Source organism: Eleginops maclovinus, chromosome 10, assembly GCF_036324505.1.
Source record: "Eleginops maclovinus isolate JMC-PN-2008 ecotype Puerto Natales chromosome 10, JC_Emac_rtc_rv5, whole genome shotgun sequence".
Classification (NCBI taxonomy): Eukaryota; Metazoa; Chordata; class Actinopteri; order Perciformes; family Eleginopidae; genus Eleginops; species Eleginops maclovinus.
Genome location: NC_086358.1, coordinates 7,511,153 through 7,799,510, shown reverse-complemented (window position 1 = coordinate 7,799,510; position 288,358 = coordinate 7,511,153). Strand labels below are relative to the sequence as shown.

The following is a 288,358-nucleotide window of genomic DNA, read 5'->3' as shown; positions in this document are numbered from 1 at the left end:
CTTGCTCTTCACCCCACTTTTGAAAATCTTTTCAAGCTGTGCACTCAGGGAAGATGGCATTGAAATCACCAGCATCCACCCACACTCAAAGCTGACCCCAGGTCTGAGTGCATCCATATCTCCAACGCTGGCAGCATACAGATGGAAGTGGAATTCTGGATTCTCTCTCTCTCTCCCTCTCTCCCTCTCTCCCTCTCTCCAACAGCATCTCATTAGAATGTGTGAAATAAGCTTGAACGTTGAAACAGTTTGTCATGTCTCTCCGAATGGATTATTGGCGACACCAGACATTTTAATGTTCCTCTTTTCATGTTGGTAGTACAGTGTAGTGATCATCACTAGGTTCAGGCAAGAAGGGTAAATATACTTTATGTTAAAGGAACAGTAAAACATTTTATTTTGCCAACAATTAGAGGCTAAGACCATATTTGTAAGGATAAAATAAATCTAGTGGTAAAGGTTAGCACAAAGACTAGAAAATGTTCGTTTGGCACTGTAAAAAAAAAAGAGAAAAAAACATTCCAAGGAAAAGTCGAGGTTTCTAACGTGGACACATTTCCAAAAATGTTGTAGCACTGCTTTCAGGCCCTACAATTCAACCATCACTAGTGAGGACACATCATAGGTACAGTTACGTGTCCAGTGTGTGTGTATTCAGTATCTATGTAGTGTCTACACTTAAGTCAATTAAAATCATTAAGCCTCCTTCTAGTACCAAAGTGCACCAGATTGATGCGTTTGATTCTTGTTTCTTCTTAAAGCCTGGAGAGCATGGTCTGTAATTCCTTTAAGCTGATGCACAGCTCTTTCTGCTCTGTGGAGCGTAGCATACAATAATTCCCCTTCAAAGTGTTCATTGAAGAAGACTAAGAGTCTACAGCCATGCCAGCACCTCTGTTCAGCTGTACTTCAGCGCCGCAGAGCTTTGGCAGAAATACTAATGTCAGCATGACGAGGCTGGTGGCTCATGGTGATGGGAAAGCAGGGAGAAAGCAAATAAGAAAGTTGGTAGCGCCGATGCTACAAGTGGGGACGTTAGTCTTCAGCCCTGCAGAGTTTTGGTCCAATTAAACATTTTGGCTTGGATGGAATATTAAAGTGATCACTGTAGGTATCACAATTCCTCCTGAGGACGGTATTAATGGTATTAACGCCTGTCTCTTTGTATTTCTTCCAACATCGGTTTAGATATTTCACTCTAAAACCAAAAATGTCAATCTGCTGCTGGCATTAGAGGAGTGTCAGGTGATCTTCAAAGTAATTAAAAATCATCCTTTGGGCACCAAGAGGGGTTCAATCCAGAACATTAAGACATTAAGTATCTTTCACAGGTACGACGTGACGCGTGGTTTGAGCCCTGACTACACTGTAAAAAAAAAAACGGTTGACAGAACACAGATTTTCTAGGCAACGTGATGCATTTGGTTTTTTGAGTTTTCTTAACTTAAATTCACTGTGGTTGAGTGTACAAACATTTTTAAGTTCTGCCAACTCAAGTTTTTGGAGTGTTGCATAGAAATTTTGAGTTCTACAAACAAAGGCTTTTGAGTTTCACATGTTAATATTGAGTTCTACCAACACAGTTTTTTGAGTTTCACCTTTATGCTCTGAGTTCTACCAACACAGTTTTTTGAGTTTCACCTTTAAGCTCTGAGTTCTACCAACACAGTTTTTTGAGTTTCACCTTTAAGCTCTGAGTTCTACCAACTCAGTTTTTTGAGTTTCACCTTTAAGCTCCGAGTTCTACCAACTCAGTTTTTTGAGTTTCACCTTTAAGCTCTGAGTTCTACCAACACAGTTTTATGAGTTTTACATATAGATTCCAGGAGTTCTACCAACTCAGTTTTTTTAGTTCTAGCAATCCCCCTCACCACTCCCCATCACTCAACACACAACAAATTAATTGAATACAATTTGTTTTTATTTTTCCAACATCAATGGGCTACTGGTGTGTGTGTGTGTGTGTGTGTGTGTGTGTGTGTGTGTGTGTGTGTGTGTGTGTGTGTGTGTGTGTGTGTGAAAGAGCTGGTGTAGGCTTGTTCATGGAGGAGTGATGACAGAGCTGGGCGTGCGTGCGTTCGTGTGTATGTGTGTGTGAGTGTAAATCATACACAGGCTTCACAGCAAAAGCTTCTCTTTCAAGGATCGCGTGCGCTGCGAGCATCTTGAACCAAGCTCGGAAAAGATAGTCTGGATGGCCTCAAAGGTGTACCTCATCTTCTCTGGATAGCTTATGTCCATTGCATACATTAGGCCAAACAGGTAGGCGAAGGCAGCAGCGAGGTCAGGTAGGTCGTGTTTTATAACTGCCCCTTCCAAGATGACATTGATTTCAGTCACTGGTGGGGATTCGGTGCCATCATCATCGTCATAGACAGTCAGTATGGCAACTGCCACTCCTCCAACCACCTCTTCCTCAGGGTCTGTGTTCTGTGGGAAAAAACAGACACAGCAAATGTTTTAGTGATACCAACACCCCATTACAATTGCGGTCAACACATAAGCTAATTTAGTTGTTTACAGTCACATTTAGGACAAGACTACCAGTCAATATGTATCCAGCTTCTGGGGAGATATGAAAGAGGCACTGCAAATCTATTAATCACACCGAAATGCTCTGGACTGACTTACCATGCACTTCAGAAAGAACTCTGATGCATCCTCTCTAACAAAAATGGGAAGGCCTCTCAATGCTGTCGTCCTTCTATGGCGCGCAATGTCTGCCGTCTGTGAACACGTGCATACAACCATGGACAGACACACACACAGACAGACACACACTGTAATGCAGCAAGATAACTCTCAAATTAAGAATCTCTGTTTATAAACATCGAATGTCATGTGATTTTGATTATTTAAGGTTATTTTTCTTTTTTACATACAGTTTAGTTTGAGGAACATTACCCACCTCTTCATCAAGTGAATTCAGTAACTTTTCCAAATCTTGACCAAAAGCTGTCTTCCTGGCTTGGTAAAGTTTTATCAGGCGGGACGTATACTTGTCAAGAGATGCATTCCAAGTTTCATGGAGGTTTTTGCTGGTGACTCTATAAAATTCTTTAGATATCTGGACACAAAAAAAAAAACAGTTTATAATTATAATATCCATACCAGGACTTAATGTGGTATAGTCATGCCAGTCTAAAGCTGCCAATGCATTACAAGACTTTCATCTCATCATTTGAATGAAAAGACTACATTTTCAAATGATAGTGTATCAGAAGATTAACCATATAGCCTAGTACACAGGAATGAGTGTTTCAGTACACAAATACACATGGGAAAACCATACACACAAAACATAAAGGAAAACATTACCTCCTCAGGAAAAAACAGTGCAGGCCATCTTTCTTGCACTGTTGACACCATAAATTATTCAAGTGCAGATTATGTTTAGATATTCATTTTCCATAAATGACTGAACAGTCCAATTAAAAGTAAACCAGTAAATTCAAAACCACAGCAGAGAAAAAATATATCAGTCAATATATAAGTCTATATATTAGTACTGAATGCCCTGTATGTAGGTTACCCCACAACCTAGCCCTTGCCTATCCTCGTGCTACTGCTCCCTCCACAACCAATGTTAGCGCTACTGTCGCTATCACTAGCTACTACTGCTTGATTGTTAAGCAGACATCACATGGTTCTTTCTGCAACACACGCGGTCCTTATGCAACATGTGTATGGAGTACATTCAATTAAGTTAAATATTTTAGCAATTTTAAGTTTAGATATTTATTTTCCATGAATTACTGAACAGTCAAATTAAAAGTAAACCAGTAAATTCAAAACCACAGCAGCATTCATTAATGCGAGAGAAAAAATATATCAGTCAATATATAAGTCTATGGGTGCGTTCGTAAATTGCCACTCCGAGCACACTCTGAAACGTTTTAACCGATATATACAGTCTATGGATTTGACAGTATCATGAGACTGGTGAAATACTGTCTTTCTGGGAAGTGTTTCGAACGGTTAAAAAGTTTCAGAATGTGCTCGGAGTGACAATTTACGAATGCCCTGTATGTAGGTTACCCCACAAACTAGCCTCGCGCTACTTCTCCCTCTACTTCAGTTAAGACACAAGGGCACAAACTCTAACTCTCCCTCTACAACCAATGTTAGCGCTACTGTCGCTATCGCTAGCTACTACTGCTTGATTGTTAAGCAGACAGTTCTTTCTGCAACACACGCGGTCCTTATACAACATGTGTATAGAGTACATACAATTAAGTTGAATATTTTAGCAATTTGCTGCTACTGACTGTGCATAGAACATCACGTTCAAAAATTAGCATTAAGTTAGCAAACTAAAATCAGCTAATAACTTTGCTAATTTGGTTGAAATACATTAAATATACGACGCTGGTTAGTTCAGCGACCAAATCTATCTTCAATTATTTGCCTTACGCATTCTATTAAGTCATATTTTAGAGAAATAACAATAATTACCTGATATGAATCTCACGTCTGGCAATCCTCTCAACTTCGAGGGAAAATGGTAGAACGGTCGACTCGTGGAGACCTGTGTATGTCCATGGAGACAGGAAGGAAACCCCGTAGTAGGCGTGTCCATGAACATACAGTTGAGGAAACTTAATTTTTTGTGTTAGAATCTTTCTAATCTTGTTAGAAAGTTGAGGGAAACAAAAAATCTTGTTTTGGTGAATCAAATTTCCTTGTTGACCAAATTCTGAGAATATTGAGTTGGGCAAACATTAATTTATTTGTTAGATGACAAAATTGTATTTCTGAATTAGCTTACAATAAAATTGTGTGTAAGTACAACAACTGTAATTTCCTTTTTTTACAGTGTAGGAACTACAAAGTACTAACACTTTTTCAGAATTTTGGCATCGACTTGGTATCAAAGTACCGGGTCTTCTGACGACGCTTAAAGCATAGCTTAAAATGTATATAGCTGAACTAGGGAACCTATGAAATTATGTGCAATACCCCCTACACTATTGAGGCCCACATTTCAATCCGACCACATGCCAGGCCAGATGTACACACAGTCGAGGGACCTGTGACGTTGAGTTCATGCTTCATTAGGAAAGCTGGGAGACCCTAGGCCTCTGTAGCATCCATCACCGTCCCTCCAGCAGATTTCCACTGCTCCGTTTGCTGCCTGAAGCTGGAGAGCCGCCATCTGATTTTCCAAGTCAAATCGAGCTGTGACCACCCTGTGGGCCAGGACAGCAGCTCTCAGCCAAAGACCAGGAGACGTCCACCACCATCTTCTGAGTCCCTGCCAGTACAGCTGCAAGGGGCATTAGGCATGATGTCACAAGCAGACAGCTGCCAGGCTGTTTATTATCAGCAGCCTGGTCCTGTTTAAGAGAGGTGAGAGCAGCTGCTTACATTTCCAACAGCCTCGTTTCAATTCCTCGAGACACACTGTACTTGTACTTGTATGAGGTCCATTACTCAAAAAGCATCTTCTGTCAGTCTCCCCTGAGGGATGCTGGGAGGTGGGAAGAATAAACCACGCCCACGACACAGATTCTCACTGCAGTTAAACCTGGGCCAAAACAAAGTCTCCCTTAAATATAGACGCTATCCTGCTCTAAAAAGCACGCCTGCATGGAAAGCTTGTAAACTATTGTCATCACAGAAGTCTAAATTAATCCTGCAAGATTCATTTTCACCAGATGTTTGTCTGCAAATATGTCAGTGAAAACCAGAGTCCAGCAGCTGGAGATTCAGTTCACTTTGGGAAGAAATGTAGATGATGAGCCAGTATTTTGATCCATTAGACCATTTTTATTTAGTGTTTATGACTGAATGGGGAAGAAAATCGTATTACAAGCTTTATGTTCTCTTTGTTTTCGACCGTATGCCTGAACATAATATTGTAGCCTTCTCACCAATGGCATTGCAGAGACGGCGGGCATTGAAATACAAGTCACAGATGGATTTTAAACTGCAGTCTTAACCTGGCCATTAAAATCAGAGGTCTAAACAAAGGTGAACGTTAACGGTTATTGCCTCAGTAACACATTACGACTGTCGTTTGGAGAGCAAATTAACTCTGCGGCATTAAAGAAACTCACAATAGAGTTACTTCTGGGTTCAGACGGCTGAACTCTAGAAAGTGACTCATCGGTGCAAGAAATGTCAGTCAGGACGTCCTACACTGAGCTCTGTACACACGCTGTAAGAAGGGTCCTGGCAGCAGACGAACTGTGCAGAGGGGGAGCATGGAAGAGAATAGGGAAGATGTGAGGAGACAGAATTCATAGGAAGAACAAAGAAGATCAGAAAAAGATGTGGTAGACAGAGAAATACAGGGAAAGCACTAAGAACATCAGGGAGAGAAGTTATGAGCTAAACGAAGGAAAAAGTGAAGAGGCTATGTTGTGCCCCCTACTCTACTTAGTGTTAGCTCAAAGTAACTGGAACCGAATGGCCGTTATAAAGCCGTTTTAAACAACTTTAGCTATAACGTGAACTGCACTGCAGGAGTATCCACCGAGCAGGCCAGCAAAGAGCAAAGGAATCCAAGTGAACATTAAACATCTTTATTTCTTCTTGTTCCAGAGACCTGAAAGATTAAAAAAAATCTAATAAATATCTGCAACACTCCACATAGGGGAAATAACAAACAAAAAAACTAAGAGTGAAATAAAAAATGTGTGAGCATATTTTTGGAAGTGCCTGTTTGAGTTTAGAGTGTGTGTCCTGAGTGTAAATGTGGACAAACCAACCATTACAAGAACACAGTAGGTTTTGGTGTGTGTGTGTGTGTGTGTGTGTGTGTGTGTGTGTGTGTGTGTGTGTGTGTGTGTGTGTGTGTGTGTGTGTGTGTGTGTGTGTGTGTGTGTGTGTGTGTGGCTACTAAATATATTCCCTCCTCACTTTTCATTTAGATTTAAGTCACTGCTGGACACCACAGAACTTTGGAGCTTGAATAATTCATCGTACTTTATCTTAAGCAAGCCCGTACTGTCCATAAAGAATATTTATGAGGAGTCTAATTTGCAATATGGTGCGTGTGATGGAAGAGCAGACCGAATATGTAGAAGAAGCAGCTCAGCTCTACTAACTAAAGGCCTGTATGTGGGTGTTCTCCATTACAAAGCAGCATGGACGTGTGCACATACACACAGAATCAATATGTATTTCAACACTGATTCTCATGCGAGTGCATTTCCGTTCATATTTCTCACAGCCAATTAGACACACTCACGACGGTCCTACTGTACACCCTTAAAATCAAAGGGGAAACTTTAAAGGCAGAATCTGTCTGTAGCTTATTATTACCGAGCTCACATTGTTGCAGAGACATCAAAAGAAATCCCTTTGGCTAGGATAACCACAGAGCATCTCTTATGGCCAATAACACCGAGTGGAACATGGGAAAGGGTTAGTGAAGTGGCTGAAGGAGCAGGTCAGCGCTGGCAGGAAGTGAAAGGTAAATATGAAACGTCTGAAGTATAAAAAAAAGGCTTTTTGCTGAGAAGTGGCAATTCAAAAAGAAAAAACACGGCTTTATATGACTGGATCTACAGAATCATTTATACGCATAGCACTATCTATCAAGTATAATCACAGCCTTACTTTAAAGGCAGTTTAAATAGTGTACGATCACAGTGGATTTAAGAGCAGAAAGACTCCGTGGAACCTGGGGACGTCCCCCTCACATGAACCGTATTCACCATAGCAGAAGAGAACAACAGGAGATCGGTGCTTGTTGGTTAAAACTCCCGCTGTTTACAGAAGTGTTGATGCTGGCTGGGAGTCTCAAGGCCAAACTGTTTCCTTTCTGTCCCACATGCAGTGTTAGCTTTAAAGATCACAAGTCAAAGACGCTTGTTTTACCTCACAGAGCAACAATGGGAGATTTGAAGTGTTGGGCCAAAGAAGAAAGAAAGACGAGAAAGAAAAAAGTGATGAAACAACAACAACAACAACAACAACAGAAGAAAAACGATGTAGGGGAAAATTGAAGATACTTGCTGAGGCGCCTCTTTTCCTGTTGAACAGATAAAGCATTTTATTAACTAACTTGACTTTATTTTTACTGATGATGCCAAGGTGTCAGTACAGTTCCGAAATAATGCCAGATTTCAATGAAGGTTTTGAGGAAACTCCATTGGAAAAAATGCTTTGATTTTCAATATTGTTATACTTTTATGTGAAATTAGTGACTTTTTACTGACAAAAAGGCAACGTTTTTTGTTTTTGTTTTGTGTTGTGCTATTCCTTAGGGTCCTTTTCAGCAGTGTGTTGTTGTCTGCAACAAGCACACTTTTCCAAAAGCTTGAATACCTTAAAAGTTAGCAACGGAAACATTTTTTGTTATAGAATGATCCTTAAAGTGACAGATAAGGATGCTGAAACCTTGATCAGTGGTTTGATCCAGCTCCTGCATTTTGAACGAGCTTAAAGAACCTTGAACAAGTAGAATAACACTTTTTAAAGTCATACACTTTCCCAAAAATCCACATGGCACGAGGAAGACCTCGGTGAGACAGCATGACCTCTAGAAATGTAAATGGCTTCAAAAGTGTTTCTTACAGTAGAGAGAAAAACCTGTCAGAGGGTAAGATCTGCAGTCAAAGGGTTTGGTTGTTAAGAATACTAAATAATCCACACACTTCTCGATAGACGCCAAAACTATGATTAGAAGTCGAACGAATAAGTTGTTTTCTAAAGACAGTTATTACAGCTTGTGTAAGCTTCTGGATATTAAAAAGGCTCTCATTCCTAAGTTTTCACAACAAACCTAGGGTTTCATTCTGGCGCTGAAGCTGGTTTGTAAACATTTATTCATTTTAATGAGGATTAAGAATGAAGTTTAAGATGCCAGATTAACAGTTGAAGTGTTGTTGAAATGCTCCGTACAGCAGGTGTCTAAAGTTGACAACAAGGCCTCTGATAATCTCCTAACTTTTGAGGGTGCTCCGCAGACAAGTGCACAGACTGACATTGGTTCGATAATTCAGGATTAGAAAGAAAATAATAGAAGAAAGACTCGGTGGAAGTCCGTAAAGTCAGACAGAAGGAGATGGTACTGTATCTGTTTTACTGGTGTGCAATCCATGTTTCTTTTCTATTTGATTCTGTTTCTACTTTTTTTCCTTGCTTATTCCAACTTTCCGTCTGACATTTTATGGGGGAGTTATTCCCCTACCTCTCACATCTCGCTGCCCGACCCTGTGACAGATGAGAAATTGAACAATTGATATTTCTGACAGGAACTCAATTAAATCCCGTGGCCACTGTCAGAAAAGCTGAACCAGAGGAACGAGAGAGTGTGTGTTTGTGAGTCGATGAGATATGATCGTAAATACTCACAGTGTATTGCATTTGTTGAATTGTTTGTGTGAGACGAAGAACATTGTACATGCAAAATAAATAAATCTTTCTATTTAGAATATTAAAACAGAACATGTAAGCATTAGACACAGACAGTATGGGGTGGGGGGGTAGTGTCTGGTCATATCATATCTTTATAATGATGTTCTTATCTATCTGACCAGGCACTAATTCTCTATCTGCTGATGAGGACTTTTATGACAATAATTCTAATAAAACGAAATGTTCCTACGAGCTGTTGGTCACATCCATATTTCATTATGGCAGAGAGAGGGACAGAAAAAAGGGAAAGCGAGAGAGACAGTAAAAGAAAGGAAACACGGACTGTGCAAAATGCAAAGAGGCAGCAGCACGGAGACGAGAGTAAACGGAATAAAGAGCGACAGAGACAGCCGGCCCTGTGGCGCTCTGTGATAAGGATTTCGTGTAGATCGAGAAGCTTCATGCTGGTTGAGCATAAAAGGGTGCAGCAATTTGCCGTTTTTAAACTCACGTCATGACTTAACTGTCAAATTAAACACAGACTCCAGTGTGATCTGAATGTGAATCGTGGTTCTAATCTGAACTTGTGTGGGACATTTAAACAAAGGGCCAAAAGTGTCGTTCCGAAAGTGTGGCGACTATTTTTAATTCTTACGCAAATGGAAATGTTTGTTTCATGGTTCGTTCTACAAAAAAGGAAACAAATACTACTGAAAGTGTCTGGTAAAACACCAAACTGATGAAAAGAGTAGCACTAAACAAGACTACAGTTAATGCTAACATGCTAATGCTAGGAGGGAATAATGTTTACAAAGTAACCTGCATTTATCTAATACAAATGTGGCCTGATGATGGCTCCAATTCACCACAGGTATTACATCTGTGCCAATATGTCCGGCAATTCGTCCAATAGTTGTTGAGATTTGTGTTGCAAACCGGTGATATGTTTATTTTTTTCTCACTTAACTTTTATTCTACAGTTAATACAAGCGGTTCCCAAATTGGGGTCCTAGAGGAGCTTTGAGAAGCCCCCCAGCAGAATGATACATTATTCATTTCCATCATTCTTTTCATATACTGCTCGTAGAGATTTGCCCCTTGACAGAATAACTGCAATTATTTTAGTCCTACTGTTTCGCCCCCAATCATTTTCCATTTGTGCCCCAGTGATTGCTTGTTTGCAACAGTGAAATGTAATTCTTAGTTTTGAACTTTTAAGGGCTTGTTTAATGTTCCAAAACAAAAAATCAATAGTAATTCCCATCAAATGCGCTAAGGGAAAAGTTTTGATTCGTTGTAATTAATATCAGATGTAATCCTCTTCTATGTTCTGTCTTACTCTGATTCTTCCTTTCAGTTGTCACTTCTTCCCCTACAGTTTTTTTAACCTTCCATAAAATAGAAAAATGATAGCCTTTAATTCGAAAAGTGTGAATGCCTAATTTAAAAAGAATGGCACAAAATAGTCCCTAAAGATTTGCAGTTTTCTAAGCCAACATGAAATATTGAGAACGCAGTCGATACTAGATATTAATACTTGACAGATGGTAGAGTGAAGAATAGACACAGTATAGAGGGGGGGGGGGGGAGAGAGAAAGGATAGACTTCTTTGAGTGGAAACAGGAAAAGAACAATGATAAGCGAGGAAACATGCAAAGGCTGGCATTAAAAGAGAGACCACATAGGAAACAGGAGAGATTGAGTAATTACTAAATTCGAGGGCCCGCTGTGCAGATACACTCTTTCTGGGACCCCACTCTCATAATCCCTTGGTTGCCAACAAAGCATTTTCAAACTCATTTCCTGAGAGCATCACAGAAGCAATAAGAGCACAAATGGAGCAGTGAATCACTTAATAACACCCAACCGCTTCTCTTTAGCGCTGCCTCGGTCTCTTTAGCGGTGACCAGCTTGACTCCTTCTGGCACAGCCAATTAAATCAAAGGTAAATGAGCAGGTTACACGGTTGGTTGGTTGGTTTGTGTGAGAGGAGGAGGGCGTAGCCATTCGAGAGTCAGATAAACCACAGGATTGTTTTGGTGTAGGATGATCTGTTGGCTGATGAAGTTAGCTGGATGATCAAATGTAAAGTGACAGCTCATGGTGGTGTTTACGCTGTTTGAGTGAGAGGTGTTAAGGTAAACTGTATCCTCCAGTGGAACAGCCATTAGGCACAAACTGCTACTGCTGTGATGGGACTATTTAACACCTGGACGAGCTGGCAGTCATCTTCTTTATGTTAAAATATTCTTTTATTCAAGCACTTAGATGTCTCAGCACTTACAGAGCCAAATCCATGTTGAGCTTGTGACATTCATTTGCATGCTTTTAAATGCTTATGAGTCAGTGTTTCATTGTTGTCGCACTCTCCAGTAATTCCCACCTGCATCAAACTCATCCTATGTAGAAGCAGCATTATTCACGTATTGCTGCTCTGCATAGCGGATGGTTAATGTCCCTATTGATTGTGACGATAAAGATGTTTGAAAGCGCTGACTGCACTGACGTTGGACTATAATGGGCAGTTAAACACTCACATGCATGCGCACACTCCCATGGACACACACTTATAATAATCACATATGCTTACACATCACTGAGCCACAAACACACTCATTACAGTATTACCTTTTATTCTGCTGTATTACTATGTTAATGAGGCTCTTCAGGTAGGTTTAATATCCAGTACTTTGAGTGTTTATTTATTATATATGCAGATTAATTACATTTAATTACAGAACAACATGGTAGATTCATTTTAAATTAATAGTTATTATGATTGTGTCATCGTACCCTAAGGGATCATTTGCAGCTCTTTGTATTTACTTCCCGTTCCCCTTATAGCCTGATATCTTTCAGCCTGGTTTCATCCTAAGGGTGTTTCGTTGGGTTTCTCATTCAAACAATTACTACTTTTAGTAAAAACCGTAATTAAAGAGATTATTATTTTAACGAGGACTACTTCATTTAAAGATGGATAGCTCTAGTCAACATGGATGTTCAATGATGTATTCATTTGTATTCCTTTTATCTCCATTGCAAACATTCGAAATATATATTTGTATTCAACCATGTCCTGGGAAGCACTTGCAATGGTAACAAACCACTGTGGGTCAGCTTAACGACAAATAATGTAATGTAGAAAGAAGAAGAATATTGCATTAAAGTGTCGTGAATAATGAATCCTGGATGTCAAAAAACACAGATTTTGTTACTTTTCACACAAGTTTTCTCATGAATTCTTAATGCCAGTTCGGCTATGAGTCAGTTAATTGCTCTGCCTCCAACCCGCACAGCCCGTCTGACTTTAAAAACTTTCCAAATATCAAAGACCATAACTACAAAGCCTCGCACCTGAACAACTTACTTTTCACACTTTAGAGCTTAATTTCTCAGAGACCGTAGGCATGGAGCGACAAGGTTCACATCATTTCAAAGGCTAAAAAAAAATCAAAAACAAAACACCCTCGCATACCACTGCAATTAAGTCACACACTTTGTCATTGCAGATTTATACCCATACAGACACATTGTACACACACACACATTACACAACCCAAACCTGCACACATGCTCAAACATGTGAATGTCAACAACACACGCTAAGAGGGAGCAGCAAGGAGCACGGAGGATGATTTACTACAGAATTTATGCAGTCAAGACCAATTACCTCAACACCCTGTCTCTTGTCACACACTAAGCCAGGTGTAAAGCGGGATTGGAGAGATTAAACCCCCACACATTTGAGAGAAACTCTCCTTAAGGGTTTTTAATATATCTGTGATGTTCGACAAAACTTTACTTTATAAGTAAGGGCAAATGAGTGTTTATCTGTGGTATGTTTTCATCTTTTTTTTAATCAATACGAGCTTCGCAATGCATTTGTAAAGGCCTCTAAATGACTTGCATCACTGCTGGATGCAAATTAAACATGACTTATTGAAGAGTTCATTGATCCACCCCAAAGGCAGCAAACTCTGGAAAAGCTGCATCAAGACATCAATTCTATCTGCTGCTTTCGTATGTTTCGCACAATTTTTAACAGAATTTAATTTCCTCTTTTTCTGACTTTGTATAGACCCGAAGAGTAAAATATGAATTAAGTCAGATGAAAAGTGACAGTAAATTAACAGCCACTAAGCTCACACTGAAGAAACGGTATCTTCAAATGCGGGGGATCTGAAAGAAGGACCTTGAGTTGAGTTGAGTTTCCTTGTGAAGGAGTTTGGGACACAGCGTTCTGCACAGCTCGTCCTGGTGAGACTTAGATTTTGAAGAAGCACGGGTGGAACTACAGGGTTGACTCACTCCTCGTCCTTATAAAATCATCTTTCTGCACATTTCTAATGCAGTGATAGATTTTACCATCAATCGGCTTTCAATTACTTTTTACAGCAGTCCTTCGTGCCAAGTCAAAAGCTTACTGTAAGTCAACAAAGCAGTATATTTCTTTATATTGCAGTCTCCCTCGCCCTGTCTTTCAGACACACACACCGACACACACACAACGCCGGGTCAGACTGAATATGTTTAATCATTTATGAGTCTTCGGCGCGGCTAATGCAAACTGCACACCAATAGCCACTTAATAATTAAAGGCTCTTATTGATTGTGGAATTACAATGCTTGTGTTGAGGGACATTAGTCAGTGCTGCTGATGATAATAACACTGCTGATTTCCTCCTTTAAAAACTAGATTTAATTCAGTGGGCGAATGAAGACTGAGTGGAGGAAATGAAAGGATGCAGGGAGGGGATTTGAAAGACAGACTGAAAGTCAGAGGGATTGACGAGAAGTCAGTAAGTAAAATAGACAAAAGAGAGGGAGGGAGAGAGCAAAAAGAACAGCAGAGGGTATGAACACAACAAGGTGGCAGCCCATGGGGCTCAGATCCTGCTTAACCTCACGATATTATGCGATGAATTGTTTTCGTGACACTCTAACTCATATCCACTGGCAATTATTGTTTTATTAAATTCCTCAAGAAATGTTCTGCTAATGCAAGAAACGTTATAGACATAACCAAAAAAGCACTATTAATCCAAAAACTATATATTTTCATAACACTTTAGAGAAAAATGCAGCAAGCCATGGATTGAAAAAGCTTAGATTAGCATATAAGGGTGCTTTAAAGTATGCTTAACTTGGTTTATGTCCTTTCCCAGGCCTAGGACACTGTTGGTTCACATTAAAGTGTCAGGTTCTAAAGATGGACCCTGTAACCATGTTTGATTTGTGTTTGTGGAAAAATGTAAATAACTTAATGAATGATTAATGAAGATAGAGGAATGTGCAATGTGAAAAGATATGTGACCCTATACTGAGGTTTTAATACGGGTAAAGACTAATGTGTGTTGTTCAATGAACACAAAAGTCAAAAGGAAAGACAGAAATAGAGCTTGCCCACTGAATGTATTTTATGCACTTAATCACATATTTGTGTGTGTGTGTGTGTGTGTGTGTGTGTGTGTGTGTGTGTGTGTGTGTGTGTGTGTGTGTGTGTGTGTGTGTGTGTGTGTGTGTGTGTGTGTGTGTGTGTGTGTGTGTGTGTGTGTGTGTGTGTGTGTGTTTCCTCATGAAAACATGGCATCACCCCAAAGATGGAGTTTCTCTGAAGTTGACAGCCGGCTCTAACACTGACGTTGATCCTCTAGAAAGGCTAAATGAAAAATATTCCCTGAGTAACTGCACACCATTCATCATCATCCCCTCTGTTTACCTCCGGTAGTTCCACTGAGAGTGTGTTGTTGGCTTAGAGCCAGAAGTGAGAAGAATTTCAGTAAGGCAAAAAGTGTATAATTGTAAATATGTTAGACGATGATATTGTTGTCACTTTAACACATTATGAGGTGCTATAGCCCTAATAAGTATTTTCAATAATGGTATTCTGTTTGATTTATACTGTAGACATAGGCCTGGCTCCGATGTCTTTACTAAACGTTTTTTCTAAGCTTGGCAAGTATTGACTCTGGACCATATTTATAAAGTAAAAGTGAGAAATAGCTCAATTTGTTACAAAACTACAAGCTGAAACTTAACCTTGTTGTACTGCACTTTAGCAGTAATTGCCTTAAATAACCTGAAGTAAACCAATTTATACAGAAATTCGGTCTGAATGTGAATGAATAAGGACCTTATATGTAGCATTTGTAATCATGCAGATGCAGCAGCCAATGGCTCCCATGAACTTCACTTTATTTGTTTTTTTAATTGTTGTCCTTTACTCTGTTTTTGTATTTTATCTTTACACATATACAGTTAACGTGTTTTTCTAATTCTAAAGTCAGCCAACATCAGCTGAAAGTGTAAAGATAGGAAACAAAGATTGGTATATCAAATGAATAATATGCCATGGATGTTTAAGACCTAATTGTGCTGCCTTCAAGTGGACAGAAAACCATGGTGCTGTTTTCATCAGAGTTATAGGTCAGGCTATTAATTGATCATTAAAACAAACAAAATTAATTACTTGTTCTAAAGGTATTCTTAAGCTATGACTGCTCCTACACATAGTAGGGAATTGAGAGAAATAAAGAGCCACAAAAAAACATTTCTCATCTTCTATCATTCTCATCCACCCACACGAAATCATACAATCCGTACTTTCACACTCCATTTACACTTTTAAGTGCACACAATGTAGAGTACACTCACAAGGCTGCACCTTTGAGCCCTCGTAGTTTAACAAATGTTATCCTTAGCACTGAGAACGACAAACATTCAACCCAATTTCCATTCACACATACAATGCTTAGACCCATCGCCACTCGATTATAAGAAGCAGTGAGTACCACTCAGAAGACAGGAACAAGTGAAATAAAGAAGAGACACTAATCAGATGGTCATGTGGGTAGACAGACCAAAAATACAGACAGACGTGTGTGTGTGCGTGCATGCATGTAGGCATTTGTCTAGTCTAGTCGCAACAAGTCAAACAGAACACATGAAACCTGCCTGTTTGCCTTGAAGTCAAAAGAAGAAGAATTTATAGATTGTCTTCGAATGTGCCACCTGTCCCCAAAATATAAAGGAGTACACGCGCAAGCATGCATGCCCACAAACACACACACACACACTTGAAGCTTGAAAGTACTTTGTTTGTCCTGGGGTTCTAGAGAAAAGTCTTAAATCCATGAGAACCATATGGTGCTAATTTCCTTCTTCTGAGTAATTACTCAACCCCTAAAGTGAACTGTTGAGAGTCACCGACATCTGCTTCATTGCACCAGTTTGGCCAATAAAAAACAGCTTGTTACTTGATCAACATCATAAAAAATGCAATATAGTTTGTTGAAGTGTGGCCAAACGATTGGCAATGTTGGATTAGCTATTCGATCAATCCACCATTCTGATCAAGACTGAAATATCTGGACAAACGTTCGAAGCAATGACATTTTAATCAGACATTTACCTTTCTCAGAGGATGCATTTTAATGAATCGCTGTTCCTTTGATTTGTCCTCCAAGCTATTGTGTTTTCAGTGAAATATCTGGACTACCGTGGCGCAGCACTCCAGGATGTGTCAATTATAGAACATTATTAACGTTTAATTAAATATACTACGTTTCAAATTCTAAAGAAAGCGTTAGCTGGTTTGATGAGGCTTTCATTGACATATATTTGGGATCACATTAGCTACAGCACAAATCATTTAAACCCATACAGAGTCAGCACAGTCCGAGTTAAGATTCAGAGATTTATTGGACTGAAGAAATGTTTGACTCTGTCATCTATCCTCTGAGCTTGAGATCTAGATACGTTCTGTATCTTGAAGAAAAGAATGGAGCCAGCTGCAGTCTGAAGAGCGCTGTATCACTGTCACTGCTCCGGCTGCTTAGACAGCAGATTGTAGTCTGTATCGGGGCTCTCGTAAGACCTCTCTCTGAGGTATTTCAGACGTTCTGACCTTTTGATGGCCACTTAAAACTTTTAGACAAGGAGCTTATTGACTGTCAGCAATGATTTATGTTAGTAAAGGGAGGGAGGGATGGAGGGACTGAGAAAAGAGGATTGAGAGGAATTAACATACACTGTCGACACCCTGTATCTTGACAAACAAAAAAAGTGTTTAAACTAGTGGTATTGAGTTTACACAAGTTGCCATCAACCATGATGCAATAACACAGAGGAATCTTGACTGAACAAACAAAGAACAGCTAATTAAATATGTACGATAAGTTCATTTGATTTTTCTTCCTCTCAGACTATTCCTCATTGCTTTCCGTCCCTGACTTTCTTACCCCCTGTCAAAGTTTCTTTGTGATTCAGAAGGAATTTCACCAAATTACACTTTATTTTCTGCCTCAGATGTTCCTGTTGCAACATACTGTGAGTTAGGGCTTTTCTCCGACACCTTTTCGTAACTTTAGAATGTAAAATACTTTGTTTGCAACATCATGTAGCAGTGACTATTTTTGTTGCATTATAAATGATGTTGTAATAACTAAACTTGATATATTGCCTTTGCTAATCTCCTTTTCTTTCTCCTTTTTCACGGCTGTCATGGACTCTGATCTCTCTGAGATCCAAATGCTGCCGATAATAAGGATCAGTATCAAGGCCGATCTGGGCTTAATGGACCAGTATAAAATAAATCAGAGCAAAATCAAATCCTTATTTTACTGTATTTTGTGTTTAGTCAACCCGAGATTGCTAATGTTGCAGCATGGCTGTCCTTAAACAGACTACTTTACACTGTATATTTGGGTACAAATTAGTTGATTAAATGTGCATAAGTTGTGTAACTTTGAAAGGCAAAGGAAATAAGCAGGAGATTCAGACAGATGTACATCATTGTTGTGCCCTACACAGTCCTGAGAGGAGGGAGGAGGGCTAATTAGCAACATAAGTGGAAACACCTGTGGAGGTGTGCAGGGCCATAACGACATGACCATATATGGTAATGTTTTCCGTAGTATAAAGGCTTACAATGTCAACAAATCAACATTCAGCAAAGAACTGCAACAATTCACATTCACTCCTACTGCACCACACAACGATAGTATGTTTGAAAAGAAGGTCAAATGATTACATAAAAAATGTATTATGTGATACAGTACGTAAGATATGAGAAGGTCATGTTTAGAATTATTGCTTTACACAAAAATGTAGGCACAGGCACTGATGCTCCCACACACTTTTGAGGAAGCAGCAAGTATGCGCTTACAGACAAACACACATATCCAGGAGTTGTCGTGACATTTGTAATAAAGGGCTTAATGGAATTTCCTCTGCTGGTTAAAAAGGTTGGAAATGCCACTGCAGCCATGATCACAAATCAATAAAACCTTCTCATAGCTGCCATTTTAGTTTGGGTACTTTTATATCTGGCCACAACTGGCGAAATGTTATACTGCCTCTGCAGTTCCACTTAGTGTTTTCATTCCTTTCATTTTGTTCCCATGAAATGTCCCTTAACCGTCTAGATAAGACAAGATGAACTTTATTGATCTTCAGAAATAATACCAGCAGTAATATCTAATTATCTGATCACTGATTTAAAGTGAACTGAAGGGTTTCTTTGTTGTGTCCTTTTGCAAATAGATTTGCAAGTACATTGTAAGGCTTTCCGTTGGTATTGGTATTTAGTTCAAGCTCAAATTTAAATTAAGATATAATTTGGCTTTTAAAAACCCCTGAAACATTTGAAAAACACCTGAATGAGCTAACCTTTATTCCACCCGAGTGTTAGCTTGCTTACTTTAATTCCTCTTTTATCTTAGCTGTGTGCCAAGGTGTTATCGCTACCCAGAGAAAAGATGAAATAAGTGTGGAAATGGGGATTTTAGAAAGAAATCCGTAATGATATGGTGGAAATTTGCAGAGGGACATGGATTAAGGTGTAAATCTGATTCATTTAAGATAAATCCACGCTGCCTTATTGCCTTTGCAATGGCTTTGTGGCTTAAATATTTTATCCTCTTAGTTTCTACATGCAAAAGAACATTCTGGACATAGTATTTAATTTTGGACTCTCCTCTGATCATTGCTAAACTGTGGTATTCTTCTCAATTCCTGGCTTAGTTCAGTGTGTTACTGAACTGCAACATGGCAATGAACACCCTCATTTCCGCAGAGAGAGCTTTGTGTGCCCCAATAATTGCACTTTTTCTTTTCTGAGGCTTAAGTGAAAGCATGAATTATTCTGGCAGTGAATCACATTTGATCTCCATGTTCGAAAAGGCATGGCAGGTGTTACGTGCAATGCAAGACCATGCCAAATGTATTAGTTACACCATGACCGCAGGAATATCCTGCTGCTGCTTTTGAAATAGACGGTTCTTTTTGTACTTGGTCGACTGTTCTAAAACTTGAGGGCAGCCATGGTCGGCGGATCCCAGGGCTGCCAGCTTATTTATTAACTTCACAGCACAGATAGTTTTGGCCGGATGTCACAAACTGTGCCTGCTACTTTTCCAGCAGCAAGTCATAAGGATTGACAGCTCCCATCTCTTCTGAGCTTAAGCTATTCTGAACAATGCAAGCCACTACTCTGTTCTTGCAGTTAAATTACAGTGTAATTTAGCTACCAGGCCACTGCAATAGAGCTGAAATGATTACCTGAATAATAAAAAAAAAAAGAATTACGACTACTTTCATACTCATTTATAGTCATGACCTTTTCAGGGAACAATGCCAATATTTTCCTAATCCATCTCTTCTGACTGAATACCAGGAAATCAAGGTGCTTCAGTTCTATTATTGTTAAGGAAATGATAGCTCCACTTTTCAATCATGTGATATTACAGGCAACAACACACAACACACACACACACACACACACACACACACACACACACACACACACACACACACACACACACACACACACACACAAAACAGGATAAATATGCTTACACCAGATACAGCAGGTCACTGTATCATCTGGCCCTTCCTGATAACCGCACACACTCATACGGTACACAGCTGGCAGACACCACAACAGCAGTAAACAATACACAGGCAGGATCCACTTCAAACTACAGTGTGGCACAGCTGCAAAAAAAAAAAAAACGAAAGCAGAAGCAGACATCCATTGATGCTTCTGTAGGATTATCCAACAAACAACAGACCCAACACACTTTAACCATAGCTTCATCCAAGCAAAAGCCGACCAATAAAATAGCTTAAATTGCCGCTTACCTTTGATGTCTTCAAGATAGCCAATTTATTCGGCCAGCTCTCTCTCAGGTGAATATTGATATTGTGCAATCCATTGTTGCCAGTCCGGACGTCCGATACTTCAACAAGTGATCTCGTTTCTTTAACCACTGTACGTCCTCTACAGTCGGCTAAATTAGTGAGGGCTAAATTTGTCCACTTAACTGACGTTGAGAATGGCGACTTATCTTAGCCTCTTTTTCTTCTTCTCTTGGAGTAATTGTTTGGAAACTTTTAACCAATGTTTTGACTTTTTTCTGCTAAACATGTCCACCATATGCAGCTAGCTTGTCTTAGCTGTCCCATCATCCGGGTTCCATGGCTGATTGACAGGAAACGGTACACCTGCTGAGAGGTTTGACTTAATGTAACTATGGCAACGCAACGTAACTAGGGGCTACCGTCAACTGACAAAAAAGACGCAAATAATCCCCGACAAACTATAGGCCTTTTTTTATTTAGTTGTCACATAACTGTCGAATAATGATACATTGATAGCATATTCAATTAATCTATTAACATTATCATTTGATTATTTCCATCAAATTGTATGACAGTCAATTGTTTTGTATTTTCTCCATTATACTTTCCCCTTTTTCCGTCTCATTTGATTATTTCCATCAATTGTATGACATATTTCATTGAGCTGACACTTATGTGTTTCAATAATACAATAAGTGTTATAAAATACTGACCACTTGAAAGCCTTTGAAGTATATCTTGTAGCGATGTTTGTGAAGATGATGAAGAAGTCTCCGGAGACACCAGCTTGTATATAATAAGGTTTATTACAACAGCATAGTATCAGACACCAACACGGGCGATGCGGGGTTCCCAGAGCCAATTGTGGAAGTCCCCCGAACAGTCTTTGTGCATACAATTTATAGGAGAAATGTGGGTGTGTGTCAAAATGCGATGTTCTATGAGGATGTGGACCCAAATAAGGTGAGATATACGTTAGTCTTTGTCTTACTCATCCCTGGAGGTCTTCTGACGTAGTCCAGAGGTTTGTTCTACAACCTCCTGTCGTACCACATCACTCTCTGCACTCTCTATGACCTCAGGGTGTAAACAACTGCATATGAACTGATTTACTATACCACCTAGGCCCTAACTTTGTATGCCCCACTCGGTGACCTATGGCATCTTTAACGTATTCCAGAGGTGGTTTTGCACTCTTCTTCCACCCAAACTTCCTCTGACCTCAGGGAGTATCTGCCCTGATATATCTCCAGATTTAATACACCACACCTTCACAATTTTTTAAAGCCCAAGTGATGTATCAAATCGCTTCTTTTATGCCAATAAATATTCAGACACTTAAGTGAAAGTATCAATATCATTCAAAACCTTACTAAAGTGGCATAATGTATCAACAGTAATAGCAGGCTATTCTGCAGGGAAACGACGTGTCTTCTGATATCCATTTAGGTGTATCTTTCTCAAGGATCCATGGATCATGTATTGTTATTATGCAACACAAGGATTAGTTCTGAAAATAAGAAAAAGCCCTGTTTTCAAATTTGCATTTTGCAGCTGATTTATTATATCAATATTTTTTAGTAGAATTTTCTCAACCCTAACCAAATGGAACACCTTATCCTTGAGTTTATCAAAACAACTAAAATTTAGACAAATGCAGTGGAGCAAAAAGGATTATGTTTTGAGACTGTATATAAAATGCAAGTACCTGGAGTACAAGTCATTTTTTTTCAATGACACTAATTCTTTCAGCTTTAATATCAGTGTTTGTTCAAATTATTGATCATGTGTAGTGATTTAGGATAATATATTTCTTGTGCTAATTGGTGCAAAATGGGTAAACTATTATATACCAAACCACTCTTGTGGTATCTCAAAAATGTGTCTTTTCTTAATGTGTTTTGCAAGAATATTTTTTCACTGAGCCAGACCCAGAGACAACTACTCTTCTTCCCTCATGTTTTGCTAAGAGCCCTTGCAATTCCTCTTAGCTCAGTTTATAATTATTTTCTTGGGCCTATTTTTTCGAAATTTAATTAGACCTTTCACATTCAGCATCCCCGCACTACATGTAAATCTGTCATATGGTTCTTTATGGAGCTAAAATCTGCAGAACTGCAATTGCATCATTATCCTCCAACTAGTTTTCTTCCCACTAAAGTGTCTGAATGTTGGTTCAGTGTCAAAACTGCCAGATCCGTGCAAAATGGCTGGGGTGACAGGTGGTGCAACAGTAATGGGTTTTGGATCCTCCGCCAGCAAAGTATATCAGAAATTAGGTCGTGGTACCCTTTGGGTGACTTCAGAGGGATGTAATGTGTGAGTCCCGTGTAAAAAATTCAACAATAATATGGTCAAATATATACTTTTTTCTGTGTATGTATATGTGTGTAAGTGGCACTAGCAATATCTCAGGAGGAGGAGGAGGACAGAGCAGAGGAAAGAGAACCTAAGGAAAAAGTGTCTGCCTGACCACCTTTTCTGAATCATCACTGCACAAATACATTGATCGTGCAACACATTTGGAATTCATGACCAAAAGTTTGGCCATAGTGGGCCACATATTCTACTTAAACTCTCCTGCAAACGCTTTAACAGACGACAAATTAAACATATTTTACCCTGTGGTGGGGAAACCAATCATGTCCAACAACAATTCAAACTCACCCTTTGCCAGTACCACAAACTTCGCCCTGCTCGTCTCTTCTGCTTAGCCATCTGTTGGAGGTCCCAGAATCCTCTCACCACACCATCATCCTACTGTCCTCCGGGGGGGGGGGGGTTTAGCAGCAACGTCGTCTTTATCATTCTGCTACATTGAAGCCAAACATATTTTTCCATTCTCTTTAAGGTATCTAATTCACGTTTGTTCAAACATGCAACAAAACAATTACATAGAAATTCTCCCGCCTGATGTTGAGTAATGTCTTCTCTGGCACAATACTTGAAAAATATAACTAGCCTGAATGTAAAGTAACATGAACGCTCATTTTTATGACTGCTACAATTGCTTTTGAACACAATACAAGTATAGTATGCAGAGTAACCTGAATAATGATACCCATCGGACAAGAGTCATAACTAATGCACCGAATAGAGGGCTTTGCTACTTGAATCTAACCATCATATTGTTTTGCCACACTTGCAGAAATTATTGATTTGCTCTTGGGATGATATCCTTCTCAGATAATTGTTTTTAGGGGGAACCAAATGTGTTACATCCACAGACCAGTTAAGAATTATTTTTCCAAAATCATAGTCACAGCTCATGGTTGTAAGGCTATTTCTAGAAGTGGTTACAGTCAATTGTTTTGTATTTTTTTCCATTATACTTTCCCCTTTGTCCGTCTCATAGCTGCATTGAAAGGCTTCTGTGAATCCATTACAAACAAACATAGACAAATTGCATTTTCAACCATTCCCCCTCTGTGGCTATGCACGTGTGAATGAGCCTGTTAAGTTTTTTACTTTTGTGTCTGCCTAGATATTTTTTCTTTTCTGAATGTTCCTGTGGGAGTTTCAGCATGAGTGTATAGCTTGACCAATTGCATCCCTCTTTCCATCTCTTCCTTATGATCAATGTGCGGAATGATTAAGGTGGGAGTTGGAGATGGAGAAACTTTATAAAAGAAAAAGCCTCAAGGACTCCTTCTCTTTTTTCTCCCAACATAAGTGACTCACCACCAACTAATTGTAGAACTAGTGGTAGTCTCGAGGATACTACACTAATCACTGAAAGTAAAGGAAAGTTTAGGGGTTAGCTTTGACACCGTTTGATACAACCCCTACTTGCTCCATGATGGTTGTCCTTAAAAAAGCTTTCCTGCGGACCAGAAAAGAAACTAAATTAATTGAAGTCACAAACTTTGCTCAGTGTCTTGCATTGTAATTTATTGTTTAAACATAACAGGGATCATGACATTTGATAATTATTTCTGCATATCAAAGTTTTACTTTAGGGAAATGAGAAATACTGGCTGCCTGGCAGTGATGTCAGGTATATATTTCGTAGATAATTGCTCACAACAGGAGTTCAAAGTGATTCACAGCATGATGTAATTTTCCTTTCCCCTTATAAATAAATAATGCCTGAACATTACCACATTGTAATTGTTACACCAACGGATTCATTCAGTCATCTTGCGACAATCCCACTGTCTCTGCCAGCCAATCATCCAAGTTTTTTCAGTCCCTCTGTTGGCTCAGTATTCAATATCTCTCTATGTACAGGCTGTGTGTGTGTGTGTGTGTGTGTGTGTGTGTGTGTGTGTGTGTGTGTGTCCTGTACCTGCATACACATGCATGTCTTTGTATTTTTGCAGGAAGGACTGCATGCCTTCTTCAGATCCAGTTATCATGTTATCCCGAGATTTCCCATCCTTGTGAAAGTGTGCGTGTGTATGATTGTGTTAAATATACGCACATTTTGGTGTATGACACTATACATGCTTTTCCTCCGTCTCTTAAGGGGATCGCAAGGCCGCATGGTCAGTCAGCCAGTCTGTCACTCCATCAGTCACTTTTTTCCAGGGGGAAAATTCCAGCAATTGGGTTGTCATAAAATGTAGCACAGAAATTCATAACCTGAAAGTTTACATCCTAATGACCTTGACATATCATGTTTTGCTGCCAGTAAATGTCCAATTGATCTTACAATTCAGTTTATAACATCATCACCCAAAAACTAATTACCAAAGGCAAATTCATGCCACCAACAGAATGACACGTAATGTCAAACCTCAACTCACTCACAGACTCGCCTTATCTTCGGTCAAGCCGTGACTTTATAGACAATTAAGAGTAGAAATTTGTATTTTAAATAAACTGTGTCAACTAACCGTCATTTCAACCAGTAGCTAACACGCTAGCTAATAATGGTAGCCTGCTAATTCAAAGTTAGCAATTTGCGACAGTTAGCAAGCTCAATTCGCTTTACTAAAAGGTAATATTTTGAGTTCAACAGTGTGTTGACACTAAGAAGAACATTTGACAAAAGCCAGTGCACAATGTGTTTGGAGTTTGGAATGCTGGACACTTCTCAGCCTCATTAGTCGCCATTTTGGCTACAAAGCAAAAAGGGAGGGAGCAGCAATGTTTTTTTTGTTGTTTATGAAGAGTGTATCAACCATGTGGGCTACACCTGTTGAAACACACTAGGCAAGTGATTAATAGTGCAGATAGTGTACTTCATGGAAGTCTAATTCAATGTGTAGACTCACCAAGTAGATCTGAAAGTAATTCCCACATCACCTTGCCTCCTAATGAATTGTGGAGATGGGCTTTCACTTGATTTGACTTGACAACACCTGTGTCAAGGCAATGTTGACACTAACAGCTATCTATGAAAAAGTTACAATAACTATAGCCATAGTGTAGTTTTGTGTACAAGAGTAGTACAGCACAACAAACTCAAACATTGTTTTCTGTTTTCTGTTATCTTTCAGTCTCTACACTGACCCTTCTGTCTCGTCTTCTGTTTTTTTCTTTGTCACTAAGGATCACAGCTTGAAAAAGCCTCTCCATTGCCTTTGTACGTGTCAAAAACTGCTCCACTCGATGTATATGTGGTTTTTTTTTCGGCCTCTTTATCCATTCCTTCCACCCTCATCCCTGTCTCTCTCCCTCTCTCTCGGTCTCTATGAGGGAAAAGGAGCCAATGTCTCCTGCTCCATCACTCTCCGTCCGCATGTCTTTCTTTGTGTGCTGCTCCACATCTTTTACCAATGTCAAAAATAGACCTGTTCCCTTCTACTCTTTTTTTTCATTTGCCCCCTCTCGCCTCTCTCTGTCTTCATAGATGTCAGGGAGACATTTGTGTGCTCTGAATGAGGAGTAGAGGTGATGTTTGGATGTTTTGAAGCAGAACTGTCTGTCTAACCGTCTGAATGCAGACTGAGACCTATTGATTTCTGGTTTACGGAGGGATCAGAAGCTAATCTGTATGGTGTGCACACAAACAGCGTGACTCATACACACACGTATGTGAAAAAAAATAATGCTCACACTCACTAACAAATGGTTTCCCTCCATTACAGTAAGTAGAAGTTCATGCAAAAATGCACAAATAAACAAAAACTTTCCTGGAGAATCAAGAATGTTTCATTGTAATTAAAGTATTTGAGCATGTACACACACACACACACACACACACACACACACACACACACACACACACACACACACACACACACAGTAGACTTTAGGTCATAAAAGGGGTGGTCTAAATGCATGTCTTGATACTTCAAGGTACCATCCATCGGTTAGAAACATTATACTCTATTGCACAAAGTCAATGAATACATTTACATTTAGACATTCACACTCAAACACAATAAACACACAATCATTCATGCATTACAAACAAATGAAACCAAGGCAATCATTTTAATTGTCTTATTATTTTCCAGGCAAAGGGATTTAGGAGGCTCAAAGGCTGAATCACTCTGAGTATGACACTCCCCATATCATCAGCTTCTCTTTTATTGTTTCCTCTCTTCTACCAACTCCTTATATTTATTAAGTTCATCCGTCATTTCTGCCTTCTGTCATGTTGATTGCGGTGAAATTCAGATGGAAAAACAGAGTTATAAAAACTAGATCTGAGTCTGATCTTCATCCTAAACTAACTTCGTCTGACCCCAAGGTTTTCCCCCAAAAAAAGACGATCCTTCTCAGTGTTTGAGCTCAAATTGAACGTTGATGTAATAACAGATTCTGACAAGTAGATTGATAGGATTACGGTAACGTTTTGAAAGAGCAGGATTGATTGTAGTGATAAGTGTGAAATTAATAGCGCGGTAAAAATAGGGTATAAGAGGTGTGTCTAAGTGTTGCATCTTCTGTCATGATGATTTGTGATGAAATTTGGATGAAATATTGTCCTGGATTGAGACAAACTGCTTCCTGAATTGACGCAGAGTTATCTGTCTGACCCTAAGGCTGCAGCTGTCAGAGAGAAAATAGTTTCCTTTAGGCTTTAACTTTCCTGCTTTGACACTTCTCATAAACTGGCACAGCATCCTAAGTGAGGTCACCGGCTGAGTTAAATGGGTAACTAAATTATTCTAGAGATATTGGTGTCAGACAAAGGTATTTATAAGTCCTTTTCATAAACAGCCTTGTCAAAAATTCTTAGCAGAGAACAAAGGATTATAAATGTAGATAGGTGGAGGAGACAAAATAGAAAAGAGACAAATGGAACAAAACATTAAAAAGTAAGGATATGGTTGGCAGGTTTTATTTGCATAGTGATGTTGTATGAAGTAAGCGTCTGTTTTCGAATTCTTTCCAATTCTATCCCACATAAAGTGCATTGCACACACGTAATATGAGCCAACAGCAAAACAAATGCAAGTAAATTTCTACTGCAAAAGCTTCATCTACTTCTACTGGCGACATTGGCAGGTAACCAAACCCAGCATATGGAAGTTCACTTAAAGCACAAAATGAGTTTGGCTTCGAGAATAATGGAAATGAGTGATACATTTTGGTATGCACAAACCAAGATGGAAAGAAACCAAAAGAGGATTTGTTTTCTGCCGGGAATATTATCAAATGAGGGGGTTTATATAGTTGCATAAATAGAGGCAACATATATGCTGGTAAATGAGTCTGCAAAGTCACAGACAGTGGTGGGGAAAACAAAAACTGTAGTCAAGAGTAAAAATGTATAACTTTTAAGCGTAAAAAAGTATTAGTAAAAACTATAATATGTTTAATGAAGTCGTAAAAACGAATGTGAAATACAGAGCACTTTGTTTTCTGCCGTGCAATATTCCGTACGCTGTGAACCATGTGCAATAGAACTATTTATATATTATTAAAATATCTTTTAAACTGCTGCTACTCAGGTGCCTTTTTATGCTGCTGTTGCCATGGGCCGAATTTATTTGTTTTTTTCTACGTATTTATTTATTTGTATATTCCTGTACTTTACTTATCACAAATACTTTGATAGTTTAGTTTCTAATTGTATCTTTTGGCTGTTTATATTTGAGTTTTTATGTATATTTTATGCGTAGGGTGGACTAGCAAAGTAAGATTTCCATTGTACGGTGTAACTGTCTGTTTTACTATGCATATGACAATAAATATCCTGAATCTTGAACCTTGAATCTTGAATCTTGAATCTTGAACCTTGAATCCTGAATCCTGAATCCTGAACCTTGAATCTTGAATCCTGAATCCTGAATCTTGAATCTTGAATCCTGAATCTTGAATCTTGAAGTGCACAATAATTGTAATCTAAGTACCACACCCCAAATCGGACAAATGGCAAAATAGTTGTTTAAGTACTACGGTATGAAATAGGAGAAAACGTTTTCATTGTGTGTGTGGGTTTATCTTATCCTAAAAGTCGTTTTGGATTTTTTAAATGGCTGCCTTCTTGACACATCTTGACCTCATGAGACATCCTGGTTAAGGTGAAATGAATAAATAAGCTGTTCAGTATCATTGAATTTCATTCTTGTCAAGAGTTAAATGAGGAAATGTGTACAGCTCTCATGTCGGTATCACAGTGGTATCAGTGTTCTCATCCAGATCTCTGTTAGGAAGTAACTAAGCGTATTTGCTCTCTCCCATTTATGTCCTTCATGTTAGAAAGAAAGCTGTCTTCGTTTCCACTGCTCATATGCTTTAAATGGGTCTTATTCTATTAAGAACATTTGTGTCTTGTCATGTCTTGTGTTGCCAGTTTTCTGATCTTGCTGTATTTTGTGAATTGGCCTTTTAAAGCAGACCAGTCACATTTTCTTTCAGAGAAGCTGTCGTCTTTGATTTCAGTCATTTGATCATTCTATATGTTAAACATCACTTACATTAAATGCTGTAGGCATTTAAGCTCTGCCATGTTTCCAATTATAGCCAATCTTAATCGGCTTATTTTTATGAATCTCATCATTGCATGGTTTGTTCATTTGGCTGCTAACTGGATAATCTTTATTTTCATTTCATTTTATTTCATGTCAAATGCTATAATGTGGGATTTACTTGATGCACAACGGATGCCTATGTTGAATACCATGTCAGGCTAAATATAACTAAATGCTGTGTTGAATGCAAGTCACTCATACTGACGGAGGCTTTGCATTGACTAAGAACTAAAAATGTATCATTACCAACATTTTTCTGAAAACCAACCCAGTCTTAAACCTAAACTTTTTCACCTGTTCCTAACATTTGGCTGTATAAAATATATAAAGTTGTTCAAATCCAAGATATTGGGTATCAAAAATTGTAATTAAATCCACATGCAAACAAGTTGTTGGTGCTGGTTGTGGTTCCCATACAAGATTGAAGTTCGAAAAACAACTTTACAGACAAAATCTAGATGTTTATACCATCCTGTAAGTACGTTTCCAAAGTGCTTACAACATTTCTACGAGCAAGTAAGTAAATAACGTTTTAATTTGATTTTTAAATCTTGATTGTCCTTGAGAGTTGTCTGGATTTTTCCCTTTTCAATGCAGCCAAATTAAATTTTAGAAAGGTACAGAGCAGGCACGTGGAATGTGTCTCTGTCCACTCTTTCCTTTTCATTCCTTTGCAAGAAAAATGCAAGAGAATAAGAAACACAGAGAGAGGTAGAAAGAGAGGGTAGTGAGCTGAAGGTCAGCCATGGTTGTAGATGTAATGTTCATTGTTGTAAAGTCAATGTTTCGATCTCCTACAACAGCCATTTGCTTCAAAAGTCGTCCCGTGACATTGGATAAGACGTTGAATCTTGCTCGTTCGCTGTCACTGTCACCATAATGTCAGCTACATGCCTCAAATGTAAGATGGACAAAGGTGGATAGAAATGACAAGTTGCCCATAACACTGTCGGCCAGCTTCAATATTGAATGCTGGACCTTTTCTGCAAGAGAATTTGGCACAGAGAGAAAGTATTTAGCTTGGCGCTCAAGGGGAATGCAAATACGGTTGTCCAGTCCACTCAACATGGCCAAATAATTATAGACAAACAAGGTTGCATGATTTAAGAGGGAGGATCTTCCAATCAAAACAAAACCAAGCTTTGTTTTGCAGGGTTGTTGCCAACATCAAAGTATTGTCTTGGAGTCTTTGATGAAAAGATGTTGATTACGACGCATAAGGACACAGAAAGCCTGGCCTCCACTGATTCAACATGCAGAAAAAACACTGGTGCTGCCTTCTTTAATTTGATCAGACAGTTTGACTCAGACTTTATGTTTCATGGCTAATTTTGAAAAAGTTTAAACTTTCCAGGAGTTGGTCCCAAAGGTTTGCTTTCTTGTAGCTTACAACATGAAATATTTTGATATCAAGACAAATAAAATTAACAAGGGATGTATTATTTATCAATTTAAGCCTGCGTGTTTATGTGAAAATCCCCCGTCTGTTTGTTTTATCCTCACCCTTGGGGGGAGGCAGTTAGCTCAGCCTCAGGCCAGACACCGTTTTTAAGGTAGACAGCCCATCAACTTGAGTGACAAGTGTGTGGGATAGAAAGTGTACTTCCTGCCCTGCGAATAGACAATTTACTACTACTTTTTACCACAACCTATTTGTTAAAATAGAATCCTGAAAATGGAAGATGCCATTTAGTGATGACACTAACACATTTTTAAATTTATGGACGAAAATACAGCCAGGGACACTGAGATCTATCATTCACCAAACCAAATACCATTTGACCATGATTTGAAAGATGTCAAGATCATTTTGGTCTAAAAAACAGTCTCATACAGAACAAAATAGAGGTAAATTCATGAAAAATTGGTTTACATGAATACATTTTATTAATTGGCTTAAAACCCCATGTTTCATTCGACACACTCAGCCTCACTTTATTCTGTATGGCCTTAAGCTTTTAGTCGCTAATGTTAGCAAACTTTTGTGAGTCATGCACCGATATAAAACGTGCATCACTGAATCACTTTGGTAGCTAAATGCATCTTCTCTACTTTTAATACTATTCTTCAGGTTTATCCATTCATATTCATCCTGTGAGAATTAGTACAAAACAAAGACAAGGAAAGAGAGAAACACACATAAAATAGCATTAGCGCTAATGTTAGCAAATGTTTGCTAGTCTTTGATGTATTACAGGTATTACTGAAACAGTTTGGTGGCTTTGTGAATCTTCTCTACTTTCGCTACTTTTATTCATGTTTATCCATTCTTCATCTCTTGACAATGAAAGTAAAACAAAGAAGAGTTAAGAGACAAACACAACATAACAAAACGTTCACTGCTTGCCAGTTATTGATTACTAAGACGGAATGCGAAAAAGATAAACACATATTGAAAAGCCTAATCATTCCTATCCACTGATTAAAAGTATTCACTACAGATTTGGAGATCGTGACTTTTTTGATAGTCACGACTGACAAGAAGAACTGAGTTGAATGAAATACATAGGTAAGAGAGAAAAGACAAAGAGGAAACAAGAAGCTGAAAGAGAAATCTGAGAGACTAGAGACAGCGGGGAGAGAGACAGATGCAGAGATCATTGTTCATTCATCCAATATCTCAAACACCGGAGTTACAGACAAAGAGGTAGACGAGAGAGACGGGGAAGAAGAAAAGCAAGGAGGATCTTGTTCGGCAGAGAGATCACAGCAATACAGATCTATTTACAGATTAGTAATGGTTCTGACTGTGTGTCTGTGTGTGTGTCTGTGTCGTCTGATTGTTCTTGCAGTATGTAAACACACACACACACACACACACACACACACACACACACACACACACACACACACACACACACACACACACACACACACACACACACACACACACACAGCCCTTAAGGGGTCAGTTTTATATAGGTGACACTCTCAAGTCCTCAGGGTCTATCCCAAACATCCAAGCTGTGTTAATGTCCCCCGTCTCTCCAGCCGTCTTTTTTTCATTCGTTCATTCAGCTTAAACTAACTCAGATTAGAGAAAAATCCCTTTGCCTTAACAAATTCACTGCTACATCTATGACACATTCCACAAACCATGTGGGGACAACAGGAGTTTGAACAATAATGAATGGTTAATGACTTGGAAGCAAACAGCAGCTAATCGCACACAGAGACAAAAAAAAACTAACAAAAGAAAAACAAATGCTTTCATTAAACTTTCATCCTGTCCCTCAAACCAGGGTGTGAGTCGTATGTATCATGTCCTTCCTGGTGGTCAAGAATCGGAGCTTCTTCCCTGGAAAGAGAAGTGCACTGACCACGAATAATCAATAAGACTTGCAGTATGTTGCCTCATGTTGCAACACCCCAAGAGAAGCATGCTCTTCTGCCCTGTCATGAACCTCTTTGTTTCGAATCAAAACTTGTTAATGAGCTTTCCTAGACTGCGCACGGTCCACTCCTTCACTCTGAGTGGTGACAGGTGTTAGTAAGATCGTGAAGTAGAGACAAGTATCTGAAAAATCTATTTCCTTTGTATACTGTATTTCGGTTAAAAACACTCAGCCACTTTATAGCACAAGTGGTTATACAGATGTGTTGCAAAGGGCTCAGTACTCATGAGGATGCTATAGAGATTATAAAGACCTTTGAGACAGATTTGGATTGGTTTGAAAAATTGACATGCTCCTAAGATAAACATAAGCAGCATGCAAATGACTCTACAGGGATAGCAGTAGACACATCTTGGGACATACAGAGTATAAAGTAAACCATGCACAAAAAGATGCAAACGCTTAATGCACTTTTTAAGTATTGAATAAATATGTAAATCCAAAATCCAGAAAATAAGAAGTTAGTAGACCATGAAATGCTTTGCAGGGTTTGAAATTCTTTTTTTTGTCTTCCTGCCATTTTGAAGGTGGAATCCAAATCTACCAGACACCGCCATTGTTTATTTTGGCTGGTGAGTGAAGCAACTCTAACAGCAACTTCAATATTTTACCAGCATTTGGCTGCTGGCTTGTTTTAATTTTCAACCTTCTGCTGCCGCTTAATTATTTAGCATATCCTTAACTTTAAGACGAAAAAAGCCCATGGTATAAAAACACTTTTTAGAACATTTTTGGCAACTTTGAGTACAGCAAATTATTTAATTCCTATAAAGAAACAGTCTCTCTTAATTTAGATTGCTTCACTGGTAAAACTAAGTTAATATGTGTCCTTGATTTCAGACAAATCTTTGTATAAATCCTTAGTAGTAGTAGCCATGAGTTGTTGTTTTTTTAATATAACCTCATAATGTTGACTAAGATTGTTGTTTATTAAAAGGTGGTTTGTCTTTATTGTTGTAGTTAGAATCTGTTTCAGAGAAATGTTTAATCATCTAGCTATATATCATCAAAAGTTAGAGGATGAAAAATATATGTTTAGCCACATTGCAGCTAAAAATAAACCACCAAACACATTTATTTTGACCAGTAATAATTCAAAACAGTTTGAACCCATGTAGCTCTAATGTATTTCAGACTCTAACATGTACCCTTCTGTAAAATTCAATAACTGTAACCATTTGTGTGTATATAAAACAACAGCCTGACATTGAGTCAATGGACAGATTGCTGAGTCATTGTTAAAATGTTGTACATCACAATGAACACAGGCAATGATTATCATGGGCACAAGTGATACAAGGTGCTGGAAAAAGTGCTGACCTTATAATAAGACAATATGGGAACTGTGCAATTAGACAACTTCAACCAATTAAATCTGCTGCCTGGATCAAGCTGCTATGAGCTTTAATCTGCCCCATAGCTTTATCCAGCAGCTGTCTGACATGTGAAGGCCGTGAGAATTTGTATTTAATTAAATTGCAAGTATTGTGCTCAGCTATCTATGCACTGGGTGGGAGTTGGGTTGGGTGGCTGAGGCGGCCACCCTCCTCCCCTCACTGCTCGCCAAGATAAGAGCTGAAAAACCACAAATGTGTCAGAGAACACCCCGATTCACCCTGAGCTTCGAGGACTTGTTCACAACACCAACTTTTTGTACGGACGACAGTATTTTCCGTTCTCTGTGTGTTCAGTTGGTTAAATTACATTCAATATTCAAGAACGTCTGCATGACAATGTCTTCCAGTGATAAGAAACCATCAGAGGGTGAGAGTTTAAAGCGGAGCAAAAAGAAGCAAATGAAGGAAGATGCCTGGAGACCAGAGGGACCCAGGGACCCTTTTGCTATGGTTTGTTTCTTTGTGTGTGTGAGTGCATTTGTCTATTGTGTATTGTAGGCGTGCTAGTTTGTGTTTGTGACAATGTGAGCACTCACAAAGCGTGGGTTATGAAACAAGTAAATGTGTCTAAAAAACAACCCATTTTGGCTGCAGAAATAAAGATGACATCTGCTGCTGTGTGCCGGTCAAACATCAGTTTTCTTGGAAAGATTATAATGTAACTTGTCCTTGCTTGTCTTGTTCTGCCCTAAAGCTGGACTCTCTTCCTGAGTCAAAGCAGCAGGAGATCCAGAAAGCCCTCCACCTCTTCTCCTTGGGCCCAACGCTGCCCAAGACCCTGCAGCAGGCCAAAAAACACACTTATCGCTTCTGGGAAACACAGCCTGTCCCCAGCCTGGGTGAGAAGAGATAACTGTTCCGGCTATTATTTGCTGGGGTACTCGAAAACAAATGCATTGGCTCAAATGTATAACCAAAGCAAAAGTAAAGCTTTCTGTTACGGAATAGGAAGAGAAAATTGATACCAGTTAAACATGTGTTAGCTAAATACAAGGCAATAGGCTGTTAGCTAGCTTAGCTTAAAGATTAGCCGCATGGGGAATCAGCTAGCCAAGCCAATGGTTACAAAATCCACCTAGCATCTCAGTGATAAGTCATAAAACACATGTTTCTTTATCAAAACTGCAGTGCGCTAATTCCAATTTTAGGTTTTTTTTGTGGGTTATGTGTCGAACTATTGGCCAGGCAAACTTCAAAAGTTACTGCTCCGAGCCAAGAAACAGTTTTATTATATAACCCACCTTAAAATGTTATATTGACTTTTACTTACTAAAAATTACAATGTACGTGGATTTTGTCACCAGGCTGTCTGTTTCTCTAGATTTCCATTGTTACGCTAGCCTACAGTAAACTTACCAGCTGCTGACAGAAGCTTTATAAGACAGATTTAAAGGGGGCACCTTCTGCTTGTCTAACTGTCCTGCAATAATCATAATCGTAAAAATGCTGAAACGGTCCTTTCAATATACCAACATTTACCATTCACTTAGAGACAAGACTATTGCGAACCCTTTCAAGCTACTTCTATCATTTTAATGGCCCAGTCTTACTTTTTTACAATCACATTAGCATCAACATCTGTGAGCAGACATGGTATCATATTCTTCCCTATCATGCATGTGTATATTAAGGAACATTAGACAAAAAAATACAAGAGACACTCATCAAACGTTGCTCTGAATGCCCTTCACTGTTCTTCTGATTACAGCCGTTGCATACTAATTGTATTAATGTTCAATTCCCTTTTATGCAAAATGGTAAGAAGAAGCTCTCTAATCCTATTTAAACATTATTAAAGAGCATCCATTTTAAAAAGTCCATTACCAAAACTTCATAAATCATTCACTGTAATTACAACATTGAGAATTAAGTTATGTATAACCTCATTTGTTTTTCTTCATACTTGTGTCCTCAGGTGACTGTGTTGAGACTCATGGTCCAATAATAGAGGGTGAAGCCAGTGTGCGCAAGGAGCCCTACTCTCTGCCTCGAGGTTTCTCCTGGGATACTCTGGACCTGAGCAGCCCCTCTGTGGTAAGTTCTATAACAACATTAGAGTCTGCATCACACTAGTCTGTCTAATTTGGGTCTTTTAGATGTAAGGAGCTGTACTTTTTCGTGTGAGGTTGTGAAAACAAATTCCTATCACTGCAGTTGGAAGAGCTATGCACTCTGCTCAATGAGAACTACATGGAGGAGGATGACAACACTATGAGATTTGAGTTCTCTTTGGATTACCTACGATGGTAAGCTTCAATGTATATCAGCAAAAATGTATCTTTCCACGTGTCTGTGTCTGTAACAGTGTGTGTGAGACTTTATGTGCATGTGTGTTTGTCTAAACTGTGTCTCTCTGTATGCCGTTACTCTCACACATTACAGAACATTTGTGCTCATTTATAACTAATATAACTTCTGTGGTTGTGGTGATTCACATTTTTTGAGAAACATATTTTATTGACTGTTTTATCTTATCTAAAACAAGTATGTTGTCAGGGCTCAAAAACTGACATTGAAAAGTTTGGTCTTATTTTCTACTAAAGTTAGGCACGATAGAAGATTTTGAAATCCTTGTTTTGGTTATCTTTGCCACCATCTTAAATTAAAGGTTGCCGTGATTGACAATTGAGGTCATCTAGTGTATATTACCATACTCTGTTTGAGTCAGGTCTTGCATTAAAACACCCAAAACCTCTCATTACAGCTGCGACACGACTTTGTGAATTGCACTAAAGTATTTAAAGTGTTTTGAGTCGAACAACATCATTTTTCCCACTCCACTTTCCAGTCTGACCCCCTGACATGCCGTTATCAGTTACCGGCTACTCTTATCTCACTGCTGGCTTTTGCTTCTGTGATCTGCATAAACGGTATCTCTGCCTTCAGGAAACACTTATTTCAAAACATAATTTACTTTGATACGAATAATTAACATTAGAATTCCAGGAACTGGCACAGGTATTTGGCCCTGAGGTTAAAGAAAGCTGCTGTGTTTATTCAGCTGAGTCATCTCAAGCTCAATTATTTTATTGAAAAATTGTCTATAATCAGAGTTTGTTGAACTACCCCTGCATGTTTTCACAGATTCACGTTGCAGACAATGTCATTCTCTTTCTCTTAAGGGCTCTACAACCTCCTAACTGGCTGGCTCTGTGGCACTGTGGTGTACGAGTAGACGCCAATAAAAAGTTAGTCGGCTTCATTGCTGCTCTTCCCGCAGATGTCCGCATTTATGAGACGTGAGTAGCTCATAAATATATGCAACGATATGTGAAATATGAGCAGTATTAACATTCAGAGCACTTGCTGACAAAAATTGAAGCAATTTTACCTGCAAGTGTCTACAACCAAATGCTTATAATTTGGTCTCCTGCAGGGAGAAGCGGATGGTACAGGTCAAATTTCTGTGTGTTCATAAGAAGCTGCGCCTGAAGCGGATGACTCCTGTTCTGATCCGAGAGCTCACCAGACGAGTCAACCAGCAGGGTGTCTACCAGGCTGTCTACACAGCTGCCTTAGTGCTGCCCACGCCCCTGAGCTCTTGCAGGTAGTAGCTGCTGCACAGGGTGGATTCACATTGATTTTAATGCAAAGTGAAGCCACAATTAGCACTTTTAAAGCCTGCAGAAAAAAACGTTTTAATATGGGGGGTATATTCCCTGCCAAAGGTCACAAGAAGATTGGCTATTTCAAAGGGCAGACTTTTGTTTTTGTATTTGTTTTGTTTACTTGTTTAAAGCAGTAGCAGAGTGCATTTGGAGAAAGGTGATGTAACTTTTTTGAGATGCCAGGTAACTGTCAATCAACGCTGACCTAACAATACCAAGAAGCAGATATGCTAGAGTTAGAGAGCTATACATTTTTTGTTTGAAACCCAACATTTTTCTTTGGTAATTGTACGGTTTAATGTAACTATGCACATTTACAAGTACTTTATTATGATAGATAATAATAGTTTATGATGCTGAGCAGTATATCAAGTATTAAAATTGGTTCGTTCTTTAGCAGCTGCAGCATTGAAGCGATGAACACATTAACGCAAGAACAATTTAAACACAATAATTTACTTTTGGTACATTTTGTACTAGCATATTTTGTTGCTAATACTTTGATACCTTTACTTGAGTTTTTTTACTCATAAGTATGTTGTTAGTGAGTGTTTTGGGATGTTTGATCTTCTCATTTGAAGCAATGTCCTAACTTTACTGTTCTAACAAAATAACCAACGTAATGTTGTAGGTACTGGCATCGCCCTCTGAATCTCCGAAAGCTGATGGAGCTGAGCTACCCAGGTCTGAAGCAGAACATGAACCTGCAGAGGGCTGTGAAGTTCAACCGTCTGCCTGAGGTGAGTGTGTGCTGCCACCTACAGACAAAACACATCAGTGCCATTATAGTCTGTCATTGGCCTGATATGACTCTAAACCAGAATTTGCCACTACAGTGACATATAAGAAACTTTCCATTTTGATTCCTATCTATATAATAAGGGTTTGTACAGAGAGGGTTTAATCATATATCATTCATGGCCAGATGTACATACATGTTTATTCCTAAAAAAGTGTGATTTGGTTTGATTTGGGTTTTATGACTGTTCCAGAATTCCCACTCCTAAAACCTTTGACCTTAATACGTCAACAAAATGAAACTCCTAATGTAAATATACTCAACTAATGGAGGTTTCATAATGATATACATTAGTTAAAATGTTACGCTTTTCTCCTGCAGTTTCTCCAATTTAAGAAATTGTTTTAAATCATCAGGAATTTGTGCTTTGTTTTTCTTGCTTTTCTATTCCTCTTCTCTTCCAGGTGACAAAGACCCCAGGTCTTCGCCGTATGTCTGAGGAAGATGCTGCAGGGATTCACTCACTGCTGCAGGCTAACCTCGGCAAGTTCCACCTCAGCCCCATGTTGTCCTTGCAGGAAGTAGAGCACTGGCTGTTGCCAAGGGAGAACGTGATCGAGACCTATGTCGTGCAGGTCTGACCTTACAATTTGTCGATTTAAATGTTTAATTTCTTTGGAGGGGGTAGAGCTTTCTTCACCCTTTCAAGAATAAAAAAAAGCCTATGCTGCATTATTTATAATTCCCCTCCCTCCTCACACACAGGGTGGCGATGGCACACTGACAGACGTGGTGAGCTTCTACAGTGTCTCCTGCAGGGTGCTGAATCATCCTGTGCACACTGACATGAGAGCTGCTCATCTCCTTTGCATTGCCTCGACCACCACAGACCCGGTAGACCTCATGGAGGATACTCTGGTCCTGGCTCAAACTGTGAGTGTCAGAACAATAACCCCTCGTTTAAAAAGACCTCAAGGTGTTTGACTTTTAACATAACCAGGAAACCTGCAAGTAGCTTAGCTTATCTTCCCTACTTAGCTAATCCTCCCTTCAATCTACATATTAGCATTAGTATTTCTGTTTTATATGCACATATTTGGTTGACCGTGGTTCTTAACAAATTAAATGATGTTTTTCCTCACTGACAGAAAGGTTTTGACATCTGCTTTGCTCTCAATGTGATGGATAACGAGAGTTTCCTGGAGAAGCTCAAGTTCAGCATCAGTGACAAGAGCCTTCATTACTACTTGTACAACTGGATGTGTCCTACTATGAGTCCAGACAAGGTACTGAATAATGTATTATCTCCATCTGCCAAGAAACTTTACTGTAAGTAACTGTCATAGTGAATTATTGGTCATTGAAACATTTAATTTGAGTGCAACAATTCCTTGAAGAGCTAAATGACAGGTCTATAAAACCTTAGTCTAACATCAAATAAGTGTTGGATCCATGTTACGCCTTTTTTAAGACAGAATAGGGTTTGATCTACTGTCTAATCTTGATTTGTGATATTGTACACTTTATTTTAATGACATGAAGAAGGGCTATTATAAATTATCTATTATGGATTCAAACTGAGCTACCTATATTGACTTTTGCTGAAATTACAAACACAGACACTCCAGGTTAAATTCAGAAATGCAAAGTGTAGCTGTGCTTTATTCAATTATGTGTGATACGAGATCTTAAATAAATGTCACAGAGTAGCACACACTTTAGGTTTAGTGTTGTGTTGTGTTTAATAGTTGCCAGTCATCAGTGACTCATAATGCTGAAACTTATTCCTGTATGTTTTTCAGGTGGGCTTGGTGTTTCCCAACTAACCTGACAGAGTGATGAAGATGAAGGACCACAGTGATTTGCAGGACAGTGGGAATCAAACTTCATCCCTAGCATTGTTGAAGTTTGAAATGTTAACAGAGAAACTGTAAAACTGAAACACACTCAAAGAAGTCAATAAAAGAAAAGAATTCCATTTGTTTTTACATCCATCATCCGAATGTCAGTAATTTACTGGGTTCAGTGTTTATGTGACAGGACCTTCTGGTGCATGACACCTAATACGAAAGCCCCCAATACACTGATTTTGTTAGGTGACAAGGTCATTAATCTTTCTCAGTTAATGCACGTGTAAGATCACAAATTGCCAGACGTAAACTCAATCATCTTTTGCCACATCATGTGAAATAGGAAGCAATATACATGCTTGTGAAAAATCTATAAGCACATTTTTACAAAGTTAACCCCCTTGATTACATTCCAAAAAAGCTACCAAGACAGGATGCTACACAATATCGTATGCTTTCTTTAACATAAAATATGTATCTTCCAGTTCAAGAAAGCATTTCACTCTGTCTTTATATAACCTTAAGTGAAGAAGAAAATGACTGATAATATTTACATCATTTCAGAGTGGTTTCAGACTATTCATCAGGAACTGATTACTAGTCATAAATCCTCGCGGTACAAACGTTGTCTAAAATCAAACAGCAGGGGGCATTGCAGACTTAACATTATTGTGATCCTTTTTAATGATGTACATTAAACAACAACAGATGGAGTGTAAAGGCAGGCATCACCTGCTTTGCATTTTATTGATGCGTATGATAATCACAAACAAAAACCTCAACATAATTCCAGTGTGTGTTAGACAGTGAGATAAATAAAGCCATAGAAAGACAGAAGGATATACTGTATAACAGTCTACAAAATCTACCTTTATGATGCCTTCAGGTACTGTCGAAAGAAAATCCTACTACGGATAGCCTGCAAATCCAGCTAACACACCTTGAACAACTAGCAGTCGTGCCAGATGTTGCAAAACTAAATATGTTAAAACTTATTTTTGATAAGTTATGCCCAACCGGGTGGTGCTGCCTCCAATCTGATACAAAGATACATGTAAGGATGTCTTGTGTGTGAAATATTGGATAATTCTTCACAACTAATAAAATAAAGGTGACCTGATGAATCTACATTAGCATCACTTCCAAATCACTCTGCAAGATAATCAGGAAGCAAAAGGGTCTTTTATGTGTATAGCAGAATTATTATATTAAAAAGCTGAAGTAAGAAGTAAGTAAGTACGTTATAAAAAGCATCTGGAGTTTAGAATGCCCAACAAACAAACAAAAAACCTGGAATTAATTGAATGTGTCACTTTCAGCTTCTTTTAGGCTGCGTATAGAGAAGTCCACTTTTGAATAACACATTAACCGGAGGCTCATGAATGCACCACCGCCCTGAGTTTGGACCAATCAGAAGCGAGTAGGCATTTTAAGTTTGAAGTTACCGGACCTGTCTGTTGCTGCTCTCACTGTCTGCACCCTGCCCGGGCAGGACAGCGCCGTATCTCTTCGGTGAAGGATGGATCGAGAAAGCTGAGCTATTTTCTAAAAACAAAAAAGAAGAAAAGTGTCGGTATATATTTCTGGTTTCTTTCCTTCTCGTCGAGGACTCGCTCGGGCTGAACGTCAGTGACGTACTGCGGTTAGCATTGTCAGGAACTTTACAGAACATACGCGCTGTTAAAAACCTCAGTGTGCTATTTTGTTTGAACAGCTGCCTAACACGAGTCCAACTGTCTTTTGGATGTTGCGTATGCTGATCTCCATGAAGAATTGCAGGTATGTTATGCACGACATTAAGCAGCGGTTTATGTTGCAACATTGTTATGATTGCATTGTTGCAGTGCGTGTTACTACGAGGCACTAAATGCAAGCTCCTCTGAAGATATTTCACAGGTGTATGATGAAATGCTTATCAGTGCGAGAAGTCAAATGTTTCCCTAGAAATTGTTACATTCAAGGTCGAGGATATGCGTAGTTTTGTGTGGAAACGCTGTCACGACCTCTCCAGGCTGTCATTGCGTGTGTCCGGGTAGTTTCCCGCATTATTCATCATCCTAACTCCTAAGAAAACGATGGACACTGAAAGAAATGCTTGCTTTTTGTCAGGCTTTTGCCTTTTCCAAGCTGCAGCCTATGACGAGTCTTAATACTCAATTGAATGCAAGTGTTTCTGTCCCTGTTTGGGGCATATGAAGTGACAGAAAGTCCACTCCAGCTGGTTTTATCCTTTCACCCACTGTCTTCCTTTGGAAAATTGGTCAACAGAGACTCTTTTTTTTTTTAAAGAGCCAGTCCCTTTGCAAACAGTGACCGAGAGAGTTGAGCTGTTGTGTTCTGCAAAACCACCTGTGAAAACAAAGTGATAAGAATGTCTGTGAGAGCAGAAATGGCTGTCACTCAATACCTTATTTTTCAACTCTGCTGAGGGGGGAAATTCTACAGTACTCACTAGTTGGCACAACATAGTTTGGAATCAGAGTCATGTTTATCTGTGTCGAACTGCCCGAGCTATGCAAATACTTGCAAACAGCTTGGGTAATGTCTGTGTACATGGATGAGGCGTGTTTGATTTTCTTGAGATGTGCGTATGTGAGGTGTAGCCTTTGTTTATTCAGTGTGCATTTCTTTCAGCAGTCATTTAAACTCTGCCTGGCTCTTATCACTTGTTAACAAGCTGCAAATTAAAAGGCTTATGTTCAAAACAGTGACTTTTTAGGGAGAAAAATTGTCACATCTGATCTTCAGTACATTGTATCTTTAAACTTCACTGTGTTGAAGGGCAATCATTCATTCGAAGAGCACATGTTACTTTTTAAAGCTTTATATCTGAGGGCTATGGTATTTGGGACTTGTCAGGCTGTATTTTTCCTCAATGTACAGCATCTCAATGGCGTCTGTCACAACAGGTTAACCTGCCTCAGCGAGCTGGCGTTGAGCAAGAAGAAACTGATGCATGCCTTGATAAGACAACTATATTTGTCAGACACTGAGCAAGACGGCACATGTTACCCTTTAACTCATTAATAACACCCAGCTGCCTGGTGTTACTTTTGTTGTTGAGAAATGCATTGGTCATAACTGAGTGCTATCTTGAGCAGAAGAAGCAGGGAGTGGCTCCTGTCATGCTAACATTAATTCTGCTGCTCTTTACCTTCCTCTTCTTTGGACCGTGTAAAGACCCCAAACAACAGACTTCTTTAAGAATGAAACTGTGGATCAGGTTTCAATTCATGAATCATCATGAAAAAGTGCTAGCAAGCAATGCAGAGGTTTTAATGACAATGGTGTTTTTTTGGCTTCTTTCAGGACTTTTCCTCACCCTAAATCTTCAGTTGAGTGGTTCCCAAACCTATTCTCCAAATAGCAAACCCTCCAACTATTAAATGCACACCTGCACACCTAAACACAATTCATTGCTATCAACAGATTAACTCAAAATGTGCCAAGATGGCTACATCCCTGGGAATAAACATGTACATTTTTCCTGCAAGATTTCACATCTTGCCTCCCCCCCAAGTTTGAAAACCACTCCATTATCGTTCTCTCGTTTGGCTTTTTTTTTCTGTGGTTCTGCTGCAGTTCTGCCAACGTTCTGTCATGAAGGTGTGTGTCGGAGATTTTATTTGGTACGCCGAGTGAATGCACCCCAAAACAGTGTGTTGCTTAGCTGAAAAGTAAGGGATATAAAAAAAGAGTGTTAGATTCAAATGGGTAATTACGGTTTTTAACAAGGCTCTAAGAGAGAGAGAGGTCCGAAATATGTACACTTGTGCCCAGTTTGTCTCAGTTTATTATTAGATGAGCAAAGATCAGCTATGTTATACATTGCAGAACAATTTCCCCCAATCAGACGGTCTGCACATTCTGTTGTTATATAGATATTAGTATGTTGAGCGTTCTTCCGCACGTGTTACTTAACAGTTAAATTACAAGCTACAGCTGAGCTGCAAAACTCCGCTCTACAAAGTCAAACACGAGATCCATAACCCAACCCCATCCATCCCTTCCGACCTATCCTCTCTCCGCAGCTCTCAGAATGGTTTGATGTCAGCTGCACTTCCAAAAAGTTCCTGCCGTACAAATATTTATACAAAGCCGAAGGGAAGTGACAATGTGAGCAATAGGAACTCCAACAGGAAAAGTGCAAGGGGGTTACCCTCAGGCTAATCTCCACTAAGACATATTTATAAACCTAGCTAGCAGTTAGAGTGGACCGTTTCCAGCTTCGTCACCAAGACGCTAACTGTATTTGGTCAGCCACCGCACAGCCTAGGCCCACTTCAATGACGTCTTTAACCAGTGTAATATTTGCATGGCACATAAACATATGGTTGTACTTCAGACTTTCATTTGATTTGCACACACATAACAGTTTCCATGTGTCGGGGCAGCACAGGGCTTCTCTCCATGCTTTGTTTTAGCTCAGTGCCAGAGCAGAATTTCCTCTGACACCATCATCAACTAAAAAACAAAAAAGCCTCAGTTAAAAAAACACCAGAATGTTTTCAATCTCAGTCAAAACAAGTGAGTTTATGAGCAACTTTTTCTGTACATGTCAACCAGGGTTTAAAGCGTTCATGCTCATGTGAGTGACAGATGTTGCCATGAAACCATCCATTAGTAAAACATGCACTTAAGAAATGCACATTTGTGAACCGTATGTAGGGATATAGTTAAAGGAGTGTGGTTAAACACGGCAACATTTTAATGCGATCTAAAACAGGATGTAAAGGTTGCCTTAAATCGATCCTTATGGACTGGTTTACAGAAGGTATTTCAATAATATTGCACTTTTTATGCCTATTCTTAGTTGGTTTTTTTTTGCCCACAAGTGTGTTTTGTTCTCTGGTTTCACGATGAATATGAAGCTGGTTAGCGTAACATAAAGACAAGTCAAGGAGATAGCTATCCTGGATTTGTCCCAATGCTCTAAAATGTTCCTACCATGCATCCAAAGCAAGCTTTTTTTTAATTCTGAAATAGTCAAGTGGAAAAAAGTTGTGGTTTTAATGTGGATAAGATAAGATTAAAGGTACGATATTGATCTCAAATAGTGACATTTTTTTGGATTATGTTCTGGGAAACTTTTCAGCTGGGAACAGTGACTCACCGGTTGCTATTCAATGAGCGGCGCATTCAGGCTTAATACTCCGCCACATAATCCCCCCCACAAACCAAACTTTGGCTTTGGTATGGATTTAACAAAGGCGATATAAAGGGTCAATAAGTCTGCTTAAGAGGTATTTCACCTTCAGGGTTCCGGACTTATGTGCTAAGCTAAAACTAAGCTAACTTGCTGCTGGCTGTACTCGTATAGCTCCTTAAACAAATACATACCGTCATGGGAGTGATATCGAGTGAATCACCCAATTCTTCTAAAACAAAGAGCAAATATGCATTTTTCCCAAATGTATTCCTTACAAACTGACATGCAGATGCATATTTCCTTTTCTGTTACGGTCATATTATATAGAAAAGTCATAATAAATGATATCACCTATTTATCTTTCAACGTTTATGTCTATGTTCGCCATTTCCTATTACAATACAGTACCATAGTGTTCCTCCTTGTCTGTTCTTTCCACTTAAAAGAGTTTAGGTGGCGTTACATGCTTAATACCCTCACTGTTAATGCTCCATCTCCCAGCGATGACCCATCCCCCTGCTAGTAGGAGACCCCCTTCCCTCACCCCCTGCCCTGTGGCATTCCAGCTGGCCAGATGGTGTCTGCTCTGCACAGTGGACACCAGAGAGCAGAGAGAGAGAGAAACCCCACTGGCAGGATTCGCAGGATGAGAGCCCCCCCCCCTCCAACCCCTCTCTCTTTATGTCGCACCCCCTCTCTGCTCACTCTGTATCTTACATGAGGCCATTCTGGGGATAAAGTCCATGTTGATAAGTTGTTGACAGGCGAGAAAATCTCATTAGTTTCTTAGGCGAGACAGCTCAGTGTTTACTCTGTAGTGAACTGAAAGAGGGAATCACTCATTTCAAGTGTTTATAGAAGGAGGTGCATGCTTTTTACGCATACAAGTCATACCACAGTCCAGACATGTGTGAAAAATAAGGATTCATGCATGTTATCATTAGTAGAGTAATTGTTGTCATGCGGAGTACATGGAAGAGGAATACATTGAACGAAACATCAGTTCTACTCAGAGTAACACGCCTAGGTCAACATTTAAAAATAGTTGAAACAGCTAGCTTCCAGTGTTCGGGTGAATGCCTCGATCAATTTGCACATTTTTCACTCTTTCCATCAGAAGTTGGCAAATTGTGTGCACCTGAAGTGTTGCCGGAGTGACGCAATGCTTTCCGTGTGTTGGAGTGAATCAAAGGGTAGCAATGGGTGTGAGGGTAGGTGCTTTAGCTGTAGCTACTACAGTACATCTGTCCCATTAAAAGCACTGCGTGGGTGTTTGTTTCTGGCCCTCTAAAAGGAATCCGACGCAGCACATTGTGTGTTGTGTTTGTGTGTGAGCATGCATGTGTATGATCACCCAGCTAGATAAAGCCCCATAAACCCCACCCTTCCTACTCCACACTCCAGCCTCCATGATTGCAGCCTTGTTGGACAGCCAGTGTGTATTTCTGCCTGTTGTTGTCATTCTTCAGTGTGTGTGTGTGTGTGTGTGTGTGTGTCTGTGTGAGTTTGCTTGTTTGCCTTCCCATACGTCACATTTAATGACTCCTTTTGAGTACTGCAAAGAGAACGCCGGAAGGCATGGACAAAGAACAAGCCTGTAAAAAAAAAAGAAGAGGAAAACACAGATGCTTCTCTGTGTTAAACTTCATAGCTTTATTGAGTTTGAATGTGTGCTGTTGTCCCTCTCTACAAGGATTTCAAGGAGGGAAAGCAGCACACTCTCTCCGCCTGGTGACAATGGTAGCTCCCCCTCTAGCAGGTCAGTACAGTTTTTACAGTGTCAGTTACTTAGGCAAAGCAGAGTGCAGGCATGAGTACCCGGGGGGTTGTTATGTCAACTGGCTCTCGGGTGACTGGCTGCAGTCAGCAGGACTTCTGGTAAAAAGGATTTCAGGGAGTTTGTGTCTGTGTGAGTAAGAGAGGGGAGTGAGGGGAGGGAGTGATGGATTAGTCTCAGGCCCTGTTTTTGCCCCATCCTCCCCCTCCCTCTCTCTGCAGAGGCAGCAGATCTTGCCCTCCCTCCACCCCCTTACCACCAGACTGGGGCCCCTTGGCACCCTGGAGACACTTGCCCCACAAAGCCATCACATCCACCCCCACAAAAGCCCATTCTCTCCTCAATCCTTTCCATCTTCTTTCCTCGTTCGCCCTCTGATCTCTGCAGTTCCCTCGTTGTCTCCACCCTTTCCTCTTCTGTGTCCTCAACCAAACTCTTCTTTCAGATTTTCCCTCTCCTATTGCCTCATCCTATTCTTCCACTTCTCCTTTTGTATGTAGCTCAAATCCAGGGAGTTGAGTCATGTGAGTGATGGGCTTGAGCCATGATAGACAAACACACCCCCACTGTCATCCTTTGAAGCTCTCTATTAGCGAATGCCCGTTTCAGCAGGATGATGTGAGCTTCCACAATTGCAATAGAGACGTCACTCTTCCAGAGTTTTCCAGGCAGGGTAATTAAACCGCTTTAAGTGCTCAATGATTGCTTTTTAAATGAGGAACACATTGGCCACTCAGCATGTGATTGATTGTTGTGTGAGGGTGGTTTAAGATAGTGAGACACATCCCTGGACCCGCCCGCCCTCCTTGGCTGGCTTCTGGTGCGTTTGTTTACCCGTATAGTTCCGTTTGAAGCCGATGCTTAATTTAAAAGATGGAGTTATTGGATTAGCGACGGGTGACCCGTACTCAGGCCTACAGTATATGCTTTCCATCATTGGTCACATGACCTGGTTGTAGTCATGCACAGAAAAATGCAATATACTGGACACCTCACAAACCAGAGGACACTTCCTATGGATGCAAATTCAGCATATTTGAGGGTTTGATATTCCTTTAACACAAAAAATTAAAAGATTTGTATTGCAGCTTTCTTAATATTCCAACATTGCAATTATGATTATGGGATAGCTAGGGATACACATTATCTCACCAAACCATATGCTGTATAGAATATGGACAACGTCCCTGTGATTTCACCAGAGAAATTGAGGCGGCCCTGGGTCATGTAGCAGAGCAGACAAGCTAGCAGCTATTGACCTTGTACAGGTTAAATGTTTGACTGGGAGCGAAACTATCTCTGGAGGGGATTCCCACTTTCCTCTAAAGCTCCACTGATCTGCCTGGAGGTTGCAGCTTGGACCAAACCTCAAAGCAAGGAAACAATCATTTTAACATTCACCCCGATTTCCTCTGCTTTAAAGATACTACCAGCTTTTGTATTGCTTTATTGTCCCCGAGCTTAGCGGAAAATTCCCCGAAGCTGCGCCATCGAAAGAAACATTACTTAAAAATGGACTGGCAGTCCTTTTTTCCCCATGCACTGGCACCTGGTTTGGTCTGTGGAGTGAAGTTTCCACTCTCCACCCGCCTCTCTCAGGAAGAATGTCAGGATCTTGCTGTGGCTTTAACTGCCTGCTCTCTTTTTGTACAGCCAAGTAAAGTGTCTCTGGTGTTTTCAGTGACCTCATGTGGATTCCTGAACGTTTACGGTGGCAACAAGTTGTCCTAACACAAAGCGCTGGTGCTGAACAAATACCTTGGGTAATGCCTCACAACTGTTGCAGTTTCAGGTAGAAATCTCTGTGTGGATAACTAAGAGTTCCAAGAAAGATAGGAGAAGATAAACAACTCTAGTAGTAGTTCCAAAAAAGCTGTTCAAACAGTGTTCCTAAATGTTTGCCATTGCTCAGGTCAAAAAGGTGACCTCAGTTTTAAGTAACAGGTAAAATCCCCATAAGTTTTCCATGCAAATCCACTGTTTATGAGCAGGGTGTGTGCTGCATTCCTGCCCTGTCCTCCTGTGTGGACACGGGAACTCTGAAAAGATTCACAATCTGGTGAACTACAGGTCAGCTTGTGCCTCTGGGGCAGATCTCTGTCTGGTCTCTTGTCTTGGAATCAGTGAGGTATTGTATTTGTGCCAATCTGTCTGACATTTATTCTTTTCCCATAACAAGCCTGCCCCCCTTAGATAATGACACGAGTGGGTTGTGAGTAACAGTGACATACTAGTGACATTTCAGATGCTTCAGTTCAATCAGAAGTCAAACTACGACATCCTTAAAATAATTAGTACATGCACATTAGACCAAACCAACATAAGCATTGACAGTTCAAGTTTATGTCTATACAATTAAGTTCAAACATCTATTCATTTAAACACATTTGGAATAGGGTTGCACCATATCTGATGTTGAATATTGCAATAAGGATGTTGCAACAAATACACTGATATTAAAGGTGCTATAGAATGGAAAACTGTATTTCCCTTGGCATAGTTGAATAAGGAGAGTTCGGTACATTGAACTGAAATACCGTGAACCTCAAACACCATTGTTTCCTCCTTCACGTGCAAATCATGAATATGCATATCACAGCGGTAAAACGGGTGAATTACAACAATCCCTGTGTGTTACGTCAGACACAGTAGTCCAGCCCCAACATCTGCATACACCAGCTCCTGGAAACACTAACGCTAACACTTACCACTCCGTAACGTTGCTCTCCAATCCACGACCAACTGGCTGTTCTTCAAATCCATCGGTTTCCTCCTGCGATAAAGGCTCAAACATGTAAGGTTGGATGCCAATAGCCTCCATGGTTCATCTCTCAGAGTTTTGAGAACTTCACTTACTTCTGTGGGCTCTGAGGCAGCCATGGATAGCTCCTTGTAAACCAGCCAATCAGAGCAGAGCTCATCATAATTATTTAAATGAGCGCCCATATAAGGCAATTCAGCTTGTTTCATTTTCGAACCAAATCATAGGGTTGTAAATGGGCCTGTAAAACCGCATCTGGACATTTTTTGGATCAACCACAGTTATATGCCTTCTTTGTAGACACCAGAGAACAAACGATATCTCATTCTGAACATTAAGTGCTGTCAATGTACATTACTCAACTGACTGACCGTTGGGAATGTGAGAAAATAACTACTGGGTTCATTGACTAAGACAAAAAGGAGCAAATATTCTCACACGTATGTAATTGCCTTTGAAATGTCTTGGCTTTTGCAACTTCTGCAATTGTGGTATGCTGCATTTGTCAGTAGGCCTAGCACTGCTATTATGCAATCCAAAGTAACTGCTTATAATTGCCGAAGGGTTTCGCAGAGAAGTAAATATTTACAAAGCGGGCCATCATGGAGTACTTAGGCTTTGGAAAGGAAATGATGACATTAAATCCGATACTGTTTTGAGTGCAGAGGGGATATCTGGCTGTTGAACCCACTCAAAGTGCCCTTACCCTTCCCGGCTTTCAAGAGTTTTGAAGAGTTGGCAGCACTATGAGTAACATTTCCTGATTTGAATTGAGCATTTATGAAGAAGGATACGGGGCACGTCCAGGAAGTGACATACCTTTGTTGAGACAGATCTTCCTCTTGTCGTAAGTAAAAACTCCCAAAGGACCACAAGAGGTCAGAGAACGCTCCGGCCATTGGAAACGGAGGACTGCGTTTGTTTACATGCCCTAGAGGAGCAGAAATAATGCCCGCATAAATTAGCAGGTAGTACCGGTATAACTACATACTGAGCAGGAAATATGTACCGTTGTTAGAGAAACAAAAGAAATGCATTTGCTTTGTTGTTTTTCTTGCCCTCCTGTGATATGTGTAACTCCCTCACTACTTTAATTCTGAGCCCCCTATCAGGTTTAAGCGTGTCTCTCCACTTGTTTGTATTTCTAAAGTAATAATCATAAATACGTAAAGACACCTAGGGGTGTTTTTTCCACTTTAAAACGCCTTCCAGACCAAATATTCCCCGGACGAGTTCACATTAGCTAATAATGTTGATGATTTGTCATGTATGACTTCAGCCCCCCTTGTTGCTTAAAATAACACCAGCAGCTTCCAAACAAAGCAGCCTCGATGTTCTGGGTCTCCACGGACAAGCTTTAGCGTACTGTAACCACTCCTTTTATAGGTAGTGACCTAGGTGAATTATGTAAGCGTGTGCACAGTCCTGAAATCAACATCCAAACTCTTTGCCTACATAAGGCAATTTAGACTTTGGAGTGACATTCAGTTTTAACCCAAAAAGAAGTCAAGTAAGGTAGTATCTGCTTTAAGTCCTGATGAGGAACGTGGATTTGCAGGAAGATTCATATTTAACTGCTAACTCAATTTTAGATATGTTTTTGCATTATATTTTATGGAGTTCACAACAAACACAAACTGCATTTTGAATTGTTTTGCTCGATAACCCAAACTGGTAGATTTGTTGGAAAGGATAAAGCGCTTCCAATGGATTAGTTTGCATGTATGATAGTCTTTTGGTTCACATTATGCAGTAAATTCCATTTAAATGCTTTAGAACCACTGCTGGTTCATTCCTCATATGTTTCTTTCCGGCTCAGTTTAATTGGCTACGGTTACTTGTTGCTGGACTAGCTGCAATGGAAGTGCTGATTTGTTAATTTAACAAACAGATGTTGAATTTATTTCTCCACAGTGTTGGAAATCTCCGGGCTTATAACAGGGAGCAGACGGCATGTAATGGTCCAGCAGAGTTACACTTTATGGTTAGACTAAATTTAAACCTACACAAGGGAGGCCCTGTTTAGCTCACCACTGTTATGTTAGGCGGAGGAGGGACAGCAGAGGTCAAGGTGGGGAAAGACACACAGAAACACATATTCCCCGACATATACACTTCTTTCCTGTGTAATCTTTCAAAGACATATTTTCTCAAGGGGACCAGGTTCTGGTTGGGCTTTATAACCCAGCAGGTGGTCGGGGGGTCAGGAGGGTGCACTTGAGATTGGTTCAAGCTTGTCCTCATTACAGGAAAGGCTCTTGGAGTCGGCTCATTTATTTCACCTTATGACCAGACTCACCTTTTTCTATTCCCTCTTGCCCTGACCCATCCTTCACTTTCCCTCTTTCTTGCTAAGATTGTCCAGACATCACAGTCATTTATATATTCCCCCCTTGTTCCTGCTCATAAATGTGAGAACCCATACAATAAATGCTTAAAGGATACCAAGGGGCTACTTGAACCCCCTGCCCATCTTTAGTATCAATGTCTTTATTCACTTTTTAACAGTTTTGCTCTCCTTGGACAGAAACTCAGAGGCATTGTAAGCGCACTTGTGAAAAATGTCTGTGGAAAAGCCCCTGTGCTCGGTGGTGTAGAGTATCTAATACTATACACACATACATTTTATTACTCTTGTCAGCTGGCAATGAATTTATGAACATGCAGTTTTTAAACCTCAGCGTAACCATGTGTGGTTTTCTGCTGTGTGAATAAATCCTGCAGAAAAAATGACCTCAACCTCCTAAATTCGTCCAAAGTTGTTAAATAGTTCACGTTGTTATTGGGCTGGATGTGGAGAAGGGGTAGATGTTAAAGGGATTATCTTATTTAGGGAAGCTGAAGCCTGTCCCAGCATGCATTGGTTCAGAGGCCGTGTGGATAGGTTTCAAGACTATCACAGGGCTAACACATGTAGATATACAAACACATTCACACTTAGGGTTGAATTAAGCTCTTCCCCTGCTCTGTGTTTGTAGTAAATACAGAATCATTACGAGGTGGGATACTGTTCAAGAGGTGATTGGTCATGGCACAAAGCTTCTACTTAGTAAGGAATAAAACGGGATGAAGATATTCTTTGATGTGTGAGTTTTACTTGCACTCCTCCCTCTTCCAAATAGCTCACAGTGAGTCGCTGTAATAGAGGTTATATGAGAGTCTCGCTGCGGTGGTCCGCTGTGTTTGAGGCGAGCGGGCTGACATCATACCCACAGTGGGGGTGGGATAGGGGGGTGACAGACGGGGCAGGGCTTTACAGCTGAGCCAGTTTTCTCCGAAAGCTTGAGAAGTAAATGCCTTGCCACATCCAGTTTAACACAGGTTTGGAGTGCCTGTCGTGTGAAATTGTACTCCATAATCATGACGCACTAACAATGTTTTCCTTTCTTGTTTGCAGCACTGAGATGATGGTAATGGAGTGAGACACCGCTGTCAGAGGGGATCCACAAGAAAGCTGGTCTACTAATCTGGGGGAGGACAATTGAGGAAGCAACTTGGAGTCTTCTCACCTGCATTCGACCCCTTAAACTGCATTGAACTTCGAAAATGGATGGAGTAGACACCATGCAGAGCTCGGCCCTGGAGACTAAGGCTGAGCGCATCGCCCGGTACAAGGCAGAGAGGAAGAGGGAGCTCGCTGAGCGCTATGGCAACGCAGACGAATTCACCTCCAAATACGTCCGTCGGGACAGGAAAATCGGAGGTGCATCCGAAACAGTGTCATCAGAAAACAAGGAGAAGGAAAAGTGTGAGGATAACGGATCAGAGCAAACGTACACCCGCAGAGGTCTCAGGAACAAAGCAGCAGAGCCGGAGCACACTGAGGATGAGCCTGCTGGGGAAAAAGAGAGAACCACTCACCTCAAAACAGACACGATTTCATCCTCTAAAGCAGAAGAGGTCTCCTCCGTGAAGACGTCCTCTCATCTGAGGTGAGTTCATTCACATTGTCACAAGTCAAAAAACACTTCCATTGTTGTCCAGCCACAGTGTTGTTCCTACTGTGACATAAACTTGGCCAGGAAACACAAAGCTGTTGAGTGCCAAGGCTCACATCACAGGAGCTTAAATTAAAAATGATGATATGACACAAGATGTGATTACATGTAATTACCATGTCCCTTTCTTTATCCAGAATCTAGGAATGTATAATTTCTGTTTTGACTTCACCAACTATTTCCCCCTTTTAGCAGCTACTCATAATTTGTGATGTAATGAGGCTATATTAGTCTTTAATAAGCTATAGTATTCTTGGTTTTTATATACAGAGGTTTTTTTCTTCTAGGTGAAGTATTTTTTAAATAAGCCTTTAGTTGTTTTTTACTCGCTTCCACATTATTACAAATTATTATTATAATTTTTTCTGACTTTTCCTTTAAAAAAATTGCAAATTAAACATAACAGATGAACCTAAAAAAAAATACAATAAAATGATCACTTATTTCTTTAGATATGCCTGTATGTATCGCAAGGAAACTGGTCTTTTCTATACTCCTTTATAGGAGCATGATGTTCAGGTCCCTAGTAGCAGTTTAATTAAGTACATTACTCTACGGCATCCCTTGCTTGAGAGAACATTTGCGGTATTCCTAGGAAAGTGACCATTAGATTACTGTCTGAGTGCTTGCTGGCTCCTAATGAGTTAAGAGGAGGCAACAAGTCAGCACATTAGGAGAACACTTAGCTCTGTCTTGTGTTTGAGCTAAACACGGCCGCTAACATTTCCAAAATTGGCCATGGGTGCAAAGCCGTGGACTGCCTCATTTATAGTGCCCTTGTTTTGGTGTGACCACATGCAAGCTGCTTCTTTCGGTTCACTTAACAGTCAGGATCTCACATGTTTAACGTGTCTGTGTGTAACAAACCGGCGCTGTCTGTCAGGGTGACCTCAAAAAGAATTCTCATTGAGTGCCAAGAATGTTCTTCTTCTAAATGTTGCTCGTAGATGGAGTAAAACGTGTTCAGTCGTGGGGATTTTGGGATGTTTGAACTCTAATGCGTGAAAACAGCCGGACTTGTCTGTTCTTGAAAAACAGTCTGAGAGAAAGCGCTGAGATAATGTCAGAGAGTGGGGCTTAAAGGGGGAGGGGGTTATTAGGATCTGCCAAATTGTCATGCCCCGCGCCTAATGAAGCAAGATGTCTGGATAGCTGTAATTAAAGATTTGATTCATATCTTTGGCCAATCATACCAAAGGATATGGAGAGGTTTGTCTTGTGTTGTAATAGATTTCTAAAGAAAGTATGTGCAGCACAACATGTTGCAGCAAATCTTCCCTTATCAGGAGTTCTTCTTCATCATTGTTGTTATGTTTTTTATCTCCCAAAATCTGATTTCAAATAGTTTTTTAACAAAACATTTTGTTTGTATACTTTTTATTTTATAAAGGGCTTTCAAATGTTCTCAGAGACACTCGTATACAGGTGGAAATGCATAGAAAATAATCAAAGCTGCTGTGGAAAAGTTAGTTTTGATTTGTGATTTCAATGCAAACTTAAGTTTTGAACTTGATTTCATTTTAATATCTTTCAAAACATCATTTTTATGCCTCACTGTGGAGAATTTGTTTTGGTTTGTGCCCTAAATGCAATGGGGAAAGAACTGTTTTAAGCCACACCACTGAGAATATTTGGTTCACACACAAAGTTACGGACAACATGTTTTAATTACAGAGAACGGGACAGTGGGGTTGACATGTTGACAGCGTCGGTCTGTCACGTTAGCTTCTAATCTTGTCAGTTTTGTTATGACGTGCGCTGCGTGCCTCAGTCCAGCTGCGCAGTCTTGTGTTTGAAACCTTCGTGCAACACGGAGTTAAACAATGAGGCCGTGTAGAAGCTATTGGGCCATCACCAAATATCAACGGCTTATTTGCACATCATGTTTCACCTTCAATAAGGAGGGGAAGTGGAGTTGTCTGGTTGTGTTTGTATACATCTGAAGAGTAAATAATATTTCACATTTCTGGTCGTCTTGCATGTGGTTTATGATTAGAGGCTCTCGTGTGTGTGTGTGTGTGTGTGTGTGTCAGGAATAGCATGAAGGAAACTGGATCTCAGCTGCTCTAGCGATGATGAAAGCTGTCAACAAGTTTATCAGCTGTAGACAGGAATCCTTCCCGTACAGTTGAAGGGCGACATACCAACACACTGTTTCTTCATATTGCAATTAACTGTTGCTTGAAATTCACCCTTTGTTCCTTAATATTTAATTCAAGAAAATACAGAATGTCACTACAAAATGTATTCCCTAAATGTAAAAACAAGAGGCAGTTTTCTGGTTGTAATCGCTTACTTTTCTCAGCTATAATCTAATTTTAAAGACAACACAGTGACATCAGATGCCTCGGTTTGGCTGGTAATGTTAGCACCAAAGCCCTGTTTGTACAGAAGTTACTCCTTATCTAAAGTCTACAGATTTTCATGAAAACTCATCACTAAAGAACCCCTGATCAGGTAACATTATCTTAACCAACAGTATGATATTCAAAAGTAAGATGCTGTGAATCAATGCATGTTAGATCAAAAATGAAGCTGATTCTTAGAATGAATATCCATCTGTAGTGTGAAGGATTTGTTTTTCTATTTCTGAATTCAAAGCTCTGCGTGTCATTCTGCATGTGTGCTTAACACCAGTCATTTTGCTGCTGGCACGTTGAGGTTAGCCAAACACCAAACAGGACTAAATGGGATTTGGATCATTATTGTTTACATCAGTGATTCTTAAACTAGGGGTCGCGACCCCAAACGGGGTCGGCAAAAACTTCCGTGGGGTCGCAAAATTATTTGTTACTTCAGTCGGAAATTAGCTGTTATAACACCTGGTGAAACAACGAAAAATAAAATGTCAATACAATGAAAATCTGCCTTTTTCTCATTCCTACACGCTGTTAAGAGGGAGAGAGAGAGAGAAAAAAAAAAGTTGCCCAGCTTTAAATGGCGTTTCGAATCGTTTATTGGTCCTATGATAGAAACAATGTAACAATCTGCGCCCACTGTTCAAACTCAATTTCTTCCCGGTTTTTTTACAATACGTCATAGTTAACTCGCCACGTTACTAGCCACGTTTGTGATACTAGCCACTTTTTTAGCCACTAGCCTAGTTATAACTTTCATCAAAAATGGACAGGTGGCTGCTAAAAAACAATGATTTGAGCTCAGAAGTGCCATCTACCTCCAGTTGTGCACCTACTCCTCCGCGATCCTCAGATGGGACAAGTTTGGCCGGTGGTGAGAATAAAAAAGACCCACCAACGAGGCGTCGCCGATACCTGAAAGAATTTCTTAAATATGGATTCACGTGCCAGGTAAAACATGAGCTCGACCACCCACAGTGTGTTATTTGCGGCGATGTTCTGGCACATGAAAGTTTAAAGCCCACAAAAATGAGACGACATCTCGAAAGCCGACATCCAGATGATGCTCAGAAACCCATGACATTTTTTTTACGAAAAGAAGCTGCGCTGCATGGGCAAAAGACCGTTGTGCATAGCCAAGCTACTGTGCCCACCAAAGCCTTGGCAGCGTCATACAAAGTGGCCCACCTTGTAGCCAAAGCACAAAAGCCACACACAATTGCTGAAAGCCTCATCCTTCCTGCAGCAATTGCGATGACCACAGCAATGCATGGTGAAAAGATCGCAAGTGTGCTTAAACAGATTCCCCTCTCCAATGATACCATGTCCAAACGCATTAACGACATCGCTAATGATATGAAATGCCAGCTCATCGAGAGAGTGAAAAACAGCCGGTTTTCTTTGCAGTTAGACGAGTCTACTGACTTGACTAATGTAGCCCATTTAATGGTTTTCATTCGCTACAGTCATGACGGGAAACTGCATGAGGACATGCTGTGCTGCTCTCCGATGGAAGGAAGATGTACTGGTGGAGACATTTTTAACTGTCTTAATGGTTGGATGGAGGAGACAGGCCTGGATTGGGATAAATGCATAAGCATATGCACTGACGGTGCCGGGGCTATGATGGGAAAACACAAAGGGCTGAAAGCCAAGGTCCTTAGCGTTGCACCACATGTCAAGTTCACACACTGCATTATCCATAGGGAGGCCCTGGCATCCAAGACACTTGAACCCGAGCTTAACAATGTTCTTCAAACAGCAATCCAAATAGTGAATTCGATCAAATCGCGCCCTTTAAATTCACGACTCTTCGCCCTTCTCTGCCAGGAAATGGGGTCTGCACATGAATCCCTTCTTTTTCATTCAGAGGTAAGGTGGCTTTCACGGGGCAAAGTTCTTACACGCCTGTTCGAGTTGCGAAGCGAGGTGCGCACCTTCCTCTCAGACGTGCATTCCCCTCTTGCAGACCATCTCACTGACTCGAGATGGTTATCACGTCTTGCATACCTGGCGTGCATATTTGACAAATTAAATAGTCTCAACCTGTCACTACAAGGCCCCAGCACAAACATCCTGACCCTCTCAGACAAAGTGAATGCTTTCACAAAAAAATTGCAGCGTTGGGCAGCCCGTGCAGAGAGTGGGGACTTTGAAATGTTCTCGGAGCTGCACGACTTTTTGGAGAGTGACATGAATGCCAATTCATTGAAAGAGTCAATAACCTGTCATCTTCGTAGTCTCCTCGACAAATTCAATAAGTATTTCCTCACGGAGAATGTAGAGCCTTTTGACTGGGTACGACAACCATTCACCAACTGCTCCTCAAACAACCTGCCATCTGAGCTCGAGGATGCGCTGATTGAGCTGTCCAGCGACCGCACATTGCAGGCGTCGTTTGCCTCAAAAACTCTAGATGAATTCTGGCTGTCAGTTGTGCAGGAATACCCCGGGTTGTCCAAGGCTGCCATGGACATCCTCACGCCGTTTGGATCAACCTATCTGTGCGAAAAGACATTTTCGTCCCTGGCCTACATAAAGAACAAATACAGATGTCGTCTCAACAGCATGGAGGAGAATCTTCGTGTTGCTGTGAGCAGCATCGATCCCCGAATTGACCTGCTATGCTCGCGGAAGCAGGCCCATCCTTCTCATTGACATGGCGTCCGTATAAGAGGAAGTGAGATCGTTCCAATCATACACACTCTCTGTTGACTCTTGACTCCCGTTTGATTTGGACATTTGTTTCATTGCTTTGTTTGTTCCAGTTCTTGTTTGCGTTAATAAATTGTTGCCGCCCAGGCCTTTTCTTACACATTGCCTATTTGTTTTTGCTTGATTGACAGTCGTTACCATGGGTTTGCAATGCATAACGTTGTCCTGGCAACGCGATTTACAGCCCGCCCCCAAACAACCAAACTGCAGATGGCATTGCTGTTTCTTTCAAAATGTATGACTATCACTCAAATCATTGGAGACGCAAACTCGTAAATTAATTCACACAAAATCGTTCCTTTTCCATAAAATAATCGTCATACATTGTTAATTTGTTTGGATTGGAACAAAAAATCGGTTGCTACGGAAACGTGACGTCACACTTACACACTTTTGGGAAAGTGGGGTCACCAAACCTCTCCAGTTTTTTTTGTGGGGTCGTCAGACAAAAAGTTTAAGAACCACTGGTTTACATGGCTGAAGCATGACACCGCTGTACTACCTGCCACAACAAGAGCTGAGCTTCCTTTCAGTTAAGCACACAAATTAGACACATTTAAAATGAAATCTTCTAACTGTCCCTTCTCTGCTCACTGTGTGTGTACTGGAACATAAGGAAGACATTTACTCTGTTTAATTAATGACTCACCTGCATTGATTTGACTGTATGTTTACCTTTCCCTCTACAACCCACCCCCCCCTATTCTGTCTGTATAAGTGTTAGCCCTCTCTTCTTCTTTGGTTAGTTTTTATGGCAGCATAGGGGCCGACGAGTGCAGCCCAACCCCTTCAGCCGGCGCTCATAGTGTGGGTGGGTTTGATGAAGTGTCTCTGAGCTCTGTAGTTAAAGAGGAGGGTGTTAAAGCTGGATTTTTAAAACTATATGGCACCGGTCAGCCTGAGACTCGCCACGGTCAACACACAGACTTTGTTTAGAAGCCTCAAACGGGGAAAGTTGTGTAAACATTTGAATCTTGGTGTGTATTTTGGACAGCCACAGATTGCTGAATATTTCACGACTTTTATTATTGCCGTTCAATCTGTAAGCTACCATCGCAAATTCAAACTCCAACCATTTTCACACGCCACAAATACCTATATCCCACTGTATATCATAAAGCTGCACTGAGGCGTGCCAGCCCCAAAAACTGACTGCATTTTCCGTGGTAGCCAAACCTAAGCCGAAAATGACTCCTAATAATAGGCTGCTCTAAAAATGACTTTTCAACACAGTTTTGGGACTCGAATATGACCCCAGTCCAGGAAAAGTCAGACGATACTGTCAGATGCAGTATTTCGTTATATTTATTTCCTATCATTACAATTTGGCCACTATATTCTATCTGCACAAATCTGACTTCTTATATCTATAGCTGGGCCAACACAGAGTACCGATCTGCTAATGGTGTTTATAAATCGGCTTCGTTGAATACTTGATTGGGATTGGTCAATTTGGACATTTAAAAGAGACAGATCATTGGATGTCCGAGAAATCGACAGAACACAGACAGGCTGGAAGTTAACACTAACGGGAACACGGTACGGACTCTGGTAGTGTTTAAAGACTGGTTAATGGAAAGGAAAATGTGAACAGACTTGGACAGTGACAGAAAACGTCGTTAAGTGCTGCCTTCATTTTATTAAGTGACGTTGCTGTCGCGTCAGGGTTCCGGATCACCATCTTTTTCATTATTGACCGCTTCTCTGCAATTATCCCTTACTTAATTTATAAGCAGCATCTGTGCTAACCCGTTTTGGTACAAACTGTCGCCTCCCCGTTTCTGAATCAATACCACACCCATGGATGTCAGTAGTTCCTCATTGGATGCTGACTGGTACAGACACAAATGCCTTCTTTGAACCCTGAGAAGTAATGGTGATTACAGGATTTTGCCAGAACCCAAATGCAACCCAAGGTACATTCATCCCCGTCTCACACAGTGATTGGTTAGGTTTGCATAGGAGTGAAAGCATGGTTTGAACTTCTCGATCTAGCTCCTTATTTAAACATTCTGTACACATAGATATGTCTGTATTCTAGCTAATACTGACCCTTTTAAAAATGACCGCATTTGTCCCGATCCTCAACCTACAAAACTGGCGTGGGGCCAGCTCCCCTTTCCTCAGTAGCCTCTGACCCCTCCCAGATGTCCACTACGACTCTCCATTGTGTTGAAAGCGGTCCTCTCCCCTCCTCCTGTTACATCATCGCTGCTGTCCCACAGGCAGCTGCTGTCCCCATCCATATTTAAAAGCCATTACTTGGAGATGAATGGCCATCTTCAGAGGCTGCACGGGCACCGCTGTTATATCATTTGCAAACATGGGACTGTAATAGCAGCATGAGTGAACGTACGATCTGTGGCTAGCTGCAGCTCTGTTGACAGTTTGGTTTATAACCCACCTTTTTCATGTGGCTCGAGTGTACATTTTCGGATTAAAGTTGCGTAAGTAAGACTTAATATTCTCATCCTTCTGTCTAGTTTGCGAACCTCAATGGCAACAGACGCATCATTTCTGTCATCACTTCAGTGACCTCATTTGTCTCCCTCTCTCTCTCTCTCCGCTAGGCTGCTGGAAACCGATGACACAGAGGAGCCAAAGGGTAAGTCGAACTCTCCACTTTCACTGCTCTCAGATCCTCTTTCCTTCCACGCACCCCTTTTCCCTAAGCTTTCAAGTCCTCTCTAGTAATAAGCTAATTGCTAATGTCAGATCACTTCCCTTATTGATGTTGGCTTCTAGTACTGTGAAAGAAATCCGATCCATTGATGTCTCTGCATTGTTCACTTAACTGTAATTTAAAGTGAATGCTCTGCCTCAAGCAATGGTTTTCTCTTTAAAAAAAACAAGGGACATAATGTTTGGCACGTGTCTTTAGAGCTTTGTGACCGTGACTCAGTAGGAGCGCTCATTCATCCGTGCAAATGTGGATCATATACACTTTTTCTTTGAAGCCAAATAACATTACGGACCATTTTTGGAGCCTGCTGCTACAGAAAGGAGAAAATGGCTATGTTTACACACGGGCCACTGGCTGCTTTTTCCAACTCAGTCAGCCACCTGAGCCCACAGCCTGAGTCTGTCTGTCGCCTGTCTGTCTGCATCAGTGGCCTGTCTGTCTGCGTCAGTGGCCTGCCTGACTCTATGCGTTCCTCTGCTCATGTATTTGATGTGGCTGTCGGGCTTTGTGTGTGTGTGAAGAGATAGAGAGAAAGTGATAGTAATATCCCTGCTTATTTCAGGACATGTAAAGCAGCGTTGTGTAAACATACCTTTGTTTACCTTAATTTGGAAGTAATATTCAACGATACAAATAGAAAAAAAGTACTTTATGTCTTTCGATATCATGGTAAAAAGTTTAAATGATTCCCAAAACCAAGTTGAAACTGATCTGCTGTCCTCTCTGTTGTGTTTTCTGAAATAATACATTCACTTCAGTTATAAAGCACCATTCATGCAGAGAATGCATTAAGAAAAGGAAGAAAAACTACAAAAAAACACACGTTTAAAAAGCGCAAAGATGGAAGAGAATGAATTCAATTAAAATCATTCTTAATCTGATAGTTTTTCAATCCAATCATAGATCAAAATATGTATTCACAGTGACTGTCATCATCTACTACATGAGCACAGTGAGCATAAATAGGAGATGGCAGAGCTTAGTCATGATAAATGGATTTCACTGAAGTGCTTACTCGCCGCCGTATGTAGAGCTTTTTTAATCCAGCATTAGTTTCTACCCTATTTTCAAAAAAACTGATACTGAGTATGTGATCTACGAGGAGAGGTTGTGAAATCTAAACAAAAACAAGAAGTGAGAAACAAACAGACAGTTGCTTCTAATTATTTGCTTCCTGCAGTATGTTGCCATGAAGACGAGCACATTAAATGACTGTTTGTGTCCTAACTGAATATTTCTCAGAGTATTTGATAAGTCTATTCAGGATTACGTCCTCAAATAATTAGAATCCGATCCCATTCATAATATTTTAATCACTGTTCTAATTTGGCAAAAAATATTACAGACTTCTGAGGATTTCCTGTGCTTTGATAATCCATCAACATACCCAGTGCGTTTCCCTGGTTGGACGATAAGAGTTATCATTGTACAAGAAAGACTCAAAGAGACAGAGAGAGGAACAAAAAGAGCAATCCGTGTTCTGTAATTGAGACGTGCTGTGTGGTGTGTGAAAAGCGCGAGTGTGTGTGAGCATTATCGGTGCACTCACAGGCTGATGAGCTTCCTGACCGAGCTGGCAGAGGAGTTGGTGCCCGGAGCCTGAACGCCTCTGGTGGACACTTGAGGAAATACAAGCATAAATACATCAAACTGGTTCATAGTGAACATATTGTTGGAACCGTAAGGTGTGTGTTCAAACTGCACACATGCTTTAAGTCATGTCCGGAGTGTAGATTATATTCAGAATAGTCTCAGCTCACTATGACACAAAGGTTAATGCTATAAATTAGATTTCTGCAGATTTGATGAACTCCACACTGCTCCATTTGGCTTCTATTCACTTATGGGGAGAGTCTATAGGTCTAAGGGGGTGATATTTTTTACTACGCAGAAGAAGAAAAGGCACCAGTGTAAATAAATAAAAATATTGATTGCCTCAAACAACTTAGCTGCATACATCTCAGTTTCTTGGTATTGTGGCTAACAAAACCACTGGAATGCAACAGTTATTAGTTATAGAGCAAAACATTTCTCAAAATGATTTTAACCAAAGAACTCAATATTGATTTTGCATTCATATCGAGCATTTTTACCCAATGTTATAGACTTTCTATGGATTACTATAGTTTAGAGCATAAGATAACTGAATGGATCAAATGAAATTATACAACAGCAAGAACAGTCTGGTACATCCAGAATATAATATCCCTTTACTGTAATGAAGTTAGGAAAAGAGAACCCTTTCCATTATATTGCAAAATCCAAAATAGATATAGACGTCTCATCTCACAATACCAATGTCATTCCGATACAATCCCCAGCCCTGATTATTAACACATGTGCTTTTCCTACTGTGACAATCCCATACGTCTTTGGCTGTGAGAAACGTCCTTTGGCCATGGCAAGGTCAAAAGGCCTTTACAATAAACTCTCAGCAGCTATGAGCGAGCAGTTCTGATGGATGAAAACACTTATGGAGCAGTCCGTAAACTGAAGTGGAGGGTTTTTTTTCCATCCCTGGAGTTTTTCTTTTCTACTCTTTCTCTGTCTCTGGGTTGACCGTTTGATGGATGATGATGTGGAAAAGATTGGACTGCATTCAAAAAAGTACGAAAGTGCTTGGTGGGGAATCACCAGTCTGCAATGTGTACTGCGTGATGTCATCTGAAGTAAATCATGCCAGGTTCCCCACAGCAGGGGATCCTGGAAACATAAATCTAAAATATTAGAAAAGAAAAGGAAAACGCCGCGAAATAATACCTTTTTTTTTTCTTTTGGGAACAACTGGGAGTGTGTCGGAGAGATTTGGGATTTGTTTGTTCATTTGTTTTCTTTGGAGCGGGAACAATTTCAGCACGTCTCATTGTCAAGGCAATAATAACAGATTGAAAGTAGATGAGATGATTTGAGTGTGTTGACTCAAGAAATGTGTGTTTGTTAAGAGTACCATTAAATGTAATGGTTTCCTTGCGTGCAGATTAGAAGGTTATATTCCCAGGGCTGTTTTTGATTAGACTACCCGCGTGAGAATAGAAGATAAGAACACGCACAACAATGAAATTCTAAAAAACTAAATAATATCTCATAATTAACACCTGGCGTCTGATAGATTTCAGGATGGTTCCTTGCGTGTATGTGAAGACACTCATCCTTGGCCGAGGATACATCACCTACAATAATGTCCTATTTCTGATCCAAAGACACTTTAGTAGCAATGACGCCAATAAGATTTATCCTGTAAATTTTCCCATTTGCATTTTTCAAACTGTTATCCCGAGCAAGGAAAACGTTAACTGGACTGACTGAAATTCTGGTCTGTGTCTATGTGTGGGAGTTGGAGTACAGGCAACAAATCTGGCTTTGTGATTGGGTCTTTATGTGCAATTTTATTCTGTATTTACACAAAAATGTTGTTTGATTTAGCATGTCTCTATTAGCACCATCTCCCAGAACATCAACAGTGTATTTTTGGATACCAAACACACTCTGTCCTCCCTCAAACCCCTAATGTGACACACTGACTGATCATATGATATGTTACTGGCAGGAAGCATTTGCACATTTCTTCTTATAGTTGTATTCATGTTTTGTGTGTTCTTTTTAGTTGACGAGAAACCTGTGGATGCCAAGAGGACTTCCAAGACGTCTATTTTTAAGGTACTATACTTTAAATTTGTCTTCTTACTCCCTTCGTCCAAAAGTCTCATAACATCGGCTGGATTCTGTGCAATTGTCTTGACAGCACAGCAAATCCGAGCTTCAAAACTATTTAGAAACGTTTGAGGGATGTCACAGATGCTATATCCATATTATTTTTTTTTCTGTCTAAGGTTACAATTTCTCATTCCCCTCGCTGATTTACTCCTAGCCCTTTCCAACGCAGCTGGTGAACGATTCAACCTCCGGGATCTTTTGCTCCATTAACATCAAATTGAGCTGTTCCATACAGACTGAGCTGTCCTGCACCTGCACACACACCTCGCCAAAGTTATGACTTCACACACACAGTCAGAGGGCGTCTTAAAGCAATGGTGGGAAGAAGACGTCTAGAAATCCACTCTGGAACAAAAGCTTTATGATGCCTCCTTTACTATAGGACACACACACACACGTTCGCTTAAAAATGAAGACACTGTCCGTCTTTCCCAGGCTGCTTAGGTTTCATCATATTGGATGTAAATAGCCGTTGTAACTTGGCATTTACAGACCCGGAGCAGTGCCAAGTTCAGCCAAGTGAACCCAGATGGCATCAAAAACCTACTGGGAAAACAAATCTCCCACAAAGAGGCCATTTCACAATCACACCGCTTTTTGTTTCTGCTCTCCCAGTCCTTTGTCCCGACCTAGATCTCTTGTTATTCCCAAGTGTCATCAGCAAGATTTTTTTCTTCGCTGTCTTTACTTTTACGCCTTATCACTCATCGCTCCTCCAGATCCCCTCGTTGAGAGCGACTGAGTCAGTGTGTCCAGCAAGGAGTGGAGTTAAAGTGCGGATTGAGGCAATAAATGTGTACACGGAGCCTTCTGGAGAAAGATACAGCTCATTTACATTTGCTTCCTGATTCAATTTCCTGAGCATATTAAAGTGTGTTATTAAGAAGGCGATGCTTTCACGCTGGGTGAAAAACAAGTTCCCTGGATTGTTATTTTGTGAGAAAGCAGCATTTGACTTCCGTTGTTTTGGCTCACAGCTGGAGACCCACTTATCTGCAGGTCAGCCTAGGGCCTCAGTAAAGCGTTAACTGATGCAGGGCTCACACACAGCTGTACAGTTCAACTTCACACATGTTTTTAAAAGTCTGATATTAATCCAAAGCATGGATCTAGCCCTGTTTTTCCTTATTTTGTAATTCACTTTGCTGAAATACGTATATATCTGTAAAGTGTGACTGATTTCCTGTTCATCTTCGTCAGGGGGAAAGTCTCTCTTAGCTCTTCTCAAGGTCTGAGTTGTACGAAGAGTATCATTTAGGTAGTATTTTGGAGCCAATTAGAGTCTGATATGTAAATGACACAGTTGTGAGAACATGCTCATGGACTTTTCAGTGTATTTTGAAAGTATATGCATTTGTATTCATAAATTCTGGATATTTCAAAGAATTCCTAACATTTCATTCATTTTCATTCTAATGGAAAAACAATATTACACATAAATTAATTATGATGTCACATGACACTTCTGGAGGAGCTATTTAACCTTTAATGTTGCTATAAAAACAAACCCTAATTTCTCCCTTGAGGCCACTTTACTTTAATGTGGAAAATACCGTACAGGCTGCGCTCATCCCTCTGTTTTTTCTGTAAGTACCCGTGGTGGTACTACTGCACCAGCCTGACTAACTCCAATGGAGCTTTTAAAGAGTTAACTGCTCCACTCAAGTGTATGGGTGGAGCTTTATTCATTCATTCACTCCCATTATAAAGATTGTTTTTTACAGCTAGTGTAGGAAGTAAGCAAAGCATTACCTAACCTTTTAGGCTTTTGGCCGCCCTTCTCTCTGCCTGTAGGACCAGGAGGACATGGAGGATGGAAGCAGCCCCCAACAGACCTACAACAGGAGTCCGATAATGAGCAGCGACGAAGAAGAGTCCTCCGCCAGGTAGGCAGGGTCAAAGTTGATTTTTCATCACAGCAGAGGGAACTCCTGGATCAATCTGTAACTGGAAATTAAAGCTGTATATCTTCTGCTGGGATGGTGTAATTTGTGTTGGAGGCATTTAGACTTTGAATAGAGTCTATGTTTTCATAATCAGAGTAATAGATGTTGTGGTCTGCGGTTCATTACATACGCCACAACACGAGCAGAGAGAACAAACAGATTTACCGTGACACAAACGCATTCAGTCCGGGCAGGCAGAGAGCAGAGGTAATTACAGAGCAATTGAAAGGATTTCTTATGATGTGAACAGCTGCACCGATAAACCAGATAAACCTGCAGAGCTTGCCACCCTCTTTGAACATGCATTAATACACAGGCCTCAGTGCTGTGCGGTCGCCATGGTGGAGCAAAACAGGCTGAAGTAAAAGGGAAACTGTACGCAGAACTTTGACCACTGGAGTCTGGACTGAGCCGGAGGGAGTGTGTTTGTTTTATCTATCTATAACATTCACCACCTGCTTGTTGTTTGTAGATACTTTAAAGACACACTCCTGTTTGTTTTTGTTCACACAAAGTTTGAACTGACCCACTAAACTGCTTTCAGTTCCTACCAAAGTCAGAAGTGATATCAGGACATTTGATGCTTTGCAACTGAATGTTTTCAGCCAAACCAAACATTTTTGTAAACATAAATCAAGCTGACGACAAAAACAAAACTAATGTAGCAAAAAAGAATATATTGCAGAGAAGCGGGTCAAAAGCAAAAGTGAATGTGTCCGAGCCTCACTGCCTTCCAAAGGTCAAAAACACACATCAGATGAGATCATTTATAACCTGAGTTCAGTTTCTTTATCATTACGCTGCCCCACAGCCTACGTTAATTACAAAGTGCCATATCAGTGACTGGTTATTGATTTTTGGAGCGGCCTACGGGTTAGTGAAAATAAGAACGTCTGCAGAAAAAACTCCAACACGAGCTTCAGACATCGATTTAGTAACACTCAGTTGAGTGTGACTATTAACTACTGTGTTCTGTGTACATTTACAGAATACATATCTTAATTTATTTGATCCGAGTTATGAATTAATAGCATTAGGAAGATGTTATTGTGGCAGAACTGATTAATGACATTTCTTAGTTTGTGGTTGGATTTCACCTTGCAGCCAGCTCTTTCCACTTTGTAATGTCTGTCATTTTTACCTCAGATGTATGAAATATGTTTTTTTCTGTCTGTTTCCACCATCTTCGTCTGTTTTCCGCTCATATTTCAGCTTTTCAAAAACTGATAGGAGCAAGTTAATGGATGAAAAAGAGGCCCCAGATGACCCGTCAAGCAACGAGCAGCATGGAAACGCTTCCACTGAGGAAGAAAAGGTCAGTATTTTTTCAGTTTATGCATTACAACATTGTTTCCATAACTCAATACTCTGAAATATAAGAGCCACCTCTCTGGATTGTAATGTGAGGAGAAAAAAAAACAGATTTTTTCATCACTGCTGTGGCTCTGCATGGGAGCCAATTCCAAAATGCTTACTCACCTTTACTTGGCTCTCTTTTCCTCTGGGTCTGCTTTAGTTGAGCTTTAGAAGTTGACATGCAGACTGTAATTCATGTCACCAATGTACTGATGCAATACAAACAATCTCACACACACACACACACACACACACACACACACACACACACACACACACACACACACACACACTCAAACTCAAACTTGTTATACGCTCTGGTGTTTTTCATTTAAGAGGACCACCTGGTTAGCGTTGCACTTTCACAACCAGCTGGCTGCACGATTCGCCCGTCCTTCTCCTTCTCCTCCTGAATCAGCGTTCCCTCGTAAACTTTGACCTGTCAGTAGGACGTATGCTGTTGCTCCAGATGCTGTTTTATCGCCTCAGCAAAAGCATATTACAGTCAAGAGGGTGTGTTTACATGTGCCATTTCATGCTCCTCTGGCCTATCCAGTCAAAGTGTATTTAAAAAGGTATAATTAAAACAGTTGACCAGTGCTGTTCAATGATACTATAGCAAATGCAGTAAAAACAAAACAGCAATTTGCATTTAAAGATTACTCCTTTAAATTCTCTTCATGAGGACATCCTTAAAACTATGCATATTTAATGTATTTAGTCACACAATACAACTTACTGGACACAGCCTGTGTTTTCTGTTAGTCTTTCTTTAACAAACAAACATGAGTGACATCCCAAACAAGTCTTGCAGATTTATTGACCACAGCACAGCCTTCACAATCCTTCTTGACACATTGTTTATTTCTTTTGGTTTCACCCATTAATTCATGGATTTTCCCTTAATCCCATTTTATAATCACCATTGTTTCAGCTTTCTTTAGCGTTTACATTTTTTTATATAGTTCAATGAAAGCTGAAAAATACAGTTAATGTGTTAGAAAACAGAGAAAGAAAAGGGGTTTTCCAATGTGGAAACTGCAAATGAGCACTATTGGAAAATGTTCGTTCAGAGAGCTTCACACGCCACAATCCCAGACCACAGACTTTAATGGTTATTTCCAGTTTTTATTAATGTTATTGCTGGTAGTAAATAAAAGCTTTCTCCCTCTCTTCATCAGCCTTCCAGTCTCCTCTCCGACCAATCTCTCCCTCTCAGTAAGAACCGAGACGCCTCCCCCCCTCCCTCTCCTCCCTGCCAGCCATCCTCTCTGCAGCGCCAGGACTCCGGACCTCGGGGCATCAAGGGAATCCTGAAGAAAAGCCGCTCCACCAGCGTGGAATCGGACCACAGCGAGGGATCGGCGGCGGATAGCGCACCAGCCCGACAAAGCAGTGTCACCCTCACCCACCCCGAGAGCGAGGAGGAGGAGGAAGAGGAGGTGGAGGAGGAGGAAGAGGAGGTGGAGGAAGAAGAAGAAGAAGAAGAAGAAGAGGAAGAGGAGATAGAGGAGGAGATAGAGGAAGAGGTCAACGGGGAAAATGACAGAGAAGATGAGTCATTTACAGATGACATCACAGACGGAGGGTGCTTCAGCAGCGACAGACAGCAGGCGGAGGGGAGCAGTGGCAGTGGGGGGAGCTTTGAGGAGATGCAGAGCTTTGAGGAGATGCGGAGTCCGTCGCCCATCGAGAGCCTGGAGGCGTCCACAGTGTCGGAGGATGCTGAGGAGCTGGAGAGCAGTCTGGACGGAAGCCATAGCGGTTCACTCAAACAGAGGTCAATGGATGCACACAACCACAGCATGCATTAATCCGATCAAGGATGAGGCCTAGATGGGCACATGTGTGTCCATGCAAAGAAAAATTAATATAAAAATAAATAAAATATAATTAAAGCACGCAAAAAATAACTATGAACCCGTGACTAAGTTATATACAAAAATAAAAGTCAGGGAGTAAAAGTCTAAAAAAAACATATCACCTTCAACATTAGTAACAAATAAATATATACAATGAAGTTTATGCAAATAAATGAGAGTCAAAGTAACAACTTTTTAATTGAACACTAGGAAAGAGTGACTTAATTCTCTGCTCAGAAAGCCATTACTCCACTATATTTTTGAAAAGCAAATTGTTGTTTACTGACATATTAATGCTCCAAATGCACTACATAGAAACCTTCATGGCTCTTCAAAATGCATAGTGGATGTATGTTCGACTATGTTTTTTAATGGGGGAAAACAAATGTGTCTTTTTCAGACTGGCGGAGTTCACCGGCGAAGGAGAGAAGAGGGATAGAGTGAAGAAGCCCAAGGCATCCGACCGGATCCAAACAAAACTGTCTGATCGCTTCGGCCAGCTCCAAGATGCTGAAAACGCCTGGAAGAAAAAGGTAGGTTTTTAATCGAGCAAGCCTTGTTGTTTTGTGTGTGTCATTGGGTTTAGTATTTGGTCAGTGAGCAGGTTTGGGGAGGGTAAATGGGCAGGAACTAGTAACTACTGCCACATGTCGAGGCTTCCTCTCAGCTTTGTGTGCAGGGAAAGAAGGATTTGGCTGCGGACACAATTCTTCCTCTGCTGAATCAGCTTATTTCCCCTGAATTGCTGCCAAAAGGGTGTGAGGTTAAGAGGGCTTGGGGTTGCAGCAGATTTGGGAGTGGTGACGCCAAAGCCCAGAGATCCAGGGCTTAACTGGCCTCGGAAAGAGAAAGAGAGACAAGCCCCTTGCCCTTGTGAAAATAAAATCCAACACCATGACCAAACACCTGAAACCTTACGAGCTAAAGTCCGCTTCCCTTTGTTGGTTTTTGTACGCTCCTCTCTTCTCCTGCTCTCAAGAGTTCAAAAATAATTCCCTCCATAAGCGAGCTGTTATGTTCTTTATAGACTTTCCTGTCTCCGAAAATATAAACATCCAGGTTACACAGGCCAGCGTGGAGGGTTTAATGTTTAACACATGCTAAGATAACTGATGTGTTTTGGAAGTGGTGATACAAGTGCACGCTGTTTACCTATGCAAACAAAACCACGTTTTTAAAGAGGAAAAACAACCCTGCTCTCTGTGATAATAACCATTTCACAGACCGAGAAAGAATTCAACGACAGCAGTGGAAAAAAACTCTACGAGGACACATGGAAATCCTTAAATTGGACACTGAAATTAAAGTGATGTCATGTTAACTCAAATGGACCATCTCCTGGCAGGCTGTCTGTCCAAATCAAGGATCCTCCAGGGGGATTTCTGGTGTTTGGCTCATCCTTCATCCGTAGGAGAACAAAAAAAAAGAGAAGTAAATCCACTCTCCAGTCTGGAAAAGCTACTTAATAAGTATGTACAGCCAGCCAAAAACTTGAGCTAATCCCCCAATCAATTAAACACTAACAACTGATGTCATTTTGTATTTGTGTGGTCTGTCTTCATTATGATAAGTCCTAACAAAGTCCCTGAGAATGAATGGCACTAAAATGGCATCATCAACACGAGAGGGAGTCCAAAACGTCTGCGGGTTTCTTCCTTTAAGTCTGTCTGAGGTTACTGCCTGTGAATGTCTCTAAGACCTGCTGTGGGGACTGACATCAGATGTAGATAATACATGGTTTGGCTAAATAATTGGCTTTGACGCCGTGTCGGCATTAGCTATAGGGCATTGCTAGCATGTGACCGTTCTTGTTACATTTCTGCGTCTCTCTTGAGGAAAGGCCATTGGGTTTTTTTTAATGTTTCGGCATGTGATTTTTATCGTATACACTGCCAATCCGGAGCAGATGTTGTTGCTCTTTGGTTGATATGTGGGGGACCAGGGAACGCAACATGCATGGTACACAGCATGGTCATCTTCAACCAGCTCCAGATGTTTCCTGTTAAGCCTGCTGAGCTGTTCTCTGTGCCGCAGCTGTGTTGTAAAGTGAGGCCTTGTTGTAAATTAAATTTAAAGGGGGGCATGTCTTCTCCTGAATAATGACTGTTATGATAAGCTACATTGACTGTTTGCAGCAAGTCAGTATTAATTGCAAACTGAATCAAGATTTTAAAAGAGAAAATTGCAGCTTTGTTATTCTAAATTCAGTTTTGCCAGTAAAGCAAACTAAGTGAACTTTCCACACGGACGTTAAATTAATATTTTGATATCTACAATTTACTTTGAGGTCCCACAGGATTTTGTAAATATCTTGGTGTGTTCCAGTGATGATTTAATAAAGGCTAGTCTGATTTGATACATTAAGACTATTGATTGTTTGGAAATTGTCCCTAGTGTGTTGATTCCCAGAAATGTTTTAGAGATAATCCACTAAGGAGTGAGTGGGTTGATAAAAGGCTCTTTGTGTAAGAGATGTACAAACTCAAGCTAATATCTTCAAGAAATCAACCATTTCTGGGTTAAATCCACTGACAGTTTTACCAATGAGGTTTGTTTCTTACCCTGCTTTGCTTTTCATATATTCCCCTCTGCATGCACTGTTATGAACAGTCTATTCCCCTTTTCCTTTCTCTTCCATCCTCCCAAACTGGCCAGGCTTTTAATGCTCTTAAAAAGTCTTCCATGCCTAAACCCACTCTCTCCAGCTGTAGCAGTTTAATGTTGCCCTGCTTTGCTTTTTCGCCTCCAAGCCCCTGTGATAATTTCCCTTTCTTCTCCTGCTATTTCTCCTCCCTTCTTTCCAGTTTTCCTTTGTTCTCACCTGCGGACTCTACCCCTTTCTTTGTCTTTGCCACCCGCCTGTCAACCTTTCCTCTTCAGGTGAGTGTGTGTGAATACACATGTGCTATATTCGCCTCTTTGCACGAACATGTTTTGCTCGTATTGCTCTACCTGTGCTCTGGACAACCTCTCACACACTGAGAAACACCAGCGAGAAATCTGAGTTGTCAACACACTTGCTTTTTCGGTACTTGAATGTGGTCTGCTGGCCCTCAGTTGGTCCATATCTGTGTCAGTGGTTTATGCGAGATGCTGGCTGCACTGTACAGTAAGGCAAGGCTGAGAAAAATGGTTTCCTGTGGGGGCTTTGAGGCCCTGGCCCTTTCCTCGCCTCCCATTCTCTCTAGGGTCCTGTCAGGCCAAGGTATTTCCCCTCTCTGATCCACTCCAGAGACCGACTGCTGGCTGCACTGAGAACGCTTTAGGACTGCGTGAGATAATGGGTATTGTCGTTCATGTGCCCCAGCGTTGCACTGACAGACTGCAAGTGATGTAGTGCACACTAAATTAGGAGTGGCATTTCTGAGCAATAATAGTTTAAAGGTACAAGAGACAGGATTTTCCCATAAAGGCGTGCAGAAACCACTCAATATGTCATATTGTTTCATTTTAAGAAGTCAGCGTGAGTTCACTTTGATGTTCAGCCCTAATGTGTCGTCTGTGTGTGCATGCCAGTGTGATTAAATGCATCTCTTTGAACCTTTGTCTCGTGTCACGCTAATATTTGACCACGCCATGCAACATGTTTGACATTAAAGTACAAAGTGTGTGTGCACTGCTGAGTGAGAGCGACAGAAAAAAAAGAAAGGGGGATGGGCGGGGTGGGTGTTATGTGTTTTGATTGTGGGGAAGATGTGTGAGGGGAACATTGTTTTGTGACCACATGTCTGCTTGGATATTGTGGCATGTGTAACATTAAGTCAGGACAAATGGCTCATAGAATTACTCAGACTTGTTATTTGATATTTACTAGATGTTTGATGAATGGCGGTTTAATTTCCTCTTCCTTCTTTGCCAGGATGTCAAAAATGATTGGTGAAACGGGGATGCAAATTCTTGCTGAGGGACATTTCAACAGATAACATATATTTTGTCTGACACAGGAGGACTGTGTGAGGATTACACTTTTGACCCCTCCTGTCACAGAGTCGTTTTATGGGAAACAGTCTGTATATGAATTTTAAAGAGCATGCAGGAGTGGCTATTTTTTGTGTCGTTTTGCAACCTTTTTTCTAATTATTATATATTTTATTTAAACATAATGGATGGTGGAAGTCTACATTGAATAAATCCTTAACTCAAATTAGCCTTTGGAAATAATAAACTGTAATGTGTTTATAATTTAGGCAATCAATCATTAGTAAGATTTATTTTTGCGCTATGGAGATCTGTCTTTGGGTGAGAGACAGAGTAAACCCAGGAGGAAATCTTGAATAAAATCAGCGGGAAATTGAACTTTCTGTTGTTAGCAAGGGACAATTACTTTTAGCTGTTAATACAACTAGAAATTCTTGTTAGTTGGAGCTAAAAATCATGAAATGCGTAAGCTAACCTAATAAGTAGGCTGTTCCTTTTCTTATAAGTTATTATGATAATGATTGGTACACATTTATCTTGCAGAAAACGAATGCATTTCCGGAGGTTAATTTAAAGAAACAGCGTTTAAAATTGGTCAGACTTCTGATCACCATGAGACATTTTTCGTGCCGCCTATGTTTTAATTTCAACAACAGTTTGATGACATCAGTGTGGCTGCAGTTCACCACTTAACGTCTTTTTGAACTCTGAATCTGCTGACATCTGTGACTGTTTAGAGTTGACGCTTCAGAGCTTACCGTGCAGATGATGGTGTGAAATACAAAATGACAGTCAGCAGTTCACACAGATCATCTTTCATCCTCAAAAGAAATTCCTCTATGACCGTAACAAGATGTTGAGTTTTGGTAATCCTGATCATTTGTTTGTCATTTACTTTCTTCTCCTGCAGAAAACACGGCCCTGCTGTGAAGCCGAACAGGCAAAAGTACTTCAAAGACTATTGAATATTATCAAAAATACATGCGGACACTGACCATGTTGCATAATAACTTTGATGATCTGCTTGGACTTAATTATCTGTGGGTTTCTCCTGTCTTTTGTCTGTTTGTAACTACCTGCAGAAGGGACTCATTTTACATTACATTTAGTGGATTGCTCATTATTTGAGAAGGAGTATGGGTTGGCAGCCAGTTTAAAAAAAAAAACTGAAGCAGGGCCATAAAACGCTTGAAATATTCCAGAGTGGAATATCATTAATTACTATAAAACAGCTCAGGGGTGCAGTGGGAGCCGAGGTGCAGTAAAAACGCTGCTAATTCAGTTTTAATGGTGGAGTTCAGGTGCAAAAATGGCAGCAGGAGTAAATCACATAAGGAAAGCTCTAATGAACAGCAGCAATTTGAAGGTCCTGGTACACTGTTGGTGTTTTATTGTCAGGGCTCTACATTCTTCATGTTTTCTTTGGGAAAATCAAGTATGAAATAACACAGTAAGTCGTTTGGGGGTAGTTGATTTTGGCAATAGCCACACTTCCCCAAGAAATCAATCAGAATCAGGCTGGGATCTGTCATAATTCCCCCTTAAATTAATTTCTGGTGGCTTCTCTGTCTTACTCCGCCTCATGATGACTCCATTGTGTCTTCATAACTGTCTGAAATAAATTAACAGTAAAGTGCGTGACCTCAAATCTTCATCCTGAATCTAAAATTGTGTTTGAATAAATGTTCCCACAGAAGTCCAGTGTAGATCTGGGGCCCAAGGTGTCACTGGCAGACAGGATGAAGGTCCTGAAAGACAAAGAGGAGCAGTGGAAGAGCAGAGGCAAAGGAGCAGCCAACGACTCCGTCCAGTTCACTGTGGCCGGACGCATGGCCAAGAGAGGTAACTGCAGCGAGCTTATTGTTCTACTGTAGGAGGCCGAGCCAATCGTGCAAACTCTCTGTGACCTCTGCATTCTTTCAGGTGTTTTTCAGGTCATACAGTTGGCTCAACAATGCAATATGTTTGTTTTATATTACACACATACAAAAAGATAATGGAAAGTTGACATAACCATATCCTCCTCAAAAAACAACCGCTAATTAAACAATGTGATTTTTGTAAAAATGCCAAACAGCCCCCTAAAAAATGGCATATAAACTGAATAACAATTTTGCAGTGTCTAATGTATTCCCTCAGCCCACAGTGATTTACACAAAGAACATTAGGCAGAGTATAAAAGGATATATTGCTAATTAGATCATTTATGTTTTACCAATTTAGATGAAAATGTAAATTTTCTACGGCAAAATGTCTTTAAATAAAAATAGATCTTAGTTTGTCCTTCTCATACTTTGAAGAAAATGTAATATTCAGTTTAATGTTGTATAAAACTTGGAATATATATCCGTGTATTTTTCCTATTATTTTCTGGCTATTTTAGACAGAACAATAAATCAAGAAATACTTTACAATTGTATTAATAATGTCAATATTTTGTAATTGCAGCCCTAATTTCCCCTTTTGTCTTCCTCCAGGACTTGTGACAGACACCGGAAAGGATGAGTCGCCTCTTATTGCCCTCAAGAAATCTAACGCCACGCCTGTCAAGCCGCTTGAAGGTCAGTCAGCCAGCGTGTGAATCATTTAGTTAATCAGTAAAGGAATTAACCCGGTGCGTCTATTAATGCAGCAGATGTTCTGAATATTTAAAGCATATTTATAGTCGTGGCCATGTGTATCATAAGGTGCAGATGACACAGAATGAATTTAAATGTCGGTAGTAGTTTTAAAAGCATTTAATGCCTTTTATATAAAACAGTCTTAATGCCAGATATTGATATTTTATTGAAAGACGGAGTGTATTCAGCCTTTGGTTCTCTTTTTGTCTCACAGAAATCTCCAGTCGAACAGATGTCAAGGTGGAAGGAGACAAAAGGCTCGACAAGCTTGAGTCTTTCCTCGATAAGCTCCACAATAAAGGTACCCTCTTTCTTTCACATGAGAAAATGGTTTATCACACATGGTATTTGTAGGTAAACACAAATCTAAACTCTCCTTAACTGCCACATATCTATAGTGTATATTGAACATTACAGATCCGACACATGTTTTGTATGTCAATTCACAAAAATCCTCATTAGCGAATAGCAAGAGAACAGTTCTGTATAACAGTTTCTTTTCCTTGTGTCCTGTCATGGTGGGGGGGTCAGGCGTGAGCAAAAACAAGACATCCACCGTGGAGGTGACGGCAGAGACGGAGAAAGAAGTGATGACTCTGGACGATGACGAGACATTCGGCAACTTTTACAAAACTGTCTCACCGTCGTCCCGCCATGATTCCAGTATGGTTTTAACAGAGGAGGACTTAAAAGAGATCCAGCCCAATACCCCAAAGTTAGTATTTATATAATATTATTTCTGACCGTTTAAGTGACTTATGAGGTCCTATTTTTCCTCTAACGTAAATGGCCTACATTAAAACGGACCACTGTTTTGTGTTTTGTGTTGTATGTTCTCAGGCTCACTTCAGCCGTTGCAGAACACAAGCGAGCGGTTCGCCCCGCCAGGAGGAACCAGGGCTCCAGGAACCCTCTGCGGGCCCTGGCTGCTCGCAACGACATCCGGCAGGTGTACACCGAGCAGAGGCTCAACGTCGCCTCCCTGGAGACCAAAAGGATCCAAGTGGAGAGGAGTAAGACTGCTCAAAGTTACCAAAGTGATACTGAGATTCTCCCCATAGCTAGGATAAAGTTTCCGATTTGGCAACAACAAATGTTTAATCTACAACAAAACTGCGTGGTATTATGCCGCTACAAAGATATGTTGTGTTAATAATAAACTGACACGGTCACGGTGACCTTTAGGGGTTTCTGTGGGTCGCAGTGTGCTCTACTGGTGTCTGAAACTTAATTAATAATAAGAGATAAGAGATTACCATTTTAATACTGGTATAGAATCTCATAAAAGCCAACAAATAGAAAACAACTTCAATTTCCCAGAAAAAAAAATGACTTTCCTTCTTTTTAATAATAGTTTTGTTTTTTTTACTTATTATGTCACATACGAATCGCAATATTCGCTTTTGAGACACCAAAAGTAACGTTGCAGTGGCTACACATTTAATAAAGACACATTTATAAACAAAACATGAATGAATAACTTCATCTCCTGTCCAACTCCTTACAAATAAAATGTGCACTTCCCTAAACACAGCTGTTTAATTTGTTTATTATCTGTAAACACACTGCATGAAAGCTAAAGTTGAAATTAGAGGTCAATAAGTTGTACTTCATGACTAAAGCTGTTCTGAAACTGGATGCAGCTGTTCTTAATTATCTAATGCATATATTCCTCTTTATGAATCCTGTTAACGGACTAATCTAACCTCAGTGACCTTTTCAAAATATAGAAAAGGAAGTAGGATCTGCAGCCGTGTGTAGGCCGCTAAGTATAGCTCGCATGAAACAGAAATGTGAAAATATCTCTCATGATCTATGATATAAACCTGATCCTGGTCTTTATTTGTTATAATTAGAGAGTAGATCAGGGAATACCTACTGTATGGTCAGTGTGTCAACTCAACTGTGTTCATGTCTAATATCACTGGTCCTCTCCTTCTCTCTTAAAGTGGCAAAGCACTCCAAAACTAATCTCGCTGATGTGGCCTTGGCGGGTCTCGCCAGTAAGGAGAACTTCCGCAAGATTAACCTGCGCAGCGTGAAGTCCACCGATGTTGTGACCAACAACAGCACGCTGCCTTTCAACAAGCTCATGCTCATTCGCATCAAAGGTCAGAAACTCAAGAACGTGAACTGTGTTTTCTGTAAACACGTGTATGTATGGGTATCTATAGTCGGTAGCAATTTATAAAAGCAACGAGTGCTTCCTCAAGGATGTACAGTTAATGAACCACAAAAAAAGGATGTTCAATACCAGATCTTTATCAGTGATGTATGTTTCAGATTAAGACTGCTGAAGTGAAAGTATAAACTGCTCTGTTCCGCTCATTGTCTGCAGGCCGGAGGCACATCCAGGTGCGCCTGGTGGAGCCCACAGCCCACTCTCTGAACAGCGGCGACTGCTTCCTCCTCATCACGCCAAAACACTGCTACATGTGGAGTGGAGAGTTTGCCAACGTCATTGAGAAAGCTAAGGTAGAGAGAAATGAAGAACCAGCTTTGGATTTGAATGTTTTGATAATTGTTGACAATACCAAAGAGATTTGAAGCTTCGTTCTAACGTTGACCTTCAAATTACTAATCAACATGCACTGTACCATATGTATTCTGTGACCAGGCGTCGGAGATGGCAGCGTTTGTTCAGGCGAAGAGGGACCTCGGGTGTAAGGCCTCCCAGGTGACGGTGCTGGAGGAGGGCATCAACACGGACAGCAGATGGGCCAAAGAGTTCTGGACCCTGCTGGGAGGACAGACCTCGTACAGAGGTTCATAAAAACACATCATCTAACACAAGCTTTTAAACTACTGGGTATATTTCACATCTTCATTTCCTTTCCAAAACTTTCCACAGATAAACAAATCAGACATCTTTGTTTTGCATTTTAGGTAAACACACATTACCTCTTGGTTCATACTCTTCCCAGTTGTAATATCTTTTGGAAACAGTAAAAATAAAAGTGCAGTTTTCATGACTTCATGACAGCCTTTGTTTTCATGTCACATTTCTATAAGATAAAATAAACCTTTTTTGAGATTTGTTGTTTTCCTCAAAAACACCTGGTGCCCTACACACCTGCTAACCCTGCTTTTTGTGCTGTGTGTGTTTTATAGGCGCAGGGGAGCCAGAGGAGGACGAGCTGTATGAGACCGGAGTGTTGGACTCTAATGGGGTGTACAGACTCCTGGGAGACAAACTGGTTCCTCATGAAGAAGCCTGGGCCTCCATCCCGAGTGTCTCCTTGTTGGACTCTAAAGAGGTAACGCAGCTACTATATAGAATAATAATGACCTTATATATGTTACAATGGAACAATTTTGATCCATTTTAAACCTTTTAAAAACCGGGACTGGCATATAAAGTATGAAAAGTGATGCTATTCAAACTTTGAAAAGAATCCATAATACTCCAGACAGACATTTCAGTCCACACTGTTTTGTTATTTAGCATGCTGTAATTAACTGCAATCCATCTTCCCCCTCCTCCAACTGCTGCCAACATCCTACCACAGGTCTTGGTGTTTGATTTTGGCAGTGAAGTGTATGTGTGGCACGGGAAAGACGTGCCTTGGGTGACAGAAAAGTCGCTGTGAAACTGGGCAAACAGCTTTACGGCGGCAGCTACGACTACAGCAGCTGCAGAGTTAACCCTTTGGACGCCTCCTGCTTGAATACAGATGTGCCTGAGTGAGTATCACGTGCTAATACTACCACCGTTTATTGCTGTTAACACATGTGTAAAAATATCAGTGTTGCACTTTCTGCATGCACAAGGCGAGTTAAACTACTGGTTGTGTTATTGTAGCCCCTAGTGGTTTCATTTTGCCAGTACAACTGTGCACAGGATTTATTTATTCTTCTTGTATATTTGATTTCCAGACAGGGGGAGGGTCGCCCGAGCTGGGCTCTGTTTGGCCGGCTGTCAGAGCACAATGAGACGTCGCTGTTCAGAGAGAAGTTCCTGGACTGGGCCGAGAGGAAGAAGGAGGAAGCTGCTCAAGCAGAGGAAATCAAGGTAGATGAGATAAGACTCAGGAAGTGTTCATTTATTTATTTAGCAATGACTCAATGTTTGTGTTTTACATCATTCAGTAAATAAATCGAATGTGCTTGTTTGCCTGTTGACTGTCTTTATTAAAGGAAGTAAGAAGAAACGCTGCTTCTATTGCCCTTTCATTCTTGAATATCCTGACCAAAGTAAGCACATTTAAAACTTGCAATGTTCCTTCTCTTGTCAGAGCCCAGTCCACGCCATTGATCGCCCCACACTCGACCTGGAGCTGCAGCCATGTGACGCCAAGGCCCTGCTGGACAACGAGCCGGCCTCTGTGAAGACCGTTCTGGAGGGGGTGAACGTGCAGCGGGGCCACGGCCTGGTCAGAGCGGATGACGGGAGGCAGGCGGAGCTGGCTACAATAGCTGTAGATTCCTGGCACATCAAAGAGCACGGCGAGGAGGAACTGCCTGAAGAGAGCCTGGGCCAACTGCACGAAGGCGACACCTACATCATCCGCTGGAAATACTCCATCACCACTCTGGGTGAGTCATGTCTTTGGCACAGAGGTAGCCTGAAGAATAAACAGTGGAGTAGGGAAAGAGGAGGTTTAAATATCATGACAAAGTGGTAAGACCTGGGAGAAGATTAATGGCATTAGTATCTGCCCGACTTCACTCGTTAGTTTTAATGGATTGCAACTGAAAAGAAAAAACGTGTGAGGCAAAAGTAGTGTGTTAACAATGTTTGACAGGAGAAGAGGCTATAGTGTTACATTTCAGGGTTACAGCTGTCCAGAAGTGAAAGAAGAAGTCCTTAATTTATCCACTTTGGTTTTGTTTTGTCCGTTATTTTCTCAGTGGGAAAGCGGCAGAAGCCCGGGGAGCTTAGTGCCGGCGCTCCTGGGAGAGAGAGGACTGCTTGTTTTTTCTGGCAAGGCAGTAAGTCCAGCGTCAGTGAGAAGGGAACCTCGGCTCTAATGACGGTGGAGCTGGGCAGCCACAGAGGATCACAAGTGGGTATCAGTTCATCACACCCACACACATCCAATGAAATCTATTCTCTTCTTCATGATAAGTATCCAAATAGAACTATGAATTAGCCAGTTTTTCGAGGACTCTTATGATAACAACTTCTACTGGAGGATATATTGCTTCTGAAATAATTGCGATAAACAACATTTATTGCAATTTAAGATTTTAATGGCCCCTTTTTAAATGATAATTAAGTACAATACAATTGAAAGTACACATTTACAAAGAGCAATAAACTTCTAATTCTTAATAATTAGAAATACAAATATAGAAAATATCTAAATAAATAGAACATAATTAAATAACGCCCAATAATCAAAACGATAAGTAGATTATTTGGCCCTCTTAACAAAAATGTCAGTCCCAATGTCTTCCTAAACACACAACAACAACAACTCGTAAATACATTTAAACAGAATAAACAATATTGAAGTCAGCAAATATCGTCAATAAGGTTATTATCAGGCCTTTTATAAACAGAATATGAACACAGGAACGTTGTAAATAGGGAAAGTGTGTTGTTCTTCATCTGTTTTTTGGCTGATTTGTTCTCCAGGTGTTGGTGAGTGCAGGAAAAGAGCCTCCGTGCTTCCTCCAGCTCTTCCAGGGCGGTTTGATCATCCACAAGGGCAGTAGAGATAACAGTGCCAACAACACAGGTAGATGCACTATATTACTGCTGGTTTTTTGTATAGGCTTTGGATCCTTGTCTATAAATACTGTTGGATATACTTTAATTTGAAATAAACACAGTGAATTATTTTGGCATTAATGCTTCTACAAATGTGGTTCATCTCTCCAGGCGCATGGAGGTTGTTCTGTGTCCGTGGTGAGGCGGAGGTGGAGGCGTCGCTGGTGGAGGTGGATTGCCAGCGTGCCAGTCTGCGCTCTCGTGCTAGCCTGGTGCTTCTTAACGCCCAGAAAGCCGTTCTCTTCTTGTGGCACGGCTGCAAAGCACATGCTGGTGCCAGGCAGGTGGCCAAAAGAGCTGCAGACAAACTCACGCAGAGGTAAGGGAACGAGCAGATGGACATTAATGTGTTGAGTAGATGGACATGTGTGGGCTGACAATGTTTCGGTGTTCGTGTCTTCTAGGTGTCCCTCAGAGTTAGGTCTGAGCAGCACCAGCAGTGTAAAGGTGGAGGAGGTGGAGGAAGGGTCTGAGCCTGCTGAGTTTGTGAAGGCTCTGGGCCCGCTGGACAAGAAGGCCTACGACTGTATGCTGCAAGGTAAATCCTCACATCTCTATACTATGCCTTGTGACTTACATTTCTCAGTCTGGTATATGTCAAAGATTAGCAACAACATTGATTTTGATGCATGTCCTCTCACACATAATACAGCAGCAATCCCCCCTAGTGGAAATGTTAAGAATTGCATTTATTTTACACTTAAAACAATGGCTCAATCTGGTAGAAGATTGAATTGAAGAGCCTGGGGGGCGCTAGATCAAATATCTGATATCCTTTTTATATATTTTTGTATTTTTTTAATAAATAATGCAGTTATTGTCATGGGATCGAAAACAGAGTTCTTAATGGATTTTAATGGGGACATTCTTGTCCTTAAGGCCCTGAGTATCTGTATTTCTCTTACATTATTTCATTTGGACTTATTTTGAGGCTGGCCCAAATGATTGAACATGGGCAAAAAGGCAGAGGCAAAAACCATGATGTTACTTAGTAGCGGAAATAAATTGAGAGAAAGAGCACAGCTTGTGTTCAGCGTGTGAGCTGATGTGATGAGATCTGTGTGTGTGTGTGTTGTCATCAGATCCAGGGAAATACAACTACACACCGCGTCTGTTCCGTCTCAGCGCCAGCTCCGGGGTGTTCGAAGGGGAGGAGCGTCTGTACCCAGCCAGGGTGTCAGAGGGAGTTATGGCGATGCCCTTCCTGCAGGAGAACCTCTACTCTGCACAACAGCCAGGTACCACACATCTGGAACAATGTTATTTTCCAGTGAATTATGTGTTGATCATTTGTTGTATTTGGTGTGAAAAAAAAGGTCAAATAGCCAGCTGCAGTCTATTAAGTCGAAAGGAAATGTATCTGTAAAATGTGTTCTGTCCTTGCCTGAAAAAGAGGACCACTTAAATAAATGTATCAACGAGCAACTGTATTAATTTACTCAAATAAAAGTGTCTTAGCTTAGTTATCAGTGGCTTGATTGTGAGTCATTGATCACGAAAAATACAGTGTTAATTCGGTTCTTGTTAAAGTGTCCCTTAATATGAATCAGATATTCTTTTCAAAGAATGTCTTTGTAGCACAAAAGTAAAACCACAAAAGCATTCAGTTACACACCCATCCCTGTGTGCACCTTGAAAACTAAACAATAAGGTGCTGGTTTTTGAAAGAGCCTTTCACCGGCGGCGCTGTTGATGGATGTGTTTCATTGTCAGCCTAACAATACCTGGTCTATAATACCTCTGAGTGTTGCTGGATGTTCATGTCAGTGCTCTGCCTCCCTTCTCCAGCCCTGTTTCTGCTGGATAACCGTATGGAGGTTTACCTGTGGCAGGGCTGGCAGCCTGATGACACCCAGTGTACCGGCTCTGCGAAAATGCGCTGGAACAGTGAGAGGAAGTGTGCCATGGAGACTGTGCTGCAGTACTGCAAAGGTCAGAGGTCACAGACACACACTGTAGCTTAAATGTCTGGGGTCTGTTTCGAAGCCACATACTATACACAAGTAGATTAGCAAGAACTTCTAAGTAAGTAGTTTTTAATATACAAGCATTACATACAGATTGAGTTTGTATGCATTATGTTAACAGGAGTTTCCAAACATAGCCTGGATCTACAATAATTGATCAGGACATTTTTAGCAGCCAAACACTTCCCTGAGAAGTCTAAAAAAACAAAAAAAAAACCAATCGCTTTTGTTGTCCCCACTTGTGTCCCCCCCCACAGTTTATGAATTATGAAATGCAAAGCATGTTTTACTCATCTCCTACACTGTGTTATGATTTACAGAGAAGAACCCTCGGCGCCCCCCTCAGGCATATCTGGTCCTAGCAGGCAGTGAACCTCTCACCTTCAGCAACATCTTCCCATACTGGGAGAAGGACACCAGTATCACTTCAAAGGTGGGTTGCTTGAGCTTCATGTAGTTGACGCAAGAATCCAAATAATCTCACTCAACCAGATCTGTTTTGTTCAAAAGCCAGCCCCCAGCTATTTCTATTTATAGCTGGCAGTAAAGATGCCTTATGGATTTTTTATCTGCTAAATTATATTTATCAGTTCTTTAAACCTGAATTATGACTTGCCTGCTCTGTTTTGCTGCCTTTTGTTAAACCCTTTTAGACATGGGTTTTAAAAAGTGCTTTATACATAACAAGTATTATTATAACATCACATAGTTTTAAATAAAAGGTTAAAGAGTGTAGTGTTACATTATCTTTCTTGCAGTAATTATCAGTTTGGACACATGTTTATATTTTTGAAAGCTATTATTTAGGATGTATAACCATAGCTTTAAAAAAAAAATGGAGAATGACTCCATTTTGCAGTTATTTACCTGTTTTTAATTATCTGCGTTTGCAGACTGAGGGCTCCAAGAACAAGGTTATGTTGGTAAAGGAGGCGCTGTCTCGGCTCAGTAAGCTGCAGTACTCCATCGAGGAGCTGACCGGGAAGCAGTTACCAGAGGGAGTGGACCCTCTGCGCCTGGAGGACTACCTCTCCGACCAGGACTTCAAGGTAAGGCACTTAGCTGCTCTCAAAAAGGATTGTAAAAAGCTTCAAGTTTATATATTTTAAGGTCAGATTCTTTTATGAGCAGGTAAATATCCCTTGTATGGGAGTTTGGTTTTGCTACAGGAAAAAAAAGTAGCTTAAATGTTGAAATTAATGATCAGTCAGTCATGTGTGTCCTATTTGCATCTTACAGCAAATATACAGATTTAAAAGTGCGAAATATTTTAAAGATACTGTAAGATGCATATACAGTAAATAGCACTTAGACAAACATAGTATGTATTATTGTATTAGGCCTTAATGTCGCCTTTTTGTCCTCTCACTCTGATGTCTTGCAGACCCTTCTTGAGATGAGTCGAGTTGAGTTCAACGCTCTGCCAAACTGGAAGCAAAAGAACCTGAAGAAAAGCAAGGGCCTGTTTTAAAACAAATGTTTTTGTACACTCGCTGCCTGTTTCTTCATTTTCTCAGAAGCTTTTTCTATCTTTTTTTATTCCAAGAAGAAAAATGATGTCCTCATTTTGTAAAGGATAAAGAAAAAGCAAATGTACAATTTTGTTCAAATGTTGATCTATTTTTAATACCAATGCCATTTTTTCTTGTTTTGTCACTAAAATATTTTAGCCGATCATTATGTGCAATTGTTAATCTTTTTGATGGCAAGATGTTTTTCCTTGTATGGTAAAAATAGTTACCCTTGCATTATAAATATGTAATATACTATAAAGCAATGTGTTTTATGTGACACTAGGAGGTGTCGATTTTCATGTGAGAATGTGTTTGCCTGTTGTTATAAAACTGAGGGAGTTATTCATTGATTTTCATATTTCACAGAGAAAGGCAGCTCTGTAATAGTATCAAATTGTTCGGCAAAAATGTCCTCACTTAGAGGATGACAAACAAAACAAATCAAAGCTCAGAGAACAATCCCTATGATTTGGGAATATTTGAAAGAAACTTGCTGATTGAAAACCAAGATTGTATTCAATTGACTTGTATAATTGAAATTGAAAATATTTTCTGTTGTCGTACATGTGTAAGGAGGAGTAACATCCAAAATCCCAGAGAAAATCTTAACAAAATGAACTGAAATTGTTTTTTATTGATGCTACAGACCATAAGCATCTCTAAACTCAACCATAAACATTTTTCAAGTTTGATACTGAATACTTCCTGGATCTCATGAATGACTGTGTTCCAGTGATGGCAGCCCTTTGAACTACTTGTTGGGGACCAAATTGAATCCGTTTGTCTCGTTATACATGTTTCTGTTTTTCTATGTGTGTCTGAATGTGTACATGTGCAACTTTAAAAGTATTAAGTGTCGGGTATGTAAGAGAGAGTATCATGCAGTATAAACTGCCATTATAGCTGTAGCTGACACCACAAATGAATACTGCAAATGTGATGTCACGGTATGTTGTGTAAACCATACTGTCAATATGATTGCCTGTAATGTCTGAATTAGAACATTTTCTGCATGACGTTCACAAAAAAAGATTTATCTCAGAATATGTGTTATTTTTTCGTGACGTGTAAGATCTGCATTACATGTGGAGAAAGCTTCCAGGCCACTTTTTATTTCATGGCACATAACAATAAACATTGGTGGTAGGAAAAGAGATATTAATGCTCAAGACTCCCTTTTAAATAAAGTATTTTTAAAATGGGTTTGTTATGATTGTATTTTAAAAAGCACGAACAAACACAATCTTTTGGTCTTTTCACTGAAGACATGTGGTAGTGGGAGTTGCACAGGTGTAAATAAATGTAATGATAGCTTGGAGGGCAGAGTCCTCGCTAACTGTTATTAGTAACACCTGTGTTGTTCCTATACTGTGACAAGTCAAAAATGCTTGTTGTGAAAATATTTATTGGAAACATTATAATAGACACCTGGTTTTAATAGTTGTTACATTATAATTACAGCATGGTCCTTTTTTTAGATGACTTAAAACTTTTTTAAATGTGTGTGTATTTTTGTGGGCAGTTTTTAAACAGGCTTTTGCCTGTGTTTCAATGGAACAGTGAAACATAATAGAGTCACTTTTTTTCTAAACATCTCCATGGGGCTTGTCAGGTAAAGCAAAATTGGAACTAATAACATGAATGATGGCTGACGGTTTTATTTAAGGTGTCTCAAAAAACTCTGCCAGTGAGCCACAGGTACAATTCCCATCTGAACTGAACACATCCTGTATTTTCTTTTGTAGAATACTAACACAAAAATAAGTCAGAGTATTCAAAATGAGAAAAATGGCTGCTGTATTAGGTCCTGCTTCATGAGCTTGAAGAGCGAAGTTAAAGCAGATGTTAAAACTAAAAGTACAGTAAGATGTTAGAATCATTAAAGCCTTGGTAAACTAATACACTGGAAACTTTCAAACTGCAACAAATATGATAAATACAACTAAATAATATCAGGTCGCACTGGTTAAAGAAAAAAATACATTATTGTTATTTTGGTAATCTGCTGAGAAATAAATTATGCAATCTTCAAAAACAATTATTAAAGAGCAGCAGCACAAATATGATAATTGATCATTTAGGTTTTTGCTATTCTGCTGCCCAACCCTCCAGTAATTGGCAGTAATGCACCTAAAGCTGCACTCCAGTCTGCCAATTTACGCTGCAAAAGTAGGCACCTTTAACCTGCCATACATTTGGGGAACTAGGGGCCAGCTGAAACGAAGCTAAAACACACCGACATGATAACATTTGTTTTGGTCAATTAAGTGGAAAAAGGGTGGGAAAATAAATGTTTATACACCCAGCAGATGTGGAGCCACAATAGCATTAATTTGGAGTCGTGTTTGCGTCCGCTTCACTAAATGTAAGTAAACATCTAACTGTTTTTGTTGTGCTCTGTTTTTAGTTTCCACCAACTACTGGCGGAAAAGGGCAAACTTTAGCAGCTAGCAGTTAGCTAGCTAGTCGTTAACGGTTAGCCGCTAATGTTAGCATATAGGTATGTAGCATAGCATACAACCGCGTACGTACAACTTAATAAAAACGGTATAAATCAGTAATGCTGTGGGCAGGAAAAACAAAGCTAAAAATGAAAGATTCTGAAACATTTCATAGAGGTGATGGAAATTAAAGATGGTGTGATATACATTTTTTATTTTTTACAAATAGTGACCATTTTAGCAACAAATATCCGCTTTAAAAGTGAATGTGTTCAGTTATGTGACAATAAGTGAATGCTTATTCGAAGACACCAGAGTGCTATGAATAACAACTAGGAAATGATTATTATTCATGTCTTGCCTTAAAATATTCACTCAGTGTTGTTACTTTTAATTAAACTTCCCCTTCTAGGTTTCTAAAACCCTGAACAAATTACCCCCCAAAAGTTAGATTTAAAAGACATGACCTTGGTGTTCCTCAATATCTAACAATTAATTGTGCTGCAGTCTAGAGAGGAAGGAAACGGGTTGTATTAATTAAATGTTCCTGATTAACCTCATGAAGCCCACAAATTGTAATGCTGCTCTGTAAACATTAAGTTAATATATTGACAGTCGTGTTTTTATTTAACCACAAGAGGGCGCTGTCTGTCCAGACTTTACGCTCTAAAGCTCCCACTTTAAATCTGTGCAGTCTGTAGGCCCTCCATAAACTATAATTGATAAGTGGTAAATCAACATCAGAAGCTAAAAGAAAAAACAATCTTCTTGAAATGATCATTGTTTGTTGCTGGAGGTCTTTGAAAATCTCTCCAGCACTGTGTCAAAGGCACGATGATCATCTGTTGTGTTCTGCCTGACTCATAGCTTTTTTTTCAAGCACATCTGTGAATCACTCACCCAGTGCCACAGGCTTACTGTAAACACACAGAGAGCATCACATAAAGACATTTGAAACAAACTAGCTCTACGTCAATCCCTTATGGATCCTACTTCTGTCAACATGTATGCAGCAGCAGAGTTAATTCCACAACAGATGGCAGGAAGCAGTCTCAGGTTTGTTTATTTATTATCTACTCAGTCCAGCGAGCATTAACCACATGCGTCGCTCTGCCTTCTGGCTCAGGTGCCACAGCAGCCCACAATGTGGCTGACATGCTCGCAAACAATGAAGCTGCTAATACAGGGCAGCTTAGTTTGAGCACGCTGGATATGAGATGATGGAGCTGAAAGGGCAGCTCCGTATGGGAAAACAGTCAAGCAATTTGATCAGGATGCAGGTTTTGACTGAGTGAGAGCCTGAAGAAGAGATAAACTCAGCCTGAACTCATGCTTCAACAATATTTTATAAATAATCTCAAAGTTTTTCTCATTCCCCTTTCTACAAAACTGTACAGCTTTCATACTGTTTTGTGTTTCCGACGGCTTTCAGTGTTGATAAATGCAATTCAACAGAATAAGTGGGAAGGCTGCATATTCCAAATAAAAAGCTCATGTGTTGTCAGGTTCACTATAACAGTTTTCGGTGTTGTTTTCTTTGAATTATTTTTTCAAAGCTATACCTAGAGTATACAAAACCTTGAAAAGATGAAACCAAAAAGTTTGTTCACCACATTTGTCTGTAGGCAGCTCTAGTCTGAGCTTTTTTGTGCATATTACATCAGCTATTTGTGTAACTTCGACAAAACTTTCATTGCCGACATGTTCCCTAGTGAATAGCAGCTGTGTTTTGTGCCGACTTCCAATCTTGAAAAGAAAAGAAGGCAGCTTGATTGGATTTTTTTGAGTGAGTTCTTACTTTTCATGCTGAAAGACGTGAAACAGCAGGATAGGAAAAGAAAACGATTTTAATAAACAACACATCCAAATAACATGTTTTGAGAAAATGAATTACCTCGGTGAGAGAGAGAAACAATCAATTCCCCTTTGTTTCAGGAGCCTTCTTTCACTGTGATTCATTAGCTGCAGCACCAGAGACCAACATGGCTGTGTGGAGGATAAGCAAGCCCTTCAGATTCTCATAACCCACAAAGCAATAGTACCTGGCCCGCTTAGAAAGAGGAAAAAAAACACTGGTTTTTATGTGGGAAATCAAAAGCCTTGACAATTTCATTGAAGAGCGGCAGACAATATTGAACCGAAATAAACCCGAAATAACCTTGGATCTTTCTGTGCAGTGAATCAGAAGGAATAAAGGCGATAATGTTACTAATCAATGGTGCTCTCTGGCTGTCCTCCCAGCAGCGATCTGGCGGCCGATTCCTGCTGCTGAGATGAGCTCGCCAACTTCTCCCAGAATGCTTACGAGCCACAGCGGGATTACCTCTCCAAGCTGTGCAATATGTGCACTTCAGAATATAGGCTGATCCATAAGGTAGGATTTCACATCTTAGATACCTGGGTCTACCTTCTCAAAAGCATACTACTGTTTTTATATCTCTGTATTTTATAGCTTTTGCTTTTAAAGGGACACAACACTTAAGTTGGCAATTTTTTTACCATAAATTAAGGGCCATTTTTGCTTTATATTTCATCCTATATCAGCTGCAGTCTTAAAAAGCACTAATATATCCTATACAACTTATATGGTTTTCTGAGCTCACAACTGTGCCAAATGTGCAAACATAATTCTATACAGGTTGTAATTCATACACTACAAATAGGCCGCAGGTTTAAAAAGGCCACAGTGCAGTGCCATGATAACAAATGAGGAGTGGGTGTGAGCCGTGTCAAAGCCAGTCAGTGGACCTGTGAGTTGAGATTATTTTTCATTCACGCTGTTTTCCATTCAACAGCATATCAGTGACAGGGAGGCAGGACCTGCAACTAATCCCCAAATGACATGAAGGATTTCCCAAAACTAATGGCGCGTCAAGGCTGTCCTCATCAACTTGGAAATGTGAGGTGGGTGCAGATGAGTTCTTCAGCAGCAACAAATCCTTAAGGCACATGGAGCTCCCGCTGTACCAGGTGAGCCACCGGGACGTCCCAACATAGAAAACATACACAAAGACCTTCAAAATGTTCTGATTCTGACTAATAGAGCAGGATTTCTTCTTAGTTTGCTCTTAAATGTGGTCTTTACATCAGGACTAACACTGACGTTAATGGGTAAATATGCATGTAAAGATTGTACAACAAGGCAGCACCAATAACGCTGGCTCTTTTCCATTTAAGTGTCTCAGTAAATCGTGGCATTACTATACCAGGACACTGATGCTAAAGGAGTGTAATCCTTATATTATGTACACCTGTGTGTCGGACTGTGAAATATCCAAATATCTTATGCTGAAAGGCCTGTTACATGTTGTTTACTCGTCTCCCTTTAATAAAGTCTTCTGGGACGGGATGTTGTTGGGATCAAAGTCAAATAACTGAATAAAAAGGAGATCAAACAAGCAAACACTTGCATAGCCCAAATGCTGATGATTAGCCGAGCTGCTCCCGCTGAGCAAGATGCTGAAGTGAGCATTTGCATTGTCGGATGTGTAATGTCAGCGGGTATTTCCAGGCAGCACATGGTGACAATGTGCCCACCCGCCTTCTGCACAATACATTCAAACACACAAACAAACACATACTCACACACCTCAACAACAAACAAATTAATTCCGAAACCTGCACCACCCGCTGACCAGAAGCAGATACTATTCTCTACATGCATGCATAAACACACACACACACACACACACACACACACACACACACACACACACACACACACACACACACATCTGCCAGTGACAAAAGCCTGCCCGTATCGACCATGACATCAGTCCCGTTTCCTGCGGATGAGGGGCAAACTGCGGATGACAGATTGATTGAAAGATCTTCCCGCCTCTCGCATCCATCATCTCAGCCTGTTTATAATCCTCTAGCTGATCAATCCATCTGCTGGAAGTAGAGAAAACCATTAAGGCCAGCCTTGGCCTGACCATCGGGTCACCCAGAGGGGTTTTAGACAACATACAGCTGGGGCTCTGGGACAACTGCCCTCACAGAGGACAGGAGCACCACTATTACTTTTGGCTAAGATTAATAGAATATGACATTTACTTGAGTTTATTCTTCTCAGTGTCCAGGTAGCAGGCTTTCTTCCATTGTTGCAGAGCTTCTTCATAATCTAATTCCAAAAGTTCTGCACCTAAGTACATTTGGGAGAAGCCCAAAATGTAATCCCAAAACATGAAGGGATTTGTCTAAGCTCCGCTAAGTTACGTCTGAGCTGACGGTGGGGGAAATTTGGATTTTATATCCACTCATCTTGCCAATATTATTTTCAATCACAAGGGGTGAATGATAGGTGAGGATAATGTAGAGGATGGACCATAAGCTGTTTGCGTGTGGTGCTCCTGCTGTCTGTTTACTCCCCTATTTGGGCTGACTGGTTTCTGCCATTGTGTCTGCTCTGTTGTTGAGCCAAACACAACAATTAACAACCGAACAGATCTACACACAGATGGACTTTGTCAAGTTGATGGGAATGAAACACCTACACAGTTGTCTTGTGGGCAAACAAACACAAACTGATTCATCACACAAAAGTAAACTAAATTCATAAATGCAGTGTTTTGCATCGACAACAGTGCACTCAAAAGAGGAGTGACTCACAGACAGGGTTACTGCTGAAGTGGCTATGGGTTACAGAGATAGATTGTGGAGGCGCTCAAGTTATTACATTTTTGTAGTTGTGTTTAGGAGAGAAAGTAAACACCCAGGAAGGGTTACAAATATGTGGGATGCTGATCTTTTGTAAATGAACCATCGCAATAACTAGTAAGCAACCATCTAACCACGGAGTACACCCACCTGAGTCAGCAGAGCCACATGTTTTGGAGCCAATGTAAGTTATTCAATTCATTGAAATGTTTTTTATGAACAAGCAACTGACGTTTTTTGTCAGTTGTAATTCTTAGAAATATTCATTTGTGTATAAAGTGCCCAGTATCTGATTCTGATCGATTGGAAAACCCTGTTGACAGTCAAACTGCCCTGGATGTCTAAACAGTGAACTTTCTGTTGATGTAAACAGCACTTAAATGAATCTTAAATTAAGCACAAGAGCAAAATAAATGCCAGAACTGATACAGACTGTCTTTAGAAAGCAATGTCGGGGTCATATCTGTTGAACGCCTTGAGGACATTTTCCTTGACACATGTAAAATATAAGAAAATACTGCAGAAAGGTGCTGGGAAATTGATGTCAATTTGGAATCCTTAAGAGAAATGTTGCCGATTGACTATGGGGCTGAAATAAAGTATTTTATATCTTTGAAAAAATAAAGTAAAGAATGAGATATGAGAGGGAAAACGGGTAGGACAGGACAGTGGTGCACACATAAGGAATAGAAAGAAAGAAAGTCAAGGTTGTAACTTTTCAGAGGTGAGGGATTCTCTATCGTCTGGTGTTCTTTCATATTCTGTTATAATAACCATCATGACTTTTTGGAGGTCAGTTTATCCACTTTATTTTCTGGGTCCAGCATGTTTGTCCAGACTCAAATATATTAATAACAATTAGAGGGATTGCTATGACAGTTGACATTTCTTGTTCAGACTAAAATATTTGGACAATTATTGGATAGATTGTCCTGAAATCTGTAATAAAGATCCATTGGACATAAATCCTAGTGTCTTACATAATATACATTCTGATCCTTTAGCGCTAGCAGCAAATCTATGAAATATCTCAACATAGGAGCAGTGAGTTGACACAATGTTTTTTATACATTTATTTACCATTCCCAGGTCCTATTTTCTAATGCCTTTACCCCTGCATTTCCCTCTAGTGTCTCTTGACGGGTTTTTACCATTTAAATATCTCAGTAAACATCGGACACTAATTTAATTTGATGCCGTTTTTGATGTTTGTATTAAACTTTGATGGACTTATAGTCTAATGCTTTTTTTAACCAAATGCCAGCAATGCCTGCCACTGTGTAAATCTCTACGGTCAGCATCAAGTGCCTCAGCTACAGTATGAAAGGTCCGCCTTTCTGAAAACATGTTAGGAAATTGCTTTCATGTGTCTTGTGTGACGTTAACGGGAAGAGACGTCTTTGTAATTGAACTATAATTTCAATGTGTTGATGGGAGTCGGCTTACCCTGTTCTGTCGGTACTTATTACAGCCACTGAGCTTTTTGTGTTAGCCGTCTAATCCTTGCTAAGCCCATCAGGTTTTTATGGCTCCCGCTAAATGGGGTTGGCCACTGTTTGATATGGAGTGACCTTCTCTGTTGCAGAAGAGACTGAGTTAAATGTGTGAGGCCTGGTGTGTGTCGCCCTATTGTTTTCCACTCATTTCTATCTCACCTCCAGTGTCCTTATGATACCTCCTCTACTTTTTTTATATAAATTGATTTACTGTAAAACGGCACTTCCACCATTTTCTCTGCAAGTGCTAAATATGTCAAGATAACAAAATTGTTGCAATTTTATATATTTTTTTCATTCTGTTTAGAGCCACCTCATCCCTCCTCCTTTTTCTTTATTTTTTAGGTTTTAATGTCAATTTCATCCTGCAGTTTTTCATCCTTAAATGGATCCTTTTTTGCTGTTGTAGTAGTCAATTATATATTGATTTATTATTTGATTTAGCAGTTTCTTATATAACTGTTTCCTATACAATCATCTTATTTTATTTTCCTTTTTTTAACCTTTAAATCATTTTTCCTCCATTTGTTCCTTGCCTGAATACACAAGAGGTATCGTTTTGCATCTAGTAACGCAGCAGCATTAAAGTTGGAAGCCATTTCCAAAACATTCCCTAACCTTTATTCCACCCCTTTTCCTCGGAAAACCACTAACCCCATCTGAATCGAAACCCTTCAAATTCAATTCCTCCCAACCTCTCGAAAAAACAAATCTGCAGCTGAGAGCTTTTATGAAGGACTCGTACTGTACCTGGATTTCACCAAGGTCAGTTCGCACATAGTGCACAGGAACATGTGAGTGGAGAGAGGATACTGAGTGGTGTGTGTAATAAAGCTTTCGCAGTGTGTGTTTGAAAGAGTGAGGCGGGGCTCTGTTCTCTTCCACAAAGCTTTGATATATTTCCCCAGATCGGATATTTACCACCTAGTGTCTGCTGAGGTTTGATTCTGTATCACTACAGCAGCAGTCTTCAAAATCATTTATTTCTACAGTATGTTTGACTCCTGGGGTTATATACAAACTCATTCTCGTACGCAGATGCTGTGAAATTGCTTTCATAGGTGTGTTTACCTTTTCTGCTTACTGCACACACACATACATACATTTATCAATTGATATATGTGCATTAGAGAAGAAGAAGGCTTTAGTGTCACTGCAGGTTTCCCCATTTTCCCTCCATCTCCTTTTCCCACATTTTATTCCCTCCATGTCGACTTTTTACTTTCATTCATTCTCTCTCTCTCTCTCTCTCTCTCTCTCTCTCTCTCTCTCTCTCTCTCGTAATGTGCAAGCCTCCATTCTTCTGCTTCCCTCCCCTCCACCCTGCTCTTCTTCACCGTCTCTTTTTAAATCTCCAACAATCAGCCGCCGTGGAAAAGCTATTTCCCAGATATATGCAGGCGGCGGTATTTGCAATTTTGGGTCAGAGGAGCTGTTGTGTACATCTCAAAGCACCGATGTGACAAAACAAATGTGGGTGCTGTGACGTTAATTGGTGTTCTGACTGACCTGAATATTTATCAGAAGATTTTGGGTTTATTCTTTTGGAACGGGGATCTGTGATGTCTTCCACACTCTTCTTGATCCCTTGAGAATTTGGACCTTTTGTCGACTAACCTGAGTCCAACCTGCTCTCTAATTGTCCCAAATGGTTTCCCTTAACCGGCTACTCCCATTGGTGAAATGAGTGTTTCAGGCCATAAATGTGAAAAAATATCACAGTTTAATTGCAGGCTTCTTTCGTAGTCTGGAAAAAAGTGCTATTAAAAATAATGGTGGAAGTGTAGTTATGATGAATGTTCTGGGTCGGATAAAAAACGCTAGTCTCTGAGCAAACTGACCGGCTGACCCTCCTCCCTGGCCCCCCGAGGAGCTAATGAACTCAAGCTGCTGACTCAATTCCGAGCATGTGTCAGTGCACACACGTAGCGTGCACTGTCAAAAAGCATTTATATATTACATACATTATGATCACTGTGCAGCCCCACAAAGTGCAGGCACTCCTGCAGTTTCCCGCTGACATGCACATGATTTAGAAAAAAAAATGAAAGCCCTTCATCTTCCCATATCCGCAGCACAGAGAGACACAAGTGTTTTCTTGGCCAGGGTAACACAAGGTTTAGTTTCACAACATCAAAGAGCTGTCTCTCCCTCTCAGTCCCAAACCACCTGTTTATTTCCTCCACTGAACTTCAATTTCTCCTCGCGAGTGCAATTTTCTGTGAGCAGCACAACGTCTCGCCCTTTCATGTCATTGCTAATGGTGTTTGTGAAGCCAATGTGTGTGTTTAAGAAAAATGTGACATTGAAATGTCCAGAAGATGAGTTAGATTTTTCATTATCTGCTTTCTGCTTGATATCTGCAAATGTTCAGGGATATAAGTGTTAGCTGGATCCTCTGTGGTATATATATTGTAGTGATGTAATAAATGTGAAACAACATCAGCAATTGTCCCTGAAAACTCAATTTCAGCAGCAGCCGAAGAGTTTCTCTGGTCTCCTCGCTATTGCTGCAATTTTTCTTCCCCCTCCCCCTCACTGCAGTCCATTACAAGCATTTGCATTCAATTGAGTTTATTACAGGCAAAAAAAAATCACTCTGATCCCTCCATTTCCACCTGAAAGTACATGTTACCAATAATGGCCTCTCTACACGTTGACATGTTTGTAAAATAATCAGCACTCTGACCCCTCCTGATGAGGGGTTGTGAGCAAACCATTCCCCTGCTGCTTTACAGCCCCCCTGATGTTCTGTGCTCCTGCTGGCTCTGTGCATTTGTTGTGTGCCCCTATCCATCTCAACGTGACCTCGAAGTCATCCTGAAATGCCACCGCAGCGTTTCCATGCACAGAAAACAAGTCCAATGTGTGTCTTTGCTCGGATCAGGTTACTTTGATGGATGGCATACACTGCTTAAAAGAAGCCCTCTAAAGTGGTAGAAGCACATGTTGCACAACCTGCAAATAAAATGCCAGATTGATGAAGTGAAATGATTTTCTATTGTTTCCGTGGTATTGTTAAGCCAAGTTTTTGATACTCTGCATTAATGTTTGATCTACAACTAGCAAAGGTCTACCTTATTACAAAGCTGAACCTTCAAATGTTTGAACTCAAAATTAAATTGACTTTTTCTAGTTAAAAAGAAGTGCATGCCATCCATTCATAGAGCTATAAAGAACTTCAACATTAAAGTAGGAGCAAGCCCCTGAACAAAAGCCCTCTATCTAGTACACAAATGATCAGACTGGGGATATTTGAATTTGAATTACTTGGAAAATGTAATTTACAGCCCTCTATTCCCCTGTTATCATGTTGCGTTGGCAACCTCAAAGGAACAAATAGGCAGACATTTACCCTTGAGAAATAGCCAAATGGTTATATTTTGCATTTTGGCTTTTGTACAAAATGAAGGAACTCAATTTAACATGTTAATTATTATGCTTTATAGGTAGATCTTTCTATTTTACATACTGATGCGGCTGATATTCCGTAATGCCTTTCAATTCTACTGATAGTTAACTTATATCGGCTGAATCTTTATTTCACTAGTTAGCTGTTTGGCTTTCTTTACCTTACCGTCGTCATGTCTTTTTTTAAAACCTAGTTGTAGTCCAGGGTTTTTGCGATAAATACTGTCTTGAAAATCTGGTTGTGAAATGTCCTTAGCAGCATATCAAATGTGCCTTAAAAGGAAATAATATTAATTTCCACACCATATTTTCCTTCTGTGTTAACGGAGACGATCCATTTAATGTCACCTTCTCATGTGTAAAATGTGGTCATGCTGGATTTCACTGACAGCTCTCAAAGACACCACATCCCCTGTGGTTAGCCACTGATCCATCCATGGGGGGGTTCACTCTTCCCACAGTACACGTCACACACTCACACACACACTCTCTCACACACACACACCTACACACACACAAAACACACTTTGCTGAACACTTCACCTCCTGTGTGGTTCTCCGCTGAGACTTCTGCTATCCTCTCCATGCTGGGATGCACACAAACACACACACACACACACACCACACACACACACACACACACACACACACACACACACACACGCAGGGAGATGTACTCTACACTCACACAACTTGACACGTACTGTACCTACAATACACAGCACATATTGTACTCGCACGCACAAAACACACATATACTGCACTTGAATGGACTCCAGTATATCACACCACACACACATACACATATACTGGTTAAAAAAAAATGAGTACACGTTCCCCCTTCACTTCTGGGGCTCTGGATCCACACTTCAGTAGCCTCGCAGACTCTTGGGGGGGGGGGGGAGCGATGGTTGAAGTTTTAAAGAAATACACCACCTTTTCTTAAAGGATTGGCCTGTTTCTTCAGCTTACTGTGAGAGGACAGAGGCACGCAGTCATGCATGTGTTCCCTGGTAGCTTATGTTAGCCATACTTGCAGCTCTCTGGATTTCGATGTTGGACGGTTCATTGGACAGCCGTTCAATCACTTTGGTCCAGATGGAATTTTCTCAACAACTGATGACTGGACTGCCATGAAATTATACATTCATCGACTCCATAGGGAGGGAACCTACTTTGTGCTAAACACGATGTACCGTGTAACTTCTAAACATGCTTGCCTTGTTATTGTTGGCATGTTTAGCATGCTGCGTTAGCGTTTAGCTCAATATAGATTCAAGATCACTACAAGAAGCTACCATCTGCACAAATTGACTCATTCAGTTTGGATGTAAAAGACAGTGTCACATGTAGTTTATATTGTCATGTTATTATTGAATTGTGGATCACAGTTGCTGCTCTTTATCCAACACAGAACTCCGAATGGTGCACAAAGGCTAGTTACAGTTTCTGTAACAAATAACATGTTAGTCAGAATGTTTAGTAGATTGAGTTGTGGATAAAGCGAAAACCCTCTTCTGTTGACAAGAAGATGAACTATTCTGATCACAAAGCTTTTTTTGGAGCTAAGTGTATGTATCCAGAAGCTACTGGAGAAAAAGACATGTCTTAAAAAGTTAAGCAAGAAGACGTCTAAAAAATAAAAGCGCTATATAAGTTAAAGGGATTATTATTATTATTATTATTGATTAAACACAAGCCGTATAAGGTATTTGTACCTGTTACGTTAGAAATCCTGATGAAGCCTTCCGTATTGTGTAAAAAGACTCTTAAGAAAAGGGAAATATAGCATCAAAAAAACGTGGTTTTACTCCACTGAATGTATCCACACAGTCAGGCTCTTCACATGGTACACTATCTGATATGTGTGTGTGGGATGTGTGACAGGGCTGGCTTGATGGACCTCTGCACGAACAGTAACATGGGCAGAATGTCAGAGCCATATGGTGGCAATGAAGGAGCTGATTAATGTTCGGATGTGTGAAACGGAGAAGCTTCTTTTTTTGTTTGGAACTACTGACTCAGTGAGAGAGCAGGCAGCGTACGTGTTGTGTCCATGCGGATACTGAATAGCTGTGTGTGTGTGTGTGTGTGTGTCATGTGTCTACCAGATGGAGCTCTTGACAGGGAAATGTATCGGGGCGGGGGGGTTGTAAGAGGCGACATTGAAATGATGTCACTCAGTCCTCTTCCTGTCTCCCCCTAATTAAATAAACTCGCCCTCTCTCTCCCTGTATCCCTCTACCTCACTCTCTCCCTCTAATTCCATCAGATCCAGATCCCCTTGCGTACATTGCAGAGGCAGGTGGTGTGTGTGTGTGTGTGTGTGTGTGTGTGTGTGTGTGTGTGTGTGTGTGTGTGTGTGTGTGTGTGTGTGTGTGTGTGTGTGTGTGTGTGTGTGTGTGTGTGTGTGTGTGTGTGTGTGTGTGTGTGTGTGTGTGTGTGTGTGTGTGTGTTAGGAGAGCAGGGGGTTAAACATGCGGATAAGACAGCGGGTGCAGTAAATTCATGGCCTTTTCCTTTTGACAAATGACTCTGTCAGCCTCTCGAAGGGCAGCGGCCCTCCATCGACCCTCAAGGTGCCCTTCTGTGTACTCAACTGCTACTGAGAGGATCAAAATCACAAGTGCAATGAACTTAATGAACAAATATGCAGCTGATGCCTCCAGAGAGCACACTTAACACATTTTATTGTGTCCTGCAGTGCAGTGCGTGCACCTTTTGTTGGCAGAATCAAACCTCTAAAAGGGTTGTTTTTATGCTGACTTACCCAAATAGAGAGCACTGAGTAGGCAGAAGCCGATGTCGCAGGGTTTAAACTTGTTACCAACCTCAATTAATAACAACCGTTTATTGTGAACACTAATGTGTAACTTGTTACAATGACCATTTTAAATTTAAACTATTTGAATCAGTCTGAAGCTGGGATTTTGATAATAACAGACATAATACAGTGTCTGTGAAAATGATACAAAGGAGGGTGTTTTATATGGAGGAGCTATGGAGGGTTAACCCTCTTCACCTGCCAATACGGCAGCAAGGCGCTGTGCAGACCTACGTGTCGAGAAAGCTGTTGGATGATTAAATTCCTGTCTGGAGGCAAGTTTTAGGTGGAAGGAGAAAGAAAATACAAGTTGTAGTGCAAGTCTAAAACAGTTAGGGCAACGCTCTCAATTACGCCCTTGCACATTCGCTAACAGCAGCCCAGAAAAGCTTTAACCTTAAGATATAGAATTATTTTCTTAACCTATGAAGGAGCAAATAAACACTTCAGTTTATTTAACTTTAATCTAAATTTAAAGCCAAATTTGCATTATTTTACATTTTCTTTTGCTGATCTGCCTAAAATGTGGATGATATTCACAATCATTTCGCTTATCAAATAAACTTTAGAGAAAGACGAGTCCAAGATGAGAAATTACAATTACTTTTTTTTATGTAAAAGTTTGTCACACCCGAACAAAGCCCCCACAATTCTGATGCCGGAAAGGTACTTTGTTTGAGGCCTTTAATGTTTAAATAACGGTAAGTATGGCAGAAAACTATAACAGGCAAATCAAATTAAAACTAGTCGTTAAATGTTGGAGTATGTACTGAATACACTGACGTCAGCCTTTTCTAGTTTTCCTTACACGGCTACTGACAGAGAGACGAGTACTCACATTTTGAATAATTACTGAATGATTAGTTCTCTCTTCTCCTGGGCTGCTGTTCGAAATGAATCGCTTTCATTTTTCCGAAACATTATTAAAGAATGTGTTTCCACTGATGACATTTGGGAATGAGAATCTAATCAATTTGATCAAACTTCTCATCTCTCTCATACTGACTTTTCAAAACTGTTACAGAAAAAGAGTGGATTGAACCTTCAAAGCAATGTTCAGCTGCTCCACAACAACACATGGTTGAGCTGGGCCTACAGTAAGTGTGAGCGAAACTAAATTCCATTAGACGCCGTGTGACAGCGGGGGGAATGAGAGCTGATTGTGAGTGGGCAGGCGGGATGTGACTCCCTGTGTTGGAGAGGAATAAGGGGCTTCGTTTGATAGAGTTTGGTCAAAGTGAGCCGGTGGAGTTGAGCTTTATGGTTATGAAAGCCGCTGTGAAATGGAAGCGTGTGGGTGCCAAGTGCCTTGTCGAACACTCTCTTATCTAATTGCATGTCGACAAGTAGGGAGGGGGATAAGAGCAAATGAGCTCAGTGCATATGTGTGAGTCCCATGCCTATTGTAATCTCATCATATGAAATCCATATTATTGCCTGTGTTTTTTGCGCTTCACAGTGCCAGCTCGTGGATTTGTTGTCACTCGCTTTGAGGATGTAATTAGGCAACATATACATGTAGTTGCAGTATGTTTGCTCTGTGTGTGTGTTTGTGTGTTTGCTTCAGCTCGTACTGCACTTTCATGAGGATGAGCTCCCGCTCCCTCCACTCATAAATGTAACTGACTCGGTTGAAGTCCCGGATAATTGCTGAGGGGATTCATCAAAACAGCTCCCCTGATGGAGGGTCCCAGGTCAGCATCACACAAGTGCTGACTCATGTTTCACACAGCGATGAAAAGCTCTCCTCTTATTGCCAAACAGGAACACACTCACACCCTGATGTTTAATGCATTTAATGGATGGTCCAACAATGTGCCTCAAATGAAATGTAACCCACAAATATTTTTAGACATTTCTTTCCATTTTCCTTCTGAAGATAGCTTTACATCACTTTTACAAAATTATTCATGTGATTTTGTTCTGATATTCTTGGGCTGTCACAAGGACAGACACAGGAAAACATTACTGCCTACTGCAATAACCCTGTACAAGAAATCACCAGAGAACTCTCTGCTGCATAGCTTCTCTTTTGTTAAGTGACTTAAACTTCACACTGTACATTTATAGTTGATATAACATTCCATTCCTTACACACTTAATGTAAATTATGTAAATCCTGTTTTATTCTGTGTATACTATAAAGTCCCTTCAATAGTGTTTTATTTTATGGCTCAGATAGTTTATAGATTTTTGTTGTATATTTCCTACTCTAATGCTGTTTATTTCTGTTTTGAGATGTTAGAATTGTTTATTTCTACTCTTTTATTTCCACTTATGTGCAGTGCATTATGTTTTAGTGGTGCTGCAACAACAACAAATCCCAAATGGGGATCAATAAAGTACATCTTATCTTATCTTATCTATTATAATGATTTAATTCAAACTAAAGCAGCAAAACTACCACATACTGTAAAATGAATTAATAAAATGAATGCAGCATTTGGGTTCGTTCATGCAGCTTCACGCTACATAATTGCTGATCCATAAGATAAACAAAGCTAGAGATTAATACGTAGGTGTTATTTGTTGAATCTGAGTTACTCACGCTACAGTATCCCATGGTTTCAGTGAAAATACACTGCCAGTCGAAATTCTGCGATAATTACATTTCCAGTTTTGAAACGTTGTGTTTTTTTTGTAAGTCTAGAAGAAGCATACAGCGGATCTGTAAATGGAGGAACAGGAAATGTAAATACCAAGCCAACAACAACAGCTGATTTATTTATAGAGTCATCGACTGTGTAGATAAATACTGAACTGTTATGACAGGCATGTGTAGCGAAGATGTAGGACCCAGTGGGTAACAGGTCAAAGTATTTACATCTTGGTGTGTGTCAGTGTTTGTGGTACTCTCGCACTTCTATCATTGATGTCTTTAATTGTTCAGAGGCTGTTTAAGGGTTAAAACTTGGCTCTAGACTAATGTGTTTTTTCTAGCTAATGCATTATATCATTGACAAGTCCAAAATTGGAACGTCTGTGAATGAGGTTCATGTGTATATATCTAAGGTCCTCTGCTGTGATCAGTATGTATGGCACACTGTGCACCTGCTGCATTATTAACCAGCAGTGTGCTTATGTGTGTACACATGAAACAGGATTTCAGACACACGTCTCCTTCCAGTTTTTTCTTTCTGTCTCCCTTTCACAACCCCAGCAATAACACATTGACGATCACAGGTCAGCTGGAGTCCTACTTTGGACTTAGTCTTGACCTGCTGTTTACTTCTCAGACCTGGAATCGCTGTCAGTGATGTAGGATCAAATAGAACGTGGGATGTGTGTGTGCGGAAAGAGGGGTTGTTTCCGTCAAAGCAATAAACGATGTGCTGGAATACTGGGGCGTTCATGTTTCATTCATTACTGTAACCAGGGGTGAACAGGAAGAGCATGAGATCAGGTGTGCATCTCTGTGCGTGTTTGGAGTTGAAGTTGATGTATGTGCGCTGTGCCTCGGAGAAAACGGTGTGCTATGTATGCGCATGAATGAGCAGTGGTCGACAGGAGCTAAACCCCTGAGAGGAACGCATGTATATGTGTTTGCATGAGTGCATGTCAGTGTGTGTGTGTGTGTGTGTGTAGATTCTGTGTGTTTGCTTGTTGTCTTAAGGCTTGTGATGTGTGAGTCGTACTGCTGAGCGCTTGGATCATTCATCATATGGAAGCCTTGATTCCTTTGTTTGATAACCACTGAAGGAGTCTTCTCGGACAAATCCCGAACTGCTAGTGCTTCATAAAACCCTCAGAATAAAACTACAGCGTTACATTTAAAGTCCTACCCATAATCTGTCTTTTTAAAGGCTAAAACTCTGCTTAGTTTTCCTGAAGAGTCTTTAGAGGCCTGGCGGTGTCAAATAAAATCCCCATCAGTTCAGAACATTTAACTGCACTCTTTTATATTTTACCTCCTTAGTGTTCACTCTTAGTTCATATCAAATGAGGAAGTGAATATCTGCATGACTGAAGACCTCTCAAGCACATTTTCATTTGTGTTGCATGAGTAAGTGCAGGGCATTATGTTGTGGGGTCATCTCCTTTATTCGACTACCAAACTAATGGAGCCTCTAAATGTGAGTAAACTGCTTGAAATCCGCATGATGAGCATTCCTCAGGCTATTAGCTTTATTTGAAGCTGACTGTGGGACATCCTTAACTAAGATAGCATCTAATACCGCAATTTAGTCTTTATGTGTGTGTTCAAATAGGTTTTATGCTCTCTCTTTGAAAGATTCATTACGTCCAATAAAACAAGTAATTGAGCTTAAAGTATCAGTTGATCCAAATTGCCAACTCACCAGAACATATGAGAGTGAAAGGTGTCCCATTTGTGGTGCAGTAATCGAACATGTTTATTTTTTAAAGAATGTTTTGAGGCTATTTTGTTATTTAATTTGTTTGTTGACTTGGAGACAGCCAGGCAGAAGAGATTGAATGCTCATTCCCGCGTTGCTTTGATTACAATCTCAGTATTCGAAGAAATTTCCCCAAACGATACTTGAGAAAGTTGCCTCATGGAATTTGGAATTACCTCAGGTTTTAGCAGCCGAAACCAATAACTATGTTGCAGTAAGATGGTGTAAGCCTTCCAACACTATTCCACAGGAGCCCTCTGAAAAAACGAACTCTTAAACAACTACGCCTCGTTATATAAGTGTCCCAGTTCATTTGGATAATCCGCAGAACTCAGTTTCTACTGAAAAAGATGATGCTGTTGAATTTAAGGCCAGTACACTTTCACACAAATCCATTTAGTTGTGGTGGAGACAGGAGTCACAGGATCTTAAAACCTGAGCAAATTAAACCAAAATGATCAGCAAAGCTACAAACCACAAGAGGTAGGAGAGAAGCAAAGTGAGGTTTATTGGTGTTCTGGTTTAACCGTCTATTCAATATGTCTCTACTACGTAATGTGTCTCAGCCTGAAGGCGACATAACACACAGGGACGTTGTTGTGTAACACTCCTGTTGTGAGTCGTCACCTTCACCTAAGGAAGACATTCAGTAAATGTGTCTATCTTTTTAGTCCAACTGATCCTCTTTAATCGAGTTAGATCTTTTAGAAATTACCTCAAATTTGACTTGTTTCCGGCTTGTGTAAAACGGTCATTAAGATCACAAGACAGTTCGACCTGTTTGTGTTCCAGATGGCTTACATTATCAGTCAGAAGCTTTGTCCCCTCTGATTAGCCCTGACTACTCTGTTATATCCGCCCTGTGTTTTACTTTACCATCGTTCAGAAACCCAACAGGCAGCTTACAAATAGATTTTCTCGGTAGAATGGGAGAAAACCAGTGTCAGCTGAAATTCTGCTGTATTTCTTGCTTGGGCAATCATCTGTTATCTCCTACAGGACCTGGGCAGCGCTGCGGTGTGTAACCTCGAAGCAAGACACATCTCTTTCTCAAGGCTGGATAAAGAACACGTTTTACTGTAATGGCTTATGCATTTTTAAACAACATCTCTTGTGCTGAGTGCAAGAGTCTCTGCATGTATTTGTTTTGTTTCGTATCTCGAGTCTCATCTGTGTCCTGCAGTCCAGTCCAGCGATTTCAAAATGTGGAATACATAAACCATGCTCTGAGCTTTGTGTAAGGAGTGTGTGCTTTATATATTTACAAGCTAAATGTCGAACTGCTCTGCTTGTGCTCTCTGGTTTTATCGTATCACTCATATCTTTCTTCTTCTTCTTCTCAGTGTTTTTTTTTATTCAGGTGCATCTGGAAATCACCTTTTGAATTCAATCCTACTGTCTTGCTTGTTTTGCCTGAATTTTCCAAATGCACCACCAAGAAGATGACATGTTTTGTTTTGATTGAAATACTGGGATTTATGACCAAATACCTGCAAACATTCATTATGACTTTCCTATTGACCATGAACTGTACTACATGGAAAGTGCTAATTAGCACGTGTTAGCATTCAAACACTCGAACCAGTGCTGAACATGGTTCAATTATACCTGCGGAACTGTTAGTGTATGTATGTTAGCATGCTGCCTGTAGCATTCATCTCAAATTTGCTTGTTAAAGCCTCATAGAGCTGCTATGGCTTTACACTCTTAATCTTGTTTACTTTTGATCTCCATGTGAAATGCATTTTTCAAAATCACTACACTTTTCTAATCTTCCGCCTCCATGATGTGTGAATGGGAGCAAACCTATTCTAAAATCAATTTCAATATATTCAATTAGCAACGTCTCCTCCTGAAATATAGTCATTTGTTTATCTAGCCTCTGTCTTATCTTGCCCCGTTCTCACTGTCTTTCCAGCTGCTTTTCTCAAGGATGTCACAAGGTCTCAGTCCTCTGTAGCGATTAAAATATTAGCACACTGCAGCATATTTGGATTAGACAGGGGAAATGAACAGTTGACAGAAATCACAAACTGTCTTCAGGCCCTCGGGGAAGAATCATGACCTTTCACTCTTTTAGCTGAACCAGGGGATTCTTACCTTGAAACAATAACAGAGATCTGCTATGTGAGCAGCTCTCGAAGGTCAGCTGAGGCACAGATATGCTGCAGGCAAATTCTGAAATGTCCTCAAACGATGTGAACTGTGGTTTTAGTCAGAAACGTCTCTGTTACGAAATGAGACGGCAAGGACACCTGGGGATACACAAAATGAAAATACTGACGCAGTGAGTCAGGCTGTCTCTGTACTTGATAGAAATTCAAAAGGACATTACTCCTAGGTTAATGATGTTACTAAATACAGTATGTAACTGCAGGCCTAAAAGGCATGAAAGAAAAAGGACAGAGCTCATGATGCACAGCCAGGATCATTTCTGAATTTCCCAGAAGTGGCGACATGATTAAAGACGTTTGTGTGATTGTATGACCCTGTTTGACCTTGAAGATAAGAACTTAAATGAAGCAATATAAAACAGTGTGGCTTGGGTTTTGGACGGAATTCATTTTCTTTCTTGTTTTAAGTTGTTTGACCTCATATCTGACCTCATCGTACTTCAGTAGGTCGGCTCCGGTGGTTCAACTCGCATTTCTTTTTTCTCGTTTATGTGGAGGTCAGACCCATTCTTCTTCATGCCGTTGTGTGGTACCAATGTGTTGGTGAAAGAAAGCGTGTATTTAAGAGATGATGATCTCTAAATAAGGGTTAAAATCACAAATGTGCTTATTCTTCTATTCCGTTGACATCGAAGTTGTGGTTGTTCCGATTCATCACACTTATCAAAACAGCTGTTGAATCACTTAGCAACGCACATCAAATCATTTCTGAAAGTACATGAATGCTTTTCCATGCAATCATTTACATATCAAGCCACGTCTTTATATCTTATGATGAAATTGGTAAAAGTGTTTATATATTTTATTCTGTCCGAAAATAAATGAATTATTAATAAACTTAAACTCAGATGTGGTTAAACAGACACTGGCCTCATAATGAATTATGGTGTGTTTGCATATGTACAGAAAGAGTATAAGTTACATTGTTGTTTGATTCTTTACATAAAGCATTTATTTTAGACACATGATTTGTTAGGGAATGTGAAATCTTCAATGTGTTTAAAAAGCGGCATCATATTACAGGAAATAATAATAATTTGTATTTATTTATTAATAGTTTAGATAAAGGAAATCATTTTCACCCTGCAATACAACTACTTACCAGTACACATCACCTCATAATTTAAATGTATTACAAAGGACTTTAGGGCTCATACAGCTCATCCCATTGGTGGATTTCCAAATGTAATTTACTTTTGGAAAGATTTGGAGGGATATTTGTGATTTGTTATCGCTGCTGTTTTTGTTTCCTGTCAAACTGGTACTGAATATCCTGCACTGTGTTTACTCCGTGTGAATGTTTCCCCTGCTGTACTCGGGTATCTTTCAAAGGAGATCTTAATCTTAATAAAACTAACTGATTAAATAAAGGCTACACTTTGTTATCTGTCTTCCGGAAGAAGAAAAAAACACAGTGTGCTCAAGCCATTCTATAGGGGTTATGATACCAACCATACGACTACACTAACCATACAACTACACTAAGCTCACACTTTGCCTCCAGGGATAGATTTGTGTCTGTGATATGTTTTGTATCTGCCACATGGTGGAATCGAATGCAAAAGGAGGCTGTGACGCTAACTCTTGCAGGTAAGTTAATCCCCCACTCTCTTCCGATTAAAGCAGGAATACACAAACTGTACACCAACAATGTTTATGTTATAATTGAAAATGTAGTTTTAGATTTGGCAGATTAAAAAAAAGAGTTGACGTTCCTTGCAAGAAAGGATCAGAAGAAGTAAGAGTTCTCCACACTTAAAGGAGACTTAAGCTCCTAAGGACAGAAAATCAATACAATTATCTTGCTGATAAAAAACATCCTCAAGGTTTCTACAGCTTTTAATTGTTCAATGGCATTTTCTGCTTTTCATTTCAGTTCCTCTCGTATACATTTAATGAATATTTCTCATTCAATCAATTATTCAACTTTAGTTCACGGCTTGCCGATGTACATTTGAGAATAAATATGAATTATCCAATGGGTAATAAATATGATTGGATCTAAACATGTATGCAGTTTTTTTACAATGTGATCCACATACATTTTTATTGATTTGAAATCAAATAGAGTCTTGACAAGATGATCGATCGTGGTAGTTTCTTTGGTTGGTACCCTGTTTATTAAATCATCGAGTAATCAAATCAATCAAGTAATCAAATCTAGAAATTCTCCCAATTGATGGAGCACAAGGTTACATAAGAGACCACAGACCTCCACAGAACACGCAATCAGATTAAGCCCCTTCCAAACACAATTTGTCCGCCGTTAATGAAAATGAATGTAACCTGCCTCCACACACTGTTTGGACAGCATGATGGTGACGATGCAGAGAAGCATAGTTTGTCCAATCACGTTAATCTCACTGTAAACACGTATCCTTGCTGTCAGCGCAACGTCTTAAGTGTCAATAAATTGTTTTTCTTTGACATTTCAAATTAAAGCTCTCTAGAGCAGCTTACACAGACCGACACAAGGAAAATCCTAATAAAATGGCAAGTAGGATCTTGTGTGGATATATGTTAGATTTGAGTTGTAAGTTTATATTTTTAGCCGTCAAGTAACCTCTAAAAAAGATTGTTATGGCTATGATAGCTGAGAGCAACACGTCTGTCAGGAAAGGGCAACAGCTGTACTGAGAATCATCCTGAAAGGTGACATTTTTTGCTGGATTCAGACAAGGTGTGTGTGTGTGTGTGTGTGTGTGTGTGTGTGTGTGTGTGTGTGTGTGTGTGTGTGTGTGTGTGTGTGTGTGTGTGTGTGTGTGTGTGTGTGTGTGTGTGTGTGTGTGTGTGTGTGTGTGTGTGTGTGTGAGAGAGAGAGAGAGTCACTCACTTGTATCTGACATACTTGTTGATGACACACTTGCCAATCACAAGTTCTGAAACCACAGGAAGAAGTCAGTCAGCGATCATCCGGGGACTCGACTCACAGATTTTTCCAACGCTCTGCTGAGTTTTGAGGAACACCTTACCTCTCTGGGTTGGGAATCATAAAGTGAAAGCACAGGCCCAATAATACCCACTTTATATTCACAGTATAAAGACAACAACATCTGTTTTTCCCCCTTGCTCTCATTGTAAAGCTCTTTATTCAACTCACTGTGAAACAACATATACATTTACTCATCACCGGAGTGCAAAAAGGTGCTGAGCTGCAGGCTTATTTTATGCATTTGTGTATACTCCGCTCTGAGGTTGGTTGTGCCACAGATACGAATGCAAAGGATTGTCATAAAAAGTACAGTGAGCCCAGTATTCATTTTTTATTAGAGCTAGTACTCGTGTGGCTGTCAAGCTTTTGATTCCTGCACGGTATGCAATTAAAACAGCAGTGGCAAATTTACCACTTGAAATGTGTGTGTGTGTGTGTGTGTGTCTGTGTGTGTGTGTGTGTGTGTGTGTGTGTGTGTGTGTGTGTGTGTGTGTGTGTCTGTGTGTGTGTGTGTGTGTGTGTGTGTGTATTTAAACTTTTAATTGTTAGCTTCAGACAGAAATAGGCAAAAGCAGCAAACTGTCTCTGGCAGATACAGTATTATCAGCTGGAGTCAGCTAGCTTTTGAAGCTACCTTTACATTCCTGAGGTTGCTTTCAATCACAGTCTAGGGTTGACTTTTCAAAGTCTCCCTTATAATAGGTAGACTTAAATATGTACTTATGCTAAGTACATTATCCATGCTAAGTGACGGATTGCTACATGCCCTGAACGGCACCTTCACCAGTCCATGGTCTTTGTAGAAGACAGGGAAATTGAAGTAGTTCTTATACTGCATGTATTCTTCTCTCTACACTATAACAGTGTTTGACTTTTAAATTGTAATTTTCTTCTTGTGAAGTTTAGCTGGGGTTTTAACTGTCATCAAATCAACTGAGGAGCGCTGCTAACGTTAGCCTTAATGTTCTGAAAGCTTCCAGGACACGTTTCCACCCGGTTAGAAAACATTATATGTGCTAGTCTTTACCGTGTTATGATAAGGTCCTCTTGAGTCTTTAGTCGGTAGAGAAGGCCCCTTCTTACCCACATCTATAACCACTGATACTGTCCATCCAATGGGCTGATAAAATTCAAAGCAGGTACACTTCACCTCTTCAGTATAATGAGAAAGTTGACGGCCTGCCTTCCCCTGTTATGGCTGCTAAGCTATGATTGGATAACTCTGTGTTCAGGGAAAACAGTAAATAACAACTCTTCAACTTAAATGATGTTCATGTTTCAAACTTCACATAAAGTCAGAAGCTGCAATTATTGAGTGAAATAATAACTCTAACTCCGAATTGTGCTACTGCAGCATTTCCTGATTTCAGCACTTAAAGACCATTTTAACTGAACAAATGCCCTCTGTGACCAAAGTAATTGTTTGCTCAATTCTTCTGATGCCGTCTGAACCCACCTCTCCCTTTAGAGCTGTGCAAGGGCTCTGTGCAAATAGGCTTTTGAATCAGAGCCTTTTGTTAACAGTAGTTCAAAAGGTCAGCCTTGACAAAGAAAAAAAATCAAACAACCAACTTTTTCAGCAGAATATTGATTTGTCATGGGAATGATATTCTGAGGAGCAATTTCATATGCCTGTTTCTCCTCCGTGGTAAATTAGAGCTTAGCGAGGGCATTTCAGGGCACGGGACTCATTGTGAATACAGATGAGTGAGAGAGGTGCAGTGTCTCCTCCCCAAAACTGGAGCCAAGTCAGTTAAAGGGTAAATCCACTTCATGTAGGAAATCATTCCCAACCAAATACACAGTACTAGCTCGGCGTTTGTGTTAATACCCACGATATAGCTGTGTGTATTAAAGTTACCAGTAAGTCATTTTAATCTTGCTGGATCTTTTATCTGTGCTTTGGTTGCTCCCACCAAATGTGATTATATAATCAGAAAATTATGCATTTTTTAATTTCTGCTTATCAAATCTTTAGATGTGGTCATTAAAAATAGCAAGAAATGCATATATGCAGAACATGCATATATGCACTTGGCTGTGTGTGCAAATCTATGAGCTGCAAGCATCTGCAAATCAGTCTGCAGGCAATCAGCTCAAGCTCATTGAAGCATGTTAGCAGCCAATCTATGTGAAACACCAAAACGTGTAACTGGAAAAGAAAAAGTTCACTCCTAGCTAAATCAGTCCTGTAACTTCTCCTGTAAGGTAAACTCTTTTTTAAATAAGTAGCACAACAATAACCTCAAGTGTTCACTCCTAAGTCGTCATAAAACACATCTGGTTCCCTAGATTCAAACAGACCTTGGATTTGTGCTGGAGGTCATGATTGCACAATTTACATCCTGCTAACCGTTTTCTGCTTGTCCTTATTGCGGGAATTACTGAACGGTTCAACACAGCCAGATGGCAAAGAACTCTCTGGAAAAGCATTTAGCATGAAAAAGATATTTTTTACCCTAACAACGACTCCGCTGCCATATTGTCTTGTTATAAACTCACATGAGCATACGGTGCATGCAGCTTTTTTTTCTCAAGGGCATCTGAACATGTAAGCCGCTCTCCTCTCCCGCTGATAATGACCACGATGTACTGCAGTAACGTTGACACAACATTCAGAAACGGAAACAGTTTTCCTCAAATCCTGATGTGAGTAGATCACTCGACCCACTTTACTGCCACTAGATTTCAGTCTTTGTTACCAAAAGTCTTTGAAGCTCCCTGAGGACATCATTTTAATGCTCTTTAAAGTTTTATTAAGGCCCCTATAAAAATAGGTTTGACCTCAACAGCAGATATGGGTTGAACACAAGGACACACGTTATAGCTAACCCACCCACAGCCCTTTTATAGCTTGTGTTTACTGTGGGGCTTTGTGGTTAATTAGTGTGGTACATTTTAAGATGTCACTCTGCTAAGCTTTGGTAATCACAACAAAATGAAATATGATCAAAATGATCAGTGTAATGGCAACACTCTTAAGCGTCAGAGGACAGGAAAGATTAAGACTTGCTTTTTAACCACAGATGGCCATCTACCTCACCAACTGGGGACTAATGGTATTCCCTCAAGTACAAGTGTTTTGACTGCATTAGCTGCTTTAGCATGTTCCCCCTCTCGCTAATCACAGATGGTCAGAGCAAGTGTATAGGAGGATTATGTGAACATCAAAAAGCAGAGACCAGCCCAAGAATTAATAGCTCCATTTTATTCCAAACTCAAAAGGAGTCACAGTAGCTGTTACAAAATGTGGATAAATGTCACATTGGATTGAAATGTCCTCTGTGTGCCTGACATTTTGTATTAATTAAAGCTTATTCTTTAATGAAAAGAAGATATTCACAACATTTTCAGGATGAAACTCCTCAACCAGGCAGAGTAATTGACAAATAATAAATTGTTGGTGCCATGCGGGAATCCTGTCATAGTCTTAGCAATCAGCTTTCCTGCCAGAGCGCCAGGGAGAAAAAAAACTAAGATACAATGATTTCTGCTGTCTGAGGAAATCCCATGGGGACATGCGTGGTAAATAATGCAGAGCTAATTGATTGGAGTTACTTCCAATTGATTGGGATACTGGAGCCGGTGTAATAAAGTAGAGAAGTCCCTGCTGTAGGAGCGAGAGACATTGCGGGAAAGGCTCAAAAGGAGGGAACATGTTCTTGTGTGATGTCCTTTTATTTTATAATCCTATTTTACACCTGCATGAGGTCATATGACTTTATACTCGGAGCATTTTTTTCGATTGCGTGAAGTAGCTAGCTTTGCAATGTCACGGCTGTTCCACCAGCTATTACCCTGATAAGCGAATAATCTGCTTTGCCAAGTTCGACTAGGATGGAAAGGTCAGTAGCCACGGTACAGATGACTCACTTTCCTGCCTTACCAATTTGTCCCCGAACCATGCAGTGATTAACCTCACCCAGAGGCAGTAAATCTGCCTGGCAGGAGTCGGATAAGTAGGAAGGTTCAGGGCACAGATGCAGCTTCTCCACAACTTATGTCCTGGCTAGCACTGCATCATTTTCCCAGAAGACAGCCTGGCATTGTGGCCAGTCTGGGACATGTGCACTCAACATTTGTGTTTGCCAGATTGAAGAGATTGTTAGCTCAGCTGCTGTTGTTTCTTGAAATTGGCAAATGTGCTAGACAGCATTTTATTGGTCATTATTCTGATGCAGAAAGAGCAAATCTGTTTCTGAGTTTGGCAGGCTAACTCTTTTAGTCGTGACTAATATTGTTTTGAAAGATACTCAGACTGAACTGTTTCTGCTAAACACCACTTTGTCTGGAGTTTTCTTTGCTGTCATGTTCCTTCAGATACAAACTACCTATTTCAGTGATTCTCAAGCATTGGGTTCTTGTATTGCAGGGGGAACTTAGAAACGTACAAATGCAAGTACCCAAATTAATAGTATTAAAGGACGTTACAATTTGATTTGAAAGTATATCTAAAATCTTGCGAGAGCCATGGCACCTGGAATATGTTGCATTCACTGAAAGAGTAAGAAAACTTGTCTACTCAAGGAGAAAAGTAAGGTAATGGCTAAATGTTTGAAATAGTTAAAAAAGTAAATGACGAAGCTAAAAGTATTAACATGACTGAAATAGTTTGCTTAAATGAATGAATGGTTGAAGTGGTTGCTAAAAGTAACATGGTTGGAACTAGCACCTCCTGCTACTCGAACCAAAGTAGGCAGTAAAAATGACCCCCAACAAATAATTTAGCCACTATTATATTATGTTTTATCATTAACAGTTTCAATACGCCCAGTTTACCTTTCATTCACTTAACAGGTTGTGACAAGGGGTTCCTCTGACTGGGCTGTGGGAAACCTCTGACAAGGAGAGTTGGGAACCACTGGCCCTGTATCATTTTTTGTTTTTGTACACCTAGTGCCTCAGATCAACCCTAGCAGCTTCCATCTCCTCTCAGTTCTTCTGGGAATTACCTACAAACATCTGCAAATATAAAAAGTTTGAATTATTGATCAAGTTGAGCGTGCAGGAAACATTCACCTCTCAATCAGCTGTCACAACACTACTACTTCGATTTATTTGTGTTGGAAGCAAATTAAATTGATAGGATACACCTGAACAAAGCTTGGAAATGCTGATCGGAGAATAATAAAATCCAATTGAATCGTGATAAACAATTTAATAAACATCCAGCCGTGTTTGTTGTACGGTTTTCAGAACTTGCAGATTTGTAGTATGTGCATGTTTTATAGCCTTTCAACTAAAACAATGAAAAGCTGACATCTCATGTGTCAAAAACAGCTGTTCCAAAGTTGTCAGAATGATGGAATTTAAGTTGAGGAACCGAGACATCTTCCTGTCCCAGAAAATATGTAAATTCTCTGAAAATATGTAAATTTTCCGGGACAAGGAGAAGCCTTCCTTTTGGAGCTTCTCTTTGAAGATTACTAAATTATCCGTCATGCTATTGACTGAATGTGTTACTGAGGTAATCCAGAGAGGGAAGATGCATTAATTTGATGAAGAGTGAAAAGTGTTTGAGCAATGCAAGGCCTTTAAGGAGATCAAAGGTGTTATTTGGCCATTGTTGTCAAGGACTGAAGCTGCATTTCCATTTGAACTTTCAAAGACAGTACACTAATGGCTTTGTCACTCACTGAAGGTTTCACCTGAATCAGAGTGGAAGCAGAGCTTGTGCGAGATTAGAGGGGACAGAAAAGAGTGCGTTTTATTTGAATGAACGGTGAATAGAATGAATTTGCAACTTTACAAAGACACCTCCGCCTGAAAATTCTTAGGTTTGTCAAAGAAAAAGCTATAAAAGATGATCACTCATATAATCTTTGCACCACAATCCACATTATAATATGGCTCTCAGGCATTGCACTTAACCTTATAATATTCAGGTCATCTTTTCTTTCTAGTGGAAGACGGATGAAGTCACACATTTAAGCAGGAATGTCTTCCCCAAGCAGTGCTTTTCACTTATTAAAACATCAATCAAATATTTATTTGACAAGCACGCTTTTCACAAGAGACATGAACATGCACAATCATTTTCAATCATGTAGTAGTTTGAGCATAAATGATTCTGTTGGCTTCACTAACTCCTCACTAAAATCACTAAAGGATGGATTCCTTACATTTAAATCAAATAAAAGCCCAATGAAGACAATTACTCTTTTCAAGCAGCAGCCACCGCTCCTGAGGTGCATTTCTGCTAATGTGCACTGAGGGATTTTGTATTCACCATAGTGGGAAAGTAATTCAGACGTTTGAAAAAATCTTGGTGGGAAAACCCAATTAGGATGCCAAGTAGGGGCATGTAATAAGATTCTGTCGCTCTGTAATGGAGTGACAGGGCTGGTAATAAGGCAGCCACATGTTGAGCTAAGCAGATTTCAATCAGAGTCACCCTAGGAAGCATGACCTGCTTCGAAAAGAGGATACAACACCCTCCCCTGCTGGCTAGATCATTGTGTAAGAATACCATATGGTTTTTTTAAGACATAATTCATTGTAAAGTGCATGCAGTTCACAATAAATGTACAATAATAAGCTTAGATGACATTCATAAAATATCCGTGATGGACTTATAATCTTATCTAATGGTGCCATGATTTGTTTTTCAGTTGCCCAAAATCAATAAAAAATTCAAAATAAACAAAAAAAGTCAGTAGGTTTTTTTTTCACCCAAAACTATAAATGTGTTTGTTTCCTTTTAATACGTCAATACTCAAACCTGCTTTAACACATTTTTTGGCCACCTAGGGTCAGAGCAAACAAACAAACAAAATATCCCCGTATACCGTATTTCCCCGCCCCCTTTTCACATCCAACTTGACATAAGCATTCATGTGGCGTTGCATTTAATGCGACCTGAAGTTTGGTCTATTTCTTTCTGTCTATCTCCCTCTTTAGCTGCTCAGTTCCCGATTATTTTCACAAGCTAGTTGTCTGCCATTTGGTGCTGAGCAGGTTGTCTTCAGAGATTTCTCTCAGAAAACAGCTGCAAGCTGTTCCCAATACAATCCTACTGAAGTGGTGGAAGTGAACCAAAGCATTAAAGTTCAAATGAGAGATGTTAAAATGAGAGATGTTGAAATGCTCCGTAGAGTTGAGGAGAACTGCAGAGTCAGGAGATTAATGTTTGTGGGTTTGGTACTTTAAGTGTCACCTCTCACAATGTGATGTGTGTCTTTGTTTTGTTTTTTATATATAAATATATAGCCACAGTGTTATTGTAAAATTGGTACGATCCTGAACAAGATTTAGGTGTAAGGTGAGACTGCTGCTGAAATTACTTCCTTATTCCCTCTGGGAAACTTAACTGTATTCTTTTTATTGTTCAAGTTTATCATAAGATCATTGTTTTGAAAATAATTTATTTTGTAAATAACTTTAGGTAGTATTACTGGGCTGGAGAAGACATCTGAGATTGCTTATTGTTTAGTGTTTGCACTAAAAATGAAGAAATGGATCTTGAAAGAACAATTGCTATTGCTAAATGCTTTATTTTTCATAAATACTTAAACTTGCGACCTTCAGTCGTAAAGAACATCAACCAGATAAACAGCACTTGAATCGACGTACAGTGACTCAGGTAGAAAGCAAAGAAAGAGAAGTGATTGGTATGCTGCAGAGGGAGCCGAGCACTATTTACCCAGGCTGCCCAGAGCGAGCCTGTGGGCACATCACAACTGAAACCACAAATAAATTATGCCCTCTCCAATCTGTCATGGTAATCAAATAGAAACTTTATACATCTTGTAGATTCTTATGACCAACTGGGCAAAGTTTGATGATTGCTTCATCAGTGAATTTCAAATTGATGTTAGCTCATAGATACAGATTTGTTCACAGCTTCTGTTACCTGTGAATGACTCCATCAATGTCTAAGCGGTACAGGGCTGAAACCTCACAGTCTCAATTCACATGGTAGCCTCCGCTGACAAAGCTAATGGCGCCGTGCTTAAGAGAAGCAACAGTTTCTGTGCTCATTGACTATGGATGAGCATCTGGTCAATGTGGATGTGTGATCTGATCTCTGCGCCTCACTCTGTATCCCTCTGCTCACAGGTAAACATGCAGATGTACAGCTCCCAGTCACGCTCTGCTGCCACATCTGCATCGATATTGGCGTACAAATACATCCTCACGCTCTACGTGACTGACTCGCACCCTTGTACACATGAAGGAGAATAACAATCATGTAAATCACACTGTTTAATTGTTTTGGACTGGTAAATATTACAATTGTAAATAAGTCTTTTTAAGGGTATAAAAGAACAACCAATATTTGAACCGCTTTTGCTGCTCTATGTGATGGACTGCATACAGAAAAGCTAATGCTAATAGTTTAAGAAAAAGAAACAATACCACACAAAAAAGAAAAGATGAATTTGTGGCATAGTGTTGTGTGAGCTTTTGCAAGTTCTCTCACCATATGGTTATTGTTGTGTGATAATGAACTATCCGCTACCTTCTGTTGTAAAAGTCTGTTCTCTCAGCCCAGGCTTTGAACGCACAGGATTTCCTTATGGTGCCCAAGAAATAAATGTACTTTTTAGCTCTTGACTGTTTGGTTGGATCTCATCCAATTCTGCATAATATATGGTCTGACTTTAAATCAGTCCAGGCTCATTTGCATGTTTACCCTATAGACGTAATAACCATTATTTTACCAAGGAATTGTATCCAAAGGGAAAATTAGACCAATCCATTCCCCAAACACAATTTAATGACAGAAGAATGAGCAAAACAGATTTTCCTTTACAGTTGAATCCATCATTATACTGTATTATGTCTGTTTGAAGAATGGCCTGTGATTTATTCTTGCCCCTTACATTCATCTGAGCTAATTTTATCTTTAGCTGGAAAGAGGTCATTTTGCATTGTCAATGAGTCACATAATCACATTTTAGTTTTTAGCTATTGTTTGCAATATGACTAATTAGCTCTGGACATCCTCTGATGTGCAGTGCTTGGAAAATTGCCCTCCTCTGGAGCACTTCTATCTTGATAGCCACAATTAAGGGAAAACTAATTCCTCATTTCCCCTGGATGGTTGAGCTCACTTTTGATACTTTAGGGTTTAATACTATTTCGTTGTCATGTAGGCAGCATCCTTAGTTAAAAGGCATAACGATGTTGTACGAGTGTCTAGCATCTTCTTCAGCATGGGACTCGTTGAATCATGGGAAACTAAAGAGAGAAAATGATGCTCTTCCTTAATTGTACAGTGCAGAGTATGGATTTGTTTTATAGGCTAAATATGTTAGTTATTGAAGACAGTAGCTTTGCTATGTTTGCTATTTTGGTGCAAGATGATACACACGCACTAGTGTAGATTGTGTCTGAACTATCAGGGGTCTGCAGTGTTTTACCTTGGGATGTGTTTTAACTCCACATCGAATATTGACTTGCTTGCAACCTCGAGGGTGGAACGGAAAAGCAGTACGTGGTTCCATCCAAAACTGTTGCGAATGGAAAATCTAGTAAGTAGAGCCATGGTGAACCATGCAATTGACATACGGTACGGTGCCACTGACCAGGCTGGTGAACAACATTACATCTCTTAAAATACTGGACATTTAAATGATTAGCTGAGCTTGCACCCAGATTAAGGATAATGGCTTTGATTTTAAGTCAGCAGCATAAAGCACATTAACCCACCAGCGATAGTTTGAATGCTACCACAGTTTTTTTGTCTGGAGCTTCATTTACTCTGTACTCTTTCCCTGATAGAACTCAAATTCATATTTGAGGCTTTAATATTTAATGGATGTTGGTTTAATCATCGCAGCAGGTGAGCTGCTGGTGCATTCTGCAGACTGAAATACTGCAGGGTTTTGAAAGCTGGATTTTGTCCAACAGACAAAATGAGCATTTCAATTTGGTCAAGAAAATAATGTACTCAGAACTTGTATTTTCAAATAATTTATTAATTAGCATTTGCAATATGAAGTTTTAACTTACCTTTATATGGCAATAATAAGTATCCCCTGATGTCAGCAACCCTGGATTCCCAAATATTTGTTTTACATTTTAATAAATCAGTTCATGATCAAAGAGTTGTAAATTAATCTAGGATTACATTTTGTCAACCATTTTTATAACGAGCCAATGCAAACGCACACACTGCACCCAGGGGTAAAAATAGTTAAAATTGTACAGTAGTAAAGATACAAATCAAATAGGCATTCAAACAAACAAATATTCAGCACGAGTGATAAATAAATATAATGTATCAACCTATAGTGTATCAACTTGTTTTAGGGTTTTCATTTCAGTTGGATTGACCGCTAGCTAAACCCTGCTTTGTCTGTCAAACTTTTAATCTCATTATTTACAATGATGGCAGATTGAAATTCCTATTTGTATTTAAACAATGGTCCTTAATTTTACACTCCAGAGGTAGACAAATGCAGAAGTCTCATTTGTAGCTGGCAACCATGTATTTTTTCCAGCTTTACGTTAGTTAGCGAATTGAGCTAACATTAGCTCCGTTAGCTGAATATTCTGTCTTCTGCTGATTTTTCAAACCGCTTCTTATTAAAATCATTTAAAGAGTTCGTAAATATGCGCCTGGTTTCAACATACATGATATTGTGCTAAAACAGTGAGGGTAAAGCTTATACGTCCCTGTAAAAAGTCAGCAACGACACTAGTTAAGCAGAATGGGGTGGTACATGTTAGCATACACTCCGGGTTTCCAGTGCCTTCACACAGTGTGGAATGTGCTAGTTGTGAAGGTTTTTTGGTGACCTGTTAACCCCATAAACTACTATTAGGCATTCAGATATAATCGTGCTCCTTAACCTTGGAAGTAATTTAGTGATGCAGGTATGCTATGGTACATGCTAACATTTGCACCTGTGCATTTGAGACTAGAGCACATGTATACACAGTTTCTCAGACGTCCAAACTCTTAAAATTCAGAGGTATTACTCTTATATAGAAACTTAAGTGGACTCACTAAATTTGGCCCTTGTTTGAACAAAGTTAGAAAGGTTTGTCTCCTGACCACACCCCTTTTCACATCCCTGGTATGTCCTGCATCGCCTGAAAGTTCACAACATCCTGCAAATCTTCCCTTATGTCCCATTAAAAATGAAAAGGGGCACAAAAAGCCCAATGTAAAACGCTTGAGAAATAGAAATCCCAAACTTGACAGACTTGCAGTGCCTGGTTACTGATTGGACAATCGCTGTTTGGAGGAGGGGTTTAGCGAATGGTCAATAAGCCTTATTTATTACTGCCACTTTGGTAATAAACGGGTACTGTCTTTTAAGAAAAGAAAGTCTTTAATGCAACTCTAAGAACCGAAGTGAACGAAACAAGCACAAGGGAGGTGTTTAAAGTCAGTGGGGGGCACAGATGGTGATCTATCAAAAATGACTCACAGTATGAGCGGATGGATGGCTTATTGGCGTTGTCCTTCTATTTGTGGCAATGGACAACTAAGAAGAGACCCCCTAAGTAAATGTAAAATACTGGCCAAAATCTGCTGAAAAAAATAAAACTTGTATCACAGTAGTCTTTGTTTATATGCAATGCCCATCGAGCCTGATTTAATTTCAAAACGTCTTAAAAGTAGTCTGCAGAAGTCAGCGGTCAGCGTTCATTCTGCGCAGTTTGGCGGGCAGGTTGTCCTCTGGCCGACCCCCTTTTGAGGGAATCTGAACTGGGGCCGGGGTTGGAGCAAAAATGGTGCTTATGGCTGTTGGCAGTCTTTGTTTATCCATCTCACACTCCCCAACATCTCCATCCATCGAAAGCAGCTGGACCTGCTCATCCAGCTGTTCTTTCCTCACAACGGGGATGGAGCTAGACCTCAGCCTCTGAATACTAAGTGGAAGGTCTCCTGTGCTGGAGGCCTTGCCCCCAGGCAAGACTGACCCTGTCTTCAGTCCCCGCCAGTGGTACTCATCTTTAGTGGAGCTCATGCGCTGGAGTTTGCTCGGTAGCCTGGATGCTTTGTCATCTACGTGGTCTGCATAGTCAGCTGAAAGGAGCCTTTCTCTGCGACCTCCACGGCCACTGTTTCCCAGCTGAGGAGAGGAGCTGGTAGGCGCGGCAGGGAGCGAGTTTGGCGTTGTCAGAGAGGACTTCTCCTCCTGCTCTTTGACACTGTAGGGAGGCGTATTGACCTCAAAGTGGTTGTGGAATTGGGAGTAGTCCACTCTGAAGAAGCCCTCCTCCAGTGACATGACGGGGAGGAAACGATGGCCCCACAAGACTTCATCTTCGGTGTAAGATGTCCTCGCCTGGCATGTCATCCCTAAGATGGAGTAATGAGACATAAGTGTAGAGAAATCATTTAACTACAGACACGAAAAGGAAAAGACTGAGAAATGTGTAGAAAGTGGGCTATTAAATAAGAATGGACAGACAGCCAGACAGGGAACAGAAATGAAAAGTGCAGAATTGCTTTAGGGAAAAGACGGACAGAGATGTGAGAAAAATGAAATATGACGAAGATGTCAAGTGCTATTAAATAATTTAAAAGACCATGAAATTAAACATTCCCTTAAATATTCTATTTTATATTCTGAGAAATGCTCTATGCCATAGCCTAAATGATGAAAGGGGGAATATAAGGCAATGGGAAGTTAAGTCAAAGTTATAAGGGAAAATTGATATTTACACATTTAAAAATAAAGATTTGCTCTAACCAGTGGTTTCCACGATGCCCTCGAGGATCACAACAATCTCAAACTCCTCATTCATGAGTGAGCGCTGCGACAGATCAAAGAACGGGCTCTTGGTGTTGATCTCATGGCAGATGGTAAGAGGCGACACCAGAAAGAGTTGGTCCGCCCCCGTCCCAAAACCCACATCCAGCTCGCACTGGTCCAGGGGCAGGAACTCGCCCTCTGGGGTTTGCCGAGACTGGAAAAATAAATAATGATGACATTTAACATTTACATTTTTTATTAAAAGAGATAATTCAGAATAATGATTCAACCTTTTCTTGAAATTCGGGTTGGAACAGAGTGTTAGCAATAATTAACACTAATCATTTTGTTAGCAAATTAGTACCTAATTGTGGAATTTAATCACTGCTTAATACTTAGTGTTGAATTTCAAAATCACTAGGTTTATACCCTAAATGTTTAACTTAAAGAAAATAATTTTCATTGTATATAGTTTGATGTCTTGGATAAGCGGATACATCTTCTTCAATATCACTCAGAGTAGTAGCAATTTTCTCATCAAACACTTGATAGGAAAGGGAAAAAGGGTATATCCCAAATGTCTGTTTTCTTTGAAAGTCATTATTGTACTTTTACTGAAACCGTCTGTTTGACAAAGCAGGTGGTATAGCTTACAAGATGGCATTTAGAATACCTCCAAAATTCAAGTCACGTCTTTGTTGTAATGAAATAACAATAACTGAAGGCTTCATCCATTTTGCGTCAGGATGACTGGTGTGCATCTACAGACTGTTTTGTTGAATAATATTTGCCACTTAAGAGGACATTTTCCGGCCACAAGCCCTTAGAACTACTGTATGCATGTATTTTTTGCAGGTGTATAGCCCTGATGGGAATGTAACTGAAGCTGTGTTAAAGGTCCCATGAAATAGCTTTGAGAAGCAATTTTCCTCTCTGATTGGACGTAGTTCCACATGAAATAGTACGTTTGAGGTGCCAGTTAAAGTAAGGAGGGAGTTAAAAGCACAAAAGCAGGCAGGACAAAGCCTGCAAACTAAAATTGATCATAGTGGTTCAGGATCGCTTCCATCATCCAAGCCTCAGGATTTATTTTGATGTTCCTGCAAATTGATGGCACTTAAATGCAACCCTCTGACCTTCTGTTTTAGTGCTGGATTGACTCACCAGACCTGGATGTTTTGTAAAACGGGACATTTTATTGGATATATTTTGTATTTTCCTCTTAGAGTTAAATGAGTCAACAAAACTTGACTCTTTTTGCCGACACAAGGATGGCTTTTAATGTACAAATAGAAATACACCGAGAGGCAACAAACCTTCAAGGTGTTCTCAGGACCTTGATGTTTTTTGCTATGCACTTACTCTTGAGAATAAGGGTGTAAAAAAAGCTATTTTGTTAGACAACAGGAGCGTTGGTAACACTTGTAGTTTAAGTACGGTAGTCTTTTACACTCAGTAGAGTACCTAGAAACACTCTGGTATCCTCAACCCTAAGTATCAATGGATAAAGGAGACGACACTAGTGCGGGCTCTGGAAAAACTAAGCTCAATCAATTAAAGTACTTTTTTAAGTGTTAAATTATGAAATGAGGGAGAAGGCTCAAACTTCTCTATGAGCGTATATATAAAATGTTCCTGTATTGCAAGCCTGTTACTGCAGTTTATACAAAGAAAACGGTTTCACCGAAAAGGACAAAGATAAAACCCTGCTCCAACCCATTTCAAATCAATCATCAACACTTATAAAACAAAGTAAAAAAACGGCAAATGTCTAATCTAAACTTGGTAACATTCTGCTGTGGCTCAATTTGATTATTTCTCCCTGCTGCCTCATGCTAACTTGTATGCAGAATAGCCTCCCTGGTCCTTTGAGTGAGGAGCCACTTGGTCCGCAGATGGCAAACAAATTGTCATTTGTATTCACAGTGATGTTGAGGAGAGAAGGGTGTGACATTTCACAGGAAGACGTCTGTGCCCACAGATCCCTGGCGTGGTGAGGGAAAGTGTCACCCATCATGCTGTATCAGTGATGGCCGCTCACTAAATCTGCAGACAGGACGCCTATGTTCCATGTCTACTGAAGTTAAATCAGAATGAAACCCTGACGTCTAGAAGTGTGGGTGTTTTGCAAAACAAATGTTGTTAAGTGTGGATGCCTGAGGGGGGGGGGGGGGATAGAATGGAAAAGCTGTACCAAAAAAAACACACCACTTCCTTTAAATGCACATAAAAATTGATTTAATTTCCAGCACCGTATGGTTTATTGCAATGAATTGTCAATGTGTGAAATATCTGTTTAATTAATGGATGTACTAATTATTGCTGCTTCCCTTTGATATTTTCATATAATTGCACTTTAAGTAGTTAATTAACCCACTCTCTGCAACATCATCCTGCATCTATTAGAGATAAGGTGAAAGAAACAGCATAACATTTAAATACAAGTGAAATGGTTTGTTTCCATATTGCTTTTGATCACCGTTTCTTGAAATCTTCCTCCCACACCTTTAAGCTCATGACATCATTTTTAAAAGCCTGCTCGGATTATATATTAATATATTTCTTTCACCAAATCAGTACAAAAATGTAAATTTTCGATGATATATTGCAGCCAGGTGTCCCATTTCTCAGCAATGCTCTTTCAAGGCTATGAGTTTGGAAACCGATTTCCGGGGAAGTCCTATTTAAGCTAATTCTAGTCGTGAGAGTGAAGCTGCTATTTTTCAGACACTGTTCATAGCTCCATCGCAACAAAATTATACCCCCACCAAGGAAGGCGGCTTGACACTAAATGGTTTTAACAAGGTGAAAGCTTTGTGTTCGCTTACCGTCGCTAAACAGTCAGTGTCACAGGGGGGGAAATTAATGGCCTTTAGAAGTGGACCTGATAGAGAGGGAGTGCTTAATTTACCAAGCCACCTGAGATTCAGGTTGAGTGAAAGCAGGGCCCTCTCCTTGGTGACTCACTTCTTCCTCAGTTACCCTGTGTGTGTGTGTGTGTGTGTGTGTGTGTGTGTGTGTGTGTGTGTGTGTGTGTGTGTGTGTGTGTGTGTGTGTGTGTGTGTGTGTGTGTGTGTGTGTGTGTGTGTGTGTGTGTGAGTGTGAGTGTGAGTGTGTGTGTGTGTGAGAGCGATGCGAAGACACACTGACACTGAAAGTTAGAAACAAGTGTGTGTGTGTGTGTGTGTGTGTGTGTGTGTGTGTGTGTGTGTGTGTGTGTGTGTGTGTGTGTGTGTGTGTGTGCACCACATTTGTCTTTAATGCATCTGTGTACGTGCGTATGTGCAGCTGGAACCTTTGAGCCGGACATCAAACGTAATGCTCACACAGGCGTCACTTTTGAGCTGCCATTCCCAATCTCTCGACAGCGCTGTTAAAGACAATTCTACTGTCTTTGTGACTTCTACTCTCTTTCTTCACCACTATCCGCTTGTCCTTCAGAGAACGACAGTGGCAGATGTGGCGAGTCACGCTCATGTGTCAGCCTGCCTAGCTAAACGCATGCCTGTCTATCTGCTACTGTCTGTCTGAACTAGCCCTCATCACTTATCTCATGCTGTGGACCGACCCACTGAGACGAGTGTCTGTTGACATTGATGAGCACCGCCCAGCTGTCGCTCTCTTGCTCAGTCTCTTTTTTTTAATTGCACTCTTTTTACATGCACTGCAAACTGGCGTAACGCGTGCAAACTATATAGAAATCCTATTATTTCAGTGCACCACTGCATTGTATTGATTTATTAATGAAAGCTGCATTAATATTAATGTCAATTCAAGGACATTTATCTTTTAAAGTTAATATGCATTATGGATGTAGAGAAAAGCACAGTGCTGCTGAGGAATAATGTTTGCATGAATAATTAAATTACTTGTCTAAGTCACAAATGAAGTGTAGAATCAGTGACAGTGAAAAAGTGAGGTCTAATAAAATAAATGTATCACTGAAAAGGTGGAGTCTTCACTGTTATTTTGACAATTAGTTTTTCTTTTCTATGAAATATTTTAAAGCAGGGCTCAATAACGTTCTTGCATACCAAAAAGTCACAAATATTAACACATGTATGACTTTATAGACTCCCACACACATCCTCTCATTATATACATTTTCCTAAAACCTGTACGATATCAGGCTGACATGTTGAAAACATAGTCTTAGTCTTAGGCTAGGCATTCAATCAAATGTTAATTAATAATTACGACTTGGGCTTCCAAAGATTATGAAAACAAGATAATCGTTTTTATTTTTCAGTTAAATTATGTTAGAATTTCAGTATTTCTACTGTTAATAACATTGTTTTTTTACGTCCACAATTTTCATCCCTTTATTGACCAAATTGTTTTTTTTGGACATATTATAGCTGCCCTGCTTCTGCTAAAGTGAGTATTAAGACAATACTCCTACATCACCTCCCGAATCAATAGGAAAATGGGAGAAAAAAAATGCACTTAAAAAGAATTAAATCACTGCTTCAAAATATGCTTCACCACAATGTGCTTATGTGATTTGCTCATTACACGCATGCGTCTGTTTAAAGATGCTTTCCCCGACAACTTTCCTTGTTGGTTTTCTTCAGGGTTGAAAAGTTAAGTGCAGTCCTGGATAATAGTGACATTACATTGCACTGTAAATAATGTGCCTGCTAATCAGGAATGTGACCAACTTTAACTAAGTATCCAGGTCCCATAAGAATTTACAGCCCATGCCATTCCCTGAAAATGGATTGCAGTTGCCATGTCACAGTGCGTTTACACAGCTCCATCACTTGGATTTACTGCGGCATGTCTTGTTTCTCCAGTCAGCTTTGTTAGGATTCCATCTTACAGTGACCTTGAGCCGTGCATTGCTAGAACACAAGCCTCTGCATTGTTTCCACAGGGCAGGTAAAGCACAATGAGGTGATGTAGATTCAATTTATTGTAGCCCACTGTGCGGTCCGACGCCACAATGCTTTATGGGCTCTTAAACATCACTGAGACAGTTAACACACACTTTGAAAGACACATTATAACACCATTTATCCAGCACAATGTAACCCTCTTAGCAACGCATTTAATCTAAAAGCCATCGAAAGTAGAGGTTTGACCTTAAAATAGGGTATTATATAATTGTAGAAGCAGGCCAATGGAGGAAAAATGAAACTGCACTGTGTAAAAGTTAGTTTCCCGTTGGTCCAAGCTGCATGATTGATTGCACACAGACGTGATGCTTTTTAGCGGATAATTAGCAAAGTCCTGAATGCCTGACCTTCCTCAAACACATTTAATGAAAGCTCATCATTTACTGGCAGGAATCCCAACATAATATCATCCCATAAATCTGATCAACCACTGTCTGTTGGACTAAAACATCACAGAGACAGATGGTGAGAACACTTTAATCAACAAACTTTCCCTATTGCCCTAATTATATTACACTCAGGCAGGTTCATTTACTTAAAAAAAGACCTAAGCAGTAAAGGCAAGATTAAGTACGGTGCAGTGTGGCTTAAGTACTTGTAATGTATGTACTCTGCAACATACTGCAGCACTTTGTTCTGCTTTAAACATTGTGACCTGTGTGCAAGTTTCAGACTTATCCACTAGGCCTTAAGATAAAAAAAATGTAAAAACTCAATTCCCAAATGTGTGGAAGATCCCTGTGCCCAGTAATTCTACTAAGGAGATATCTTTATTATTGGCACAGATTATTCCGAGCAAGGTCACACATGAAAGCTTGGTCCTTGGGAGAATATCCTACTGCCAATATTCTGTTTGAAGTAACTGATTGAATGTTTCATGGACGACCGTTACAGAATATTAAAAAATGTGACTCCTAGTATTGGTAGAAGGAGAAAAAAATGATGATTAAGCATGTGTGACTTGACGATTCTCTGTTGAATAATTGCAATTAACACACCACTTTTTTCTATGCCTTTTGTCAGCTGTTAATGTAATAGTTAATGATAGCAGAAGGGAAAAAACTAATTGAAGGGAAAGCTGGAACATTAGCCTTGTTGAGGCATGGCTTTTGATGGGTGACTTTTATTGCCCTACTGGATACTTTTACTCTGATCAAATGTAAAACGACGGAACAGAAAACCTTATTTCAAATGATATCATAGGCCTGGATAAAATCACAGTGCATCACAGAAGATTAACCATAACCACATTAATACCAACATACTGGGAGCTTTCTGGAGTCTTTCCTTCGAGTTTCAGAAAGTAAACTGTCACTTGAGATCATCACGCTACGCTGCAGAGGAGACAAAACCATGACTAACTCTCCCTGTCACAACAAAGTACCACTCTCCTTTAGATAGGGGCTAGTGTTTGGACAGGAGAAAAGTAGAATACATTTAAAAGACATTCCTGCTACTGTGAGAAAATGCAGGGCTTGCACATAAAACATACAACTGCCAAGAAAAAAAAAATGCATGTCGACAGGGGTGTAGAAAATCAGTGTATTATTGGTACTTCAGAAACCTAATATAACGGTATCTGAAAATGCAGTTTCTTCTAGTTGTGAAGTTGATAAAATGTTTTCCTCTTCTCTTTTATCACAGTTACTTCAATCCTCAGGATACCTTAACCACTGAAAGCAGCACAACTCTATGCAAAGGTAAATCGCTTTCCGCTATCAGTGCTTCTTATTATGTGGCATTTGTCTTTAGGCAAGACTGACCTGAAGAAAAAGTCTTTACTACATTGCAGCCCACTCAGTAACAGAATTGCTCTGATTGATCTTTTAGTCAATAACCATGTAGTTGTCCCCCCAGGGCCCATTCATCTCATTTTAGCACAGTTGAAGGCTAAGGCAGGCTGAGGGTGGGGGGGGGGGGGTAAATGCTACACCCTGTGCAGAAACACAACGCTGTGTCCAGGACAAACCCAGTTACTGAAGTAGTTGCTGCAGGGGGTAAATACATGAACCCATAGCTCTCTACAAATCATAAAGGCCCTCAGGGATCCATTCTGGAGATGACTGGGAATTCAACGCATGACTTGGAAAGTGCTAATAAAACACAATGAGCAATTTCAAAACAAATTAAGTGACTGCCAATTACCCTCGATAATGGCTTTCCAAGAGGCAAATGCCCACTGCGCCAAAGTGTGCAGCCTACTTTTTGAGTGATTTGGGATAAACTAGTTGTTTAACGTATAGCTTACCTTGATGAGTTTGCACCTGATTTGCGCGGACACCATATGGCTGTTACGCAGGTTCCCCACTCGGAACATGAGGCACAACTTCCCGTCCCGCTGCGAAATGACCGCTTCCTGGCTGAACATCAGCGTCTCTGCGCGCTTCTTCGGCTGCGACATCTTGATGAACATGCATCCGATAAGGAAGGCATCCACGATGGACCCCAGCAGCGACTGGAAGAGGAAAAGGATGATACCCTCCGGGCACTTTTCAGTGATGTAGCGGTAGCCGTAGCCGATTGTCGCTTCCGTCTCGATGAAAAACAGGAACGCGGAGGGAAAGTTGTACACATTGGCGACGCACGGGGTGTAGGAGTCTTCGTGGCCGCCGTTGCTCAAGTCGCCGCGGATGAAGGCGATAACCCACCACATTGAAGCCATGACCAACCACGCTACTGTGTAAGTGAGGATGAAGATAAGAAGGTTCCAGCGCCACTTCAGATCCACCAGAGTGGTGAAGAGATCGGAGATGTATCGGCTGGTCTCCCCGCCAAGGTTACCGTGCTGGACATTGCAACGGCCGTTCTTCTCCACGAACCGCTGCCTCTTCCTCTTCACCTGTGCGGAAAAAGTCATGGCCTCGTTAGTGTTAACCACCTGGTAGTCCTCACCAAATTTCTTCCGTAAGGCTGCCATTGTGTCAATCCACTACTTGTGACAAGTGATCGATACTTGTGCAGAATCAAGCTCTTTGCGCAAGTTTGTTCCCCCCCTGCCCAAAAACCCTCAGCGCGCGTCTCGCATCCTGTGAGGTGGAGATGCGCCTCTCTCCTGTGAATTAATCCTAAATGAGCCGAGATTCTGTGCAATACATGATTCAGATTCGATCCTTTACGCAAAGGAGTCTGCCGCAAGTGCCAACTTTTTCTTCAGCTTTCATCCGTGAAGGAAATAAAACCACCTTCAACGTTACATTTAATACTAAAGCTGCATCCAAACAGCTCGATTCTGATGCTTTGTCCTCGCTGGATCCAGGTGCTGATTCAATAGACCTGTGCATGTGAATAGCAGGCTACAGTGCGCACTTCTGCCTCAGGGAACACGCTCTTGTAGGAGTGACTTCTAATTAACGATTGAAGGCGAATTGCAGCACGGGTGGTTTATTCCTCTTCCACTGGGGGTGGGGCAGTTGATGTGAGGGTACTGAGAGAGATCTTTTTTTTGGTCTGTGCACAACCAGGTAGCTGGAAAACAATGCAGCTTTGAAAGCAACCATGAGCAGCCTTTTAGTCTTTCATTTAATTTGTTTCCACATTACTTTTAAATGCATTTCCTGTTGTCTGATAAGATGGATCTTATGGGAAACACTGTACTATTAAATTGGTTATTATAAGCACTTGGGTTCATTGGTGGCTATTTAGTTCCCCCTAGTGTTACTGTAGTGGAAGTAAACCTGAGTCAGTTACTGTAAATATGAACCGCATTATTCTTTAAAGAATACTCCATTTAATGTCAGTGCGTCTGAGAGAAATGTATACACACATACACACACAATTGTATTGGTTTATTATAGGGCTTGTGCCAGCAAATACAATGGGTTATAAACACCAAGTCCCTATGAGAATAACATCAACTTTGATATGATTTGTCGTTAAAGCTATTTACAGAATATAAAAATTGAATTTCTGCTCTTTTCTTTCTAATGAGGGCATTAATGTGATCACGATTGTGTCTCATCTGTATATTTTTTAGTAGTAGGATCTTTTCATGCCCTTGTTAAGGCAGATGCTGTGATTGCACTAGCCCTACGAGAAATATCAAGTTTGAATGCATGGAAAATGTTGCAGCATTGTAATTACCTCTGTCACCATTGTCAGTACAATAAGCTTACAAGGACCGTGCTGTATTAATTAACTGGAAATAAAGGAGTATAGGGCTGGTAGGGAGAACAGACAGAGCGAGGCACTAAGTTGGACTAACTCCAAGGGCAGCAGGAAATTAGTTGTTCAGTATTAGAAGTGTATACAATATAAGTGGCAATGAAAACTAATTGGAAAAACACTTTTCACTTGATGTTTTTGGATTTGGACATAATAATTATGAATGATGTTTTATCAGCAAGAGGATATGACACATGCAAATTGAACTGTGCACAATAAAACTGAATGTCAGCTCTTTTAAACCTTCCTACAATAATAGGTGTTTCTAATCGTGTGTTGAGTACAGTATGCTATGATTCCAATAACACTACATGGCATGCCTGTATACTCGATACCTACAGTATTTCATAAAGGGTCGCATGATGAGTCAATAAAGTTAACCAGCCACAGTCATTTTTAACTGATATTTTATTCTTTTATTGTATTGCTTAAAGCTACCCCGAAGCACATACCATGGTCTCTTGACTGTAAGGCATTAATCTGATATCTGGCCATAATGAGTTGATAATGAAAACTCTTTATTTTGTTAATGAGTAAAGAACATGGAAAGTGGTAAACAATGCATACACTGCAGGAGAAACACACACAATGTCCTCATTTTCCTAATTCTATCTGATATAAAATGTCAAATAAAAATGCATCAGTGGAGAAACGAAACCTCCCAAGGATTATTATATAAGCAATTGAAAGAGCCAATTCTATGAAGCCACAAATGAAGTGCCTGAACAATAAAGAGGGAAAGGACACACTCATCATAGTGAATGCATCGTACAAAAACAGAACATGTTCTATTCCATCTAAGGAAGAGAAGAGTACAAGGTCAAAATACGAGCCGTTCACCCCCACCATCCACAGTAATTTATCAATATGCACTTTGTGGAAACAACACTAACAAAAAAAAAAGATTTTATAATTACATTTTGAAACTGGAATTTCCTACAATGTAGAGCCACAACACAAGTTCATAGTGCAGATTCCCCTGATATGTCCTACTGTGGAGCAAAGTCCCGAATGAAATAAGTCATCAATCAACATTGCTTTGCTAAATTGGTAATCAACAGTGTATTGCGGTGCACCAATCTGAGAAACCGTATATGTATGGGCAGTGAGGCCGACATAATTAGGTCTCTGCTGACCTTTAGACAGAAAGCTATTGGAAAGAACATGGAGAATAGCAAATTGTTATTGTTGTATTATTAAAATGTAAAGGTATTAAGAAATATTCAATTTATAAGGGGCTGGGTATAAACAGGCAGGAATAAATCCCTTTACTTAATTAATCAATTTACTTAGGCCCCGTGTTTGTAATTTATTTGTTCAAGTACCTAAATTACATGTTTATTATATACATCTGACAATTATTGCAAAAAGTAATTTCTTCTCTTTGTATGGACAACAAAGGATCCATTATAAAAGCGATTTGAATCATTTATTCGCCTCTTTGATATTTAGCCAAAATCATTTTAGTACAGCACATTCCCAAAATACATCAAACCGTTCATTTCATTCAACATTAAACTGATATTGAACCTTTATCAAACATTGAATCTTTCAAAACGAACCCCTGAACAAATGATTGTTTTATCTTCTAATTAAATGATTTCCATAAATTAATGTGTGTGTCTTATCATATACTCCAGAGTCTTTTTCTGTATAATTGCATTACGTTTTATTTCTGGTACTTTCTGTCGGGTCAGCTGTTAACAATCTGTATGTCTAGGAGGTATGTGTTTTACTTGGCACGTTTTCTGTATCCTGAATTGAACACAAAGACAAAAACACGACGCAATGTCTCTCAGCATTACATGATGTCTCAATGTGTCCACGTTGTTTACATTACTATAGCGCTCACACGGTGTTATCCAGTCTCCCTCTTCCCTCAGCAGACTTCGCCAGCCTGTCTCCTCTCACGACCCGTCCCCTACTACACCCATAATTCCCCGCGCCAGGACAAGATGGACGAAAGCAGCGACCGCCGGAGAACAATGTTTTGGCAATAAACCCCCGAAGCGGCGAATACGGAGAGAATACAGCACGTTTGAAGCCAACTGCGGTCATGTGTAGGTGAGTGGGAAACGAAATTGTATTTTATTGGTGGCGAATGCTTAAGCTTTGTCGAGATTTTACGCGACGGAATTGTGAGACGGTGAGATGCACCGAGAGCCAGCATCATTGTTTCTGTTGCATGGGCCGTAATGCGGGTTTTCAGTCGGGACAAGCTAGCAGCTAACTAGCTAGCTCATGGCAGCTTGATTGTTATAAACACAGCTGTTTTAAAGCGTACAGTTTTATTTAGCCCTGGATCTCAAGTCCACATGTACAGCAGTCGCCGAGGAATGTTTTGGTAGCTAAATGTACTCTATAGGCTTATCCGGGAGCAATTACAGCTAAAGTTAGCTAACAATAAATAGAGCGCCAGCGTTGGTCGAAGCCAGACAGATTTGATTTCACGAGCGTCATCAAAGCTTGGGAATCGGAGAATGAGTAATTTATACCGCTGAGCTTATTCGTCTAAAACTTGCTGTGAAAATGTACATTTTCCACTGATTTGTAGTTGCTTCTATGTAATTGATTCTTGCTTTTGTTTGCGTGACGCTTCCCCTCATAGATGCACCTCTTTAAATAGCCAATATGCGTTAATGGCATCAGATCATGGATCCTGTTTTAGCATTAGCTAGCTTGATAGCAACACTAGGTAACATGCTAAACGTTGCGTTTCATCGATAATTAAGGATACAAATACACATTTATCAAAGACAAACATGGCTGATGGAGACAACAAAACTTATATCGTTGGTTTGACTTTATGTGAATGACTGATCGTTGCTTTTAGTTTGTCTTAGCCTATTGTTTTGATTGCGGACGTAAAGGTGCGTTGATTGTGTCTCATTGTGGTGAACCGGCTAGCTTGCTATGCTAACTAGCTCACTATTATGCATCACAAAAGCTCATCCGCTTTCTGCTGAATTCAGTGTCGAGGAGCCAAATGTTCGGCTTGTGTAGCCTAAACAAAACATTCTCACTCCAGTGTTCTGCTCTCTTTTCGAGACACGTAGTATCAAATCGAGCCTGCCTATTTTGACTGTTACGTCTTGCTGCATTTGACCTAAATAGCGTTTGTTTTACACAAGTGTAGTGGACCGATTAATGTGCCTGTATTGCAATCAATGCCCCCCAGCTTTTTTATTCGTGTTGGTTTATTAGCCAAATATGGCCAGCAGTGTGCTCCAATATGCATCAAAGTGTAAAAACAAAAGGGGTGTCTGGCTGAAAGCGTTCAAGCGTTTGCACAGATTTTGTTTTGGCTACATTCCAAGACACATGTGGTGCTAAATGCTGCAAGCAGAACAATACAGGGTTCGGATGCAGGTTTTTGCTTTATGTCCATTTGTCTATATTTAACTTATTCAATAGAACCGATTTCGTTAGTACAGAGCATCACAGTATTTTTTACCCTCACACACTTACAACATATATCATTAATATAATTCACTATCTTAGTGTCTCTGTTCCCCCCCGCCCAGATATCTGTACTTCAATAATACACAGGCACATGAATATATCTTTCATTAGAATGTGTATTAATAATTCTTTTATTTTTTTTAGAAAATACTAGTTTCTTTCATGATGGTTGACCTATTTATTTTTTCATTTGGGGATTGATGTGGAATCTGTGCCATTGCGATGGTTAGGTGTCTTTGAAGTATTTTACATACTATGTGTGAAAGAATATACACGTTGAAGCTGTGCCAAAAGTCGATTGTTGAGATTTAAAAAAAGTCCACCAACTGCTTTCATATTTTCATTCATGTGCATCATATTGTATTAACAGTATTTACTATTTATTGTTAACTGTTGCATTGACAGTTTCTCAAAGTGAGCTGTTTATTTTTATCCAGAGGTGTCTCACAGCTATTTACATAAAGCCTAATAAATCCAATTAAGTAATTAATAGGCCACAGAGGAAATTGAGAGAACATTGTCATGCACACCCTGAAGGCTGTGGACTAGTGAGAAGTACTTTATTTAGGTTGAGGTGTTTTTATATAAAGTAATAACAAAACCTGACAAATGTGTTTGATTGTATTATACTTATTGAGGTCTAAAATCACCAAGACATGATTCTTCTCTCTTTTTCAGGAAACCCTTCTCCTGCATTCCTCTTTAGATCTATTGCCCTTCTTCTTCCCTGCACAAAGCAACACCACCACCATGAGTATTATCCAAGACAAATTAGGCAATGAGTTTTTGCGCAATGGTGGCATGGATCCCAATTTTGCACCAGGTATGCTTATGTTCAGTCACCTGCCGCCTGTCACCAGCTTCACGCGGCTCGCCTCCCAGTCAGTTATGGGCGAGCTTCCTCAGGAGATGATCCTGAAGAAAGAACGCGACTCGCCCCCAGACCACCAGGGCAATCTGAACACAGGGGGCTTCCTCCACAGCATGGGCATTAAGCAGGAGCGGCTAAGCGAGCTGGATTACCGCATGCCCCTCTACAGTGGGGGTGGAGGAGTTGGGGTGAACTGTGCTGGAGGGGGCGCGGGGAAGAGTGGTAATGACATGCCGGACATGTCTTTCGGCAACCATCATCACCAAAATCACCAGAACATGCTTCTTCATGACCTCAGCCTCAGCAACGTCCGTTCCCTTGGAGAACAGGTTAGAAGGGGTTGGGGTTCTTAATATTGGTTAGTGATATATAGTTGAATTTGAATTTGTAGACCCCTTTTACTTGCAATTTTATGGAAGCTACCCTGTTGTTTTCCTTCAGATGCCTGTAAGACCGGGTAAAGAGCCAAAAGAGTCCTCGGGTAGAAGAGGGCGGAGGAACAACGGGGACGGTCAGGGAGGCAAAGCCAGAAGGAAACGGAACGATGCTGCGAAGGTTAATCACTTATTTGTTGTCTTTGTCACTACACCAGAGAAATGTGCTCTTTGCCTGAAGAATGTCTCAGTATCTAACATGTGCTCCTGTGTTTCCTCTTTGTAGGCCATGATGTTGGATGGAGATGGAACCTGCATGTCCCCCAACTCAAAACCACATATCTGTGAGCACTGTAACGCGGCCTTTCGCAGCTCCTACCACTTGCGCAGACACGTGCTCATACACACAGGTGAGAGGCTTTCGCTGCTTGCCACTGCCCTTACTTCCTATCCTATAGATCTATATAAAATGACGTTTTGATAAGTTAAATTCAACCAGCTACATCCACTCCTCCTTTCACTATCCGCCATTGCTGTTTAGATGTCCCAATAAGACAAGCTCGGTTCAGTTAACAACATTGTAATGAAACTATACTTGTGTTGAAGACCTCAGTGTGGTTTTCGTTAGATCAATTTGCGTGTAATCTGCTTTATGATGTGTTAGCAGGATGGCACCAAAACACAACTAAGAATAAATTAAACGACACCCTTCACTACCCTCCACTCTAACTAATTTCCCCTTCCGCACGAGTGCCTGGGGCCATAGTTAAAACCAGGAAATGACAAAAGCCACGGATGACTCAATGATTACTCATGTGTTTCTGGACGTCTTAGTCATCGTCCTTGCTGGGAAAACCTCGCTTTGCTCTTTCAACCTAAACGCATAAATGATTCAAAGGAACCAATTTGTCTTTTTACAATCTGGGTTTGTTTTAAATAATTTGCCTCGTTTCCTTCTCACTTCTTCCAAATGTATTGGCGTATCACAATTTAAACATGGGAAATACGTTGTTTTTGTATAGTGTTTTTGTGTTATCTGTCACTAAATACACAATTTAACACAACTTCTTTAGGAAATAGTTTGTATAAAGTGTTAGACTGTTAAGCACGTGAGTGTCATACATCTTATAGTGGTGTTTGACGCCACAGCTTCAAGTGTCGTCGGGGCCATATGTCGGGTAACGGGCAAGGAGTTAATTAATGTGGTGAGCGGATTGTTGTACTCTTGATCGCACAGGTGAGAGGCCTTTCCGATGCAGTCAGTGTAACATGAGCTTCATCCAGAAATATCTTCTCCAGCGGCACGAGAAGATCCACAGTGGTGAGTTTCTGCACTCAACGTCTCGTTTTTTGGAACAGATCCCTTCGCTTATCCACATCATCAGATTATGTAAGCGATGTTGTAGTCACACAGTCTGACACCGTCACCTGTCTTTTTCAGGAGAGAAGCCTTTTAGCTGTGACCAGTGTAACATGCGTTTTATCCAGAAGTACCATATGGAGCGACACAAAAGGACACACAGTGGCGAGAAGCCATACCGCTGCGATACATGCCAACAAGTAGGTTATCTGTGGAGTGTTGGATAAGGAGCTTACCGCTGCTTTCTCTTTAACCTTTTGTCTTCTGCAATTGGCTTTGTATATGTTTTTGATGTCGTTTTATTGAATTGTGTGTATGAGTAACATGCATTTTTATTATTCTATATGGTGTTATATGTCATTTAACACTTAGTGTCCCTGTTAAGCCCCGCCTCAAAGGGATTAGTTAAGGTAAAAGATGTTGTGAAGTGTTTATGCTTAAGAACTGTTTCTCTTTTTTCTCCCTTTGTCCAATTTTAGTTTTTCTCAAGAACAGACCGGTTACTGAAGCACAAACGGACTTGTGGAGAAGCCATAAAGAAGGGCCTGGACCCGAGCATGCTGGACCTCAGCGATGCGGAGCTAGGCCAGGGCAGCTATTCACTCACTCAGGGAAACTCGACCACCTCGGGACGCAAGAGGGCCAAGTCCAAAAACGGGGAGGGCGGCGAGCGCAAGAGGAAGAAGAACGCCTCGGCATCAGCAGCTTCTTCCTCGGGGGGGATGAGCATGCAGGACTATGGCATGGAGCACCCCTCGGGCTCCAGCCCTAACATGCAGGGACGCTCTCCTAAATTGGTCTTTAAAAAAGCCGGCCGCAAAGGCCTGGATAAAGGCCTCCTCTCGCTGGAAGACTCCGCTGACGGACAGAAACGGTTGGGGCAGAAGCACGACTCCATGGATCACGTGGAGGTTTCTGGCCTTGATAACATGGGTCTGCTTCAGGGACCCGGGCTCAACAAGCAGGGGCCAACCACCAGCAGCAACTACGATGATGCAATGCAGTTTGTGAAAAAGCGGCGCTACCTCCATGCTGTAAACAATGACTATGGAGCCGGCCCACTGCACATGGCATCCCAGGGCAACAGCGTCATCCAGGGTTCCCTGGGGCCCGAGCCGACGCTGGCCATGCTGGACACCTCGCCTCTGGATCTCAAGCACGACAAGTCAGGCATTCCAGATGAGGTTCTGCAGAGCCTGCTCGAGCATTATAGCCATAAGCCTGAGGGGCCACACCACCACGATGTGACTTTCGACCTGTCAGACCACCCACACCACGTCGACCTCCAGCCGGCGGCCCCCGTCACCCCTGAGCTGGATGACGACTCCCCCAACGGTGGTGACAAGCAAGCGGTGATGAGCGAGTACTCGAAGTTCCTCCTGCAGGCCCTGGAGCGCACCAGTCATAGCGGGCCCTTCCCCAGCCTTGGCCAAACGGGGCCCTTCCCACTCCTGTCCAGCAGCTCCAGCCCCACAGGGCCCCTTTTCTCAGACAAACATGTATACGCCACATCTCCTCTGGATTGTGGCTACCCGCCTTCCGTCTCCTCCCCGCTGCCCATCGTCGCCCCTTCGTCAAACTCCTCCTCGTCTTCCTCCAAGTCCCACTACGGCATGCTGGTCGGCTCCCCCTCCCAGGCGGGCTACCACCTCAGCTTGGAGCCCTCCAGCCACCAGCAGCTGACCCCCTCTCAGGAGCTGACCGAGCAGCTGGAGAAGCAGCACTCCCCGGGCACCTTCAACCTACCTCCCCAGGACCTGACTGCCTCTGCAGACGGCTCCAAGGGGCCGCAGCCCAAGTCCGGAGTGGGCGTTGCACCCACCAACGGCTCCAGTTACCCCGACCTGTCCCCACTGAACACCCCAAAAGAAACCATGTACCAGATCGAGAACTTCGCCCAGGCCTTTGGCTCCCAGTTCAAGACAGGGCGGCGGACCCCCCTGGGCTACGGCAGCGATCCTGGGGTGGAGGTGGACCACCGAATACGGACTCCAGTGTCAGAATTCTCAGGGTATACCAGTTTGTTAGCTGATGTCGGTGAGCCAGTGAGTACAGGATCAAAAACCCAGACAAGCCAAAGTTTCAGATAAGGGTCAAACGAGGTGAATCCAGCAGGGGAGGGGGCTCCTGTTACTGTCCACGCAGCCCCCACACCCATCGTAATTTTGTTCTTGTAGCAAAGTTTAGTTTTTTTAAACACTGCCATTAATTGTTAATACAAAATGACCAGGGAGGGTCTTTCATGGCCTCAAATGCAATTTTTTAAAATATTCTCATTTTTATTATGTATTTTAGTCGCTTCATTTTTGTTTAAGAGTAGTGATTTTGATATGAACGTACCGTAGATTAAATGTAATTTAAAACATTTAGAGGGTAGCTATAAACATGCTTTTTTCTTTTGTTTTTTTCGCGGAAACCCTTGTGTTTTACCAATCATCATACCATTGTAAAGTAATAATGAATAATGTTGATAATTTCAATAATAACATGTGTGGCAGGGAAAAGGCCCAGAATTCAAATTGCAAAAAAAGTATATATTGTCTGTTACAAGAAACATATTAACTCAGGAAAAATAGTCAAATTTGTGTAATAAGACTTTGTATTATGAGATGCAATTAGCACAGTTTTTACAGGTGTACTTTGAGACTACAAAGCTTTGATTTTTTTTGTTTTTACTCGTCGGAACAACAAATTACAACACATGATCATGTTTGGTTTCTACTGCGTGTAGCTTTGTTGAGATTATGGTACTGTTGTGTCAATGTGAAGACATCCACATTTCTTTTGAGAGCCACATGTGAACGCGAGGTAGTATGAATTGTAGTGGAGTTCAGCACCCAGCGTCGTCTGAAGGCAAGAGGATCTTGACACATGACTTGGCTTGTCTGTTAATGAATCTCGTCTAACCGCATGCTTCTCTATCTTCTCGAGGAGACGAAGCTTAGACAAAGTTCAACCCTTTGCTGTTACAGACGTCTCAGAAACATCAATCCGAGATCTTCTCCTCATGCTGAAGTGATTTCAAGTCGCCACTTTTCTGCTCCGATGTGTCAATGGAATCAAACAAGCACTTTTTTAAAAAAAACACAAAATCATCATTGGAAGCAACAACAACCCATTCAATTTGCATATGTGATACGTGATTATTATGCTAATGATTATTAATATTATTTTAAGAGGAGAAAACTGTGAATGGGATTTGGGGGGTGGGAGGGCGGGAGTATTGTCTAACGGGTTTTAATAGGGGTTGACTAGGCATGACCATGGGCATCTAAATGTATTCTGTTGCGTTTTTTTCTTCTCGAGGGTAGAAGAGAAGGGGGGGGGGGATTTTTTTTCTTACGGTCTGTCGGGTGATGTTGTAAAAAGATTTGCCATAACTTTGTTATACAATATTTTGAGAGTACCTCTTTGTATTTAAGTGTTTTGAGAGACGGGCTGACATGCTGGAATCCTTTGGGTGTGTGGGATGTATACCCAAACCCCTTTTTTATTTATTCTCCACTAGCCACAACAGAACTCGGTAGCAGATATTTTTGGCAAGTAATCCCCGGACCTGCATCCCCCCCCCCCCCCCCCCCCCCCCCGGACTTTATTAATGATATTTTTAACCCCACTGTTGTAGTCATTGCAAGAAACTGCTTCAATGATACAGTTAAGAAACGGAAACGGTAACTTATTCCCACCTCCCCTTCACCCAAAATGCAGCCCTGCACTCGCAAGAATAAACAATGGCCTTCTTTGTCTTCCGTGGCTAAAGCCATCCTATCCCGGCAGCCAGGGTTGATATTTAATTTAGTTGATTTCCTGTGAGCCGAACCCCCTCCCCTTCCCCTTTTCCTTTTCCTATGTCTGTGAGCTCCACAGCCAAGAGACTTTGAAGCTGCTCAGATCACAGGGAACAAAGACTGACTGACCAGCCACCTCACTCCAAACACACACTATGCTTTTTAACGGAGAAAAAAAAAAGAGTGGGTGAGAGACGGAGAAAAAAAAAAGACAATACGATTGACCTAAATATACCTCATATCACTAAAGCGTAAGAAAGCAGGGACACGCGTTTCATGTATGTAGTGGAAATATTTGTAGTATAGGTTCGACATATTGTATAATCATTTTAACACTGCCTGTGTTTACAATTATAGAGCGAATGACTCGTCGAAATGCAAATGTATTTTTCTTTTTCTGTAAAAACATCCACGCCAAGCAGTGTTGTATTCTAGATGCCTCATAGAACATTCATTTTTCTCATGTTATATCCCTTATTTTTGTTACTTGCCATCATGTGTTTTGATATGATCTCTAGAAGGATATTGTTTACAAAAATGTACAAAAACACTAAAAATGTGTGTTCTCAATTCTCTTTGAGTTATTCTCCAGTATGCATGATAAAGACATTTTTGTATGGCTTTTTTTCTGACTGTCACCTCAATACCAAATTTTGTAGCAGAGGCCTCCCCGTCCCCTTTGTCTTATTTGTTCTAGACCCCATGTGATATGATTTCCCAGGCTGTACCTGTTATTGAGATGATGAACGGATTAGTGAAGCCAATAAAACTTTTTGTTACAAAAAAGAAAACGGTGTGTGTTTTTTTCTCCTCATAAAAGCACTGATTCCCAATAACTAAAATATGATTCCTGATTCATTTTTTTATTATCTGTATTATTTTGATGTGCTGTGTTGGCAAAATGTCTTTCCTGGCGATGGAAGTAGCTCGTAAAAAAGACTACCTATGATGAAAATCTGAATAGTATGAGGAGTTACGAAACAAATACTCAGGACAATGTGATTAAGTATACCTTACAGATATTTAAAAATATGCTGTAAACATTCTAATCCAAACAAAGTGGTTCCTGAAACTTCCTGTTTTCTCTGCAGAAATGATCGCTTTTACCACTGTTTCTCAGTTGCAGGTTGTATTTCAACACAGAAGCCACCAGAAAACAATGACTTGCATTCTTACTTTGGATGCACCTTGCACCGGCTGTGAGTGACCGTCATGTGATCCTTCCACTGACGATATGTTCTAATGTGAATCATCCTATCGTTTAGAAACAACGACCAGCTGCCAGAGGATGGAGCTGTTTTCCACGAGTAACACTGCACCACAGATATAAACGCAGGTAAAACACTGAATCATTTATAGTATGGAGGTTGAAATGGTTCGCCTGTTGTACATGTAGCTTCCTGATAGGTGCTGAGTTGTTACCACATTCTGTAGTTTTCACTCTGCTGACCCTCACAGCTGTGAAACCTGTTTCCCAGACACTGAAGAGAGTCTCTTATTATGGCCTTTTGTCTTTTGTGTGGAATAGATCAGCAGTTTCAACCTCCTGTACAGTTTCAAGACAATTCAGTAGCATATAATTAGAAGTAGTAAGCTCTCCTCTACATTTGCTGACCCTGTTTGTGTCTTCCAAACATCAATATCCAAGACTAATCGGTAAAAATCTACCCATACCATTTTATAATGATTGTTGAAAGCACTAAACAATCATCGCGTCACTTAATGTTATAACGTTTCATAGTACTTGCGTCACTGAGGTCCTCTTTTAAGGATACTGTAACTTAATTCCCTTAGTTGTAACTGTAGGAGGTGTAGGCAGATATATCCGCGAGGGACCAGCAGTTAAGAAGGACTGTGACACTTATTATTGTAAAATGCTTTATCAAAAGTTATGTTCATGGATTAATATGTCACCAATGTGTTTCAGGATGGTTTATAATGAGTTGTAGGCTGGACAGTATTACAACAGCGCTTAACCATGACATTTCTCTGAATGTGATTCCTGAACATAACTGTAGTTTATTTTATAACCTAAACCATAGAGTAGTTTTCAACAGAGGGGGGAGAAGTAATCAGATCTTGTACTTAAGTAAAAGTAGAAGTACCAGTGTAAGAATACTGTGTTACAACTAAAAGTCCTGTATTCATAATGTTACTCAAGTAAAAGCACAAAAGTATTAGCACCAAAATATACTATAAGTACCAAAAGTAAAAGTACTCATTATGCAGCTGGGCCTAATAATATACACTGCCCGGCCAAAAAAAAAAAGGTCACAAGCCTGTGGGGGGCAGTGCTATGATCTGGGGTTGCTGCAGTGGGTCTGGTGTAGGTTCAGCAACGTTATGTGCCCAAAGAATGAGGTCAGCTGACTACCTGAATATACTGAAGGACCAGGTTATCCCATCAATGGATTCTTTCTTCCCTGATGGCACGGGCATGTTCCAAGATGACAATGCCAGGATCCATCGGGCTCAAACTGTGAAAGAGTGGTTCAGGGAGCACGAGACATCATTCTCACACATGGATTGGCCCCCACAGAGTCCAGACCTGAACCCGATTGAGAATCTTTGGGATGTGCTGGAGAAGACTTTGCGCAGTGGTCCGAATCTCCCGTCATCAGTACAAGACCTTGGCGAAAATATAATGCAAGACAGAAATAAATGTTGTGACATTGCAGAAGCTTCTGGAATCGACGTCACAGCGAATGCGTGCCGTAATCAAAGCTAAAGGCGGTCCAACGAACATTAGAGTGTGTGACCTTTTTATTGGCCAGGCAGTGTATGTGATATATTTTGATTATCATTTATTCAAGTGTTCTCAAAGCTGGTAAAGGTCCAGCTGGTTTTAATGACTTTGTATACTGCAGGGTAGCTTGCGAATTTATTCCCGGTGTAACTAAAGTCTGATTTAAGTGTTGGTGGTATCTACATTATTAATCCAAATCTGAAAAGTAACTAAAGGTATTATATACATGTAGGATAGTAAAAGTACACGATTTTACCTCTGAATTGTAGTGGACTAGAAGTAGTATACAATTGAAATAATCAAGTAAAGTACAAGGGTCTCAATGGGTTTGACTGGCACTGCCCCTTTTTACAAAGCTGGTATCTCTCCATCATGAACGTCATGTTCTAACTGTAATCACTGCCAGGAACAGCAGGATGGGTGGGGTTAAGGATGGCCTTAACTGCGAGTGACTTTGGACTTACAGTTAGCAGGAGGACACAGATGCAGTTATTGCTCCGTGATCGCACCTCTGTTGACTCAGGGCAACATGTTCATAAAACCTGCCGGTGACAAATGTAGCCGGGGAATTTTATTGTCAATGTCTAAGTGTGCAGGGATGAATCATTTACCAGATCCAAAAATAAACTGTTGAAGTGATCACATCATATTTTAAAAATCATAATAAACCCATGGTTCACTATTGAAATGAACTCCTAATTACTATTAATTACTATACTAATTACTAACTTAACTCATTAACATCTGTTGAAGGTTGGTGAGGAGGAAATACAGAGTGAAAGTGTGTACATCATTTTAGATCCCATTGCTGTGATGATGTTGTTTTCTGGGTAAAGACAATGTCCTATTATGTGCTGTAATGTTATAATCCATCGACTCCAAAGGCCTGACAATTGAATTGGTTTATTTGCATGATGAATTAACTAAAATGATGTCTATGTACATATAAAGTGCAACAGTTTGACAAACATATTAAAAACAAGTCATGTATGTTTCTAAAGTTATTACTTTATCAAGAGGCTGCGGCTGTGGCTGCGAGGAAGTGTGTTCAACCAGAAGGTTATGGGTTCGATCCCAGTCCGAGCAGTCAACATGTCGAGGTATCCTCGGGTAAGATACTTAACCCTGATTTGCTCCTGATGGCATGGCCAAGGTGTGTGAATGTGTTCTGCTTTGTATGAATGGGTGTGTATTGGTGAATGACATGTAGTATGTCATTGACAATCAAATTCAATTAATAGTTTGAACTAAAGATGAACTCAGTCAATATTCTGCAAAGATAGGCACCGTCCCAGTGTATGGGCCTTCTTTAATAAAGTGATATAATGGTAAATGTCCCAGAGGCTGTGACGTAAGTAAAAAATATCATAAAAGTAAAAGATATCATTAAAAAACATACTCAGAATTCATGCACATGATTGAGTGTTGTTAGTACTGCGAGTTTTCCTTAAATTACATTATTTTGAATCACTAAACATCATCTTGCTTAGAGTTTTCACAATATGTCTCCATATATTGAATTGTAACCCCTGTATTATCATATCTGTTATATTGCTCGACCGCTGCAGATAGGTTTAATGTTATATAATTGTTTTACTGGCAGCAAAAACAGTCATAACTTAGGTATAGTTACAAGTCCATGAAAGAGTGAGGGCAGTTTCCAATCCAGTGTTTAGAAAATATTTCAAATTTCTATCATTGTGTGGAATCACCAGTTGTATTAAAATGTCATTTGTTTATTTATAAACCAACACCCATGGGAACAAGAGCTTGAACTATTTCACCTACAGGTCAAAGTCATTTTTATCTAAAGGCTATTTTAACAATTTTTCCACTGACGCCCAATGTGACGCTTGAGTGGCGTAAGACTTCACTGAGTTGTGTGTTCATTCAGATATACATCTGGGATCAAAGTCAACTTGGACATAAAATCATGTTATGGGTGTTGAGAAGATAGCTCAATGAACTTCGAAAATATTGAAACACTACTTGTGAAGGTTCAAACCAAATGTTCACACTCTTTTTTTTGTTGTGGTTAGACTGTTGAACAAAAACATCACATCTTGTGACGTCTCTGAATCAAAGGTCACATTATCCTACGGCCCACCCTGGTTTATTGGCCACTTGGCTTCTGATAAGACAGTTCAAACTGGATTTAATCACTTTCTGAAGCAAGATTTTCGGACATTTGTTGTTAATGGCATTTAGCATAATGGGTGCAGCTTCTTCTGTCGTGGAGACACAATCATGTTAAAATCGGTCCTGTGGAAAAATGATGTTTACAGAATTGGTCCCAGCCGGGAATGGTAACAGGTGACAGTGCCATAAATTCATAAAATGAATGGCAAGGAATGTAAACTTTGCCCCTCCTGTCGATTTCGGCCTCTATGAGTAACTTATAAAGTCTGAGGCTTAGATGTACAATTATACGTGCTATTTGAACATGAAAAAAGCTGAAAATTGTCATAAATGGCAACGTCAATTTACGTCTGTTACGACCTTTCTTCAGCTGTAGAGCCAGGAAACATATGTGACATCATCACTGTAATTAGTTTTAATATCATATTTTTATAATAAGCCCTGTCAGTAAACACTCCTCTGCTTTAAAGCTTCCTCGTATATTAAAGAAGGTCTGGTATAATTCCAAGTGTGTCAGCTTATCCGCCTTCTTACTGACAGCAGCCATTACTTCTTATTTGCGTTTCTGCTAAACTGTGCCTTCATAAACCGTTATTACCGACAAAAGAGAAAAAAAAAACGTTTAGAGAAACATGAACAATATATGGCTATAAAATACTATGCCTAAACATAGCTATAAGAGATGAACCACGTTAATAATAAAACATGTGATGCCCTTAGCTGTGTGAATATGACCGTTCCTAAAGGAAAAGGTCTAAGACAGGGGTGTCCAAAGTACGGCCCGGGGGCCAAATGCGGGCCCGCAGGCCATTTTGAATCGGCCCCCAGCAAATTCTAAAAGTATAATGGCCCACAAATTAAACTTTTGCTTGTCTTATAATGTACTTCTCAAATATATATGTTAATTTATATTACACAGTATTCATTTGTTACTGAGCCCAATTTTCAAATAATTTCAGTCATTTAGAATTTAAAACATTTTCTAACAAATCTTAGTTGATACAAAAAATATATATATATATTTCTATAACAAGCTTGAAATTGAATCTTCATATTTACTCTGATTATCAGCACTCTGAGGATTCTGTTTTAAGGAATGAGCTGCCAACAAAATAAATGAAACCCTAAAGACAGACGGGATGTAGGCTGTTTTTTCCTTAAAGCACTTTTCAAGTACTGCTCATTATTCACCTGCATTTGATTTGTTTTGCTAACTTATAACTTAACTTGTGAGGCGATATTCACCTCTATAAGTGGCCCAGCTCTCCGTATATTTTTCTGTATGTGGCCCTCGGTGAAAAAGGTTTGGACACCCCTGGTGTAAGATAAAACATTTTAAGACATTTTGTTGGTAACTTTACACTCATAAGCCACAATACAATTACAGAAATGTGTTGATCTGTTGGATAAACAACTGAATTAATATTTTCACTATATGTAATCGCTTCTTTTTTTATATATATAACCTAGTGCTCCGTACGGGAAGATTTGATTGTTGATGATGTTTGTATCACATAACCTCTCTTTAAGATTGTGTTTTTACAATTGTTACATTTAAGAGGTCTCTATTCATTTTGATGTTGATGAAGCACTTCATATTGAAAACTGTTTTCTTTTTTTAAACTAAGCTAATTTCGTCATAATCTTGAGTTGCTGCCCCCCCTGCCAATGATGTTAGGTCTGACTCTCACGACAGTCGACAAACACATCATCACTCAGGCACTTTGTTGTGTACAGAGGATGATAGCTGGTTCTCTTGTGTAATTTTAAGACAGTTTGTGATTGTTCAGTAAATGGTCGCTGAGATAATTTCATGCTACAATTCCCAAGGATCATTTGTCAAACAAATAGCAAGGCCAGCTCTTCTGGCTTTCTTTAAATCAATATGTAAAATGTTGTGTTTGTGATGGCTATAGGTACATGTCTCTTCGATCTGACACGCTTTCTGGTCCTTAACAAAAACATACAGACAGAGACATGGAAAGTGGGACATCCAAGTCTTTTTTTTCTGGGCGGGAAATGTACTTTAGCACACGGTGCCGCCCTCAAAGGAGTGGCTAATGATTAAAACTGCCAGTGGAGGACACTGGAGGCCTTAATCCTTGTCCACTCACCCCTCTCCTGCTTTCTTTCTCTTGGTAAAGTTTGGTCAGTAAGGGACTTTCCAATGGCTCGAGAACTTAAACCCCTCTACGCCCTTTTGCTGGTTGTGGCCTGCCTTGGTAAGTTGCCTGAACTTTTATTTAAAAAAATGTTTAAGTCTTTGTCAGTCGTTAGCCTCTCGTAAATGAAAAGGAAGAATATGAAACACGTTTTATAACAGAGGAACAGAGTTTTTCATTTCATTTTTTATGTATATGTAAAAAGTTGTTATCCAGAGCAAAAATATAATCAGCACAGACCTTGTGTTTTAATGGGATTCATTAGAAAGTAGTTGATATAAACAAGATATTGCATAGCTGTAGATCAAGGTTGGCTGTAAAGTATATTTATTTATCCTAGAGTTTTGTTTCAAATTCAAAAGCCAAGTTGGCAGCTAGTCAGAAATGAAGGCACAATTTTCATAATAGCTTCAAGCTTGACCGCACAACCATTATATTAAACTTAGGATTGGTTTACTCTAATTAAATGTAAATATTGAACTACTGTGTTAATTCAGACAATCTGACCTTATCTTATGACCCTTGTTGTCACCTTCTATTTCAATCGAGGAAGTCTATTTGTTTTCCTTATACACCCTCTGTTCTGGTTTTATGAGCTTTAAGTGAGCTTTAGACATTGAACCTGTCATTTTTAGGCCTCGTCAATTATGTCTCTTCTTTTGTGTTTTTCTTAAATTGTCCATATAAATGAGAAACGTTGTTAAAAAATATATATTCTTAGTTTGGATCAACAATAAACTGAACTGAGAATTTCCTATCCACATTATTTTTTATATCTGTTCATACCACAGTACAAATATGTCTATTTTTCTGATACTAAAGATGGAACCATGTCAAGCATAGTGGTAACCTCTTTAAGCTTTAATTTATGCATCAGCATACAATGTCACCATTTCTCATTGATACAACTAGCTAATGATCTTGATTATGATATAAACTTTAATAACAATGAAACCTTTTACAAAGTTAAGAGCTGGACCTTCCTCTGTATTAAATATGGCATGACCACTCCTAGTTCACCACTAACCCATAAACTGTAATTTTTCTTGCTGCAAACCCGCTACTACCCAAACTGCAGCCGCTCCAAGTTTTGCACTTGCAGAAGCTCCAGGTACTGCAACCACAAAAGCTCCAGGTACTGCAACCAGAAAAGCTCCAGGTGCTACAACCACAGAAGCTCCAGCTACTGCAACCACAGAAGCTCCAGGTACTGCAACCACAGAAGCTCCAGGTACTGCAACCACAAAAGCTCCAGGTACTGCAACCACAGAAGTTCCAGGTACTGCAACCACAAAAGCTCCAGGTACTGCAACCACAAAAGCTCCAGGTACTGCAACCACAGAAGTTCCAGGTACTGCAACCACAGAAGCTCCAGGTACTGCAACCACAGAAGCTCCAGGTACTGCAACCACAAAAGCTCCAGGTACTGCAACCACAGAAGCTCCAGGTACTGCAACCACAGAAGTTCCAGGTACTGCAACCACAAAAGCTCCAGGTACTGCAACCACAGAAGTTCCAGGTACTGCAACCACAGAAGCTCCAGGTACTGCAACCACAGAAGCTCCAGGTACTGCAACCACAAAAGCTCCAGGTACTGCAACCACAGAAGCTCCAGGTACTGCAACCACAGAAGCTCCAGGTACTGCAACCACAAAAGCTCCAGGTACTGCAACCACAGAAGCTCCAGATACTGCAACCACAGAAGCTCCAGGTACTGCAACCACAGAAGCTCCAGGTACTGCAACCACAGAAGTTCCAGGTACTGCCACCACAAAAGCTCCAGGTACTGCAACCACAGAAGCTCCAGGTACTGCAACCACAGAAGCTCCAGGTACTGCAACCACAAAAGCTCCAGGTACTGCAACCACAAAAGCTCCAGGTACTGCAACCACAGAAGCTCCAGGTACTGCAACCACAGAAGCTCCAGGTACTGCAACCACAAACGCTCCAGGGACTACAACCACAAAGGCTCCAGGGACTACAACCACAAAAGCTCCAGGTATTACTGTTTCCAAGATGACATTGTTTCAAAAATGATTATCATGTACTGTTCTGCAATTTTTTTCTTCTTCTTCTTTTGCCTTACAAGACCCTTGCGTTAAAAACCCATGTGGCAATGGGGCCACCTGTGAACCTCGTGCCAATCAAAACTTTATATGCTTATGTTTGCCTGGTGATTTCTACATTGAGGTCAGAAGAACATGTGAGAGTGGTGAGTATTTGTCCTCTATGACATTGTGGAAAAATTGAAAAATCCATGAAGAATTTGCTAAATGATTTGTAATACTAAAGTGTATATAAGGCCTACTGCTGGATGAAATAGACTTTGCTACAAAAGAGTAGTGTTACTCTTGCTGATGTTTTGTTATAAGCTCAGATTCAGTGAAGTCTAGTAGTATGAAGTTGGTCAACATGATAAGCATCTTTAGGAAACCAATGCTACTTCATCAATTCATGAAATACTTAGAGCTACAGGTCAACATCTTAAGTAATATTCAGTAGATGAGAAGAGCCAGAAGTTGCTTAAATCCAAACCTTGAACAATGGGGAAACAGCTTGCCTGTTTAAATCCATTTTCAAGCACCTCTAAGTCAATGCGTCATCATTTGTTTGTTGAATTCACACAAAAAAGTGTATGAATATGAACTACTTTGGGTTTTCCAGGGCTATATTTTCTAGGAACAGTGACATCCAGAAGTGCTGTTGTTACCATCTGTCAGACAAGAATACATGTCATGCTAGCTGCCCTTTAGGTTAAGCTAACCAGCTGTTTGCTGTAGTCTTTCATTCATTGGACAGATAAGAAAGTGGCTTTATCTTCTTATCTAACTCTTGGCAAGAAGTATTTTTCCCAAATTGTTGAAGTTTTCTTTACAATGGTTATGACAGGAGGGTGTCATCTATGCTAAGACAATGTTTTTTTTCCTACTTTAGCCAAAGTTTTTCCTGGAACACTACATCTTCCTGGAATAGATTACATTGCAGAAATGAATAACACTCATTCAGAGGTCTTTCTAAAGGAATCAATGTCAATCAGTGAGGAGGTAAGCAATACGTTCTATTTTGTTTTTCAATGGCTTCAATTTTTTTCTTTTTCGAAAAAGGGCCTTTTCAGTAATAAAACCCTTTCTCTCTTTTACACACAAATGTTGATGCAAAATAACGTGTTTGTAAAGTTCAGTGACATAAGTGATAGGTCACTAACTCACCAGCGCTACACCTGGGTATTAAACTTGATGCATGTTCTTATGAATGTGGTATTTTGCTACACAATGAAATTGATCAAAAGTGGAAATGGAAGTTTGACCCAGTGGTTAACAATATGGTATTTTTTCATAAAACACAGCTGATGAGTGTTTTTGAGAATTCGGATTATCTTTACTCTGGATCTACAGTGCTGCAAATCAGGTAAGTCACAATGTGATGAACATCTAATTGTCTATCAATCTAAAACTGTACTTCCTACAGTACACTCACACCATGTTGAACTCACTAATTACAGAATATAAATATAATATGTTGATTTTTGTCTATATACAGCCAGAACAAAGGAAAAGGCAGCAAAGTTTCATCTAGTACAGGCAAAGGGGTCAATGCAGAGGTACAGATCTTCTTCAGTGCAAGTTCTGAAATTACAACAACAGTCGTTGAGAAAGAACTGTCTGACGCCAAGGACTGTGTGAATTGCCTACTTCAAAGTTCAGCATTCAAATGTAAGTTAATCAAAAATATCTAGTGTTAAGGAAAGATTTATCAAACATTTTTGTCTGCAGATGTCAATGTTGGGGCTGTGAATTGCTTATCTATGTAATGCTGTTAGTCTTAAGAACTATGATCCTTTCATTTAATCATCAAAGTTTCATTTGTTCCGGAAAAAAAGTGCTATTACCTAATAAAGTAATTATGCTGCAATTATTTTTGTAATTGCTTAAATAAAATGCAGCAAACTATCATTTTTACAAAGCCTGAAGCCTTGGATTATTTCAGGAATAAAATGTTCTGTCAGCGTAAAGCAATAAGAACATAAAATACATTTGAATATTTTATCTGTTTGGTTTAGTTGCTGCAGAGTGTCAGTGTTAGGCTTTTCTTTGGCTTTTTGTTGCTTTGAAATATATTTCTTTGTGCTTATTGGTTGTGAATTTCCATCAGACATAGAGACCCAATCATTGTCATTGCACATGAGATAGTGATCTTTGTATAGTGTACAGAGTATCATTCAGCCGGCGAGTGATAAGGTCCAACTATAAATATAATGTACATTTCAGACCACGCTTCTTACTGCGTAGTTCATTTTATTTTGTACCACTGTATTTATTGAAATAACATGTACCAACTCTCTTTTTTTTCTTCATCTACAGCTTCAGAACTGTGTATGCAGACTACCTGTGATGCTAATACTGATAAGTGCACGTCTGGAAATGGAACTTTTACCTGTACCTGTTTGCCTGGTTTCATTAACACCATCTACACTCAAAGGATATGCATTGGTAAGGGCATTTGGTGTGGTAGAGACATAAAGTGTGTGTGTGTGTGTGTGTGTGTGTGTGTGTGTGTGTGTGTGTGTGTGTGTGTGTGTGTGTGTGTGTGTGTGTGTGTGTGTGTGTGTGTGTGTGTGTGTGTGTGTGTGTGTGTGTGTGTGTGTGTGTGTGTGTGTGTGTTACATAATTGCCTTTCTTTAAGTAAACTACACTAGTTGAACATTTTCTATCTTAGCAGCATGTCCCAATGGTGAAAAACCTGGACCGAAAGGCTGTGAAAGGTAAGGTTGCCATATCATATACAAAAAAAAGACATTGAATACAAAGAGCTTGGGTCTAAATGAAATGATAAAATGATTCATTGTTCTTGTCTTTCAGTTGTCCATTTGGTTATTCTGGCTTCAACTGCCTTGATTGTGAGTATACATTGACCATTAAGGCAAAAACAACAGCCACAAAAGAATACATTATCAAAACATTTATTAGGAAAGTGATACAAAAGCGCTGACGACTCTATATACAACTCCTAAACCAGTGCATTAAATATTCTACGGGAAACATAATCCTGCTGAAAAATGTAAGTCATGGCAAGTGACATTTTTGAGACGCTAGCTACATTCATATCACTTGAGGAATATTTTTGTCGGATTTTACAAGATGCTTTCTAACTTTTACATGAGACCTGTGAACAGACCTCGATGTAAAAATTGTGTGGGGTTTATTATGACCTTGTTGTACCTTCATTAAAACACCGTATGTTGTCGTTTAATAAAAACAGTTGTTAAGAAATTTAAATGTCCTTGTCATTGTGTTTGTTAGCATGGAAGCTGGTGCTGGTTATCGTCGGCTCTCTGCTCGGGGGACTGCTACTCATCATGATCATTCTTGTGATTGTATTTGCAGTCAGGTGAGCTCCACATCTATTCATTTGCCCACATTTAGTCTTCATTTTTGCCACGTTTATGTCACAATCTCCAACCCATCAGATTGATTATTGACCTTTTTTGTGTGTGTAAGAGGCTGCATTTAACCTGACATTTTCCCAATGCACTAGACATTTGGCAACATTTGGAGTTGTAGAATAATCTATCTGCTAATAAAATGTAGACTATAATGTAGACAAGACAGTCAGTTACAGTTGAGAGTAATTGTATGTACTCTTTTCAGATCCCCAAAGAAAAAGAGCTCCAAAAAGAACAAAAACGCAGACACTGGGAAGTCTTATTTCAGTCAACCTCCTGTCAAGGCGCCATTGGCAGCCAAAAGCCAGCTACCCTCAGCTGGTTGGCAAGCTAATGGCCAGTCAGCCTATGGCAATGCTGGGGTGCCTAGGATCCCAAGGGCCACAGCCACCAACAGCTGGGACAGCAGGACCAACCTGGAGATGACTCCGAGCAACAGTCGGCAGAACCTGATCCCTGGGGGGAGGAACTCGGTGAGCATTACTCTGTGTGATAGGCAAAGAGGATTGGAGGGTAGTTTGGGAAATGTAAGGAAGTAGAAAACGATCTCCTTAAAGCAAAGATGTCTTTGAAAGTGTTCATATTCACTCGTGTTTCTTTAAAATAGAAATGTGTTGTTTTTATTCAGAAGATAAGAATCTGGAAATGTGTTTAACACATGTTTCATATAGTTTCAATACATTTCTTTGTGTTTATCTTTCAAGAATATTAAGACTATAGAGATGTATAATTAGCTGTGGTTATTCCATGGGACATATATCCCCCATAGGGTCCCCTATATATGTTATATCTTGAAAGAGGAACCTTTGTCAAGAAAAAAAATGTGAACAGAACAACAGAAAAGTTAAAACGCTGAGCAGAAGAGAAAACAAATATCAAGCAGCTTAAGTTTCAATAAATATATTGATTTTGCAATAATTTAATCCCAAAAATTCTCTTTCCATTTCAGCGGCTCTACGGGGACCATGATGATTCTTATGCTCCGTCTCGACAGAACAGCCTCTATGCCCGCCCCCAGAACAACCCGTATTCCCAGAGTCGTCCACAGAACAACCCGTATGCTCAGAGCCAAGGCCACAGCAACCCCTACATGAACTAAGAAGAAGACAGTCTGACTAATGAGGAAGCACAATTGTCCATCCTTCAGTGACATTTATCCAGATCAGAAACTGGGCTGGGAACACCTCAACATTCTCCTTTTTGTGATGTTCCCACTCAAATAACTTTATTCCTAAACACCACCAGGTCTTGTGCAATAGCTGGAGTAACATGCAAAAAAGTGTAAACTCTAATTTGACCAATAATGGGCTGTTATGAATAATTTGTGGCTTTTTATAATCGTTGTGAAAGTTTGGAATATGAGATACACTGTGGGTCTTTTAAAGCTTTCTCAATATTTAGTTTTGTCAATCAATTAAGATGTTACTTTTTAATGATTACACATTTCACAAACCTTCAAAAGAGGGGCAGTTTGATATATTATTATAAATAAATAATTCTCTTACCTAGGTTATTTGAGGCTCGTCTATGAATTTACAGGTTGTCGTTTTGTATTTGAAATGTGTGATGTTTATTATGATAATTCATTTTCTATTTAACTCAGTTGTTGTGAATGAGACGGGTTTCTTTTGTTCGCCATTTAATGAGTTATTCCTAAATTAGGGCATGTCAGATCCCTCCTTATATATGAGAGTATAATTTGTGTAAAGTGTTTACTACATTGAAATTGTTGGATGTATTATTTTGTATATTTAGTTTAATTTCCAACCAATTTCAGGTCTGATTGATACCAAATGATATTCAACATGAAAAAATAAAACCAACAATACTTTTATTATTTATATTTATTTAGTTTTTATGTTAGTAGTTTGTTTAGTATTTTGTCACTCATAGTATCCTAAGAAAATGTAGATCAATTCAACAATAAAACATTACCTTAAACACACACAAAATAAAGATGTTTACACTACTTGTGATAGGATTATTCCCAATAGATAACTACACATTTTTCAAACTAAGCAAACTTAATTGCTACTCTTTTTATTATTATTATTATTATTATTATTATTATTATTATTATTATTATTATTATTATTATTACTATTATTATTACTATTATTATTATTAATAATAATAATTATTATTATTATTATTAATAATAATAATAATAATAATAATAATTATTATTATTATTATTACTATTATTATTATTATTATTATTACTATTATTAATAATAATAATAATAATAATTATTATTATTATTATTATTATTATTATTATTATTATTATTATTATTATTATTATGCCGCTTCTGTAAAGTCAAATATGTTACCCTTTTCACCATCCATGTAGGCAGTTGCAGTGTGCCCTGCTGTATTTTTTTATACTGCCACTGGACGGTGCCAAAGTTTAGCTAACACAGTTGTGCAAGTGATGAAGACCCGGTCAATACTCCAACAGTCCAAATATATTTTGATTCACTAATTGTTTTCAGTTTTTTTTTTTATCACTGAAATGTCCTCAAAGTACACTGTTAACCTTTCGTAGGTAACCATTCTTTCAAACAAGTATATCCTTTACAATCTTTGTAGATATAGAATTTTAATGGCATATGTGCATTTGTCAGCTTTAAAAGCGTTGTAACAAATGTCCTTCAACACGAGAGAAACAATGACTAGAAGCACAGCAGGTGTATCAATCAGAAGAAAAACCCAGGATATCCAAGTTGCAATGGTGCACATGTTTTTAAGGGATAAATCATTTGTGTAACATCTGATCTGTTTCATTTGCTGGTATAACACTTTCCAGAGCAATTGGTCCAAGTATTATTTAGCTGAGTGTAGGTTTATTATAGCTTTGTCTCCTACTGCTGAAGAGGATAAATGCAACAGGGACAGGTCCAATATGGCTGTTGCTCACGCATGCTTAAAAATGTACCTCTAGTATTAAACTATTTTTCTTTCTGTCCTAAAGGATTGTTCCTTTCTGCTTTAAACCAATAAAGCAGATGTACTGTGACAAGGTTACAAGAAAAGCTAAGATAATTTCTCAAAAATGTGACAATTTCTTTATATTAACATAACACATGCTGCTTCGTATAATGTTAATGATATTTTGGAGTTCTACGACCTCTGCATAAATTAGAGTAAGTATTATGAAAGATTTGTGGTTTTGCATAGAAACTCTTGTTGTCACACCATATGAAAAACATAAATACAGTACATTTAAAAAGCCATGCTATTGAACACCATGCATCCCTTTCACTGTATAAAATAACCTAGGTTTACCAATAATATTTATTGCAGGAAATTGTGTCACAGATGCACATCATACCATGCTTTCAACCCAAAAACATGAAATTGTAAATCGATTTCTTAAAGAGTCTTCTTAGATCTTAAAAAACTGATGGGGAAAACACTCATGACAACTCTACTCAGGAACTACAGTATACTGTATATGATCTGTACGAACTCTGATTTAAGCTCCATAGAGTATTACTTCCTGTCGCAGTGTTATACAAAAATGAGAGGTTGCTTTTTCTTGCTGATGTCGACAACATAGCAACAGGTAAAAGTTAATCTTAGATGAAGTTTATGTAAAGTAGTTAGCCATAAAAACCTGTATTACTCCGTGTCACATTATTGGTCTGCTGGTTGCTCTGGGTCATACATCTCAGTCTCAAAGGCAGTATCTCCCCCAGGCTTATAAACAGAGTCAGATTTAGCATGAGTGTACACACTTTATCAAACTAACAGCAAAAATAAATTATGGACCTTAAAGGTCTTCATCTTCTGTTTCTTCTACTGCTGTCCCAGGGAATTCATCTTGCTCAAGGTAAGTGTTTAATCTTGATCTTTCAAAAAATATGTTTTGTAGTTATCACAAATATGTTGACGCTAAGTAATAAGATTAGGATAAAAATGCTTTGTAATGGATAGTTGTGGGATTTCTTCCTCATCACCGTGTTATTTTGGCCAACATATTGAGATTGACGGGATTTCCTCTTTTAGGAAGTAGTTTGACACACCTAACAAATTATTGCATGTATAGAAATTGTGAAATTATAGCTGTTTTAAAATTATTAAAACCTACATGTGATTTTAACATGCCACCCTTCAACCCTAAGCCTAAAATAATAAAGGGTAGTTTATTCATGCAAGGCTTTGAGGAGTTCTATATTTTACAATACAAATACAATTTCTTCAGTTTTTCTCACATTACTCTACATTTCATCAAATACTGAACAGTTGTGAACGCTGAAGGTATACAATGCACTCTTCCCTGTGCTAATTCAGACATCATTTATCTATTTGAAATGATTGCCTGTTACTCCAGGGTCATTCATGGTAAAGAATTAACGATCCTTTAATTGTAGAATCACATGTTTTAAGGTTCAAAAGTTGCACACAGAGTTGTGTATACAGCTGTCATAAACACGGTAACTCATTTGTCACTGGAACAGAAAATAGACTGTATTAAATTTGTAAATGACTTCTTTAACTCATATCATGAAGGTCAAGCCCACATTATAATCATAAAAAGATGACTGATGGCGGTTGTTTTAAATTCATGTCTCTGTGTGTGTGTTCTCTGCAGGAAGTTGTGGCAGTGGAGAGTTTCAGTGCACTTCTGGACAATGCATCAACATAGCTTGGAGGTGTGATGGGACTAAAGACTGTGCAGATGACTCCGATGAGCTGAACTGTCGTGAGTTTAAATGATTTATAATAATCTGTTAGCCAAGGAAATCAAGTTTGGGAGAAAGAAAAAGAGCTGTTCAACTTAAAACTATGTATGAAAACAGACCTATCATTTATGTTTCAACTCTTCAATTGTTTTCTTCTTTGTGGCAGCACCTCCATCATGCACCTCACAGGAGTTTAAGTGTGTAACAAGTGGTGAATGCATCTCTTCGGGATTTGTCTGCGACGGAGAGGAAGATTGCATTGATGGCTCAGATGAACAAAGAACTTGTGGTATGCAGAGTCACGTATGTCATGAACTTTGGCTCAAAATATATCTAATTATTTATATATTCAAAATTTTTAAAAAAGACATTGTCCCAAAATTCGTATTAGTAGTTTGGTAATAACCAAATATATGTTTCTGATTTAATTCTTCCAATATTGTTTTTTCATTGCCTCCATGTCAGTGACACAAATATTCTGGACAAATACCTTTTATTACGTGATGTCCTTAGCATGTTGTCATTCTAAGAATTGCGAGTAGTAATTTCCCTGAAACAAAGCACTTTGCAACCAAACCATCTCAATATGCTCTGAGTTCAGGTGGCCGGACCTGCAGCCCAGACCAGTTCACCTGCCAGGAGGGCCAGTGTATCCCCGGCAAATACAGATGTGACCATGTAAAGGACTGCGTGGACAACACTGATGAGCACAACTGCAGTAAGACTTTCCACACTGTACATTGATATCAGTCCAAAATACACAATATTGACTGATATTTTCAGGTTCCCTTATCTTTTCCTAATACTTCAAGGGGTTAGGACTCATTTTATTTGCAGTATTGACAGAAATCAATGTTTTTTAACAGACTATCCCCCTTGTTCTGAGAAGACGTGTGCCAATGGGGCCTGTTACAACAACACTCAGCACTGCAATGGGCTGCAGGACTGTAGAGATGGTTCTGATGAATACAACTGCAGTGAGTAGATCGCAAAACCCAACATTTAAATGATAAGAAATATGTTCTGTTTTGTAGCCTTACTCTACAAAAAATAGTTTGCCATTATATTACATTTAAAAAGAAAAGGACTTGCTCTGCAAAGTATTTGCTTCAGGTGATATGATAAACATGGTGTAGCGTAATGTAATTGTTTAGTAGGATAAACAAATATGCCTGCTTCAAAATAAATGACCAGGTGGACCTTAGGGAATTAATAGTGGTATTAATAGAGTTAAACTGGTTCTAGCACATGTACCACAGCCAAACACATATTGATCACTAGTAGTGACTTGCTCATAGTAAACTACTTTTTATTATATACCCCTTTTTACCCCCCCTTTTTTTTCTACGCTCTTATCTTTTTATGTTATATGTTCTTGTTTATATTTGCACTGTGGGACTGCCCGAAACGGTATTTCAATGTTCTGTGTGTATAACACATGTGGAAACTTTGACAATAATGTGGACTTTGACTTTTTGACTTTGACTTTTATGTTAAACATGAAAAGATTTGTTATAATGTGTCTTATTTTTCGTATAAAAAGAAATTCACATTCGGCCTGTGTTGTGTAAGTTACACTGAGGGAGGTAGAACGTAACTTCCGGCCTCCATCTTTGTTTTGATTGAGCTGGCTAACGTTTCGCATTAAAGACAACGTTAAAGGAAGTCGTATGAAGCAGGAGAGTGATTTTACATTCCAGATTAATAAAAAAAAAGACCCTCACAAAACTGTGAATACACCTAAACCTGCCGTAAGTGTTGTCACACGATTTTCTTTTCAAACATGAGCTCTATGACTGACTGAAGCGTAACTTAAATAGTTTGTCATCAACAAAACCACTAACTGGCGTTGCAATACGCTATCTCGTCATGTAACGTTATGTTAAACTGGTCATTGTGCAATGCTTTCATTTTCATGCATTTTATTTGTGATAAGAAACGATACTTGAGCTGCATATTCTCTCGTCTTTTTACTTCATTAGCTTACGTTATAGTTGATGTTGCTAACGTTACTATCTCTACTGTAACCACGTTTAACCTTGGATTACTGTTCAACTCAGTTTTGTGACTCTGAAATGTAAACACAGTCTGCTGTCACTGTTTAGGTTTCCCTTTAGTCAGTGGTGGAATGCTACCAAACATTTACTCAAGTACTGTACTTAAGTAATTACTTGAGTAATTGTAATTCATGCTACCTATACTTCTACTCCAACACATCTTGGACGCAAGTACTGTACTTCTTACTCCACTAGAATTCTTTAACACACATAGTTACTTTTTACATGTAAAATACATGATATTTGAAACGATGCGGTAATGTACTATAAATATGCTACAAGGTAAATGGATAGTGAATTAGCTCCACACTATGAAACTCAAATGCTGCTATGTGTATTTTTAGTTATATATGGTGTTGTAGAATAGCATATTACTATGAAAAGAGCATACTTTGACTTATGATACATTTTGCTGAGAATACTTCTGTACTTCTACTTCAGTAATATGACTTGTACTTGGAGTATTTCAATGTACTTTTACTTAAGTAAAGAGTCTGAGTACTTCTTGCAACTCTGCTTGTAGTTTATGTAGAGATGTTTGACTTCAATTGTTTGACCTTCTAAAATCTGTCTATGTGTTTAATTTCCAGCGACACAGCACTGTCCCATCCACCAGTACGAGTGTGCAAATGGCTACTGTATCCCTACTCCGTTTGTGTGTGACCACTGGAATGACTGTGGGGACAACAGCGATGAGCAAGGCTGTGGTAAGGATGGAAGTTGCTCAACAGGATTTTAACAGCAGTGCATCATCATTTCAGTATTTATCTAAGTCAACTTAAATTGTAATATGTTATAGTCGTCTGTAGTTGGTGTTAAAAACCTTTTTGTTTAACTAAAAAGGGAGGGAATTTAACTAAACAAAACTCAGTGTTTTCTTTTTCTCAGGTTGCTCAACAGTTCAATGCAAGGTCTAATGATAAACAACATCTCAATACTGCATTGTAGAGCTAGTGTCAAGATGAGTTAAAGATCTGTTATTTCTCTCTTTGTTTTCTTAAGCGTACCAGAGCTGTAGTGGCGATGAGTTTACATGTTCGAGTGGCCGCTGTATTTCTCAGCGCTGGGTGTGTGACGAGTTCAACGACTGTGGGGACTTCAGTGATGAGAGCGGATGTGGTAAGAACACTTTTTTCTTACAGATGGACTAAGGGTATGAACTAGGAATTGATTAAATGAACATGAATAGTTTTTAGAACATTGCACAACAGTTGGACACGTTGGTATAGCTAAGAAGTGTCATTCAAAAATGAATAAAACACTATGAGAAGGAAAGGACAAATGATTGCTTAAAAAACTGTAAGAATACATTTAAAAAACATGTTATGAGAAGACTTAAAACATGACAAGATTAGCCTAGTCATGGTAAGTTCAAATGAATCGAATAGAACATTGCTTAACATAACAAAAAAGCTTGAGAAAATATTTGTAGTTTATATTTTAATCACATATATTTTTGTTTTTTAGACAGTAACTCTCGATCCTGTTACCCTGGCGAGTGGGGATGCCCAGGCTCAACATTATGTATACCAGTGGGAAAAGTGTGTGACGAAAAACCTGACTGTCCTGGAGGAACCGATGAGACCAACTCCACGGCACAGCAAACCTGCAGTAAGTCATTCATGTTTTACATATGTTTAACATAACATGAGTCCGACAGTAAACCTCAGAAATCTTGCTTTGTATGCCTATTTCTACTTGTCTTTATGAGTACAGTGAAAACCTGACCAGGAAGAATACTCTGAATGACTGTTTAGTCGATGGCAGACATCTAGTCACATGTAAAATATCCCACATTTAATAAGTCTTTAAATTTAAGGTACAAGGGTTTTAGGCTTTATACTCATAAATGATTCTCAGAAGTCAGCTGTTCAGACTGTGACAGGATACTCCTTATCGCTGCCTTCACACTCACCTGGTTTGCTATTAACTTTTCTCAGGTAATTTGGGCCTCAAGACTCAGTTAATGATGGCTATAATGCTGGTCACAAAACTGATAATGGTGCTCTTGAAGATAAAGCTGCATAGATCAGGATCCCAAATAAAAACTTCATTTGCGACCTAGATTCAACCGTTATGTTGATTTTTTTGTTTTTGCTTACAGGCCTGGAGCGGTGTTCTGCCTTGAGTTGTGAGTACCTGTGCCACCCGTCTCCTCAGGGAGGGGCCTGCTACTGCCCTGATGGGTTCACTGTAGCCAATGACAGCCGTTCCTGTGTAGGTGAGTGCCATATATCAGAGCAAAACCAAGTATACATTTAACATAATTTGTAGTCAACAGGAGAAAGCGGGTACTGTAACAGTACAGCACTAAATAATGAAAGGTGATGAATGGAGTTGGATTTTTGGGGGGAAATTTCTCAGATATCCTAACATTGTTGAATATTATAATCTGTTTCATGTGTGTTTATTTTAGTTTACGACTTATACTACACCTTAATTGTAAAATTATCCCTCGTTTTGATGAAGTTAGCAAAGATTTCCGCCTTAGAGATACCTAATGTAACGATACTCTGGTTGCAGATTACTGGTATAAATCTTTATTGTAATTCCTATAATTGTTGTTTTTTTGCCCCAGATTATAATGACTGTCAAATCTGGGGGATCTGTGACCAGCTGTGTGAAGATCGTCCTGGGACGCACCACTGTAGCTGTGCTGATGGGTACTTCTTGGAGCAGGGTCACGTCTGTAAAGCCAATGTGTCAGGTACAGAGAGTCACACAGTAGCTTCATACGATAGGTATCTGCTGCTACATAATCTGTTGGATGTTTTAAAGGTTATTATGACATGGTTAAGGAGGACTTTACTTTCAAAATCATTTCGCTGCTGAGGTCTGTTTTGCATTTTTCTTCAGCTGGATTGCCACAGCTCATTTTCACCAACGGGGGGGATGTGATGATGGCTGATATACATGGACGTTTTGTCAGAACTCTGGTGCCGTCCCAGGGCAAAGGTTATGCTGTAGGTGTGGCATATCACTGGCACAGTGACACAGTCTTCTGGAGTGATACAAACACCAACAAGGTCTGTCTGTCTGGATTATTGTCTTTCATTGCATTTTCCCCTCAATTTTTTCACATCTTCTTTTATATTATTCCAAAAAAGCTACACTGCACAGCTCTGGGGGCCCTTTTCTATGAATCTGAATGAATGATGTGCATGTACACTAAAGCCACTCATCCTTAAACCTTTCAATCCTTTGCCAGGTGTACTCTGTGAACTACAATGGGGGAAACATTAAGGAGGTTCTGACTGCTGCAGTCCAGAGTGTGCAGAACCTGGCTGTGGACTGGATCAACTTCAAACTCTACGTCTTAGAAGCCATGATGGAGCGTATCGACATGTGCGACTTTGATGGAGGGAATCGGGTCACACTGGTGGCTGAAAACCTGCAGACTCCTCATGGCCTCGTCTGGACCCCACAGTGGGGTGTGTTTAAGTGCTTTAGTATTTCAAAGGTTTTTCCAAAGCTGCTAAGAACGGTGTACATGGCAAACCATATCAGACATGATATCATGTTATTTTAGGAAGATGACGCAATGCTATCTAACAATGCATTTCATTTGTGTAGCTATTTATTTTTTATTGAAACTTTTAAATTGCATTGTATTAAATACTGGTCCAACTCTGTTTCTGTGTTAGTCTGTCATATGTCTGGGATGCCATGTTTCATTATCATTTAATCTTAGTTACCTCAGCTTATTTATGGTAAAAATTCAAAGTAAACCAGCAGTAACTTATAAGATACCCTTTTAAGAGAACTCCATAATTCTATTTTACCAAGAGTTTTTGTACCTACTTCACTTGATTTACATGTTTGTTTGTTTTTTTTTGCAGCTACATGTTCTTCACAGACATGGGTGTTTATAATGAGCAGATGAAGCTTGAACGTGCCTTCATGGATGGCAGTAATCGTGTGGAACTGGTGAAGAAGGGACTGGGCACTCCAACAGGAATCACCCTGGATATCGTCACACAGAGGGTCTACTGGTCCGACAGCCACTTTGACACGGTGGAGACTGTCACGTACAGCGGTCTGGACAGGTAAAGGTTATACTGAATATTATGTCAGCCATTAAAGATGTCTCGCTACCTGTGGAAGAAATTTAGAGGGACAGTTCACTCCAAAATCAATCAATTTGTCCTGCTTCCCGTAGTGCTTTCTATCAATCTAGATTGTTCTGATGTGAGTTGCACAGTACTAGAGATGGCTCAGAGATGTCTGCTTTCTCTCTTAATACAATTGAACTAAACTGTACTTTGCTTGTGGATCTGAATGTGGCAAAAACATTTGAGAAACTCACAGAAAATAACTCACAGTCTTTCAAAAAATGATGACCCAGTTAATCTAGAAATAGCATAACAGTCTTGTCTATAAATAAACCTTCCCTAAAATTGTACATCCAGGTCTTCTGATTATCTTGAGTCTTGAATCGTGGAAAGACACATTTCCAGTAAATAGTTTTTTAAAATTGTTGGTGCTCTGTTTAGCAATAGTGCCATTATATTCAAGCGAAGGCAGACATGTCTATGGCGAAGAGCTCCAATTCACACACGAAAACACAGTAAATTGTTAAATATCCTGCAGGTGAAAGAAAACTATGTATTTTAGATTTTGGGATAAAAAATAAAACCCTGACACACCATATTGTGATCTCGTTGGTTTTGTTTCCCAGGAAAATGGTCCTTAATGGTGCAACCCAGTCTCCACATCCTTTTGGGATTGCCGTGTTTGAAAACCACGTGTTCTTCACTGACTGGACCAAGATGGGTGTGGTGAGAGCCAACAGGTTCAACGGCAGCAACCCAGCTCTCCTCTATCGCACGGCAAAGCGTCCGGGCCACGTTGTAGTCTCTCACCCTGCCCTGCAGCCCGTTGGTAATGAACACAACCTGTAACAAGAACTCCTGCTTAACAATATAAACTATTAAACTATGCAGCCCTGTATTTCCTTTTGTTTAACACAATATCTTCATTACATTTCATTTGTTATGTTTATGAATTAATACCACATCATTATAACAACAACAACAACAACAACAACAACAACAGTGCTGCTCTCATAAAACGACCACATCTGTCCTCCAGTGATGAACCCCTGCGGCCGACACAACGGTGGCTGTCAGCAGATTTGTGTTTTGAGTCACCGCTCCGACAATGACGGTCTAGGCTTTCGCTGCAAGTGTAGCCATGGTTACGACCTGCATTCAGACCGCCGGACCTGCTACAGTGAGTTTTTACCTTGATTTGAGGGCCAAATGTCCTTTATAACTCGATTCATAGCATTCCTTTTGTTCTGCCTTCAGATGTTATTTATGAGTAATCGGGGAAAAAATTGATGAGATCTACAGCATTTTGTTGCAGGAAATGTGGATTATGGTTATTATCATCCCAAAAATGTTAGGTTTGCATCAAATTCAAAGCATAATATGCATGATCTTTGACCATGTCAAATATTTTGCATCTAAATTATCTTCTTAAACAAACTTAAAAATTGTTAAATCGTTTAGACAGCATGCTTACCTGCTAGTAATCGCCGCCACCTGCTCTTTGAACAGAGGTGAAGGACTTCTTGTTGTTGGCTACCTCTCTGGGAGTGCGGGGGAATCCCACTGAACTTGTCCCTGCAGGAGGACATCACCCTGCCTCTCTCAGGGCTCGGGGCGTCTTTCTCTGGCTCCGCTGTGGAGTTTGACGGCAAAGAGGAAACCCTTTTCTACAACGACAGGTCCAGAGGCCTCGTCTATGAGTCAAACCTCAATGGCACTGGTAGGTTACTTTAGGGTTGTTATAAAGCTCTGTTACAAGAGCACTGTGTTCGATCAGGATGAAGTTTGCAATTAATGTTCTTTATGCATTCTCAGTCCAACAGATTTTGACGGGCTACAGAGTGGGAGTGATTGACGCCATGGCTTACGACTGGACCTCCAAAGTCTTGTTTTGGACCACTAGCACCTACAAGTCTGTGGTGGCTTTCAGAGTCGCAGACAAATCGAGACGAGATGTTGTGACGGGATTAAGGAACCCAAAAGGAATAGCAGTGCATCCCGGCGCTGGGTGAGTGCTCAAATGTATCCGGTCTGAATACTGGAGAGAGATCGGTTGGCTCTGAGGAGATGTCACGTTGCGGGGTTATCAAGGGAATAAAATACAGTACACATTATGGCACATTTACAGTACACCAACATTGTCCTTAGTAAGACATCAAAGATTACTGGTTTGTTAAGCTGCAATGATTTATAGACTAAACTATTAGTCGATTGACAAATGACCAACTATTAGTCATCTTTGATGCGAAAATAGATGAAAAGGCTTTTTTCAGAATATAAAATATGAATATTTTTGGCTTTTCTCTGTTTAAGATTATATTTAGATCAAACTGAATATCTTTGGTTTTTTGAATTGACAAAACAAGACTTTTTTTTTGACTTTGAGAAACTAAAATGGACAGCATGTACTATTATCTGACTTTATGAACTAATTGATTATTCAAGAAAAACTGCATATTAATCAATAGAAAGACACTCATTTGTTGCAGCCCTACTGTTTTTATTGTATATATATATATATATATTATTTTGATTGACTCTAAACTGATTTGTCCTGTGAACGTTGATCCACAGCTACTTGTTTTGGTCTGACTGGTACCGTCCCGCGGTCATCATGAAAGGCTTCACAGACGGCAGCAACGCAGTTCCTCTGGTCAACACAACGCTGGGATGGCCGTATGGACTTTCTGTAGACTATGTGTAAGCACAGTAATAACATTTAGTGAACTATTCTCAGGCATTTTAGTTCATTTATCAGTATTCCTTCTGTTTTCCGCTTAATTACTTTTGATTGCGCTTCACCAGGATGGACCGGCTGTACTGGGTGGATTACCAGTTGGAGCAGATCGGTCACATCGGCATCGAAGGATACGACAGACAAACATTTACCAATATCGGCCAGATCACACAACCCTACTCTCTTACTATTTATTCAGGTGAGTCTGTCAGTCTCTGGTCATAACCTCTTCTAATTCTAATACTACACATGCAGAATGTTATTCAAATGATATATGACATTATTCAGGTTTATCTTCAGCTTTGATAAAATAAAACCCAAGCTCTTACATAATATAAACCTCTAAATATTGCTAATATTTTCTCTCTGTCATATGTATGTAGTATGTGTGTAATAACTCTGTTCCTGTAATGACTTGGACTTTACGTTTATAGAATAGGGCAAATCATGAATTATAATATAACTTATTTGAGCAAATAATCTTAAAAGCCACATTTTTTCGCTTGTTCTCGTGAACGTAAACATATTTTGAGTACCTTTTACTGGTCTTCTTTCAATTCCTGAACCTTGTATTTTTTGCAGACTACCTGTATGTAGCTGATATAAGGACTAGAGGAGTATTCGAGATGAGGAAGAGGGATGGAGGAGGAAACATCATGATCAGACAAGGAGTCACCGGCATCATGAATATCAAGGCCTATACAGCTGACCTCCACAGCGGTAAGTTCTCAAACAGCGTTGGAGCCTGGGGATAGTTAGACAGGTCAGGCCTGCACTAACTGAAGCGGGATGGTTAAGTTAGAACACATCTAGATTGAAGACTGGACCAGCAACACGCAATGCTTTAAGGCCAGTTATGTTTATTATAGTGGAAGCTTGAGGACGTTATCTTTACATAGTTTTTAAGCTCAATAAATAAAGGTAATATTAAACGAGAACTTGTCCTTTTTGTCCCGGACATTGAAATCTTCCAGGACACTTTGACCGGCACCAGAACTTCCCAGAATTCCTGGTTTATATAACTGTGTATGGACAAGACTAATAGTACTTGACTGTTAGGAAGCAAGAAGGGCAGTGACAAAGCAGAGATACAAAAGAAGAACATTTTACCCATAACAATAATCTCAAATCAGAATCAGAAACAGACAGATTTACTTATCCAGAAACTAGCTGACTGTTTCCTCCTCCTCCTCCTGACAGCTATCACCAGCCGCTGCAATGTGGTTGCCAACGGGCTCTGCAGCCACTTCTGTTTCCCGACCCCCTCCTACAGTCGAGTGTGTGGCTGTCCATATGGCATGAAACTTCAGGCCAATCAGAGGGACTGCATCAAAGACGATTCTGTCCCCCCGCCTGACAACAACTGTGGCGACTTCGCCTTTGAGTGTGATGAAGGACGCTGCAGGCCCAATTCCCACCGCTGCGACGGAATCAGTGATTGCGTTGATAAGTCTGATGAGGCCAACTGCACTGATACAGGTATTATATTTAAAAACAGTGTTTTAAGAGTATTGGAAGGAAACTATTAAGCTAAGCATTTTATGAATCTATCTGACGGCCTCATTTATCATGACCAGGAGCGACCTGCTCTCCATACGCGTTCACCTGCAACAACAAGCACTGTATACAGTCTGGCTGGCGCTGCGATGGTATGGACGACTGCGGCGACGGCTCTGATGAGATGAACTGTCCCACTCGACTTCCCACCACATGTGACGCCAGCTTATTTACCTGTAATAACAACATGTGTATCTCCAAGAAGTGGTTGTGTGATGGTGACAACGACTGCGGCGACGGCTCTGACGAACACAACTGCAGTAAGTGTGATGAGTCACTGTAACATGATATTACTCCATATAACACTGAGCAAACCAATCACATGTTGTTAATTTAGTTTAACAAAAGTCTAATAAAGGAGCTGTGATTGACAGATTCGACCATCACTACATGCTCTCCAAACTACTTCCTGTGTCCCGACCACCGCTGCATCTACAACTCCTACGTGTGTGATGGAGACCAGGATTGTCTGGATGGCTCTGATGAGAAAAACTGTGGTAGGAATCTTTATAACTTATAAATGTTGTGTTCTGTTTTGTTATGTTGATAATAAATTCTCCACATTTTTGGTTGTGAAACACCCGTTTATGTTATTTGCTCTTTTTTTTGTTTTGGTTTACTTATCTTTAATCTCCTATTTTTCTACTTTCCACCTGAAGAGTACGCCTGTCCCTCCTATGAGTTTGCCTGTGCCAGTGGGGACCAGTGCGTCAGTTCCAGGTATCGGTGTGACGGAGTGTTTGACTGCAGGGACCATTCGGATGAGCGAGACTGTCGTAAGCAAACCAATATAATAATTTTGGTAAAAGGGGTTTAATTTTTGCCGATTGCACCACTTTTATTCTGTAATCTGAATTAAAATGCTCATTGCTACGATTTACACTTCTGTCTTCAGTTCAGTTACTCTAAACGAGAGTACTTTCATTTTAAAAGTATTTTTGCTCCTCCAGCCACCCGAGGTCCAGGCCTCTGCCACGATGACGAGTTCCAGTGCCAGACGGACGGTTTCTGCATACCAAAGGCCTGGGAGTGTGACGGACATCCAGACTGCGAGGACGGATCAGACGAACACAACTCCTGCGCCCCCGTCACCTGCAGGCCAAACTACTTCCAGTGCACCAACAAGATCTGCATCCCAGCAGGCTGGTTGTGTGACGGCGACAACGACTGCCAGGACATGAGTGATGAACAGGACTGCCCCACCCCTCCGTTTAGCTGCCCCTCCGGACAGTGGCAGTGCCCCACTGACCTGCTGTGCATTGATCTGGACAAGGTGTGCAACGGCCAGAGGGACTGCCCCAATGGAGCGGATGAGTCGCCTATTTGCAGTGAGTTATTGAAGTACCTTTCCTTATATATGAGGGCTCAACAACTTATTGAAATTGTTTGTAATATCTAAATGGCAGGAAGAACAACATTTGTAAAAGCTAAATATACAGTATATTAAAATATCCCTTTGATGTACCGACCTGCAAATTCTACAGACTTAACAAAATGTATTTGTTTGCCACAGATCTTCCTAAAAAATCATACTATGATCATTAAAATATATTGTTCAAAGGTAGAGGAGAATAAGCTGCAAAAATGATCTATATTGTGTTTGTATTTGTTTTCTGAAAAACAATCAAAACAAACACAAGGAGGAGACACGTTTGATATTGTGTTTGTTGTATATGGTTTGTATAATAATTACACAATACTAACTCACTGCTATATCATTTCATGAAGACCAAGACGACTGTGGGCTGGACAACGGGGGCTGCAGTAACGGCTGTATCCAAGGACCGTTCGGGGCTCAGTGCACCTGTCCCTCAGGCTTTCAGCTCCTCAACGACTCCAAGACCTGCGAAGACATCGACGAGTGTCTGATCCCAGGTTTCTGCAGCCAGCAGTGCTTCAACGAGAGAGGAAGCTTCCGGTGCTACTGTTCAGACGGTTACTTCCTAGAGCCTGATGGGCGCACCTGTAAAGCTGCAGGTAAACAACACACAGTAGCATCACAAATACATGATTTGTATCTTAAAACATGAAGAGAATGAACTAAAAACGCCTTAAATGTATTATTTAAAGCAACTTAAAGCATAGTAATATACTATCAAATTAAAGATTATTAATTTGCTCAGTTTCTTTTAGGATAGTATTTATATTTCAAATCCTTCAGAGGAAATTTTGGTAGGAAACAAGATACTTCTCTGCCCTTAGACCCAATAGCAGCTACACTTCTGGTTGCCAAGCGAAGCCAGATCATCGCCAATCGGATCAACATGAGACCCCCCCTGTTGCATCCAGTGGTCAGCGGTTCAAGTATCGTGACTGTGGACTTTGATCGAGTAACTTCCCGGATATACTGGGCAGATTCCTCGCAGAAGAAGATATGGAGTGCCTACCAGAACGGCACAGACAGACGGGAAGTAAGAGAAATGTGTTTAAACAAGAGATTTCAACTACTGGTCACAAGTGTCCTCTGAAAGGAACACAGAACCGTCAAAATGTATAATATGTATGAATAGAATTGAACATAAAGACAGGCTTGGACTAAATCAAACTGTGTTCAATGTGTCCCTGCTGTTTAGGTGTTCTCCTCCGGTCTGATGGTACCAGAGAGTATAGCTGTGGACTGGGTGGCTCGGAACCTTTATTGGACCGACTCTGTGATGGAGAACATTGAGGTCTCAACTCTGGACGGTCGCTTCCGAAAAGTCCTCCTCACCAAGAATGTTACCAGCCCCCGCGGACTGGTTTTAGACCCCCGTAACCAGTAAGTAAAGGCTCTTAAGCAGGAACTGACTGTGAGGGTACTTAACAGCAAGCCACAAGATATTAACTCATCACACTGTCATTCCTCTTCCAGCACCTACCTGATGTTCTGGTCCGACTGGGGTCAGAACCCCAGGATCGAGCGGGCCGACATGGATGGAGCCATGAGACAAGTCATCGTCAGCACCAAACTCTACTGGCCCAACGGCCTGGCCCTGGACTACACTACCCGCAGGGTCTACTTTGCTGACGCCTACCTCAAATATATTGACTACTGTGACTATGATGGCAACAACCGGTATCAGGTCATGGCCAGTGACATGGTAGGTTCAGTTTCATTTAGTTGATAGATTTAAGAAAAAAAAGGGGATACTTTAACCGAGCTACAGTGCAACAAGACAAATAAAGACCGTCACAGCTTGTTTTTGTTCGTTAATAGAAAAACCTCCTGGCAAAATTGTTGTTCATTTTAGAAATCCTCATTTATTTGGGGCCATATTGAAATTGTAACACAGAATTTTTTTTGACTATTTAAGTTTATTTAAATGCATTTGATTAATTCTTACTAATGTCTTTTTCACTGACATTGAGAAAGTGACTCAAGAACGTAGGTAAGAAGGTAGTCACCTAACATATCAGGAAAAGTGTTACACTTCATTATTTTTGTTCCTTGCATGAATAAAATCACCATTCCCCTTTACAGGTTCTCCAGCACCCTCACGGTATGACCATCTTTGAGGACAACATCTACTGGTCGGAGCGCTACACCAGCAAAGTGATGAGGACAAACAAGTTCCACGGTGGCAACATCACCACTCTGATGACCAATGTCTACCAGCCAATGGGCATCGTTATGGACCATCCCATCAAACAGCCCACAGGTAAGTCCCCGTCAAACTGTGACGCTTCCTTTTTGTCATTGTGCTGTGTCTTTCTGATGTTATGCTAACCACATAACTGCTGCAGTCCTAAAGTAAAGTGTACAGCAGTTATAAATTGCTTCAGTATTAGCAGACATAGCTGAAAATAATCAATCGAGGCATTGAATGTAATATAAAGTCTAATTGAAGTTGACTCTGGTTTTGTGTTTAGCCATCAACCCATGCAGAGAGCACCTGTGCACTCAGCTGTGTCTGCTGGCAGGCATTAGACCCCGGTACTACACCTGCCACTGTCAGTCTGGCTGGAAGCTCGATGCAGACAAACGCACCTGTGTCAAAGGTAGGTTTATTCTACTGTGTGTCGGATTTAAACACGTTAAATCTCTGTACACATAAACCGTATGACTGATTAATTTGAGCTTGATGCATGTTCTCTCTTAGAGCTCCACACCCCCTTGTTAGAGAATCATGTTCCTCTCCTCATCTCTACTTTTATTCGATCCTAGATGAGACTCCCTTCTTGATGGTGGTGAGAGATTCTGTGATTTTTGGCATTCCTCTGGACCCCGCTGACCCTTCCAACAATGCAATGGCCCCAGTTTCTGGCATCAGCCAGGGGCGGGACATCGACTTTGATGACCAGCTGCAGTTAATCTATTGGGTCCAAAGCAGTGTAAGAGGAGGCCTTAAATTGAACCTTGTAGCAATGTTTTATGATATATAATGAATTTGCTGTGATGCAAGGACAGCTTTTGATTACAATTTGAATATTAAAGGCAACTATACTTACTTAGAGATATTTTCCTCAGTTTTTTGGTTATTTTTTGACACATTTACGGATTATTTTCAGTAGTTCTTGTTTTAACGCAGGGTCTTTTCATTTGCTCCTATGTCAGGGTTCTATATGGCAAGTGAAGACCAGCGGTACCAACCGGTCTGAGTTTGCTCCAGCTGCTTTCATGGGCTCGCCGTCTGGTCTGGCTTTTGATTGGATAGGCCGGATTATGTATTACACTAATCCCACTGTTAAAACCATAGAGGTAAGTACAATGTGAAATAAAACCAGCAAAAGTAGATTACTAGAAAACAAATGACTCGACTAAACATGAAGGGGAAAAATCCAGAAAATGGGAAAAGTAGATTAATGACAGAGGATGAAGAAGTGTTCATTTATATAACCATTTAAAATACAGAGGTTTTCTTAGTCAGATTGAATTGCCTTATATCTGAGTTTTTACATCATTATTGAGCCAGAAACTAACTTTACACCTCCCTTAGGTTATCCGTGTGGATGGAGACCAGCACTACAGGAAGACCCTCATCACGTCCACTGGCAAACCGGAGGGAGCAGGAGAGCCCATTGGAATCGCCCTGGATCCAGCCCGAGGGTAAAGCCTCTTTTCAACCTATTATGTATTTGATCCATCACTTTAATTCAGTGACATGGGAAAACAATAGAGGGGACAAATCCTCAAGTGTCAATATCTGAGGATAAAATATATTTAAATGTGTGTTTCTGATAATGAAAGCAACACCTATTGATGTGTATGTACGTGCTTGCTGGCACTGACGAGACTGAACCAACACACCAGGACGTGATTGATTGGACCGCATTAAGCAAGCAGACAATAGCAGCCTGACAAGGACGAAGCAGTCTTATGTTTTGAAGGACCATTACATAATTGGAAACTAAGAGGATTTAGTTCTCCAGCAACCACCTCTCCATCTCAATCATGTCTTTTGTAATATAAATAACCCAGCCATAACCATCAGTTACAGGCGACACAGTTTCGGTGCTCAAACATTTGAATACAGTAGTTTTAAATACTCACTTCCTCCATGTATAATTGTTTTAATGTCACACGTAGCTCAGTGGAAAAACTTGAAATTGAACAACATCATTCTCACATTTACCCTTTCCCTTCGCAGGAAATTGTTTTGGACAGATAAGGGGTCCGACAATGGTGTTCCCCCAAAGGTCGGCAGTGCTGATATGGACGGGGGGAACCTCAGGAACCTGTACACAGGGAACCTGGCCAACATAGGATACATTGCTGCTGACATCTCCACCAGGAAACTGTACTGGGGAGTGGCGGGCTCAGGGGTGGTATGTACAGTGTACATTATCAACATATAGTCCAAGAAAACCCAATCGAATGTTGTCCGTTTCGTTACATTTTAGTGCAGACTGCACTTTTGAGATGTTGGGGTGAGTTAATTAACCTGAACTGAGTTTACTAACCTTTTTAGTAGTTTTTTTATATATAAGTTTAACAAACTTTAATGTATATTTCAATCTAAAACTGGTTTTGTACACTAGAAAACAAGTCATTTCCACCCAGATATTTCTAAATGTTCAAACAAATCTCATGTTCTCTTATTCATGTTCTCTAATATTACTAATATCATACTCATCTTCATCCTGGTCCTGATTTAACTACATTCACTAACCTCTTCGCTCTCCTTGCCCAGATTGAGAGTGGCACCATGGATGGGGTCACCCGGATGGCGGTGGTGAACGGCCTGTCCCACCCATGGGGGCTGACGATCCACCAGAACCACCTTTACTACACCGACCTGGACTATGAGGTCATCGAGAGGGTGGACAAGGACACCGGTGCCAATATGGTGATGTTGAGGAGCGGCATGTCTGGCCTGCGCGCCCTCAAAGTGCACGCCAGAGACAGTATGTGGATTCACTGGGTTTTAGATTGTATTCTGAGGTGTCCTTTTCAGTCACACTGTTATATTATGCAACAGTTAATTACTGCGGCTGAGAGAGCGAGTAGGAGTTCAGTGTCCTCCTCAAGGACAGCACAGAGCCAGATTTAGCACCACTTGTGTTTCATCCTTTGAATGTAGCTTTTGTGTTCATAAGGCCCTTGCCTTCCTTCACCCTCATAGTTAGTGTTTTAATGCCTCTGCTCCGACTGTGGCACTACAATCATGGTTGTCTGTATATCCATCTGGCCCATTCTTGTAAATGTGATGTCTCGGAAAGGCTCGGATGGAATTTCTTCATTTTTTGATAGAATTCATTCTTATTTTGACAATTTACACAAGTGTCAAATATGAAACAATGGCAAAAAGGAGACAGCTTGGACAGACGTGGGTATAGACTACAACATCGATGCATTGCACTTTTTTTAAAAGTCATTTTTTGGGGGCTTTTTGCCTTTAATCAGATAGGACAGTGGAGAGTGACAGGAAAGTGGGAGAGAGAGTCGGGGTGGGATCCGGAAAGGACCACGGGTCGGGAATCGAACCCGGGTTGCCGGCGTACAGTGCAGGTGACCCAGCCAGTTGCGCCACGGCCGGGGCCGCATTGCACTTATTTTTAATCACTTTGTCAGCCATAGTTTTTAAATTGTTCTCTCTTTCAGAGTAAATGCATTTTTGAACACTCTTAACTTAACTTCTTTGCACTATTGAGCATACTAACAGGTCACACTTTTTTTCTTCCACGTGAGATTCAGCAGGGACGACCAACGCCTGTAGCTCCAACAACGGGGGATGCCCCCACCTCTGTCTTCCAACACCGGACAATAAGAAGACCTGTGCCTGCACTACAGGATTCAACCCTTCTCAAGACGGCTCCCGCTGTGAACAATATGAGTCTTTTGCAGTCGTCTCCACATCAAAGTTCATCCGAGGCTTCCACATAAACAGCTCAGACCACTCCGAGGCTATGGTGCCTGTCGGGGGAAGTATGTTGGCTTCATATTGTTCTGCGTTATTGTTGGCTATAAATACCAAATGATTAGTTGATACAAGCAGCATCTTTTTTTCTTTTTCCAGCTTCCTACTCCGTTAAGAGCAAGTTGGACCTCCATATTGAATCTGGCTTTGTGTACTGGAGTGACAACAGCACCTCCACCTCATACAGGGGCATCTTCAGGGCCAAGACAGACGGAGGAAGATACAGCACTGTCCTCAACTCTGGCATTGGAAGAGGAGGCATCCAGGGCTTCGCTGTGGACTGGATTGCAGGTATGAAGCCATTATTTTTACAAGGAGGGTTTAGAAACAAATATATTAACAAGGACTTCCCACAAAGAAATACCATATTAATAATTAATTTTATGAATTTCATGCAGAACGAAACCCCTTTAAGTGTCTCTCTCTTAACTTTCTCAGGTAACCTTTACTTCACCAATGCCTTTGAAGGCGAGACCTTCCTTGAGGTGCTTGCCATCAACACCACGTACCGGATGATTCTCCTCAAGTCCTCGCAGGACCAGCCCCGTGACGTAGCTGTCAGCCCTAAACTCCGCTACCTCTTCTGGACGGATGGTGGCCAGACACCCAAAATCGAGCGAGCCCTGCTGGACGGCACAAACCGCACTGTGTTGGCTTCAGAAAGCCTGGCGTCCCCTCGCGGCCTGACCATTGATTACACCAATGATTTCCTCTACTGGACAGATGACGTTCTTGATATGATCTCCAGAATGGCCGCAGACGGCACCCAGAGGCAGATTGTCCGGTACGGGAGCCGGTATCCATCTCCAACAGGGGTGGCTATATTTGGAAACTACATGCTGTGGGTGGATAAAAAACTTGGGAAGCTCCTACAGGCCAGTAAGGACCCGGCCAATACCGACCAACCAGAGGTGAGAGTTAAATGATTTAACAGTTTCTTCCAATGTGACACTTAACAGATAAGAGACAGTTGTAAATGTTCAATGCCCATGCTTGTATAACCAAAAAATTCTCCCATGTTTCCAGGTTATTCGGGACAATCTCGACGGGCTGATGGATGTCTCTGTGTTTGACGCTCATGTCCAGCCGACATCTGCCAACCAGGTGGGCTTCAACCCATGTCATGAAGATAACGGACGCTGCCAGCAGCTCTGCTTCGCCCTGCCAGGCCAGGAGGCTCCAAAATGTGGCTGTGCTCATGGGTCACTCCTTAGTAACGGAGTAACATGTGGTTACGGACAGGACGAGTTTCTCGTTTTCACCACAGACTACACGCTGAATAGCATGAGGCTAGATCCTGCAGATCACAGCACCCCCTACCCAACCGTGAACTTAGGCTACAACTTGATGGCTTTGGATTATGATTTCAAAGAGAAGAGAATTTTCTTCACCCAGTACATGGGGATTGGTCGGAGCAGAATTGGTTACGTCACCACAACATCCATCACCACCCCGCCTGTCATTTTGGCTACAAGTGAGTTTGGAATTAATTGTTACAATTTTACTCTAGGGGCTGTACCAAGACGCTTTGAATTTCTGTTTTCATATTTTATGACTTCATTACCAAAGAAATATGTTATTATGGTTGTATGGCACCAAGGAATACTGTTGCAGGGAAAATAATGTTTTTAATTGGCTGAATGCCCTCAAATATCGATTCAAACCAACTAATAAATTAGATGAAAACATGTTGTGAATTTGGGAAATGATTACATTTTGAATGAAACAACCCCACGCAGCCACGAATAATAACTTATTCCACAAATAGTATAATCCTTTTGTCTAATTCAATGTGCATTATCTTTTCTGTGGAACTATTGAATACAACACATTCAAACTTTCTGGTTTGGCCCTTCTGTGTTGCCTTTGTTTTGTGTCCATATTGAAAACATTTGAGCTGTTTTGCAGTTTTCCTTCATGATCTTGTCCTTGATTTTGTCTTCCTTTATTTATTATCCTCTGCTCAGATTTGGATGACCCAGAGGGATTGGCGTATGATTGGATCAACAAGCGTCTCTACTTCACTGACTACTACAGCCGCACTGTCCAGTCCATGGGGGTGGATGGGACGAACCGCTCCATCATCACCCATGCAAACCGTCCCAGAGGCATCATCGTTGACCCCTGCTACGGGTAAGAGCTTCACTCCATTACTTCACTACCTAAAGTCTACAGATTAGACTATGAAGGTCCTTTCCTCCCTTCTCACGCTGCTCTTTCTGCCCAGCTACGTGTACTGGACTGACTGGGGCTATCCGGCTAAGATTGAGAGGGCCACACTGGGTGGAAACTTCCAGACCGCCATCATCAACACCAGCCTGACCACGCCCAATGGCCTGTCCCTGGATTACGAGGAGAGGATGCTCTACTGGGCTGATTCCTCATTGTATGTCCAGTTTGTTTTTTAACATTGACAGTTGCAGAAGTTCCTACACATTCTTTGTCAACTCCTGTTTCCCGCCCTGTTGCTTCCCGCAGAGATAAGATCGAGAGGTCCACTCTGACTGGGGAGAACCGACAAGTGATCGTGCAGGGGGTCCAGTACCCGTACGCCATGACCGTCTTCAAACAGGACATCTTCTGGACCGACTGGACTGAGAGAGCCATCTTTAGGGCCGGGAAGGACGATGGCTCTGACTTTGCAGTGCTGACCCAGGACATGCAGTTCCGACCAAACGACATCCACGTTTATTCCGCATCTAAGCAGGAGAGCTGCAACAGCTCCTGTCAGCAGTTCAACGGAGGCTGCAGTAATATTTGTGTTTCTGGTAAGAGCAGACCCTACTAAACAAGGCACCAAAGCCCCTCTAATACTTTAGCCTGCTCAGTTATTTCATCCATTAGACTCATCATTTTTTTGCTGCCCGTAATTCAGGCTTATAAAACCCAATACATTTTAACAAGACATTCTTCCTAAAAAACCTAAATCTGTTACCATGAAGGACCGAGCATTAATAATAGTTTTGTTTTTAAAGTGCTTAATTAAGAACTTGAACACTAAAAGCTTAAAGCAAGTAGAGAAAGTTCTTAAGAACCTTAATAACACACCGAGACGCACAGTAAGTTTAATTAAATAGACAGATTTTCTCTGTGTTCCCTTCCTTCCCTCCACATTATCAAATTCCCTCGCCTCCCGTAATCTCTCCTGCAGGTCCATTGGGCCCTGAGTGCCAGTGTCCTCAACTGGGGAAGTGGTACCTGGCCAACAATGGCAAAGACTGTATCAAAGACACGGGGAAGCACTGCGAGCCAGAGCAGTTCACCTGTCTGAACGGTGACTGCATCTCAGCGCGCTGGAAGTGTGACGGCTACAAAGACTGCTACGACAACTCAGATGAGCTGGAGAGAGTGTGTGGTGAGGGATGAGGTTAAATCTGACTTTAAAAACCGAGCCAAATAAGCATGCGTACTGAAGAACATGTTACTTAGACACTAATGATTTCTGGCTGTTTAACCCCTTAGAAGGTATAAAATGTGCCACATAATGTAAACTTGGGAGAAGGGACACACACACACACACACACACACACACACACACACACACACACACACATTATGTTATTGTTATAAAACACCGTTTTCTGTTCCTCCTGCTCAGCCTTCCACACCTGCTCCGCCATGGACTTCACCTGTGACAATGGCCGCTGCGTGCCGATGAGCTACGCCTGTGACTACACGGACGACTGTGGTGACAACAGTGACGAACTAGGCTGCCCCTTCCCCACATGTAACCCCGCTACCGAGTACACCTGCACCGACGGGCGCTGCATCAGTGCAGCCTTCGTCTGCGACGGCCACAACGACTGCCGAGACAACACCACCTCTGACGAGATCAACTGCCGTGAGTGAAGATTAGGTTCATCAAGGGATTAAATTACGAACTAATGCATGGTTATAATGAAAAATATTATGGAAAGAGTCATTTGTTCCACTGCACGAGTCATATTCTCCTCCCAGGTGGGATTCTGTGCTGCTAAACAAACCATAATGTGATTTTGATCCTATGGTTGATGTTTTGATCTCTGTCCTCTCCAGCTGACAGGACGTGTCCAGCAGGACAGATCAAGTGTGAACGCAACAACATCTGCATCTACCCTGAGAACCTGTGTGATGGCTACAACAACTGTGGAGACAACAGCGATGAGATTCCCCTCTTCTGCGGTGAGTTGAATACTGCTGCTGAGAGGGAGGGCGTAATAAGCATGCTGGGCTTGTTGTTTTGCTTACTGAAAAAACTCTTCATGGATATTTGTACAAATGTGTGTTCCTGTGCTGCAGCGGGTCGCACATGCTCTCCGGATCAGTTCAGCTGTGATGGAGGGAAGTGTATCCCCAAATTTTGGGTGTGTGACTCCGTCCGAGACTGCAATGACGGGACAGATGAACCTCTTTCCTGCAGTGAGTTCTCTTTGTTTACATTAGACATTTTAGACTTTATAGTTCAAATCCAACATTTCAGGTTTTGGTTGCTGAAAGTAATTGAGTCAGTCTCTCTTATTTTTTCGCTGCTATGCAGAGGATCAAATCAAAACATGCGGTCCCAGCCAGTTCACCTGTACAAATGGAAACTGCATCCCCCAGTTATTGGTGTGCGATGGCAACAATGACTGCTGGGACGACAGTGACGAGGCTCCTGAACTACAGTGTGGTGAGACATTTATTTATTTCCCTGTGTGAGGATTTTACCGGTAATCAGTGTGAAAAGCTAGAAAGATTACAGCAAAATAAATGCCTCCTCGACACAGTTTTCATGTCTAAATGTGTGCAGTTTTTGGTATTATATAGTCCCTTTATTCCCTGTTGACCCCTCATCTTTGCCCTCTCCAGGCCAACGCACCTGCAGTTCGGACCAGTTCACCTGTCTGACCTGGTATCCCGGGTACCCGCGCTGTGTGCCGTTGAGCTACGTGTGTGATGGGGACAAAGACTGCGCCAACGCGGCCGATGAGCTCCAGAACTGCCCCAACCGCACCTGCCACATGAACGAGTTTGCCTGCTCCAACGGGCTCTGCATCCTCCTCCACTACCAGTGAGTATGAAGTGTGAGAGAAGAAAAGCACAAACATTGTTTTACCAGTTAGAAATCTAATTCCCTCGTCTTCTCCTCCCCAGGTGCGACCGTGTCAACGACTGCGGGGACGGCAGTGATGAGTCGGGCTGTACCTATGACACCTGCAGCAGCAGCCAGTTCACCTGCGGTAATGGCGCCTGCATCTCCACCTCCTTCGCCTGCGACGGGGTGATCGACTGCATGGACGGCTCAGATGAGGCCGACAGCTTGTGCGTCACGACCCAGCCCACCTGTGCTCCCACGCAGTACATGTGCAAGTCAGGCGAGTGTATCGACATCAACAAGGTGTGCAACGGACAGAAAGACTGCCAGGACAACAGCGACGAGAAAGGATGCGGTGAGAGACATGTGGGGTCATGTGACAATCGTGATGTGGATCAAAATAAATCTCTCTCGCATAGTTTTATAATTGTTTTTGTTTTTTCAGTTGTGTGCATTATGTGACCCAAAACAAGTTGATAATAGAAGAATTATCCAAGTTCAAAGTGTTATATTATAGGAATGTCGGCAGGAATACCAGCAGTGGCTCAGCAGTGGCTCAGTGGCTCAGTCAGTAGGGGCTTGGACTGCGAATCGTAGGATCGCCGGTTCAAGTCCCCAAACAGACTTGAAATATGGAAAGTGAACTGCTACTTGGAGAGGTCCCAGTTCACCTCCTAGGCCCTGCTGTGGTGCCCTTGAGCAAGGCACCGGACACCTCCAATCCCCCCTCCCCATTGCTCCCCTGGCGCTGCACGATAGCTGCCCACTGCTCCTAGTACTAGCATGGGTTAAATGCAGAGGACCAATTTCACTGTGTGTGCTCTGCTGTGTGCATGTGTGTGACAATAAAGAGGGTTTCATCCTCCTATTCTATATATACTCAAGAACTAACAGGTGACATTATGTCCTCATTTTCAGGTTAATACCATATACAGTTTATAGCTAATATGTTATATATTTTGAAGCTCAATACATTTCCACATTTGTACATTTAATTTTTGGGAACCTGTTCATTTACTATTGTTATATTCACTTGTGAGAATCCTTGTTACTCACTTAAAAATACTTTTCTTTAAACACATAAATGTATTTGACTTTTTTCTTGTCTTTTCTGCACTCCGCTTATTCCTCTTTCTGTTCAGGAATCAATGAGTGCCGTAGCCCGTCTGTTCACAAGTGTGCTCAGCTCTGCACCGACACCCTGACCGGGTACTACTGCTCCTGCAACGCCGGGTACCAACTCATGCCAGACGGCAAGGCGTGCGAGGACCTCGATGAGTGTTCCAGCACACCAGCCGTCTGCAGCCAGATCTGCGAGAACGCTGTCGGGTCGTACCACTGCAAATGTGCCCCGGGGTACCTCCGTGAACCAGACGGACGCACCTGTCGTCAGAACAGTGGCATCGCCCCCTACCTGTTGTACAGTAACCGCTACTACATCCGAAATTTAACCACCGATGGGTCACATCTGAGTATCGTCCTGCAGGGGCTCTCCAATGTGGTGGCTTTAGATTTTGACGATCAGGAGAAGAGGCTTTACTGGCTGGATACCGGGACGGGGAAGATTGAGAGGATGCGTTTTGACGGGACCGACAGGGAGACGGTGAAAGGCGATGCAAGAGGAGTTGAAGGCCTGGCACTTGACTGGGTGGGCAGGTGTGTGAAAGGGAAGAAACATCAAGTATTAAGCTGACTTAGTTAATAAATGATCCAAATCAATCCAAATTTAATGATAACATCTTTGTATCTGCAGGAGAACTTTTGCTCCTTTTAATACCTTATTCCTTTAATATCTAACACTGTTTTTAGTATTTTTACCAAAAACATCAGTAAAAACGTTTGCATGTTGCAGGAAATTGTACTGGGTGGATGGTTTTTACGGTTCGGTTCACGTGATGGAGCTGGATGGGCGCTACCAGAAGAGACTGCTGTCAGGAGACTTCAAAGAAGGAAATACGACCTATCTCATCAGCCGACCTCGTGCTGTGGCTGTTAACCCTAAATATGGGTACTTACACACACTCAAATTAGATATATCTATATATTTAATATCACAAAACAAAAAACCTTGGGATGTTACAATTGTTATTTACAATTGTAACATCAACTGTTTATTATTAAATAAACAGCAAGAACACTAACCCTATTAAACCTAGAAACCCTACAAAACTGGCATTTACTGTCTATTGTCTCTTGTAGCATCAGCGATGATAAGTAAGGTAATAAAAAGCCTCCAGAAATATCATATTAGATAACACTAGCTGGTTGCTTTTAACTGAAGATTCATTATAGCAAATCTACCAGAACAATTTACCCTTTTTTCCTCCAGATGGCTGTACTGGACTGACTGGGGTGACACAGCATATATCGGCCGAGTCGGCATGGATGGAACCAACATCAGTGCCATCATCACAACCAAGCTGGAGTGGCCCAACGCTCTGACCATCGACTACACCACCAACAAGATCTTCTTTGCTGATTCCCACCTTAACTTTCTGGAGTGAGTTCAGAAGTTCAGACATTGCAGTATCAGTTCTTCCATCGTGTATTAACCCTCCACTGTGTCAACATTCAGTTTCGCAGACATGGACGGCAAGAACCGCCACCGGGCCATTGCTGGTACGCTTCCTCATGTCTTTGCTGCTTCCTTGTTTGAGGACTGGGTCTACTGGACGGACTGGAATACACACACAGTGGAGAAGGCTCACAAGTACACTGGAGAGCAGCGCACCATCATGGGCAACAACACGCATCGGCCCTATGACATCCGCGTCTACCACCCGTACAGGCAGCCTCGCAGTACGTACATTTGAACAGCAGGTTATATTCCTATAGTCTTCATAGACTGCAGCTCATATGTTTAATCAAATTATTTCCCAGGTGAGAACCCCTGCTCCTCCCACTACCTGACCTGCAGTCACCTGTGTCTGGTTGCCCCCGGCGGACAGAAAGCCACATGCCAGTGTCCAGATCACTTCATCGGCCTCGCTGTCGGCTTCAAAATCCAGTGTGTCGCGGACTGCTCCAGCACGCAGTTCCGCTGCGGGGACAATGAGAAGTCAGTTAGATAAATAATCAGCTGATACTTCACAGTCCTTTGCCAAGCTTTAAAGTTTGGAGAATTGTTCTTAACATCCCACAATATATGGATAAACAGTTTTGTTTTTATAATTCATGCATAAATGAGTTTGAAAATGTGTGAATATTGTAGAAAATATTAAATTCAGTCCCCATAGACTTGTTATCATCACTCTCTCTGGTGTTTATGTAGTCAATAAAATAAGGACATTCAGTATTACTTAAATACATTAAGATATATTTAAAAATAAGAGCTGAAGAAAACTGTATCATAGGTACAAACAAAGTAGAGGTTAGATCATTTACATTTATATTCTCTAAGCTGACCTGTGTGTGCTCTCTCTGGCACCCAGGTGTATTTCTATATGGTGGAAGTGTGACGGCCAGTCAGATTGCGGTGACGGCTCAGATGAACCTCAGACCTGCCCGCCCCGTGTCTGCCCCATCGGCCAGTTCCAGTGTCAGGATGGCCACTGCACCTACCCCGGCTTCCTCTGCGACGGCGACGCCGACTGCCCCGACAGTTCAGATGAGGATGCAGCGCTCTGCAGTACGTGAATAATAACAATACTAGTTATAATAGTTGTAACTGTTATCAACTCCAACAGTGAAGAAGATCTGATAGTGAGTTGAATATAAAGATATTTTACTCTGACATATTAGGTCTGGTCATTGTGTTTTAAGTTTCCGCTGACTTAAAACACAACATAGACGCTTGAAACTTAGTTCAAACAAACGCTTCGTTTAGATTTGTCCTACAAGTCCTGCTTTCTATCCTTTCAGGTGACCACCGATGCCAGGAAAACCAGTTCCAGTGTAAAAATAAGAAGTGCATTCCAGTGTCCTGGCACTGCGACGGAGTGAGTGACTGTGGAGACGACAGCGACGAGGACGCAGAGACGTGTTCCCAGAGGACCTGCAAACCGGGACAGTTCCAGTGTGCCAACGGTCGCTGTCTGCCGTCGAGCTACGTGTGCGACGCCCAGGACGACTGCGGGGACAAATCTGATGAGCCGTATGAAACCTGCAGTAGGTGGCACATTGTTTTTTTGCAATCAGATTATGTTGAATATTTGAGTGAATCTACTCTAGCCCACCTATTTACTTTAATATAAATAGATAAGTTACTCAGAGCTTTGAATCCTTTTCCTTCTTCTCTCGCTGGCTCACAACTTCTCATCTTTAACGCTCTTGTTACTTCCAAATATTTTGTTGGATCAATACACATTTTTCTTTTCTTTCTCATTCCTCTTTATTTCTTTCTGTGCCCAGTGGGTCCAGACTACAAGTGTGATCCGGACACTGAGTTCTCCTGCAAGACAAACTACCGCTGTGTTCCTCAGTGGGCCCGATGTGACGGCACCAACGACTGCATCGACAACACCGACGAGCAGGGCTGCGGTTAGTGCTCGAGTGCCAGCAGATGTTATGTGAAGTCGACCTACCTGTACCAAAGTCCAGTTGAGGAAAATCTTAATTTTGCAATACAGCCCTGTTTATTACTTTATATGTTTAAAAAATCCTCAAAGAGTTTCTTGAGGATGAACAGAAATGTGGACTTATCCAATACAGCTATTTACTGTGCTGTAAGAAATCTAAAACAGGAAACGATATATATATATATTCCACAGCTAAATGTAATAAACAAGGTATACAAATATTGGATATTGCTTTACAACAAAGGAGAGAGTTAACGATGAAGTAGGAGTGTATGGTGCAGGTGATGTAGGATCTAATCCACTTTGTACTATAGTTTATGTGTGTGTTATATGAGCATATCTGGAGTTTTAAACACAGGCTGACTTTAGTTTCTTCATCATTGAATAAATGTTGAATCATCTTTCCTTGTGTGTCTGACTTTGTTTGCCAACAGAGGAGGTGACCTGTGATCCTCTGGGAGATTTCCGATGTGACAACCACCGCTGTGTCCCTATCCGCTGGCAGTGTGATGGCAGCAACGACTGTGGTGACGGCTCAGATGAAAGGAACTGCCGTGAGTGTCATACGCAGTGTCTTTCAGCTAAATCCGTCCCAAACCAGCAAGAATCCTGGTTCCCTTAGGGGTTATAATTTCCTCTTTAGCTCAGTCATGTATTTTTGGGTTATGATTCAATCTTATAGAGCCGAGGCCTTGCTCTGAAAGTGAGTATCGGTGTGACGATGGGCAGTGCATCCCTGGAAACTGGGTGTGTGACCATGACAACGACTGTGGGGACGATTCGGATGAACGGGACTGTGGTGAGCAGGAGCCGCACAGACACACGCTTGTTTGAAATATCCTCTGTCATAAACAACAGTCGTTACCATCCTGGCTCTCCTCCAGAGTTGCAGACGTGTCGTCCCGGATCTTTCCAGTGTGACTCGGGTCACTGTTTCCCCGCTGCTCTGCAGTGTGACGGCCGGCCCGACTGTCAGGACCTGTCAGATGAGACCAGCTGTCGTAAGTAGAAAACAAGATGAGTAATGGCAAAGTGCCTGGCTGGAGTTATCTGCATACCCTTAGTATTAATACATTCTAATTTAAATGTCTAAATTATAACAAAACACATAAAACATAACAAGCAACTGTAAGCAGTTTACTCGTGCTATTTAAATGTGAGTGAACAACACCAAACAAGTACATTATAAACATCCATACTACTTGGTCTGGGGATGATTTAAGCTATCCAACATCAATAACAATGTAAAAACTTCAAGTCTGGCAAGGAACCTTATTCACATGTAGTTCCCATTTCCTTTCTCCATCTTGATTCCTCTCATATTTTTAGTTTCCACAATCTAATTAAGTCATATAGTCTCCCAAAAACCAGTTTAAATCTTTCTGCTGAAATGGTTGCTTGATGTGGAGTGTCACAATACAAACAGACCGAGAGATAACCAATGACGTCATTTGTAGGATTATAATCTGTCCATTTATTTTTTTCCCTACTCCAAAGCTACTCGTTACCCAGGAGGCCGTTGGTGCCCTCAGAGCCAGTTCCAGTGCGCGAACAGTCTGTGTGTGAGCCAGAGCTGGGTGTGCGACGGCATAGATGACTGCGGAGACCGCTCTGACGAACAGCTCACTTTATGCTGTGAGAAATATTGTTTTTTGTAATGCAGTTCTGTGAAATGTTTGTGATTCTACTTGCCACCTTTTACTTAATAAAATAATAGTTATCTCTAAGGTATAATCCTATTCCTTTTCTCTCAGCTTCCAATCCATCAACGCATTTTGATTCAAATTGGTTGGATCAATCACTTTACTTGTCTTTGCATTCTTTTATCATTCGTGAAGGCCCACTCGTGAGATCCGACACTGAGTTCCCTGGCAAACGACTACTCGCTTTTCCTCTGGCCTGATGTGAGGAAACCAAAGACTGCACGACACAGAGGCGGGCTGCGGTAGTGCTCGAGGCCAGCAGATCTTATGTAAGACCTACGACAATCCATTAAAAAATCTTACATTATGAAATACAGGTTTATTCTAGCTGTTTATGAAAAATCCTCAAAATTGGGATGAAAATTGCTTATCTAACAGTTTTACTAGCAAGATCAAACAGGAAACTAAGATTTATATATAACAGCGTAAATGTGCAAGGAACAATAGATTGTAAAGAAAGAGGTTAAAGATGGTAATATTAATGAGTCTTCATATGCTGTTATTTTTAAAATGGTCACTGACTTTAGTTCTCAATGAATTGAATCATCTTTACCTTTTTGACTTGTTTAACAGTGTGTTCCACTGGAAATCGATGACACACAGTGTGTCCAAACAGTGTAATCAACGACTTCAATGAAGAATTATGTCATACTGATGTTTCACCTAAATAAAACAATAATCCTGGACCCTCAGGATAATTCCATGTGCCACAGTTTGTATATCACTATAGACAGCCTTGCTCTGCATATATCGTGGTTTTGGCAGTGCATCCTGAATACTTTTACCATAACATTTTTAACATTGGCATACCACACAACGCTTTGAAATATCCTCGGTCATAACAAAGTGTCCACCTCTATCATCCAGAGTTTCAGGGTCCCCGGATCTTTAGTGGGGACTCATATGCCCTGACCTCGCTCTCTGCATGATGGGAAATCCCAACCGACTGCAGGCTGTGATGCACCACACAAGCCTGAAAAACAAGGGATAATGGAACAAGTCCTGTGATTATTGCAACTGATTGAACAATCAGTTTAAAATATTCAGCAAATTATTTTGAGAGGGAAAACTATCTTTGAGTGACATGACAAACAAGCTAACGCCAAAGTAATGGTCGCGATGGGGTTAAAGCTCAATCGCAAAGTGAAATTGTTTCTGAGTAAAACAGTGGCCAAACAAGTATTATTACCAACCAATTGTGCAATCTATCATTAAGTCTGGAGGCCTGTAATTTCTATAGTATACCTCAACTATGGCCAATGAGAAACAAATTCAAAACTCACATTGTTTTCTATGACTAATGGATACCTGTATTATTTGCACTACACAGCAAGTTTCTGCTCATCTGATCCTTTCTTCCTCTTTGATCCTGTCCTCCACTTACTTTTAAGCATTTTCCGTTATCAGTATACCTGTACATTCAACGTCATACTCAACTCCTTGCCAAGACCAAACCATGTAAGAACCAGGCTTCAAATTGGTAGCTGATGTGGAGGCAAAAAACGATCGAAGATAACCAAGCTTGTTGAAGAAATCAACTGTCACTTTATTTTATCCAATCAAGTACATTACAGACCGTTGTATCCCTCGAGCTGCCTCGCACGTCTGTTTGAGCCAGCGGTGGGGTCATAAATGATGCGAGAACCGTGAGCAAAAACAGCCACACTGTGAGGAACATTAGTGATATGTAGGCTGCAATGTTGCTGGTTCTCAATAGTAAAACAAAAGGTTCATCCCTAGGGTAATCACATCTTATCTGCCAGCAAACCTCAGTTCAGAGTGTCTCCTCTACTTATAGCAGTAACATGTAGGCCGTCAGTTTCCGCTGAGGGCATTATGGATGCACCAGAAGACGACTGGGAGATGAGAAGGAGAACTAGGGTAATGAACCTAAATCGCAACTTTTAAAATAAGGTCAATCAGGCGTGTTTGGAGGAGAGAACAATGCATTACCAAAAGAGATCTACTTGTTAACAGGGGAAACATCATGCATTTGCTGTATTCTCCGAAATGGCAGAGACTGATTGTAAAGGAAAGAAGAATGGGATTATACGTGAGTTTATGTGAGTTCAAAATCCCCTTCATAGCAAGGGAGACTATTGATGAAGCTGTGCTGGTTTCAAAGACAATGATAAACACAGCAGGGACAGAACGAAGAGTAACTTCCTAATAAACATATATCAGGATCCAGCGTGAATGGCACCAGTTTCCAGTATTCAACACCCATATCAAAAATTTTGAGTGCATTTGATAAGTTTTTCCAACAAGCCCATAACCAATTGTTTAAGGAGATGCATAGTGGCAAAACCACAAACAGTGTGTGAACCATTAGTGAGGACATACAGATGACGTTGACCTCGTCCTTGCAACAATGGTAATGAACCAAAATGCATCAGTGTTTTGTATGACCAAATACATTACAAATAATGAAAAGTTGATTATTAAGAATTACAATCGTCATCTCCGAAATTATTTTTTTAAATATTGCTTTAGTTGAGGTGACAACAAGATAGCTCCCTAATCTTTTGTTGTCGCGATGGATTTGAAATTGAGCTCTGACTAAATACTTTTTTGCCCCACTGTACATATATGTGGGAGTATCCATCTTTTTTAGGCTTTACACACAGTTGTAGAGTATAGAGAAAGAGTAGTGGAGGTGGACACGTTTCTACAGATGGTTTTGTACCCACTCAACCTTCCCTGTGTACTTGTGTTGATGACTCATTCTAACTGTGTTCTTCTCAGGCCGCGAGCCCACGCTGCCACCCTGCACACTGGAAGAGTTTAAATGCACCAACGGACACTGTGTGGCCCTGCCGTACGTCTGTGACCACAACGACAACTGTGGGGACCGCACCGATGAATTAGGCTGCAGTGAGTCACATCACAAAACACCTACTGGAAATATCCTCCGTTTTTATCCTCTGACGATTTTAAATGATACTATCAAGTGTGACCTTCATAAGGTTCCCAAGTAACAGAGAACTGCATTTAGATGTTTCCATATTTAAACACACAAGTATAGCTACAATATGTGCACGCATAATAGCAGATCAGATTTAAAGACATTTCACCATTGTGTTCACCAAAAACAGAACAAAAAATGATATCATTTCAAGAAAAAGGTGACGTTCATGTTGCATAATTAGGAGATATTTTTTGTTATATGATACAATCATTTGTATAAGGAAACACGTTGCGTTCTCCAAGTGACATGATTTTTTGGTTTAATCTTGACTTCAATTGACCTCCATTCATTTTGTGCTACTTCGGATATCTGCCATGACCCAGTTAGGACTTCAAGTGTCATATAATGAGGAAAAGAGATCTTGTTATTAAAAAAATCTTGTTTGAAAGAAAACACTTTCTTATTATTCCAAAAATAAGAAACATTTCCTTATAATGATGATGAATTGAAATGGAATTCATAACTATGGGATAATTGTCTTCTTCCTTTGACCTATAAGCTGTTAGCTTCTTAAAAACAAACAGAATTTAAGACAGAAAATCTGAGTTAAAGCAAAAATCTGAGGCTGACTCTTTAAGTATACATGATGGTGCAGGACATCATCGGGACCTGGATTATAGACACAGTATGATCATTTAAACAATGCCATTGTTGGATTTCGTAAAACATTATAAACTCCTACATAGAGGCTGAATCTTTTTTTAAATGTGTCTGAGTTTTTCCACTCTGTGTTGTCTGCCTGCAGATTTTGGCCATGACCGCAACTGTGAAGAGAAGCTGTGCCAGCACGAGTGCACCAACCTCAACGGCTCCGGCTTCATCTGCTCCTGCCGGCCCGGATACAGCGTGGACCCAGTCAGCACCTACACCTGCCAGGGTACACACAGACACACACATATACTGTTTGGGGGCTTTTCAGAATCCTCTTCCTGTTATCAGCCTCGTACACACATGACTACACACAGATGATTCTGCTATCAAAACTCCATAAAAAGATGTATCATCATTCCAGTTAAAGACCATATGGGTAAGACCGTGAACAACGTGAACTCTCACAATCTCTTCTCTCTGCTGCAGACGTCGATGAGTGTGAGGTGTTCGGCACCTGCCCACAGGTCTGTAAGAACACCAAAGGCAGCTACGACTGTGAGTGTGCCCCCGGCTACCGGAAAGTGGGCAACGGCAACATGTGCGAGGCTGAGGGTGAGAAAAAAAATGTCTAATTTCTAATTTGTCAGTGTTACACAGTATGCATGAATGCAAGTGTGTTGTGTTAGTGTGTCATACATCCTTATATGGAATACTGTGACCAGATGAATGTGGGAAGAGGTGGAGGAGTACAGAGAAATAAATAGATGGGGAAATAGATGCATATAATGTTAATAAGCAAAAACAATATTTTTATGAGGAGAGATTTTAGAGATAACTTTTAAACAATGTAAATAAAGTCAAAAGGATGGCTAACTGACGCAATGTTTGTGCTCCCTCCTCACTCCCACTTTTTAATGAATGAATGAATTTAATAATGAGTAAATGTTAATGTCTGTCTTTCTCTCAGGAGCGACTCCCCTGCTGCTTCTTCCGGAGAACATTCGTATCCGGAGGTTCAACCTGCAGACGGAGGCCTACCACGACTTCCTCCGAGAAGAGGAGCGAATTATGGCTCTGGACTACGACTGGGACCACAACAACACCGGACTCAGTGGGTTTCACTCAGATTAAAACTGCATCAAGCACACTAAATGGCAGATCTTTAATAGTTTGATGATGACCTTTGTGTCTTCAGGTATGGTGTACTTCACTGTAGCCGGTAAAGACTCTGCAGCAGGGGCCATTAAGAGAGCGTACATCCCTTCAGTGGACGATGGCAGCAACAATATCGGTGCTGCTGTTGACCTCGGCATCAAATACATCACCACACCGGACGGCATCGCTGTGGACTGGGTGGGCAGGTGCGTTTCAAGTAACCTGATTCACACTCCTCGAGTCCTCTGTTGCTATATCCCTAGTTTATCAGGTTCAACTTTTTTTTTATTTACGTGAATGTGAGACAACTCTCAATCAAATCATCAGTTAATGTGATATGCCTATGACAGAAAAGAGGGATGAAAAACACAGCTTCTTGATAGAGAATTTGCACGTGTCAAGGCCTATTTTGTGTCATCCTTCTGCCTGTAGGAACCTCTACTGGGCAGACTCCAGGCTGAAGAGGTTAGAGGTGGCCATGTTGGACGGACGCTACAGGAAACAACTAGTCAAGACTGATGTGGGACATCCGTCTGCTGTGGCTGTCAACCCAAGACTGGGGTGAGAGTGAGACTTTAGTTTGGTTAAGCACACCTGTCCCAAAGGAACTGAAGGTCTGGATGGTTCATAATGTAGCAGAAGACCAGATACATTCACACCCTCATGAAAGACCTTAAAGGAAGACACCTTAGTGCACCTTATCTCAGAGCCCAGCGATCTAATCTCCGCTGTGTTTCTGCAGGATGTTGTACTGGGCAGACCGTGGGGAAGCTGCCAGGATCGAGTGCTCCTGGCTGGATGGGCAGGAGAGGAAAGTCCTGGTGGCCGACGGCCTGGGTTGGCCCACCGGTCTGTCAATAGACTTCACCAACGACGACAGAATCTACTGGTCAGACTCCAAGGAGAGCCACATAGAGTCTGTTCTGCCCTCAGGAGAGGGACGTAGAACTGCCGTCTACATAGGTGAGGATAAGGAAGAAAGAAGGCTGACATGAGATGCTGCATATGAGACCTGAAGCCACCGTGAGGTTCACACATTGTGTCGCTCCTTCTATAGATGTGAGGAATCCCTTCAGTGTGAGTGTGTTCGAGGATCACGTTTATTGGAGCACTCAGGAGAAAGGCGAGGTGTTTCGGCAGGACAAGTTCGGCCGGGGAACAAAAACCAAGCTGCTGACTGCCGGGCCGTGGCTGACCCAGGTCTCTGTGTACCAGCAGCAGAGATACAACTCCATAGCTAGTAAGAAGTGCACTCACTCACATATTCGCACACATAATAAGGTATAATATGTGAAAAAAGTGAACAAATCCTCACTAATGGCAACATTCGAAAAGGGAGGAGAAAGAAAACTCCTGCTCACAGCCTTGATATCATACCTATCTCATGTCTTTTTCTGATTACAATTCTAAAATATGTGAGTCATGCACTGTATCGTGTTGAAATGAAGGAGTCAAACTACTCCTCTTCTCTCTGCAGTGAAGAGTCCGTGTAAAGGAACCTGCAGCCACCTGTGTTTGCTCCGGCCGGGAGGTTACACCTGCGCCTGCCCCGAGGGCACCAGCTTCATCCCCGGCAGTCACACCGAGTGTGATGCAGGTAATTAAAAGACTCTGTGACATAGATTTATGGGGCATCATGTATTGAAGTTGCAGGAATGACCTCCAACCTTGATTGCAGTCATGTTCCTTATGACATCCAAATGATATGTGCTTTTTTTTTTGTCCATTGAGGAAGTAACAGTGGTTTGATGGTTAACAATATGAATGATTTCAGGTTTTGATCCCCCGCCCACCATGCCCCCACAGTGTCAGTGTCAGAATGGAGGCACCTGTTACTTTGATGACAACCAGGCTCTCTGCAAGTAAGAAATGTTTAGTCTTCAATGTGGAAGCCAAAAAGGACTTAGTGATATTTGCTTGAACAAATGAAGTGTAGAGCAGTAAAACTTATATTACGACGTGTTTTAAATGTTCTAAATGTTTGTTTTGTCCTTTCGCAGATGTCCTCAAGAGTGGACGGGAGATTACTGCCAGATAAACAAATATGACGTGGTCGCATCCTCAAGTATATTTGATTTTATAGTCAAAAATATAACAATTCAAACTCCTATTTTTATCTCATTATTCAATTACATCTGTCTTTTGCCCCCCCCCCCTCCCCTCTCTAATCTCCCCTGTCTGTTTCTCTTTCTGTCTCAGTTGGAATAGCGATAGGGGTGACGTTACTGATTGCGGTTCTGCTGGTGGCTCTGGTCTGTGCTGCCAGGAAGAAGTCCAGCCTGCTGGAGGCGGTACAGAGCCACCTGCCCAGTATGCCCAGTATGCCCCGTATGCCCTCAATGCCTTCAATGCCCAACCTGCCACGCTTCAGGTGAGATGAAGCCAGATTATTAAAGATGCAATCTGTTATTTTTTTCGGAAACCTAGTCAATCTGTAATATTTATTTCCTTACATGTCTGCAGCTTTCTTCGTCTCCTACTTGTTTAATGATATGCTTTCAATTTGATTTAATTCTCAAGTTCTCGTATTTACTTTCAAGGATTGTTCGTATGTAGTGTTCCACTCAGCCTTGTTACAGCTGAATCAATGCGTGTGCCTTAAATGATTTTTTATAGAAACAGTGCTTCTAACGCATCGCCAACAGAGGAGGCTGAAGCGGGGCTGAATTGTGAAGCGGTAAGTAGCTGAGCTGAACAGTCAACCATGAAAAGGGGATGGGTTAATAAATATATTCTGAACAGGTTTTTGATGTATTAATATTTGAAAGCAGCAACAGAAGCAGCATACAGTTATTCAACTCTGTAATATCTCCCTGGAAACGTGTTTGATAACTAAATACAATAGATAGTATTCCAGACATTTAAACACTGAGTGAAAAACGAATGAAGGACATACATCATCCACTATTCTCTCAATATCCCTCCTGTCCTCTGGTATCCTCTCTGTCATGATAATGTGGATCATAAAGGAGGAGAGTCTGCCATCAGAGCCCGAAAGCCCTCTTAATAATTTAAACCTGCTTCCTGTTCAGACCCAGGTTTCAGTAGGGCACCCTCTTCACATGAACAAAGTGCTTTATAGTATATCGACTCTCCACCCGTTTGTTGTCAGGTTCCCTGTATGTCTGTGTCCATGTTGGAAACAGACGTGAAGAGTTTTGGGAACCCAGCATATGAAGTCGGAGAACAGCCTGCTTCCACGAGCGCTGTGGCAGCGACCTTGGCTCCTGATCTTACAAACAAGGTAGATAAACAGAAATCTCTCCTCCCTGTGGAGTTCATTGATTGTGCAAATACCCCATTGCTTGCTGGCTGCAGATCATGCTACATGGCAGTAGTTTGAGATTATGTGAGGCTTCATTATCGAGAACACACTTTTCCGTTTTGACTTTTCCCCCTGCTGTCATTTAGTGATTTTTTAAATATGAACTTGCTGTGTTTCTTGTTGTTCTGCTGTTTGGTTTTTTTGTTGCTTTATTTCCCATATTTTTTCAGTTTTTTACCAAGAAATTTGTTTCTGCTTCAATGAAGTGTAGTTGGAGCTTAATAATTGGATATATATATATTAGCTCACACTAGTGATCTTGTGTTTCCTTCCTCAGGAGAACATTATTAACCCTTTGTATGTGGAGGAAGTTAAAGTTGTGGACGAGCCCTCAAGAAGTGCAAACACAGCCGCCACGGTGGGTTTCACATTCAATACTAATCTAATTGCACAACCGATGATATAGACATAATAACTCAAGGGTTTCAAGTTCAAATACCACACCAAACGAAGACAAATCAGAGAAAAAGGAAGATATGTTATATAATAACCTCTCATGCTTTTGTCTAAGAGTACATGTGAGGTCTTACGTTCTAACTAACTCAATCCCAGTGAGTTTTATTGTGTTGTTTAATCCTTTAAACCACTTTCGTACTATTTTAGGAGCCTTTTGAGAACCCGGCATACGGCTCAGACGTGGAAGACATCGACGACACTTCTACACAACAACCTGCTTCCAGCACACAGGTAACCATGGAGACGCGTTTCAAACTGTTTCCTAGTACAGCTCAGTTTCTGACAACAGTGATAATGACGCGCTGTGAAGGTTTTAATGCAGGCAAATGCCAAAGAAGTAATTCTCTAAATGTCAATTGTAGAGTGAAGGCTGTGAATGTGTGCTTGTTTATGTTTTCAGTTACTGAAGCATTTTTCTCCTTTTTCCAGCCCGTTGAACCCATTGTGGATGAGAGTTTTGTGCCGTTCCAAAACCCCACATACACGGTGAGTCCGGCAGAACAGACTGAATGTGTCAGAGTGACTTAGTAGCAATTCACACTTAACATTTTGCTTTTAAATGACTATGTCACATGACTTTAGTGAGATGCTACTCTACTATTCACTCTATGATTATTGTTTTAGAAGCCGTGTTATAACCATGGTAGGTAACAAATTATAATAATTGCTTTGCCATGCGTTTGATCCAACCTGGCCAACCTTGAGAATTGAGAATTTGTTCTCAGAAATGTATGAAACAAATCCGGAAAATACTGAGAATGAATGTGTTTAATACACTACAATAGTTCTAATATGACGTTATGTATGAAATGTATGACATAAACCAGGACACAATCTATTTAATTGCAATGCTCATATTTTTAATAAATGGGTTTTTTCCCCGCAGGAGCAAAAACCAGATTCTGACATTTGATCCGACCTCGTCATCACGGATTAAACTGGATGGCGTTTCAGGGCTGGACTCGTCATTTCCTTTGGAGGGAGGACTTAGAACAAAGAAAGAAAACTAATGAAATGATTTAATGTGAGATCCATTCAATAAGTGAATAGTAACTTATGAATTCTGTATTTATGATGAGTTTGTATCATATCCTTATGTACATTTTGATTCTGAGAAGTTGAATATTAAAACTGCTTTTATCATCCCTCTGGATCCCCTTTTTTTTGTTGTTTAAACCCTTAAGATAGAATCCCTAATTATAACAATATCTCCCTTTTACTTTGTGCGATGTTTCATTAGGACAATGCTGAGGCTGGTCACAGATACGACTCTGATCCTGTATCTGACCCACTGAGCTAAGATGAAATGCTTTCTCATCATCCGTTTAATAACCCAGAGAGCCAATATTTGATCCCGTGATCACAGGGAAACTGCAGTGACTCTGCTCATCTCCCACTGTCACCAATGTCTGAACACATCAAGGTCTCTCTGAGCTGCAACAACTAGGCCAACCGGATGAGAGAAGGGTCCAAAGAAAAGTGAAAAATACAAGATAGAGGGACTGAAGGAAAGTGCAAACACAAAAGGGAGACCTATAAAGAGAGTTGTGAATGATGTGTTTCTATATTGTGGTTTTTCATTCCACGTCTGTGACCATCAACCAAAGCATGTACTGTACCGCTCACTGGGAGACATGGAGGGAAGGGATGAATAGCAATGGATGGATTTGAAAGAGGCGGACCAAAAAGGCGTGCAGCTTGCAGCATATGTGCACCCTGTGCTGCCTTCAGGAGCTGTCAGAAAGAGTACAAACCCTCAGTTCTCTGAAGGATCCAACAGTGAGATTTACCTGATTTCTGAATGGTGAGCGATTGTTGTCTTTATTAGATGGGTTATTGCTTTATCAGTGTGAATACAAATGTCAGAAAGAGTTGAATTGTTTATATCAATGTGTATTATAACGAAGGATAGAGGTGCAACCATATACTTTATAGGGATGAAACATCTACAGTAACAATACTGAACCCTTACTGTGTATGTACATATTTTAAGCCATTTCAGCATACCCTAATATTTAGGGTGATTGGTTTTAATTGCATTGTTTTATATGGAAGCCTATAACTGCTAGGAAATTAAATAAATTACAGTCAAAATGATGACTTTCCATCAAATCTACATTAACTATTTTAACCTTTTTTTTATTTTTATTCCTCAGTAGTTAGTGTTTTGAATCTCCTGATCAAACGAACATTTTCTGCTCATTTTCCCTTCAGGAAAAAGCAGCGTAAGAGTATTCTCCTCTGGGAACCCTGGATATTAGAGATTACGAGGAGCACCTGAACGCAGCAGACACACTGACTGACTGGGGGGGGCGCGGGGGGAAGGGGCGGTGCATTGAGCGACACACTGGATGGAGCCGAGAAACAAAAACCGGTCAGCTGAAGACGCAGAAAACAGAGAAATAAACAAGAGAAAACACGCTCGGGATATAAACAGAGACGGGGTGGGGTTAAAAATGCACGCGGAATCCGAGAAGAGCTTCAGCAAGGTAAGGATGCGTTTACGTGCACTGACTGAACTTCATGTGGGTCTGACAAAGAGAAATGAACAGCTCCAGAGACAGTCACAGGTAGCTCTAATTAGCACACACGTGAGTTCAGAAAATTATTTTAAAAAACATGCGTTCTGTTTTTTCTGTGTTAAGGTTTTTATTTGTTTTCATTCCTGAGTAAAACCATGTGGACGCCTGTCTGTGTTGCATGTTAATGAGGACTGTGCATCACCTGTGATTGATTGCAGACTTCATATATAGCGTAATAGACCATTGCTTGTGGTCATGACATGCACCAAAACAGACTGCAATATCCAAGTAAAGCAAATTTAGATGTGACGTTCAAGCTAATTAGATGACTAAAAATAACCTTACTCGCCTCTTTAATTTTTCTCCTGATAAATTGACCTGGTCACGCTTTGCTGCTGGACTGTGTTCAATGTTTGTGTGCAGAGGAGCCAGAGAAATACAAAGAAGGGTCAGGGTTTTTTAAACAGAGACTCAAGGAAAGAAATATTTAAACCAAGTTTAAAAAAACACACGTTCCTATTCACTTATAGGAACGTATCTCCTGTTTATGATTATTTCCCCCCATATGTCTGGTAAACAATATGTTGTTTTAAATGCGAATAAATCAGATTAATTGATGTAAGGAGGACTTTTTTTTGCTCTCATCTGTCACACCCAGTACATTTACACATGTCATTAAAGGCTTAGTGGGAGTTAACATCAGCTATCATTCAAAAGCCTCTGAAGTCTGGCCCCCCTCCCAGCCAGATTGGCATTTTATAAACCAGCATGTCAAGGCCCTCTACTCCGCCTTAAAACCTATTTGGCTCTTGAAATGTTGAAATGAGACACTATATTTTGCCTCAGACAGAGAGCCAAATTGAATCTCTAGAAGGGTTTTTTTTAAAATGATATCCAGCTGTGTGGGCGAGTTGAAGGTGTTCTGAAGAGATGTTGTTCTTATAATCTTCTTTAAAGCTGCTCTTGACCTCCTCTGCAATATATAATATTTTATTTCTAGCACAATTAAAAAGTAAATCTCTCTCAGGCTAGCATCAGATAAACATCCTCTCTTTTTTTATGATCCTACACACAATTACAGCAGTTGCAAACAGTCCTTAGGATTAAAGCGATTAGTGGATTTCAAGGAAAAAGTGTCAACTATTTTCTAATTTGTGTTAGTCTTGGACTTTTGGTTAAACTAAAACAAAAACTGTAAGTTGTGGTGTACCAATCCATTATTTATAGAACGATCAAATATTCTCGATATAAAGAGATAACATTTGTACCATTTTTTTTTTGGCATGACTGTCTCATCGTCCAATGGTGTCGATATATGATATTGTCTCATAACAATCGCATGCCCCCCCAAAATTAAATCAAATTTGCAGACTTTGTGGTATCAGCATGTCTTGTAATGTGTCCAAAGAAACACCATGATGTCATATTGTTATTTACACCCCTAGTTTGACGAAATCAACTTAAGCTCTAAGATCTATTTTTAAACATTTCATATACATAGAATACTTTCCACTGTTCAAAGAGCATAGGAAATATGGCTATACATCTTTTGGGTAGTTGCTATAGATAACTGTAATACCCTTACGAGTGTACAGTGTCACGTTTTTTCCCCCCTAAATGGATATTGGAAGGAAATCTGTCATATCCAGATATGTCAAATCAGCCATGTGAGGGGCATCAAAGGTGAAGAATGGACACACACACACACACACACACACACACACACACACACACACACACACACACACACACACACACACACACACACACACACACACACACACACACAGGGGATGGGCAGATGGCATCAGCAGTGTGTTGAGGACCTCGCCCCTCTCTGGCTCCCTCTCGGGACGTCCAACAGAAAACAAGTCTGGCAAACAGGTGGCGTTCATGTTTGTGTGCGAGTAGAGAGACGACAGTGTCATGAGGTTAAGCTCTGCAAAAACAATGTCTGTTTAATAAAGTGCTACGCGGACGTGATTGTAGATTGTGCCAGTGCCTAGTTCAGTAGTGGGATTTGTTTGGATAAAATAGCAACGAGACAGACAGAGAGAAAAAGTTCAAAACTCAGACAATCAGACAGAGCATTAAAGGAACAATCAGTGAGGATTTACTGTCTGTCATAAGACTGTAAGAAGAGTCATGTGAATATGGAGCGTTGTTATAATCCGGCACAGCTAATGTGAGCACCATGAGAAAAAACAAGAAATAATATTACAAGACTAAACAACGAGAACACACAGCTCTACTTTAACACAATGCTGGTGAGCTATCAGGAGGTGTAGTGGTAAACAAGATCACAAGGTGAAAAACTGAAATTGTTTACGATGCAACAACGTGCTTGTTGACGTGTCCTTGAGCAATTCCCTCGCCCCCTACGTACGTTACTGAGATGGTTAAAAAGATAAAATTGCCAATTGGAGTCAACAAGTCATGAATAAATCATTTTTAAAATACAATCTTTATGCAAATGCAGTAAAAGGCAGGCTGAAAAATAATTAACTGGAAGGACTCTTTTTGTGCACGACCTCCATCAAGGCCGTGCCCATTCTTGGCATCTTAACAAAAGTGGGAAATGGTCTGTCTCTACGCACAATGTACTTGTTCTTGTAATAAATCGAAATATTGTACTCAAATCATGACAGCATGTCTTAAAGCAAGGACACAACTGATGTATCTTTGAAGAAACTGTTACTGAGTATTTCCTTGTTCATAACTGTAAACAACAGAATCGAGCATCACACAAAGAAACTATACATCATGAAAGATTTCAGTTTCTGGCGAGTTATTCTTGCTACAAATTATATTGAAATGATTTCCTTTCTATTTATTATGAGTAAAAGGTAAATGCTTTTCAGTATTGCCCCGGCTACATCCTTGCTGCTTTTCAGTTTCTCTGCTGATCTTCCAGTTCTTTCTAATCTGCTTCATTGTGTTCATTGAAATCCTCAGTGATGCACACAACCGCAAGCTTTGCTGTCTTAATTCAATGGAGGCTAGATAATGCCACCATATGGCTGGTGGTAACCTTAAGTATTTAGGCGATAGACTCAGTGAGTGAGATAAAAAAAAAAACACAGAAAGATGTCGGCCTTAAGCTCTTCTCAGCCTCTTGTAATTAGAGAGAGAGAGGCGGATGGAGGGAGGAAAAGGCAGAGAGAAAGAAGGTCAGGAATGCTGGCCAAGTGTGTAGAGAGGAGGGCTAAACCAGGAAAGCAGCGAGGGATTTACCCCGAACTGTTGTGAAGTTTTCTCAATGAGGAGAGGGACCAACATATGCCAACATATGGCAAAAACAGCTTTCATCTTAAGGCAGGGAAATGCAGTCTAATTCAAACATAATCAGGAGTCTGTAGAATTCATATTAATTGTGTTAGTCGGCCTCACCGCTGAACGAAGAGATGCAAAAATACGATTAATGACACGTTGGTCTTCCAGTGAGTTGTATAAAAGGTAAAACATCTCACATGTTTGTTATGATGCTATCAATATCAACACGCTGCTGATGGACTGCAGCGGCAACATGTAACAGTCGATTACAATCTGTAATGGCCTTTTTCGAAGCAGTTTAAAAGGATTATTTTTCATAACCACTCATCGGTCTATGCACAATTGAATGCATTGTTTGTGTTGTCACTGTTTATTGTAATTGCCACTTCTGGAAGAATGCCATCCTGCGCCTCTAGCCAGTTTTATTTTCCAAATTCGAAATAAGCTTGGCAGCTCTTTCTGTTGTCTTTTCACCAGCCCATCAGAGGAAACTGTGATCATAGAGTGACAGAAAACAGCATGTAATTATCATAGGGCAGTAGCAAATCAGTTTGTTGATACATTTGGCAAAGATGGTGACACAGGATTACTGAAAAGTAGTAGTTCTTTTTGTATTCATAGACGAAGCTCTACAGCATAAACCAATCATTGTTTGAGCAACGACAAGAAACTCACAAGGCTGATATAGTCACTCACCTGTCTTCAGCAGGAAATACATTTGACAGATTGCTACATTGCCAACGTGCTGATCAGGTGCTTCTGACTCGAAGCGTGTTTGTTGTAAATGTAGATGTCAAACCTGAGCCAGAAAACGCTGCTGGATTGTTTTGTTATTTCAATCTCAGAGTAAATGTTGCTTTCAGCGTGAAAAAAAAACAACTGAAGGCTTTCATTTAGTTTTACACAGACCACCCTGTCCACTGTAGTTGGACATCAGAGTCTTCATTTTACAAAAAAGTAGTGTTTATGTTTGGAAAGATGGCTGGAAATGAAGGAAATGTGTAGATTTCATGTCTGTATGAATAAGAACTGAGCATCACTAAAGCAGAAAGTCACCCACTAGATGGTAAGGCATGATTTATAGTGTTTATTACCGCGACAGAATAAGTTTAAGGGTTAGGAAGAATAGCCTGCTGGTTCTCATGATTAACCGTTAATTAAGAATCTAGATCAGAGTCTTCCCTCTGCCAGCTAAGGAGGAACATGTGCATGATGCAAAGAAAGGCAGCCTTTTCGCTTCAATCTGTAAATTACAGTTACATGATATTAGCTACCTATCGATTGTTCAATTTCATTACGCCTGACCAGACCTGTTAGCTCTCGGGGGGAATGATGCTATAAAGTGAAATGATTCCAAAATCTGTTCAAGTAATTGAAATCAAGGATCGTTCATACAAGATTTATAAAATATAATTTGAAATGAGTGCACATTATTTTGTTTGGTCTGGCAAATGTAAAGTATCAGATATCGTTTAGTTGTTTTAGTATCAAGGAAAAACCCACACGACTGAATACTGTTATTGTACTGTTGTTAAATTAAATAATAACGTATGCACATGGATTAGAGTAACATGTATTTCCCCTTCAGAGATCAATATATTTTGTCTTATCTAAAAGAAAAAACTGATTACAGAAATCTAAGATCCTAATGGAAATGAAATCTTATATTGAAGCCGGATCAAAGCGACATGCTTCAGCGCACACAATTCCAAACCGCTGAAGTGTATAATGGGACCCAATCATTTAATGGATCTAATCAGGGGGGGGCTATTGAAATGTGAAAACAGCGAGTCATCATTATTTGGCACTATAGGATTGCCATGGTGATAAACGAGGTGAAGCATCCTATTGGACAAGAGCGTTGAGTGTAATCTAACCTCACTTTCTTCTGGTCACGCAGTTTAAAATGAAATGAATGTGCCATGCCTCAGGAATTAAAGCAGCTCGTAATTACAGAGGAACTTCATTATTGTAATGGGGGGCTCACAGCTGGCTGGCTTCCCCTTTCAAGATGTGTTTACATTAGGAAGTCATTCCAAATGAGAAAATGTATGCTTTACTATGTGAGCCCTTAATTATGTAAATATATTAACAAGAGGTCTGACGTTTGATTTTATTATCCGTCTACTTCCAATAGTTGTTTTGACAGAGATGCTGAACCTTGTGTAGTTTTAGATTAATATGTCTAAATTGTTTATTTTTCTCTTTCCAGCTGTGATTTTTCACATTAGCCGTGCGTGGAGGACAGAAGGAGTGGAGAGAGTTCCCCGGCTTTAGTTTCCCCTCCCTCCCTGCTTCCCTGTCTGCACCTCCTGCCTCCTCTGAATGATTGAAGCCATGCCGATCGTGTCTGCAAACACAGGTACATTCAGGCCTGTGCTTAAGCTTTCGTGTTCGTTCTGTCTTGTGCCTTTTTTATGTAGGTTAGCTTTTAAACAATGCAAATGCTAAGAAATCAAAGTTAAACAGATAATATGTTTTAAAAAATGCTTTATTAGAACTGTCAGACTTCATTTGGGAGCTCTGGACACTCTGCCAGTTTCATTTGGATTTAGCAAATTAACTTCCAACATCGAATAAGTCAAAGTTAGATGGGTAGTGTCTCTAAAATCTTGGGAAGTAGTATGGTAGGAATATATACAAGTCGGGAAAGTGGAAACGTTTTGAAATCAGGAAGGCTTTGGGTCATGAGGGCTTGGATTTAAATGTCAATCCACACAGCATTAGTTTTTCAGCTGTGTTCATCCGCTATTGCTTTAATGGAACCGTATCAAAACAAGATATGTGTTCTTGATGTCTACTCATATTCATATGATCCCTAAAGAAGATTTAAAATGCATGCAATATTCCAAAGAGATTTTACAATACAAAAAATGACTTTGTGATACATTTCTAATGAGAGAAGCTTATTTTTTCAGTAGCTCTTGTTAGAGAATGGGTTTTTGGAATGTGTGACAGTGTGTTTTTCTGATCCATAGGGCTGCATGAGACTCTGGCCCTGCTCACCTCTCAGCTCCACCCTGATGCCAACCAGAAAGAGGACATGGTCTTCCTCAAAAATGTCTTCAGTGAGAAGAGTCTCAGTTACCTCATGAAGGTATAGCAGATATGTATGAACTACTGTGGCTTTGTTTTAACCTAAGATGTGTGTATCTGAATATACTTTTGTGTGATGTACGTCCCAGATTCATGACAAACTGAAGCAGTATGAGAAACAGAGCCCGACTCCAGTGCTTCACAGCGCCACCTGTCTGGCCGAGGATGTACGTGCGATCTTTCATCAATATTTCACAGCCAAACTAATACTGACCTTTGCAATTAAATGCCAAGTAAAAATAAACATTCACCATCCATCTCAGCACAGGCAATCCTCTTAAGGAAATGTGTTTCATGAGAAGATTTGGCACAGCATTGTGAAATATTTAAAGCAGTGTTTTTCTCATTCATATCGTCAGCTGGCAGAAGAGCTTCAGAACGGTCCACTGGAGGGCGATGAGAAAGAGTTGCTTCTCCTGCTGAGCACTCCTCACCTAAAGGTACACACACACACATTGAGTTTCCTTGCTCACACATTAACAATGTAATGTACGACAGCGTCTTTTTTGATATCATCACATTGTGCTGGGCTTCTGTGCTTTCAGCCTGAGCTGCTCCGATTTTCCTCTAACTTGATCATGTCCTACACAACACCAGTATCAATTGATTATTTCAAATGATTATTTCAATCGTATTGGCCTTATGGGGATTGGAAAGAGATGACATCTGTGAAACCAATAGCAATCCAGCCAGTGTAGGATATGTAACTCCTGCTTCTTTAGTTTTTTTCAGCATGCCATTTTTTTGCTTTGGTGTGTTATTTGCTTTATGTTGTAGTTCAGGCTCTAAAATGTTACTTTTCTGTGATGGTCTTCGTAAAGGCGGTGCTGTCAGCCCACGACACAGTGGCCCAAAAGAACTTTGATCCGGTGCTGCCGCCACTGCCAGAAGATATTGACGACGACCTGCAGGAAGAGTCGGTCAAGATTGTGCGTCTGGTGAAGAACAAAGAGCCGCTGGTGAATGCATACTCGCACCGGAGGATATGACAAAATGACAGCTCTTCCTTCCCTTTTTATATCTGAGCCCTCAAGTGTGCCTTTAAAAGCTCAATTTACTTTAATGGAGCAGCTTTGGGGCTTTAAAACCCCTTTGAGTGAGTGTGTGTCTGTGTAGCGCAATAAAAAACACATTTATAAGGAACAACAGTAAAGGACAAAAAATCCATCGAACCTAAAAAACTGCAATTTTCCCATTTTATGTTTTTGTTTTGTCGGTTTTTCAAATGGGTTAAGCAACCGGAACCCTCCTTTGTGAGTGTAGCCAGCTAAACTCAAGCACAGACAGGGATGTGATCTGGATGATCAAGTATCAAAAACGTTCAGTGACACGGTTTTGGCATTTAGTCAAACCGGTTATGGATCATTCCTGCCAACAATGTGCACTTGAGGAGTAGCTTTCACCCGTCTACCAAAGGATTGTGTCGGCTCAGTGAACTGGAGATGACATACAGCCGAGTCTGATTAATCGTTGCTTCTTTTCCATCAGGGAGCGACCATCCGGAGAGACGAGGTGACAGGAGCTGTAATTGTGGCCAGAATCATGAGGGGAGGGGCAGCCGACCGCAGTGGTGAGTCCAACAGGGTTCCCAGGGTCGCACATTTTAATAATATGTTGTTATTTCTCTAAACACGTCCTACGCCGCAGGACTTCCTTGTGTCTGCTAACACTGACAGAGAAGTGAGAAGATTAAGTTGTACAACCCCTATGAACTGTCAACAGAGAACAAATCCTTGAGATTAGTGCCACATGATTGCACATTTTCGAGATTACAAATGAGGGTTGCTCGGCCTGTAGCCATGGAGATGTTTTAACTTCATGCCAACAGACAACGGTGTGATTTGTTGTTCATATCAGAGCCTCAAACTCTAAAAGTACTTTCACTCCAGATACTGGGATCTTGTTTGCTGTATTTTGCTTGGCTGGTAGGCTTGTTTTCAGCTGACTTGTTTTTCAGTGTGCTGTGTTTGTGTTTCCAGGGCTGGTGCACATAGGAGATGAGCTTCGAGAGGTCAATGGAAACCTGATCACCAACAAAAAGCCAGAGGAAATTAGTCAGATTCTGGTAATGGAAAAAAAAAAAAAGCGCTTTTGGTCATATCATCTCATGCTGTACTACAGGATTATTCATAATTAATTCATGCTGTTTTGTTTTTGATCAGTCCCAGTCACAAGGCTCCATCACCCTGAAGATCATTCCAGCTGTTGCAGAAGAAGACAAGCTGAAGGAAAGCAGGGTGAGGACTCATTTATCTGCAGCCTAAATCTACATATCCATCTATACTTCCCATCAAATGCAAATATGAATTCATTGAACGTACCCTTGTCATATTCCTGCTCCTAAAAGGTCTACCTTCGGGCATTGTTTGACTACACGCCCTATGAGGACAAGGCCACGCCGTGCCAGGAGGCGGGACTTCCTTTCAAGAGGGGGGACATTCTTCAGGTAGTGAGTCAGGAAGACGCCACCTGGTGGCAGGCCAAGAGGATGGGTGACTGTAACCTGCGCGCTGCTCTCATCCCCTCTAAACAGTTTCAGGAGAGGTATTCATCATCTCAATAAATAACTGATAATGCCTTTAAGTCTAGGATCTGAAAATATCTGACAAACAAATCTTTTTCTATTGTTTTCTTCCTTCCAGGCGCCTGAGGTACAGGATGAAAATAGGCTCTTTTCCTGCCCCTATGTCCCCCAAAGCTCCTGCGTGTAAGCCTGTTTCTCTTCAGTGGATCACAAATGATCTCCCGTAACCTACAGTGTAACCATAAATGTACAATAGGCTTAGAACCACAGATACAGTTTATATTGCTTGTCGAATCTAATTTTGCCAAAGAGATGCAGAAAGAGAGATTTAAAAAAAAAGAGAACAGCGGATCTGAGGTTAATCTGTTAAAGAAATACATCATCCACTGTTTCATTTCCTGATCCCATTCGAAAGTAAATGAAATGAAAGTAGTCTGGATAACAACGGCTGCTTGAAAAATCACTTCTTGTCTTGTTAGTTCTCTAAAAAGATGTTGTATAAATGTGACAGTATAATGTGTTTTTGAACTGAATGTAACAATGATTAATAATGATATGCAAAGCACGTGTAGAGCAGATAGTAAAGTATTTCTCAGCTCGGATACAGTTTAGATATGACATTTACAAATGAAACATACATTTAGATCACAGTTTACGTACAGCAGTGTTGATACACACAGTATAGCATTTGTAATATTCTGTCACTCTATATATGCTTTGTGTTATTGCTGGCATTGCTAACCTCAGATGATCAGACTGAGAGAGGTACGTGGACAAAACTTCATATTAGAAAATAGCACTCATTCCTGTGTGGTCAGCGCCCCATCTAAAAGTCCCCCAAACACAAAATGATGCTGCACTTTACCTCCACAATTTCCCCATTGTTCAACTTTACAGCTGCCGCCATACCCTCAAAATCTTAACATAAACCTCCCCTCCTCTCCCCCTGTCTTTTCGTCCTGCATGCCATCCTGCAGAAGACAGTGAAAGTGAGGGCCCTCTGAATGGAAAGGACGTAGGTGAGGAGGCATGATTTACGAGTGTATACTAATCACTGCTACATCACATTTCTGCTCGGTCTGTGTGTAAAATCCATCCTTTAGGACAAGGGTTCTCAAGGTTTGATGAGTGTGAAGTGAACTATGAAGTGTTCATAGTACGCTAAAACAAATAAACTTCGGTTTTGATTGAGTGAGTAAGACGGTGAGGCCTTTAGTCTGCATGCTCTATTCTTTGAACTAAACGCCAGGTTGAACGTCTCCTGAAATATTTGTTAGTTCCCCTCACTTTACCTGATCTACATGTGTCTTCACTTCCGTCAGCATTTCAACAGTTTTTCTGTCTCGCTTAACGTGGCGTAAAGTGCTTCTTTGGATTTGTTGGGCCTGAAAGCCTCGCCACAGCTCGGACTTTATTTTCACATCTTATCTAATCATCTGAATGATGACTCTAACCAAAATCATATACGAAGCTTCACTCCAGACTCTTAGAATTGATTACTTACTTTATTTGCATATCAGCTTTGTTCATATATTATTTGTTAATCATTGGTGTAAGCTCAAAGCACTATTAGTGCCTAAGTACGGCCAAAGTAGTTTAATAATAACACAAGAAGCTACCTTTACAGTGAGACAACTGGACAAAGATGTGAAACATTGCTGGACTTCTGCTTTGGTCGTCACAGATTTTTCTGCAGAAACATGTCTGGATTGATACCTGTGTGTTGTGGGTGTATCTTCATTCCCTTCGCTCAGCAGTTTCTGTGTGTGGACTTGTTTTAGTTTGGCTTTTTGTGCAGAACGCGACAGCCTTTGAGCTTCTCGCAGTGTCTCTGTGGCCTCTTGTGGCAGCTCGTATATCTCTCTGTGCTTCTCAAATGGCTTTCTCATGCTACATGCTAAAGGTGCTTTGTTGGTTTTTGGTGAGGCAGTAGACGCAGCATGCATGGCTTCCAACCTTCTCTCTGTGGATGAGATTTAATCTGGGCGAATAAATGGTCTAAATATGAGCTGTAGTTTCTCCCAAGAGTAAGGCAGCGCCCGCCTTCTGTGGCCATGCTCTCTCATGGGATTTTTACTCAGGTACTCTTCCTGATTTCTAACGGTGTTGTCCTGCGTGTCTGTGTTATTTGATGTAAGGCACGGGATTGAATTTGAATCAGTGAGAAATACTTTGTTGAAAGTCTGCTGTTTGGTAAACTAGCAACGTATGTTTCTTAACATCAAAATGTTAACTTTAGCATATGTATGTCTGTCCATCTTACATTTGTATTTCTTTGACTGCAGCTAGCCTGCGCAGGAGTTTCCGCCTCAGGAAAGATCGCCAGGGTTCACCAGGAGAACCTCAAACTCCAGACACCAATCACAAAGAGTTCCTGATCTATGAAGAAGTAACACAATATCTGCCACGCCCCGGTGAAAGGCCTCGCCTCATCGTGCTGATCGGTAGGTTCGCTGTGAGGTGAGAGGTTGAAAGAACAAGCAATCAGACATCTTGCTCTGTTCAAGAAAAGCAGGGATTCTCCTGCTAGTCAAAGAAATACAATAAAACAATATCAGATAAGAGAGCCCCTTATTGTGTTGAATAACTGTACATTTATTTATTTGATATTTTCATTTGGTCACAGGTTCCCTGGGAGCACGGATAACGGAACTCAAGCAGAAAGTGATCGCTGGAAATCCTCGACTATTTGGTTTGGCTGTGCCTCGTGAGTCTCTTTGCCTTTATATTATCCAAACCTTAGAAAACAACTTCAATCCCACGTGTACTTTGCATTTGCACTTGGTTCACCTGATAATATTTGTCATCTTGGATTCTATTATTACTCTGCTCCAGACATTGTCAATGTTTATTTATTTTTTAAACTACATTAAATGTAATAACTCAAATAAAAGGACGATTAGTCAAAAATATCTGCATTATAAAGTGTTGATTGGCAAGGATTACCTAAAAATCTTCCCTTGGTCTGAATGCTTCGTCTGATCAAATGTCATCATAGGTATTTTCTAAATATGTACTTATATTGAGAACATACAAAAGTTCAGTTCTTATCTTTTCCTCTACCCTGTCTCCCTGCTGGATGCTCTTGAACGTGTGACCGAAGACACCACTCGAGCCAGGAAGTCTCACGAGAAAGAAGGAGTGGAGTACCACTTCATCACAAAAGCAGCTTTCGAGGCCGACATTCAGAATGGCAAGTAAGTATTGGACACTGGGATACTATTCTTTTGAGTGCATGAAGTGTTTGTCTACTTCACTCCTGATGCTGTTGTATTTCTGCAGGTTTATTGAATACGGGGACTATAAAGATAATCTGTACGGCACCAGCTTGGAGTCCATTAACAGAACGCTGGATCAAAACAAGGTCTGTCTGGTGGATGTGCAACCAGAGGTTAGTATAAGGCTTCGTGCAGCACAGTTGCATTACTTGCAGCTACCTGTAACATTAAAAGTGAAAGGTCTTTTACAGGAGTATGTGCAGACCTTGTATGTTCCTATGTCCAGATTGTCGCCTTAATATTGTACTTTTCAGTTGACAGCATTTATTTAACTTTTTGCCTTTTAAGATTGTGCAGATATGAACGTACATTACATTACGGCACTCTGTTATAATTTCACTAGAACTTATACCTCGCAAACAACTGTATTGAGTTATTGGATGATTGTGTTTTAGAGTACCATATGCTTTGTTTTCCCCCTACATGTAGGCATTGAAGACTCTTCGTACTGTTGAGTTCAAACCCTATGTGATCTATGTAAAGCCTCGCATCTATGGCAGTATCAAGAAACCACATGGCTCCTGTTCCTCCCTCAGCTCAGGGATCACGGTGAGTTAAACACGGCTTCATCAGAGAAGTCTAAATGCAACCTTTCTTTTGACGGCAAATGACATACTAAAGGCTTTTGCATTATTAATGTACACGTGTCCGTGATCAAAAGGCTGAATCAACACTTTTCCGTCCTTTTGCCAAATAGGAGTGCGACCTACAGGAAATGAAACACTCTGCAGAGCGGATGGACGAGTGCTACGGCGCTTGGGTGGACTATGTCTTGGTGAAGGAAGACCCGGTCGGTGCCTTAGCTGAGCTCCAGGTCATCCTGGAGAGGGTGCAGATGGAGCGTCAGTGGGTGCCTGTGTCCTGGGTGAGGAGCTAGCCTTCTCAAGCTGACTGTTTCAAGTCAGATCAGTGGAGCACAGTGTTTGGAGGACAGGTTAAACCGCGGGACGTCGGTAGCTGCAATTTCGTTGTTCTAACCATCAAGCACAACTTTCTGTTTTCGATTCTTCAGTGTGAAATTTCAGTAGAACACCTCTGACAGGCATGTAGTACATACAATGCGCAAAAATGCCATAGTCCAAGACCAATCATGTAAGACTTCTACTGTAAGAGAAGCTATATTGTGGAGTGCCATAAAGCATTTACAACAGATATAATTGTAAAAGGAAGAGTGTTTTGATGTTACCTAACTTGGCTTTGACAAAACTCTGTATTAGGAGAAACACTGTATTTGGTGATAATGGATTACTGAAAAATAAAAACCATGGACCATCTGGTATTTGGGGAAACCATTTACTCTAGAATGACAATTATAAACCAAACCATAAACAAAAGGAAAATATACATATGTGTTTGCATTGTGTGCATGAATACACAAGGCCTTTCACTTCCACAGCTTCTTGATGGACATGTTCTTCTCGCTGTCTTTCTGCATCACCTGAAGAAGAGAGGCGGGATCAGTATTAGTAGTATATTAACAGCTTTTGGGTTAAGCAGAAATATGGTAGAAGGAATGACATGACACGCTCAATCAAGAATAACACCAGTAAAAAAAACAACGTTATTACTCCTGTGTTGACGGCTGCCTGTTACCAGGAATTTAATTTGTGACATTGACGTGGTCACTGAAAGTAAGTAGCTACAGGGCCAGTGGTGAGTCAAGGGGTATGAAAGCTCTCAAAAAAATGTTACACAAACCTTTGCCACAGCCATCTCAAAGTCCTCCTGGTTGACGTGAACTCTCCTCTCTCTCAGAGCGTACATCCCGGCCTCTGTGCACACACCCTAAAAAATAAAAGACAAGATCATTTAATAAAAAGGTCTTCATTTGATGGACAAGCTGCTACCATCAAGTGGGTTTACTCTCACCTTAACCTCAGCACCAGAGGCTCCAGGCATCAGCTCTGCGATCTTCCTCAGATTAATGCCACGTGTCAAGTTCATCTTCCTGGAGTGGATCTTCAGGATGTCCAATCGGGCCTATTGATGCAGAATAAAGAGATGTTGAAAACAAAAGGAAACCTAAAGCATGAGGACATCGGTGTATTAACAGTATTGTGAAAGTGCCTACCTCTTCATTTGGAGGGGGGAACTCAATCTTCCTGTCGATCCTGCCTGGCCTGAGCAGAGCAGAGTCCAGGATGTCGATACGGTTGGTGGCCATGATGACCTGAGAGAGAGCGAAAAGAAATTGATATAAATATTTGAGTTAATCTAGTATGTGAAAGAATTTTATAAAATCAGGATATAAACTTTAATGTAGATTTAAACGGATATAAGCTATTCTAGGTGTTAATTGATTTAGTTGTCCTTAACTTTGAGGTCTTGCCATTAAACTGCCATAAATGGATGCTAGTTCAAAAGGAAAAGTACTCATAGGATTTATAGTTGTTGGTAGATAAAAATCCTGTTATCTGCTTATAAATACACTGCTCACATTCATGAAATAAAAAAATAAAAGGAATTATTTAAATAGCTATGTGTGTTACCTTGATGTTTTTGGTTGCCTCGAAGCCATCCAGCTGATTGAGCAGCTCCAGCATCGTCCTCTGAACCTCACTGTCACCACCTGAGCCGCCCTCCAGACGAGACGATCCGATGGAGTCTATCTCGTCCATGAAGATGATGGAGGGAGCATGTTCTCTGGCCATGACGAAGAGCTCACGCACCATGCGGGCACCTGGCACAAGAGAGGGAGACGTTAAGGTTATAAAACCACAGAGTTTTACAACAAAATAAAATGGGAGGGCTTAAGCCTTGAAATTGTCGTCAATAGAAAAATAAAAAGAAGCTTACCCTCTCCAATGAACTTCTGGACCAGCTCAGAGCCGGACACCCTGATGAAGGTGCAGTCAGTGTGGTGGGCCACAGCTCGGGCTAGCAGGGTCTTCCCTGTACCTGGGGGGCCGTACAGCAGCACTCCCTGCACACATTCAAAGCAAATACGAAATCAGGACTATTTGTACACTGCCAGATGAAGATAAAATATGACTACAGCTGAAATGATTCTTAAAGAGGAAAGTCCCCTTTAAGAATCAGTACAGAAACACTGAATAAGTCACTCACCTTAGGCTGTGCGATGCCCAAAGCCTCAAACAGCTCCGGGTGCTTGACAGGCAGCTCAATCACTTCTTTGATCTCCTTGATCTGCTTATCCAGGCCACCAATCATTTCATAAGTGAGTCCGGCACCTTCTCCACCATCATGAGGGACACCAGAGGGTCCACCTTGTTGGGCAGGATCTTGTGCAGGGTGTAGCTGTCATTTCGCAGAGCCACGCGGCAATTAGCAGTCACCTGGTGGAGGAACGACAGAGGAAAGATTGAACACTGCAGGTTTCATGTTTGTGATATGACTTCCTATGAAAATATGGCTTGAAATATTTACTATTTAGTTTTATGCTATCAAAACTACAAGTGAAAGGCCATCATGTTTGTATTGCAAAACAGAAGGACAACAATGGGTGAACTATTCAAATACCGACCATTGATTGGAAAGCAAATTAAAAAAACTTACATCATTGATGTCAATGTTCTTGTCCACATCCACGACAAATTTTCCTTCTGGGTGTACCTGAAAATAATGAAGGGACATTTTACTTTAAGCTGTCAACTAGTACTCAAAATAAGGTGTGGTACAAAGCACAATTACACAGCATACCTTGACCAGCACTTTCTTTTTGTCCATGACCCTCACCACCTCCCCCACATAGGAGCCCTGCTCCTGTAATAACTGCAGTTCCTCACGAAGAAGACGCACTGGAAGATGGAAAAATAAAATGTCACCAATTTGTAAGGTTTACATGATTTCATGTGATTAAAATAAATAATATTATTTTTAAACAGTGATAAAGAACAGTGTACCTTTGGCATTGAGCTCATTTCTCTGCGCCTGCAGACGTCTGAGATTCTGGCTCTTGTCATTTACTGTCAACTGTAGAAAAAAAGCAGTGGTTAGAAATTAAAGCTGAGCAATCCAAGTCACATGAAGGACTAAACATTTGCCGATATCGTGTTTTCTTACCTGTAACTCTTCTATCTTGGACAAGTAGTACTGCCGGAGCCCTGAGCCACCTTTGCTCTCCCCCATCTCCATCTGTCAAAATAAAAACCATCAAACTTATCTGTTCAATATAGTATTTTCTGTTAATCGTTATGTCTGCAAAAAGTAAAATAAGAAGTCATCGATGTTTGTATAAGAACAGCAGAAGACTTAAAGATGTCCAATTAACTATATTAACAAACGCTGTAATTTTAGAAGCTAGACCCAGATAACGTAACGAAATTGGAACAATTACCAATTGCTTTCAAGTCGTTATAGGATGGTCAATTATTTCTCAATTAGTAGAATAAGCTAAATGTTTTCGAAAAGATGCTAGTTGTTTTCTAACCACGCAAATGTAATAAACATCAGTGAGCACTTTAAACTTGTCTGGTTGTGTTTAGTTGATTAAAAAAAAAGATTATACTATATCAAAAACATTTAGTTATAGTTTGTAAATTAAATACATTCATAATGTGAGCTTTAAGTTACTGTTACCTGCCTGTCTATAACGGTAGTTTGTTCTGCTGACCAACATCAAGTTAGGCTAGCAGCTAACATTAGCTAACTAGCCTCGGCATAGTGTTTAGATGAGGTAGTATAGCCGACAATTTGCGATCCTTAAAAGTATTATTTAACTTAAATTGAATGTAACATCGGTTCAATTTGATAGTTTATAACAAAGAAGGCCGTTATTGCAAGTCATTCAGACAAACTCAAGCTAGCTATACGTCAACTGACAGTGAGCGTCAGCTAGCACTTTAGCACAGTTAGCTACAATGAGACAGCAAACCGGCAGAATACTACACACATTTATTGTTCCCAAAGAACTGATATGTCACTATTTACAGCAGAGTCGCACAGCCTTTCCTTTTTACAGCCGGTGTAGGGTAAACTATTCGACTCGAAACATAATTATAACGTTCCCATAGTCATTTATTAACAATAAAACCAACAAAACGGCAGAAAAAATACACCTACATGATCAGGTCCGTCCACCTCCATCTTGGAATTTTCTGCTTCCGCTTGAGGAGAAGTGTATTTCCGGAAGGCTTCTTCTTCGTGGATTTTATTTTAAATAAATGCGCACATCGCCACCTACAGCCTTTCACTTGCCATACGATTGTGTGTGTTTGGAAATACACAATTACACATAACCTTAAATATTCTTTCTTTTGATCTGCTCTTAATCACCTTCTGTCAATTGTCTTCCGGCGTTTTGGAATGTATGCATTTTGCAATGTTAACATGAATTTGTCAAAAGTACAATCTGTCCAAAAAACAACAACAATCTAATGCCTTACAACATTATCTTATTTTTTAAGAGTTCAAAGGTTAATTTTGACAAATGTAATTCAATGTAAACCGTTGCTCATTTCTTTGCTGAATTCCCTTTTCAACTTTACAAGCTGAGACGCAGCTCTGCAAAGAGTGCAGGATGTTTTTGGGTTGGCCGTTATTTGAGGAGAGGGAAATCCATTTAAGCGCTAAAAGACAGGTAAGACCAGCCTTACCTGTTGAAACTTCTTCAGAGTAACCTGAGCCCTCAGACCAGCCCTGACATGCACACTCGTGTCCTGAGCCCAGCTTTACTTTGATTATATAGTTGAGGCTGCACAGTAAAAGATATGAATATAAGACGATACCATTAATAATATTTAGAATAACCCAATGGACATAAATACTGTAACACAAAACATTGGTAGGAATATTTATTGTGAAAAATATCAAAAATGTATAAATGATAAAGGCTTTTGATGGATACAAAACATGCAAACATTTTACAAAAGAAGCAGTACAAACAAAAATGTGTACACAATGTCTCAAATTTGAAGTGCATTTTTCAAAAAGCAACTTATGGCACAGAGATACTGCAATATGGAATGTTTAAAGAGACCCTCATACAAAACCTTAACAAAATTGCATTTCAATGAAAAGATACTTTCAGAAACTACAAACTATATTCAACAATCTGATGCATTGTTTAGTTGGCACAGTACAATTGCATTCCTATTTTACCAGTCAACCTTTTGGATCTTCCAGAAGAAACACTTCAATCCAAAGAGAAGGCAACAGTTCCTTTTCCTGGCATTAAACAATAACCCCAACAACCCCAATAATAAACCAGAACAGCATGTAAACATCGAAAAAGTATACAAAGAGAGCTCATGAATAACAGCTGGACAGAGAGGACTCAAATAAGCTTAACAGTTTCTCATAGTAGAGCTTACCTGAAAAGTCTGCCTATTTTAGAAGGCAAATAAATGTTTTATTTCAAATTGCATATCCATCGGTATAACAAAAAACAGCTCTTAAAATTATTATTGTTGGCATTCAAAGTTCCCATCCAAGTCATGAAACAACGTAAGAAGTCCTACGTTTTTCTGAAGGGAATTAACCAATGTTTTCAAAACACACTTTTGAAATATGTACATATATTTCTGGTGTACATTGTTTTCAGTATGCATATATTTTGCATTGTTCCTCATTTAAGGTTATGGCTTTTAAAATGGTAAACAGACAACCTTTCTAAAATAGCTCACAATGTGAGGGTGAAAAACACCGACACAGCACCAATGCTTAAAGCATTTGAAGCATATTGTACCATAAACAAAACATGTTGCAAAACAAAGGCACGATTATTTGAACAGGTTCAAAATGACAGAAAAAGTAAACACAGAAGTAAGGAAATGTTAATTATTTTGGTCCAGTATACTTTGTTGATTTAAAAATACTATCCTATATGTTTCCCATATACCATGTCATTGAGGATGGCTTTTTGAACATTTAAGCTGCAACAGTAGCTTATTTATTTCCAAGCAAATTCCAATTTTGATTAAGTCAAGTATATATTTTATGAATTAACTGAAGCCGGCCATGACATCTCTGTTATATGTCTTTAGGTGAGACGGATTCCCAACACCTGCTCCAAGTCTTGTCTTCTCTGCTGCACCTGAAACAAAAGAAGAATAGTGTAAGTGTAAAGTAAATAACTAGGAATAAACCATCCAGTGTCCACCGTGAAGCACTATATAATGCTGTGTCAGTCCTTACCTTGGAGTAGATGTATCTTCCCACAGCCTCTGGTACCCAGGGCCCCTCGTAGAACTCAGTCCTCCTCTCCTCCTCTGGGTTTCCTGTCACATCAGTCATCAACTGACAAAAAAAAGAGAACATTGTACATGAGGTACTGCAATTTCATGAAATTTCAAACATTTCCCAGTTTAGGATAAATAAAGTACTTCTGAAAACAAAAAAATAAGGTTGAATTACAGTTTACTTAGGCAGTCGAGGCATTTAAGTCGCTAATTTGAGAAAACTAATCTGCAAATGACTGCAATGCAATTAGAAGTGCTATGTGTAATGAAACTCCTCCTGTTAATAAACACATACAGTAATCAGTGTAGGGACCATATGTTCACCTTCAGATCTCTGCACTGAGACTTGAGCCAGTCTTGGATGAAGTCCTGAGGTTTATTGCTGAAGCTCAGCATGAAGTCCCTCTCAGTCTTCAGCTGGTTGATGTACTCAATCGTTTCATGAATCTGCAGCAAACAGGGCAATACATCAGTAAACACAAAATATTTAAACCTAAAAATGCAAACTTTTTTTACAATTCTCCTAAATAACTGGGAGATGCATGCCCTTTGTGGTTCACTGGCAGGCCTTACCTTCACCTCCAGCGCAGCAATTTCCTGTTGGTTGGTTGTAGAGGACAGGAAACTGTTCATTTGGCCCTTCAGTGGGTCATCCACCTCCACATCAATGTCATAGCATGCTGTCTTCTTCTGATCCGTGGGGTCCACACTGCACAACAGAGAGGCATACACAGTGTGATGGAAACTTCTGAAGCAATGGAGACGAAACTGAGAGCGTGGACAGCTGGAACTTTGATGGCAAGCACTGAAGGTTTATTATGAAGTTAACGGCCGGAGAATTGACAAGACATTTGCTGCATCTACGAGTTGACAGAGCGGTTGTCCGACCAATTCTGAAGATCCCTATCTGTAAGAAGAGGTTTTAACTAGTTCCAAATGGGTAAACAACATTCTTCAAGCGACAGACTAAATAACAGCGGACACTACGTCTAACTCAAACTGTCATCTAGGTCAATAGAATATGCTGTCCCAAAACAATAAAACCTATCTTAGGTCAGCATGAGCTTGTACAGTATGGTTAACAACAAAGCTCAGGAAACACAGGCTGTCCCTCCTTAATGAAGATAATAGCACCTCCAAGGCAGAAGAACTATGTCATGGGAATAGAGACATAAGGAGACAATTATGAACTGCAGTCAAGACTGATGTTGGTGCAAACTTGTATAAGCACAGCAAAATGGCATTTATGGCTTAAACCATGAGGCTTTAAAAACAACAACAGGTCATTTAAAAGCATGCTAGTTTAAAAAGATCGTGAGCCAAAACTTCTTCAAAGACTTTGGAAGATTCTGTATAATTAATGAGATCCTTAAAACACTGGTGATTTCACACTCACACATGAACAAACACAGAAAGAAGAAGAATGATCCACACACTCATACCTTATCATGTGATTGATAATGATGGGGTCAGGGTGCTGCAGCAGGCCCGCCAGTTTCATGGGAATCTCAGAGAACCTCATGCGGGGACAGCCGAAGATCTGCACAGCATTTGGTTAGAAAACATCATATATTTTACAGGCTGAAGGTAAAGTTTTGTAATCTTCAAGCATTAAAATAGTCATATATACGTCATCAAATGTAGTATGAGGGATTTGAGATATTTAGTTTTTTCGTACCAAATAAATCTACAAGTTATTTTGACCGTATAAATAGCTGAATGAGGAAACCAATAAGGTCATTGTATGCATAAATCTATATTTTAAATGAATAAATCATGCCATCAAATTACAAATCATGTTACAAATCCTACATCTGGCATGAATCATGGTAATTCTCTGTATGAAATTCTAGTTTGATGTGGAGAATACCTTCAACATCTGTGGAGTTCTGCACATTTAACAAAACATTACTCACCCAATGTGAAAGCATATCAAAGCAACACTTAGAAAAGTTGAGCTAGCATTGTGATGGTTGGCACATCTCGAGATGTTTCCATTACCTGTCTGAAGTAGCGGTTGCAGTTGATGAACTCCTTCTCATGACAGTCCTGCAGCTTGTTGTTCTTGATGTAGAGCCAAAGAGCCTGCATAATGCTGGCCCGCGTCTGTGTGTGAACACCGAGCAGACGAGCCAACCGCGGGTCCAGTTTGTACTGAGGGGGCTGAAAAAAAAGGAGAATGAAGCAGAGAAATTGGCAGTTTAAGAAAAGGTGGCAAGTCATACCATTCAAACATGTTGTAATTTAGCAAGTAAGTGGTACCTGGTGGTCGAGCATGAGCAGCAGGGTGCATTTCACATTCACATCGCCAGGCCTTTTGACCTGGAAGCCATCCGTTTCCTGAGTGGTGGGCATTCTGTGCCACTGAAGGATTAAGTAAAACATTTTAAACTTTAAAAAGCTTAAACTTTATTAAGTTATTATAATACTTCAAACACGGCATAGACATAATGGGATTTAATTTTTCCAGAATCAACAACTCTTATAAAAGGAATTCATCAAAATATTGAATGATTCCAGCTACACTTTGTGACCAGGCTAAAAACATTGTGGTAGGGGTAGTGAACCAATAATATTCTCCGAAGATTTTGGTGTTTGCGTCCCTTGGAGTTTGTGAGATGGTTGCATGAAATGCCTGTTAAATGATGCCATACCTCTACCAGGTGATTGTCAGGTCCATAGAGCTCCTTATCAAGCTCAATCACCAGGCTTTTGAAGAAAGATGAGAACTTCCGCTTCTGCTTGCCAGTCTAGAAAACAAAAAGTGCATATGGTGTGAAAAGATAGGGCAGCATGATTGTTATCTGTCTATGTCTTCTTATTGTGCTGTGTGCAGCTGCATTGTTTAGCTCTGACCACATTGGGGGTGTTGAAGCACAAAGCTGTGGACAACTATAAAAAGCTGTTTTTCCCCAGGCCTCTCCAAAGTGCTGTTTGCACAACTCCTTCCCTCGTATCCCTTTTCTGTTACTCCATGTACTACTCCTACGCATGCCCAAACCAAATGAGCCAGTGGAGAAAAATTAACTGAAAAAACAAAAGCCTCCTTCATGTGGCCCCAGATGACACAATGTGCTGGAATTGATGGAGGGAGGGGAGGCTTGTCAACTCATGGTATGTAACGGCCAGTGGTTTCAATTCCTTGTTTCAAAAGGGGAACATGAGATTGTGTGTGTGTGTGTGTGTGTGTGTGTGTGTGTGTGTGTGTGTGTGTGTGTGTGTGTGTGTGTGTGTGTGTGTGTGTGTGTGTGTGTGTGTGTGAGTGTGTGTGTGTGTTGTGGAGTGGAGTGGGGAGAGCTGTAAACACACATCTGGTTGCATGGTCTGAGCCAAGGACACAGGCCAACCAGAGCTGGGAGACATTTCAGAAACAGACTAACACAGAATGAAATACTTAGGACTCGGAACACAGTTGGACGATGGCGACACAGAGCGAGGAGATTCAAATGAAGAGAGTTTCTCACGTACTTCCTCTAGAAGTTTTCCCTCCACTCTCAGTTCCCAGGAGGACACTTTCTCTGCCTCCTCGCCCTCCGGCTTGCTGGGGGTGTACGTGTTAGAAATGTAGATCCTCAGCTTGCGTTTTTGCTGTGTCATAGAGATGAACAAGCAGATGAATCAGAAACTCAAATAAAAACTGTTGTTCAAACATAAATGAACCATGATAAATTCAACACGTTGTAATCGTTAAAGGCAGACCTTCAACAAAACAGGAAGTCATGGATTAGTTAATCAAGACGTTACAATTTTTTGCTTTGTCATACGATTTATATGCTACATTTTCTCCAACAGTCATTTGTCGTATTCTGTTTTTCCCTCTCTATGTTATATTTCCACAACTGATTCAGATTAACAACTTTCCTGAGAAGAGGGACTCACAGGATATTATGCTTACGAAGTCGAGCTTTCTTTCTTTTTAACGCTACATTTCTGAATAAGCAACACTTACTAGAGCCTGAATACCTTATAAAATATCCCCTTCATTTTGTAAAGTTTTTGACAATTCAGTCTAGTGACAAGGTACCATAATGGGCTTCTTGATGGCTTCCTGGATCTCCATACGCTTTCGGGCGATGGTCTGGTCCAGTTTCCTCTCAAAGGCCAAGAGATCCATGTAGGCCTGGGACTCTGGGACCAGGTCTCTGATCTGAAGAGCCGACAGCGTTAATATCAAGGGAATACAGCCGACTGTGATTAAACTGAATCCATCTAGTACGATTCAGAGGGTCAAAACCTTCTTACCCTCTGTGGGAGAACCTTGTCTGCCATCTTTCGTCTTTTTGGCCTAAAGGTCGAAACAAAATTGAAATGAATAAGATGTTTTGTGTTAATTAGGAATAACCCCTTGAGATTCAGCATCAAATCATCATAACAAATTACGATAATAATAATATTCATAAGAAGAAGAAGTAGCTAGTAGAAGAAAAAGTACCAGTAGAAATAGATGTACAAGAAGAAGAAAAATTATAAATGAATAACAAATATGAAAACTAAATTAAAAACCAGGGGAACTATTTCCAAGTAGAACTTTAAAGTGGATTGTCCATTAAGCGATTAAAGTAAAGTAATAATTATTAATGAAGTTATTTAACATAATGAGAGATGTAATTAAGAGGATTCCAGAGTACTATTATGTTCATGAATGAATCACCAAATCAACCATATGCTTTCTTTAAGCACTCGAAATTATAAAGGCTAAACATATTACCCAATCAAACAAGGACATACAGTGGGGCAAAAAAGTATTTAGTCAGCCACCAATTGTGCAAGTTCTCCCATTTAAAAAGATGAGAGAGGCCTGTAATTTTTATCATAGGTATACCTCAACTATGAGAGACAGAATGAGAAAAAAAAATCCAGGAAATCACATTGTAGGATTTTTAAAGAATTAATTGGTAAATTCCTCGGTAAAATAAGTATTTGGTCACCTACAAACAAGCAAGATTTCTGGCTCTCACAGGCCTGTAACTTCTTCTTTAAGAGGCTCCTCTGTCCTCCACTCGTTACCTGTATTAATGGCACCTTTTTGAACTCGTTATCAGTATAAAAGACACCTGTCCACAACCTCAAACAGTCATACTCCAAACTCCACTATGGCCAAGACCAAAGAGCTGTCAAAGGAGACCAGAGACAAAATTGTAGACCTGCATCAGGCTGGGAAAACTGAATCTGCAATAGGTAAGCAGCTTGGTGTGAAGAAATCAACTGTGGGAGCAATTATTAGAAAATGGAAGACATACAAGACCACTGCTAATCTCCCTCGATCTGGGGCTCCACGCAAGATCTCACCCCGTGGGGTCAAAATGATCACAAGAACGGTGAGCAAAAATCCCAGAACCACACGGGGGGACCTAGTGAATGACCTGCAGAGAGCTGGGACCAAAGTAACAGAGGCTACCATCAGTAACACACTACGCCGCCAGGGACTTAAATCCTGCAGTTCCAGACGTGTCCCCCTGCTTAAGCCAGTACATGTCCAGGCCCGTCTGAAGTTTGCCAGAGGGCATTTGGATGATCCAGAAGAGGATTGGGAGAATGTCATATGGTCAGAAGAAACCAAAATAGAACTTTTTGGTAAAAACTCAACTCGTCGTGTTTGGAGGAGAAAGAATGCAGAGTTGCATCCAAAGAACACCATACCTACTGTGAAGCATGGGGGTGGAAACATCATGCTTTGGGGCTGTTTTTCTGCAAAGGGACCAGGACGACTGATCCGTGTAAAGGAAAGAATGAATGGGGCCATGTATCGTGAGATTTTGTGTGAAAACCTCCTTCCATCAGCAAGGGCACTGAAGATGAAGCGTGGCTGGGTCTTTCAGCATGACAATGATCCCAAACACACCGCCAGGGCAACGAAGGAGTGGCTTCGTAAGAAGCATTTCAAGGTCCTGGAGTGGCCTAGCCAGTCTCCAGATCTCAACCCCATAGAAAATCTTTGGAGGGAGTTGAAAGTCCGTGTTGCCCAGCGACAGCCCCAAAACATCACTGCTTTAGAGGAGATCTGCATGGAGGAATGGGCCAAAATACCAGCAACAGTGTGTGAAAACCTTGTGAAGACTTACAGAAAACGTTTGACCTCTGTCATTGCCAACAAAGGGTATAAAACAAAGTATTGAGATGAACTTTTGTTATTGACCAAATATTTATTTTCCACAATAATTTGAAATAAATTCTTTAAAAATCAGACAATGTGATTTTCTGGATTTTTTTTTCTCATTCTGTCTCTCATAGTTGAGGTATACCTATGATAAAAATTACAGGCCTCTCTCATCTTTTTAAATGGGAGAACTTGCACAATTGGTGGCTGACTAAATACTTTTTTGCCCCACTGTACTGTACGATGTAGCCAATTCTGGATCTTCACTTAGCATTTGATCTTTTTAAAGCATGACTTTCATTAACCAATTTACAAGGAATTGATCACACACTGACATACATAAGATTAACAGAAAGACCTCGTTCACTTTATTGGATTACCAATTATTTGTGAAAGCTTCACAGTGCAATAACAAAAGGCTCTCTCTTCATTGGCTCCCCCTCTGAATGAGCACCAAGGACTCTGACTCCTCATCATCGCCACAGACTTCATAAAAGCAGTGTTGTTTTTCTTTAATTAAATTACACAGTTCTCTTCATTAGGACAAAATGTAATTCCCAGGCTCTTTGATGAGAGTTTAGATTGTTGCTTCTGGCACACCAATCCCCGTATACTGAGAATTTTGTTATGAGATCAAGATCTTCGCAGACAAGAGGTTCATTGTGGATGTAAATACCTCCTCTCATCATGGATCGTTTATCAGCGTGGCATCAATGAGCAGTTTCAACTCAAAAATATTTTCTGTGCTATCTGAGCTGTGTTAGCGGCACAGTAACTTCACAAACAGAGAAGAACACACCCTGAATGAATAGTGGTGTTGTTATTTTCTTAATGAGCCATGACAGGAAACATCAGCGGCTGAGTCTTTATGACTAAGTGGCTTCTATAGTGTTACGTTTGAAAGTATGGTTTTATAATTAAAAGACATAGTTTTTAATTTATCATGAACTCTGACTTTAATTATTTTTCCCAATGGATGTAATAATGTTTTATTCGACATGACTTTTAAGAACCTTAAAAAGAAATACAATCCGTAGGAAATGTGGTGTGCCATTTTTTAGTTGATTGGGAACAATCTTAATAACTGATCATTTAAGAACATTAAGAAGTAAAATTATTGCTTCTCCATCTGAGGATTTGATGCTTTTTCACATTAAATTGAATGTATTGACAGCCAAAGGCCAATCCCTGATTTGGCCCCTGGCTGTCCTCATCAATCATCCTTGGCATTATTCTCCTCCTGCCATCACACAAACACTCTCACTTCTGCACAGTTTACCCTCGTCTAAGGCCTCCCAGCGCCTCTTGCTGCTGCTGTTGTTGATGCATATGAAGAAAGCGTTTTCTCGAAGCGTCCATGCCTGGAGGCCCCATGCCTTGCCGCATGGACATGTTCCCACTGCCATAAGAAGGGCCAGGCAGCTGACCCCCCATAGATCCCATGGGGCCCCCAACTCTGTTAGATGGCATCCCTTGGCGCTAAAGATAGAAGGAAAGCTGAATCTATGAATTCTGATTCATGACAATTTAGTATTAAAACAGGTTTATTTCTCCAGACTATTCTATGAATCATTACTTTGCTTTTAAATACAAGTGTGGGGATTAAAATAAGCATGTGTGTAGATTATTAACTTATATTTTCTTCCTGCAGTTCTGGTTTACAAAGAGTAGGTTTATGCTTTCAATACTTTTTATTTCACAATTAAAGCTGAAAAGATTTTGGAAGTGTAGCTAGATGTAGTATAACTATGCACTACACTACAGCACAGTGTACAATGTGTAGTACTAGTTATTAACTCAATTTTTAAAAAATCAGGCAGTGAAAAAGAAAATCCTGTGTGAATGAACAACAGCATTCAGATGGGTTTTTTTTTAAACTGCCGTTGTATGTTTATTTGCTTTATTGTTTTTCAATTGATGTTCCAATAGTTATTTTTTCTTTGTGAAGTTCTAAACCACATTGAATTTAATAATCAACATTGGGTGAAAACGCTTTATCTCAAAGCTGCCGCCCACTGTGTTTGGACACACCCTTTAACAGACAAACAAATATCGGATCCCATATGGCTTCAACTAACAAACATGAGACACTTGTAATAATGCGTATTATTTAAATTAAATACCACATGCAGATGGCGGTAAAACTGGGATACCATGTGCAGGCTCAGCTCTGACAGATGGAGATGATAAAATTACTTTTGTTTTCACGCTAACTGTCAGGAGGCCACGTGATTCCCTCTTTCACAAATGCACTAAAACTGTAATGCTTATTATTTTAAAATGTTTTAATACTTTTGGGTAGATAATAATCAATGACAAAAAACACTATTTTAAATACGTTACGCTCAGTTTATTTGTGGCAGTAAGTTATTACTTTGCTTTTTACAATGCGGAAGTAGTGTGTGTCCACACCTTGATATTTAAGAATTAAGTGATTTAGGGTTATTATAACTTAAACATATGTTTTGGGACAGTCACAGAGTTAATAATTGTTTTTTTAATCCAAATGTAGGAGTGTGTACAACAAGCAGGCATTGCAACATGAACTTTAAGAAGCCAAATATAAGTTAACTTCCATTCCACTTAACTTTACCTCAGTAAGTTATCAAGTTTGCCTCCTTTTAATAAGTAATAATACAATCAGAAAACGAACCTGTGGGTACTGGGGAACGTTGTTCATGCTCCGGGAGTATCCCCCCGGTGGTTGGGGCATACCTGGCATCCTCATGCCCGCAGCATGCCCCACATTCATGGGGTTCACATTCAGACCCATCGGAGTGAATCCTCCTCCTCCTCTTGATGCCATCTTTAGGATCCACAAGTGGTTTTAAGTGACGAAAAACGTTAACCAAACTTCGGTCAATAAACAAGACAAGCAAGAGACTTAATACAAGTCGCTGGGACAAGTCGGGACGTAGCGTGTTAGCTGACTGCAGTTTCTTTAAATGAGGTCAAGCTGTGGTTTGACAGCCAGCAAACTGTCAACAAAAAGCTAGCTAACGTTAGCTCGTTTCTAACCGTTTCTACTTCCGGGATCTGCTTCTGCCTGCAACGGCTTGTTTTCTGCAAGTGGAGGCTGTTGGGTAAATTGTCACCTCCTCCTCTTGTTCTTATGACTGAACATGGCAAACAAGCAGCTCATTCAATGTGAGGTTAAACACCAGAGTATTCAGATGTTTACTTAGTAAAAGTACAAGTACCAGAGTATAGGAATACTCAAGTAAATGTTAAGTAAAATCACTGCATTCCAAAGTACCAAAGGTAAAATAATCAAAGTAGGGCTAAAGGACATTGGCTATACAATGAATAATAAATGCACGAACTGCCTTAGTTAATGCTTTTCTAAGATTTTGAAAAAAAAATAGACCTCTTTAGTCGCTGGTTACATCACATAAAGCGGTTGAAGGGTGGGTTGTTGTTTCATCAAACTTCTTAAAAAGAAGTTATATAATACCATCTGTATCACCGTAAATGCATGATTTGATCCGTTTGCGTTGAAGCCAACAATTAGCCTTCATTAATGATTCCCAATGAATCAGACTTTATATTTCGGAGTTTAGAAAGATCACTTGAAGGCATCATTCTGAGAACTCAATGTAATACTATTTACTACTTTTCCCACTGCGTAAACTTTGTACTACGTCTCAATTTCCTTAAATTGACTGTTACAACCAGACATCACTAGGAAAAAATATTTTAAAAGCAACATTTGATGCTTTTTTTTAATGATAGGTCCACTAAAATAATCAACCTAACATCTCTAGACCTAATCCATTGAGCAACAGCATTCCCTGTTGGTCATTTTGGTTTTCATTGTAAGTACTTAAACAGGGTTACTGTTAAACCCCATTTAGTGCCTGCCAAAAGTTAAAAGTTAACTTGAGACAAAACGACAGGTAACAAATCATTTATTATGATAGACAGATGAAACAAACTGAGCCATGATAGCAGCAATTCAACTATTGGAATATTTACACTATCACATCACACCAAAGATATATGTAACCCTTTACAATGTAAACACGTGATACAAACACATTTTTGAATGCTAGAAAACAAGCCAACCTATCCACAAAATGAAACAAAACAAACTTGCTGTCTGTAGCAAATACCTGCTTGTACAATTGGTTGATTTACTGAACATTTTCTAGATTCCACAGGTGAATGGCAAACTGAGAGTTGCTTCTCTCTCAAACACTGTATCATGATTCAACTGAAGAAATATGAGCAAGTGAAATTAAAAGACAAACCATTAGAAATGATTGTCTTTGACATTATTTTTTCAAAGAATGAGATTTAAAAAGTTGAGCAAATAGAAGTACACCTAATGCCTAATCATTTCTGTATACAAAAACAAAAAAACAACATACTGTATGTGCACACGATCACTCTTCACACAGCTGCCTCTGCTTGGCCGCTGCATGAATTACATCAGAATCTACCTCTCTTCAGTGAAACCGTATATGGTTAAGTTCAATATTTTGGACTCCAGCTACAACTTCTTAAACAAAAGAAACTGAAACAAAAGAAAAGAAAAGAAAATGAGTGTTGGTACAATGATTTGTGAAAAACAAAAAAATCTGTCAAGTATACAGTGAGAGGTCTGGACTGCTTGTGCAGAGCAGCAAACGCCATGAGTGTCATCTATAACATGGACGTCCATTGATTCACAACATAAAGAACCAAAGTTGAAGTGTTACTGGTCTTCCCGTATGTGCGTTTATGTGTGTATGTGCACACACTATGGTAAGAGAATGTGTGTTTGTGACTGAGTGTGTTATTGAGGGAATGCCTCGTCTTTCATCAGCATGCGCGGGCTCTCCTGGTTGTCCATGCGACGTCTAGGACCCATCATGCCTATGGGAATAAACAGGCTGGATGTCATTAATTCACTCATACCAGATACAGATTACAGTGATTTAACCCTTGTGCATCACCAGGAGCATGTTTTTGCTATATTTCTTGGGTTCTTGCACCCAACAAAAATGCGTCAAATTCAATGGTCGTAATCATTCTGTGACGACCCCTGCTTTACTCCTCTTCCCTGTATGTAGTGTGTGAACCTTTAATGATCCTCCTTGTTTGTCTTGGAAGGTATCATTGATTGCGAGTAACTGCATGCTGCGCTCCAGGGGGTTAAAGGCCCGATCCAGTGTATCGCCTGTTCTCTTTTCTGGCAGACCTTCCTGAGAGTCGCTACTTGTTTTTGTCATTTGATTCGCATCGTCTTTTGCAACTTCTACATTATGCTCACTTATCCACACCTACACTACTGATACTACTGACATACACACTTACTTTTGATAGCTTGCCTTTGGTTTGGCTTATTCTTATTATCTTCCGTAGATTAGATATCCAAGCAACTTGACACAAGGGTTGATTCCCTTATATATCTGATTAATGTGAGATAGAAGTATAGCCAAGAGACAGATATTCAAAACTATTCTGAGAGGCAAGTACTAAGCAATCATCTAAGGATGATTTTTTTTTGGACACAAATTGGTTTAACTTCTTTAATCTAACATCAGATAATGAAACCACAATGCAGCACGAAACAGAATTCCTATACAATATATTAATATGTTAAAAATAACTAGCCGACAAATTGAACTGTAATGAGTATTTGGTTACAAAAGTACACATGGTACAAGCAAAAGACATCAAGAAGAAGTTTAAGGGATTCATTTTCACTTACTGCTCTTATGCTTGAATGATTTTGATCTTCTTGGTGAGTTTGGATTCTGAGGTGGAATAATAAGCAATATCAAATTTTCAGTTAAAAATGAATAATCAGAAAACAATACTTTGTAATAATTATATTCTCCATGTGTTTTTTATAAAATCGTTAAGGATGGGGATAGTAAAACAGTGTAATGCTCCACAAGAGTGTTAGAGTTATTGTCATAGGAAAATAAAAGTACCTTATCAGATTTCCTTTTCTTGGCTGTAAAAGAAACACATTATATGTTATTAGTTTAGTGAGGATTTAATTGGCAATCAAATATAAAATATTTTCAAAAAGAGGTTAATATAGCAGCAGTACATCACCTTTCTTTTCTGCCCCGTAAGACCAGTCGTTATCATTAACATCATCATTGTCCTCTTGGTCGCTCTCTGACTTGTTGTTGGTGTTGTTACCGGTGACTATTCTGTAAAAGAGGGGAGAATTAGATATGACCGTAAAAAAGACTCAGCATTACTCGCTGGAAGTAACAGTTAGACTAGAAGAAAAATACATTATGACCTGAAATCAACTTTAATGTTTTCTATCCTTCTACTTAATGAAATATACACAAAGGTGGTGTGGCATATCCAGCACACATAGATCAAAACATTGGTACCTCGAGTATGTTACATATGCACTATTAAATACCCTGCTTATTATAATTTTCACTTAGTATTAAGGCTGATTTTATTTGGCTTACAGGACACATTTGTACATTTTGCTTTGATTTTATTTTGGTTTTAACTCTGGTTACCTGTTTTTCTCTCTCATACCTGCGGTTGGCTATGCGGCTGCTGTTGCGTCCCATCCCCAGGCATTTCTCCAGATGTGGGGCAAAGCGGGAGGCAGCAATGCTTCGGCTGCAGTTGGGACACACACACTCTTTGTTTTTCCACTGGTTGTACACCTGGCCGAACACATCCAATCCCGGCTGGTCCACAATTTCTGGAATGAGAGATGACATGAGGGATGTTATTGTCTGAAAGCATTGTTATTGTCTGTGGTCTTTTTCTTTTTTATGTTGTGTTATTCAAGTGTGGCTAAATCATTGATTTCAAATTGATGTAAGGTGGAAAGTGGTAACCTCACTTGATTCATGAAGGGAAACAACTTGATTTGCGTTACCCTTTTTAATTATTAGGCTTTTCAATTCATAGGGTTCAGGTCTGAGTAAACTCATGAGTCATTGGTGTTGAAGTCAGAGTTGAATCAAATATGTAACACAAGTCCACGAAGAAAAAGCTATACAGTTCCTCTGTTGTTCACAACCATTATTTATGTCACCTTTATTTCACCATAGTAGACTTTGTGCTCACCAAAGTCCCTCATGCTTTCTTGGTCCGTGTCATCCAGGAAGAAATAGCCCTGCTTGACAGCCCGGTGGACCTCGAAGCAAAGACCCAGGCAGGCATCCTCCACCAGGTCAGACAGGATGTCCTGTGCTAGGCCCTGGCAGGAAGGGCCGGGAGAAAGAGAGGCACAAGTCAGACTGTCTGTTTCCTGTGTGTTTGCAAATGTAATGTTTATTTCCAAGGCTGATTAAACCACCATCACACATCGGCTCTGCTGTACTGTACCTCCAGCTTGCTGTTGTCCAGGCTGGACATTGAAACCTCCTCCATTTTCATTTGCCAGAACTACCAGATGAACCGACACTGCTGTGGTCATGCTGTAGCGCAGCAAGCATTGGCCAGAACAGGGCTGCAGCAGGAGGGAAACTCACAGTTAGCAACACAGTGGCATTACCTAATGAATGTCAATGAGCGCATGGTCAACATCTGATGCCTTGAATGTGATACTTACAACTGCACGTTGAACAATACCAGGGACTCACTTCCCACGTTTATAACCTGTGATTAACAGAAAACAGAAAATAACTTGGTGTTGCAACATCGCAATAAACACACAAACGTGACTTAGCTCAAACTGCAAAGACTGCCGGTGCGAGCATTGCTGTCTAATGAAGGTAGCTTAGCCAAAGTCTTGCCGAGGAAAACAAAGAGCGTGGCTATGAATAGGCTGGATGCATTGAAACATGCCAAGAGGTTACAAGACGCTGTATCCTCCAGGTCAACGACAGCTACATATACCAACTAAACATATAAACTGTATCAAACCCAGCTGAGCATTTAGAAACAATAACACATTTGTAAGTGGTTGAATGGGTTTTGCTGTTGAAGAATTACATTTGACCACAGCGAGGCTTGTCCCCGAACACAACACCGCTGCTGCACTGCGGCTGTTCCCCTCTCAACTCCAACATGAGACCAAAACGACGCTTGTATCCCAACATATATACTACTTACGAGGAAAAACGGAAATCCCAGCAACGCAAATTTGGCAATTGTGTTATTACCTATTTTCGGCAGGCATCCATCTTTATACCAAAGAGATCAGACAGTAGCAATCGATCGCTACACGAGTTCCACCGAGGGCTTCCTTTGCAGCAGTGCCGGGTCTTCTCTCAGTCAACCCCTATGTGTCTTTATCATCCAGCCCGACATGTGACTGCGTCTACCCCCCCTACAATTTAGGGGTTAAATAAGCCTTATGTTCGACTTTGTTGTAGTAAATATAAACCACTTGTTTTTTGCACTGGTTTGTGCATTTTGACTTGAACATAACAAAGGATAATCGAAAAAATTCACACATCACATTTATTCAACATTTCATCTTTCTGGGGTTCACAAACCAAATGAAAAAACACGGCTTGACAAAAAAATAGTTTTCTTTTTATAACAAATCGCATTCTTTTGAAACATCAAATATAAAACAAGTCAATGTGAGTCCTGACAATAAAACTACTACTAGAGTAAAAATAAAATCTATAATCTTGGTTTATAAATTCTATATCCAAGTTGTGGTAAGGGTCAAATGAATTTGCTAGGGCACAGTAATAAACACCCCTTTTCTCCTAATATGTTTGTGCTGTGAACAGAACTATAAAAACACATTTTCATTTGGACTCATATTTGTAATTTGGGGATAGCATCATGTGAACACAACACAGGATTAAATTACATTGATCCTAAAGCAAACTGTTTAACAAAAAGGTGCCCAAAATAAGGTAATGAAGCAGTTCACAATACAGTACAATGTGGCATTAAAGTCAGTCACTTAATCAAGAATTCAGCTCTGAATTTCCCAAACGCCGTTGTCCATCCCATCACCATCTAATATATATCAAATGCGATGATTTTGCCATCTTCCTCCTCCTCTTCATCCTATAGAATCACAGTACATATTTATTAAACATCTAGATTTGCTAAATTCAAAACAAAAGATCAAATAATATGTTTTTTAATGTGTACGAACCTCTTCAAACTCAGACATTTTCTTGCAGCTGCTGTTTTCAAGCATTTCATCTTCCGAATCCTGTGTGACATAATTATAAATGTGAGCTGAATATAGAGCTCTGTTTTGAACAAAAATGCAGATATAATTGTTTTAATACTATGTATTTCATCAAATAATATAAATATCTCAATTACTAATTATTCTGAACATAAATATCCCAGTAAACCTAAGATATAGACTTTCTTAATCATACATCTGGTCAATTTAAGACACATTTCAGATAAAGTACATTTAATTTAAACTAAAAGACAGCCTGTATAGTCAGAGAGCTTTGCATTTTAGCAGTATGAAGAAATTATAACCTCACATCTTTTGTTTCAACACTTAACACTTACTGATGGTCTGTAGGCACCTGGATCTTCAATGTAATGGACATTGAGGTATTTCAATTTCTAAAAAATAATCATGTTAACAATCGTAAAGACACATTTAGGAATAGTGTGGAAAGAAAGCAATGAGTACTTGAATATGGTAGGTTCTTACGCTGGGGTTACGGTTCTGATAAGCCTCCTTCTGTGTTCTTGACAATGTCTAAAGAATGTAAAATAGCACAGATTTGAAAGGACGTTCTTCCAAAAAGACGTTTAAAAAATGGCCTATAATTTAAACAATCAGAACATGATCCTTCATACCTTAAACCACTGCTGCAGCTCTTTTGAGTACTTTATCAATTTTTCAGTTGCTTCCTTTTTGTAGCGATTCTTCTCTTCGACAGAGAGTTCTAACCACATTTGGTTGATCTTGGTGAGTCGCAACCTTGAGTTTGGTACTGCGTCCTTGAGAAGTAACATCTGCTTTTTGTAGAATATTGTATTACCAGCCCTGTGAGTAAGGAAAAAGCTGTATTGAGTTTTCCTGCAGGTAGATATTGCAAGTTGTAGAATTTTTAATATTTATTGGAATCTTATGAAGAACAAATGTATGACGGTCATGCTTACTGAAAAGGTTTTCTTGGCTCGCCAGGAATCTTTTTTGCAACTTTTCTTACAACAGGCTGCTCATAAATGACACATTTTAACATAAATGAGTTAATCAAATGTTAAAACGCCTTTTATTCCTTTAATTAAACAGAAGAAATAGCATTGTCTACAGGTACTCAGCCTTTGTTCTAACCACAAGAACTGTTCATGAACCAAAAAATAATTTCTCACCTTTTGCTCTTTAGGTCTTTTGAGGCCCTTCTCTTTCAGGAACTTCTGCTGCTCCTCCTTGTCAACAGTCTGAGCAACAGAAACACCATTGTCACACAAAGTCTGACAGCAGGAGCCCAACTCTAGTCTTGAAAAGGACTCACCTGTAGATATTCATTCAGCTTAACTGTGTACTCCCTCTTCATCTGAAAGAAAAGTCATATTTCACATTCAATTGATTTTAAAGCAAGATGCTAATCTTTTGTAACGCTCTTGTCTGTGATCCTCCCTACCTCTTTGCAGCGCAACTTGTATTGCTCCCTCTCTGTGTCAGTCAAGTCTCGCCATCGTTGGGCCCACACAGTGGTGTAGGCATTTGTTGGTAAACCCATCATGAACATACGTTGCTCTTTGCAGAATATATTATAGCCATTGCTAAAAACACATACAAACATGTCACAGTGAATATGCTGCTTGTTGGTCATGTTATCTTATTTATATTAGCAAAAGATAAGAGATATTGCAAAGTTAAATACATTTGTTGGTTCTCCACTGAGCTTCTTTGAATATAATAACAGGGAGGTTGTGTTTGTGTGTGTGTGTGTGTGTGTGTGTGTGGCTTACGTTGGAGGTTTTGGAGGCAGGCACTCTACATCTTCAGTCTGCTCTTTACCCTGCACTTGCTGGATTCAATTAATTTGAAGATAATTCATTAAGCATAAGAACCTTTGCAGCAGTGTTATATGTGACCTTCATAATAACTACTGTCATAGAAACAGTTATTATATGATTAAATTAATACTCAGTTAGTACACTAAAGTTTGTGAATTAGGTGTCATCACTTACATCTGTGCTGTCGTCAGAGAGCTTTTTCCTCTTCTTATTGGGACTCGTTATATATTGTTTTCTGAAATATAAAGAATTAATTTGACACTGTGTTTAAGCAGGCAGCCTACACTAAATGCTATACATATATTTAGTAAGTGTGCTAATGATTACCTGAACTCCTTCATCTTTTTCTGGTATTCCACTGTTTCGAGATTAAATTTCTCCACGTATTGAGCCTGGAAAATGTCAGAAATTCATCATTAAAAGTGAGGCCACAGGCAACACTGAATGTAAGGAGATGTTGTTGATGTTGCCTGTACCTTCTCTTTCTCTGGGAGCGCCTGGTACTTCTTGGATAGACGCCTCATTATCTTTGATTGCTTCATATTTGGGTGCTTAGTACAACACCTGGCCCAGTTTTCCTCACAAAAGGTGGCATTAGGAGGAGAGGGTCTCTTCGGGTGCTCTGGGTGATTCTGCAGGAGAAAAAAAAATGACACTGTTAACTCACAGAAGAAAACACGAAGGGTTATTGGACTTTTAATGTGCACGTATAATCATCACAAGAGATAAACCTTTCAACACTAATGATTGTGGATTGTTTCAAGAATAGACAAGAATATTTTGGAGGAAATTTGTAGTAGTACAATGACCTCTTCTTATGACAACACAATGATATGGTATTTCAGAAATAACACTGCACAGAGAAGTTCTGTTACAACATGAAGCTCTCTACAGGTGGATTGTAAAGTGTTTACCTTTGTGTTCTGCAAAGGATTGGAAAAGATGTCTTCAGCTTCAACTATGAGCTCTGAGAGAGTCCGAATCTTCTGCAACTGCACAAGAAAACAAAGATACAACTGAAAACATTCATACGAGTGTATTTGTTTTAGTTTGATATTTTGAAACACTAAATTGTCAGTTGTGCGGATGACAAACTCCATACGACCTCCATGAAAATACAATTGAAACAGATACGGTGTTCTCACTACCTGTCTTTTTTATGCACTTTTTATACGCACACATTTAGTTTGATATATATATACATCCATTTTGTGTACTGCTTGTTGATATGTGGATATGCACAGACGGCATTGTTTTTTTTAATTGTGTTGCACATAACTATTGTATGTAGTGTGTGCTTTTTTACCATTTAAATTACGCAAGTTTACCGTACTTTATTCATCATGGTATAACCTAATTTCTTTGCTTTTTGCCCACAGTTTTTATAAATTCAAAAATGTATATTAATATAAAGTTGTGTACACTCATTTTTTAAAAGTACCTATGAAGTCTTCATACATGCACGATATACATATACAACCCCACTTCCAATAATTGGAACTATCCTTTTAAGATTTGAGAGTCAGCTGGGCGACTATCTGCTGAAGTGCATTGTATGATATGCTTGAGTGATGACACTGTTTTGTCAACTGAATCTTTAGGATTAAACTGCGACTTACCTTCTGCAAAATTTCTCCCCATTTCTTTTTGCATGCTTCAGGAGTGAAAGGATTGAAAGCCACTTCTTTCCAGTCCACATGTTTCAGTCCTTTTATATATGTGCTCTTTTTGTCTTTACTTGGGATGTTAGTTTTCATTTCAGTGAGAAGCTGCTGAGGTTTTCCGTGGTCCACTCTGTAGCTGTAGCACAGGCACCCAAAAAAAAAGGTCATTAGAATTATTAAGATAAGTAAGAATAATGTGAAAGAAAAAGGGAAATGTGTTTTTTGTGTCTTCCTTTTAATTAAATTAATTAGATTCATTAGCTTATCTCTTTTCTGAATATGCTTATTTCGAATATTGTTCCAATCTAAAAATGCAATATTATCCATTATATCTGTTTCCTATATGGGACTGTACATCAATATAATATTATAATTATTCAATATAAAAGGGAAGGAGCATTGACAACAATACACACGTAATGTTTACCTTCTTTGACTCAAAATAAATATTTGAAATCATCTTTAAAAATAATAACACTGTGATTAACAAGTAGGGCATCGTGCAAAGGAAATGTCTGCTGCTTCTTTAGTACTTTGTGCAATGCAATTCTAGTTATGTGAGGAGATGGAGGAGATGAAGAGATGTATTTAATTATACCCACCAGATTCTTTAGGCACAGTTATCGTCCCACTCATATTTCCAAAAAACAAAGAAGACTCGATGTAAAACCTTTGTCAGTCCATGTGACTCTAGGAAACTACATTACATGGTAGTTATCGACAATATCGAAAAACTAGATTCGTTAAAAAATCAACAAAGAGCTAGCGTTATTCAGCCTGAATCTGTATATATTTACTGCCGGGTTTTTTTTTGGCCGTTATGTTCTTCCGCGGGACAAAATCCCCACATGGAGTTCCAAAGAAACACATTTACTGTTTGTGTTCTTCACCAAATACATGTCAGATAGGCGGGCTCTTCCTGAGAGAGCAACCAATCAGAAACTAGCATCTCCAAAGAATAGCCAATGAGATTACTCGTTTTCTTCTTCTTTGTGTTCACAACCGTATATTAAGGTTCAAGCAGCGTTGATGTAACACATCGCCACCTATCGTGCCGGAGAATGTTACGTTTTGGCACAAAATAATCATAAATACAAGTAATATGAAGGATATTTGTTTACAAGCTGAACTTTTATCCTTATAACTTGCCTTAAATCAGCTCCCTCTCTTAAAATCACCATTTTAATCTACCTTATTACAAAGGGCAGAACATTAAATCCTAACAAACTGTTCATATATAGTGTTTATTTATTACCTGTATATAGTTCATTGTATTGCAAAGGCATTCATCAAAGTGTAACATAAAATGTATTTTATTTTACAGTACCCCATTTCTTTCTGCCGTCAACAGCATATTGTTTATTGCTGTAGCCTTGAATATAGAATCATCAGAGCATTTCATTGATCTCTGCTTCCCTTACCCAAAACAAAAGAAACACCAAATGAACCTGAGTTGATAAGTCTTTTTGGAGGTAGTTTTTATTATTTATAGAGGGATCACATAAGACAGCAACATAACACACGATATAAACTTAACAACAAAAAATAATTCACAATTTGTATTTCTCCCTGTACTGCGACACAGTGTTGTTGCTCTATAGTATTACCAGTTTGATCATTCTGGCTAAGATATCTACATTTTGCTTGTAATGTTGCCTCATAAATCATATATTACTTCATTCAAATGTGGATTTTACTTGCATGAAGAAAGTGAGTAGTATAACAATAACTTAAGTGGCATGTTTCAACATTACATTCAATCCAAATTGAAAGTCGCACACTGCTTGAAGAACATATCATTTTGGCTTTTAATACTATAATCTTTTTCACTGAGCGTCCAATATGTCAATGTGTCCTTTTAATGTGATTTCAGCTTCAAGCTTAAGCACAAGCTTATTGATACAAAACAACATTAATGCAAATAACGTACCCGAGTGACTCGTCAGGAATGTTTTACAAAGACAATTTTTTTATACAAGATATCAATGTTCATAAAGATAGATTCTTTATCTGCATTTTCCATTAAAAAAGAAATACCTGTTTGAGCTCATAGGCAGAAGACATATGTGAGCCACACAAAAAATAAATATATATATTTTTGTTAAAATAAAATGATTGCTGACATGCTATAGCTGTCATGGAAGACATCTACAATGGCATCTGAGATTCACAGTATACATCCTGCCCCGGCTCCTCCTCAAAGGTCACTTTGGCGTCTTCAGCATCCAACTGAAAACAACAAAAAAAATGGTGCTTGATTCTGTATACGGTATATCTGCATACATTTATTCAGATGACAGGAGTTTCCACTTACACATTTCATCTCCAATTCAGTGAAGAAGCGGCCAGTCATAAACATGCGCAGAGGGATGGTGAGGATGAGTATGAAGGGAAGTGCGAGGGATACTGGACTGGATTTAACAATCCACAAAAGTGCAAGGCACACGATCTGGATGGCCGTAAAGAAGTGCATTCGTCCTGTGCTCACCTGTAGCCAAAATGTAAAAATGTTAATCAGTTAGAAGAGTCTGCACCCACAACCACTTTTTGTCTTCTGTTATAATTCAGCGGGGATTTGGTATGACTATATGAGTTCTGTTATTTCTCAACACCATTCAAGGGTGGGCCAATTTTGTTGATGCTCTCTTTTGAAAATATGGCTCACTTTCCTGATTCTTGAGACAGAAATTGATGTAAAAATATGTGTTATTGTTAAATATAAAACATATCAAAATGAGATAATAACCCTAAATACTAAATATCAATGTTGAACATAAAGCTAAATCTAGGCCAATATTTTAGAAAATATTACTCTGGTGGCGTAGGGTTCATCAGGGTGATATTTCTTGGGGATGAGCAGAAGCAGCATACGGTCCCACAGCTGGATGCCATTGAGTGAAGTGACTCCCATGTAGAGAAAGATCCCGAACAACGCAGACATGGGAATCATCTTTAAGATCGGCTCCATCAGAATGGACAGACCTAGAAAAAAGAGGGGTTGTGGATGTTATGATGCCTTTAGAGTCATAAAAACACAAAATAATGATGGACATCTAACGAACAATTAGGCTACATACTGTCACATACTGTATAAATGCAGGTTATTTAAAATGAAATTAATTTCAAATGGGCATCCGGAGCTCTACAGCTCATGATGCGACCTCCTTTTTGAATTAAGTTAATAAGATCATTGTGTGAGTGATTTATTGTACTTTTCTTTTAATGGCAGACTTGTGGATTATAAAACACCTACCAACAAGTAGCGCCACCAGAATGCCGCTGACCCTCTGCTCATTCACTTTCTCAATAACAGGTTTTGTTCCTTTGCTCATGACAGTGAGGGCGTTGGCGTGGGTGACAGACCGAACGGTGGCCGCGCTGAGCCATGGCACACCAAAGATTGCACCAAGTCCTCCCATGCCGACTAAAACCAGCAAGTCAAAGTGGAACCCGGAGCCTTTCACCATCTTCCTCTCAGGTTTACTCACAATTAGACTGTCAACAGATGCAAAATATAAATTAAGTTTAAAGTTAAAAACAACCAAAGATGTTATGCTTGCTCAGGTTGAAAATTCAGATATTTTTGTTTGAGGATAATGACTCACGTTGTGATCTGAGACTCCAGGAAGATCAGAATAAAGACGAGTAATGCAGGGACACAGCATGCAAACATCACCCACACAGGGAAGGCCTTGTGCTCTCCGAACGGATTGATGAGCCAGCCTCTTTTGGATGGGTTGGATACCATCAGACCTTTGGGAACCACTAGTTTCTGTTAAGAAAAACGTTTTTGATTAAATCTACCAATAGTATGTTCACTATTTACTACATTTAATCTGAATGATGCCGCTATTCAGTACATAAACTGGATTGAGAAACTTAGACTGATGGACCAACCTGAGTGTAGGTATCATCAATGTTGTAGTCCACGAGAACCATGAGGAAAATGGCAATGGGCACACCAAAGTCACCAAGCAAACGTCTGACCTGTTTGAAGAGTGAAACATTTAATTGAACAGCCAATAACATAGATAACTTTTTCATTCATGATTGGCATATTTATTACAGAAATACTAGCCTGTGGACACGACTTACCTTTCCAGGAAGAAAAGTGCCGTTCTTGAACTGGCGCAGGAAGTAAGCGATGAAGAAGCAGCCTAACATGAGGCACATGGAGAGCAGGGCTGTGTTGGGGTAAGGTGGCTTAATAATGTTAACAACAACAGTTCTGTTCCCGGTAGCGTTGTCATACATGATCATCTCCTCCACCTTTGGGTGCCACGGATTTTCTACAGTTGAATTTACATGGTCGTAATTCAGAATGAGCGGGTGAGCCTTAAAAGTCTGAAGAGAGGTCAGGAGAGAGCAGATGAGCAACTAAGACAGCTTTATAATGACAGAAAGGAAATGTATTTAATTACATTTGGACAGATGAAATGTGTGACATGGATGAAGATGGTTTACCCTTCCTAGCTTGGAAAATGTTTCATAGATGAAGATGAGGGATATGAGGATGGAGAAGATTTCCTGGGTGAAGCGGGAGATGAAACGCACCAGGAAGCTGCCCTCGAGGGCCACAATGACCACCACAATGATGACCAGCCAGACGCCAACCCACACTCTCCCCACAATGTATTCAATTTCCTGGGACTTGCAGAACTGGAAAGAAAGACAACGTGGATGAGTTTACCTTTGACCAAACATTCGTTAAAAAATCATGGGATGTAGTATTAAAGAAATGTATCATAGCTAGCTTTAGTGGGATCATCACATGGTTCAGTGGTATAACTCACAGCAAAGAAGGCCTCCTCAAACACTAACAGAGGACCAGAGAAACCGATGACCAGGACTGGCTGAGCAGCAACAAAGCAGAAGATGATCCCCTGAATGCTGGTGGAGATGAGGAGCTCTGAAACGCCCATCATGTTGTCCACCTTATCAGCTGTAGTGGCAAAGATGACAACATAGTATTAATATAGCTAATGTTTTGGCTTAATGGCCTTGATCAAAGCATGTAGGAGAATGGAAGTCATGTCTTTTCTTAAAAGGAGATGGCAGGTGATTGGTTAAAGGGTCACATGGTTATTAACATCCTCAGCTCCTATTCACACCTTTTTTGACAATATGACAATGATTGAAAGCAGGTCAACTGGCAAAAATGACATAATTTAAGAAGCCAAACATGAGGGCAATGTAACTTGGCTATGCTCTGATCACGGCCACCAGACCATAATGTTGACATGTTTAGAGGACATGACCATTATTAATTTGTGGAATTTAAATTATTCAGTTTTGTCTAGAAAATCTGTATGTGTGTGTCTTTTTACCATTATATATTAAGCGTTGGATTTCTATGAACCACACACAATTACTTGAAGGCAAGTAATCTTATCAAAGAAAAACTTCTATATTTTGAAGCTTGCAATAGAAACACCAGGTCTCATACAAATGCAATTAATATCCTCTCATACCCAGCAGTCCTCCGAAGGTAATGGCAGGAGACAATGCAGCGAAATAAATGAAGATGACTGCAGCGAGGACCTGGGCGTTTAAAGCATCTGTGATGTCACTCTTGTAGTAAAGGTAGCGCCTCTTTATGTCTCTTAACATCCCTCCAAATGGGCGACCAGTACGAGACAGCGGGTCTTCTGGGGAGGGATCATCACAAAAGGAAACTGTTGGGGAAAAAAAACAATTTTGATTTTGTGTACATCCGTTGTATATCCAGAGTGTTGTGACTGATACTGGAGTTATGGGTGTGTGTCAAAGACTCACCCTTGCGAGGTTTGGACCCGGGGCCGTTGTTTGGATCAGTGTACTGGTACCTGTCCTGCAGCAGTTTCTTCTGAAAGCTGATGATGGAGCTGAGCATCGCTTCGTTCTGGATTTCTGTAGGAGGGATGACGATGCTGCAGTCCATGAAGTCGGATACGGCGTCTGTCAGTGCACGGGGGCTTTTCGCCTGAAACGCTGCCTGGTTGAACACCTGGATGTGGAGGAGATAGTGGAGGAGATGTTAAGACTGCCCCCATTTCCTACTATCATTAACTTTGGAACGGAGTGGTAGTAAACTTCCCTCATATAAACATTCATTTTATCTGCACAATTTGTATTGTTTGTTAGGATTTAAATGTATTTTACTACCAACTACTAGCTACAACTCCCCTCATTTGTAGCTGAAGTTGTGTTTTCACCATTATCTGGTCTGTAAAAGGAATACTTCAGCTCAGAAAATGTAAAACAACAGAAAAACCGTCATACTAATGTATACATACCCCCATACAGAGTTTATTCAGTCATCCGCCCACTACTTCCCAACACACGCACTATCACTGAAACTTTACTATTTAAAACACTTTCACATAAACAGTTTCATGCTTGGAAAAAATGCTGTTAGTCTATGTGAGTACTGTTGATGTGGAATTATAGAGGGTGAATTTATTTATACAAATGAGCCTTTTAGGTGGAAATCATTCCTGAAATTCTCACACAATTTAGGTCAGAAAGTTTAGAAGGTATCAGCTAACTCACTTTGTCAGCCATTAGTGCTGCCATAGTACGGCCAGTCTCGCGGTAGTCCATGTCAGTTTCAGTGGGGCCAACCAGAGCAAAGACGAAGCGTACAGGCACCGGGGCCTCCAGGGCAGGGTCGAGCACCGCTGCTTCCTTCAGACGCACAAACACGACAGTAGGCTTTTCCAGAAAGTCCAAAGCTCCTGGTTGAAAAAAAGATAGAAGTAGAATTGTATTGTATGTATACTGCATATCCTAAATGAAACATGAACAGTGCAAACACTGGCTTACCTACTAGCACCATGGAAGCCTCAACGCTGTCAGATTCATCTTTCTGAAGGAACACAGAGTATAGAATTTCTCTCAAGGAAAGCTTGACTTAATAATCTGTGTTTTTTGAAAATGACAGCAGAAGTTGTTAGAGGAACTCTCAATCGAAGAAGCTTCTGCTTTTCTCCAATACTTACGTTTACATAGTAAACATGTCAAGACTTGTTTCGTCCATAAAACGTAGTAAGATCCAATTAGCACAAGAGAAATGTGTGTGCAAAATATTAAAAGGTCATTTAATCAACACCCACAAAAACTGAGGCTATGTGTACCAGAATAAAACAAGAATATTGTATGTCTCTAAAATAACAGAGCCCTCTTAACTCTGACTTCACTCAAGGACTTTCTAAATGATCTGATGCCAGATGTCACTTTTCCTTTTATGTTCACTGCCATCGTCTCACCATTGTCAATGATGATATCAGTTCATGTTTACATCAAAGACTTTCATTCATGTAGCTAATCTCATCAGGGGAAGATCTTACCCTGTCTTTGATTGAAAACCTTTGCAGGTCCACCCCATCAGTCAGGGCTTGTTTCTCCGGGTCATCTGATTGGCTGGAGGAAGGAAACAACACGTGTCATTGGCTGTGTAGATGTCAGACTGATGTAAGACAATCAAATGGTTTTCTTTTGCAGAACAAAGTAGTCTGCGCATACATTCAACACGGTAAGCAGCCATTCAACAACATTTAGTGGGCAGATTTGATCAAAGAGATAGCTATCATCCCCAGTTTCAGTCTTAATGACAAACTAATCTAACTGGCTGCTGGCTGTGACTTCATATTTACTGTATACAGTTCTGTATTTATGTACAACCTTGAGATCAAGTGTTGTAATCTACCTCTCAGCAAGAAAGCTTATCATAGCTTATCGAGTTTAGGAATACAAATAAAATAATGATTTATACAACGAATCCTTCATTAAATCCTGTTATCTTCTGATTAAAGGATCCTTCATCTAAAAGTTGAGGGGTTGTCACAACTACTACTTTTTTTGGAGTGGAGAGACAGTCTGTAACCATAACTGAAGGTAAGAATGAACAGGCGCTGGCCTATATAATTAAAATCATCATATATGTATTATTGACATGATATCAGTATTCTCTTTCCTAAATATTATGGGTATATTCAATGTCGGTATCTAATCTTTTATCTTGATGGGAAAAAAAGTGATTTAAAAAAAAAAAATTCTAGTGAAAATGTGCTTAGAGAGGAAGACAGATTGTCTCGGACATAAAGAAAAGGACAAATCTATGCTTCAGAAATAAAGAATACAACTTAAAATCTTACTAACATGGGGGGATTTGGGGGACATTTAACTTAATTACACAAACATTGTAACTACAATGACAGAGGGCAGACTTTTAGAGTGACCTTTAAAGGTGCAAGGTAACTTCAGTTCACATTGGTCACCTTTAAAGAGTCTTAAGCAGGTACTGTGGTTTTGAGGTCAGAGACATAATTACAGGTTTGATCTCCACAGAAGCTTCGTGTTGTGTCTAACTTTCTCTGAGCAAGATACTGGACCTCACATGCAGCTTTGAGAACAGCATCATAAATGTGGGTCATTTGTGTTTGAGTCACTGTTTGGTGATTCAAAGGATACCTTTGGTTTTGAAGCAGAGATTTCAGCACGCCTTCCTTGGATTCAGGTCTGATCTCCTTCTTGTTAACCATCTCAGTGACCATCTTCTCCGCGATGCTGGCAAATGTCTGCTCTTCACAGTCGAAAATTGTCACACCTTGATAAAGGAACATGTTGGAAAATATTGAGAGGTGATAATGAGAAGAGGGCAGTGTTGTGGTTTAAGAATAACAAGGAAGAAGCGCTGAGAGTCTGCAGGATTTTAAGGGGTTAACTTTGGCTCTTCAGCGGTGAAACATACAGTTGCCCCATTAATATTGATTAATGGGGCCAATAACATTGCATATAAAAACATGTCAAAGCAATTAGATGTTGTAGTTTGTCAATGTTGAGACAATTTAGACACTTTTAAACTGGGTATATTAAAAGCACAGTAACATATTACATCATACAAGCATATCATGTGTTTTTTAATGTAAAAAGTAGCTAGTAAATATGAGTGTGAAAAAAATAAAGTGCAGTAAAAAGGTGCCGTATTTACCCAAAAATGTAAAATAGTTCAGAAGTATAGTACTCGATTACTTATTAACGCTCCACTATTGAGCATAATGTAGCATTTTATTTACTCAAGTTAGTAAATATACTTCACTTTGCACCACAGAAAATAAAAGCTTAATTTATATTTGAAACTCTTTATGTTTCCTTTGATTTTGCTCTGACCTGTGTTCATGGTGCGCCTGAGCTGGATGAGACTCTTGAAGGTGAGGTAGGAGATGCTGGAGGACGCCCACACCCCGGCCTGAGGGTCGAAGCTCTCTTCGTAGCCCGCCCATCGGCCCGTCTCCTGCCAGTAGGTCTGCTGCTTTTGGTCCTTCATTGGCTCCTTCAGCTCCACGCTCCGCTGAAGGCACAGAGAGAAACAGAAACACCGGCTGATGAGGACATGGACGTGGGACACAAACCATGCTTGAGACGGAGAGTGGAAAATCTGCACGGGGCAGCTGGATGAAATGAACTTGCACCTCCCACAATTACAGCTTTTCAACATGTGGTGAACAGTCGGGGTTTCACTGACCACTTCCTGCTCCTGTGGGTTATGTTGTATGTTCCTATGTATCCTGAAAAATGGAAATTCTATATATAAGTAAAAAGGTTTTTGTATCAGGAAAATGTAAATGCATTTTTGGTTAGGTTCACACTAAAGTATGTCTCAAAGTAACTACCAAATGCCCATATGAACTGACAAAGGGTTATTATGTTGCTGCAATTGTACCTCTTATTTTACCAAAGTTGTAGTATTGTCATAGCAAATTATTTAGTCTTTGTCTTATTGTTCTTCTAATACAGCATTTGATGTTAGGCTACTATTCAGTACAAGATAAGGTAGAACTTAATTATCCGTGAAGGACTTTTGATAACATTTTTTTTAAAAAAGACATGTCAATTGTGAGAATGAAAAACAAATAAAGTTCAAAAGTTCGAAGTAAGTAGTACAAATAAAGTATATGTGAAAAATACCAGAGTTTAGAAGAGTTACAATATAGAATAAGTATTAATAAACTAAAATATAAAAGAAACGATGAAACAACAAATTGAATGATATTGAAAGAGAAACTTCATTATCATTAGAGCATGTAGTAGGTATTTGCATTTCATCCGGTTTCATTCCTATCAGGAATGACTTGCAATTATTCTAGTACTAAAAAAAAAACATTCACCTTTCTGTTTTGTACTTTAGTTTTCCAGACTGACTTCAAACAAACCTTTACATTTCTAAGGTTGATGGTTCAAACTAAAGGTTGTAGTTGGGTGTGAAAAGAGCAACAGAAATATCATTCTGCACACCCAATGACCCAAAGAGCCAACGCTCTCTTCAGATCAGGATCAGATAACACCACGTTCATGCTTCGCTATATTTCAGAAACACTGATGATATTTTGGGTGTTAAGTGTCACAATAAGATAATGCCATTCCTATAATCCTTTTATAATCCTCTGTGAAGCACCAGTGGGGGATTTGGAGCAGGTTTATGTAGAAAGGTTATGTGCAGGTGACACTTGTGTGTGTCTGTAAGGTAAACATGTTGAGTGTACCGCCTCAACAAACAGGGCTCCTCGCTCTGGGCCACCGCAGTTTCCGGTGTCGAAATGAATGATTGCTCTCCCGGCCATGTTTGGACTGTCAATACATGTCGTGTGCCTTGATACAGAGTGTGTATGTTTGTTTGTTTGTGTGTGTGTGTCAGTCCCTTACCTGACACTATGCACTGGGGTTGGAGTTGGTTTTCCAGGCAGCTGGAAAATACACAATGGATGTTGTTATAACCCACTCAGGTTTCTAACAATGACACAGTGAATAATATAATATGAGAATAGGTTTCCGTTATAAATCTTTGAATTTCGCTTTCGTACCTTTTTTGTGGTTAAATCAAATAGTGTGTTAACCAATACTAAATGAAATGTATTCAACTTGAATGTGCTTGTTTATATAGCTTTGCTTTCATTTGGGTGAATGAATGAATAACTGTTTATATTTGCAATAAACGTGTGAATATTATTGCTTTGGGTTGTTGAGTTTCAGTGTCATGTAAGAGATCATCCACAGTGTCAATTTCATTTCAGATTGAACCAAAGCGCTGAAGTTGACTGTGACAACAGCACGATTATTTCCAAAACACAGCTGAGCAGCGGGGTGGAATTTGGATTACATGACTAGATGCTCTGTGTGTGTGTGTGTGTGTGTGTGTGTGTGTGTGTGTGTGTGTGTGTGTGTGTGTGTGTGTGTGTGTGTGTGTGTGTGTGTGTGTGTGTGTGTGTGTGTGTGTGTGTGTGTGTGTGTGTGTGTGTGTACAGGTACATCTCAATAAATTAGAATATCGTGGAAAAGTTCATTTATTTAATTAAGTCAATTAAAAAACTTAAACTCATATATTATATGGAGTCATTAAACACAAAGTGAAATATTTCAAGTCTTTATTTGTCTTAATCTTGATGACTACGGCTTACAGCTAATGAAAATCCAAAAATCAGTATCTCACAAAATTACAATATTGTGAAAAAGTTCAATATTGTAGACTCACGGTGTCCCTCTAATCAGCTAATGAACTCAAAACACCTGCAGAGGTATCCTGAGCCTTTAAATGGTTTCTCAATCTGGTTCAGTAGGCTTCACAATCATGGGGAAGACTGCTGACTTGACAGTTGTCCAGAAGACAGGCATCGACACCCTCCACAAGGAGGGTAAGCCTCAAAAGGTAATTGCTAAAGAAGCTGGCTGTTCACAGAGTGCTGTATCCAAGCATATCATAGAAAGTTGAGTGTAAGGAAAAAGTGTGGTAGGAAAAGGTGCACAAGCACCAGGGATAACCGCAGCCTTGAGAGGATTGTTTAGAAAAGGCCATTCAACAACTTGGGGGAGCTTAACAAGGAATGGACTCAGGCTGGTGTCAGTGCATCAAGAGCCACTATCTACAGACGTATCCAGGACATGGGCTACAACTGTCGCATTCCTCGTTTCTAATCACTCCTGAACCAGAGACAACGTCAGAGGCGTCTTACCTGGGCTAAGGAGAAAAATATCAGGTTTATTGCTCAGTGGTCCAGTCCTCTTCTCAGATGAAAGTAAATGTTGCATTTCTTTTGGAAATGAAGGTCCCTGAGTCTGGAGGAAGAGTGGAGAGGCACAGAATCCACGTTGCTTGAAGTCCAGTGTGAAGTTTCTACACTCAGTGATGATTTGGGGAGCAATGTCCTTTGCTGGTGTTGGTCCACTGTGTTTTCTCAAGTCAAAGGTCAACACAGCCGTCTACCAGGAGGTTTTAGAGCACTTCATGCTTCCTTCTTCTGACAAGCTTTATGAAGATATTGATTTCATTTTCCAGCAGGACTTGGCACCTGCCCACACTGCCAAAAGTACTAAGACCTGGTTTAATGACCACAGATTAACTGTGCTTGATTGGTCAGCAAACTCGCCTAACCTGAACCCTATAGCGAATCTATGGGGTATTGTCAAGAGGAAGATGAGAGACAAGAGACCCAAAAATGCAGACGAGCTGAAGGCCGCAACCTGGGCTTCCATAACACCTCAGCAGTGCCACAGGGATGATCGCCTTCATGCCACGTCGCATTGATGCAGTAATTCATGCAAAAGGAGGCCCAACCAAGTACTGAGTGAATATTCTTTTCAAAAGGCCGACATTTTTGTATTAAAAGTCGTTTTTTCTTATTGGTCTTATGTAATATTCTAATATAGATACTGATTTTGGGGTTTTCATTAGCTGTAAGCCTTAGTCATCAAGATTAGGACAAATAAAGGCTTGAAAATATTTCACTTTGTGTTTAATCAATCCATATAATATATGAGTTTAATTTTTTTAATTGACTTAATGAAATAAATTAACTTTTCCACGATATTCAAATTTATCGAGATGCATCTGTAAATATGTGTATATGTAAATCATCAAGTATAAATTGGCATATTCTTAAATGTACAGTTAATAAAAAATAAACCTTGTAGCGTTGGAGGGTGTAAATGCTCTGTGCAATCATCTCAGGATGACCAGACAATCATAACTGTATTGCTTCATGTTGCAGGGAATTATACATCACACATAGACACAAAAAATACACATTTAATGGATGTTTCAAAATGCATCATGTAAAAACTAAAGTCATATCGATTAAAGCATGCAGATTTCAGTTTTTTGTGATGGTATGTGTCTACTCATGTAAAAGTTATCTTTTGATGTTGTTGTCATAATAAGCGAGAGTCTACATTAAATCAAAGCATCAAAATATGTTTTGCAAAGCACTTTGTAATGAATGTCACATTTTCTTCTCATTTGTCTGACATTAGGTATGAATGCCTCCTGGGTATAACTTTCTTTAGAGTAGTACTTAGTGGTTCAGGAATATTTGAAGAAAAATGTAACTGAAAATGTGTGCACTAATATTTGCAACCAAAAGACACTAACAGTTACGTTTACAAGAGTTCTTCTATGTTTTATGCTTCAAAGTTGCAGCTTTACTTTTTTACACCAATTCCATTCATTCTTCTAGCAGAAAAGATGACACTTACCTCCTGCAGGAACTCAGCAGTACAACAGACTGACAGCAGGATGGTAAAAAAGCATGACTTTATAAACACCACTGCTTTAAAGCTGCCTGTGTTTGTTTGTTTGTGTGGGTGAACACACACACACACACACACACACACACACACACACACACACACACACACACACACACACACACACACACACACACACACACACACACACACACACACACCCACACACACACACACACACACACACACACACACACACACACACACACACACACACACACACTCTAATTAACTCTGAACCTCAGAGCGATGTGTTCTTGACTCACCCATAATATTGATAGTAAATACAGCAACTTTATGTGCAGGAAACCAGTCTCACTGTCTCATTATCCAACCACCATCTTATCACATTTGATGTCTGTGTTTGTGAGGACAACAAAGGCTTGGATTACACTGCCGGGTATGCACGCTCACCTTCAACATCACCGGGGTGGACAGGGAAACATTTTTCCTTTTATCTTCTTCCCTTCCTCTCCCTTCAAGAATGTCAACGTCTTGGATCTGTCCATCTTTGAAAAACTGAAGCCTGAAAGTTAATGAAACAAATTATTAGTCTCCTTTGCACTGTGTTACCAGATTTACCCCCCCCCCCCCCACACACACACACACACAAACACATGCTATAAATGCATTTATACAAGCATGGCTTCACACATGCACAGATATGCAACTTATATAAACCCTTGGGCAGTCTTACAGATATCTGATTTAAAACTATGAAAGCAATGTGGCTTCAGATCAAACAGTACAGTTGTTGGATAAGCACACATGTTACCAACACGTTCAATAATAATGTTTATTTTTATAGCACCTTTCATACAAGAATTGCAGTTCTTTATTTCATCTATAGTTTGGCAATAATAAAATGTAATTTTCCCTGGGACAGCGTCAAACTATAAAGCGTGTATTAGAACAGATGAAGTACGCTAATTGCTTTTCACTGTTTAGTACACATGTAGCTATGTGAGAGATGGTGCCAACTGTAAATAGAGGGAACCTGCATCAATTTATCAGTTGATGCAACATAATAAACTAGTGTTATGATCAGAATTGTAATAAAATGCAGGAACATAAGAAGTCATGGATAATGAATAGTTACATTATTTTAATGTACAATCATCCTCTTTATTGAATAGTCCATGTGACCACATTTTCAGATCTGAATGCGAGGTTTGGTTTACTTGGATCCCAAGTAGCTATACTGTATTTCAATAGCAACTTGTCTTCCCTGAACTTAAAGGTTTTCCAAATACATACAGTAGCTATATATAATAAATGAATTCCTAAAAAGTGAGAAAACTTAACAACTCATCCAATCAATCACATCTTACAGAAAACAATATGTAATAGTTGGAAAATGAAACAAAATAATAAAAATCATATAATCACATAACATAAATTTTCAGATGCAAAGTTAACTTTTTGTTAAACATATATTGCTTTTTAACATTACAAATACTTGGTAATCATTAAAACGCCGCCATGGCTTCTCTGTATTCAACTAGTCTTATGGAGGCAACAAAAAACATAGGTTACAGTCATATAATAATAATGAAACTCAAAATAATTTCTGGTGTTGTTTGACTGGAGGCCTACTTCCCGCTCAGCTGTGAAAGTTATGGTCAAAACACCAAGGACACCAAGCTTATACATGTAGTGACAGTGTAGAGCTTTGAATGTGTCTGCTATTTGGAGATGAAAGTTGCCCAATAAAGCTCTTTTTTAGGTTCATATTTATATTTTGTGCCTCTACTGTGACATGTTTCCATATTTTAATGTACAAAAAGGTCTTTATTTTCTCCTGTTGCCTGTGCTGCTCTGACCGGTTAGCTGGCCGGCTCTGTTGTGAGCTGCCTGGAAATGTCCCTCCCTTAAGACTATCTCCTACTCCACCGCCAGCCAATAGAAGTGTGATTGTCACATAGTGATGTCACTATGTTACAGAAGTTAGGAGTCCAATCAAGGCGTTTCAGGCAGGGGGGGATTGTGTTGGAGGGAAACTCCATCGAGAGCTTATTTAACACAATACAAGAAATGGAAAGCCACAACAGGGCCTCTTTAATCAATCATTCCTTTATTTAAATAAGAAAACATTACCAGAACTGTCCGTTCCCCAGAACTGTACACAATATATATTCTAGATTCACGTCCCTCAGTGAGATTCAATCACGCTTATGTGAAAATCTCAGAGCTATTTTCAGTTTGATGTACAGGTATAATTATACAATGGAATAAAGGCAATTGTAGTTATGCTGCAACTGAAATCAAAAGTAAAATTATTCAACAATTGAAGTCCAGTGAAAGAGATTTAACACTGAGGTTTGAGCCAGTGGCTGCTGTGCGTGCAAGGTACTGATATGACAACCCAGGGTTATTTTGAGAATTGCTGATGACCCACGGTGGGAGAGGCTTAAACATCTGAATGAATGGCAACAAGCCAAAATGAGCAGAACAAAAGCAGCAATCGTTTATAAAGAAATGCCTGCTGGTGATTACACAACACACAAAATCATTTCCATCATCCCTAGTGGTTAAAATCCACCATTTAACAAACCAAACACATTCTTGGAAATATAATTTGCTGTTATAAAATCATCTAACAGTAAATGTACATGAACTGCTGTACCCCTTTACTTCAATGATATCTGCTGCTCAGCAGGAGGCAGCATTGTCTCAGTTTATGGCAGCAGCAGCATCATCAGTGAGAGTGGTAACTGAAATGGTCATGTTTTCTCACTCTCAATTTGTTCCTGCTTCATCTTCACATTTATTGTCTTGAATCCTTTAAAAACATGTAACAAAACAGGATAATCTACCAAGCAGATCCTTAGTTTCACTGGGCTAGCTTGCACAGTGAATCCTACCCTCCTGTACCTCTGTGATTCAGCAGGTTAGTCTTGTGTCTGTGGGAGCATGTACGTGCTTCATATCAACCAAATCTGTGTGTCTGAATGCATAATGGGCTGCATTGACAGTCAACAGCCTGAGGCTCAGTTCTACCCCGGTGTGTGTGTGTGTGTGTGTGTGTGTGTGTGTGTGTGTGTGTGTGTGTGTGTGTGTGTGTGTGTGTGTGTGTGTGTGTGTGTGTGTGTGTGTGTGTGTGTGTGTGTGTGTGTGTGTGTCGAACCCAACAAATCGATACAAAGGCCCTTTCACCCCCACAAAAAAGCCCCTCCAATGTCAGCAACACAGACACAAAAAACTTTCTAATCTATACTTTTTGATTGATTCAGTGAGAACAACAACAAAAAATGCACAAATGCTTGGACATCATGCTGAATGAAGGTGCAGAAATGACTGTATACACACAGAATACCAGCAAAGTGTGGGGGTCATGTCTTAAACATGACCCCCCCACACTGTGCGTTGTCATTGGGTTGAGGCCAGGTCACAGTTGAAAGGTCCCGTTCTCAACAGAGGAGAAGCATTCATTCATTGGGAGTTTTGGAGGGAAGTGGGAAAAAGCTCATGATCATCTTTACCTATAGAAAAAAAACATTATTATCATTGTTCTCTGTATATTTGTTTGGCAGGCTCATTTGTAGCGGATTTTTGACCAAGTTATATATCCAAGAAAAGGTTACAGGTCTCACATAAGAGTGAAACAACTAAATGTAAATCTGTAAGGAAAATCTGAATCAGGAGCAGGGCTCGCGGCATGTAAAAGAGATATTGCTCACATGATGTGCAATGACCTCTAATGTAAAATTAAGCAACTACATTATTCTTCCTATGAGACGTGGTAGCTAGTGAACAGAGGAGGGAGGGTGTACAGTAAAAAGAGAGAAAAGGGGGGGGGGAAGACAGATCCGATCAATAAAGCGCAGATGAGGGAGTCCCACGGGAAGGGGGTGAGTTTCGTTGCCATCTGGTCTTCCCAAGGTTCACTGTGGTACCAAATTAACCCCACTATTTTATCTCCACAGCAGGCACACAACCAAATTAAGAGTCTCTGCACTGACTCACTAAACCAAAGCTCTATTGTACATAATGATGCTGGTTTGTTGAACTTGAAGTTGTTTAGAAAATACACCACATAAGAGGAATGCTCCGCCAGCACTACAGTGCTCTCTGAACACAACATGATATCACTCTCAGGCCAGTTATTGGTGTGAGTGCTCTCAGAGAAATGTAAGGGCTTCCTTGACTTGTCATATGATGCCTCTACCTCTATTACGGTGCATTAGGAGACAGAAAGCTTGCAAGCTGTGGATCACATTGTCTGTGCTCCTCTGTTGCTATATGAGTGACAGGTGGCCGGTGTTGGTGGAAGGAAAAACCTTTTTACCAGTTTTAATATAGATATACATGTTTGCATTGGAGGTAATATCATTAAATGTAAACATAGGACATACATAAGCAAGGAAGGATTACCAAAACTGGGGCCCGCACACACACCATCTGTCACCAGTGAGTGGACAGAGGACGGGTGGTCCAGGAGACGTAAACTGTCCCATCTCATGTTCCGAGAAACTGATTCTGTTCCAGGTGGCTGGTCCTGTTGGAAAGTGTGTATGTGTGTGTGTGTGTGTGTGTGTACATCTGTGTGACTGCATAGTGTGTTAGGCTAGATCCTTGTCTTTGTATATGCATGCTCTAAATCCCCTTTTTTCTTACCAGTAAAAAAAAAAAGGAGGATGAATATACAAAAGCTTGCTTTCTAAAAAAAAGAATGTGGGCTTCCAAAGTTCTGTTTTGTTTTCTAAAACTTCCAATAATGCTTTTTATTTGTTATCAAATGTAAAGTCTAAAAAGACTCTATATCTGTGATATGGAAGGAAATTCAAAGGATTTATCCGTAAACTACTTTTGATCAGTTCATGCATTTATTCCATCTCTCTCCGGGCCTATGAATCTAGTTTTTATGTCAGCTTTGAATGTATTTTAGACTTCATAAATACCCATTAAAACAATTCAAATGTGCTACTCTTACGGTTATAAGGTTGTAAGTTATAATGTTAATATTATTGGTGTTGAAGTACTTGTTAGAGAGTTACTTAAAAAAGTGTACTGCATGTTAGTAAGCTTAATTTCATATCAGCATCAAAAATGTAAACGTTTCCAGAGTGATTTCAGGTGAATTAATCAGTGATTAACTTTATGAATTACAGGCGCAGTGCTGAAATGTAGATGAATATATTCCGGAAACTAAAAAAGGACTAACTGATTTTCTTTTTGTCTGTCTGTCTGTTTCTCCCTCTCATGTTTTATTTATCCACACATAGCAACCGCAACCCAGCTTCCTCTCTCCTCCTTTGCCCCCATGTCCTCCTTACGTGGTCTTTAAAAATCACTGTCTCATCATGATGATTCAATCAAGGAAGACATTTCATTCCTTCCATCTTAAAAGTCAGAAGAAATAAATAAACTCCTACCATGTTTGAGGAAGCACTTACATAGATAAAAAGTATTTAAACATAATATACTCTATTATAAATTAATGTAAAGCATACAATATTGATTTTCCTTTTTAAAATCATTTACAATCCTGCTTCGGCCTTCATATGAAAACTGGGTGTAAGACGCCATTTTACTGAGCCCATGTGTGGCTCACAAAGATTTTCCAACTATTGTACATGTCCTTATCTTTTTTCCCAATATCTGACAATATTTTAAACAACTATACCTTAGTGTGTCCATCTGCTAAAAAGTTTACAAGAGGAGCCTGTCTGAAAGTAAACAATAATACTCCTTAATGGCGCTTAACATCATACTAGTAAGCATTATGCACGAGCAGAAACTGGTTCAGTGACCTTTAGCATGAATTGTTAAAGAAAGAGATCCAACATAATGTTTTGCTGAATTAGAAATTCATTTTGCAGGCTGTGCACAAACATGAAAGATTAAACACATCTGTCCGTTAACCCCACAAGCAACACACCGAGCAGGGTGGCATGTATAGTCATGACCTAAACCCGAGTGAACATGATGTGCTACCAGGTTTATTTCAGGCCAACACTTGGCCTCAGGTGTTGGAATACAGAAGGTTGCCTCTTCTTATGCATAAAAGGCAGCAGTGTTTCTGATCAGAGTCGTGTGATGATTCCTAGCACTGACACACAAAATAAATCATATAATAAAGTGTTTATTTAACATGATGTCATAAGGGATTCAGATCAAGCCCATACTCCTATTTAAGTTGCATGTACGCTGCTGCAAATCATTGCGTGCATCCCTGGATCTCAGATATTCTGTGTTAAAGTAGCATTCAGAGGGAAGTTTGTTGATGTTGCTGCTGTCTTCAGGCTGTGCTGATTGGCAGAAAAACAGGCATCAGGCTTCAGAATGTCAAAGTCACCAGGCAGAAACAGACAACTATCCGCTGGATCTCATCAGTGTTAGAGGTTGTTCAAGGGAGTGAAAGTTGGAGAACAAAATACATATAATTTATATTAAGTAAGACTTTAATCTATATAAAGTAAGACGTTAAGGCAGTTGGCACAATGCAGTCAGCCACTAGCAGATGATGATTCAGGAGTTTGGTTTTCCCGACTGAGCAAGATCATCCCAGTGCAAGCCCTTTAAAAAGAGAGCAGGTTCGTGTGTGTGCGTGTGTGTGTGTGTGTGTGTGTGTGTGTGTGTGTGTGTGTGTGTGTGTGTGTGTGTGTGTGTGTGTGTGTGTGTGTGTGTGTGCGCGCACAGTGGGCGTGGAGAGGGAGATGGCTCCTTCCCTGAAGCCTTTGAGCTGAGCGTCATATGAGCCCAGTTGGAGAGAAGCGCACCGGAGACGATCATCCAATGGGTCAATCTCAGCGAGTGTATTCCCAGACTGGATCCTGCGAGCAGCTCCTGGACTGACAGATTTCCCCGCAGCGATAAACACTTGGCAGTGTGAAGTCACCTGGAGAGTTCCCTTTTTCTTCTTCTTCTTCTTCTTCTTCTTCTTGTTCTTCTTCTTCCTAAAAGTCAACTCGAAAGAAAAAAGCGCAGCAGCGATGACAGCCGAGCTTATTTCACGTGGAAGTGACTGAGACCCGCATCGCTTTATCCGATTGACTTTTCTGTGAGGATGCAAAGGAGATACAGAATGCAGTCCGTGTTTATAGCGTTGTTACTCGGAGTGGTGAGTACGAAGTGTTTTAAATGTCTGACCTAAACTTAACACGTGCACAACTCCGCATCTACACATTAAAATGGGGCTTATTTATTCCTGCTTTCTTTTTATATAAATATAACTCTTTTTCCTCCGTCCAGCCTTCAGCCTTATCACGTTTTGACAGGGAATCCCCCGGAAAATCTCTGTAAAGTTAGACTTTCCCCTGCACCAAAGTGAGATTTCACCTACTTCATGACAGCTTACATTTCACTAGTTTGTTCTCTACTTGTAGAAATATCTTTTAGCAGATATTTTATCCTTGAAAACTATCAAACTCAGTGCACCTGTTCTGCATGTCTCATGGCGGTGCAGAGCGGATGTATGCAGCAGCCATTCAGGTTGATACTCTATAGCTCCAGTTGCTGGATCTGTATAGTTCCACCCTTCTCAGTTACATGTGGCCCTACAGACGGCAGAACAATAACAATGTCACAGTGGCCCCTGTGCAGGAGCTTGCCAATAAACCATGTGTTAACGGACGAGGATGATTTACTGTAATTTCTCTGTCGGAGCAGAAATCAACAAATCTTGAGAGGATGTAGGAAGCTCTGGGGACTTTATCATCTCCCTACTTTCCCCAAGGCTGTGCAGGCCCCAGAAGGAAATATATTTTCCAGTGTGTTTTCTATCTGACAGGACATGGCCAGTCAGGACTGCACAGCTTGCCAAGGTCCTGTTTAAAGAACAGGCTGCATCACTGATACATGACAGCTGCCCCCACTGATGGCTATGCATCCTCGGCTGGCTCAGCACATGCAATATTGAAACAGCCCAAACCAACCCCCCCCTTAACTCTTCCTCTCCTCCTCTCACCTCAAATCTTCCTCCCTGTCTGTTTGCTCTTCATCTTCATAAGAGATGTTGATTCAGAATCGTTTGGGATGGCATTAGCTGTAATGTCATTGCCAGAGGTGGAAGAAGTACTCATATCTTGGACTTACGTAAAGTACCAGAGTTTAGGAAAACTCGGTTACAAGTGAAAACCCTGCATTGCAAATATAACTCAAGTAAAATTACAAGAGTATTAGCATCAAAATATACTCAAAGTACGGAAAGCAAAACTACTCATTATGCAAATTGGTCTATTTTCCTAATAATATATACCATTTTTATTTAAGTGTTAATTATATTTCATATTAATAACACATCGGCAAAGTATCTAAAGGTATTAAACAAATGTAGTGGAGTAAAGTATACAATTTACCTCTGAATAGTAGTGCGGTAATACTTCAGTAATGTACAAGAGTACATCTACTGAGTTACTTTCCACCACTGGTCATTGCCCATGGTGATCAGCATCCATGGCTGGATTTAAATAAGGCCCAGCTTGTAGGAAGGCTGGCATAGAGGAACTGTAATGGCTTAATGAGTGCTGACAGCTCAGGTCCAGAGGTTAACTGCCTCCAACAGAGAAATGACTGCAGCATTAGTAGGATTGGTTGCTCTGGAGACATGTGTCCAGATGCTCCTGCGCATGCTTTAGTATGCGATTGTTGATGTGTGTGTGATTGCTTTCTTCCTAGCTGCAGGGAGTTGGGCTAACAAAAGTTGAAATCCCAAACTTCCATCTCGAAACCAATTACAGGAAACTCACAATTCAAGCTCGAACTTGCTAAGTGCATTATTGTCTTTCATTCCACCAGCTATTTGCTCAAATTACATTACCCTGTAATTCATCTGTATGCACCATTTAGCAGTCATTAGTGTTGCACTTTAATCTGAGTTTTCTACATTTGAGATGCTTTGGTGTTGCACCCTCACCCGGAGTTAGAATGGGGTCAAAGAAAGACTAAGTAGAAGCCAAGCGCCGGATCTTGGAGTTGTTTCAAAAGTTTCAGTGAGTCGTATTGGAGCAGGTTTGTTCATGTGAGGCTGTTTATGTGTTTGCGCAAACCTATGCGTGCCGATGGGTGTGTACATTATATAAGGGGGCAGTGCAGGGGAAGCGTGTGTGATGACAGATTTTATCCATCTCTAAATTAATGCTTGTTACATAAGCTGTGTGTGTGGTAGAGAGGGTGAAATAAAGGGACAGGTGAGGAGGAAATACAGATAAATACAAACCTTTTATTTAATTGAAGCGTCAAATCTCAAGAGTAAACTTTACAAGAAAATATATTTCTGAAAAGCATTTTTGTGTATATTTAGTGAGATATATTCAGAATTCAGAAAGTAATTGCATGGGGAGAACAACCTTTTTAAGGTCCCCAGTGTTTTTTTGTATAAACAGGATAGTTTCAGGAATTGTTCAGATAATATCAGGCTTGTCTCACGAAATGTTTCAAGTCAAAAGTTTCCCCCACAAAGCTTAACACACATTTTTAAACACGCACATCGTAGTTAACTGAATACCGTACACTTGAAGGTGTATGGGCCGTGACATCATCAAGGGCAAGAGGGAGACGTGTGTGCACAAAGACACATTCACTCACACACATCAGTTGCCAGCTGATTCACAAGTGCCTGAGGGGACACTTGATGTTTTTTAGAGCTCCTGTCTCTGTCAGCAGCATTCCACACACACCTGAACCTTGGCGATTTATGCCGAGCATACCGCCTTCAGCCTTCCCTTCCCTACACACACACACACACACACACACACACACACACACACACACACACACACACACACACACACACACACACACACACACACACACACACACACACACACACACACACACACACACACACACACACACACACACACACACACACACACACACACACACACACACACACACACACACACACACACACACACACACACACACACACACACACACACACACACACACACACACACACACACACACACACACACCACCTCTACACTTACATCAAGATATAGCTTTTTCTCTGGTAATTTAGTAAGATATTGTTTATATGAAATAAAAACATGGCAACACATTTTTCTAACACTCTTTTGTGAGCTATATTGTACAACACTTCACAAATAAAATATATTTCCATATTTTAAGGACTTTAGTGCATTATGAGTGCAGTTTTAAAGTAATATGCAGGACATTTGTACATTTTATTGATGATTTATCCATATTTCCCAGGCCTACCTCAAAATGTCATTAAATGTGGCAACGGCTCGACTGCAGGTAAAATGATCTGGAAACTATTGAAACTACAAAAGAGTAAAATGATTCACATGAGTGCAATATACTTTAAAATCCTAGGCCAGCTACTCAAGATCCTCGATCAAAAACCTTGATCTGCGTCTTGTCTGTCAACAAGTTAGAGATTTGCTGTCAACAGGATAACAAAATAACCTCATAAATAAAAACAATCCCTCCTCAGGTATCTGGATTGAATTAAAGACAGGTCTCCGTTGGCCCGGTGTCAGAGGGCAAACCCCTACTTCATCAAAGTTTACAGAAAATAGAAAAAGGGTTTCTTTGCAACCCTACATCAAACATCCCAGTACATCATTTCAAAGTGTTGTAAGCAGTGCAACCAAAGAGTTTTTCATCCTTAGATTGTTTTATTTCAGTAGTTTAGGAAGCTCGATAAGAAAAAGTCCCCATATATTTTACAAGCGCATACAGAACAGAGAAAGAAGTCAGAACAATTTACAGTATGGTGTCGCTGAAATCAGCAGTTTCTTCTTTCCCATCCCATTAATCATCTCACACCCCCTTATATTTATCTTGAATCCTGTTGCACGTTCCCTGCGCTGGGACTTTTAGTGGTTCCAAAGTAAACCTGTAAGGAGACTCTGGATGATTAAAGACAAAGTATTTATTTCTGTAGTTGTTTCTCATGAAGTACTGGGCGTTTTTATCTGCTGCAGGCATCTGGAAATAGAGAAAAAAACATCTTTGCTTTGCTTGCATTTTAAAATTCTAGACAATAAATACCGTGTTTGCAGACAACAACGATTAGGGTCTTTTGTGTATTGTTGTTGGATGCTGCTGAATGTAACTGTTGATTTGCTTGTCCCACGTACAATGATCTCTGTTGTGATTGGCAGGTCGGGGCTCTGGCTAATAAGGAGGATTGTTTGTCGGGACAGTTCACGGCAACCGGAGAATGCTGTGTGAAGTGTCCGCCCGGGGAGGGCGTCCTCAAACCCTGTGAACGCACCCAGACTGTCTGCGCCCCCTGCCTGGACAGTGAGTAACAGAAAAAACAGCTGTCACACACACACACACACACACACACACACACACACACACACACACACACACACACACACACACACACACACACACACACACACACACACACACACACACACACACACACACACACACACACACACACACACACACACACACACACACACACACACACACACACACACACACACACACACACACACACACACTTTGTCCCTCTCTATGTCCTGTTTTCACTTCTGTCCCATCCCCCAAGTTTATTGAACCTCAGGTTGAGACAATTTTTACTAAATTCTGCTGATAGACAGACAAAGCTGAAAAAATTGCCAGAAGGGTAATGCTATTGAAATGCCTTATGTTTTTTGTCATAAAAATAACACAATCTCAGAGAAAACTAGATGAAACAAAAGACAACAACAAAGAAACTAAAAACTGACAGCAGACGTTGCAACAGAGCATACACCCACTCTCTGCAAAAGGCACTTAATACATTACAGCTGAGGCTGATGAAAATTACATTGATTAAAAGAAGTCTGGTTACAAACCTGGGTATTGAAGATTTAAAAAAAATGTTTCCTGTGTACTGGGCTAAATGAACATGCAAGGGATCATCCAAGGTAATAAAGTCCATCATCTCCTTTTATGGCTATCAATGAGAAGAGAATGGTTGTGTGAGCTTAGTGGAAAGTCAGAGGATCATCAAAATAATTTCACTGAAATCCATCTGATCTTTTCTAGATATTGTGGGGTTTTTACCAACTGCCTGAAATTGCCTCTAGTGTAGCTTAAAACAGATCCAAGTTTTTAAAATGACTAAACATAATACACCTTAAAATCAGTTTGGATCCATTATTGTGCAGATCCTTAATATAAATCCTTGACTTATTGAGCTAGACAGCAGGAAGAAAAGATAGATAGATGCTGGACCTATCTGTGGTCCAGCATTACTGCCCTCTTCCTGACCCTTACCATGTAGGGAGAGAAGCTGTGCTGAACAGTAAGACTTCATGAGGACACCAGTATTGAGAGGATCCAAGAGTTAGAGCAGCTAAAAAATGTTGTTGCTGTAAAAAAGTATCAGACAAGTTGTTTGTTTTGTCACTGGGATTAAAAGGCGTGGTTTTTATTTTTGTAAACTGTAGAACAAAGATGGTCAATGAAGCATCTTCAGCAAGAGGTATATTGCTGCTTCAGTGCAGTGGAAACAAATCAACAGTTATTATGTGAGGTCAAAGGTCAGTTAAGCCTGCAGAGTCCAGGGTTGGTCCTCAGCCAGTTCCTGCACAGTTCCCAGAGTTTTTCCTTTCATGAATTCCCTGATTATCCTGCGTTGAGGCGAGGAAGTGGTTGTAAAAATCCCTGAGCCAAGGAGCCTCGCACTCGGAGAGGTATTAAGACTCAAGGTCATGGGAGAATTCATAATAAAGACAGAGAAATGATTTATTTATATTTTCACATGGAATGATTTATGATTTTAGAAGTCTCAGATCAGGAGCTACATCGTTATCATATATTGTTGCCTTGTAAAGATAAAAAAAAGACCTAGACTGCTCATCACAAATGTATAAAATAAAAAAAAACAATTTCAGGTTTAATGTTATTTTTATAATGACATGAGCCGTGTCTCTGTGGTTGCAGCTTTGTGTTGCACAACATGAAGGCTTACAGGGTGATAACTATCATTCTCTCTTCAGTGCTTGTTCTGCTAAGACATGAACAAACACAGGCTGTGGCAGGCTCTCAAAACTGTCATGAGGCCAGACACACTCATGGAAAAAGAGAAATGCAAAGCAGATACAACGCTCCATCCGAAACATCACAATGATATTTTAAGAATGGAACAAACATATTGATTACATCAGTTATGCAAGCTGATACAGCTGCAGTGCGCATGTGAAAAAGCATTACAAGAACAAGTCTCAAACATCAGTCGGTTGTTAGTCAGTTACTTTTGGCCTTACCTCATTATTACTGCAGGACTTGACTCGTTTCACTTTAGGTACCAGGTCTTCATTTGGTTTCCACTGCAGATAGTACTACTCAAGTTTAGGCCCGATAATGAGATGATTGCTTTTGCACTGACACATGAAACTGCATCTTCGGCACACCTCTCTGAATCCTTTCATCTGCAACCAAACGGAGGAAGGATTGCATTTCTGTACAGCGTAGCTACAGCATAGGTGTTCAAGCAGCCATTTTTTCAAATGTATGTTGAGAAATTACAAATATATGTGGTCACTATTGTCATATGGCAGCTTGGCTTTTAAATCGGAGTGTTTCTGCAAGTTGTATCGTGATTATATCAGACCAATCGTTTTAAATGCACTTGTTTTTTTAAATTAGATTTTAGTATCCATTTCCTTAACTTAGAAAATGAAAACTGAATTTGCATCTTTGTCATATGTCACTTTTTCACTTTGGAGGTGAGATGAAACTATTCAAATTTTATGTCTGACTTTTTTTCTTACTAATTATGTTTCAACATCAACTCCCACCCATTATATGTCTTGTAGGTTTGTGTGTGAGTGTTGTTTCAGGCCTGCTGCCCACAGTTGATAGGATCATGCATTTCTAGAGACAGACAGACTGTGGTGTCCAGACAGTGAGTGTACAGGCTTCATTAAGTACAGATAGCTAACAGGGACTCAGATGTGCTAAAAACAAGGGTCGGGTGAAACACATGTACGAGTTTGGATGAATGAACAGATGGGTTGATATGAAACAGAGCATGTACAGCTGGAATAGAGACAACTTCTCAGCCAACAGCTAATGGTTCAAACACAAACACACAACTCCCACACAATTACTCAACACGCACACACAGTCATTGTCCTTATTTGTCTTTGCTCACTTTCTCTTCCTGTCCTTTAGCACTATTCATTTTCCAGAGACCACATAATCACAAGGCTCATCAATTCAGTTTATTAGAGATTTCAACAAAAATAGCTAGGAATTGTAAAACCATGTTGTAGTTTAAATAGAGTTTACACTAATTTGTTCATGGATTTTATCCCTCACATCTAAACATGTTTTTGTGGCACAAGAACAATCATCACCACAATTAAATTACTGTCAAAGAGAAGCTCTAATTAAGCTTTAAAACGTAATTGCAAGTATAGTATAAAATGGTGAGTTCTAAAACCCTTAAATGAGTAAGCATTTTAGCACTTCCTGTTCCCTCGTCTCAACTTCAGTAGGTTTTAAAATTGGTTTCTGGTAAGATACCAAGGTCTGTGGTAAATGTGAGCAGGAGCTTTCTAAGTGATGTTGTAGGAAATAAACTAAATACCCCACTTGTGAATGGCTGAAGCTTCTATTTGCTTAAAAGCTAACACGATCCTAATAAAACTCCTTAACGTCACTAGCCAAACATTTGCAGGCATTATCTTAGCGGTTGTGACTTGAAGTCATGTGACCGTGCTGTAGTTCCTTTATATCTCCTTTTTAACGTTACATTTTTACTTATAGATACAACATTTATTCCTTAAGAATCATAACAGTTGTGTTAATATGTAGAGATTATCTTGTAGAACAAACGTAAGTACCATAAACATGTGTTAGAGACAGAGTTTATTTTTTGCAATAATCCAAGATCCGATGTAAAAATCCTTCTGGATTGTTTGTCAAGAGAATCAGTGGAATGCTATCGTGAGTTTTTGAGAATTTTCTCAAAATTTCGTTAGAATTACAAAAAGAAGCAATCGATGAAAACATTCTTGTTTTAGAATGTTTGTGTTGCATGGGTGATGACAAATCAATCAATATGTAATAACATCACAAAGGGTTCTAGGGTGGTAGGAAAAAGACCTCTCAGAGAAAGAACAGAGCTGGGCGAAGAAGGGCACTCTAATGGTACAGAAGAAGGAACCATTATTGAGGTACTAAGAGGAACTGGCCAAAAGACACCAGAAGTGTGAAAGCTTGCAAATTGCTAACCCTAAGCCCAAAGACCAGAGCTGGGAGTCAAAACACAAGTCACTGGTGGAGAAGTCTGAAAAAGACCTGTCGGAGAAACACCGTGTTAAAAACAAAAGGATTCAATTGACTAAAGATGAAAGCACTGTTCTGGTGCAATATGCTGAGCCAGGAAAAGAATGTCTGTAACCCCCCTCCCCCTTCGTCATAGCGCCCCCCCCCCCCCCCCGATGCTGCAGGCTAGCGTTATTAATGTATTGACTTGCATTATTGATGCATGGCATTATGCTAATGGCTCTGAGAGCATTCGTGGGGTGCGGGGGTAAGGGTGGTGTGAGCATGTGTGTCTGTTTGTGGAAAAGGAGATAATGGGGATAGTGGGGGGGGGGCTCACAGTGTAAGACTGGACTGCTGTTTCTCCTTAAAGACATAATTTAACAAAAATGTAAAATAATCCACATTGGAAAAAACCAATTTAAGATAGATTCATCTCAAATGACCCAGTCTCCATTTGTCAGTTTATCTGTCCTCATCTCTGCTTTAATCTCTGCTTCATCAGAGCGCTCGCTGTGGTTGGTGGGCCGGAGTCAGAGACTGAAAACTTGATATGCTATGTGACACAAACCCCTTTATCTCCTAAAACCCTCAGTTTAGTTGGGTTTGGCTTAAACTAAACTAAAAAATAAAAAGTAGATTAAAAAAATGACTCAGCACCACCTGCTAAAATGGGTTTCCATGCCACTTATTACAATATATAAATAATGAATTTCGACTATTGGTTGGCACAACAATTTGGGCAAATTGTAATGGACATTTGCCCCAAAACAGTTCAAATTATCAGTAGATCAATTACACACCTAATGACGTTATCAAAATGATTATTGTGTCCTAGTTATAATTCAAAAGTAAAGATATTAAGTTTATAATCTCTTCAAAAGTATTTCACTTTCAAATAAATGATAACTGTGGTGCACATATCATGTTTGTCAACAGTTTAGAGATACTGTAGAGATTTTGAGGTCATACTTTCAGTCTAACTGACCACACACACACACACACACACACACACACACACACACACACACACACACACACACACACACACACACACACACACACACACACACACACACACACACACACACACACACACACACACACACACACACACACACACACACACACACACACACACACACACACACACACACACACACACTGCATAATTTAGTGTGTTTCCCAGTTCCCTATCCAGCCAAAACACAATTCTATAAAACATAAAATATTGATCACGTTCTCTGCAGATATATCTGTCAGGTAGACGGAGCATTTATGAAACACGTGTGATTTATGTATGATCATCATCAGAAAAAAAACAATGTATTTTATATGATTTATTTTCAAAAGTGACCCACGCAGTTACATAACCATCATTCCGTGTTACTGTGACTTTGGAAAGCTGAATCCCAATTTGTTCACAGAAATGCTTTCACAGTTTAGAAATAGAAACTACGCTTGGTGCCTAGGTATCATCCTATTATAAACTAAACATTTTGCTTTTAAAAACACAATATACACATCTGACTAAAATATTTAAATTGTAATTAAAGAGGGAAAACAGATTCAATAAAAGTAGATAAGAAATGTGTGAGTACCTCGATTAAGGTGCGTATTGGTATACAAAGTATTTGGGCAGAAATATACGCGCCAGAAAAGCTAGTTGCAGGGTTTGCCTTTATTTCAGGTGGACTTTTGTGAGAGGGGATGTTAAATTAGTGGAGGGAGGATTACAAATACCAAGATGTTGAGATAAAAGCATGAAAAACTTTCTCAAAATCTGTATTCAGGTAGAAGGAAGAACACTTTAAAGTCAAAATGAGTGGAATGCAAACATCATTTTCACTAGGTTTGTGCATCTCATCTCAAGACAATATGAGACAGTATTAAATCTAAATTGAAAAGGAAAAAGAGATTCCACACAGGAGTGAAACCAACCATGTACATTGTTGTGCATATATTGTACATGTTTCAAATGATGTCTGATGAAACTAAAGTCAGACTTCTGGATGAAAAGTTTAAAGTCTGTTTTCTTCCCTCTCCTTTTAGGTGAAACTTTCTCACAAAGCTCGAGTCACACAGAGAAGTGTCAGCCCTGCACAGTGTGCTCAGGTCTGCTCCGCATGAAGTCGCCCTGCACAGACACTAACGACGCCACCTGTGTGTGCAACTATAACTACTATTTGAATAAAATGTCTCAGCAGTGCGAGCACTGCACAAAATGTCCTGAGGGCCAGGGGATGCTGTTCAGCTGCGACTTTGACCATGACACGGTGTGTGAGGAGTGCGACGACGACACGTTCTCGGACCAGGAAAGCTCTCGGGAACCCTGCATCCCCTGCTCCACCTGCGATGAAGGGATAGTGTTGACGGCCTGCACTTCTAAGACTGATACCGTTTGTCAAGGTAAGACAATTAGCTTTAAAGATGCTCACGATGAAGTGTACACATAATCACAATGTAATAAAATCCACAGCATCCACATGGACCTGGTTATATTACATTGAGTGTCTTTTAACCTGAATTTTGGCTGTCTTTACAAAAAGACAATGAGAAGAAGGACACCACTAACAGATAAGTCTGGTAGTTATGAGGGTAGGGCCAGTAGCCTGTTAGCTTAGCACAAAGACTGGAAACAGGGGGGAACAGCTAGCAGTGCCATTGAATACATTTTTATATTCATGTAGTAAAAGTAAATAGATGGTAATATTCATAGAAAAAATGCAAAAATACAATTGGTAAAATGAAGTATCACTTGTATCTTTATGTCTTTTCCAACTTGTGTGAACTGGCGCTTTTATATTAACAATTCAGTTCAGCATGTCCAACACTTAATCGCACTATAAACTTCATCCATGAATAAAGCATTCATGGGATTGTTTCACTCTGAGTTATGAGGTAAAGTGAAATTCCGCGAAACCTGATCTATTCATTTAACGAGACACTTAATTCACTCGTTCGGTGATTTATTATTTATCGCTCAGATATTTAGCTAATGGCTTTGGGATGACCCTATCAAAACACTGGACAAGTTTACCATGAACTTCTGTTCAGGGGCCAGTAAAGTTGAATGATGAAGAGCATCGCCCGGGGTCATAATGGCCCTGAAAAGGAATTATATGAGCACATATTTTTCTCTACGGATAATAAGACCACATAATCAACACTACAGACACTGTGGGCCCATAGACCTAAATGCCATGCCAAAGCTTGTCTCATTGTCTTCCCAGACTCATCCCATCCAGATACAAAGACCACACTCTTTCCATGGAGAGGTTTAGAAGGAGGTCACATCTCTGAATTTCTTTTACTGCACAGCACCCTGTGTGTATCACAATCCAAATCACAAATTCTTAATGGCTGCAGTCACTGCTCATTCCAATGACCTGATGCCTCACAGATTAAATCAACGCTTCTGTGAAATGACAATAAAAGGAGTCTGTTGATCAGCCAGGCCGTCTGTTGGGGCAGCGGTTTGGAGGATGTTGTTATCACAGTGTGAAGACAGAGCCAGTCTCAGGCTGAAGGGGGTCTTTTGTGCCTCTCCCATGATCCCCTCTGCACTATGAGGCCTTTCAGTTTACCCCATGGGGCTACTTTAAGGAGTCAGTAATGAGTAAAACAGACAGTGAAACTTATTTAGATTTGGCTTTCATATATTTTTCTGACTGTTTCCTTCTGTTTCGGAAATGTTATGCCTCACTTTGAGTTTAATGTAAGTCACACTTGAGGATTTGTGTTTTTTAAAGACTCAAGGGTCAACATCTTGCACATATCAATTGATATTTGTAGTTTGATGACACTGTACGGATTCAACTTGATTTGAACGAAGAAGCACTGCAATTCTCTGTTCTGACAACATCTTTGAGGAAATGTTATTGGAATATACCCAAGTAGGAAACCGAGCAGAACCCTACTGTGTTTTTCGTGCAAATTTGACAGTGTATTACTAGATTTGCTGACGTTAGTAATCCCAGTGACACACTTCGCAATTTGGTGATGGGTGGTTGATATCAGTTTGGGTTGTATTCAACATAAAGATGGTCAGTTAAAGGTGTAGAATACATTAGGCCTCTACCAAAAACTCTAAATGCAAGTCTAAAGTTTTCTTATTACTTGCTAATGTTAGCCACTGGTTAGACCAGGGGTGTCCAAACTACGGCCCGGGGGCCAAATGCGGCCCGCAGGCCTTTTGAATCGGCCCTCAGCACATTCTAAAAGTATAATGGAATATGGCCCACAGATTAAACTTCTGCATGTCTTATATTGTACTTCTCAAATACAGTATATGTTCAGATATATTAATGAGCCCAATTTAAAATAAATTCAGTCATTTAGAATTTAAAACATGTTCTATCAAATCTTAGTTGATAAAAAAAAAAGCAATAACTTATTTCTATAACAAGCTTGAAATGTAACCTTCATATTTACTCTTATTATCAGCACTCTGAGGCTTCTGTTTTAAGGAATGAGCTGCCAACAGAATAAATGAACCCTAAAGACGGACGGGATGTAGGCTGTTCTTTCCTTAAACCATTTGAAAGTATCGCGCATTATTCACCTGCATTTGATTTGCTTTACTAACTTATAACTTAACTTATGAGGCAATACTCACCTCTAGAAGTGGCCCAGCTCTCCATTTATTTTTCTGTATGTGGCCCTCGGTGAAAAAAGTTTGGACACCCAAGGGTTAGACTATATTCAGCTTTGTTTAACAGCTTCATGAGAAGACCGGCCCTCTGAAGTTGTGCTGTGTTCAGTCATGTGTCTAGGAAAGCTGTTGGTGGTCAGTCAATACAATAAATCAGTAGAGTCTGTATAATAAACAATAGTGTCTCTTGGTATTTCTACTTTTCTTATTTCTCATGTTCAAGATCTAAAATTAGACATGGTGGGAAGCTGTCCCAACAATAGAGCTGAGCAGAGCAACAAAAGCAATGTAATGAGAAACAGACCTCAACTTAAAACTGTTCATTTATAAGACTTCTGTTACTTTGAGTTATTGACATTTTTTACACTGTTTATCAAACACATCGTAACTGATTAATCAAACTCTACAAGTGGTATATATTGGCTGTCCACATATTGATTAGAAAAGTACTGTGAGTAAACGCAACATGAAAGATTAATAAATTGCCTAGCGTCTGCCCAGCTTTGTCCAACACAGGGAAAATCCCACAAACAAAAGATGTTATTTAATAAGCAGAAGTGGACACAACATGTATTGATGTTTTTCTACAAAGTGCCCCTCTTCTGTAAAAAAAAACATCTTCCATTGAGGATGATGCTTTAATGCAGCTTTGATTCAACTTGTGGTTTGTCAAAGAAGCGTGGTGGATAGAGAGATGATTCATCCAATATCAAGATGTAAGGAGCCAGAGCTCCAATACTAAAACATCCGTAAGATAGCTAATACAGTATGCGTCATGATGAATGTGAATTTGCTGTGATTCCAGGCACGACGCTCACTGTGTATGGGCTTCATCATCATATGTTATTCCTAACTCTAACCCAATATTCTGCTCTTTATTTCTTATGTAATCTTTTTACCGAAGCACAAGCGTTATCAGCACTTACAAATCTGTAGTGCTGCCAGACGTCTATATCCATTAGTGATGTGGAGTCAGGCGACACAAGCCTGAAGGCTAAAAGCAGTCAAGATGGTGGAGGGAGAGCGAGGAGAAGGCCATTGCCCCAGAACATACAAGTCGTAACTTGAGACATTGGAAACATAGTTAATGTGGAGGAACAAGAACACCACCTTGACTGTAGTGTAGGTTATCTTTAGAAAGAAAGCTGGAGTTACTGCTGTTATTATTTGGTTTATATTTGATTTGGTTAGTAGAGAAATCTCCCCTTTATGTGGATACAAGCTCAGCTGTTATGTTGGGTGAAAATTCAATTTCCCTGTTCTTTAAAAAGGGATTAGAGGTTTGTTTTGAGTCTTACGAGGAAAAAAACAGACTCCCTTCATCTCTCTGATGCTAAAACATGCTTATAGGGACCAGACTTTGTTACGTTATAGACCTACAGAGTTGAGGGTCTGAAGGCAAGATGCTTATCAAGTGTGTGATATAACTTCCCCTCTTCTAGAAGCCGCAAAGCAAGGTCAGAGGTTGAAGGTCAGGGATGGATTGTATGTGGAGAGGGGTCTTTGTGGAAAGATCAGGCAGTATGAGTTTCCTCTGGGGATGTCTGCTAAACAGCGCAGCATAATCCCCCCCCAAATCCTTTCAGGGGGCACGACAACACGAGACAAGTGCAGTTGGTTAGCTCTCTAATTATCTGCCCCCTCAAAGTGACATCGTCTGTGTTAACACAACCAAGACAACCCAATACTGTATGGGTTAACTTTGACAGCTAGAAATGATGTATATGCATATGCGACTGACTTTTGTTTTTATAAAATGAAATTTGTCCAGGTCACGTTTTCTATTAATAAAATAGTATAGCAACCACACCATTCAAAAAGGTCTATGTAAGCTTATGTTTATTTAGTTATAGATAGGTATAGTTTTGAAGGCATTAGCAACACTTGAACAATCTTTAGCTATATACTTTGGTTTCCTAAACATCATTCAATTGCAGGACTCTTTTCCCACAGTCATTACCTTTACACTTTAATGATTTAATACATTCTAATAAAAGAATAAACTTGCATATAAAACATAAATGAGGCAGCACCTTTGTTTCTGTATAAATAAACTGGTTTATATGACTTGGTAATTACTCAATTGATCGCAGGGTAATAACTGTCAATCCCAGAGAGAATATTTAAAAATGCACTTTCAAAATTCGCTTGGTTAGCCAATGTCAACACACTGGGACAAAAGCATTTCACACCATGTTTGAAGTAGAACGAGCAATGCTTGACAGAGAAGTCGCTGTCAGTTCTTATCAGCCTGAGGTTTTGGCTCAGAGACCTTAAGGCTTGAGGAAACATGGGTTTTCACTTGTCGAACCCTGTTTCTCTTTGAGATTGACGCACATATGTGGCCTGACCTATCACCCAAAATCTGGCTTTCTAGTCCTTTGGCAGCAGGGGTAACAGGTTGAGGTTTGCATCATGCAGTAATTATAACAATTCATGCACAATAAAGATGTTACTCAAATATGAGACACAAAAACACACACAAGAGGCCATGTAGATGCAGATGGGCACCGATTCTCCTACGCACAGATCGAAATCAATATGATGACATATTGAATATAACAGATCTGAGACAGCATATGGGAGGATGAAGGTCGAGTGGGTGCAGTTAAAAGGAAACAAAAGGGGGGAGAGGAGGGGAAGGTGATTGACCAAGTGCATTTGGTTATTGAATTTCTAGGTGAGTAGGAGGAGGGAGTCGTTTCCTTCCTGAGTTTGGTTGACCTTAATGATCGACAGGCTTCCCGCCAGGAATCAGAAAGCGTGATCTGCTAACTAGCCCCATGCCCACTGCACTCAGGGCCAGAGCAGTTGAACTAAATCGAGCCATAAGCACAAAGGAAGGGAGATAAGAAAATAAAGAAAAAGAGGCACACATGCAGTGTAAATGATAAAAGTGGCATGTTTACTGATCAATTTCTTTTAAAAATGGCTGATAAGGTAGAGGTAGACAAAACAAGGCTCTTGACCCTTGGTCAGTGTAGCACATACTAAAGAAACACAATGTTAGCCTCAACCTTAATATTTAATCACCAGAGGAAATCGGACATACTACAATGAGCTGTGAGCTGTTTTATAAGCTCAATAAAATATCAAATGTATCTTGTTTAGAGTACAGCTACTACTGTAGGTAGCAAGACAGGCTTTATAAATGCTAACATGTGCAGTTTTCAAAAGAGCAGACAAACAGTTAAATCCATTTCTAAAACATTCTCTTAAATTTCAGTTTTTAAAAGCAAAAATTCTCCATCCATTAAATATCATTTATCAATCAGGAAAAACCGCTTCAATATTTGGACATTTCCAAAGCTTGACGGGCATACCAAGCCTAGCTATGGTTGGACACTCACAGTGCGTGGGAGGGGCTTGGTAAACCTTTCATTCCAGCAAGCATCCGACAGATAAAGCGAAAAAGACAAATGAAATAGGGTAAAATGCCATCGACATTTCGGATTTCCTGCGTCCAAAGCATTCACATCAATAGCCGTGAAGAATCGACCAACCCGTCAGACTCAACAATTCCCAGTCTTTGTATTGCACAGTCACTCATTGTATGGCTATGGCTTCGTCTTCACTCATCTACTGACACATATCTCCACTGACTTCAGCTCTACGTCCACATCTGACCTTCCCTCTTAACCCTTCTGCTCCCTACTCCACACAGTACAAGCATTGTAACAATAAAGGGAGTTTTAAAGTTGACCGAGACCCCTTCTCTGCTGCTAAACAAGAATTGACCCCTTGTGGCTGTGACTCAGACTCCTGAAGTCGCCTGCCACACCCCAGGAATTTTCCCCTCTGCATTCCTGGGTACATTTTTTGAGGTGATTTGGCATGAGTGGGTGTTTTGGTGCAAGGGTGACCACAACACTTGCGCTTTCGCTCGTGCCGTTCATTCTTTGCCAAACGCTGTGCCCGGGACTCAAGGATTTATAGCATGGTAGGGTATTGTGTCCCTGCCAAGACTTTTCCTCAGCGATATTTATCTTTTTTCACTGCCATAGTGGTCTAGAGTTAATCACCCAAATGTGGCATAAAGAAGGAATTTCATGCCATTTAGTTTTGTGGGCTCATTTAAGGGATTATGTCTGTCAAAGTAGAAGCTTTTTTTGTAGTCCTACAATTTTTTTAACATAAAATTCAGGAGATTAAGATATAATGTTTTTACAAAAATGTGTAAATTGACTGGCATTGAGTTTGTGCAAACACATCATTAAGATGCACTGCTCTATCATGCTGTTCATTCATGATAGGCTACTGTTTCTAATACTTACTGTTTATATTTAACATACGTTTGTATTGTTATTTGTACTTATGTCTTCAAGGGGCCCTATTGTACTTTTGGGAAATTAAAGCATGTAAACATGTCACCGTTGGGAGGCACAAAATACAAATATTAACCAGAAGCCTCTTTTAAAATAAGGAAACAAGAAGAAAGTTTGCCAGATTATGTACAGATAATTGACTGATTGGAATTTATAACTGATTAAAAAAGTGGCACCAGAAACTGAACAAAAGAAAAATCTGTTATGGATAATAAATGACAATGAGCCCAGCACACAGGAAGAGGATAGGGAGCTGCAGAACAGAAAGATATGGAGAGAGAGAACAGATGCTGAGAATGAGGCCTGGTCGATAAAAGCGATGCAGTTACTCCTCTGCACTCTCGGGTTTCTCTGGTTGACCTCTACGAGTGCTGATCACATTCTGCCGCAGAACACGAGAGAAAACACACACACACACACACACACACACACACACACACACACACACACACACACACACACACACACACACACACACACACACACACAGGGGTGTGTTCCATCTGGACCACGTTGGCAGGAAAATGAGATGGGTCATGCAAGGTAGGAGTCGAGCCAAAAGGCCTCAAGGAGAAAGGAGAAAGTGATTGATGCTGGGCCGGAGGAAATCACAAATGTTCAACATGGATCAAGAAAACGGGGGTAACAGCATTCTTCGTAATCTTTACTAATCCCTTCATTTGCACTTGTTGGAATGCTTAGCATCGATGTAAAACGTCATTGGTGTTGGGCAAGTCCTGTCAGCAATCACGGCTGTGCTCAGGTGTAATAACATATTATTAAAAAAATAACTTGTTTGTCGGAAGCCCCCCCATTTTGCTTTTTGCTAAGTCAGCTATTAAAGTATATGATGTGGAAACAGCAACAAAACCTGTTCAAAGAGGTTTCAATGACGAGTTTTACGCAAGGCGTGGCCGCTACAGAACACACACACACACACACACACACACACACACACACACTCTTTCAACAAGACTTTTCTATGTTGTTACACATCTAATCCTGGCAACTACACTTTTCCAGTAGCCCAAATTTCCAGTTACACATTAATCATTACCAGAAAAACCCAGGAGGAAAATTCCCAAATCTTCACTAACAACCAAATGATGTTCAACAATGAATACAATAAAAGTTTGTTGACACAGTTACAGTAGACTGAACCTTTAATTTTGACATTCCTTTTATGATCTAATGTTCAATGACAAGTTACAGACACATTTTGACTGGTAACACATTTCCTCTAAGTGTGCACTCCTATTATTTAAAAAAGAAACACAATATGAAAGCACAGTGAGGTTTCTGTGTGGCTCCTATTTTGGTGATGGGATCAGAGATAGAGTATTGTAGAAGAAAATAAACATTTATTAAGTACAGGAAAATAAAAACTAACATTCATGTTGGTATAGCCATTCTTATTTGTATTACAAAACACGAAATATCCACATCATTTTTATCCAATGAAAGCTATGCATCTCGAATTTGTAAAATCTTTGTATTATAATTGCACAAAATATGGATTTACGTGGTTTTCCCAAGAAAAAGACAAATGCCAACACACATTTTAGGAATGAATAGGTTCTTTTGTGGCATGATGAATTACAATTAATCCTATTCCATGCTTTGCAACATATTTTTTGATCCTTATTTAAATGCATGCGCTATTGACTTTTTAATTTGTTGCAATTTGGAGGGCAGGACGGACAGCAAAGAACTAGATCCAGAAAGGTACAGCTGTCAGATATAGGTGACTGAAAGTCCATACAACAAGGGAAATAAAATAAAAAGAAACTGCCCAAGAATATCAAAAGCATTTCTAAATGAAAGGAAACTTTGAATACCTGACAAAAAAATAAACTTGAAAACAGAAGAAGACATGAAGGAATTTGCTCAATCATTATGAGCAAACAATGAGGTCATAATCATCCATGCTCAGTTTTCCCCTGATACTAGTAGTTAAATGTACAGAGCTACAAGTCTTGTTTTTCATTTAAATGCATATGTTTGTGTACACTGTTTTCTGAAGTTGAAGATTATTTTTGCAATACTTGGTTGGATGGTTCTGGTGTTTTTATTCGAATAGCTAGTGACTCAAAGGTACAGTATAAGAGAGCTGTTCTTGAGTCGATCATTAAGATGTCTAAACATAATAAAAGTGGTCCAGTAACCATTGGGCTCTCTGCATAGTGGAAAACCGCTGAGCACAGCAGCAGCAGGTCACTCCCCTCTAAGCCCAGACAATTCGATGTGAGAGGTTCAGTAAAGGCACTTAGGGCCCTGTATTAACTGTTCATATAGGGAAGGAGAGCACAGTAATGCACAGAGTAAAGCATATAGGATGGATGTGATAAATGGTTAATGAACTAAATAAATAAAAGATATAAGCAAAAAGGTTAGACAACAATGATGTTGCGTTAACTATCAGTGGAGGGGTTCACTAGACGCATGCAGAAAATAATCTGCGTACAAATGACCATAAGACTGACTGACAGAAAAGGAAATGCCTGATGGGAGCAAGCAAAAGTAAAGCCGGGGGTAAAATGGATAGAGAGAGGATTGAATGATAAGGATGAGGAGGGGGCATTTGTGCCGGACAAAGAAGATTTCTGTCAATGAATGGTGTCTGGTTTCAAGTGAGGGGCAGAGAAAGACAAGCTATGGTGCTGCTGGTGGTGTGTCTGTATGTGTCTGTGTTTGTCTATGGGGGGGGGGGAGACTGAGGAGGATGGGAAGGAATTTGATACGCAGCACTTCATAAATCAGAAGGGTGTCTGTATTTTGTGTTACTTACGCACTTTGTTAACAGATATTATTGGTGTTTAAAATAAAAGGGTGCCACCTATTTAGTATTGCACTCATAACATTGTTAGACTTAAGAAGGAAATATTACGAAAATCATCTTTTAAATTCCAGGATAAAATGTCCATGACCAGATTGATTTATAAGGACTCACTCTAAATAAATCTCCATCCTGAGATTGCATTGACTGTATATTGTGGTGTCCTCTAAAGCTTAACAACACACTTCAATAAATGTCTGGATTTAGAGAACAGAAATAAGGGGGATTTAAATTAAGTTTACTGCAAGAAACCCAAAGCCTCAAAGTTCCAAACGTTAAATAACATTACATACAAAAGATGTGTGTGTTTTAGCATGCTGCATGACCTAATAGTAAATGACAGGACGTACACTTAAAAATGCCAAAATGTCCAATCTACACCAGGGTAAAAAAAAACACAGAGGAAATTCCTGGAGACATCTATGATTAACTCAACCTAGACTTTAAAATAGGTATATGACTGCATGGACTATATGACCTAGAAATACTTCTAACAAAACAAAACACTTATCAAGGGTCAGATGTTAAATAAAACTGGGATATGCACAGTGAAGTAGATAAACCTTCAAGGAAACATCTTTCCTGTTGGGCTTTAGAAAACATATGACCCTAAGATCATCTTAAGACTCATTTTTAGTGAGAAAAATCAATGAGTTTAAAGGTTCAGGCTTAAGAAAGATGGACATCTATCATAATAAGTTAATAGGATGTTCAGCATATTGGTGTCGCCATAAAGTACTTATCACATCTTTATAATTCCTTCAGCTAAAAGCCCCACAGCCGCTCAATTACATCCGTCCAAATAAGCTCTCATAAAAAATGTTTTCACCTCATTAGTGAGAAATGGCTCAGTGGCTCTCCCGAGATATTTACAGCCCTTGAAGGCCAACGAGATGGTTTCCTGTTGACGATGTGAGTAACTGTAAGTAAGTGACAGGCGAGGATAGGTTTCTACATCCGCGGTGAGGAGCGAACACGACTGCTTAGCTTTAATGGTGGGGGGAAAGTGGCCAGGACTGGATGGACATACTAGCTCTTACCTACATTAATGGGTCACTGGGGAGGAAGGGAAATGACCGCGTGATGTGGGATTTAGAGTGTGCATGTTGTATGTGTTTGCAGGCATGAGGAACATGTACGTTTACACTGGTAGAAAAAGTAGTAGGAGCATCAAGATCTGTCTTAGTGTCATATTTGTAGTCATATTTAATTATCCGATATAATTAAATCATATCTTCTAGCTGAAAGTATCCTGCAGCGTATCAGAGAGTCTACAGTATGTTCCTCCATCTGCTGCTTCTGATTGTGGGGCAACCTTTAGCCTGCAGGGTTTTTTCTCTCCGTGTTGCCATTTTAAAGTCTGTGAGAAAATGTTTTCTTTTGATTTGATTATAGATTAAGTCTCTTTCAGTTTATTGTTTTAGGTGATTCAGCTCCTAAACTTTGCTGTTTTGGTTCATTTTCACAGCTCTGACGGCTTCTGACGATTTCTTTTCGAACTTCACGGCGCCCTATGATAACTTTTTCGATTATGAGCTCCTACCAGAGGGCCCTCCGGACACCACATCACCCACCAGTACCACCACTACCCCCACCAGTACCACCACTAGTAATGGTGACTCTAAGGAGCCGATCTACCATCTGAACAACAAACTCATCCCCATCTACTGCTCCATCCTGGCCGCCGTTGTAGTCGGCCTCGTGGCCTTCATCATCTTTAAGAGGTGAGGAAAAAGCACACAGTAAGACGAAAGATGCCTCATGATACCTCACGGTCGCTGCTGGATTTCAATATAGTACTTCTGAGTTGCCCTTCATTTTGGAAAATGTATACAACATAATCTTGTGTAGTCCTGACTCCGCGGTGGAGAACCCCTGGTCTAGGTCCCAAAACAATACTAACCAGGATGCTTTGATGTCTTTGGTTCATATCATTTTCTTGAGGTTATGACACACCCTCACTGCTCTCATTAGATTAGTTTATCGCCGTAGCAAGCAGCTGTTAGCGAGAGAGCTAAAAACAAAATAAAACATGACCAGCACCCAACAGGCAAAGTTAACCACTTGCTGGTGAACATCATAGAGCATTCAGCATCTGAAGAGCCGGATGTATCCTCAAAGAGAGTAAATACTTTAAATTAAAAGATGGGCCAGAGGCATGACTTAAAATAAATGTTTTTTAGTTTATCTTCTCGTCTTGTTCCCTTTGCTCAGGTGGAACAGCTGTAAGCAGAACAAGCAAGGAGCCAACAACTGCACAGCCAACCAGAACCAGACCCCGTCACCGGAGGGAGAGAAGCTGCACAGCGACAGTGGCATTTCTGTGGACACCCAGAGTCTGCAGGAGCAGCAGGGCCAGACTCAGGCACAGACAGGTACCACACTAATACCTGTACCCAAATAGAGGACACTCCCATCTTAACAATAAATACAATAGTAGTCATTAATCAAACAATCATGCTTAAATTGTCAAATAGGTAAGTGTTTATTTGGCACGGAATACTGTGCTAATGACTTTCTTCTAATCCACAATAAGTCTGATGGCTTTTTCTGCAAATGTACACACAGGCGGCACCCTGAAGTTTCCCACCGCAACAGTCCAAAGTAAAGAATTTCCCCTTAGGAATGAAGCGTCTGCTAGCTTCACTGTGAATACGACCTTTCAAACATACTGTAGCAAATCCACAAACACGGATTACAACACTGACAGCCAAAGGGTTTGTTTTTTTGGCAGTCTCCTGGCAGTTTTCAGTCCTGTCCTGACAAACCAGTTTGAGAGAATTCAGGGCTTTTAAAACAACATGCTTGCCCAGATTATGGAAAAGAAAGGAAACAATGTGGCGTAAGCATGAGAAAAAAGGCAAAAAGCAGTGCTCTCTCTGTGGAAATATTTGGGATATGTGGAGGTAACTTTGGTGTTAAGCAATCATTGCTGTTGACTCCGTTTGACAGTCGGACAGTTTGGACAAAGAAGCATATTTTTCTCATCAGTCAGATATGCTTTCATTGCTCATGTAATGCAACTGTGCAGTGCTATTTTTACCACATGTATGTAGAAGAAGAATCGGAGGATGAAACCCTCTTTATTAGTCACATACATGCACACAGCAGAGCACACCCAGTGAAATTGGTCCTCTGCATTTAACCCATCCTAGTACTAGGAGCAGTGGGCAGCTATTGTGCAGCGCCCGGGGAGCAATGGGGAGGGGGGATTGGAGGTGTCCGGTGCCTTGCTCAAGGGCATCACAGCAGGGCCTAGGAGGTGAACTGGGACCTCTCCAAGTAGCAGTCCACTTTCCATATTTCAAGTCTCTTCGGGGACTTGAACCGCCGACCCTACGATTCCCAGTCCAAGCCCCTACTGACTGAGCCACTGCTGGACCGACTGAGCCACTGCTGGACTGACTGAGCCACTGCTGGACACAATCACTTCCCTTTTTCATTTAATTGCGAACAACTTAGGAGTTTACGGTCAGGATGTAGGTGGAATCGTTTCTGTGCTATATTAGTCAGTCAGAGAGTAATTTGTAGGGATTTCTCAGAATACTCCATGACCGGAATCAGTCTTTTTCTGTTAGATTATATCAATTCAAACACTAAATGTCACCTTGTTTTGTTTACCTCTGCAGTTGTCAACATGGATGAAGAGCCATGTTTGCTCCTTCCTCTCCACACCAGAGAGAAGGTGGAGAAGCTGCTGTTCAGTGGCAGCGAAGGAGACGACTGCAACCACATGGAGGACAGCGACTGGTGCAACCTGGCGGGCCTCCTGGGATACGAGGAGGAGCGGATCGCCATATTCCAGCAGGAGGAGCATCCCGTCCGAGCGCTCCTGTCTGACTGGGCGAGCAAGGACTGCGCCAGCATCGACATGCTGTGCACGGCGCTGCGCAAAATCAACCGCGAAGACATCGTCCAGAGTCTGGTGCTGAGCCCGAGTGCTACAAAGCCCACCGCCACTTCTGTAGTGTGATTTTAGCGAGGGAGCAAAACCACCTTAACCTTAAAATTATTCCATGGCAACACTCAATCCATATAATTCATGCTAGAACCGCTTCAAGCCATTCCCTCGTGAAGCCAGCAGTCAAATACCACAAGTCCTGGGGAATTATTTCAAGTTTAATCATGGGGGAAGAAAAAAACTGAATGAATACCAAAGTACGGTATTAAGCCCATCCCTTTAGGATGTAATCATTATCAATAATTGTTTTTTAAATCCACACAATGTAAAGCCTGTGTCAATGGAAATTGGCTATACAGATTTAATTTTGGAGCCTGAATTTACAATCCAGTTTACCATTTTCTGACTTTTAACGAAGCAGACATTGGCACTTTCACATGGGTCCCCGGCTCTTATATCCCAACAACTTGATCCCCTGCAACTTCACTCTTAAATATTAATAGTCCTCAGTGATAGCGTGTTGTATCTCTAAATGTTACCTTGCAAATCTATGTTACCAAAGAGGAGAACAACGACTCCAGAACATACCTGACAAGCAACATTATTTACATGCCTTGTTAGGCTTTTGCTGCCCGATGTGGAAATGACAACCGGAGGAACGATGCGTTTCAACTGAACCTGTTCTCCTTCTGCAAAGATTTACGACACTGAGCTGCGAGAAATTCATCTGGACTTAAAGGTTTCAGCAGACTCTTTCCTTTTTCCGACAAGTGCTATAGGAAGTGCTGGCTGGACCAACTCGGTGGTCTGTGGGGCAGGTCATTGAGCGAGGCAACAAGAGAAACTATTCTATGTGCTCAGGGCCCATCTGCATAACAAAGGAGCTCCAACACAGACTCCTTCAGACTGACCCAGAAAATGAACAACTATGTAACTGTATGTATAAAGGCAGACAAGCACACACACACACCATACACATACTGACCATACATACACACATAGACCTACAATATGTAACCATGCATGCACGATTCAAACACAGGCAAAGTTCCCATAAACATTTGCATTCTTCTCAGATCCTGCCATGTAATGTATTCAACACTCATGAGGGTAGCACATATTGTTTAATGCCATTATTAACAGCCAATATAAGGTGACTCGGTCTTAAAAATGTCTTGAATCCATATAATTTGCAACATGTGCGATGGATGCTGACTTACAGTAAACAGCATGCAGAAACTAGCAACTCATGTCAGCCGGTACACAAGTTTCAAGAAAAAAAATCCGGATTCAAAACAAAAATCCAGGGTTTTCTATCTTTTTCGTTTTCTCAGGGTATCTAGAATTAATGTGCACCTGCATCAATATGACACCTATTATTACACCCTCAACAGACACTGTGTTCATCCAAATCAGTGATTCTTGCGACTGGCAATCTTTCAAACGGCTAAATTAGAGATGGAAATGATCCAGAGAAATAAAGAACAAGGGTTTCTTGTTTCCTTATTGTTTCCGACAATGACCTCTGGATGAAAGGCACGTCAGCGGACACATAAAAAGGATGTGGGATGATCGGACTGAGGTAAAGGGAAAGAGGTTTGGATGACTTAAATGTAAAGGTGAAACCCAGGAACTGCATTAACATAGGTCAGCTTGTTTAAGTATAAGCATGTTGTGTCTATTTGGTTTGAACTTGTCAAATCTTACTGAAAGTTTATTATTATGCTGCCAAGTGACAACCCTGAGCACCTAGCATTGTTTTTGTTTTCTTTTTAAGGTAAAATAATAGAAGGAGCAGATAGTTTACTGCAGTTGTACCTATACCACCAACTTCATCTGTTGCTTTCAGGTACAGATTGTATATTGTTACTAACCACTAGCATACTGAGCGTCATGCTGTAGTGTTACTTTAAATGAAGGTATTCTCACTCTACTCTCTAAGGGTTGTAGTATTTTAATACCCATAACAATTGTAAATGGTATTATGTTTCTCTTGTTGTCCTAGATTTTAGTACTTTAACATGTAATTAGGTCTGTTTCGCATCACAAGTGCCTGGCAAACTATGTCATGTGTCCGCTGATGTTTTATATTCGTTGTTTATAGCCATATTTGTCGGTATGTTTTACTTCAGTTGTCATTTTTTAACTTAATAATTTGTATTTTTTCTAGTTTCTCTTTAGTTGTACTGTACAATATCTATGTGAAAGGGACGTTGTTACAATATCAATGCTGTCCTAGTTGAAAAGTTTAAGAAGGGCAAAAGGAAGGTTTGTGTGAGGTACTGTTAAATATAATCATTCACTATCATGTGTGAAAGCAGTGCGTCATTAACACTGGACATGAATAGGGATCACACGTTTTTATTTTCCTTTAAGACTAATCAGCATTAATTGTCAATTTGGACACATGTACAGTCCCAACAAACTCAACTCTACAACATTATAATACTCTGAGTTTGGAGTGCACTGTAAAGAAAGTCAATCATTTTGGAAAACATTAGATTTCTTTCTAAGAGTTTAATGAAAAGAACGATACCACTACAACCTTATCGATGTCAATTCAGACCAACAGAGTTACACAAAAATAAATATAATTCTGGTAGATAAGCAGTAAGGATGGGTAACTTGAGAGACATGTTAAATATTAGCCATAACTACAGGACTACCTTCCCTGAAAGCTCTTTGTTTGTTGTACAATAACTCACTACTATCTTCAGAGATGTAGTTCACATCTCTGAAGATACATGTTATTTTCCTTGGACAGTATTTGTTTTGTTTGATAGATTTGAGAGATTTATTTAGTGACCAGACATTGAATTGTGTGTACAGTTAAAACTAACTGAAGGTGACACATCATGATATTGCACTTGCGAGAAACGAAGGAGTCCTGCAGCAGGGTTTTCAGGGAAGATGTGGGGGACTAAAAGACTGTTTGGAGGATAATGTTTCTTAAAAGCCCTGGTAATGTAGCTCAAGAAGCAAGTCGGACAGTGCACCAGGAATGAATTGTACAATAATGAATGTTCCTTGTATACTAATACATATACTGTACTATACTTAATGTGAATTTGCAAAATTCCTACATCAGACAAGTTAAACCAATAATAAAGCTCTTGAATCCACTTATGTCCTGTATTGATTTAACAATGCACACACAAGTATTAGAGTGCATGCTGTTGCATCTTAAGGAGCATAACATCTATATTAACACACACATAATTTAGATAAATAAATAATCTTCTTTCTTTATTTTTCCCCCTGTAGGCAAGTCATTTTAGTGATATACCCACCACAAATTGCAATAGTAATGAAACTTGGCATTTTTGCTTCTTTTGACCCATGTAATAACATAGTAAAAGTCAAGGAAAATCGAGGCATTGGAACACATTCATTTCGAGCAACCACTTTTTGAAAGTTATGCATGAAAATACGTTAATAGAAATGTTATTTCTTTCACATTTCTCAAAAGATGTCAAAAAAAATAAGTGTATGTTGCCTACCTAGAGGTTCTGTGATATATTTATCTCTAAGTTAGGATGTAGTTACCTTATTTTTGTCTTTCAATTGATCACAATGCATAAAAAATGCCTGTAACATGTAGGGGAGAGCGGGGTTGGTTGGCACACAGTTAATTTCCAGGCCTGTAGAGGGCACTGCCCAAAAAATGTAACATTAAAATAAATGATTGCCCTCTTGACCTGAACATATTAAGTTTATCAACACATCTGAAGGTCACTATCTGTTGAGGTGAGGACAACTTTTCAATTTTGCAGTGTCAAAACAAAAAAAATGCCCCTCCCACTAATACATTACAGAACTGTATTACAAAGAGATATAGAAAATGTATTACTGCCCTTTTGAACTAGTAGACTCAACTGCCTCTATAGCTAGCCAATTAGCTCCTGTTAGCCAGAGCGACTACAATGTTCACATCAACTCCATCAACCAACTAGAAACTGCACAACACAAGCATTTACCTCTCCTTATTGAGCTTACTGAGGCTAAACATGCTACCAACACAGCATAACTAGCTGAACTAGGTGGTGAGCCTGGATTATTCCTTAGCATTATGTGAAGAGTCCATGTTAGCATTGTTAGCTAGCTCCCAGTACAATGAGAAACAGCTTTAAAATCAAAATGCTGGAGATGTTTCTCTGACTTAACCAGCTATCTGCTGCTGCTAACACTGACCCTTCATGTTGATGCAAGGTAAATAATCCATGGTAACATTAAAATATCCTGTAGTTTACCATGTAGCTGTACTGTAGCATGCTTAATCTTGTTAAGAAGGAGACAAATAAAATAATAAATAAATAAAGTGACATTAAGGGAAAAAAATACATTAAACCAGATTTTTTTTTATATTGTGCAATTAAAAGAACCGCAATAAAATGGCTTATATCAAATTATAGGATGAAATAAGACTACATTTCAAAGTATGTTTTATGATTTCTTAAATTTGATTATAGATAGATAGATAGATAGATAGATAGATAGATAGATAGATAGATAGATAGATAGATAGATAGATAGATAGATAGATAGATAGAGTAGGCTATTTATCACCTTCAGTGCTCCATATATAAAAGATAAGATAAGAAGTACTTTATTAATCCCAGACTGGGACATTTTTTAATAAAGGCCTGTGCCCTGGATTATTGTGTATATTGCCCTGAGGATTGAGAGGGTCTGTGCATTTTCCTCAAGAGCCACTAAAGTCCTTCCGACATGTAATCCAAGCCAACACGACTGCTTACTGGAAGCTTCAACAGTTGCAGCCTAAGGAGGGATTGAAGAAGAAGGGGGGTCTGAAAAGGGGGCAGAGAAGCATGGACGAGTTCCTCTTTAGTTTCACCAAACTGACTGCACGAATTATGGCATTGTGTGTGGTCAAAATGGCAACGGCAACACAATCCTATAATAATAGAAACCAACAGCCTGTCAGCGCAATTAGACTTAGTGCTCACTCTGGTGAGTGATACGGCAAAGTAATGGCGCGTGAAATGACACATGCTGGGGCGCTCGTTCCCACTGGTTCCATATTTTTATGTCCCTTTAGGCTCAAGTCAGTGTTGGTTTTACAAACAGAAAAACATTGTGATGGATTATTATATTTTATGGCCGAAAGTGAATTATTTTCATGTTTCATTTATGCATGTGACAAGAACAATTTAGGACTTTATTGCTCACCAGAAGTCAATTGACATCTAGAGCAAGACATTAATCAGTTTGACAACACCAAAAGCTGAGCAGTAAAACAATAAGAACAATACAAAGCTGTATGCGTTTCAATAGTCATTTCCTACCTGTGCAGAAAGCTATATTTGCTGCATGTTTGGCATTGTATGTGCTGATATTTAGAGTCTAACAGTGCAGCTTTGCAGGCCTTAGTAAAGTAGAATCTAGATTTCTTTAGAGAGTAATATTAAAGTTTATATAAAATAATATACAATTTGTTCTAGTTAGAAAACTATAAAGTCAAAGCATACAGTATGAAATATATATATGGCATTTACTTACTACATATCATATGAATGTAAAATATATAGTGTACACAAAAACAAATGCATGCCCCAAAATGTCCTAAATTAAACTATAATGAGAAAGACAAACTCAAACTTCACTATGCTCCCAATTCACTTAAACTTGATTTAAATTGGTTACAATATTTCCCCGACTGCGTTCTTTCTCCTGATCTGTTTCTGCTTATTCAGATCAGAAATGGCATCAACAGGTTCTGACCCAGTCCCCGGTATCAGTTTCTTAGTGAACCACGGTTGAAATGGAAAACACATTCTCCAGCTAACTGCTGCTAACCTCCAAAGTGTCGTTAGTGAGGAATGTTTGATGTGTGAAGGGAACCATGTGTGCAGGAGTGACATGTGCTGGTGAAAGACGATAGGCCACGTTGAGTTTGGGTGACCAGTTTAGTTTTGATTTCAACAGAGTGAGGAAAAGATGTCATAGCTGAATCTGCAGGGCAACACTTACATGTTTTGTAAGACCCTCCTCACGCTTGTTTGCATATTGTAATGAAAACCTACTGAAGTACCTCTTAAATGAGTACTTCCTAATGTAGGTTCATACTGAAAAGATGGGTCTGAAGGCTACTTAAATTATGCACAGAGGAATAACATACTGTATAATGTCAAAGAGATTTAGCTCCCGTTTATGTTTAACAGCTTTAATTGTGCCTTTTTTTGAGAGAAGACATTCAATAAATACAGAAAATTTGACCTTTAAAACCCCTGACACTTAATTCAGAAGCTATGAAAATAAAGTTTTATTTCAAAAGGGTCTGAGTTCATCTTACAAAAAGCTTTCATAGAATTCAATTATAGGGACAGCAAAATAAGTAGGCTGTGATTTTTACGTAAAATCCCTCCCTGATGCAAAGTTAACTCGGCTAATTTACAACATGTTATGGTCAGTTTTACAACCCAGTCTCAGTGTGGTCTCAGAATAACTTAGTGTGTATTTACTCTACAAATCACC

General features: G+C 40.1%; 14 protein-coding genes and 2 long non-coding RNA genes across 28 annotated transcripts; 8 read left to right on the top strand and 8 right to left on the bottom strand.

The window, feature by feature from the left end:
• Positions 1-1,963: 1,963 nt before the first annotated feature.
• LOC134870519 (uncharacterized) lies at positions 1,964-4,817 on the bottom strand. 2 transcript variants are annotated; one of them, XR_010166579.1, is made up of 4 exons: positions 4,456-4,817; positions 2,909-3,067; positions 2,632-2,727; positions 1,964-2,430 (listed from the first exon to the last, which is right to left on the bottom strand). XR_010166579.1 is itself a non-coding variant. In XM_063892707.1 (4 exons), exons 1-4 carry the CDS (start codon positions 3,367-3,369, stop codon positions 2,119-2,121), a joined length of 618 nt encoding a protein of 205 aa, XP_063748777.1. In that variant the 5' UTR covers positions 3,370-4,440; the 3' UTR covers positions 1,964-2,118. The 2 variants fall into 2 exon arrangements, 1 of the variants encoding a protein (XP_063748777.1); XM_063892707.1 differs by lacking the exon at positions 4,456-4,817 and adding an exon at positions 3,319-4,440.
• A 29,473-nt stretch (positions 4,818-34,290) lies between these two features.
• LOC134870480 (glycylpeptide N-tetradecanoyltransferase 2-like) lies at positions 34,291-40,441 on the top strand. Of its 2 annotated transcripts, XM_063892664.1 has the most exons (12): positions 34,291-34,372; positions 34,464-34,566; positions 34,811-34,955; positions 36,032-36,150; positions 36,271-36,362; positions 37,239-37,355; positions 37,493-37,663; positions 38,356-38,464; positions 38,928-39,098; positions 39,229-39,396; positions 39,612-39,749; positions 40,266-40,441. In XM_063892664.1, exons 2-12 carry the CDS (start codon positions 34,516-34,518, stop codon positions 40,287-40,289), a joined length of 1,305 nt encoding a protein of 434 aa, XP_063748734.1. In that variant the 5' UTR covers positions 34,291-34,372; positions 34,464-34,515; the 3' UTR covers positions 40,290-40,441. The 2 variants fall into 2 exon arrangements, with proteins under 2 accessions (XP_063748734.1, XP_063748733.1); XM_063892663.1 differs by having other exon boundaries at positions 34,310-34,566.
• A 1,327-nt stretch (positions 40,442-41,768) lies between these two features.
• svild (supervillin d) lies at positions 41,769-87,569 on the top strand. Its single transcript, XM_063892997.1, is given in 31 exon segments — positions 41,769-42,092; positions 53,398-53,932; positions 61,641-61,675; positions 65,358-65,410; positions 67,262-67,353; positions 68,626-68,728; positions 69,951-70,549; positions 71,032-71,164; positions 75,460-75,495; positions 76,244-76,391; positions 77,027-77,110; positions 77,385-77,471; positions 77,702-77,885; positions 78,011-78,183; positions 79,120-79,281; positions 79,509-79,645; positions 79,788-79,935; positions 80,282-80,427; positions 80,680-80,734; positions 80,737-80,854; positions 81,047-81,182; positions 81,406-81,706; positions 82,022-82,176; positions 82,752-82,854; positions 82,998-83,205; positions 83,291-83,424; positions 83,969-84,124; positions 84,675-84,818; positions 85,174-85,286; positions 85,747-85,902; positions 86,238-87,569. Coding segments are annotated over 30 exon segments (4,572 nt in total). The 5' UTR covers positions 41,769-42,092; positions 53,398-53,546; the 3' UTR covers positions 86,325-87,569.
• A 981-nt stretch (positions 87,570-88,550) lies between these two features.
• LOC134871127 (uncharacterized) lies at positions 88,551-107,054 on the top strand. The gene is made up of 4 exons (XR_010166634.1): positions 88,551-88,732; positions 91,053-91,182; positions 91,604-91,778; positions 106,553-107,054. It is a non-coding gene; the product is annotated as an uncharacterized LOC134871127 (long non-coding RNA).
• Positions 107,055-120,647: 13,593 nt separating this feature from the next.
• LOC134870360 (G protein-activated inward rectifier potassium channel 1-like) lies at positions 120,648-131,597 on the bottom strand. The gene is made up of 3 exons (XM_063892498.1): positions 130,465-131,597; positions 123,316-123,532; positions 120,648-122,921 (listed from the first exon to the last, which is right to left on the bottom strand). Exons 1-3 carry the CDS (start codon positions 131,131-131,133, stop codon positions 122,248-122,250), a joined length of 1,560 nt encoding a protein of 519 aa, XP_063748568.1. The 5' UTR covers positions 131,134-131,597; the 3' UTR covers positions 120,648-122,247.
• A 2,667-nt stretch (positions 131,598-134,264) lies between these two features.
• On the top strand, positions 134,265-142,802 carry znf281b (zinc finger protein 281b). Of its 2 annotated transcripts, none has more exons than XM_063893819.1 (7): positions 134,265-134,441; positions 136,518-137,039; positions 137,152-137,265; positions 137,371-137,494; positions 138,322-138,405; positions 138,526-138,644; positions 138,924-142,802. In XM_063893819.1, exons 2-7 carry the CDS (start codon positions 136,590-136,592, stop codon positions 140,532-140,534), a joined length of 2,502 nt encoding a protein of 833 aa, XP_063749889.1. In that variant the 5' UTR covers positions 134,265-134,441; positions 136,518-136,589; the 3' UTR covers positions 140,535-142,802. The 2 variants fall into 2 exon arrangements, with proteins under 2 accessions (XP_063749889.1, XP_063749888.1); XM_063893818.1 differs by having other exon boundaries at positions 138,313-138,405.
• A 6,382-nt stretch (positions 142,803-149,184) lies between these two features.
• muc13b (mucin 13b, cell surface associated) lies at positions 149,185-156,556 on the top strand. Of its 2 annotated transcripts, none has more exons than XM_063893694.1 (12): positions 149,185-149,339; positions 150,358-151,278; positions 151,369-151,491; positions 152,214-152,323; positions 152,626-152,687; positions 152,820-152,992; positions 153,641-153,769; positions 153,999-154,041; positions 154,139-154,176; positions 154,580-154,667; positions 154,928-155,195; positions 155,672-156,556. In XM_063893694.1, exons 1-12 carry the CDS (start codon positions 149,285-149,287, stop codon positions 155,819-155,821), a joined length of 2,160 nt encoding a protein of 719 aa, XP_063749764.1. In that variant the 5' UTR covers positions 149,185-149,284; the 3' UTR covers positions 155,822-156,556. The 2 variants fall into 2 exon arrangements, with proteins under 2 accessions (XP_063749764.1, XP_063749763.1); XM_063893693.1 differs by having other exon boundaries at positions 153,996-154,041.
• Positions 156,557-158,490: 1,934 nt separating this feature from the next.
• On the top strand, positions 158,491-198,063 carry lrp2b (low density lipoprotein receptor-related protein 2b). The gene is given in 82 exon segments (XM_063894177.1): positions 158,491-158,557; positions 159,320-159,430; positions 159,577-159,699; positions 160,012-160,128; positions 160,277-160,387; positions 162,058-162,174; positions 162,470-162,586; positions 162,935-163,078; positions 163,572-163,688; positions 164,046-164,174; positions 164,324-164,493; positions 164,676-164,877; positions 164,880-164,898; positions 165,307-165,513; positions 166,146-166,348; positions 166,559-166,699; positions 167,029-167,072; positions 167,074-167,239; positions 167,335-167,527; positions 168,094-168,219; positions 168,325-168,455; positions 168,839-168,976; positions 169,457-169,735; positions 169,834-170,073; positions 170,188-170,310; positions 170,473-170,589; positions 170,764-171,141; positions 171,542-171,790; positions 172,016-172,224; positions 172,387-172,571; positions 172,665-172,893; positions 173,274-173,451; positions 173,663-173,791; positions 173,958-174,124; positions 174,348-174,491; positions 174,730-174,839; positions 175,381-175,584; positions 175,902-175,965; positions 176,008-176,137; positions 176,922-177,158; positions 177,250-177,441; positions 177,589-178,061; positions 178,177-178,624; positions 179,118-179,283; positions 179,378-179,536; positions 179,629-179,918; positions 180,302-180,505; positions 180,749-180,991; positions 181,186-181,311; positions 181,429-181,548; positions 181,667-181,798; positions 181,978-182,179; positions 182,263-182,558; positions 183,346-183,859; positions 184,056-184,211; positions 184,533-184,703; positions 184,779-185,002; positions 185,084-185,261; positions 185,635-185,831; positions 186,065-186,310; positions 186,554-186,682; positions 187,155-187,274; positions 187,403-187,519; positions 187,605-187,721; positions 188,218-188,394; positions 189,027-189,068; positions 191,169-191,297; positions 192,137-192,268; positions 192,469-192,594; positions 192,950-193,093; positions 193,178-193,343; positions 193,570-193,698; positions 193,880-194,100; positions 194,195-194,377; positions 194,615-194,734; positions 195,337-195,508; positions 195,754-195,793; positions 196,250-196,381; positions 196,740-196,820; positions 197,066-197,149; positions 197,348-197,404; positions 197,805-198,063. Coding segments are annotated over 82 exon segments (13,647 nt in total). The 3' UTR covers positions 197,832-198,063.
• Positions 198,064-199,228: 1,165 nt separating this feature from the next.
• LOC134871378 (MAGUK p55 subfamily member 3-like) lies at positions 199,229-212,885 on the top strand. Of its 3 annotated transcripts, XM_063894142.1 has the most exons (19): positions 199,229-199,407; positions 204,926-205,075; positions 205,692-205,810; positions 205,899-205,976; positions 206,169-206,249; positions 206,631-206,768; positions 207,298-207,379; positions 207,789-207,874; positions 207,972-208,046; positions 208,157-208,353; positions 208,452-208,516; positions 209,081-209,098; positions 209,311-209,352; positions 210,619-210,777; positions 210,960-211,040; positions 211,437-211,530; positions 211,616-211,724; positions 212,041-212,160; positions 212,309-212,885. In XM_063894142.1, the coding sequence occupies exons 2-19, from the start codon at positions 205,039-205,041 to the stop codon at positions 212,486-212,488; spliced, it is 1,761 nt and encodes a 586-aa protein (XP_063750212.1). In that variant the 5' UTR covers positions 199,229-199,407; positions 204,926-205,038; the 3' UTR covers positions 212,489-212,885. The 3 variants fall into 3 exon arrangements, with proteins under 3 accessions (XP_063750212.1, XP_063750214.1, XP_063750213.1); XM_063894144.1 differs by lacking the exon at positions 205,899-205,976; XM_063894143.1 differs by lacking the exons at positions 209,081-209,098; positions 209,311-209,352.
• Positions 212,886-212,888: 3 nt separating this feature from the next.
• Positions 212,889-216,794, bottom strand: psmc5 (proteasome 26S subunit, ATPase 5). The gene is given in 13 exon segments (XM_063894146.1): positions 212,889-213,049; positions 213,310-213,396; positions 213,481-213,591; positions 213,683-213,781; positions 214,101-214,291; positions 214,408-214,534; positions 214,678-214,793; positions 214,796-214,907; positions 215,128-215,184; positions 215,272-215,369; positions 215,475-215,544; positions 215,635-215,706; positions 216,634-216,794. Coding segments are annotated over 13 exon segments (1,218 nt in total). The 5' UTR covers positions 216,658-216,794; the 3' UTR covers positions 212,889-212,995.
• A 555-nt stretch (positions 216,795-217,349) lies between these two features.
• On the bottom strand, positions 217,350-227,897 carry smarcd2 (SWI/SNF related, matrix associated, actin dependent regulator of chromatin, subfamily d, member 2). Its single transcript, XM_063894145.1, has 13 exons — positions 227,501-227,897; positions 226,127-226,326; positions 222,993-223,035; positions 222,775-222,897; positions 222,219-222,338; positions 221,405-221,500; positions 221,013-221,114; positions 220,752-220,913; positions 220,193-220,290; positions 219,324-219,459; positions 219,075-219,197; positions 218,707-218,808; positions 217,350-218,605 (listed from the first exon to the last, which is right to left on the bottom strand). Exons 1-13 carry the CDS (start codon positions 227,651-227,653, stop codon positions 218,552-218,554), a joined length of 1,512 nt encoding a protein of 503 aa, XP_063750215.1. The 5' UTR covers positions 227,654-227,897; the 3' UTR covers positions 217,350-218,551.
• An 841-nt stretch (positions 227,898-228,738) lies between these two features.
• Positions 228,739-233,076, bottom strand: atxn7l3b (ataxin 7 like 3b). 4 transcript variants are annotated; one of them, XM_063893416.1, is made up of 9 exons: positions 232,929-233,076; positions 232,376-232,422; positions 232,150-232,273; positions 231,889-232,021; positions 231,346-231,517; positions 230,896-230,996; positions 230,769-230,791; positions 230,543-230,588; positions 228,739-229,721 (listed from the first exon to the last, which is right to left on the bottom strand). In XM_063893416.1, the coding sequence occupies exons 3-9, from the start codon at positions 232,198-232,200 to the stop codon at positions 229,705-229,707; spliced, it is 543 nt and encodes a 180-aa protein (XP_063749486.1). In that variant the 5' UTR covers positions 232,201-232,273; positions 232,376-232,422; positions 232,929-233,076; the 3' UTR covers positions 228,739-229,704. The 4 variants fall into 4 exon arrangements, with proteins under 4 accessions (XP_063749486.1, XP_063749483.1, XP_063749484.1 ...); XM_063893413.1 differs by having other exon boundaries at positions 228,739-229,704; XM_063893414.1 differs by having other exon boundaries at positions 228,739-229,704; positions 232,879-232,941.
• A 135-nt stretch (positions 233,077-233,211) lies between these two features.
• LOC134870899 (nucleolar transcription factor 1-like) lies at positions 233,212-238,296 on the bottom strand. 4 transcript variants are annotated; one of them, XM_063893409.1, is made up of 16 exons: positions 237,998-238,296; positions 237,351-237,525; positions 236,646-236,723; positions 236,208-236,363; positions 236,059-236,123; positions 235,906-235,966; positions 235,684-235,742; positions 235,353-235,494; positions 235,224-235,265; positions 235,081-235,149; positions 234,868-234,923; positions 234,562-234,751; positions 234,413-234,460; positions 234,265-234,321; positions 233,888-233,947; positions 233,212-233,796 (listed from the first exon to the last, which is right to left on the bottom strand). In XM_063893409.1, the coding sequence occupies exons 2-16, from the start codon at positions 237,486-237,488 to the stop codon at positions 233,746-233,748; spliced, it is 1,272 nt and encodes a 423-aa protein (XP_063749479.1). In that variant the 5' UTR covers positions 237,489-237,525; positions 237,998-238,296; the 3' UTR covers positions 233,212-233,745. The 4 variants fall into 4 exon arrangements, with proteins under 4 accessions (XP_063749479.1, XP_063749478.1, XP_063749480.1 ...); XM_063893408.1 differs by having other exon boundaries at positions 237,351-237,531; positions 237,998-238,295; XM_063893410.1 differs by lacking the exon at positions 234,265-234,321 and having other exon boundaries at positions 234,392-234,460; positions 237,351-237,531; positions 237,998-238,295.
• A 560-nt stretch (positions 238,297-238,856) lies between these two features.
• Positions 238,857-251,003, bottom strand: slc4a1b (solute carrier family 4 member 1b (Diego blood group)). The gene is made up of 18 exons (XM_063893762.1): positions 250,902-251,003; positions 248,079-248,119; positions 246,546-246,726; positions 245,847-245,982; positions 244,724-244,796; positions 244,200-244,242; positions 243,927-244,111; positions 243,171-243,381; positions 242,867-243,070; positions 242,189-242,337; positions 241,860-242,054; positions 241,491-241,739; positions 241,293-241,382; positions 241,001-241,167; positions 240,649-240,890; positions 240,208-240,377; positions 239,710-239,883; positions 238,857-239,624 (listed from the first exon to the last, which is right to left on the bottom strand). Exons 3-18 carry the CDS (start codon positions 246,700-246,702, stop codon positions 239,544-239,546), a joined length of 2,526 nt encoding a protein of 841 aa, XP_063749832.1. The 5' UTR covers positions 246,703-246,726; positions 248,079-248,119; positions 250,902-251,003; the 3' UTR covers positions 238,857-239,543.
• Positions 251,004-257,665: 6,662 nt separating this feature from the next.
• On the top strand, positions 257,666-284,985 carry ngfrb (nerve growth factor receptor b). Its single transcript, XM_063892790.1, has 6 exons — positions 257,666-258,015; positions 262,031-262,172; positions 268,200-268,556; positions 279,431-279,686; positions 280,177-280,337; positions 281,592-284,985. Exons 1-6 carry the CDS (start codon positions 257,962-257,964, stop codon positions 281,933-281,935), a joined length of 1,314 nt encoding a protein of 437 aa, XP_063748860.1. The 5' UTR covers positions 257,666-257,961; the 3' UTR covers positions 281,936-284,985.
• LOC134870562 (uncharacterized) lies at positions 260,912-262,740 on the bottom strand. The gene is made up of 3 exons (XR_010166582.1): positions 262,724-262,740; positions 262,007-262,165; positions 260,912-261,854 (listed from the first exon to the last, which is right to left on the bottom strand). It is a non-coding gene; the product is annotated as an uncharacterized LOC134870562 (long non-coding RNA).
• Positions 284,986-288,358: the final 3,373 nt, after the last annotated feature.

Coding starts and splice junctions, on each gene's coding strand:
- LOC134870519 (XM_063892707.1), bottom strand. CDS start 3,369: ATGGTGTCAACAGTGCAAGAAAGATGGCCTGCACTGTTTTTTCCTGAG. Junction 2,728..2,908: donor TGAATTCACTTGATGAAGAG/GTGGGTAATGTT, acceptor ACGTGTTCACAG/ACGGCAGACATTGCGCGCCA. Junction 2,431..2,631: donor AGTTCTTTCTGAAGTGCATG/GTAAGTCAGTCC, acceptor TTTTTCCCACAG/AACACAGACCCTGAGGAAGA.
- LOC134870480 (XM_063892663.1), top strand. CDS start 34,447: ATGACAATGTCTTCCAGTGATAAGAAACCATCAGAGGGTGAGAGTTTA. Junction 37,356..37,492: donor GATGTCCGCATTTATGAGAC/GTGAGTAGCTCA, acceptor GGTCTCCTGCAG/GGAGAAGCGGATGGTACAGG. Junction 39,397..39,611: donor CTCTGGTCCTGGCTCAAACT/GTGAGTGTCAGA, acceptor CCTCACTGACAG/AAAGGTTTTGACATCTGCTT.
- LOC134870360 (XM_063892498.1), bottom strand. CDS start 131,133: ATGGCAGCCTTACGGAAGAAATTTGGTGAGGACTACCAGGTGGTTAAC. Junction 123,533..130,464: donor TCAGGTGCAAACTCATCAAG/GTAAGCTATACG, acceptor TTATTTTTCCAG/TCTCGGCAAACCCCAGAGGG. Junction 122,922..123,315: donor GGGCATCGTGGAAACCACTG/GTTAGAGCAAAT, acceptor ACTCCATCTTAG/GGATGACATGCCAGGCGAGG.
- znf281b (XM_063893818.1), top strand. CDS start 136,590: ATGAGTATTATCCAAGACAAATTAGGCAATGAGTTTTTGCGCAATGGT. Junction 137,040..137,151: donor TCCGTTCCCTTGGAGAACAG/GTTAGAAGGGGT, acceptor GTTTTCCTTCAG/ATGCCTGTAAGACCGGGTAA. Junction 137,495..138,312: donor ACACGTGCTCATACACACAG/GTGAGAGGCTTT, acceptor GTTGTACTCTTG/ATCGCACAGGTGAGAGGCCT.
- muc13b (XM_063893693.1), top strand. CDS start 149,285: ATGGCTCGAGAACTTAAACCCCTCTACGCCCTTTTGCTGGTTGTGGCC. Junction 149,340..150,357: donor GCTGGTTGTGGCCTGCCTTG/GTAAGTTGCCTG, acceptor CCCAAACTGCAG/CCGCTCCAAGTTTTGCACTT. Junction 152,993..153,640: donor TCAAAGTTCAGCATTCAAAT/GTAAGTTAATCA, acceptor CTTCATCTACAG/CTTCAGAACTGTGTATGCAG.
- LOC134871378 (XM_063894142.1), top strand. CDS start 205,039: ATGATTGAAGCCATGCCGATCGTGTCTGCAAACACAG. Junction 207,875..207,971: donor AGGAAATTAGTCAGATTCTG/GTAATGGAAAAA, acceptor GTTTTTGATCAG/TCCCAGTCACAAGGCTCCAT. Junction 211,041..211,436: donor ATTTGGTTTGGCTGTGCCTC/GTGAGTCTCTTT, acceptor GTGTGACCGAAG/ACACCACTCGAGCCAGGAAG.
- smarcd2 (XM_063894145.1), bottom strand. CDS start 227,653: ATGGCATCAAGAGGAGGAGGAGGATTCACTCCGATGGGTCTGAATGTG. Junction 226,327..227,500: donor ACGTTCCCCAGTACCCACAG/GTTCGTTTTCTG, acceptor TTCTATCTTTAG/CGCCAAGGGATGCCATCTAA. Junction 221,501..222,218: donor AGGGAAAACTTCTAGAGGAA/GTACGTGAGAAA, acceptor TTTGTTTTCTAG/ACTGGCAAGCAGAAGCGGAA.
- atxn7l3b (XM_063893413.1), bottom strand. CDS start 232,200: ATGAAAATGGAGGAGGTTTCAATGTCCAGCCTGGACAACAGCAAGCTG. Junction 232,022..232,149: donor TGGACAACAGCAAGCTGGAG/GTACAGTACAGC, acceptor CCTTCCTGCCAG/GGCCTAGCACAGGACATCCT. Junction 231,518..231,888: donor AGAAAGCATGAGGGACTTTG/GTGAGCACAAAG, acceptor CTCTCATTCCAG/AAATTGTGGACCAGCCGGGA.
- LOC134870899 (XM_063893409.1), bottom strand. CDS start 237,488: ATGAAAACTAACATCCCAAGTAAAGACAAAAAGAGCACATATATAAAA. Junction 236,124..236,207: donor CGCTCCCAGAGAAAGAGAAG/GTACAGGCAACA, acceptor GACATTTTCCAG/GCTCAATACGTGGAGAAATT. Junction 233,797..233,887: donor AAATGTCTGAGTTTGAAGAG/GTTCGTACACAT, acceptor GTGATTCTATAG/GATGAAGAGGAGGAGGAAGA.
- slc4a1b (XM_063893762.1), bottom strand. CDS start 246,702: ATGAAGGACCAAAAGCAGCAGACCTACTGGCAGGAGACGGGCCGATGG. Junction 244,112..244,199: donor GGCTTCCATGGTGCTAGTAG/GTAAGCCAGTGT, acceptor TTTTTCAACCAG/GAGCTTTGGACTTTCTGGAA. Junction 242,338..242,866: donor TACCTTCGGAGGACTGCTGG/GTATGAGAGGAT, acceptor TTGCCACTACAG/CTGATAAGGTGGACAACATG.
- ngfrb (XM_063892790.1), top strand. CDS start 257,962: ATGCAAAGGAGATACAGAATGCAGTCCGTGTTTATAGCGTTGTTACTC. Junction 268,557..279,430: donor GACTGATACCGTTTGTCAAG/GTAAGACAATTA, acceptor TCATTTTCACAG/CTCTGACGGCTTCTGACGAT. Junction 280,338..281,591: donor CCAGACTCAGGCACAGACAG/GTACCACACTAA, acceptor TTACCTCTGCAG/TTGTCAACATGGATGAAGAG.